This window comes from Oncorhynchus masou, chromosome 1, assembly GCF_036934945.1.
Source record: "Oncorhynchus masou masou isolate Uvic2021 chromosome 1, UVic_Omas_1.1, whole genome shotgun sequence".
Taxonomy (NCBI): Eukaryota; Metazoa; Chordata; class Actinopteri; order Salmoniformes; family Salmonidae; genus Oncorhynchus; species Oncorhynchus masou.
Window position 1 is genome coordinate 17782343 of NC_088212.1, and position 274020 is coordinate 18056362.

At 42.0% G+C, this 274020-nt stretch overlaps 6 protein-coding genes and 1 long non-coding RNA gene across 11 annotated transcripts; 3 read left to right on the plus strand and 4 right to left on the minus strand.

Moving 5' to 3' along the window:
* Nucleotides 1–59981: 59981 nt before the first annotated feature.
* On the plus strand, nt 59982–77108 carry LOC135522385 (noelin). 2 transcript variants are annotated; one of them, XM_064948712.1, is made up of 6 exons: nt 59982–60395; nt 64927–65076; nt 65836–65991; nt 67169–67388; nt 75372–75478; nt 76035–77105. In XM_064948712.1, the coding sequence occupies exons 1-6, from the start codon at nt 60330–60332 to the stop codon at nt 76710–76712; spliced, it is 1377 nt and encodes a 458-aa protein (XP_064804784.1). In that variant the 5' UTR covers nt 59982–60329; the 3' UTR covers nt 76713–77105. The 2 variants fall into 2 exon arrangements, with proteins under 2 accessions (XP_064804784.1, XP_064804695.1); XM_064948623.1 differs by lacking the exon at nt 59982–60395 and adding an exon at nt 61659–62896 and having other exon boundaries at nt 76035–77108.
* A 31740-nt stretch (nt 77109–108848) lies between these two features.
* On the minus strand, nt 108849–117066 carry LOC135546976 (piercer of microtubule wall 1 protein). The gene is made up of 3 exons (XM_064975570.1): nt 116885–117066; nt 109353–109431; nt 108849–109238 (listed from the first exon to the last, which is right to left on the minus strand). Exons 1-3 carry the CDS (start codon nt 117013–117015, stop codon nt 109053–109055), a joined length of 396 nt encoding a protein of 131 aa, XP_064831642.1. The 5' UTR covers nt 117016–117066; the 3' UTR covers nt 108849–109052.
* A 1026-nt stretch (nt 117067–118092) lies between these two features.
* LOC135522496 (uncharacterized) lies at nt 118093–120241 on the minus strand. The gene is made up of 2 exons (XR_010452687.1): nt 120035–120241; nt 118093–118645 (listed from the first exon to the last, which is right to left on the minus strand). It is a non-coding gene; the product is annotated as an uncharacterized LOC135522496 (long non-coding RNA).
* A 10782-nt stretch (nt 120242–131023) lies between these two features.
* LOC135522531 (formin-binding protein 1-like) lies at nt 131024–154491 on the minus strand. Of its 3 annotated transcripts, XM_064948920.1 has the most exons (17): nt 154273–154491; nt 152743–152858; nt 149783–149839; nt 148800–148947; nt 147521–147583; nt 147332–147436; nt 144612–144626; nt 140181–140309; nt 139687–139833; nt 138695–138883; nt 137331–137513; nt 136910–136924; nt 136017–136126; nt 135780–135912; nt 135305–135432; nt 134788–134924; nt 131024–134411 (listed from the first exon to the last, which is right to left on the minus strand). In XM_064948920.1, exons 1-17 carry the CDS (start codon nt 154300–154302, stop codon nt 134233–134235), a joined length of 1884 nt encoding a protein of 627 aa, XP_064804992.1. In that variant the 5' UTR covers nt 154303–154491; the 3' UTR covers nt 131024–134232. The 3 variants fall into 3 exon arrangements, with proteins under 3 accessions (XP_064804992.1, XP_064805081.1, XP_064805162.1); XM_064949009.1 differs by lacking the exons at nt 136910–136924; nt 137331–137513; XM_064949090.1 differs by lacking the exons at nt 136910–136924; nt 137331–137513; nt 144612–144626.
* A 1580-nt stretch (nt 154492–156071) lies between these two features.
* On the minus strand, nt 156072–163983 carry LOC135547052 (serine/threonine kinase-like domain-containing protein STKLD1). Of its 2 annotated transcripts, XM_064975690.1 has the most exons (17): nt 163911–163983; nt 163644–163730; nt 163496–163540; nt 162885–162989; nt 162702–162772; nt 162460–162575; nt 162247–162362; nt 161481–161614; nt 160788–160918; nt 160528–160605; nt 159959–160075; nt 159704–159844; nt 159261–159389; nt 159013–159141; nt 158171–158513; nt 158006–158085; nt 156072–157275 (listed from the first exon to the last, which is right to left on the minus strand). In XM_064975690.1, exons 1-15 carry the CDS (start codon nt 163923–163925, stop codon nt 158371–158373), a joined length of 1557 nt encoding a protein of 518 aa, XP_064831762.1. In that variant the 5' UTR covers nt 163926–163983; the 3' UTR covers nt 156072–157275; nt 158006–158085; nt 158171–158370. The 2 variants fall into 2 exon arrangements, with proteins under 2 accessions (XP_064831762.1, XP_064831856.1); XM_064975784.1 differs by lacking the exons at nt 156072–157275; nt 158006–158085; nt 158171–158513 and having other exon boundaries at nt 159054–159141; nt 159261–159384.
* Nucleotides 163984–181960: 17977 nt separating this feature from the next.
* On the plus strand, nt 181961–196235 carry slc2a6 (solute carrier family 2 member 6). The gene is made up of 11 exons (XM_064949218.1): nt 181961–182053; nt 182175–182328; nt 182632–182741; nt 190050–190146; nt 190940–191039; nt 191153–191364; nt 191455–191604; nt 194052–194160; nt 194402–194578; nt 194711–194856; nt 195512–196235. The coding sequence occupies exons 1-11, from the start codon at nt 182007–182009 to the stop codon at nt 195671–195673; spliced, it is 1464 nt and encodes a 487-aa protein (XP_064805290.1). The 5' UTR covers nt 181961–182006; the 3' UTR covers nt 195674–196235.
* Nucleotides 196236–201822: 5587 nt separating this feature from the next.
* On the plus strand, nt 201823–205691 carry LOC135522751 (uncharacterized). Its single transcript, XM_064949346.1, has 7 exons — nt 201823–202127; nt 202797–202943; nt 203963–204028; nt 204462–204671; nt 204834–204980; nt 205309–205457; nt 205547–205691. Exons 1-7 carry the CDS (start codon nt 202011–202013, stop codon nt 205656–205658), a joined length of 948 nt encoding a protein of 315 aa, XP_064805418.1. The 5' UTR covers nt 201823–202010; the 3' UTR covers nt 205659–205691.
* Nucleotides 205692–274020: the final 68329 nt, after the last annotated feature.

Sequence of the window (274020 nt, forward strand, 5' to 3'; positions counted from 1 at the left end):
CAGCTTGATAGATGGTTCCTCTCCCCGAAAGTCATCTATGGGCCAGAAGAAACTGTAATACATGGTTTGGTTCTCTCTAAACAGCCACTACAAACTTCAGTTAACTTTAGCCACCGGCTACCAATCAATGGGTGCATGTTCAGTTACTACACTTCAAATGTAGTCCTACTGTACAGTCTAGTCTTGAAGTGGTTGCTTCAGATATCCCCATTCTAATCCACCACAGCCATACTACAGTCATTTCACACATATGTTATCACACCGCCAGTTATGTCAGAACCAACCCCGTATGGCTTTCTGAACAAAATTAACCCCACTGTGACTCCTCAAATCCATTACTGTGAAATTCGTTAGTTGAGGAGCTATATGCTGCTGACGGTGTCAACTCTGTCTGTGGCACTGTGCATAATTAAAGCTAGCTGAATGAAGGGATGTTTCATTCCCTCTCCCTGCCTGCCTGCCTTAATCCGATGAATGATTCCCTGTGATGATGAACGGCACACTGTGATGGAAGACTAGCCAGGCATTAATCCCTAGGGAGTTAAATGCTTTAAGAGCCAAAATTGAGTCTTTTTATTTATTTTATTTCACCTTTATTTAACCATTTAGGCTAGTTGAGAACAAGTTCTCATTTACAACTGGAACCTGGACAAGATAAAGCAAAGCAGTACGACACAAACAACAACACAGAATTACACATGGAATAAACAAACATACAGTCAATAATATAATAGGAAATGTCTATATACAGTGTGTGCAAATAAGGTAGGATAAGGGAGGTAAGGCAATAAATAGGCCATAGTGGTCGAAATAATTAAAATATAGCAATTAAACACTGATAGATGTGCAGAAGATGAGTGTGCAAGTAGAGATACTGGGGTGCAAAGGAACAAAATAAATAAGAGTATGGGGAAGAGGTAGTTGGATGGGCTATTTACAGATGGGCTATTTACAGATGGGCTATGTACAGGTGCAGTGATCTGTGAGCTGCTTTAATGTGATGTTCCGAAGGTTTTGTAAAATTTCAGCCAGTAGTTTTGAATTTGGTGTTCACGAGCCAAAACGGGTCCCCAAAAATTTTGCACAATCAAATAATATTACATTTAATTCATCACATGCGCCAAATACAATTGGTGTAGATTTTACAGTGAAATGCTTGCTCCAAATAATTGTGCACTACGTAGTCTGTTTCGTATGATATGTTAAGAATTCGAATTTGCACAATATGTTACGAATTTGTAAGTGCTTAAGATCCCGGACTGCATCTTTAAGTCTCAAAGTCACTCCAGCCTTGAATAACACTGGACTTGCAACTTTCCTATAGCTATGCAGTATATGATCAGTTTCTGTCTTTTGGGGATATTAAATAATATTTTCTGGGTGATAAAATATCACAAAATATTACACTCACTTTTTGAGCACAGACTAGTGCCCAAAACATTCCATTTAGGAATAGACAAACAAAGGCAGCAGTATCACTCGAAGGCTTTCACTGATACTGTCCAGCACACCAAACAACCAAGGTGTCACGACTTCCGCCGAAGTTGGCTCCCCTGCCTGTTCAGGCGGTGCTCGGCGGTCATCGTCACCGTCCTACTAGTCACTACTGATCCCTTTTTCGATTGTCTGTTGGTTTTGTCTTATTAGTTTCACCTGTGTGTATTTTAGTTTAATTAGCGTCCTTATATATAGTAGGTTGTCCCGCCCTTGTTTTGTGCGGGATTGTTTTTGTTACTCTTTCGTATGGTGGGTTTCGTATGGTGGGTTTCGTATGGTGGGTTTCGTATGGTGGGTTTCGTATGGTGGGTTTCGTATGGTGGGTTTCGTATGGTGGGTTTCGTATGGTGGGTTTCGTATGGTGGGTTTCGTATGGTGGGTTTCGTATGGTGGGTTTCGTATGGTGGGTTTCGTATGGTGGGTTTCGTATATGTAGTCTCCGGACTATTTGGTCCTGTGTTTGGGCTGGTCAATTGTATGCGCCCTGTATGTTGGCGTGACCGTCAATTTATTCTCCGGCGCACAAAACGATCTACTGAACCCTGCTCTCTGCGCCTGATTCCACCCACCACTCCTAGTATCCCGTGACACAAGGTATGATTACTGTCCCTGTGTATTCCAAAAGCCGCTAACAAAGCAATCCCAATGTAAGTAGACGTCTGCATGTAATCATTCCTCGGAGAGGCAGAGGAAATACTGCCAAGATAAAACTCAGACTAATTGCCCTACTACTGTACCAGATTGGTTATCTTAAGAAGATGCACTTTGGAGCGCGAAGTAAAAGCACGAATATCGGAGCATAGTCACACCATTTGGTGCGAAAACTAGACTTACCCTAGATGCGGCCCACCTATTGGAAGCAAACTACTCGATTTCGTCTCTACGTTATATTGGCATCGGACATGTCACCCTCCCTAGGAGAGAGGGTGGCCTCGATAATTTATTGTTAAAACGAGAGGCTGCCTGGATCTTTAATTTAAAGGCCCTTGTTCCCTTTGATCTCAACGTAGACTTTGATCTGAAGCCATTCTTGTGATTATTGTGATTCTGCTATTGCACATTTTTTTGTAGGCTTGTGTAGCCAAATTGTATCCATGATCGCATGCTATCCATTTATGTTTTTGGTATGCTATTTTAATATGAGAATTAACCAATGATATCAGGTCACACCCGGCCATGACTACAGACACCTGTGAGTGTCTTTTGACACTCTATAAACGAGTCACCCCGCAGTGTTTGTCATTATATCCTGATGAAGACAGCTTGTCTGTTGAAACGTTGGATATTAGGGTATTACATTTTTGCATCTGAGCTCCTGGTGTACGGCTCTCCTTTATTTTTTTAAGTGTTCTACTCCGCTAGCCAGCACCTCGCCTAGATGTGTTTCTTTCGCCTCTAGCACGTTGGAGTGTAATCAAACATAGGAGTGCGAACTGTCATAATTGCAATTTCGCTTTTGAAATCAGTTTAAAAGTATTGTTTTTCCACAGTCTTATATTTACATTTTTTAAATGTAATCCCTTCTTCCCCTCTCTTGGATGTGTCTGTTTTAAACTGAGGATGTGCATACCTACCATATTCCTGCTGTTCTGTTTCCCGAATGTATAGAAGGAAGCATTATTCTGAGATGGAAATAGACGACGCCTCAGCTGGAGTTTCCCTGGTGGTTTGGATGAATGGATCTTTTTCAGTGAGGAAACAACCAGGAGTAGCACTCGGTCTGTTTTCCTTTACTGGCTTTTTTGTAAGATTCAAACAATCTAGAATACACCTGAGAGAGAAACCAGATGTGGATTACAAATGTAGGATCTTCATTTGACCACTATTGTCAAAGTGAAATAATCCTACAGCAACAGGATTTGAATGTTTATTCCATAATGTTGTTTGGCTATTAGCTTGGCCAAAAGTAGGCTACATGGAAAGTGCAGTACTGGTAATATAACCATGTGTTATTTGGGTTTTAAGTGAATTGATCTTAATCACAAGGTTCATCTGCATTTCTTGTTGTGCAGGAAAATTCTCAGCAACAAAATAGTGATCCAATTAAAATCTTACACCTGTAGGCTCACTCAACACACGGTAGTTGGAATTATCAAAAATATAGTGGAGCAGTGGTACATTCTGAAAAAAACAAAACAGCTTTTGGTTCATTGCTTGCAGTTGTAGTCACTTTAAACCACTAGACTAATAGGGTTAGGAAAACCCACCATTCCTGAGGTCAGCTACAAGGCTGATCAAATACTTAGATTACTGAAAATCGATGGGATGCTTGCCTTTCCTCTGATCCCATGGCCATATCAAATACACTTCATCTTAAGCTTCTGATTAATTCAGCAAATTCACACCAATGCAATTTTCACAATAGTGCTTAACCGAGCAGGGTTGTGCTGACTCTGATTTGTTTTCACATGATCCGTTCTGGCACGGTTACAACAACTATGGTGCTCGTCTCAGTGTGAAAAACGCAAGTGACCAGCAGGGTTAACAAGCAGCTTTCTGCTTTCATAAGTTTTCCTAACTATCAATGCTAAACACAATTACTTATTTTTTTACTAGAATTTTGCTAAAAGTAGAGAAGCATTGTCAACTGAAGTTTTTACATTTAAGAGTACACAGCGCTCAACCAACGAGTTGAGGTGCTGCCATAATCACAAGAATATCAAGAAAAATAAGTCCATTGATGCCAACCATCATGAAACAATGACTTAAATTGGCATGTGTAGTACTTTTATCTCAAATATGTTACATCACGGAGGTAATCAGCCCTGCTGGGATCATACTCTGCTGACATACAGCTAAGACTAGAAGGGACTTTTTACTTCCAGTTGGGAGAATTAACATAGCAGGTTAGAAGAATTAGGTTTGGAAAAGGGTCATGGTTAGCTAAAATGCTCTCCTAACCTGCTACGAAAAGTCACTACCAGTCGTAGCTGTACTCCATCTAGTCACCACCACTGATCAGGACGCCAGTCCCTACTGTAGTGACAGGCAGTTCAATACTGAACGGACTTTGTTCTACATATCGACGGTAGGGGACATGTCACCCCCTCACCACATTCTGAAATTACATTTTTGTCCCACCAGTGTTATCATTGGAATGTGATACAAAACGAGGTAACGGTGTGCTTTAGGACCATGCGGACGCCCCCGAGCAGTCGGGTAGGATGTTTGGAGTGTTTATTCGACTAGATTAAAAAATATATATATAAATAACCAAAGTTGCACCCCTGGTGAGGTATACATATGATGCTGGCCAAGTTTGTGTTTGTTTATTTGTGTGATGGCCTCCATGCCTGTTGGTGCCCTGATTTAAGTTGACATAAAAGCTGTGCCTGTTCCTAAGCGTCATTGCAGATGGTCAAAACTCTCCGTCCATGGGGCAAGACATTATTCCTGGTTTCTATGCTCATTGCTTTTTTCCAGACACTGTTTCACACATTATGAAACTGCCCTCCTGAAGCTGTGAATTATTTAGCCTTCAGAACAGCGTGTGTAGCCTTGACTTCAGATTGATTAGGAGTGACAGCTCCTGTGGTTCCTGCCTGTTTGACTCATGTGTCTCAAGCCTGGGGCTTTGATTATCTCAGGCCCAGCCCGGCTACATGAAAGGCCTCTCCCTCCCAACAGTGTGAAACCAGACACTCCTGTAATCTACATCAACATCTAGATGGCCTGATTGGTACAGTAATCACTCTATCCAATCCCTACCTCCTCTTCTCTCTACTGTTATTTCTGACTAGTCAATTCGATCTTGTCTAGATTAGTTAATTTGTTTTGTGTGTGTCGTGACAGACCAAAGTAGGGGAAAGTACAGTGTGTTTGCCATAATACGCTTTTTCATATTCAGCCCTTTGTTGTCATTTAGCCTAAAAATCGGGTAGACTTGAATATCCTACAACTTGCAACTATAGTAAATATGGGTTAATGTAAAACTATTACACTGAGTTCTCATTGTATTGTCCTGTGAAGATACAATGTACCTTTCCTCCATATGATAGACTGTCATTGCTGTAGTATTGAACTACACTGTAATGGCACTACCCACACTTTACCAACAGTGAGGTTGATCCAGTGCATTTACAAAGTCCTACACAGCATTACGGTAAAACCTGTAAAAGAGGCCCACGATAATTCCCTCACCTCATGTCCACACTTTCCCAGCCCACACAACCTAACCTTGATACAGTATTAAGCTGTAAGTTATTTGAGTGGTGCCACAGTCTTGGAAGAGGGCTCCAATAAAACGAAGAAAATCAACGAGGGTTTGGGCATTACTGTAATCACATAGTGCCTGGGCTTGAACTGCTGCCCCAACATAAAACCTGTTACAGATCCCTGGGAAATAGAGACGTGAAGTTCACAATAACACACCTGCATCATTTTTATGACCCTCCACATTGATACCTTTTCCACATCTTGCTGTGATTTATAATATGGCTGCTCGGGCTCCCAGAATGCTCTGGGGCCTGCCTGCTGCCAACAGGTTTGGCTCTGTGGTCGCCACTACCTCCCTTCTTCTCACACGGTTATTTCATGCCTCTCATGTAACTCAAATAAACCATGAATGAACACCCTGCCTGGCTGCATCTGAAATGGCACACTGTTCCCTATGCAGTATAGTGCACTACTTCTAACCAGGGCCCAAAGGTAGTGCCTTCTATAGGGCATGGTTCCCTAATATGCGGCCGGTAGGCCAAATTCCATTTTATTTGTTACCCAGCTTTCTGAGAAAAAAATTACATTTTGTTGTTGGACATAAGACTCCAAAATCATCAAATCAGCTCAAAGTTATTTTAATTCAAGAAATCTGTTCCCAATCATTCCCATGCATTAATAGAGGAATAGGCCTATGTGATCGCATCCAAATTGAATCAAGGTATGAAATAATTATGTTTTTGTCAAATACTATTCTATACTATTCTTATATATTCTAATCTTATATACTATTCTTGCGCTCAAGGAAAAATACTTTTCATAATTTAAAGCTGTCCCACTGTTTTTTGGGAGCTTCGTGAAATGGGTTTCCATAGCCGAGCAGCCGCACACAAGCAATACGATCAGAGTGGTGTGGTGTAAAGCTTGCCGCCATTGGACTCTGGAGCAGTGGAAACGCATTCTCTGGAGTGATGAATAACTCTTCACCATCTGGCAGTCTGACGGACAAATCTGGGTTTGGTAGATGCCAGGAGAACTCTACCTGCCTGAATGCATAGTGCCAACTGTAAAGTTTGATGGAGGAATAATGGTCTGGGGCTCTTATCGCTACAGCATACAATGACATTCTAAACGATTCTGTGCTTCCAACTTTGTGGCAACAGTTTGTGGAAGGCCATTTCCTGTTTCCTGTTCCAACATGACTATGCCCCTGTCCACAAAGCAAGGTCCATACCGAAATGGGTTGTGAAGATTGGTGTGAAAGAACTTGACTAGCCTGCACAAAGCCCTGACCTCAACCACATCAAACACCTTAGAGATTAATTAGAATGCTGACTGCAAGCCAGGCCTAATCGCCCAACATCAGTGCTTTACCTCACTAATGCTCTTGTGGCTGAATGGAAGCAATTCCCTGCAGCAATGTTACAACATCTTGTGGAAAGCCTTCCCAGAAGAGTGGAGGCTGTTATGGCAGCAAAGGGGGGACAAACTTCATAGTAATGCATATGATTTTGCACAAGCAGTTGTCCACATACTTTTGGTCATGTAGTGTATGTCAAATAATTAGAAGATGCTGCCCTCTAGTGGAGACACAGCATACATAACTGGCTTAAACGTCTTAAACAATAAAAATTAACATTTAACGAATCAAGAACTTCTTGCCAAGAGAAACATAATATTTAGCCCTTTCAACATTACATTTTTCTCCAAGACATCGCCCAATCTCCATTCCATTCTGTCGACCCCTCCCCCCCAACATATGATCCACATCATTACTGACACCTGTTCACCACAAACCCTTATTTGGCTAGCTACCTTTCATAATCTCATTTTAGCCTTGTAAGGGAAATAACAATATTCACAGGCTTGCCGATCGTTAAACATTCTATCGTCATCCACTATTTATCTGTGCAGGTGCCTGCCACTCATTGATCATTCTCCTCCAATGGCTTTTCTCTAGGACAATGGTTTCCAACCTTTTTTGGTTACCGTACCACCAACCAAATGTTGCTCTGCTCTGGAGTACCTCTGAAGTACATTTTACCAGTAGGCCTACTGTCTAATGAGTCTTCTCAAGTACACCCTGTGGATAGCCAAGTACCCCCAGGCGTCCGAGTTCCCCTGGTTGGAAACCACTGATCCAGGACACAGCCACAGGATTGACCAGTAGGGCAGAAGTGGGCCCTAGTCAGTGTGATTCTGCTCAGCAACTCTCTCACAATTGCAGCCAGAGTATGAGCAGCAGTGTAGCCCCCGAACCCAGCCAGTGTAATGTCGTTCTGCTCCAGTCGGGGGTGTTGTTGCAGAGGTCTGAGCCGCAGCAATGGATCAGCACCCCAGGTAGCTCCTGTTGTTGGCAGTGTCGAGACGTGGCACAACCACTGGTCAGCACGATGCCCAGGGCACCTGCAGTGATAACACGCATGCACATGCACACACACACACATAATAAAGTTGTACAGACAGTGAGAGATTCTGTAACTGAAAAGGACAGGTATTTGAGACAAGCAGGGGACACACTGAACTGAGGACTGCGCACTGAGGAGGAGAGATAGTGGATAGGTAGGAGACGGGAGGGATGCTATAAACATATTATGAGAGAGCAGCTGCCAGGACAGGGATGAGAGAGTTACTGTGCAGGATTAGACCTGGGACTCAGGGCGCAATCCCCTCTAATCTCTCCAGCAATGCTTCCTGCTTAACACAGTCCAGGATTTATCATATCACAGCCCCTTACTTATCCATGACCCCAGGTCTCCCTGGAAATCTCAATCAGATGGGGGATTTCTGTGTCACTGCAATCTTGTTATCATGGTCTATGTTATTGTCATATACCCGGATTAAGATTTCTTGACCCTGGTTAAATAAAGGTGAAATAAACATGTTTAAAAAACTAAGAGGAGAGCAATAGAATGTAATTCTTATACTATTTTTAATCCAGGTCTGGAACTCTATGCATGTAGGGTGTATTCTAAATGAACACGTGATAGTGAATGGCCTTGGGGTAGACCATATAAGTGAGGGAGGGGTCGAGGGGGAGGACGAGTGTACTCACTGCTCTCTGTCCTAATGCAGAAGCGGTGCTTGAAGCCTTTGTGGGAGTGGGAGCAAGTGATGACCTCTGGGCTGGAGCAGCCCACGTCCACGTACTTCTGGCCCTGGAGGATGTTACAGCCATAGCACTGCAGCGCCTCGCCTTCCAAAACACATTTGGAACATTAGCACAACATTGTAATAACATGCTGCAAGACAATGATCCTGAGTTCAGCAAGGATAACACTATCAATCCCCTTGTGAGAATATTCCAATTCATGGACTTCATGTTGCCTCACTCCTGTGTTGACTGTTTTATGACTCCAAACTGGACTGGGCTTCCCACTTCTTCTCATTATTAACATTAAGGCTGGGATAAAACGTTATAAATTATAGAAATAAGGTTAAGAGGAATGCTTTTTAACTCAACAAGCCTGAGGATGGCAGTGAGAAAGGTAAGCAACAGAAAAACTGTTCATTAGAAATAGGATGTAGCTCTGTGTAAATACTGTATTCACAATAAAAAAGTGGTATTTGTTATACATTATTTACATATTTTATATATTATTTATTTATTTATATTTTATATATTATTTATATTTATATATTTTTTACATATAAAATATGACTTCATTTTCAGTCATAGTGCATACTTTTAAAGAAATTGTAACATCAATACTAAGATCAACGCAGCCTGTCTTGTGTTCTCAATGTTGCTCACAGACACATGCTAGTGTTCTGTCTGTCTTTCTATCTGTGTTTCTGTATCTCTCTCTCTTTTTGCTCACACACACACACACACACTAAACGTTCTACACACTTTCCGGTACACACTTACCATGTGAAAATATTAGAGGCAGTGTTAACAAACAGTACAGTCCAAATCCATGCACTAGTCCAGTTAGTTGAGTCATGGGTGCTGTCCTGTCAATGGTTAGGCAGAACTGTGAGCTGAGTGGCGAGAGAGCAAGAGAGATAAAAGGCCGCTGCTCACCCGTAATACCCTGGAGAGTAAGTCCCTCCAGTAAGTCTCTCTGGAAACTTAAGACATAAACCACTTCTCTCAGAACACCCCCCCCCCCCAGCATTGCACTGGGTGGTGTGTAATGGTGGATCTAATTGGAGTGGCTAAGGAACCAGCATTCACATCCACATTTTCATTCATAGTCACATGATAAAGTAATGCTGTTTTTATTGTGAGAGCTCTGGTGAGTAAAAGTTCCAATGTACAGGTATTCAGTTGAAGTCGGAAGTTTACATACACTTAGTTTGGAGACATTAAATCTCATTTTTCAACCACTCCACACATTTTTTGTTAAACAAACCATAGTTTTGGCAATGTAACGATTTTCTTTACTTGAAGGAGAGGCGGACCAAAACGCAACGTGGTTATATTGATTCATGTTTAATAAAAAAAAGAAACAGGAACAAAACCAATAAATGTGGAAAACTAAAAACAGCCCTATCTGGTGCAAACACAGAGACAGGAACAATCACCCACAAACACACAGTGAAACCCAGGCTACCTAAGTATGATTCTCAATCAGAGACAACTAATGACACCTGCCTCTGATTGAGAACCATACTAGGCTGAAACTTAGAAATACCCAACTCATAGAAAAACAGACTGCCCACCCCAACTCACGCCCTGACCATACTAAATAATGACAAAACAAAGGGAATAAAGGTCAGAACATGACAGGCAAGTCAGTTAGGACATCTACTTTGTGCATGACACAAGGAAATGTTCCAACAATTGTTTAGAGACAGATTATTTCACTTATATCAATTCCAGTCTGTCAGAAGTTTACATACACTATGTTGACTGTGCCTTTAAGCAGCTTAGAAAATTCCAGAAAATGATGGCTTGGCTTTAGACGTTTCTGATAGGCTAATTGACATCCTTTGAGTTAATTAGAGGTGTACCTGTGAATGTATTTCAAGGCCTACCTTCAAACTCAGTGCCTCTTTGCTTGACATCATGGGGAAATCAAAAGAAATCAGCCAGGAACTCAGAAAAATAATTGTAGACCTCCACAAGTCTGGTTCATCCTTGGGAGCAATTTCCAAACGCCTGAAGGTACCACATTCATCTGTATAAACAATAGTATGCAAGTATAAACACCATGGGACCATGCAGTCATCATACAGCTCAGGAAGGAAACGTGTTCTGGCTCCCAGAGATTGATGTACTTTGGTGCGAAAAGCACAAATCAATCCCAGAAAAATAGCAAAGGACCTTGTGAAGATGCTGGAGGAAACAGGTACAAAAGTATGTATATCCACAGTAAAACGAGTCCTATATCGACATAACCTGAAAGGCCGCTCAGCAAGGAAGAAGCCACTGCTCCAAAACTGCCATAAAAAAAGCCTGACTACAGTTTGCAACTACACATGGGGACAAAGATCGTACTTTTTGGAGAAATGTCCTCTGGTCTGATGAAACAAAAATATAACTGTTTGGCCATAATGACCATCGTTATGTTTGGAGGAAAAAGGAGGAGGCTTGCAAGCCGAAGAACACCATCCCAACCGTGAAGCACGGGGATGGCAGCATTATGTTGTGGGGTGCTTTGCTGCAGGAGGGGACTGGTGCACTTCACAAAATAGATGGCTTCATGAGGGAGGAAAATGATGTGGATATATTGAAGCAACATCTCAAGACATCAGTCAGGAAGGTAAAGCTTGGTCGCAAATGGGTCTTCCAAATGGACAATGACCCCAAGCATACTTCCAAAGTTGTGGCAAAATGGCTTAAGGACAACGAAGTCAAGGTATTGGAGTGGTCATCACAAAGCCCTGACCTCAATCCTATAGAAAATGTGTGGGAAGAAATAAAAAAAAGCGTGTGAGAGCAAGGAGGCCTACAAGCCTGACTCGGTTACACCAGCTCTGTCAGGAGGAATGGGCCAAAATTCACTCAAATTATTGTGGGAAGCTTGTAGAAGGTGACCCAAAACATTTGACCAAGTTAAACGATTTAATGGCAATGCTACCAAATACTAATTGAGTGTATGTAAACTTCTGACCCACTGGGAATGTGATGAAAGAAATAAAAGCTGAAATAAATCATTCTCTCTACTTTTATTCTGACATTTCACATTCTTAAAATAAACCTGTGGCCATAAAGATCATCAAGGACATCAACCACCCGAGCCACTGCCTGTTCACCCCGCAATCATCCAGAAGGCGAGGTCAGTACAGGTGCATCAAAGCTGGGACCGAGAGACTGAAAAACAGCTTCTATCTCAAGGCCATCAGACTGTTAAACAGCCACCACTAACATTGAGTGGCTGCTGCCAACACACTGACACTGACTCAACTCCAGCCACTTTAATAATGGGAATTGATGGGAAATGATGTAAATATATCACTATCCACTTTAAACAATGCTACCTTATATAATGTTACTTACCCGACATTATTCATCTCATATGCATATGTATATGCATATGTACTCTATATCATCGACTGCATCCTTATGTAATACATGTATCACTAGCCACTTTAACTATGCCACTTTGTTTACATACTCATCTCATATGTATATACTGTATTCGATTCCATCTACTGTATCTTGCCTATGCTGCTCTGTACCATCACTCATTCATATATCCTTATGTACATATTCTTTATCACCTTACACTGTGTATGAGACAGTAGTTTAGGAATTGTTAGTTAGATTACTTGTTGGTTATTACTGCATTGTCGGAACTAGAAGCACAAGCATTTCGCTACACTCGCATTAACATCTGCTAACCATGTGTATGTGACAAATAAAATTTGATTTGATTTGATCCTAACTGACCTAAGACAGGGAATTTTTTTACTAGGATTAAAGTCAGGAATTGTGAAAAACTGAGTTTAAATGTAGTTGGCTACGGTGTATGTAAACTTCCGACTTCAACTGTATATTACATTATAGCGGGTACATTGGAAACTGGATACTTGAACTTGAAGCATACATGTGACCTAGAGACGACCAGCTATTTTGATAATGTGGGAAACCAATCATATTAAAATATGTGACACAAATGTTAAATTCCTCTACCATGTAAAATATACAGTCAGAACAAAAATTATTGGCACCCTTGACAAATAAAAAAATACTGTATGAAATAAATAATACAAATAATGTGCTTCTGTTGGGTCATTGTCCTGTTGAAAAACAAATTATGGTCCCACTAAGCCCAAACCAGATGGGATGGCGTATCGCTGCAAAATGCTGTGGTAGCCATGCTGGTTAAGTAGGCTTTGAATTCTAAATACATCACAGGCAGTGTCACCAGCAAAAAACAACACACCGTAACACCTCCTCCTCTGTGCTTCACGGTGGGAACCACTCATGCGGAGATCATCTGTTATTTTGATTTGTTTAACACGTTTTTGGTTACTACATGATTCCATATGTGTTATTTCATAGTTTTGATATCTTCCCTATTATTATACAATGTAGAAAATTGTAAAATAAAGAAAAACCCTTGAATGAGTAGGTGTTCTAAAACTTGTGACCGGGAGTGCATTTTATAGTAGGTATGGGGGTTCTTTTCTGCATATAATTTCTATTTTCCATACTAAACCCACCACCGGTGTGCGTTGCCAAAGAGCTCTATTTTCATGTCATCTGACCATAGCACTGGTTCCAATCCAGGTGCCAATGCCATTTAGCAACTCCAGGCATTTACATTTGTTGAATGACTTGAACATAGAGCTCTTTGGCCACACACCAGAGGTGGGTTTGGCATTGAAAAGAGGAATCGTATGAAGAAAATAAATTACTTAAGTGACATTCTTGAGATGTTAGTTTTGAGAGAGAAATGGAAACCAGAAGGCGAGGAATCGTTTCAGTAGACGAACATCAATTAAAGGGAGTCTTTCCCTGATGGAAATGAGCTCCTATCTAATCTATATTTGACACCATAGCACTGCATGGGGTTTGAAATTCCCTCTTTAGATGTGGAGGTCAGGCTACTTCAGCACCACACTGGGACTGATCCTTGATGTGTCAGTTTTGTGTGATATGGAGGAGACAGGGATAGAGACAAGGACAGGGAACTGTGGCAAGGACAGGGTTGGAGACAGGGTTCAGGGACAGTAGCAGTGGCAGAGGCAAAGACAAGCACAGAGACAGAGGACACAGGACAGGGACGGTGGCAGGGACACAGGACAAAGACCATTAAATCTACTCACTCATTGAAAGTTGAAAACATTTTCTGAGTCTGTTCTTCCAACACGAGTGAAAAGAACTTGAACTGCCGTGAAACTTTAGGACATGCTGCATCAGATTTTAGCCTTGTTCTGTTGCTGTCAAGAGTGAGAATGTCTGACACTGCCTGCTGTGAGCTCCTCTGAACAACACAACTTTGTTGTTCTAGTTTTCCTTCCTACCTCGTTCTAACTCCGGAAAGCAGATCCCTTGAAGAGCAGAATTAGTCATCCAGAGTCATCCTGTTGGGAAACATGACAAACAACAACACAAAGACAATAAGCTCTCTGTCTACTCCTGCCTGCTCACTAAACACCACATGTTGAATTGTGTGAAAAGCCCAATTTGTATGGCAGAGTGCCATACATATAAACATATACTCTTTAAACACATAAAAATTACTGTTCCAACCATTTTCGTTTACAGGCAAATACCTTTCCAAGGGCTTTCTGTGGTGAAATGATACAGAATAAATGGAGGCAGTACCATCAACTGTCCAGAAGAGGTCAGATATGACATGTCTAAATTCGATGAGCTGCTTGTGGCCGCAGTGTTTTTTTTGACTAGCAACGGGCATATACACACGCACACGGGCAAACACACACACACTTCTTCACTTCTGTGTTTGGCAAAGTGATGACTCAAAGGTGAAATCATCTGACTGCATACAAATCAGTTTTCCTCCACATTGCCTCTGATGTGTAGTAGGACTATTCTATCACTAATTGAATTGTAATATTCATCATTTAGAAGCTTGTAATAGGTGCTTTTCTAAATAATGGACACACTTCACATAAGGATGACCTAATACCTACTGCATGTATTTACATTGGAGCTAGTGCAGCGTACATGATTGCAGTGTAGGTACTGTATAATGTATTGTACTACAATACATTGTACTTCGTTATATTATAATGTATTGTACTAAATTGTACTTAACTTAGGTTACTTACATTATGACTGACCGTTATGTTCCTCTAACTGCCTCTGTTAACCTACCGTCCTCAGTAATCATGTGCCTATGAACCTGAGTTATATTTATTTAACCTTTCTTAAACCAGGTAAGCTAGTTGAGAACAAGTACTCATTTACAACTGTGACCTGGCCAAGATAAAGCAAAGCAGTGCAACACAAACAAAAACACAGAGTTACACATGGAGTAAACAAGCGTACAGTCATTATACTTTTAGCACTGAGAAAGATTGCCCTAGTAGGAAGCCCACTGTGAACAAATCACCCTGCACTATCGGCTCAATTATAAATATCACTGTCACGCCTACTTCTGATAAGCCTCCCAATAAAAAATTGCAAAAAAATAGCCCACATTAACATATGTAGCCTAAGAAACCAGGTTTATGAAATCGATAACTTGCTAGACAGCATTCATATACAGGCTGTTTCTATCTCTGAATATCACTTAGATAATTATTTTGATGATACTGTACAGTGGTAGCAATATGTTTATAACATCTACAGAAGAGACAGAATTTCCACTGGATGAGGTATTGCTGTTAATATTTAGAGTCATATTCCTGTAAGCTTAGTGAGGATCTCATGTCAAATGCTGTTGAAGTAATATGGCTACAGGTTCACCTGCTTCCGATCGTGGAAGCGCCTCCAATCTGGTTCAGGTTATCATCCAACCTACCAGGGTATTTACAAACAGCACAGGATTGAAATCATCCACATTTATTGATGACATCTTCAAATCTGTTGTAAATCAGTATCCAAATCCATCGGATGTAGTGATCACACTATAGTAGACATATCTAGGAAAACCATAGTTCCTAAGGCTGGGCCTAAAATGGTGCATAAGAGATCATATATTAGGTTTTGTAGGGATTCCTATGTTGAAGATGTAAAGAATATTTGCTGGTCTGTTGTGTGTAATGAGGACAAACCAGACACTGCACTTGACACATTTATGAAATAGCTTATTCCAGTTTCTAATAAGCATTCACCCATTAAGAAATTGAGTGTAAAAACTGTTAAAAACTGTTAAATTGATGAGGAATTGAAAAAATGTTATGGTTGAGTGGGACGAGTCAAAAAGGAATGGCAAATAAGTCTGGCTGCACAGCGGATCATCAAACGTACTGTAAATTGAGAAATCATGTGACTAAACAGAACAAAAAGAAGAAACTGTACCATGTGTCACGCCCTGACCATAGAGAGCCTTTTATTCTCTATTTTGGTTTGGTAGGGGTGTGACTAGGGTGGGTGATCTAGTGTGTTGATTTCTATGTTGGCCTGGTATGGTTCCCAATCAGAGACAGCTGTTTATCGTTGTCTCTGATTGGGGATCATATTTAGGCAGCCATTTCACCACTGTGTTTTGTGGGATCTTGTTTCTGTGTAGTTGCCTGTGAGCACTGCTTGAGCTTCACGTAATGTTTTTTTTTCGGTTCTCTCTTATAATAAAAAGATGTCGAACGGATTCCACACTACGCTTTGGTCTGAGTATGATTACAACGACGATCGTGACACTATGAAACAGACGAATGATAGTAAAAAGTTTTGTAGCACCTTAAATGATTTGTTGGCCAAAAAGGCAAACTCAATTCTGTGCTTTTTTGAATCAGATGGCACATTCACTAAAAAAAAGGTTAATAATGTTTTTAATTGGAAAGATTAGTAACCTTAGACATGACAACAACAACTCTGAATCTACACATCTATTCATAACTGACCAAATTATGAAAGATGAGCATTGTCATTTTTTATCATGTAAAGCAAGTGTGGAAGAGCTGAAAATTACTAGATTTCCACTCCTATTTTCTATCTCTTCAATCTAAGCCTACAGCAAAGTGTGTCCTCAAGCCTGGAGGGAAGCAAAAGTAATTCCGATATGCAATAAAAGCAAAGCACCCTTTACTGGCTCAAACAGTCAACCAACCAGCCTGCTACCAATTGTGTTTGACCAGATACAATACTCTTTCCCAGTAACCAAATTAACATCTGACTTTCAGCATGCTTATAGGGAAGGGCACTCAACATGTACATCACTTACACAAATTACTGATTGTCTGAAAGAAATTGATAATAAGAAGATTGAGGGAGCTGTTAGACTTCAGTGCAGCTTTTAACATTATCGATCATTATCTGCTGCTGGAAAAACATAGGTGTTATAGCTTTATATTCCCTGCTAAATCGTGGATCGAGAGTTACCTGTCTAACAGAACACAGAGGGGTTCTTTAATGGAAGCCTCTCCAACATAATCCAGGTAGAGTGGGCATATAACATGAATGCCTAGCAACCCAAAGGTTGTGAGTTTGAATCTCATCAGGGACAACTTTAGCATATTAGCTATTTTTCAACATCTTACAAATTTTTTAGCTACTTTGCAACTACTTAGCGGGTTAGCTAACCCTTCCCCTAACCCTTTAATCTAATCCTCTCCCTAACTTTAACCTTAACCCTTTCACCCAACTCCTAAACTTAACCCTAAACTTATTCCTAACCCTTAAATCTATAGCCTAGATCAGTGGTTCCCAAACTTTTGAAAGTTTAAACCCTTTCAAACATTCAACTTCCAGCTGCGTACCTCCTCTAGCACCAGATTCAGCACACTCTCAAATGTTGTTTCTGCCGTCATTGTAAGCCTGCCACACGCACACTATGCAATACATTTATTAAACATAAGAACTAGTGTGAGTTTGTCACGACCCAGCTCGTGGGAAGTGACAAAGTACTTTTATAGGACCAGGTACAAATAATATAATAATCAATTTTCCTCTTTATTTAACTATCTTACATATAAAACCTTATTTGTAGTAATATCCAAGGGGTAAGCAAGAGAATGGTCGTGGACAGGCAAAAAGATCATAACAAGGTCAGAGTCCAGGAGGTACAGAGCGGCTGGCAGGCTTGAGGTCAGGGCAGGCAGAATAGTCAGGCTGGCGGGTACAGAGTCAGGAAAGGTTCAAAACCAGGGGGACTAGAAAAAGAGATAAGAAAAAGCAAGAGCACGGGAAAAAGACAAGAAGACAAGACAAACTGGCACAGAGAGACAGGAAACAGGAATAAATACACAGGGGAAAATGAGCGACACCTGGAGGGGGTGGAGACAATCACAAGGACAGGTGAAAGATCAGGGCGTAACAGTATCCCCCCCCTTCTAGGGACATCATGTGGCATCCTACCTGGGAACATACCTGGCTGACCGGGGTGTCGGTGGTGGTAATCGGCGATGAGGGCCGGGTCCAGGATGTCTTTAGCAGGAAACCAGCACCTCTCCTCCGGGTCATAACCATCCCAGTCAACCAGGTACTGGAAACCCCTGCCACGTGGTCGAACCCTCAGGAGGCGTCTCACCATATATGCTGGCTGGCCATCGATGACAGGGGGAGGGATGGGCCTAGAAACAGAAGGCAGAGGACTGTGAGGCAAGGGCTTAATCCTGGGAACATGAAAAGTAGGCTGAACACTGAGGGTACGGAGCAACAGTAGGTGGACAGCAGTGGGACTGAGGACTCTAGAAATGGGGAATGGACCAATGAAACGAGGGGAAAGTTTGCAGGATTCTACCCGGAGGGGTAGGTCCTGAGTAAACAAGCATACCCTCTGCCCAATATGATAGCGGGGAGCCAGTGTTCGGTGGTGGTCCGCTTGTCGACGATACCTGAAAGTGGTCTTGAGAAGAGCCGCCCGAGCTCTTTTCCAGGTATGCCGACAGCGGCTGATGAACATCTGGGCTCAAGGTATGTTGACCTCCACTTCTAGATCTCGGGAGAGCGGAGGCTGATATCCCATGGAACATTCGAATGGAGAGAGTCCATGTCCTGATTGGCTCGCTCTGACTGGCTGTTGCATTGGGGATGAAACCCGGAGGACAGGCTGGCCGGCGACCCGATAAGGGTACAGAACGCCTTCCAGAATTGGGATGAAAACTGAGGACCACAATCTGAGACCATGTCGACCGGGAGTCCATGGATTCGGAAGACGTGCTGGGCCGTCTCCTTGGCTGAAGGTAACTTAGGAAGAGGGATGAAATTGGTGTCCTTGGAGAACCTGTCAGCCACCGTCAGGATGGTGTTGTTGCCATCTGACGGAGGAAGCCCAGTGACAAAATCCAAGGAAATATGGGACCAGGGGCGATGAGGAACAGGAATTGGCTGAAGGAGGCCAGACGGAGCTTGCCACGGAGTCTTGCTTTGAGCACACACCATGCATGCGGCAACGAAGGCCGAGAAATCAGGAGCCATGGTGGGCCACCAGAGGCGTTGTCAGAGGAAAGCCAGGGTACGACGAGCACCAGGATGACAGGTACCCCTGGAGGAATGTTGTGCTTTGTGGACCAGAGCCTCAATACACCAGGCAACCGAAGCCGCCAAACATGAGTCAAGGAGGATGGTCTCCGATGTCATCGGAACTTTACAGGCAGGAAAGGGCATCCCGCTTCACATTTTTGGACCCTAGGCAGTAGGAAATGGTGAAATGAAACCTGGTAAATATCAGGGCCCAACAGACTTGCCTTGAGTTAAGGCGCTTGGCAGGGCGGAGGTATTCTAAATTCTTATGATCAGTCCAAACCCCAAAAATATTTTCCGCTCCTTCCAGCCAATGCCTCCACTCCTCCAGAGCCATCTTAACCCTGGAGGCAGACATTCTGGGCAAGACTGCGCCACCTTTAGGCAGAACGGGCTTCAACCCAGGATTGAACCCATGGTCCAGTCAATATCGGGATTGTGCTTCTGGAGCCAAGAAAATCCCAAAACAACAGGGATGTGAGGAGACCCAATGAGGAGAAGATGTATTGACTCACTGTGATTACCAGATATCCGCAGATTAATGGGAACTGTGCTGCGCATGACAGTAGAACGGCCTTCCAGTGCTCTGGCATCCATGGGAACAGAGAGGAGTTGAGTGGGAATACCTAGGTCTGATACCAGGGTAGCATCCATGAAACTCTCATCAGCCCCAGAGTCAATGAGCACCCGAAGAGACTTTGACTGGTCTCCCCACAGCAGCATAACAGCAAAAGGTATATGGTTAATAGGAATTAGAGGATTCCCAAACTGGCTAACCAGTGTACTTGTACCTACTAATGATTTAGGTCTCTTCACAGGGCAAGTAGCTATGAAATGCCCCACAGCACCACAATACAGACAACTGTTGAAGCTTAGCCTATGTGAATGTTCACTTGGCAATAATCTAGCTCTTCCCAGTTGCATAGGTTCCGGTGTAGCCAACTCACCCGTCGTCGGTGATTCTCGAGGGAGCTCGGGTTGCTTCAGATCCTCTCGAAAAACAGGCTTCAGGGACTTCCAGATTCCCTCGGAGGTGAGCGAGCCACAGTGGATAAACAAGTGTGATCTATGCCAGACCTCGTCTCACTCCTGTGTTCCCGTAGATGTCCATCAATCCTAATGGTGAGATTGATGAGGGAATCGAGATCAACCAGTAATTCCGAGCAGCTAGGTCATCTTTTATGACCTCTGATAATCCTTGGAGGAAGGGATTAAAAAAGGGACTGCGGATTCCAGGCACTTTTGTCGGCTAACGTGCGAAATACTACAGCGTAGTCTGCCACACTACGGGAGTCTTGGCGTAATTCAATAAGTTTTCAGGCCGCCTCTCTCCTGGATAACAGAGAATCGAACACCTTCCTCGCCTCGGCCAAGAAATCCTCTCGATGACAACAAATAGCGGATTGTTGCTCCCAAACTGCCATAGCCCAGGAGAGCACCCTTCCCACATTAACATGATAATATACGCTATCTTCAATCGGGCCGAAGGGAACGAAGATGGCTGTCGCTCAAAAATAAAGGAGCACTGAGAAAGAAAACCCTGGCAGGTTCCAGGATCCCCAGAATATCGTTTAGGAGGTAAGCAGGGTTCTCGGGGAGCCGGGGTAGACTGTACAAATTCACCACTAATAGAACAAAAGGCTACTGGGTGGTTGGGGGGTCTCCGAGGTGGCAGGCTGCCTATGAGCTAACTCCCTGATTTGCTCCATAATAGCCTTAAACCCTTGGTTGTGGCGTTCCGTCAGGGAACGAAGCCCTTCTGAAAGTTCCTGTAGTAGCTCCTCATGCCTCCCAATGGTGGCTCCCTGCAGGGAGACAGTGTGGCGGAGCTGGTTCAAGTCTGCTGGGTCTGTCATGGCCAGTCCGTACTATAAGGGCACAGGGCGAGACCCAGATCCAGGAGGTAGAGAGTGGCAGGTAGGCTCGAGGTCAGGGCAGGCAGAATAGTCAGGCAGGCTGAGTCAGGGCAGGTGAGGGTCAAAACCGGGGGGACTAGAAAAAGAGAAAAACATGCTGGTTGACTTGGCAAGACGAACTTGCACAGAGAGAAAGGAAACACTGGGATAAATACACCGGAGAAAATAAGCGACACCTGGAGGGGGTGGAGACAATCACAAGGACAGGTGAAACATATGGACTGTTAGTGGAATTCCCGCGAGAGAGTAACTGTTAATGTGATTAGATGAGATCCTCAAAAGGTTCTACAGCTGCAACATCTTGCATCACTGCCTGGTACAGCAATTGCTCGGCCTCCGACCGCAAGGCACTTCAGAGGGTAGTGCGTACGGCCCAGTACATCACTGGGGCAAAGCTGCCTGCCATCCAGGACCTCTACACCAGGCGGTGTCAGAGGAAGGCCCTAAAAATTGTCAAAGACCCCAGCCACCCCAGACATAGACTGTTCTCTCTACCACCGCATGGCAAGTGGTACCAGAGTGCCAAGTCTAGGACAAAAAGGCTTCTCAACAGTTTTTACCCCCAAGCCATAAGACTCCTGAACAGGTAACCAAATGGTTACCCGGACTATTTGCATTGTGTGCCCCACCCAACCCCTCTTTTACGCTGCTGCTACTCTCTGTTTATCTTATATGCATAGTCACTTTAACTATACATTCATGTACATACTACCTAAATTGGCACAACCAACCAGTGCTCCCGCACATTGGCTAACCTGGCTATCTGCATTGTGTCCCACCACCCGCCAAACCCTCTTTTTACGCTTTTGCTACTCTCTGCTCGTAGCCTACTGGTTAGAGCGTTGGATTAGTAACCAAAAGGTTATGAGATCAAATCCCCGAGCTGACAAAGTACAAATCTGTAATTCTGCCCCTGAACAAGTCAGTTAACTCACTGTTTCTAGGCCGTCATGCCACCAGGGGTCCCTTCACATTTCCCAAGTCCAGGAAAAACTCCCGGAAACGCACAGCACTACACAGAGCCACGACTTCATGGAACTCTATTGCACATCAAGTAACTCATGCAAGCAGTAAAAACAGATAAGATTACACCTTATGGAATAACGCAGACTATGAGGAGACACACACACAGGCACACACACATACAAGCACTCTACACACACATGCACTATGGTGATATTGTATTTGTTGTGTTGTGGATAAGTAGTGGTGCAGTAATGCTATTTGATGTACTGTTTTAGTTTTTAATTGTAGTTTTTTTGTATGATGTGCCTTAATGTGTTTGGACCCCTGGAAGAGTACAGTAACTGCTGCCTTGGCAACAGCTAATGAGGATCCCTAATAAAATCCTAAAATACAGGTAACTGTTAGGCTATACCAATTTGAAGGGTTTAGCAAATATGCTAGATCAACACTTAAATGGCCTGATACAATCCGTATCGCCGAAGTATTGTGGAAGATCTGCCTAAAAATGTCAAGTTTTTTTCCAATTGATCCGACATATGGAGCATTTAGCGTGAAAGCAGTCTGTGTGACCGCTGGAACATTACATTTAATTATCAATGATGTTATAAAGCGGATCTCCAGCGCTATGGAATGAATAGAGCCCTTATACTCTGATGTACTTTTTGAAAATGGGCCCAGGTCTGAGCCACTCCTTCTCCTGGAGCTCTCTCCTCTCTTTCCCGCCTCTCCTCTCCTCTCCTCTATTACACCTCTCTCCTCTCCTACAGATCTCCTCTCCTCTGCTCTCCTCAATACTGGAGTTGTTCTGTTGTAGTCAGCCATGCATGTTAATACACCTTATCTCTGGCATGGAGCCCAGTTTGTTGCCAAGAGTGTGCACACGCCATCTGTAACACAAGGGCTATTATTTATATAATGGTTCTTGCTGCCACATTTTTTAAATCAGAAATATTGATCCACACAAAAGTCAATGGCAAAGCGTTAGCCTATAGTGTATAGAGGAGCAGCTGCTCAATGCGCTGTTGATTGTGTCAGCTCGTAGAGGGCCACGCAGTGAGTTGGTTTAAAAATTCATAAGGTATCTGCAATGTTTCTCAAGCTGGTGAAACAGTCTTATTACTTTTCCTGCAGTAATCAATTATACACCTACCACACATGTCAATAGCAAACCAAGGAATCAAGTTTCCTAACATTTACTTTGGGATAGATGATGGGGTTTGTGATTCAACAGGCTATTCTTCCCAGTGGGAATTAAACAAAGAAATGTAGCAGAGGGCTTACACAACAGGAGGCAGGAGGTTGGGGTGCTAATATGTTCTATCTTATTAACAGTTGGTGGTAGAGTGGATAGCAGACAGAGCGTGGGGAAAGTTCTCATTAACAATGCATTAGCATGTTGATAGATGCAGCTCCAAGAAAATGATACTAATAGAAAAATTAAATATCACAGTGTCCATTTGTATACAGGAAGTAATGATTTGCCAGTATCCTGCCCTGACCTGTTTTGGCCAAGTGGTCATGGTGGGAATGTGATTAATCTTATCACATTTAATTTTAAATGGAATACATCGTTGATTCTCCCATATGAGGGTCAAGAAGAGGCAGCTCTTCCCATCAGTTGGACATCAGGATCGTGTTCATTGGGCAACAAACAGAAGAAAATATACTGAAACTTGGAGAGACTACCTTCACCACCGGGACCAATGTCCAATGAGAAATGCTCATTTTCTCTTTCCGTTGCCAGAAGTTTTAAAACATTCTCAGTGACATACACGTCACGTGCACTACACGATTGCAGTGTATACCAACCCGTGAGACTACTCATTGATTACAGTCCAGTGTGTGAAGGGAAGAGACTTTGTCCTTGCACTGATCACAGTTGAACATCCACATTTTGTATTTTCACACCCAATTACCACCAAAGAGTGGCTGTCTCTCTCTCAAGCCCATATCATTTGAAAAAAATAACTAATTTTCTCCAGTGAAAAGGGCTAGCAATCTGCCATCCCTAAAACCTTGTTAGAGATTCAATTAGCAGTTAAATCGAAGGCTTGAGATTCCGGGAAGACAGCGTTCTGCCCATTACATCAAACAAGAGCTGTAATCCTTAGTTAGCTATGTCTAGGAATGCCAATGAAAGGGAGAAAAAGTCGATACATGACTAAATCTGCTTCCAAGTAGTCTCTCTTAAGTGTGGTGACTTCTGGGATGGCCAGACACATTTTGTGATAACATCTCCATCTGATTTACACATGCATCTGATTTACAAGGACTATACTAAGGTGCAAAATGCTATGAATGATAAATCCAAGGCAGAAGCACTTGTACTATTCCAAGCCACCGGCATCTGACAAATTGGATAGAAAATTACTGTGGATAATAGCGGAGGATATTGACACTCCTATTTTCCATTTCTTAAATCTAAGCTTACTAAAGTGTGTGCCCCCTAGCCTGGAGGGAATCAAAAGTAATTCCGCTACCCAAGAATAGTAAAGCCCCGTTTACTGGCTCAAATGGCCGACCAATCAACCTGTTACCAAATTGTGTTTGACCAGATACAATGCTATTTTACTGTAAACAAATTGACAACAGACTTTCAGGACACTTATAAGGAAGGACATTCAACAAGCACGACACTTACACAAATGACTGATGATTGGCTGAGAGAAATTGATGATAAAAAGATTGTGAATGGTTTTGTTACACTTCAGTGTGGCTTTTGACATTATCGATCATAGTCTGCTGCTGGAAAAACGTGTGTTATGGCTTTTCCCCCGTTCTATATTGTGGATAATGAGTTACCTGTCTAACAGAACACAGAGGGTGTTCTTTAATGGAAGCCTCTCCAACATACTCCAGGTAGAATCAGGAATTCCCCAGGGCAGTTGTCTAGGCCCCTTAATTTTTTCAATCTCTACTAATGACATGCCACTGGCTTTGAGTAAAGTCAGTGTGTCTATGTATGCGGATGACTCAACACTGTACGTATTAGCTACTACTGTGAGTGAAATCACTGCAACACTTAACAAAGAGCTGCAGGTAGTTTCAGAATGAGTGGCAAGGAATACGTTAGTCCTAAATATTTCAAAAGCTAAAATAATTGTATTTGGGACAAATCATTCACTAAACCCTAAACCACAATTAAGTCTTGTAATAAATAATGTGGAAACTGCTTGGAGTGATGCTAGATTGTCATGGTCAAAACATGTTGATACAACAGTGGCTAATACGAAGAGAAGTCTGTCCATCATAAAGCACTGGCTTTTTAACAATACTGTCAACGAGGCAGGTTCTACAGGCCCTAGTTTTGTCACACCTGGACTACTGTTCAGAAGTGTCGTCAGGTGCCACATAATTACAATTGGCTCAGAACAGGGCAGCACAGCTGGCCCTTAAATGTACACTGACAGCTAACATGAATAATATCCATTTAAATCTCTCATGACTCAAAGTGGAGGAGAGATTGACTTCCTCACTACTTGTTTTTGTAAAAAGTGTTGACATGCTGAATGCACCAACGTGTCTGTTTAAACTACTAGCACACAGTTTGGACACCCATGCATACCCCACAAGACATGGCACCAGAGGTCTCTTCACAATCCCTGAGTCAAGAACAGTACCTTGTAGAACCATGTCTACATGGAACTCTAGTCCACATCAAGTAACAGCAGTAGAATCAGATTTAAAAACATACAAATACAATTTATGGAACAGTGGGAACTGTGAAGAGACACACACACAGACACAGACACACGCCGACACATGCCTACGTAACGTCTGTCTTGGCAGGAACGAATGGGGATCCATAATAAACCCCAGGAAGAGTAGCTGCTGTCTTGGCAGGAACTAATGGGGATTCATAATAAACCCCAGGAAGAGTAGTTGTTGTCTTGGCAGGAACTAATGGAGATCCATAATAAATATACATGTTAGAGACAGTTTTTACCTGAAAGGTGAGGGTATGAGTGGAGCACACTGCTATTCCCCACTGGGCACAAACTGGTTGAATCAATGTCATTTGTCAACATATTATGTGGAAAATACATTGGATTTGAACTTTTGTTTTGAGGGTGAAATTTCAACCACAGAATTATGTAATCATGGCAACCAAATGTCAACATAGACAAAGCTAGGATAAAATATGTGGAATATGTACCTTTAAAACAAGGTCAGATCTTCAACGTTATTTACACTATCAGAAGCGAAAATAGAAGATAGGATGGGCAACACTTCCTACTGGAGAATTGATCTATCTACGGCTACCGTCTTGATTTTAACCAAGCCCAGCCCTGCTTAGCTATGATATTTGTCACTGACGATTAACAATGTGCAATCGTGAGGATGATTATTGAGAGTTCTCCCCTTAAAAATGAAATAGATTCACTGTTTCTCTTGAAGTAATTCCAAAGGGTAGATTTAACAGAGCTAATTAAATTATGGCCTGTACAATACCAGTGCCGTGCCACTTGTTAATATCGTTGCAAGGAAACAAAACACAAAGAGGATTTAACTTCTTTAGCAAAACAACCCTAATGTTGGAAGCAAACATAATTATGTTGTCACCCAGAGTCACATTTATTTATTTTCCAAGCTATAGCACACAATATTTGGCATATAGCAGGTTTTTAACCCCCGAGAGTCAATCCACCGCATCCACGATGTCGCACTTCCGCAGGGTGAAAGGTGATAGAGCAAGGAGGTGTTTGTCAGACCCTGAGACATCCCAAAAATCGTCCTTCTCACAAAATCGTTTACATCTAGACACATGACAAGTAGGAGGTATACGGAGGGTACGGGAAACAGAGGATGAACAGCACAGGAGCTAATGATCTTGGATGAGGGGGGAAAGGTCTCTGCTTCAGGGGGTGTAGCCATGGGGCTATAGTGGCGTGCCAGCGCATCCGGCTTAACATCCTTGGGTTCCCGGTCGGTGTTGCGAAAGTGAATGTGGCCCAGCCCTTACTGAACCCCTCCCGGAGGTTCTGGTACTCCGCGGGAGGTTTGGGGCAATTTCCAAGCCCCCAGGAAGATGTCCTGGGGCAAGCAGAGCTTTTCAGGCAATGACTGTGGCAGAACAGGCTCCAGCCCACGATGGCACCAGTAGACGAGTCAATTGAGGGATTAGCGCTGGAGCCAAGAGAATCCCAATACCACAAGAACCTGTGGAGACTCAATTAGCAGGAATTGGATCGTCTCTGTGTGGTTCCGCGACACTCGTAGGTTGATGGGGGTGGTATGGTGGGTGACCAGTGCTCTAAAATTCATGGGAATGGAGAAGGGTTGAGTAGGGATGCCCAGCTCGGACGCCAGGGTAATGTCCATAAGACTCATATCGGCTCCCTGAGTCAATGAGTATCTGGAGAGACTTGGACTGGTCGACCCACAGCAGAGTGGCATGGAGGAGGGGGCGAGTAGGTGGAGAAGCAAAATTGTCCTTAAGACCCACCAGAGTACTCATTCCTACCAATGAGCTAGGTCTCTTGAAGGGACAGGTAGACACATAATGACCAGCAGTACCGCAATACAGAGAACTCTGGGTGTTAAGTCTGCATATGTGTTCGGCTGGAGGCAGCCTAGCCCTGCCGAGCTGCATTGGCTCGGAAAGAGGTAAATCTGCACTTTTCGGAGGCTCTTGGAGGAATTCGGGTAAGCTTGGATCCTCTCGGGGAAGTAGATACCGGGGACTTCCGGAGTTCATCAGATACAAGGTGGAATCCTTGAGTGAGCGATTGGGACCACAATCAGGCCTTTTCTCCCTCCTACATTCCCGTAGCCGTCCATTGATGGTTAAAGCAATGAGTTAGTCGAGATCCATCGGTAGTTCCCGGGCTGCAAGCTCGTCCTTCCTCCGATAATCCGTGCAGGAACATGTTGAACAGCACTTCGGGGTTCCAGGCACCCTCCCCTGCTAGTGTGCAAAAATCCACACTGAGGGAGTCCTGCCGAAGCTGGAGAAACTTCCGGCAGCCTCTTGCTTTTCTCACATCCGCCACGAATACCTCCAGACTGAGGCAGACAGCGGATTGTTGCTCCCACACTGCCATGGCCCAGGCAAGTGCCCTCCCGGCCATCAGCATAATGAAGTACACCATCCTCAAGCGGTCCGAGGGGAATGAAGAAGGCTGCAGCTTGAAAAGCTCGAGATTCCAGAACCCAAGGGGGAGGGTAAGCAGGTTTCCCGGGAACAGGGGGGGTGGCGCTGCTACCAGCCGGGATACTGAGGGGCTGGGAGGTTACCTTCATGGTAGGCAACTCACGGAATTGTTTCCGCAATGCATCCAATGCTAGGTTGTGATGTTCGGCCACGGCCTGGAACCCTTCCATCAGACCGCAAAGCAACTACTCATGCCTACCAATGGTGGCTCCTTGGGAGGAGATGGTGTTGTAGATCTGGTCCAAGTCTGCTGGGGCAGTCATGGCCATTTCGTATTATCACGTTTCAGGTAAGACTCAAATACAGGCTGTGTTGAAGTAACAATGTTTATTACAGCAACAGGGGCAGGCAAACGACAGGTCAAAGCAGGCAGAGGTCGAGAGTAGTGGGGCAAAGGTACAGGATGGCAGGCAGGCTTGGGGACAGGTCAGGCAGAGGTCTGTAATCCAGAGTAGCGGCAAAGGTACAGGACGGCAGGCAGGCTCAGGGTCAGGCTGAATGGTCAGGCAGTCATGCTCCAAGTCAGGACAGGCAAGGGTCAAAATCAGGAGGGTGAGAAAAAGAGAGACTAGGGAAAATCAGGAGCAGAGACAAACCACTGGATGACTTGACAAAAAAGACGAACTGGCAACAGACAAACAGAGAACACAGGTATAAGTACCCAGGGGATAATGGGGAAGATGGGCCACACCTGGAGGGAGGTGGAGACAAGGACAGGTGACACAGACACTTCAGAACAAACTTCCTCATGAATTTTGGGGGGGCTGGCTGTTCTTTCATTTAGTGAATCTGTTATTCAATGTGCTTGTGTGGGCTAAAAAGCAGTAAGGCTGAATAAACAGTCTCATGAAATGTTATTTTATATACAGTACCAGTCAAAAGTTTGGACACCTACTCATTCAAGGGTTTTTATTTATTTACTATTTTCTACATTGTAGAATAATAGTGAAGACATCAAAACTATGAAATAACACATATGGAACCATGTAGTAACCAAAAAAGTGTTAAATCAAAATAGATTTAAGATTTTATGTTCTTCAAAGTAGCCACCCTTTGCCTTGATGACAGCTTTGCACACTCTTGGCATTCTCTCAACCAGCTTCATGAGGAAGTCACCTGGAATGCATTTAACTTCATGCGACGAGCAATCCCGTATCCGGGATCCTATTTATAGCCTCAAGCTCATTAGCATAACGCAACGTTAACTATTCATGAAAATTGCAAATTAAATAAAATAAATATATTTCCTCTCAAGCTTGGACTTTTGTTAACAACACTGTCATCTCAGATTTTCAAAATATGCTATTGAACTATAGCTAAACAAGTATTTGTGTAAGAGTATTGATAGCTAGCATAGCTATAAGCCTAGAATTCAGCCAGCAACTTTTTCACAAAAACAAAAGCATTCAAATAAAATAATTTACCTTTGAAGAACTTCAGATGTTTTCAATGAGGAGACTCTCAGTTAGATAGCAAATGTTCAGTTTTTCAAAAAATATTATTTGTGTAGGACAAATTGCTCCGTTTTGTTCACGTTTGGCTACGAAAACAACCTGTATCCAGTTATAGCCTCAAGCTCATTAGCATAACGTAACGTTAACTATTCATAAAAATCGCAAATGAAATTAAATAAATATGCTAGCTCTCAAGCTTAGCCTTTTCTTAACAACACTGTCATCTCAGATTTTCAAAATATGCTTTTCAACCATAGCAAAACAAGCATTTGTGTAAGAAAAGCATTCAAATAAAATAATTTACCTTTGAAGAACTTCGGATGTTTTCAATGAGGAGACTCTCAGTTAGATAGCAAATGTTCAGTTTTTCCTGAAAGATTCTTTGTGTAGGAGAAATCGCTCCATTTTGTACATCACGTTTGGCTACCAAAAAAAAACGAAAATTCAGTCACCAAAACGCCAAACTTATTTCCAAATTAACTCCATAATATCGACAAACATGGCAAACGTTGTTTAGAATCAATCCACAAGGTGTTTTTCACATATCTCTTCATTGATATATCGTTCGTGGAAGTCTGCTTTCTCCTCTCAATCACATGGAAAAATACTTGCAGCTGAAGTTTTCGCACCAATTTTGACGCAGGACACCGGGCGTACACCTGGTAAATGTGGTCTCTTATGGTCAATCTTCCAATGATATGCCTACAAATACGTCACAATGCTGCAGACACCTTGGGGAAACGGCAGATATTGTAGGCTCGTTCAGGGCGCATTCACAGCCATATAAGGAGACATTGGAAAACAGCGCTTCAAAAATTTTGCTCATTTCCTGTTTGAAGTTTCATCTTAGTTTTGCCTGTAGCATCAGTTCTGTGGCACTCACAGATAATATCTTTGCAGTTTTGGAAACGTCAGTGTTTTCTTTCCAAAGCTGTCAATTATATGCATAGTCAAGCATCTTTTTGTGACAAAATATCTTGTTTAAAACGGGAACGTTTTTTTTATCCAAAAATGAAATACTGCCCCTAGAGTTCCAAGAGGTTAAATTAATAGGTGTGCCTTATTAAAAGTTCATCTGTGGAATGTCTTTCCTTCTTAATGTGTTTGAACCAATCAGTTGTGTTGTGACAGGGTAGGGGTGGTATACAGAAGATAAGCCTATTTGGTAAAATACCAAGTCCATATTGTGGCAAGAACATCTCAAATAAGCAAAGAGAAACGACAGTCCATCATTACTTTAAGACACGGGTGTCAGTCAATCCGAAAAATGTTAAGAACTTTGAAAGTTCCTTCAAGTGCAGTCGCAAAACCATCAAGCACTATGATGAGTGGCTCTCATGAGGACTGCCACAGGAAAGAAAGACCCAGAGTTACCTCTGCTGCAGAGGATAAGTTCATTAGAGTTAACTGCAACTCAGATTGAAGCATTTATTTGGGCTGCAGAGTTCAAGTAACAGACACATCTCAACTGTAACGGCAGATTTCCTCTTCATCTGAAGAGGAGTAAGGATCGAACCAAGATGCAGTGTGGTAAGTGTTCATGATGATTTATTAAAAACGAACTGAACACTGAAATACAAAACAATAAACGATGTGGTGGAAACGAAAACCAAAACAGTACCGTGTGGCAACAAACACCCACAAACCAACGGTGAAACCCAAGCTACCAAAGTATGATTCTCAATCAGAGACAACTAACAACACCTGCCTCTGAGAACCATACTAGGCTGAACACAAAAACCAACAGACTGCCCACCCCAACTCACGCCCTGACCATACTAAATAAAGACAAAACAAAGGAAATAAAGGTCCGAACGTGACATCAACATCAACTGTTCAGCAGAGACTGCGTGAATCAGGCCTTCATGGTTGAATTGCTGCAAAGAAACCACTACAAAAGGACACAAATAACAAGAATAGACTTGCTTGGAACAAGAAACACAAGCAATGGACATTAGACCGGTGGAAATCTGTACTTTGGTCTGATGAGTCCAAATTTGAGATTTTTGGTTCCAACTGCTGTGTCTTCGTGAGATGCAGAATAGGTGAGTGAATGATCTCTGCATGTGTGTTTCCCACCGTGAAGCATGGAGGAGGAAGTGTGATGGTGCTTTGATGGTGACACTGTCAGTGATGAATTTAGAATTTACGGCACACTTAACCAGCATGGCTACCACAACATTCTGCAGAGATACGCCATCCCCATCTGGTTTGCACTTAGTGGAACTGTCATTTGTTTTTCAACAGTACAATTACACAAATACACCTCCACACTGTATAAGGGCTATTTGACCAAGAAGGAGAGTGATGGTGCTGCATCAGATGACCTGGCCTCCACAATCACCCAAACTCAACCCAATTGAGATGGTTTGGAATGAGTTGGCCCGCAGAGTGAAGGAAAAGCAGCCAACAAGTGCTCAGCATAGGTGGAAACTCTACTAAGACTGTTGAAAAAGCATTCCTCATGAAGCTGGTTGAGAGAATGACGAGTGGAGTGTGCAAAGCTGTCATCAAGGCAGAGGGTGACTACTTTGAAGAATATGAAATATACTTGCATTTGTTTAACACTTTTTTTTGGTTACTATATGATTCCATATGTGTTTACTTTTAAGTATTTTTACTTAAGTACTTTACTCCACTGGCAATGAGCATAGTGTCTATCAGTTTACACCTCTTCAAGCTAGTGTTGCTAATGATAATGGAGGTCAGGTTAATGTGCAGTTTCAGGAGGCAGGGTAGCCTAGTGTTTAGAGCGTTGGACTAGTAATCGAAAGGTTGCGAGTTCAAACCCCCGAGCTGACAAGGTACAAATCTGTCGTTCTGCCCCTGAACAGGCAGTTAATCCACTGTTCCCAGGCCGGCATTGAAAATAAGAATCTGTTCTTAACTGACTTGCCTGGTTAAATAAAGGTTAAAAAAAAAAAAAAAATTCTTCAAACCTTCCAAATGCTTTTTATACACTGCAGAATTGTCTTTACTTCAGGTGGCGTCACTCCTAAGCCACACTCATCCCTCAACCGACAATTGCAGGCGTATTCTTACGTAAAACAATGACACTGTAGTTAATACTTAAATAATATCAGAAAAGTTTACAGTCCAGAGACCGTTATGAGACTGTCTGGGGGGTTTACCATGTGTTGCTGAAGTTGTTGCTTTTCAGTTTGCAGGAACAACACTAACGCAACATAAATCTATACGCCAGCCCAGTGAATGCTTTAGTGCCAGCTCGGGTGCCAAAACAACTATATATCAATGCACACTGCTTTCTTTTTTTGTTTTGATACCCTTTTATGGCACCGGTTCACCAGAATTATCAAAATATATTTGGCTTTACAATGAATCCTGTGCTTTTCGATGCCAAACAAGCTTTGATCTCAATATATCAATGTAGTGCATAACTATCGGGTGGGTAATTTGGAATTGTACTAAAACACATTTATCTTTGGCTATGGATGGAAGATAGAACATCAACAAGATCCAAGATATTTCTACTTCAAGCTGCAATTTCTATGCATGCGCACAGTTTACACCTCTTCAAGCTAGTGTTGCTAATGATAATGGAGGTCAGGTTAATGTTCAGTTTCAGGCACTGTCAATCTGACAATGGGAGGGAGAGGCTTGAGCCATGGACATTTTCTCATACTTGTACTAGCGGTCGGGGAGTAACTGACATGTAATCCGTTACATGTAAGGGATTACTTAAAACTAACTGTAATCCATTACGTTACCAGCAAAAAATATTGTAATTAGATTACAGATACTTTTGAAAACTAGATGATTACTTTGTGGATTACTTTTAAATTTCGAAAGGATGTTTGCTAAAAAAAGTCTTTGACACTTCTATGTTTTCTCAATGACTTTGAAATCGGCATTGAAGAAAGGCACAAATTTACATTTGTTCAACGTGAGTGAGTCTGACCATAAGTCAGAGACCACAGTGATGACACACAAAATGTGTATGGGAAAAGAGCATCTGGACAAGAGGAATACCTATGTGAGAATGCTGTTCATCGACTACAGCTCGGCATTCAACACCATAGTACCCTCCAAGCTCGTCATCAAGCTCGAGACCCTGGGTCTCGACCCCGCCCTGTGCAACTGGGTACTGGACTTCCTGACGGGCCGCCCCCAGGTGGTGAGGGTAGGTAACAACATCTCCTCCCCGCTGATCCTCAACACTGGGGCCCCACAAGGGTGCGTTCTGAGCCCTCTCCTGTACTCCCTGTTCACCCACGACTGCGTGGCCACGCACGCCTCCAACTCAATCATCAAGTTTGCGGACGACACAACAGTGGTAGGCTTGATTACCAACAACGACGAGACGGCCTACAGGGAGGAGGTGAGGGCCCTCGGGGTGTGGTGTCAGGAAAATAACCTCACACTCAACGTCAACAAAACTAAGGAGATGATTGTGGACTTCAGGAAACAGCAGAGGGAACACCCCCCTATCCACATCGATGGAACAGTAGTGGAGAGAGTAGCAAGTTTTAAGTTCCTCTGCATACACATCACAGACAAACTGAATTGGTCCACTCACACAGACAGCATCGTGAAGAAGGTGCAGCAGCGCCTCTTCCACCTCAGGAGGCTGAAGAAATTCGGCTTGTCACCAAAAGCACTCACAAACTTCTACAGAGGTACAATCGAGAGCATCCTGGCGGGCTGTATCACCGCCTGGTACGGCAACTGCTCCGCCTTCAACCGTAAGGCTCTCCAGAGGGTAGTGAGGTCTGCACAACGCATCATCGGGGGCAAACTACCTGCCCTCCAGGACACCTACACCACCCGATGTTACAGGAAGGCCATAAAGATCATCAAGGACATCTACCACCCGAGCCACTGCCTGTTCACCCCGCTATCATCCAGAAGGCGAGGTCAGTACAGGTGCATCAAAGCTGGGACCGAGAGACTGAAAAACAGCTTCTATCTCAAGGCCATCAGACTGTTAAACAGCCACCACTAACATTGAGTGACTCAACTCCAGCCACTTTAATAATGGGAATTGATGGGAAATGTTGTAAATATATCACTAGCCACTTTAAACAATGCTACCTTATATAATGTTACTTACCCTACATTATTCATCTCATATGCATACCTATATACTGTACTCTATATCATCGACTGCATCCCTATGTAATACATGTATCACTAGCCACTTTAACTATGCCACTTTGTTTACATACTCATCTCACATGTATATACTGTACTCGATACCATCTACTGTATCTTGCCTATGCTGCTCTGTACCATCACTCATTCATATATCCTTATGTACATATTCTTTATCCCCTTACACTGTGTATAAGACAGTAGTTTAGGAATTGTTAGTTAGATTACTTGTTGGTTATTACTGCATTGTCAGAACTAGAAGCACAAGCATTTCGCTACACTCGCATTAACATCTGCTAACCATGTGTATGTGACAAATAAAATTTGATTTGATTTGATTTTGATTAGGCTTTTGTAGGCTGCAGTCCAAGCTATGTCTTCCAATGGTGTGACTACTGTCGGCATCCAACGATTATCCAACTTGAATAAAGGCTTGGAGGTAGGGATGAGAGCAGTGATGTAGTCTACGGCAATACGGATATCACTTATGATTGATATCTACAAGTGCATTGATGTGAATCACACTGCTGCTCTCATTTAGCTATTTGCGCCTGACGGTTTGTGGTTGTTGTGGATGGCTGCTCACAAATCTAAATGATATTTGAACCCAATAATGGTTGAAGCTGTCTATCAATCATTGTTTCTTCAAAACCAGTGGACAGCCAGTGAAAAATGAGCTCTTGCAACAGCTGCGTAGTGTGGATCCCAGCCTATGGAATAAAAGTGTGGCTTTTATTGCTCAATCTAATTCATGCTGTTAAAAAAAATCCATAAGCCTAATGCACACTTTTGCTAGACTTAATGGCAGTGGTGGAAAATTACCCAGTTTTCATACTTGAGTAAAAGTAAAGATACCTGAAAAGAAAATGACTCAAGTAAAAGTGAGTCACCCAGTTAAATACTACTTGAGTTTAAAACCAAATACTTTTAGACTTTAATGTACTCAAGTATCAAAAGTAAATGTATAAATAATAAAAAAATCCTCATATTAATCAAACAAGACAACACAATTTCTTTTTAATTTACGGATAGCCAGGGGCACAGTTCAACACTTAGACATAATTTAAAACTAAGCATTTGTGTTTAGTGAGCCTGCCAGATCAGAGGCAGTAGGGACGACCAGGGATGTTCTCTTGAGAAGTGAGTGAATTAGACAATTTTACTGTCCTGCTAAGCATCCAAAATGTAAAGAGGACTTTGGGTGTCAGGGAAAATATAAGGAGTTAAAAGTACATTATTTTCTTTACGAATGTAGTGAAGTAAAAGTTACCCCCAAAAACGACTTAAGTAGTTGTAATGATGTGTGCTGAGAGTCGTGTAAGCAAGTTCAGGGAGTGAGTGTTTTAATAAATAAACACAACATAACACAAAATAAGAGACATGAACAAATCATAGACATGACACGGAAACATAAACAATAATGCCTGGGAAAGGAACCAAAGGGAGTGACATATATAGGGAAGGTAATCAGGGAAGTGATGGAGTCCAGATGAGTCTGATGACACGCAGGTGCGCGTAACAATGATGACAGGTGTAAGCCATAACGAGCAGCCTGGTGACCTAGAGGCCGGAGAGGGAGCACATGACAGTAATACTTTAAAGTATTTTTACTTAAGTACTTTACACCACTGCTTAATGGGGCAATATGTAGGTGCTACATCCATTCTTGGACTTATACATTATATATACACTACTGTTCAAAAGTTTGGTCTATTAGAAATGTCCTTGTTCTTGAAAGAAAAGCTATTTTTTGTCCATTTAAAATAACATCAAATTGATCAAATTCTGTTAGCTAATCCAAGTTCATCATTTTAAAAGGCTAATTGATAATTAAAAAAAGATTTGACACAGCTGAAAACTGTTCTGATTAAATAATCAATAAAACTGGCCTTCTTTTTCGACTAGTTGAGTATCTGGAGCATCAGCATTTGTGGGTTCGATTACAGGCTCAAAATGGCCAGAAACAAAGAACTTTCTTCTGAAACTCGTCAGTCTATTCTTGTTCTGAGAAACTAAGGCTATTCCATGCGAGATGCTGGCCTTCTAGGTAGAGTTGCAAAGAAAATGCCATATCTCAGACTGGCCAATAAAAAGAAAAGATTAAGATGGGCAAAAGAACACAGACACTGGACAGAGGAACTCTGCCTAGAAGGCCAGCATCCCAGGGGTGCCTAAGCCAGCTCGTGAGTACTGAGTTGTAGCGTAATCTGATTACAAATTTGGACAGGTAACTGTAACAGATTACATTTAGAAAGTAACCTACCCAGCCCTGCCTGTACTGAAGATCTGACAACGTCTATGGTACAGGTTCAGTCTAAGAAAACCTCTGAAGTTAAAGGAATACTTCAGAACTTTGTCTGTGAGGCCCCAGGACTGATGTCACGCCCTGACCTAAGAGAGCCTTTTTATGTCTCTATTTGGTTTGGCCAGGGTGCGATTTGGGTGGGCAATCTATGTGTTGTATTTCTTTGTGTTTGGCCGAGTGTGGTTCCCAAACAGAGGCAGCTGTCTATCGTTGTCTCTGGATGGGAATCATACTTCGGTAGCCTTTTTCCCACCTATGTTGTGGCATCTTGTTCTTGTATTGTTGCTGTTGAGCCCTACAAGGCTGTATGTTTCGTTGGTTTTCTCCTTCTTGTTTTTCCTGTTTGTCATTAAAATATGAGTAACCTACCTCACGCTGCATCTTGGTCTCATTCGAACAACAGGCGTTACAACTGAGTTTTTGAAATGCTGCGTTAAGGGTTCAAGCTTTCACACAGCTGTAATAACACACAGTAATCATCTGGTATAAAACAATTAAAAGGAACATCAAGTAGCCTAAATGCTGAGAAATGATTCTGCTTTGGATTCTGCAAGAAGCCTCATTGCTAATATTGTTTGAGCAGCATATTTGTCCATACATAATGGTTTCTAAAGAATTCTTGTGTGGGATGTCACACCACTTTAATTCAGGAAGAATGTATAGGGTATTTCCTGTAGGATCTGTAGGACCTGAATGCAACAGATACTACCCACCTCCCACACACACACGCACCCACACACACACGCACCCACACACACACGCACCCACACACACATCGCAACAACCCAACTCTCCCCTTCTCCCCACCCACACACACACACAACCCAAACCCCACCACCACCCCCTCCCCCCAACACACACACACATGCGCGCACTCACGTACACACACACACACACACATGCACACACACTACAGCCCCCCTACACGTTAGCCATCTGCTTGTAAAAGGAGGAGGAGGAGCTGAGGCAGAGACACTGGAATTGCATAGTTCAAAAAACATAAAACAGACACCTTCATCGCTCGCCTATGGAGTCAAACCTCCATTGGGACGATCAAACCATCTATTAAATGAACCATGACTGACCATTTTCATCAATTTAATATTCAATTTAAAAAATGTCCCCATCTTTGAAAATCACCTTGACCTACCTGCCGTAGCCGTGCACTATAAATACCCATACCTGTTATCAAGAGGCACTATGGCCTCCTCGTATGACTCATTTATTAAGTCCAGGTCTTGCAGGTAAATCACAATTCTATAACTCAAGCCCTTTACAGAAGGAATGAACACCGGTTCTGGAAACCCTGCCGTATCCCATGATAAATGAGTGGGAAGCATTAACACAGAGAACAATGACAGCTCAATCTATAAAAGAGCATGTTGGAGTAGCTGTGCAGTAATGATCCGACTGGAACTCACTGTGGGACACACTTTAGGAAAGTTGAATTATGCATCAGTCAACCTACTCATTAAACCAATATCTTTTCTGTCTGGAAATAACCTCTGGATGTAACCGACCATACAGTGTGACCCCTGTCTCTTAAAGAGCCATGTTGTCAATGGAGGTTAGAGTAGCTAAAAACTTGGCTGTAATTCTGTACGTCATGCTACTGTAAGAACCACAATGCAGTGCAGTTATTGAAAGCAGCAATTGATACACTGACTGGATAGACAAAGATTGTCTACAACTTACAACGTCACTATGCTTTTCAGTAAGCTCAGGCAAACAGCATCTTGCTCCTAATTCTACATGCATGTGTACACACACACACACACACACACAGTTTTCCCTGGCAGCCATACATGGCTGATGTCACCTCGTCATGACTCCAAGGCTTTTACACTCCTCAGTGAGCAGCCTGACCAGTGACAGTCGGAGGAACACTCCCGTTACCACTGCTACCCCCTGCATGGAGATGAAATGTGTGATCACCCTCTCTCGATCAGAGAATGAGGAAACCCAACAAATTACATGTTTGATTTCCTTTAATACATTTCTGAGCTAAATGTATCCTAGAATTTTTTTTAATGCATTTCTCAGTCACCAGTCCACACAAGACAAACAGGAGATATATAGTAATGAGATGCGTTTGACACGTTTCAGAGAGTGCGTAAAATAAGAATATTCTACAACACAGGCTTGAAGCTAAAAAATGCAGTGTGGTCCAGTGGTAGTGCTTATGGGAATACATCAAAAGGTTGCTCTCTGAGGGACTTGGCCATGATGCTTCTGTCTGTGACTGACCATGCTGTGCATGAGTGGGTGGGAACCCGGGGGTGTGCTTGGAATGTTTGTTCCCAAACGTCCCAAGGCTCGTGAGTCAGACAGATGGTCTCCCCAGTGAGGCCCTGCTGGTCACCATGGGTGGGCACGGAGGACATGGAGGTTGGCACATCACACTACAACTTCCTGTCACAAGCCCCTCCCCTTCCTCCACTCACACTTCTATCACCAGTCATAAGTCACATCCTACCCCTTTCCCTGGCCCACCCTTCAGTGTTTGCAGATCTGTAAAGTAGAAGTGATATGGTGGAAGCTCTATCAGTACACTGCCGGTACCCATCCAGACCCTACAGATCTGCCAACATCGGATTATTAGGGCCAAGGGGGAGGAGTAAGGAACAATTTGGAATCGGTCATCACTCTCCAATCAAGCATAGCCTAGTTCTCATTGCGGAGGTCAGCAAGCACCCCCAGGAAAGACCTCATTATTGAGTCGTTTTTCCAATTGGATAGTTGTTATTGAAAAGCAAACAGAGGACGAGATTGTGATGGAAGGGATCATTCTCTTGTTTTTCGTTTAATCAGCCTCAGTTCCAGATGCAAAGCTGTTTCTTTTCGTTCTGCTGTTCTAGTAGAAGGGAAGGGACTGAAACAAAGTAGATGGAAATTGCTGTATATTAGAACAATCAGATTTGTTCTGAAGGAGTAGATTAGACTCTAAAGAATACTATGTATCTCTTGAGTGTAGACATTGCCATTGCTTTTTTGTTTGGTGTAGTTATCACTAATAATCTTGCTACTTCAAAGTAAAAGTAATTGTGTTGTTAGGGACCACCTCTACAGACGTTTGATTGAGGTCCTGCTCTTGCCTAAGGGATGTCAATGAATTCTCAAGCCTTTCTGTCTATACTCTGATAACAATCTTATCTCTCTCTCTCAATAATTATTCACACCATTAAAGATTAGAGCAGAGCAGTACATCCCATATAGTGCTTGACCTTTGAAAGGAAAAACATCCTCTGCTGCCAAGGTCCATGTAAAAAGGAATCAATGGCAGTTTAGAGAAGTCCATCTCTCCTGCCGTTTTGGCACACTGCCGCAGTGGATCCAAGCCAATTAAATCCTCATCCCTTTCAGGCCTAAAAGAGACAGTCGAAACCTTACACGTAGTTGAAGAAAACTGGTAGACCGGCCTATATCATGTTTTTCAAAACACACATATGTTATTTGTCTGTAGGATTCATATGATAGACTATAAACCTGCATAGCCTATGAGGACCCAGTGTACCAGAACCCAGCACCTCTCCTCCGGACCATACCCCTCCCACTCCATGAGGTACTGAAGGTCCCTCGCCCGACGCCTCGAATCCAGTATAGAGCGAATGGAGTACGCCGGGGCCCCCTCAGTGAGGGGGCGGAGGAACCTCCCGCACCTCAGACTCCTGGAGCGGGCCAAACACCACCGGCCTGAGGAGAGACACATGAAACGAGGGGTTAATATGGTAATCAGGGGGAGCTGTAACCTATAACAAACCTTGTTGAAACGGCTCCACAAACCACGTGCCCAGCTTCCGGCAGGGCAGGCGGAGGGGCAGGTTCCAGATCGAGAGCCAGACCCGGTCCCCAGGACCTCACAGTGACAGTCTGCGCTGGCTTTCTGGCGCAGCATTCACCCGCTGGAGGTGAACATGGGCGGCGTCCCATGTCTCCTCCGCAAGCCTGAACTAGTCGTCCACCGCAGGAGCCTCGGTCTGACTCTGATGCCAAGACGCCAGAAGCGGCTGGTACCCTAGACAACACTGGAAGGAGGAGAGGTTAGTGGAGGAGTGGAGGAGTGGCGGAGTGACGGAGCGAGTTCTGAGCCATCTCTGCCCAGGGCACGAAGCTGCCCACTCCCCGGCCGATCCTGGCAATACGACCGCAGAAACCTACCCACATCCTGGTTCACTCTCTCCACCTGCCCATTACTCTTGGGGTGAAATCCCAAGGTAAGGCTGATTGAGACCCCCAGACATTCCTTGAACACCTTCCAGACCCTCGAAGTGAACTGGGGACCTCGATCAGACACTATATCCTCAGGCACCCCGTAGTGCAGGAAGACGTGTAGGGAGAGGGAGACCGTAGGGCCGTAGGGAGACGTGTATGGCCGTAGGGAGACCGGGGCAGAGGGAGGAGACGGCAGGACTTAGAAAACCGATCCACAATGACCAGGATCGTGGTGTTTCCCTGTGAGGGGGGGGGAGATCGGTAAGAAAATCCAACGACAGGTGCGACCAAGGCCGCTGTGGAACGGGTATGGGGTGCAGCTTCCCTCTCGGCAGGTGCCTAGGAGCCTTACACTGAGCGCACACCGAGCAGGAGGAAACATAAACCCTCACGTCCTTGGCCAAGGTAGGCCACCAGGACTTCCCAACCAAACAATGCACCGTCCGACCGATCCCAGGATGACCAGAGGAGGGTGACGTGTGGGCCCAATAGATCCACCGGTCTCGGACAGTAGACACCCAGCAGGACACTGGAGGGGAGCGGGCTCTGCATGTAACGCCTCCTCAATGTCCACGTCCAGCTCCCACACTACCGGCCGCCACCAGGCAAGAGGCCGGGAGTGAGTATGGGAGTGGGATCCATGGGCCACTCCTCTGTGTCATACAGTTGGGACAGTGCGTCTGCCTTCACATTTTGGGAACCTGGTCTGTAGGAAAAGGAAAAAAACTAAGCGAGTTAAAAACATGGCCCACTTTGTCTGGCGACGGTTCAGTCTCCTCGCTGCCCGGATGTACTCCAGATTGCGGTGGTCAGTCCAGATGAGAAAAGGATGTTTAGCCCCCTCAAGCCAATATTTTCGCGCCTTCAGAGCCTTGACGACAGCCAACAGCTCCCGGTCCCCCGCGTCATAGTTTCGCTCCGCAGGGCTGAGCCTCTTCGAGAAGAAGGCACAGGAGCGGAGCTTCGGTGGCGTACCCGAGCGTTGAGAGAGCACGGCTCCTATCCCAGCCTCAGACACGTCCAACTCCACTATGAACGCCAAAGAGGGATCCGGATGGGCCAGCACGGGAGCCGAGGTAAACAGAGCCCTCAGGTGACCAAAAGCCCTGTCTGCCTCAGCCGACCACTTCATTTAGGCCTCGGTAGTCAATACATGGGTGCAGACCTCCCTCCATCTTCTTCACAAAAAAAGAAACTCGAGGATGCAGGTGAAGTGGAGGACCGAATTTACCCTGACGCAGGGATTCAGAGACATATGATTCCATAGCCGCCATCTCCGGCTGTGAGAGGGGATACACGTGACTTGGGGGAAGGCAGCGTCTACCAGGAGATTTATCGCACAATCGCCCCATCGATGGGGTGGTGGCCTTCTTTTTGGAGAAGGCGAGAGCCAAATCGGCATATTCAGGGGGAATGCACACGGTTGTAGACCTGGTCTGGACTTTCCACCATAGTAGCACCAACGGAAACCCCAAAACACCTCCCTCGATCCCAGAGGAACCAACCCGGCAGTGTGACCGGCCACAGATGGTGCACGAGCCGAATCCCTCTCCAATCTCCCTATGAACAGCACCTCCCAGCTCCATGGCCCACCGCTCATGGAGTGGCGGAGCTGGGGGATGGAACCGACAGAACCCGATCTGGACGTCCACGGGTAGCCAGCAGGTTATCCAGCCGAATGGACAGGTCCACCAGCTGGTCAAAGATGAGGGTGGTGCCCCTGCAGGCCAACTCCCGATGGACGTCCTTGTGCAAACTGCAGCGATAGTGGTCGATCAGGTCCCTGTCATTCCATCCTGCGCCAGCAGTCAGGATCTGAAAATCCATGGCGAATTCCTGGGCGCTCCTTGTCCCCTGCCTCAGATGGAAGAGATGTTCACCCGCTGCTGAAATCCACAAAATGGTCCGCATCTCCCCACACAGCCTTGGCCCACTCCAAGGCTTTCCCAGAGAGGCACGAGACGAGGGCGGACACCTTCTCACGGTTGCCAAGTAGAGGTTGAGCTGCAACAGGAAACCCTGGCAGCGTGCAGCCTTCCCATCAAACTCCCGGGGAAGGGCGAGACGAATCCCACTGGGACCAGGAGAAGGGGGGGCGAGTAGTGGAGACCCTGCTGGTGCTGGTGGAGGCACTGGAGGAACTGCCCGTCTTTCCCAGCAGTCCATAGTTTGGACAACGCGGTCCATGGCGGCGCTGAGATGGTGGAGCATCGCCGCATGCTCCCGGACGCAATCCCCCACCCTTATTCCAGGGGCACCTGCTCCTGCTGACTCCATATGTATTGCTGTGGGATTCTGTAGTGGGGTGCGTAATTGGCGGCAGATAAGTCGGGCGCAGTAGAGCAGAACTGGGTAATATCCGAAGATTTATTAAGCAAAACCAACGGCATCCAGAACAACAAGAGAAATGGCCACAAAAATAACCCATCATGCACTCACGGGGAACGTGCACAAGCACTACAATAAACAAACCCACACAAAGACATGGGGGGAACAGAGGGTTAAATGCACAACAAGTAAATCAGGGAATTGAAACCAGGTGTGTTGAAAAACAAGACAAAACAAATGGAAAATGAAAAGTGGATCGACGATGGCTAGAAGACCGGCGACGCCGACCGCCGAGCACTGCCCGAACAAGGAGAGGACCTGACTCCGGCGGAAGTCGTGACAACCAGGCCTAACATGTTGAAGGGTTTGATGGAGAGCAGTGGTGTAAAGTACTTAAAGTAAAAATACCTTAAATTAATACTGTGTTGAAACAGTTGAAGTTGGAAGTTTACATACACCTTAGCCAAATACATTTAAACTCAGTTTTTCACAATTCCTGACATTGAATCCTAGTAACAATTTCCTGTCTTAGGCCAATTAGAATCACCACTTTATTTTAAGAATGTGAAATGTCAGAATAATAACAGAGAGAATGATTTATTTCAGCTTTATCTTTCATCACATTCCCAGTGGGTCAGAAGTTTAATACACTCAATTAGTATTTGGTAGCATTGCCTTTAAAATGTTTAACTTGGGTCAAATGTTTTGGGTAGCCTTCCACAAGCGTCCCACAATAAGTTGGGTGAATTCTGACCCATTCCTCCTGACAGAGCTGGTGTAACTAAGTCAGGTTTGTAGGCCTCGCTTTTTCAGTTCTACACACAAATTTCCTATAGGATTGAGGTCAGGGCTTTGTGATGGTAACTCTTGACTTTGTTGTCCTTAAACCATTTTGCCACAACTTTGGAAGTATGCTTGGGGTAATTGTCCATTTGGAAAACACATTCGCAACCAAGCTTTAACTTCCTGACCGATGTCTTGAGATGTTGCTTCAATATATCTGCATCATTTTCGATCCTCATAATGCCATGTATTTTGTGAAGTGCAACAGTCCCTACTGCAGCAAAGCACCCCCAGAACATGATGCTGCCTCCCCCGTGCTTCACAGTTGGGATGGTGTTCTTCGGCTTGCAAGCCTCCCCCTTTTCCCTCCAAACATAACGATGGTCATTATGGCCAAACAGTTCTATTTTTGTTTCTGTTTCATCAGACCAGAGGACATTTCTCCATAAAGTGTGATCTTTGTCCCCATGTGCAGTTGCAAACCGTAGTCATGCTTTTTATGGCAGTTTTGGAGCAGTGGCTTCTTCCTTGCTGAGCGGCTTTTCAGGTTATGTTGATGTAGGACTCGTTTTACTGTGGATATAGATACTTTGTACCTGTTTCCTCCAGCATCTTCACCAGGCCCTTTGCTGTTGTTCTGGGATTGATTTGCACTTTTCACACCAAAGTACGTTCATCTCTAGAAGACAGTACGCATTTCCTTCCTGAGCGGTATGACAGCTGCGTGGTTCTATGGTGTTTATACTTACGTATTATTGTTTGTACAGATGAAAGTGGTACCTTCAGGATGAACCAGACTTGTGGAGGTCTACAATTTTCTGAGGTCTTGGCTGATTTCTTTTGATTTTCCCATGATGTCAAGCAAAGAGGCACTGAGTTTGAAGGTAGGCCTTGAAATACATCCACAGGTACACCTCCAATTGACTCACATGATGTCAATTAGCCTATCAGAAGCTTCTAAAGCCATGGTATAATTTTCTGGAATTTTCCAAGCTGTTTAAAGGCACAGTCAACTTCGTGTATGTAAACTTCTGACCCACTGGAATTGTGATAATGTGAATTATAAGTGAAATAATCTGTCTGTAAACAATTGTTGGAAAAATAACTTGTGTCATGCACAAAGTAGATGTCCTAACCGACTTGCTAAAACTATAGTTTGTTAACAAGACATTTGTGGAGTGGTTGAAAAACAAGTTTTAATGACTCCAACCTAAGTGTATGTAAACGTCCGACTTCAACTGTATATTTCCACACTAGGAGGTTGGAATCATTTGAAGAGGCATGCGAGGAGGATGGTCCATGTGATCTGCATAACATACCAATACCAATTTGCATACCTTTGTACCTTGGCATACCTTTGGAACATTGTGTTAGCTAATCCAAATGTATAATTTTAAAAGGCTAATTGATCATTAAAAAAACATTTTGCAATTGTGTTAGCACAGCTGAAAACTGTTGTGCTCATTAAATAAGCAAATAAACTGGCATTCTTTAGACTAGTTGTGTATCTGAAGCATCAGCATTTGCCGGTTCGATTATAGGCTCAAAATGTCCAGAAACAAAGACCTTTCTTCTGAAACTCATCAGTCTATTCTTGTTCTGAGTATTTAAGGCTATTCCATGCAAGAATTGCCAAACGCTGTGTACTCTCTTCACAGAACAGTGCAAACAGGCTCTAACCAGAATAGAAAGAGGAGTGAGAAGTGCCCATCAAGCCAATCCAACTTGTGAGAAGTGCTTCAGGAAGCATGGGGTGAAGTCTCCTCAGATTACCTCAACAAATTGACAACTAGAATGCCAAAGGTCTGCAGGGCTGTAATTGCTGCAAATGGAGGATTCTTTAACAAAAGCAACGTTTTAAGGACACAATTATTTCTATTAATAATCATTATTTAATACCTTGTCAACGTCTTAACTATATTTCCTATTCATTTTGCAACCATTTCATGTATGATTTCATGGAAAAAAAGGACATTTCTAAGTGACCCCCAAACTTTGGAACAGTAGTGTATGTCAATGGGATGTTGTCACCACCCGGGTCTTGTCTGCATCCTGCTTTTGGTCTCAACCAAAATCTTAGATTTGTTAGGCTTTTATAAAATGTAACCTTTATTTAACTAGGCATGTTGGTTAAGAACAAATTCTTATTTACAACGATGGCCTAGAAACAGTGGGTTAACTGCCTTGTTCAGATTTTTACATTGTCAGCTCGAGGATTCGATCCACCAACCTTTCGGTTACTGGCCCAACGCTCTAAGCACTAGGCACTAGCACTAACTGTCATTAGTCTGTTAATACTGATACTTTGTAAAGACATTATCCACATGTGTTAAAAGTAACATATTATGTTTTGAGAAATTAGTGTGCGGTCAGTGCGTAAAATAAACTCATCAGATGTTGGTGCACCAATGACGGACGTTGTGAAACAATAGTTCCGAGGTAAAAACAATATCCTTTATTATATTACTACCCCCAGACCATATCACGGTGAGCAAATTTATTCAGGAAAAGTCAGCAGAGGCCCTTGAATAAATGATAAGCTTTCCTGATTTAGTACCTGTGTGGAGCTCTGCGCTATCACCAAGGAAATGGGTTAATTTAACACCTCAGGTTCAAAGAGCAGGCTCGCCAAGCCGAAGGTCAGACTAGAATGAATAGTGTCATGCTTTGTTGATTTCAGTATAATCATTTAACTGTAAAGCATATTTATTCCCTCTGCTTCCCATTTTCAATGGACAATGCCGTTTGATTCATTATGCAGCTCACCACTTCTGGGCGGAGATATTGACAAGGCTTGACAAAAGCAAATGGTATCTTTTTCAGAAAGAGGAAATTGGTGCATTCATCCAAGTGCTCATTGCAATCGTGGCCAGTACATTATTAGAACATGATTCGGTCTTTTGAAATGGGGACACAGAATGTCTTCGGAATCCAGTCTCTCGGTTGGATAATGTACTGGCGATTACTTTAAGTGAAACTGCAAATGGTCTTGAAACGAGTGGTGAGCTCTGCCGGAGGAAGCATAGTTGATTTAAATGGCCATCTCTTCCACTGAAACACACGTCATAGAGACCTATAGTGCAAATAATTCAAGTAATATTTAATCCTATGAAGTCCAGGAAAGTCTTTGTTTAACAAAGGTAGTCTGATAAATATTTCGCTCAACAGCCTCTAAGTTTTTAACAATCGATTTCTTTCATTTTGGGGGATTTTGACAAAATACATTTTGAAAACTTCTTATTGAACAATCTAATCTGTAAAGTATTACCATAACGCTAAAAATAGCAGTACTGTAGCAGAGCTCAAATTACCATTATTCTAATCAGTGTTTTCTCTGCTATCAGGCAGGATATGGAGCTTGATAAAAAGAACTCCAAGGCCAGAAATGTCCAAATAAACCACGGATGGAGAAATTGCTCGACACGTTCACTGAGTCCGTCTGAACGTATTCCATTGTGTTTCTGCCAATCATACTCAGTATGGGTCAGAACACAGCCTACTCAGCTCATCTGGAAACATCAACACTACTGAGCAGATCCACATCAAATGAAATCATTCCACTTCGGTTCAAAACTCAAAGACATTTGGGCATTGGACATATCAAACATTTACACATTGCATTTGAAACCATTTCAAGCCAAAGGCTTTGAAGAGCACTCCTGGTCAAATATGCTGTGTTGCGCAGTTAGTTGAAGATTACAATAAAACACAAAATGTGCATGCTTTTCCTGGAGAACATTCTGTTGAAGCGTAATTTGAACGGAAAGCTTAATGTTATACAGTACAAACTTCATGTTGTACAGTACAAGCTATACAGAGTACTATCCTTTCTGTTAGAACCACAGTTACCGAAGAGAAATGCCCTTGTAAATGAATTTGTAGCATGCAAAATACATCTTCTCCATTGACTGATTGGCTTTATCCTGTCATATGACACAGGATGTCGAGGCCACCAGGAAATAATAGCGAAGATTGATTGGATGACAGGCAGCCGGTCAAAAAGATATGCGGTGGGCCAAATGAGGCTATAACAGCTGGGAAGCAACACCATGGCAGAATGATCACCCAGATGTGAAAACTGCCGAGCTGGTTTAAAATGACTCAGCAAAAAAGAAAAGCCAATTTCAGCTTTGATACCCAAAAGTGCTGTACAATTTATTGATTTTAAAATGTGTTTGGCCTCTCAGTCACCTTTTCCACCTGCAATTAAATGGGGGAAATGTATGTGTGAGAATTGACTGGCATGAGGATCCTCATAGCAGCACAATCCCCATTAATTGACATCTAAAATGGCACAGCTGAGGTTTTAATAGATGTTTCTCATCGGAGATGACCTGCTACACATTTTGGTGGGAAAATGAAAAGCAAGCTGTTACTTGGAAGTAACTTCTCACAACAACACGCATTGGCCAAAGGAGAGGGAGATCTATTTCAGATGTGCCCCAAAATACAGCGTGCATGCTTAGAATATAAATAAGATACAATTTGAACTATACATAGGTGGTGTTCTCTTATTATGCTGGTACACTGGCAATCTCTACTGTGGCTACCATTATCTGAAAGTTGAGCTAAGTCAGTGTAGAAAAGAAAGAGAAAAATGTGAATGTGTAGAAGTGAACCATGGAGACAAATGGAATTCAAAAAGGCATGTACACAAATCACAACCATCAAAATGGTTTTTAAAGCAGGGTATTGGGGAGTGTGAGTGAAATAGGAGGTGCAAGCACAGAGGGGTATTGTATTTGATGTTCCTATGGTAGGCTGTTTTAAGCAGGCTCATACTTCAAAGACAGCACTGCACACCTCACTGTTCTGACTCTAGTCAAGCTGTCCTAAATTCACCCAGCGGAAATACACAAGAGAACAAATGTATGGCTCGGCACCAGCTACCACCACTTACCAATTCTGTTAATTACCACCTGTGTTTAAACAGCAACACAGCTTTCAGTTTTTCTGACACTCACAAGGCAAAGGCAAAATTATGGTGAGCAAGATAAATTATGTAATAGTCATTTATAGCTATGTATATTACAGGAATACAAGAAAAGGTCGTATGAATTCAGTTGCGAGAGAGAGAGAGATAGAGAGAATATCTCATCCTGGAATATACAACACCTGAGGTCATCTGCCTTTGGCCTAAAGAGAAGGAACCAAGACTTCATCAAAGAAATTGGAAATACAGATATTGTCATTCTACAAGAAACATGGTATAGAGGAGACGGACCCACTGATTTCCCTCTAGGTTACAGAGAGCTGGTAGCACCATCCACCAAACTACCAGGTGTGAAACAGGGAAGAGACTCAGGGGGTATGCTAATTTGGTATAGAGCAGACCTAACCCACTCTATTAAATTAGTCAAAACAGGAACATTTTACATGTCGCTAGAAATTAAAAGGGAAATTATCTCAACAGTGAAAAATGTCCTCATGTGTGCTACCTATATCCCCCCAATAGAATCCCCATAGTTTAACTATGACAGCTTCTCCATCCTAGAGGGGAGATTACCATTTCCAGGCACAGGGACATGTACTAGTGGATGGTGACCTAAATGCCAGAACTGGACAAGAACCTGACACTCTCAGCACACAGAGGGACAAACACATACCTGGAGGTGACAGTATTCCCTTCCAAATTTGACCCCTTAGACACAACTATGACAAAATAACTCACAAAAATGGGTCACAATTCCTGCAGCTCTGTCGCACTGTGGGTCTGTACATAACCAATGGTAGGCTTCGAGGAGACTCCAATGGTAGGTACACCTACAGCTCATCCCTTGGCAGTAGTACTTTATCCCTGACCTCAACCCAGAGCCTCTCAGAGCGTTCACAGTCAGCCCATTAATACCCTTATCAGATAACCGCAAAATAACAGTCTAACTAAACAGAGGAATACTCAATCGTGACGCATCAAAGCAATAGGAACTGCACAATTTTAAGAAATGCTATAGATGGAAGGAAAGTACTGTAGTAACCTACCAAAAAACAATTAGCAACAACAAATTCAATCCCTTTTAGACAAAAAATGTCATTGTAATACTGAAGGTGTAAACTTGGCAGTAGAATGCCTTAACAGTATATTTGACCTTTCAGCTTCCCTATCAAATCAAAAAAATTCAAGCAGACAACCTAAGAAAATGAACAACATTGACAAATGGTTTGATGAAGAATGCCAAAACCTAAGAAAGAAATTGAGAAACTTATTCAAACAAAAACATAGAGACCCAGAAACAAAGATGTGCAGATAAACCACTTCTCCAATCTTTTTGGCTCCATTACAAAGAAAAAACAGCAAAAACATATACATGATCAATTACAAATCTTATAATCAACTATTAAAGTCTACCAGAACCCACTGGATTCTCCAATTACATTGAATGAATTACAGGACAAAATACAAACCCTCCATCCCAAAAAGGCCTGTGGTGCTGATGGTATCCTACATGAAATTATAAAATATACAGACCACAAATTCCAGTTGGCTATTCTTAAACTCTTTAACATCATCCTCAGCTCTGGCATCTTCCCAAATATTTGGAACCAAGGACTAATCCACAAAAGTGGAGACAAATTTGACCCCAATAACTACTGTGGGATATGCGTCAACAGCAACCTTGAGAAAATCCTCTGCATTATCATTAACAGCACAGCTGTATATTTCCTCAGTGAAAACAATGTACTGAGCAAATGTCAAATTGGCTTTTTACTAAATTACCATATGACAGACCACATATTCACCCTGCACACCCTAATTGACAAACAAACAAAACAAAACAAATGCAAAGTCTTGGCATGCTTTGTTGACTTCAAGATAGCTTTTGACTCAATTTGGCAATGGAAAGTGGTGTTGGGGGAAAAACATATGACGTTATAAAATCCATGTACACAAACAACAAGTGTGTGGTTAAAATTAGCAAAAAACACACACATTTCTTTCCACAGGGCCATGGGAATGACAGGGATGCAGCTTAAGCCCCACCCTCTTCAACGTATATCTCAACAAATTGGCAAGGGCAATAGAACAGTCTGCAGCACCCGACTTACCCTAATAGAATCTGAAGTCAAATTTCTACTGTTTGCTGATGATCTGGTGCTGATGATCTCGTGCTTCTGTCCCAAACCAAGGAGAGCCAACAGCAGCACCTAGATCTTCTGCACAGATTCTGTCCGACCTGGGCCCTGACAGTAAATCTTGCCAGGACCACAAACAAATTCCATCTAGACACCGTTGCACACAAAAAGCTATACATACCTCAGCCTAAACATCAGCGCAACAGGTAACTTCCACAAAGCTGTGAACGATCTGAGAGACAAGGCAAGAAGGGCCTCCTATGCCATCCAAAGGAACATAAAAGTTGACATAGCAATTAGGATCTGGCTAAAAATACTTGAATCGGTTATAGAACCCATTGCCCTTTATTGTTGTGAGGTCTGGGGTCCGCTCACCAAACAAGAATTCACAAAATGGCAAAAACACCATTTTGAGACTCTGCATGCAGAAACCTGCAAAAAATGTATATTATGTGTACAACGTAAAACACCAAATAATGCATGCAGAGCCGATTACCGCTAATTATCAAAATCCAGAAAAGAGACGTTCAATTCTACAACCACCTAAAAGGAAGCAAATCCCAAACCTTCCATAACAAAGCCATCACCTACAGAGAGATGAACCTGGAGAAGAGTCCGCTAAGCAATTTGGTCCTGGGGCTCTGTTCACAAACAGACCCCACAGAGCCCCAGGACAGCAAAACAATTAGACCCAACCAAATCATGAGAAAACAAAAAGATAATTACATGACATATAAGAAAGTTTTAACAAATAAACAGAGCAGACTAGAATGTTATTTAGCCCTAAACAGAGAGTACACAGTGGCAGAATACCTGACCACTGTGACTGACCCAAAATGAAGGAAAGCTTTGACTATGTACAGACTCAGTGAGCCCATGAAATTTACAAAAATGAATGGCTACTTATTGGCATTGGGTGAACCATATACACAATCGCAAATACCACTCAAATGGACGGCAGTTCATCAAAAACATATTGTAAGCGGAACATTGCAAATGCCAAGTGTCATAAACCAAAAATCCCGTAGGGGAGAACACGCTCCACCATAGGATTTCATATGGGAAATGGTCACAAAGTCAGGTCTCCAGGGTGACATTTTAAAACCTCATACAAAGTACTATTTGGATGTTTTCTAAATGTTTGTCAATTACACATCTGTAGTAACCATATGGACATACATTTGTGTTATTTTATTGAGTTTGTCCATAAGGCCTATGTTTGGCCATTTGCCATATATGATCATAGGAAGTCGGCTTCTGAACCCAAAAGTCAGTGAACCATGTCCAAATGGCATAAGAAATGTCCAAATGGCATATATCAGTATTGAAGGTACCAAATAAGGATGTTATGTCCAATTGCCATATATGATCATAGGAAGTCAGCTTCCAAACCCAAAAGTCATTGAACCATGTCCAAATGGTATATGAAATGTCCCAATGGCATATATAAGTATTGAAAGTACCAAATCAGGATGTTATGTAAACATCTATATAACGTCCCATAGTTGAGAATGGATGTCACAGCAAAAAACAAGCCACGAGGTCAAAGGAATTGTCCGTAGAGTTCAGAGACAGGATTGTATCGAGGCACAGATCTGGGGATGGGTATGAAAGAAATTCTGCAGTATTGAAGGTCTCCAAGATCATCATTCTTAAATGGAATAAGTATGTAACCCCCAAGACTCTTCCTAGAGTTGCCCACCTGGCCAAACTGAGCAATCTGGGAGAAGGGGCCTTGGTCAGGGAGGTGACCATGAACCCGATGGTCACTCTGACAGAGCTCCAGAGTTCCTCTGTGGAGATGGGAGAACCTTCCAGAAATACAACCATCTCTGCAGCACTCCACCAATCAAGCCTTTATGGTAGAGTGGCCAGACGGAAGCCACTCCTGCTTGGAGTTTGCCAAAGGCACCTAAAGGACTCTTAGGCCATGAGAAACAAGATTATCTGGTCTGATGAAACCAAGATCGAACTCTTTGGCCTGAATGCCAGACGTCAAGTCAAGAGGAAAACTGGCACAATCCCTACGGTCAAGCATGGTGGTGGCAGCATCATGCTGTGGGGATGTTTTTCAGCAGCCGGGACTGGAAGACTAGTCAGGACTGAGGGAAAGATGAACGGAGTACAGAGAGATCCTTGAAGAAAACCTGCTCCAGAGCGCTCAGAGCCTCAGACTGGGGGTGAAGGTTCACCTTCCAAAAGGACAACGACCCTAAGCACACAGCCAACAAAATGCAGGTGTGGCTTCGGGACAAGTCTCTGAATGTCCTTGAGTGGACCAGCCAGAGCCAGGACTTGAACCCGATCGAACATCTCTGGAGAGACCTGAAAATAGCTGTGAGGCGATGCTCCCCATCCAACCTGACAGAGTTTGAGTGGTTCTGAGCTTATATCAACATTACACAGGTAAACTAACAGTTACAGAAATCAGGGATGCAAACAGGCTCTATCTATCTGAGCTACTGTGTCCAACACACTACCACCTGTTATGTTGGGCGCCTACTGACCAATGATATGCATTGTTAAAATAAAGGTTTAAGGAATTACAGGCATGCACCACATTACTACAAGACAAATCAGCTCACATAATCAAGCCTGATGGTCTTGTAAGTATAAATGCAAAGCTTGGGGTACTATCTTATTGTGGTGCGTGAAGAATCCAATACTTTACCTTGTATGTGGTACAAATATTATGGGCGCACATCCTCTCAGACGATGAACCTGAAAAAATAAATATGACAACCTATCACGTTTCAGGTAAGACCCAGATGCAGACAACATCAAAGTAACGACAGTTTATTAATTCAACAGGGGCAGACAAAAGACAGGTCAAGAGCAGGCAGGGCTCAGTAATCCAGATAGATATAAATAAATATATCCCATTTAGCAGACGCTTTTGTCCAAAGCGACTTACAAGATAGGTGGGGCAAAGGTACAGGATGGCAGGCAGGCTCAGGGTCGGGGTAGGCAGTCAGTAATCCAGATAGGTGGGGCAAAGGTACAGGATGGCAGGCAGGCTCAGGGTCGGGGTAGGCAGTCAGTAATCCAGATAGGTGGGGCAAAGGTACAGGACGGCAGGCAGGCTCGGGGTCGGGGTAGGCAGTCAGTAATCCAGATAGGTGGGGCAAAGGTACACGACGGCAGGCAGGCTCAGGGTCGGGGTAGGCAGTCAGTAATCCAGATAGGTGGGGCAAAGGTACAGGACGGCAGGCAGGCTCAGGGTCGGGGTAGGCAGAAAAGGTCAATACCGGGAAAACTAGAAAACAGGAACAATCGAGAGACAGAAGAGAGGGAAAAACACTGGTAGGTTTGATGAAACAAAACAAACTGGCAACAGACAAACAGAAAACACAGGTATAAATACACAGGGGATAATGAGGAAGATGGGCGACACCTGGAGGGGGGGTGGAGACAATCACAAATACAGGTGGAACAGATCAGGGTGTGACACAACCGAATTCAAAAATATCAGTTGCTGAAAACATCTGGTCCAACTAGAAACATGTGGGAGGATTTGACAGCTTTAACGGAGGAGGGGACAGGAAAAATTCATGTTCATCACTCACCATGTTAGGTCATCAGATGCTCCCCAAAAAATATATCCCTGCAAAAACAATCAATGCTAACTAGCTATGGTTTTTCCTCGTTGGACCTGCGTTTACAATGTATCAAATTTCAGTTTGTGTGTAGTTGTTGGATTAGCTTTCTGTACCTTTGTAGAAAGTACGGTGTGCATGTGTAGATGCTTATTGTGTCATGATTGCAAGGTGTCACAATATATTTACAGAAACCCAGCCTAAATACCCAAACAGCAAGCAATGCAGGTGTAGAAGCACGGTGGCTAGGAAAAAAAAACTCCCTAGAAAGGCCATAACCTAGGAAGAAACCTAGAGAGGAACCAGGCTATGAGGGGTGGCCATCCCTCTTCTAGCTGTGCCGGGTGGAGATTATAACAGAACATGGTCAAGATGTTCATAGATGCCCAGCAGGGTCAGATAATAATAGCAATCACAGTGGTTGTAGATGGTACGAGAGAGAGAGAGAGAGAGAGAGAGAGAGAGAGAGAGAGAGAGAGAGAGAGAGAGAGAGAGAGAGAGAGAGAGAGAGAGAGAGAGAGAATAAATACTCCAGATCTAACATACTGATATAACTTACTATCTGGTGACAAGCCCAAGAAGATCTCACCCACGGCACAAACCTGAGGGGGAGGGTTGCCAACCCGAACAGGAAGACCACGTCAGTAACTCAACCCAATCAAATGACGCACCCCTCCTAGGGACGGCATGGAAGAGCACCAGTAAGCCAGTGACACAGCCCCCATAATAGGGTTTGGGGCAGAGAATCCCAGTGGAGAGAGAAAAGACAGTTTGTTGTTCCAGTGCCTTTCTGCTCGCCTTCACACTCCTGGGCCAGACTACACTCGATCATAGTACCTACTGAAGAGATGAGTCTTCAATAAAGACTTAAAGGTTCAGACCGAGTCTGCGACTCACATGGATAGGCAGACCATTCCATAAAAATTAAGCTCTATCGGAGAAAGCCCTGCCTCCCAGCTGTTTGCTTAGAAATAGGGACAATTAGGAGGCCTGCGTCTTGTGACCGTAGTGTACGTGTAGGTATGTACGGCAGGACCAAATCGGAAAGGTAGGTAGGAGCAAGCCAGTGTAGTGCTTTGTAGGTAAAGCAGTAAAACCTTGAACTCAGCCCTATCCTTAACAGGAAGCCAGTGTAGAGAGGCTAGAGTAATGTCATCTCATTTTGGGGTGCCATCCACTTCCTTATGTCTGAGACACAGGCTTCCAGGGAGGGCAATTTTGGGGCTTCACCATGTTTCATCTAAATGTACAGCTGTGTGTCATTCGCATAGCAGTGAAAGTTGACATTGTGTTTCCCAATGACATCACCAAGAGGTAAAATATATAGTGGTCCTTAAACAGAGCCTTGAAGAAAACTGAATTGTACAGTTGATTTGTCAGAAGATAAACCATCTACAGAGACAAACTGATATCTTTCTGACAGATAAGATCTAAACCAGGCAAAAACTTGTTCTTGTAGACCAATTTGGGTTTCCAATCTCTCTAAACGTATGTGGTGATCAGTGGTATCAAAAGCAGCACTAAGGTCTAGGAGCACGAGGACAGATGCAGAGCCTCGTCTGACACCATTAAAAGGTAATTTACCACCTTCACAAGTGCAGTCTCAGTGCTATGATGGGGTCTAAAACCAGACTGAAGCGTTTAGTATACATTGTTTGTCTTCAAGAAGGCAGTGAGTTGCTGCACAACAGCTTTTTTATATTTTTATATCTTAGTTTTTTAATATTTTCTGGGTCAAGGTTTGGGTCAAGAGGCTTTATTACTGCCACTTTTAGTGAGTTTGGTACACATCCGGTGGATAGGGAGCCTTTTATTATGTTCAACATAGAAGGGCCAAGCACAGGAAGTAGCGCTTTCAGTAGTTTAGTTGGAATAGGGTCCAGTATGCAGCTTGAAGGTTTAGAGGCCATGACTATTTTCATCAATGTGTCAAGAGATATAGTGATAAAAAACTTGAGTGTCTCCCTTGATCCTAGGTCCTGGCAGTGTTGTGCAGACTCGGGACAACTTAGCTTTGGAGAAATACGCAGATTTAAAGAGTCCGTAATTTGCTTTCTATGATCATGGTTTTTTCGTCAAGGAAGTTCATGAATTTATCACTGCTGAAGTTAAAGCCATCTTCTTTTGGTGAATTCTGCTTTTTAGTTAGCTTTGCAAGTGTCAAAAGTCAATTTTGGATTGTTCTTATTTTCCTCAATTGAATTTAAGGATGATCGAGCAGTAGTGAGGGCTCTTCAATACTGCACGGTACTGTCTTTCCAAGCTATTCGGAAGACTTCCAGTTTGATGTAGCACCATTTCCGTTCCAATTTTCTGGAAGCTTGCTTCAGGGCTCGGTTATTTTCTGTATACCAGGGAGCTAGTTTCTTATGACAAATGTTTTTTTGTTTTTGGGTGCGACTGCATCATATTACGTAATGTTAAATTGAATTCCTCAGTTAGGTGGTTAACTGATTTTTGTACTCTGACGTCCTTGGGTAGGTGGAGGAAGTCTGGAAAGGCATCTAGGAATCTTTGGGTTGTCCGAGAATTTATAGCACGGCTTTTGATGATCCTTGGTTGGGGTCCGAGCAGAATAGTTGTTGCGATTGTAAACGTAATAAAATGGTGGTCCAATAGTCCAGGATTATGAGGAAAAACATTAAGATCCACAACATTTATTCCATGGGACAAAACTAGGTCCAGAGTATGACTGTGGCAGTGAGTAGGTCAGGAGACATGTTGGACAAAACCCACTGAGTTGATGATGGCTCTGAAAGCCTTTTGGAGTGGTCTGTGTTCTTTTCCATGTGAATATTAAAGTCACACGTTTAATATTATCTGGTTTTAATGTCCATTCTAGAATGCCCTTCTTGCCAATCAGAAACGAGTATTCAACAATGCTGTGGTATAACATAATAAAAGAAGTTAGCGGCAGGTGGACGTGCTAAATCCACCGTCATAGTTTGGATGAAGCCTGAGCTGGAATGTGAAGCTAACTGAAGCTGATTAGCTTTATAAAAGCCTGAGTAGATCTAGCTTGCATTGTAGTATACCACTCTGAGCTTTTTAAAGTGGTAATCATTAGTTGAAACAATAACAAAGCATTCTACTGTTTCCCTACTGTTTCACTAAAAAGCTGAGGGGTGGGGCTAGGGAAATGTAACCATTCTCAAATTCAAATGTAACCACTCTCAAATGCATAGATAGAGCTATGGATGCAATAACTGACCATCCATGATATCACAATTATAGTTTTAATGCTTTGAGGCTATACAGTGTTTGTTTACATTTAATTTGTTTACAAACATTGTAGTAAAACAAGCTTATAATTTGGGTTGTGATGGGTACGACAGTTGAACTAAGCTCACGAGGCATTTCTAAGTTATATTAGTCAAGAAACATCATTAGTTTACAAGTGCAAATATGGATGCCTCGAGGGTCTTTAATAGCCTGGGTTACAGTCTGAAATACTATATGAACAGAAACAGTGGTGTCCCCATACTTCTAGGACTATTGGGAGAACAGAAAGAAGTGTCAGAAAGTGGGCCACCTCATCCCTAGGCTATTCTCTTTTGTCTTGGCTCCTTCTTGGATTAGGGAAAAGGCACTGCTTGTTCAGTACAATTTCTGGGTAGGCACAGCACCCTGCTTACTTTAAAATCGCTTCAAGATTTTTACACAGCAGTGCAATAGATGTGGAAGCATGCAGTACCGTGTGCATGTGTGTGTATCAATTAGGCATGATTTGCAGGCTGCTCTGAAAGTGTGATTGAATGATATATCTCATGCCCCTTGGAATTGATCCCCAACCCTGTTGGAGGCTGATGTAGAAAGGAAAACACCAAAGAACAAAATGTCTGTGCTTTATTAATTCAGCTTTGATAGTTTGCCGGAAGGATTTGAAACACTGGAAATATTCCAGAGATTTAAACAAAACCCCAATCTCCATATCCTAGTTTCATTATAGAAAGACTCCCATCTAGTAACAGAAAAAACACTGTTTCCTTATAGCAAGAATCACATCTAGTAACATAAATAACATTGTTTGATTATAGCAAGACTCCCATCTAGAAACATAAATACAACTGTTTACTTATAGCGAGACTCCCATATAGTAACAGAAATATCACTATGTTTCATTATAGCAAGACTCCCATCTAGTAACAGAAATACAACTGTTTCCTTATAGCAAGACTCCCATCTAGTAACACAAATACCACTGTGTTTCAGGTTGACATGGCTAGATAGAGGAGCTATTTACACTAGCCTACAGTTCATAGGATAAATAAAATCCCAGCAGGGCTACTATTCAGTTTCTGAACTGGGTGCAAAAAGACAAACTGCTTTCCTTGACTTGTGTCTTCTTTGTGACATTGGCTGGTTATACCACACATTCTTCTGCAACTCACTTTCCATTACATCCCCTCCTTTTCTTGTTTCCCTTTACCCTTTTAGAAAAGATCAAGGAAGGTAAAGAGGACGGAGGGAGATTAGGAAATGCCATCTAAAGACCTGGACAGGAGAAAAAGGAATCTAGAGACAGGAATCTAGGAATCTATTATCACAGGGTTGAACTACAAAGAGTTCATATGGAATAGGCATGTAAGACATGACTGAGAATTCACAGCATGAACATAGTAACCAAGATGAAGGGTGCAGCCTAAGCTTTAGATGGATGCTATGATTTCATGCAACGTTATTTTGAGAGGTATGTTTAAGCAAACAGCAATATGGGAATGCTACTATGCTGTAGCCTACTACTATTAAGTATGGCCTGACTTCACATCTAAGCAGATCCCAGGCCCCATTTTTGCATTGAATCATAGTCATTATGTAGGATTCTGCATGTTATTAACCCCATTCTTTCGATAAAAACCTGTTATAGAACCTCTCTTCTCATATGAGCCCCCTCCAAACCCGCCCAATCATTCTTGAATTCCACACGCCCGTTCCTGTCACATCCGGTTTCAGCACCACAGCCAGCTCCCTCCCGCATTGTCACACACACCCCTGTCCTTGTTTTGCGGAGCCAACTTTTACGAATGTTTTTTCTTTCCATGCTTCTCATGCGAGGTGGCTGACAGAAGGAAGACAGAAGGAAAGGGATCTTCTGCACAACGCACTGAGATGCATTGAACATCATGCAGTGACTGCTCCTCACACTAGATTTGTTCTTTACCTTTATTTGTGTGCTTGGCGCTGCAACGAAGATTGCAAGACGACGTGTATAAAAGAGGGAGAAGACATTACAGTGGAAAAAGACAATCTGCATGTGACAACACTGGATCTAGTGCTATCGGAGGCAAGCGATGCAGCCTACTAACAAGCTCCTGAGTCTCACCCTCCTTGTCTTGATGGGCACCGAACTCACCCAAGTAGGTTTATAAACGCCATTTTATTTCCCATTTAAAATACCCAAACCATGCTTGGCAAATTATCCTACAAATTACGTATTTAACAACGTTGTCGGTCTCGAGATTAAGCGATTAAAATAGATTATGCTGAACGATAAAGGGATTCCATCATTCTCGTAAAATTGATACGGGCGTTCAGAGGCATTTCTGTAGCCAAACTATCTATTGTATCTATAACAAAATTTGACAAAATCAAAATCCTCAATTTATTTAATTAGTGAGGTAGGGTAGGCTATACTGAAATGTTTCAATTGGCGTTTCACATTCAATGCATCGAACTAATTCCAAATTCACTCCAATTAAGCTATGTGAGCGATAGGGCAATCTACTTTATAATGTCTACATTGAAATACGCGAGAAAATTCAGTGACATCCTTGCATCTAGACAATTGCAATTTGATTTGATTGTCCGAATATAACAAATATGTCAGATAAAAGGCTTAATTAGAAATCCTATTAAAGCAATGCATTAAACCCAGATTGTAGCCAAACATGAATAGACTCTTCTGGTTATACTAACACTACAGACAGAAATATGAAAACAAAACAATTTCAACACAATAATAATAGACTGCTGTTATTGCTCTAAAATTCTAAACAATTCCAAAACATTTTACTTTTTCTATGATTAATAACTCGTATTAATTTGTAATGGTCTCCATGAACATGTTCTTCTTATCTCCATCTTTCTAAGGAATTGTTTCTCAATTCAGAGATGCATTGCACTCACAGTGCCACAGCGCCTCCTCCTGGCTGCCACAATACAACCTGTCAAACTTTCCTGGACACTAAACAAGGGGTTCAAGCTTTTGTTCTAGACTAGCATTAAGACACTTGATCACATACTTAATCAACTAATCATCAAGCTCGTGATTAGTTGAATGCATCATACATTTGGTGCCATTTGAAGGCACCAAAGTTCTGATTCATTTAACTAATCATTCTCATCGTATTCATGATGCTGGTATTGTAGGCTATGGCAATACTAGGAAGATTATTGACTTTTGAATTCCTTATAATCATTCATAATCTGTTTGTATTATGAACAGTAAATGTGATGTAATGTATTGTATGTTAATCCCTTCTTTTTGATCCCAAACAACTAGCTCAATATAACCAACAACATACAATCAAAGAAAATAAATATATATAGCTTATTAAATGTGGAAGAAATATATTATATATATTTTTAAACAAAAAGACAAAAAGAAGCAACAAAACAAGAGATTATTAAAAACAAATGTATGTAACTCATGAAAGAGAAAATAAACAGAAATATATAGTTTTTAAAGCTTATCTTGTTTTTGTTTTTAAACACAATACTAGGCTACAGTACCTGACAGACGGACGTGCAATACCATTCGTAACGACAAGGTGGCGGAATGTCCCTCGATATCCCTGGACCTGGTTGGTTAAAACAGGTCAAGAACAGAGCATTAACTGCATTTCAGTACAGATGTTGAATATCTCATTATTGCGCCACGGACCTTGTACAAGCTTTATGTTGAATCTGATGCTGATTCAAATGTCTACGATTAATCAGATTTACTGTCAAACACTTACGTAGATTATGAATTGTCTACATGGTTTTTCTGTGAATGACAATCAAAATCCGGCACTTCTTTATTGGATTAAATGGGACTCGTAGGCTACCTTGTTTTCTATGGCAAAAAAAAATGTGGCTGGTGGTTTCAATGTGATTGGATTATTACAGTTCTTGTCCCCAGTCATCAAACCACCGTTATTAAAGTAGCCAACATACACAATTACGCTATCCAGTCTGAAAATGTCGTTTAGGTTCGTGTTGTCTCCATTGCGTTTGCAGGGTTTCATACTTAAATTGAATCTATCACACAATTGACTTCAATTTCTGGAGTTATGCTATTTAGATATTGTTTTCCTGTCATGGCATTTTCTTGTATTTGGTGGCAAGGTACATAGTCCTGTTTCGCTGTGGCAAGCGCCAAAGCGTGGCGCCATGAATTTCATTTCAACGGAAAGCTGTTCTGTCCGTGCGCGGTGGGCGGGGGTATTCAGCGAATGGGAGAGGCGACTGAATCCCTGTCATCTTCTAAACTCGAAAGCGATTGCGGGAGAACCACTTCACATTTTCCAACAACTACATTGAGCCATCATCAAAGTGGCTTTTGAAGAGAGCAGAAACCACCTGTCAGCCAAAGATGTTCAAACCTAAACTCACCGCTGTTGCAGCCCTGCCGTTGCATCCGATGATTGGCAATGTGAATTGTCTAGTTAGTTCTTCACTGGAATGTGTACAAGGACATTTTTGGTAATACGACAAGAGCGCAGATATGTCGGTGCCTTTACTGAAGATTGGAGTGGTGTTGAGCACGATGGCTATGATTACTAACTGGATGTCGCAGACGTTACCGTCCTTGGTGGGACTTAACACCAACAAGCTCTCGGTATTATCCGGAGGGACAGCGGACCGGAGCACCGGCGTGAGTGACAGCAGATCCAGGAACCATTAGAATCATGTACTGCAGAGGATAGATTGCAATAGTTATTTAGTAGGCCTATACCTGTAATTGATACCTAATGTTGGTTGGAAATTGAAAGAAAAAAACAGGTGTTGCTTGTGCATCAAAATAAATAAAAATGGACTGTAATGACTATAGCCAAAACGAGTAGGCCTATCCATAAACACATAGTTGAATAAACGGCAAATCATTATCTTACTATTCTTGTTAGCCATGGTGCAGGTTTCAACAACTGTCACACATTTGCTAAATGGTTTAACTGATATATGTTGGAGAACAAGTGTGGCAATGATGGACAATTATAACAGTTCTGAGATTGTCTGTGACTAATGTAATTGAATATAAAGAGCAGAATAATGCTACATTATATAAGAACACTAACAGGTAATGTAGTCACATTGTAGAAGTGGATTTTAGCACACTACACTGCATGTCACCACATGTCAGGGTTAATGTAGAGCCAGATTTCTGTCCATATGTCTATTTATGGCTCTGGGTTCAACCATGTTGTAGTAAAGTTGTAACCAATCCACATTTAGAGCAGACTCTGTATCGAATTTTTACTCTGAAGGCTTAGTGATAAATAGGCTTGGTCCTCTGTTGTTCATTTTGCAGAGCATAGCGCTTGCACTGCCAGGATAGTGTGTTCGATTCCCCGTACCACCAGTACATAAAATGTTTGCACGCATGACTATAAATCGCTTTGGATAAAAATGCGAAATGGCATATATATATATATATATATATATTGAATGACTTTACGCCATGACTTTATTGGAGAGTTGAAAATGTAAGGTTTCATTGACATAAATGGCACAGATTAAATTCCTGTAGGCTACATTAAGTATTTAGATATACTAGATTATGACTTAATATCATCACAATCCAGCAAAGCAATTTGAGTAGATTTACAAAGTTGTTTCCCTCAATTTGATGTCAACTCCTTTTGTCAGCCCCATTGCCTTTAGAATGTGGATAGTCATGTTGATGGTCGGAGATTAGGTGGGAGCATACGGCAAGGTTCAACACTACAGATGGCATTTTATGTAATCGTATGTCATCATTTTAGAAAAAGGTTATGTAAATCCCTGTGGTGAAAATATTCTGCATCAAACTGGCACACATTTCTTGGCAGAGATCATGCTTTTTGTCCAAACCTCCAAAAATGTGAAGACATCATTTTGGAGTAAATTTAATATGTTTTAGATAAGAGTAGTAATGTAGTCTATCTTAAATCCTACACACTACTGAGCCAATGTGAGCTGTGCCCTACCGAGCCCAAGCAAGCTGAATTACTGGCTTGGTTACGCACCCTCCATGGCTGCTGGAACCGTGCTGGAGGGGACAATGTGAAAGAGAAATGTCTGAACCAGAGCAGTATGGTGTCAACATGTTAATACTGTCACATCACATCTCTATATGAATAACCTGTTTTCATTCATCTTTCTCTCCCTATCTGTCTTTCCCTCTCTCTCACTGTCTGTCTGTCTGTCTCTCTCTCCCTATCTGTCTGTCTATCTCTCTCCCTATCTGACTGTCTATCTCCCTGTCTGGCTGTCTGTCTCTCTTTCCCTATCTGTCTTTCCCTCTCTCTCACTGTCTGTTTACCTCTCCTTATCTGTCTTTCCCTCTCTCACTGTCTGTCTGTCTGTCTGTCTGTCTGTCTGTCTGTCTGTCTGTCTGTCTGTCTGTCTGTCCCTGTCTGTCTTTCCCTCTCTCTCCCTGACGGTCTGTCTCTCTCTCCCGGTCTGTCTGTCTTTCCCTCTCTCTCACTGTCTGTTTACCTCTCCTTATCTGTCTTTCCCTCTCTCACTGTCTGTCTGTCTGTCTGTCTGTCTGTCTGTCTGTCTGTCTGTCTGTCTGTCTGTCTGACTGTCTGTCTGTCTGTCCCTGTCTGTCTTTCCCTCTCTCTCCCTGACGGTCTGTCTCTCTCTCCCGGTCTGTCTGTCTTTCCCTCTCTCTCCTTCTCTCACCCTGTCTGTCCATCCTAGGTGCTCCCAGCCAACCCTGAGGAGTCATGGCAGGTTTACAGCTCAGCCCAGGACACGGAGGGCCGCTGTGTCTGCACTGTGGTGGCGCCTCAACAGTCCATGTGCTCGCGGGACGCCAGGACCAAACAGCTCCGACAGCTGCTAGAAAAAGTAACCTCCCCCCCCATGTAGCATAATATACTACAGTACCCATAACCCCCCATAACCAGACCGCCACTAGAACAAGCGCCATTCACCAGTTGCATCATGACAACCATATCTCCCACTCTCATTTCTCTCCATCATCTTCTCAGCAGCAGCAGCCTCTGGCCGGAGGACTATAGTTACTTGTATGGCTCCTTGACAATAGCAGTTCAGTTCACCCTGTATTGCCAATATTGATTTGCTGTCATCATCATTTGATATTATCTGACATTCAGTCTTATGCAGTAGTTTTGTTTGGAGGCCAGATGTTGTGCAACTTTGGCAACTTGATGTGGAACAACCAGCAGTCCATGTATAGCATACTCTCAATCTCTATCACTGCTGTGGGTCCTTTGGTGTCAGAAATGGATGTCTTTCTGATTCGGCTTGATCTTTAAGTACACATAACACTTTGTTGCTCTTGAGCACCTGAAATGATGTATTCTCTGCCGAGACACGTCAGAGGTTATACCGTGTCAGATTTTGTAGTCAGTTATCCACACCATATCTACAAGAAATTGTGTCATGCGCCAACATTGTTGAAGAAACATTGATGGCTAAAGTCTATATCTTTGTGTTTATTGGGTGTATAATTAGTTTATTTTGATTCCAAAAATGGAATTAAATAATAAGCCTGGGAAGACCCGAATACACAAGTGTTTAGGGCTGTATTTAGGTAAATTTAGGGCTTTAAGAGACATGTTTTTCTATTTTCCCCTGTGTTAGGTCCAGAACATGACCCAGTCTATCCAGGTGCTAGACCAGCGGACCCAGAGAGACCTGCAGTACGTGGAGAGGATGGAGGTCCAGCTGAAAGGTCTGGAGACCAAGTTTAAACAGGTGGAGGAGAACCACAAGCAGAACATTGCCAGGCAATACAAGGTATGTCAACATTTCTCTTAGGGTTGCTAAATTCTGTTAACTTTCAATACATTTCCTGTTTTTCCTGAAATCCTGGTTGGAGGATTCCGGATTTCCTGCTTATTCCCTCCTGATTCCGGGAAAACCAGGGAATTTATTTAATGTTCCTGGAATTTTGCAACCCTACTCTTACATAGACAACATTGTACAAAGAGATGTGCTGTAAGTGGAGTTCTGGGTCCATATTTATCAAGCCTCTCAGAGTAGGAGTGCTGAGCTCAGATCAGGTCCTTACTGTCCATATAATAGTATTCATTCACATCCGAGATCAGCACTACTACTCGGAGAAGCATGATACATACAGCCCCTGCTGTGAATGAAACCCATACACCTAAATGCTTGTCTCTGGAATTAAAATGTAACATCATCAACTATTCTGATGACGTTTATGTTTGTTAGTGTGTGTATGTTTGTGTGTGTTCCCCACCTATCCTCACCAATGCTATGTTTATGTTATGTGTCTGTCATGAGCAACCCTGGTGGTGATGACCCTTGCACGTTTTGTGTGTGTATATTAGGCTAGTGAGTTAGATTATTCAACACTCAACAGTATCTCATTTTCTTGCTTGCAGGGCTAACTTTAGGAAATTATATCAAAGCTGCAGAGACTGAAGAGGCAGTTCTATTCCAGTGTTCTATCCCTGAACTTGACCACTGACTATTTGCACCATGCAGTTTATTTGAAAACTAGCACCCTTTTCACCCTCAGACCTGCACTGCTCTTTGCATTTCTGCATGTTAGCGTCAATGCATTCCATCAATAGATTTAGTTCAGTTTTTTAAAATTAATATTACTTTTGTTTTATTCAATTCCATATCCTGTTTAGTTTTGTCAATGCATAACTGGTTACCACAAAAAATAAGGAAACATTGTTGAATGTGACACAAAAGCATGTAACCCTAAGATGTTGCATTTTAAAAGGTGAAAATAAAATATTTTCCCAATTGTTTTTGGTGTACCGAGGACTTGTTTCATGCTGCTTATGTTTGTGATGATGTCACATCTGCTCATGATACTGTTGAATGTGTTAGGTCCACGCTGAACTCACCATAGGGAGACAGCCAGAGTAGGGTAAGGCAGGTGTGGAACACCCATTTGCTCGCATAACACTGAACCAAGCCTATTTTAACCTTTCAGGCAATAAAAGCGAAAATGGAGGAACTTAGGCCATTGATACCAGTGTTGGAGGAGTACAAAGCCGATGCAAAATTGGTATTGCGGTTTAAAGAGGAGCTCCAGAATCTGACGTCTGTGCTAAACGAACTCCAGGAGGAGATCGGCGCCTATGACTACGAGGAGCTACAAAACAGAGTGTCAAATCTTGAAGAGAGGCTTCGTGCATGCATGCAAAAATTAGGTAGGCCCAGAGAACACCGAAACACCCTCTTTGCTTCCTTGTGCAACGGGCCAATCAGATCTACAGTAGTCATTCTTCTCACACCAACAGATCTCTATCTATCCACCCTGGTACATGCTCTACCACTACATTATCGCTTTAACATACTCAGTCATTCTCTGATGGTAGGCAATCACGTGCCTTGACTACACATCAATGCATAACAATATTGCTGATGAAAAAAGACAAACAGTTCTCATATGTCAGGTTAGAAGCTATTTAAACATGTTAGGATTTAGAGTTGTTAGATGGTGATTTGGATTAAGTTTTGCTAATGTAATCCTATTAAACCGAAACTACATCACTAGCACGTCATGTTATGTGTGCCAGAAATGAGCTGTGAGCTTATGTCCACTTCTTGGCCAAAAGCTTCACACCATTGTAGCGACAGTCATCTAAAAATAGTACCAGGATATAACAATTGACAGTTTATTTCTCTCAGTAATCTCTTTGTTGCATGGGTTGTTCACAGGATTGTATACAAGGCAAAATAGATGGCATGATGTGTGTCTAAACCAAGGGCTCTCCCAGCATATACAGTATCCTATCTGTCACCATAGTTGTTGGGTTGATGTTGTAACAGGCTAACAGTTAGTGAAAGGCTGAACAAATCAATGAATGGTGCAAAATACATGATTCAAAATAAAATAGGAGGAAATAGGTAGAAGAAATCCAATTGTAAGGAATGAGGCATTGAAGTCATTTTCTTTTTTGTCACTGTGCTTACTTTTAGGATGCTGACTGTAGCTCTAGGGATGACCCTGTAGGCAGGGAGTAGAGCCAATGTGCTAGCAAATTCTTTGAGATTAAAGAAGGGCTCACTTCAATTTCAGAGGATTATCCATTTTTGTTTCAAGTGCTCAGCTATAACTCTACAAGTACTATAGCTATGGTAGACAGCATACACTACCCAGCTAGCACTTTTGGTTCCTTCGAAGTTGTGGGAACAACTGTTTTTGGTTTCACATTGGTTGTGGGAATGAATGACTGTTTCCTAGTAAAATGTCATGTTTTTTTTAAATGTTCTGAGAACAGAAGTGGAAATTTACTCTTGTTTCCTGAAACTTTTATTAACACTCTGAGAACGGTAATAATAGGTTATTTGGAGGTTTTTGAATTACTTCCTTAACTTTCACTGAATGTATCAATAAGACTTTTAATAACACTGCCAACTTATTTTGGGCAAAAAAAAATGAACTCCAAGCACAGATAGAACACATGGAAATGCATTTCCTTAGGCATTAATCATGCACACACCTTTGTTTTTTATTGTGACACAGCACCAGTGAGATTTGAACATATAATCTTCTGTTGTGAATCCATGGAATTAGTCCACTGCATCACCATGATGGATTGAGGATATTTTTTTTTTAACGAATACTAAGCTGTTCATTTTAGTCTATTCAAACAGACCCCATTTCAAAGAAAACAAGCACTCATTAATGTCAGGTGAGACCAATTAGTGGTCGCGGCTAACACACCTGAACATGCATAACATGATAGAGTTTTGTTGATGCTGAGAACAGAATGTATGTTTTTAAATAACATTCTTAGAACCTTCTCTGAACATCACTAATCTTTTCTTGTAGTTTTTATGGAAAGTTTGCTTAACGTTCTCAGAACAATTAATTTGAGAACACGAGGAAACGTTAGCTAACAAGGCTTCTGTTTGTGGTGAACCATTTCAGTTGAACGATTTGAATAAACATTCCAAAATGTTACCGTGAAACATCAAACACCTACTTTTGTAAGGATTACTGTGACTTTTTAACGACAATATTCAAACTGAAAATAAGTTAGCTATTCCTAGAAAATATACAATTGAAATCGGAAGTTTACATTCCGAGCCAGTCACTGGTGCACCTCAGCTACGCTCAAGGTACTAAACAATATCATAACCGCCATCGATAAAAGACAGTACTGTGCAGCCGTCTTCATCGACCTAGCCAAGGCTTTCGACGCTGTCAATCACTGTATTCTTATCGGCAGAATCAATAGCCTTGGTTTTTCTGACGACTGCCTCGCCTGGTTCACCAACTACTTTGCAGACAGAGTTCAGTGTGTCAAATCGGAGGGCATGTTGTCCGGACCTCTGGCGGTCTCTATGGGGGTACCGCAGGGTTCAATTCTCGGGCCGACTCTTTTCTCTGTATATATCAATGATGTCGCTCTTGCTGCGAGCGATTCCCTGATCCACCTCTACGCAGACGACACCATTCTGTATACTTCTGGCCCACTTGGACACTGTGCTCACTAACCTCCAAACGAGCTTCAATGCCATACAACACTCCTTCCATGGCCTCCAACTGCTCTTAAGCGCTAGTAGAACCAAATGCATGCTTTTTAACCATTATGGCCCGCACTCGCCTGCCCGACTTGCATCACCACCCTGGACGGTTCCGACCTAGAATATGTGGACTACTATCAACACCTAGGTGTCTGGCTAGAATGTAAACTCTCCTTCCAGACTCATATTAAACATCTCCAATCCAAAATCAAATCTAGAATTGGCTTTCTATTTTGCAACAAAGCCTCCTTCCCTCACGCTGCCAAACTTAGTAAAACTGACTATCCTACCGAAACTTGACTTTGGCGATGTCATCTACAAAATACAGTGCCTTGCGAAAGTATTCGGCCCCCTTGAACCTTGCGACCTTTTGCCACATTTCAGGCTTCAAACATAAAGATATAAAACTGTATTTTTTTGTGAAGAATCAACAACAAGTGGGACACAATCATGAAGTGGAACAACATTTATTGGATATTTCAAACTTTTTTAACAAATCAAAAACTGAAAAACTGGGCGTGCAAAATTATTCAGCCCCCTTAAGTTAATACTTTGTAGTGCCACCTTTTGCTGCGATTACAGCTGTAAGTCGCTTGGGGTATGTTTCTATCAGTTTTGCACATTGAGAGACTGAAATTTTTTCCCATTCCTCCTTGCAAAACAGCTCGAGCTCAGTGAGGTTGGATGGAGAGCATTTGTGAACAGCAGTTTTCCGTTCTTTCCACAGATTCTCGATTGGATTCAGGTCTGGACTTTGACTTGGCCATTCTAACACCTGGATATGTTTATTTATGAACCATTCCATTGTAGATTTTGCTTTATGTTTTGGATCATTGTCTTGTTGGAAGACAAATCTCCGTCCCAGTCTCAGGTCTTTTGCAGACTCCATCAGGTTTTCTTCCAGAATGGTCCTGTATTTGGCTCCATCCATCTTCCCATCAATTTTAACCATCTTCCCTGTCCCTGCTGAAGAAAAGCAGGCCCAAACCATGATGCTGCCACCACCATGTTTGACAGTGGGTATGATGTGTTCAGGGTGATGAGCTGTGTTGCTTTTATGCCAAACATAACATTTTGCATTGTTGCCAAAAAGTTCAATTTTGGTTTCATCTGACCAGAGCACCTTCTTCAACATGTTTGGTGTGTCTCCCAGGTGGCTTGTGGCAAACTTTAAACAACACTTTTTATGGATATCTTTAAGAAATGGCTTTCTTCTTGCCACTCTTCCATAAAGGCCAGATTTGTGCAATATACAACTGATTGTTGTCCTATGGACAGAGTCTCCCACCTCAGCTTTAGATATCTGCAGTTCATCCAGAGTGATCATGGGCCTCTTGGCTGCATCTCTGATCAGTCTTCTCCTTGTATGAGCTGAAAGTTTAGAGGGACAGCCAGGTCTTGGTAGATTTGCAGTGGTCTGATACTCCTTCCATTTCAATATTATCGCTTGCACAGTGCTCCTTGGGATGTTTAAAGCTTGGGAAATCTTTTTGTATCAAAATCCGGCTTGAAACTTCTTCACAACAGTATCTCGGACCTGCCTGGTGTATTCCTTGTTCTTCATGATGCTCTCTGCGCTTTTAACGGACCTCTGAGACTATCACAGTGCAGGTGCATTTATACGGAGACTTGATTACACACAGGTGGATTGTATTTATCATCATTAGTCATTTAGGTCAACATTGGATCATTCAGAGATCCTCACTGAACTTATGGAGAGAGTTTGCTGCACTGAAAGTGAAGGGGCTGAATAATTTTGCACGCCCAATCTTTCAGTTTTTGATTTGTTAAAAAAGTTTGAAATATCCAATAAATGTCGTTCCACTTCATGATTGTGTCTCACTTGTTGTTGATTCTTCACAAAAAAATACAGTTTTATATCTTTATGTTTGAAGCCTGAAATGTGGCAAAAGGTCGCAAAGTTCAAGGGGGCCGAATACTTTCGCAAGGCACTGTAGCTTCCAACACTCTACTCAGCAAACTGGATGCAGTCTATCACAGTGCCATCCGTTTTGTTACCAAATCACCTTGTACCACCCACCACTGCGACCTGTATGCTCTAGTCGGCTGGCCCTCGCTACATATTCGTCGCCAGACCCACTGGCTCCAGGTCATCTATAAAAGTCTATGCTAGGTAAAGCTCCGTCTTATCTCAGTTCACTGGTCACGATAACAACACCCATCCGTAGCACACGTTCCAGCAGGTGTATCTCACTGATCATCCCCAAAGCCAACACCTCTTTGGCCGCCTTTCCTTCCAGTTCTCTGCTGCCAGTGACTGGAACAAATTGCAAAAATCGCTGAAGTTGGAGACTTTTATTTCCCTCACCAACTTTAAACATCAACTATCTGAGCAGCTAACCGATCACTACAGCTGTACATAGTCCATCTGTAAATAGCCCACCCAATCTACCTACCTCATCCCCAAACTGTTTTTATTTTATTTATTTTTCTGCTCTTTTGCACACCAGTATCTCTTCTTGCACATCATCTCCTCATTTATCACTCCAGTGTTAATCTGCTAAATTGTAATTATTCGCTCCTATGGCCTATTTATTGCCTACCTCCTCATGCCTTTTGCACACACTGTATATAGACTTTTTATTTTCTCTACTGTTTCATTGACTTGTTTGTGTTATTGGCTTGTTTATTGTTTACTCCATATGTAACTCTGTGTTGTTGTCTGTGTCACACTGCTTTGCTTTATCTTGGCCAGGTCGCAGTTGTAAATGAGAACTTGTTCCCAACTAGCCTACCTGGTTAAATAAAGGTGAAATAAAACAATTAAACATTTTTTTTTAAACATACACCTTAGCCAAATTTAAACTCAGTTTTTCACAATTTCTGACATTTAATCCTAATAAAAATTCCCTGTCTTAGGTCAATTAGGATCACCACTTTATTTTAAGAATGTGAAACGTCAGAATAATAGAGAAGGACTTATTTCAGCTTTTATTTATTTAATCACATTCCCAGTGGGTTAGAAGTTTACATACACTCAATTAGTATTTGGTAGCATTGACTTTAAATTGTTTAACTTGTGTCAAATGTTTGGGTAGCCTCCCACAAGCTTCCCACTGGTGTAACTGAGTTAGGTTTGTTGGCCTCACGCTTTTTCAGTGCTACCCACAAATGTTCTATAGGATTGAGGTCAGGGCTTTGTGATGGCCACTCCAATACCTTGACTTTGTTGTCCTTACTCCATTTTGCCACAACTTTGGAAGTAAGCTTGGGGTCATTGTCCATTTGGAAGACCCAAACTTTAACTTCCTGACAGATGTCTTGAGATGTTGCTTCAATATATCCACATTATTTTCGATCCTCATGATGTCATCTATTCTGTGAAGTGCACCAGTCCCTCCTGCAGCAAAGCACCCCCACAACATGAGGCTGCCACCCCCATGCTTCACGGTTGGGATGGTGATCTTCAGCTTGCGACTCCCCCTTTTCCTGCAAACGTAATGATGGTCATTATGGCCAAAAAGTAATATTTTTGTTTCATCAGACCAGAGGACATTTCTCCAAAAAGTACGATCTTTGTCCCCATGTGTAGTTGCAAGCTGTAGTCTGGCTTTTTTATGGCGGTTTTGGAGCAGTGGCTTCTTCGTTGTTCATCAGGTTATGTCAATATAGAACTCATTTTTCTGTGGATATAGATACTTCTGTACCTGTTTCCTCCAGCATCTTCACAAGGTCCTTTGCTGTTGTTTTGGGATTGATTTGCACCAAAGTACATTCGTCACTAGGAGACAGAACGCGTTTCCTTCCTGAGCGGTATGACGGCTGCATGGTCCCATGGTGTTTATAATTGCGAACAATTTTTTTGTACAGATGAACGTGGTACCTTCAGGCATTTGGGAATGGCTCCCATGGATGAACCAAACTTGTGGAGGTCTACAATTGTTTTTCTGAGGTTTTGGCTGATTTCTTTTGATTTTCCCATGATGCCAAGTAAAGAGGCAATGAGTTTGAACGTAGGCCTTGAAATACATCCACAGCTACACCTCCAATTGACTCACATGATGTCAATTAGCATATCCGAAGCTTCTGAAGCCATGGCATAATTTTCTGGAATTTTCCAAGCTGTTTAAAGGCACAGTCAACTTCGTGTATGTAAACTTCTGACCCACTGGAATTGTGATACAGTGAATTATAAGTGAAATAATCTGGCTGTAAACAATTGTTGGAAAAATTACTTGTGTCATGCACAAAGTAGATGTCCTAACCGACTTGGCAAAACTATAGTTTGTTAACAAGAAATTTGTGAAGTGGTTGAAAAATGAGTTTTAATGACTCCATCCTAAGTGGATGTAAACTTCTGACTTCAACTGTAGTAGAAAGTCTACATGGCTACTTGATTATTTTTAGTGGCAGTTTAGACCCGAAACAGACATGTACGTTCACTGCACTCTACCTTCTCAGACTTTTATCTTACGTTAGCGAACAGTCGTGGCTAATACAAAATAAGTAGAATATGTTAGCTAACGTTCGCCACCATTCACAAACTTTTTACCTTGTTGAATGCAACTCTGTAGGAAACGTAATGCTGCACTACAGACATTTCCACAGAAGAAAGTTATTTCTTAACGTTCTCTGAACTATTTGAGAATATTCCCAATGTCAAACCAGTTAGAGAACGTTCTCAGAACATGACCAAAAGTTTTATGAAATGTAACCATATTTTAACTTTTAGGAAACGATCTGTTAAAGTAATGAAATACCAAGAAAATTGTATTTTTTTGTCAAGTTCCTTAAATGAGAATATGAGAATATACCAAAGCCAAGCAACTATCCCGCACCATTACCTGAAAATTGTGGGAAGGTTGTATGCAAAATAACCAGGACAACCACGTTCTCACCAAGCTCTAAGAAACATATGGCTCTCAGAACATTATATGCTAGTTTGTTATCTTGGGAAAACAGGGGAAGATATTTGTGTAACCCCCAACATTTTTTTCTGGACTTGAAGTTAGGGGGAGGAATTGTGTGAATTGACTCAAACTTTAATATTGCACTTACTGTTCCTGTTCTTAATATAGCATTTGAAGAGGGGAGCAATTGAGTGTGTGGTTTATGAAAAAACAGAAAAGTCAGTTTTCATTATTCATAAGTAAAGTTATCATATATCTATGACATTGAAAGGATGTACAAAGAGACTACAAGCCACAAGGTTTGGCATCACTCTGTTACCATGGAATTGCCCGTTTCTCATCGTTGGCTCACACCTTGTGGTTGTGTGGTCTCTGTACAACAGTATCCTTTCAATGTCATAGATAAATTATAACATTACTTATGAATAATGGAAACTGACTTTTCTGTCTGAATACATCATTCCTAGGCAGAGAAATGGATGGATAAAGCAGGAGATCTAGATTCTAGTACATATATTTATACAATATCTACGCAGTTCTTTCTAGAAAACCTCCAGCTAAAACAGTATTGTCAAAACCTGAAGAAATCACCAAACTGATCTATAGATTGTAATACTAAAGCTGGATAAACAAGTCAAATTGATATTATTATTTTCAACAAAAAGTATGGTATAGTAGGTCACTGACCTACACACACACACACACACTATGTTTTCCAACCTATAAACACCATTGATAGTCCAGAGATGAATGCAGTATCTTGCATTGTGTATTTGGCTCTTGCAGCATGTGGGAAGCTGACAGGGATCAGTGATCCAATTACCATTAAGACGTCTGGATCAAGGTTTGGATCCTGGATGACTGACCCCCTGGCTCCTGAAGATGACACTAGGGTAGGTCTGGTCCTGCAATGCCTATGCTATTCATTATACAGTTAACACAGACTCACAAAAAACGTTCTTATCAATTATGCAAATAGAGGACACTCAGTACAGATTTGCGGTGTTGTAAAATGTTAGCTTGTATGTTTGTATTAACAGGTTTGTATAAACCAGTGATTATTGACCAGATTGGATCACAACTTTAGTAATGTGTTCCCATGCCTCACTGTCTGGGATTTGCTCACTGGCCTGAAAAGAGACCTTAGTACCACAACACATTCTGATGCTAATCTGGAAGGTAGCTACATCTCCTGGTTGTCATTGCAATAAACTATGTCCTTCTAGGGAATGAAAGACATGAATCACAGGATTGGATAAAAGTTGGATAAAAGCACATACTAAGATATCACTGGTTGTCCTGCAGAACTTGTGTTGATTCATTGAGGAATACCTCTGACATTGGGGTGTACACATACTCTACCCATGTACTACCTGTTCTCTTGCTAAATTCAATATCATACTATACCAGAGATGTATGACTTTCTGATGCTCTTGTATTCCTTCCTAGGTGTGGTACATGGATGGCTACCACAACAACCGATTTGTGCGGGAGTACAAGTCCATCTACGACTTCATGAATTCCGACAACTTTACATCTCACCGCCTCCCCCACCCGTGGTCAGGCACTGGCCAGGTGGTCTACAACGGCTCCATTTACTTCAACAAGTTCCAGAGCCACACCATCATCAAGTTTGACTTCAAGACCTCCGTCATCAGCAAGTCACGCCAGCTGGACTACGCTGGCTACAACAACATGTACCACTACTCCTGGGGCGGCCACTCAGACATTGACCTCATGGTGGACGAGGGCGGACTCTGGGCCGTTTACGCCACCAATCAGAACGCAGGGAACATTGTCATCAGTAAACTGAACCCCAACACCCTGCAGATCATCAAGAGCTGGACTACCAACCACCCCAAGAGGAGCGCAGGAGAGGCCTTCATGATATGTGGCACGCTGTATGTCACCAATGGCTACTCCGGTGGGACCAAGGTCTATTATGCCTTCAGCACCAACTCGTCCACCTACGAGTACATTGACATACCGTTCCAGAATAAGTACTCTCATATCTCCATGCTGGACTATAACCCTAAAGACAGAGCACTGTACGCATGGAATAACGGTCACCAGGTGCTTTACAATGTCACCTTGTTCCACGTCATTCGGTCAGAGCAGGAGCAGTAGATAGCTAGCCATGCTGTTACCTTCTCAGTCACCGATAGACCTGGGTTCAAATACTATTGGATAACTTTCAAATACTTTTAACATTTGCAGCAGCCTGCCTGGAGTGCCAGATGGGCAGGGTTTGCAGTTTTGCAACAATTGTATTAATTCCATTATACCAGGCAAACCTAATCAAGCCAGGCTAAATCAAGCAAATTTGAACCCAGGTCTGGTCCACGGATGCTTCAAAGTAAAGGAGATACTATATGTACAGTGCCTTGCGAAAGTATTAGGCCCCCTTGAACTCTGCGACCTTTTGCCACATTTCAGGCTTCAAACATAAAGATATAAAACTGTATTTTTTTGTGAAGAATCAACAACAAGTGGGACACAATCATGAAGTGGAATGACATTTATTGGATATTTCAAACTTTTTTAACAAATCAAAAACTGAAAAATAGGGCGTGCAAAATTATTCAGCCCCTTTACTTTCAGTGCAGCAAACTCTCTCCAGAAGTTCAGTGAGGATCTGTGAATGATCCAATGTTGACCTAAATGACTAATGATGATAAATACAATCCACCTGTGTGTAATCAAGTCTCCGTATAAATGCACATGCACTGTGATAGTCTCAGAGGTCCGTTAAAAGCGCAGAGAGCATCATGAAGAACAAGGAACACACCAGGCAGGTCCGAGATACTGTTGTGAAGAAGTTTAAAGCCGGATTTGGATACAAAAAAGATTTCCCAAGATTTAAACATCCCAAGGAGCACTGTGCAAGCGATAATATTGAAATGGAAGGAGTATCAGACCACTGCAAATCTACCAAGACCTGGTCATCCCTCTAAACTTTCAGCTCATACAAGGAGAAGACTGATCAGAGATGCAGCCAAGAGGCCCATGATCACTCTGGATGAACTGCAGAGATCTACAGCTGAGGTGGGAGACTCTGTCCATAGGACAACAATCAGTCGTATATTGCACAAATCTGGCCTTTATGGAAGAGTGGCAAGAAGAAAGACATTTCTTAAAGATATCCATAAAAAGTGTTGTTTAAAGTTTGCCACAAGCCACCTGGGAGACACACCAAACATGTGGAAGAAGGTGGTCTGGTCAGATGAAACCAAAATTGAACTTTTTGGCAACAATGCAAAATGTTATGTTTGGCGTAAAAGCAACACAGCTCATCACCCTGAACACACCATACCCACTGTCAAACATGGTGGTGGCAGCATCATGGTTTGGGCGTGCTTTTCTTCAGCAGGGACAGGGAAGATTGTTAAAATTGATGGGAAGATGGATGGAGCCAAATACAGGACCATTCTGGAAGAAAACCTGAGTCTGCAAAAGTCTGCAAAAGACCTGAGACTGGGACGGATATTTGTCTTCCAACAAGACAATGATCCAAAACATAAAGCAAAATCTACAATGGAATGGTTCAAAAATAAACATATCCAGGTGTTAGAATGGCCAAGTCAAAGTCCAGACCTGAATCCAATCGAGAATCTGTGGAAAGAACTGAAAACTGCTGTTCACAAATGCTCTCCATCCAACCTCACTGAGCTCGAGCTGTTTTGCAAGGAGGAATGGGAAAAAATTTCAGTCTCTTGATTTGCAAAACTGATAGAGACATACCCCAAGCGACTGACAGCTGTAATCGCAGCAAAAGGTGGCGCTACAAAGTATTAACTTAAGGGGGCTGAATAATTTTGCACGCCCAATTTTTCAGTTTTGTATTTGTTAAAAAAGTTTGAAATATCCAATAAATGTCGTTCCACTTCATGATTGTGTCCCACATGATTGTGTTCCACAAATACAGTTTTATATCTTTATGTTTGAAGCCTGAAATGTGGCAAAAGGTCGCAAAGTTCAAGGGGGCCGAATACTTTCGCAAGGCACTGTAACTGTGGAAGGAGAGAAGTATCCTATATTTTAATCAGTAACAAGAAATACAGTACCTAATGATATATAATGTATAGAAACAAAGAGTAGAATAGGAACCGAAAAGGTCATGCCTTTCTTGTTTTGGATGACTTCAAATGTCTTATATTGATTGTGTTTTTATGGAATTACCCACTCTTGACATGTTTTTTATTTGATCACAAATAGTGCAGCCTATTGTATCATAGTTTTGAATTGAATTACATTTGGAATTGAAGAGAGATTATATCCTGGGCCTTGTTTATCAACCTGTATAAAGCCAAACTGTAGGACACAAACACACAATCATGACCATTTTCCCCAGGTGAGTGATCCTCATTAATTCATTATATTACATGATCCGATGGTAAAGATGGTCAAATGTAGCAGCAATTTTCCATGTAACTCGATTCCTGCTTCTGTAAAGGTGGAGACTAGTGATCGTCTGAACACACAGCCATGTGCAGAATAGAAAGCCAATTCTATCCCCATGTGTTGGTAGCAAAATATCTCATTGGAAAATGTGTAATGGCACCTCAAAACATGTACTCAGTCTTTCCTGCGCAATACAACCTCTCAGGAACCAATATAACACAACCTGCCATTTGCATGGAGTCATCTACACGGACATTATAGGATCTGATTATGATTGATAAAGGAGGCCCAATGGAGCACAGTTTCAAGAATCCAGTCAAACCACGAGTCAATGACAAAATCCTGTATATCTGGGAACACCGACTACAGACTGTTGGAAGCACCCTGTTTCTGTGTCTTTGTGATGGTACAACATATTTTCTCTTTTTCTATCTTATTTTTGCATGGGCATTTTTACCGACCAAAATGGTTTTCTTCTCCGGATGTATTTTGCAATATTTGATGCTGTAGTGCAGGAGACTAGTTTAGCACTGTTAGGAGACAGGCTTTTTACTGTCTTATTGTCATTGGGGTTGATATATGTTCTTATTGTTGGAATTGATATTTACTGTGATAGCCTGTCTTTGTAGATTGGATTGTATTGACATAATTTGTCTAGCTCATATAGTTCTGTCTGGCAAAAAAAATAACTAGAACAATCACAAGAGAATGTACCAAACAATGTATCTATGAGCCAGTGACATACACTCGCTGTTTTATTCCATTTGACTTCACAAGTCTACTGTCTGTTTCTTAGAGAGATCAATTGTGACATCTTATTCTGTTGAGCTTGCATATGTGTCGTATCTGCAATAAAATTCATATAAATGAACAAGATCTTTGTTCTACCATTTACTCTCTCAATCTCTGAAAATAAACTTGTGAATAAGATGAATTGCCTCAATCGAAACCCTTTTTGCAATGCAGCTTTTAAAATGCACGGGTTTAAAGAATTGTGGGAAAGGACATCAACCAGAGGACCTATTCACCTTTGAATGAGCTGGTTACTTGTCAAAATAATGATTATCTGAGCTATTGTCTCCTATTTGCAATTTGTTAATTTCACATATATTTAGATAAGTGCTACAAATCTCAATGTCCAAATGACATGTTCAACTGTTTGGTCAATGAGGCATAGGACAATCTAACACAAAAACAAAGTACAACCAGATGATTCAAAAATAGGACAGAAAGTACATTAAAGACGTGTCCAACAGGGCACATCACGTCATTTCAAAGTGTATAATTGGGTAATATTTGGTTGAGACATTGATCAATGAGATTACAATTTATTTTCACACACAACTATTTAAAAGCACAACCAAATGAAATCAACTATACCAAAAATCAGACATTGTTTTATCTAAATGTGTAATTACAGATATCTCATCATGATAGAGTATGGTCACAGTTCATTTGCTCTGTTAAACCTACACTTTGGAATGACTTTGATAGCAACAGTGAATCTATTTCATTTTTAAGTAGAGCTCCTCTCAAAAATCACGCCCCTGATCACACATTGGTAATAGTCAGTGACAAACCTCATAGCTAAGCAGGGCTGGGCTTGGTTAAAAACCTGGATGGGAGACCACATGGTAGCTGTACTGTAGATAGATAACTTCTCTGGTATGAGGTGCTGCCCAGCCATTGTTTTTCCAATAGTGGATATAATGTTTTAAATGTGACTTTGTTTTAAAAGGTACAAATGGAACATATTGTGTCTATGTTGAAATTTGGTTAGCATGATAATCCTGTGGTAGAATCTTTAGCCTCAAAACAACAGTTGATTACTTTTTTCAACTCCAATGTATTTTCCATGTAGATTCCATATCACAATATATTGACAAATTGCGTTGACAAAATGCATTGAAAAAAAACATTGATTCAACCAGTTTGTGCCCAGTGGAGTTTCTCATGTTGCTATTGTAGCTCATCTGGACCCACAATTACCTCTCCATGGCAACGGAGATAGACTGTAATAACATCTTTCCGTCTGGCAGAGGGGAACAGCTGGTCTGGACACAGTGCCGTACATCGCTGACTGAACTTCTGCCACAAAACACAACACACTTTATTAGCTGTCCCCACTTCTCCCAACACTGAGAAAATGATTTGTTTCAGTTTGTGAATAATGATGATGAACAACACAGAAGCAACGATGCCTATGAATGAAGACATCATACATCAGCCTCTCTATCTCCAGGTTGTTGCACACCATTCACTGCAACTGTTATGTGGGAATGTTGAATCTTATGTAATATCTTGAATATGGTTATTTGGTTAATACATGATCCTTCCTGATGCTCCATGAATTCAGTGCAACCATCTCTTTCTCTAGAAAGAATACTGTGATACTGTAATCCTTCGGAATGCAATCGTTGTAGTCCTTCTTTATCTAATGCATGCTGAGTGAACTCTAGCAGGCCATTATAAATGTACTGACCACGTCTTCATATTCTGCTGTCTGCCCGTTACATAACCTATCCTGTGGTAGCGGTCTTGTTTTAATAACACAATCCGGACGCTTATAAGAAATCCCGCTATGCCCTCAGGTGAACCATCAAACAAGCAAATACATGATTAAGATTGAATCCTACTGCACTGGCTCTGACGCTCGTAAGATATGGCAGGGCTCGAAAACTATTACGGACTACGAGCTGCCCAGTGACGCGAGCCTACCAGATGAGCTAAATGCCTTTTATGCTTGCTTCGAGCCAAGCAACACTGAAGCATGCATGAGAGCACCAGCTGTTCTGGATGACTGTGTGATAACGCTCTCGGTAGCCGATGTGAACAAAACCTTTAAACAGATCAACATTCACAAAGCCGCTGGGCCAGACGGATTACCAGAATGTGTACTCAAAGCATGCGCGGACCAACTGGCAAGTGTCTTCACTGACATTTTCAACCTCTCCCTGACCAAGTCTGTAATACCTCATGTTTCAAGCATACCACCATAGTCCCTGTGCCCAAGGAAGCGAAGGTAACCTGACTAAATTATTACCGCCCCGTGGCATTCACGTCGGTAGCCATGAAGTGCTTTGAAAGGTTGGTCATGGCTCACATCAACAGCATCCTCCCAGATACCCTAGACCCACTTCAATTCGCATACCGCCCCAACAGATCCACAGATCCGCAATCACAATTGCACTCCACACTGCCCTTGTTCAACACCATAGTGCCCATGAAGTTGTCACTAAGCTAAGGACTCTGGAGCTAAACACCTCGCTCTGCAACTGGATCCTGGGTGTGTACTTAGTCCCTTCCTGTATTCCCTGTTCACCCACGACTGTGTGGCCAAACACGACTCCAACACCATCATTAAGTTTGCTGACGACACAACAGTGGTAGGCCTGATCACCGGCAACGATGAGACAGCCTATAGGGAGGAGGTCAGAGAACTGGCAGTGTGGTTCCAGGACAACAACCTCTCCCTCAATCTGATCAAGACAAAGGTGCTGATCGTGGACTACAGGAAAAGGCGGGCAGAACAGGCCCCCATTAACATCGACGGGTCTGTAGTGGAGCTGGTTGAGAGTTTCATGTTTCTTGGTGTCCACATCACCAACAAACTATCATGTTCCAAACATACCAAGACAGTAGTGAAGAGGGCATGACAAAACCGTTTCCCCCTCAGGAGACTGAAAAGATTTGTCATGAGTCCCCAGATCCTCAAAAGGTTCTACAGTTGAACCATCAAGAGCATCCTGGCCGGTTGCATCACCGCCTAGTATGGCAACTGCTCGGCATCTGACCATAAGGAGCTACAGAGGGTAGTGCGAAAGGCCCAGTACATCACTGGGGCCAAGCTTTCTGCCATCAGGGACGTATATACTAAGGCGGTTTCAGTGGAAAGCCAATAAATTTGTCAGAGACTCCAGTCACCCAAGTTATAGACTGTTTTCTCTGCTACCACACGGCAAGCAGTACAGGAGCGCCAAGTCTAGGACCAAAAGGCTCATCAACAGCTTCTACCCCCAAGTCATTAGACTGCTGAACAATTCATAAAAATCGCCACTGGACAATTTACATTGACACCCACCTCCCCCTCTTGTACACTGCTGCTACTCTCTGTTTGTTTGTTACCTATGCATAGTCACTTCGCCCCCACCTACCTGTACAGATTACCTCAACTAGCCTGCACCCCTGCACACTGACTTGGTACAGGTGCCCCCTGTATATAGCCTCGTTATTCTTATTCTTATTGTGTTACTTTTTATTATAACTTTTTTCTGCCTACTTGGTAAATATCTTCTTCTTCTTGAACTGCACTGTTGGTTAAGGGCTTGTAAGTAAGCATTTCACAGTAAAGTCTACACTTGTTGTATTCGGCTCATATGGCAAATAAAGTTTGATTTGATTTGATTGATTTGACCAGAGTGCAGTGGGTAATCAATCAAATGTATTCCTAAAACCCTTCTTACATCAGCTGATGTCACAAAGTGCTGTACAGAAACCCAGCCTAACCCCCAAACAGCAAGCAATGCAGGTGTAGAAGCACGGTGGCTAGGAAACACTCCCTAGAAAGGTCAGAACCTAGGAAGAAAACTAGAGAGGAACTAGGCTATGAGGGGTGGCAAGTCCTCTTCTGGTTGTGCCGGGTAGAGATTATAACAGAACATGGGCAAGATGTTCAAATGCTCAAATTATAATAATCACAGCAGTTGTAGAGGGTACAACAGATCAGCACCTCAGGAGTAAATGTCAGTTGGCTTTTCATAGCCAATCATTCAGAGTATCTCTACCGCTCCTGCTGTCTCTAGAGAGTTGAAAACAGCAGGTCTGGGACAGGTAGCACATCTGGTGAACAGGTCAGGTGGACTGGGGACAGCAGGGAGTCATCAGGCCAGGTAGTCCTGAGGCATGGTCCTAGGGCTCAGGTCCTCCGAGAGAAAGAAAATTAGTGAGAGCATACTTAAATTCACACAAGACACCGGATAAGACAGGATAAATACTCCAGATATAACAGACTGACCCTAGCCCCCGGACACATAAACTATTGCAGTATAAATACTGGAGGCGGAGACAGGAGGGGTCAGGAGACACTGTAGCCCCCCGGACAGGGCCAAACAGGCAGGATATAACCCCACCCACTTTGCCAAAGCACAGCCCCCACACCACTAGAGGGATATCTTCAACCACCAACAGGAAGATCACGTCAGTGACTCAACCCACTCAAGTGACGCACCCTTCCTAGGGACTTGGTAATCCACTTGAATTTGACACCTGCCCACACGACAACATGCACCTCCATCGATTTTGGTCTGATTGCCTTCCCTTTCATGCCTTTTACTGTGTTGTACACACGGTTTATTGCAATGAACCCATATTTAAGATGGAAACAAATCATCAATAAATAGTTATTTTAAAATATTTATTTAGGAGTATGGTAGCTTGTACTCCACATCCCATACCACCCATGTGGATAGGCATATCCTTACTCCTTGTTGGTGTCCTACTAACAATGTTCTAGTCATTCAGGTCTGAGTAATTACTGTACATCAGCACAGATGGTGTGTTTGCATTATGGATCCCCCCATTAGCTTCCTGGGGTCCGGCAAAATATTTTTTTTAACCTTTATTTAACAAGGCAAGTCACTTAAGAACAAATTCTTATTTACAATGACAGCCTACTGGGGAACAGTGGGTTAACTGCCTTGTTCAGGGGCATAACGACAGATTTTTACCTTGTCAGCGCAGGGATTTGATCCAGCAACCTTTCAGTAACTGGCCCAATGCGATAACAACTAGGCTACCTGTCTCGGCACAATTTCAAAAACATTACAATACATTCATTGATTTCACAACACTGTATGCCCTCAGGCCCCTACTCCATCACTACCACATATCTACAGTACAAAATCCATGTGTACATGTGTGTATAGTGCGCATGTTATCGTGTGTGTGTATGCATGTGAGCTTCACAGTCCCCGCTGTTCCATAAGGTGTATTTCTGTTTTTTTTAATCAAATTTTACTGCTGGCATCAGTTACTTGATGTGGAATAGAGTTCCATGTAGTCATGGCTTTATGTAGTACCGTACAAGTACTAGTCTGTCCTGGTCTTGGGGACTGTGAAGAGACCTCTTATGGCATGTCTTGTGGGGTATGCATGGGTGTCCGATCTGTGCAACAGTAGTTCAAATAGACAGCTCGGTGTATTCAACATGTCAATACCTCTTATAAATACAAGTAGTGATGAAGTCAATCTCTCCTCCATTTTGAGCCAGGAGAGATTGACATGCATATTATTCATATTAGCTCTCTGTATACATACAGTACAAGGACCAGCCGTGCTGCCCTGTTCTGAGCCAATTGCAATTGCAAGTCCCTTTTTGTGGCACCTGACCACACGACTGAACAGTAGTCCAGGTGCGACAAAACTAGGGCCTCTTGGACTTGCCTTGTTGATAGCACTATTAAGAAGGTAGAGCAGCTCTTTATTGTGGACAGACTTCTCCCCATCTTAGCTACTGTTATATCAACATGACCATGACAGGTTACAATCCAGGGTTACTCCAAGCTGTTTAGTCACCTCCACAAGCTCAATTGACATTTTTTAAACACAATTTAGTCGAGGTTTAGGGTTTAGTGAATGATTTGTCCCAAATACATTGCTTTTAGTTTTAGAAACATGTAGGACTAACTTATTCCTTGCCACCCACTCTGAAACTAACTGCAGCTCTTTGTTAAGTGTTGAAGTAATTTCAGTCACTGTAGTAGCTAACATGTATAGTGTTGAGTCTTCTGCATACATACACACACTAGCTTTACTCAAAGGTATGTCATTAGTAAAGATTGAAAAAAGTAAGGGGCCTAGACAGCTGCCCTGGGGAATTCCTGATTCTAACTGGATAACGTTGGAGAGGCTTCCATTAAAGAACACCCTCTATGTTCTGTAACTCTTTATTCACAATATAGCATTGGGGTGTAAAGCCATAACACATACGATAAATGTCAAAAGCCGCACTGAAGTCAAACAAAAACACCCCACAATCTTTTTATCATAAATTTCTCTCAGCCAATCATCAGTCATTTGTGTAAGTGCTGTGCTTGTTAAATGTCCTTCCCTATAAGCATGCTGAAAGTTTGTTGTCCATTTGTTTGCTGTAAACCACTGTAGCATTGTATCTTATCAAACACAATATTTTTCAAACGTTTACTAAGGGTTGGTAACAGGCTGATTGGTCGGCTATCTGAGCCAACCTCTTAGGGTGCGCAAACTGCTAGCAGGACACCTGTCGACAACATCCAGTGAAATTGGAGTGCGCCAAATTCAAATGACAAAATCGTATGAACATACAAGTGTCTTTACTATTCTTAGGTAGCGGAATGACTTTTGCTTCTCTCCAAGCCTGGGGGCACACACTTTCTAGTAGGCCTAAATTGAAAATATGGCAAATAGGAATGGCAATATCATCCGGTATTATCCTCAGTATTCACAATAACAACGGCAGGCCTACAAAGGCATTTCCTTTCAGAGCCAGAAAAGTTCAATCCAATTAATTTAAATATTTATCACCAGGATTGAGTCTTGCATCTGTTGACTTTCCAGATATCAATGTGAAATAGATTCTGCTCTGGATATCAGCTTGTCAGAATGTCCACAGTGTACATAAGCACATTAAGCCTTCATAGAATCTGTACAGTTGTTTATGAAAAAAGACGACATCAAATATAAATACGGTATCAATGCCTAATGTATACCCCCTTCAAGTCTTAGTTGTCTGGAAATTATATATTTAATTATTAGAGGCTATGCTACAATATGTTATGTTAGAATGAGTTACAGTGCTTAGAAAAGGAGGTCAGCACTAACACATAAATCTCTAAAATACAGAGTGAATCTCTTCCCTGTGGAAATACCTTAAATGTGCACTTTGTTTTTCCAATCCTCACAACATCAAATGTACTGACTTTACATGCTCTTCATCCTCTTATGGCTTGGGATGGCAATCACTCATTCATTCTGGATTTTCTACCATTTCAAAGTATCATCTCTAAATGTTCAATCCATAACAGTTTACGTAATTTATAAATGGATATGTACTGTACGTGGAATATAAAACATGACATTTAAAGTAATGCACACTAGTTCAGGCAAATGTTTTTCCTGCTTTTTCACCCATATTCAGCCTTACTACTTTCTCTAACACTTCTGTCATCATCCAGCTATCACCTTGCGCTTTGTCAGTGTGGTAAAGTGTTAAAAGGACATCTCTGTGCCAGTCTCCAGAGCCACACCTCAGACTACTGATAATGGCTTGGGATAAAAAATAAAATAATGTATTTGCTCTGTCTATTATTACCTCTTTCCCACATCTCCCTGTGATGGTTTTGACTGGGGGGGAGGGGGGGTTGGAGAGGAGCACAGAACCTTCAAGACATGCAAAGAAGCTAAAGGAGACACGCAAGGAAAAATAAGTAAGTTATCTTGCCACTAATAAAGAAGCTCCATGCAAATTTTCCCGGAGATTATGGTCAATGTCATGGCTTCCCTGAAAGATCACTGCGTATTACAGGAGGGGGTTTGTGATGCAAAACAGTAGTGTGTGTGTGTGTGTGATGCAAAACAGTAGGGTGTGTGTGATGCGAAACAGGAGGGTGTGTGTGATGCAAAACAGTAGGGTGTGTGTGTGATGCAAAACAGTAGTGTGTGTGTATGATGCAAAACAGGAGGGTGTGTGTAATGCAAAACAGTAGTGTGTGCGTGTGATGCAAAACTGGAGGTTGTGTGTGATGCAAAACAGGAGGGTGTTAGTGATGCAAAACAGTACGGTGTGTGTGATGCAACACAGGAGGGTGTGATGCAAGACAGGAGGGTGTTAGTGATGCAAAAGAGTACGGTGTGTGTGATGCAACACAGGAGGGTGTGATGCAAAACAGGAGGGTGTGTGTGATGCAACACAGGAGGGTGTGATGGAAAACAGGAGGGTGTTAGTGATGCAACACAGGAGTGTGTGATGCAAAACAGGAGGGTGTGATGCAAAAAAGGAGGGTGTGTGTGATGCAAAACAGGAGGGTGTGTGTGATGCAGATTTTTTTTGTGTCACGTTGATGTTAAAATATTATTTCCCACAAGGTGTGAGAAATGAAACTTCTATCCAATTCTCTGTTCAGCCTTATACATGTGAAAGGTCTGTACTTGTATGATATCTCTAAGGGTTTGAGTGAAAATCTAAAATCTAAAGGAATTTCAGATGATGATGTACAGTACAGAGCTGTGATGTTGATGTCTTGGGAGAGTCAAAGCACAGACTACAAAGGCATACCGACAGTCAGGATGCTAAAGATTCTCACAGAAGGAGAAGTACTGTAGGAGCTGCTGCTCTTAATCCTCTTGGAAACGTGTCAGAGAACTGGGCCATGTCTACTTAATAGCTGTGAAAGCTTCTGCAACAACATGTAAACTATTTAATAAGTGACAATAGTGAACATACACCTCTGTGTCAGCCACCACATCTCTTGTGATTCTAAACATGGGGTTGGCATATTAAGTATGTTTCCCTGTTATGCAGTATGTCACATGGGGACTTCAGACATTGAAGTAACAAATCCTTATGAAATGCAAATGTTGGTATTTCACTGCACTAAATGTTGGTATGAATCAGTAATTAGCAGTAACATACAAATAATTCATTTCCAAAACTAAGACAACCTAGTATACCGTATGAAATACTTTCTCCCATTCCTCAAGTCCACACTAAGAGAAAAAACAATGCCATGATTGCAGCCTCATTCACTGCCATCCATCAATACTACCTGCTTTTGGTCATGCAGGTAAACCACAAACGCGTGATAAAAGTCAAACATGTACGACAGTGGCCTTTACAGTGACATTGGGAAGCTCAGTAGAAGTGTTTATTTTATCAACAATTATTTTGACAGGGAAGAGACGTAGGTCTCTTTTCCAAATGTGCCCTGAATAAAACAATATAAAAATACACATACTGTACACATTAATAAAAAACAGGCATGATAAGCACAAATAAAACATCACAAATCACCCAAAACAGTTACATTCCTCCACAAGTAAGTCCCCAATCAATACTTTAAATTGCTCGAACGGCACCAGAACATCAAGATGAAATGTATTTATAAGTTTGTTCCAGCAATACGATGCATTAAAACTAAAAGCAGATTTACCTCGCTCGGTGGAGACCCCGGGAACCTCAATAGTTAACCAATCCTGTGAACGGGTCAGGCAATTCAGGTGTCTATAGGTCAACAGCCAAATTTGATAAGAAGGAAGTTTATGAAGTAGGGCGTGGTAAACAAAACGGAAGTAATGTAGAGATCTATGGGTCTTTAGCGAAGTCCAGCCAACCTTTTGATACAGTGATAAGTATCAAAACTGTCGCCTGTAACAAAATGAAGAGCACTATGGTAGATGGCATCCAAAGATTAAAGAGTAGTAGCAGCTGCACATAATAAATAATATCACTATAATCATGAGCAGATAAAAAGGTTGACTGAATAATCTACTTCCTACTGCTTAGAGAAAGGCACAATCTGTTTGTAGAAATAGACAACTATAAACCTTAGCTTCTTAAAACCAGCTAATCTATATGTTTTTTAAAAGTCAAATCCATATCAAGTATTTATTGCGGGAACACATTAAATTGGAGAACCATCTAATGAGTGAACATTTAATTAATCTGAAACATTCTTACGAGAGTTAAAAAACAACGTGAATTTCGTTTTGCCCGTATTAAGCACAAGTTTTAAATCAGCAAGGGATTCCTGCATAGCTATACAATCTGACTGTAGTTTTGACACAGCCAGATCAAGGCGGGGCAATAGCATACATAACAGTATCATCCGCATATAGATTATTTTTCATTTTTTACAGATTGACCAATGTGAGAATGCTGTTCATCGACTACAGCTCGGCATTCAACACCATAGTACCCTCCAAGCTCGTCATCAAGCTCGAGACCCTGGGTCTCGACCCCGCCCTGTGCAACTGGGTACTGCACTTGGACTTCCTGACGGGCCGCCCCCAGGTGGTGAGGGTAGGTAACAACATCTCCTCCCCGCTGATCCTCAACACTGGGGCCCCACAAGGGTGCGTTCTGAGCCCTGTCCTGTACTCCCTGTTCACCCACGACTGCGTGGCCACGCACGCCTCCAACTCAATCATCAAGTTTGCGGACGACACAACAGTGGTAGGCTTGATTACCAACAACAACGAGACGGCCTACAGGGAGGAGGTGAGGGCCCTCGGAGTGTGGTGTCAGGAAAATAACCTCACACTCAACGTCAACAAAACTAAGGAGATGATTGTGGACTTCAGGAAACAGCAGAGGGAACACCCCCTATCCACATCGATGGAACAGTAGTGGAGAGAGTAGCAAGTTTTAAGTTCCTCGGCATACACATCACAGACAAACTGAATTGGTCCACTCACACAGACAGCATCGTGAAGAAGGCGCAGCAGCGCCTCTTCAACCTCAGGAGGCTGAAGAAATTCGGCTTGTCACCAAAAGCACTCACAAACTTCTACAGATGCACAATCGAGAGCATCCTGGCGGGCTGTATCACCGCCTGGTACGGCAACTGCTCCGCCCTCAACCGTAAGGCTCTCCAGAGGGTAGTGAGGTCTGCACAACGCATCACCGGGGCAAACTACCTGCCCTCCAGGACACCTACACCACCCGATGTTACAGGAAGGCCATAAAGATCATCAAGGACATCTACCACCCGAGCCACTGCCTGTTCACCCCGCTATCATCCAGAAGGCGAGGTCAGTACAGGTGCATCAAAGCTGGGACCGAGAGACTGAAAAACAGCTTCTATCTCAAGGCCATCAGACTGTTAAACAGCCACCACTAACATTGAGTGGCTGCTGCCAACACACTGACACTGACTCAACTCCAGCCACTTTAATAATGTGAATTGATGGGAAATGATGTAAATATATCACTAGCCACTTTAAATAATGCTACCTTATATAATGTTACTTACCCTATATTATTCATCTCATATGCATACGTATATACTGTACTCTATATCATCGACTGCATCCTTATGTAATACATGTATCACTAGCCACTTTAACTATGCCACTTTGTTTACATACTCATCTCATATGTATATACTGTACTCGATACCATCTACTGTATCTTGCCTATGCTGCTCTGTACCATCACTCATTCATATATCCTTATGTACATATTCTTTATTCCCTTATACTGTGTATAAGACAGTAGATTAGGAATTGTTAGTTAGATTACTTGTTGGTTATTACTGCATTGTCGGAACTAGAAGCACAAGCATTTCGCTACACTCGCATTAACATCTGCTAACCATGTTTATGTGACAAATAAAATTTGATTTGATTTGATTTGATTTGATATAAATAGTGAAGAGAACAGGTCCCAAAATCAACCCCTCCCCTGTTGTACACCTTTATGGACTTGAATAAATTCAGACTTAAACCCATCAATCACAATGGCCTGAGTTCTGTCACTAAGATAATCATAAAACCATGAACAGGCCTATCGAGGACAACTTATTCAATAAAATAGCCCGATCAACAGTATCAAAAGCTTATGACAGGTCCATAAATAAAGCTGCACATTTTATTTTAGCGTTTAAAGCATGAACAATAAATAGTGCTATGTAATAGTAATAGTGTTATTGTCACGTGTGCTCCCTCTCAGGCTGCTCGTTATGGCACACACCTGTCACCATCGTTACACGCACCTGCGCGTCATCACTCACCTGGACTCCTTGATTACCAGCCCTAAATACAGTATGTCACTCCCTTTGGATACTTCCCCAGGTGTCATTGTTTCTTGTCTGTGTGCTGTTCAAGTTTCTTGTTTTGTATTTAGTTGCGTTTTTTTATTAAAACACTCAATCCCTGAACTTGCTCCCCGACTCTCAGCACACTCATTACAGCTATGCCCAGGTCTAAACCTACAAAGGTGTACATTTACCAAGAATTTGAGAATGTGAGCTAGACAAGGAGGCCTTGAAATGGAGCGACAATAATTAAGATCACTACTATCCCCACCATTATGGAGTGGCAGCATCAGAGCTGATTTCCATATTTTTTGAATATTTCCTAATGACAATGTTAAATAAAAAAATGTGGGTTATTGAGCCAACAATGCACACTTAATGTCACATTTGTGTGGAGATACGAACCAAGGCGCAGCGGATGTTGAGTTCCACATAATTTATTAATAAAGTGAAACTTATTTTTTTTAAACAATAAATCAATAAACTAACAATGAAATGTGACCACGTGGTGCACATGCACAAAACACAAAATAATATCCCACAAAACAGGTGAGAACAGGGAACCCTTAAGTATGATCCCCAATTAGAGACAACGATAATCAGCTGCCTCTAATTGGGAACCATACTCAAAACATAGAAACAAAATGACTAGAACACCCCCCTAGTCACACTCTGACCTAAACATCATAGAGAACCAAGGGCTCTCTATGGTTAGGGCATAAGCAGACCAGGATCCAATTGGTCTGCTCCTGTGGATTTCTTGTTGTCGATTGCTAGCAAAGCATCCAGGACTTATTTTTCTGTAAATAGCCGAAAATAAATGCTTTGACTATAATTTCTCTGATCATTCAGCAAGTTTTCCTTATCAGCATCCACCCCAATATCATTGTGAATAGGCTTAGAAGTTATTTCAGAGATAGTCCTCTGAAATAAAATGGTGATTAAATGCATCAATGATGGAATTTTTCCCGTAATGAGGCCAGTGCCTGAATTAATTTGTTGTGGCAGAGAGGAGGAAGTAGAACCCTTCAGGGATTTGACAGTTTTCCAGAATTTTGCCCGGTTCTCATTACAATCTGATAGAGCGGTTACATAATAATTAGATTTAGCCTTTCAGATTTTTTTACACAATGATTAATCAGTTCAGTTTTCCAGTCCGGGCCTATGCCTGTGTTCCTGGTCTTAACCCAAGCATAATATATTTCATGAATGACTTCTGATAATTCCGGAGTATACCAGGCCTTCGATCTACCTTTAACCCCTCATTTTTGGAAGGGAGAATGTTATCCACAATAGTACTGAAGACATCTGCAAAAAGGCTCAAAACTAAATCATGTTCAGGGACAGCTGAAATACAATCAAGGTCACAGAAATAAAGGTTGTGTAAAAAAGCCTGTTCACTGAAGTTTTTTAAGTTCCTCTTTGTGATGACACGAGGCTTAGATTTTTGTATTCTCACATCTCTAACACAAACAACTGGACAAGGATCACTCATGTATTGGGTGAAGACACCAGTAGAAACCTATTTATCTGGTGTATTCATTAAAATAAGATCAATCAGAGTTTAGAGTGTACTTGAAGGGTCTTTAGGGTTGGGCCGTGTAGGCTTAGTCACCATCCGGGTTAGGTTTAGATCATTACACATGTTTTTTTACTGTAGATTGTCTGAAGCCTGCATTTCCCAATCATAATTCAGGTCACCCAGAATAATAACTTCTGATATCGTGAAAGAAAGCAACCAACTAGTTAACCCCCATAACAGTTATAGATATGCGTTTCCCCAGATAAAGGCTAAAGATAAAGATAGAAGGTTTAAAAAAATGGGCAAGGGAAATGGATTTCAGTAAAGAGATAGAGAAATTATTTTTTAAATGAAAATGGCCATTCCACCACCTCTACCATCTACCCTGTAACCTTCAATATTAATATCCAAGTCCAGAATGTCCCCAGAGATCCAAGTTTCAGTCAGTACCAGAATGTCCGGATTTGTCTGCAGCCCAGATCTTAATGTCCAGTAAGCTCCTAATGTCCAGATTCATTAAGTCCTTTACAATTTTTTAAGTCACATGCAAGCAAGCTATGTTCAATAGGCAGTTGCAGGCCCTGTCTCATGGTTGATATTGATATACTGTAGTTGGTATGGCTATAAGATTGCATAGAACTACACCATTTGGTATATCTATCCCTATTAGTATTAGAGGAAGGACAAGACATTTGAATGACTTTTCTAAAGTTAGCACCAAAGGGCCTGAGGCCCCAGCCAATGTCAATATGAGGATCTCTCAGATTAACCAATGATAGAATGTTATATTTGGTTGCTATCGTGCAACAGCCCACGCCCTCTTACGTGATTTGAAAACCGAGGCGGCATTCAAGTTTATGGAATTCACATTTGAACTAAAAGCACTGGGTAAGCAGACCCCAGTTGGCTTCTCTTTTGAGCTAACAATAGCAGATCTAAGAGTGGGGCGTATGCCTTATGGCTAACGAGACGTGGTGTGATCACAGAAACATACAGGAACTCAAATCCTTCTGTTCACCTGATTTAGAATTCCTCACAATCAAATGTCGACTGCATTATCTAACAAGAGAATTCTCTTCGATTATAATCACAGCCGTATATATTCACCCCCAAGCAGACACATCGATGGCTCTGAATGAACGTTATTTGACTCTTTGCAAACTGGAATCCATACATCCTGAGGCTGCATTCATTGTAACTGGGGATTTTAACAAGGCTAATCTGAAAACAAGACTCCCTAAATTGTATCAGCATATCGATTGCGCAACCAGGGCTGGCAAAACCTTGGATCATTGTTATTCTAACTTCCGCGACGCATATAAGGCCCTGCCCCGCCCTCCTTTCGGAAAAGCTGACCACGACTCCATTTTGCTGATCCCTGCCTACAGACAGAAACTAAAACAAGAAGCTCCCACGCTGAGGTCTGTCCAACGCTGGTCTGACCAAGCTGATTCCACACTCCAAGACTGCTTCCATCACGTGGACTGGGATATGTTTCGTATTGCGTCAGACAACAACATTGACGAATACGCTGATTCGGTGTGCGAGTTCATTAGAACGTGCGTTGAAGATGTCGTTCCCATAGCAACGATTAAAACATTCCCTAACCAGAAACCGTGGATTGATGGCAGCATTCGCGTGAAACTGAAAGCGCGAACCACTGCTTTTAATCAGGGCAAGGTGACTGGTAACATGATCGAATACAAACAGTGCAGCTATTCCCTCCTGTTCCTAAGAAAGCTAAGGTAACTGAGCTAAACAACTACCGCCCCATAGCACTCACTTCCGTCATCATAAAGTGCTTTGAGAGACTAGTCAAGGACCATATCACCTCCACCCTACCTGACACCCTAGACCCACTCCAATTTGCTTACCGCCCAAATAGGTCCACAGACGATGCAATCTCAACCACACTGCACACTGCCCTAACCCATCTGGACAAGAGGAATACCTATGTGAGAATGCTGTTCATCGACTACAGCTCGGCATTTAACACCATAGTACCCTCCAAGCTCGTCATCAAGCTCGAGACCCTAGGTTGAGGCCGGAGCAGTTGCCGTACCAGGCGGTGATACAGCCCTCCAGGATGCTCTCGATTGTGCATCTGTAGAAGTTTGTGAGTGCTTTTGGTGACAAGCCGAATTTCTTCAGCCTCCTGAGGTTGAAGAGGCGCTGCTGCGCCTTCTTCACGATGCTGTCTGTGTGAGTGGACCAATTCAGTTTGTCTGTGATGTGTATGCCGAGGAACTTAAAACTTGCTACTCTCTCCACTACTGTTCCATCGATGTGGATAGGGGGGTGTTCCCTCTGCTGTTTCCTGAAGTCCACAATCATCTCCTTAGTTTTGTTGACGTTGAGTGTGAGGTTATTTTCCTGACACCACACTCCGAGGGCCCTCACCTCCTCCCTGTAGGCCGTCTCGTTGTTGTTGGTAATCAAGCCTACCACTGTTGTGTCGTCCGCAAACTTGATGATTGAGTTTGAGTTCCTGTATGTTTCTTTCATCGCACCATGCCTCGTTAGCCATAAGGCATACACCCCCACCCCTCTTCTTACCAGAAAGGTGTTTGTTTCTGTCGGCGCGATAGGTGGAGAAACCCGTTGGCTGCACCGCTTCGGATAGCGTCTCTCCAGTGAGCCATGTTTCCGTGAAGCACAGAACGTTACAGTCTCTGATGTCCCTCTGGAATGCTACCCTTGCTCGGATTTCATCAACCTTGTTGTCAAGAGACTGGACATTGGCAAGAAGAATGCTAGGAAGTGGGGCACGATGTGCCCGTCTCCGTAGTCTGACCAGAAGACCGCTACGTTTCCCTCTTTTTCGGAGTCGTTTTTGGGGTCGCTGCATGCGATCCATTCCGTTGTCCTGTTTGTAAGGCAGAACACAGGATCCGCGTCGCGAAAAACATATTCTTGGTCGTACTGATGGTGAGTTGACGCTGATCTTATATACAGTAGTTCTTCTCGGCTGTATGTAATGAAACCTAAGATGACCTGGGGTACTAATGTAAGAAATAACACGTAAAAAAAACAAAAAACTGCATCGTTTCCTAGGAACGCGAAGCGAGGTGGCCATCTCTGTCGGCGCCGGAAGTTTTCATTACAGACCATATCAACAGGGCATTGTGCATAATGCCTTACTATGCCAGGCCACGTCTGCTTAGTGACAGCAAACAACACAGCAGTAACTCATTAGACCTCTCAAGTGATTAGGATATTTAGAAACCCCCAAGAGCGACAGAGAACAAATTATATGATAACATGAATGGAAATGAACTGACTGAACTACTGTCTTTATCAAAGCTTTGTAAAAACTCACATAGGGGTGTTCTTTACAGATAAATAGCCAGCTTAGCCTATAGCTCAAGGGCAATAATTGTGCTGCACCTTCTAAACATTATATTGTGAAACAAATTAAGGAGAATGAACAGTATTCAGTGACAGCAATGAGCTTCTCTTGCTCTAAGGGGGGGGGGGGGGGGTTGAATGCATCACAGACAAAATCAAAGGGATAATATGGAGATATACTTGGGGGAAATTAGAATGCTCAGATAATGTGAGGATGGTTACACAGAAGAGGATGGAATATAGGAAACTAGAAATGAGCTGTTTAACTCAGGGGCTCAACTCATCATCCACAATTATAGCCTGGACTGACAGTTGGACCACATGCAAAATGTGATCCCTTCCAATATATAAAAACCTGATGAATACCGATTATTATAAATAAATGATACATGTAGTATTTCTGTTTTGGCCGAAGTCTGCTCATAGTTACTCATTTGGTTGACATTCTGGATGAGCTCCAGTATTTGCCTACTCAACTGAGGAGAGGAGCAGGGCAATGTGCCATAGAAGGGCTAAGGCCCAGATGGTCTCTGAACTTCAAATGCCATATGTCAGAGGCTCAAGTCCTGTGGTATGTGCAGGTTGGCACTCTGAATTTCTGGTGAGTAATAGGATGAAAAAGGAAAAGCATTAACGATATAAAGGAATTGTGGAGGAGACCAACAATGTTCTGTCAGGAATCAAACATCACCTGCCGCCTATCTATCAAAGATTGATACAAAAACTGACAGCTGAGAAAACCTATTTTGACATTATTCCATTCAAGTGGGTTTTTGCATATTTTTTAAAATAAGGTTTTCCATTGCACCAGGATTGACATTGAGCTAGTTAATCACAAAAATAGCAGCAATGCTTCATATTTCCAAATGTAGAAAAGGGGTAGGTAGGCCTACAATATAATGGTCAAATCTGATCAGTCTTTTGGCCCTATGTTCACTCAGAATACTTAACCAAAGAGAGGGCCACATTGGCAAACAATGCCTTGTGGAAGGGAACACAGTCATTAATATTTAAAAGGCTTCCAAGAGAAAGGAGACAAGTACTGGGGAGTGCTCTCTCATTTTGCTTTAGCTGAAGCCAAGACAATGAGAGCTAAGGACACTTTAGGCACATAGAGACTACCCTGGCATGGCATGGTCGTATGTGTATTCCACAGCTTCTATTCCTGTGTCAAGAGACTGAGTTCTCCTCAAACAACCTAGTTGACAAGCACAGCACAGTTCTCCGTGGGAGAAAGACTGTTGCGAAAATCTAGATTTGATGTTTGTAATATTCTGTACTACATCATTTGCTGATGGGTTTTGTTCAAAGCATTGTAGCCTAAGGGTTGAGAACAAGGCATGTATTTTCCTAGGTAGCCTAGTCATTTGCAATCATATTATGCTGCCCAACATTGTAGACATACTCCAGCACCAGTACCACTAAACTCATGTTGTCAATACATAACTAGTGTATCCACAAAGGCAACTGCAAGTGCATTTTTAAGGGTTACATGTAATGCATTCAATAGGGCTGTGCCAAAAAATCTAATCAAAGGAGAGAAAAACCTGCTTTGAAGAAACCCTCTCTCTATAAATAATATAAAGATTAATATAAATTAATTGATGTGACTCCAATCCCATTTCCAGTTCATTAGGATCAAGACAGATTTAATTGTCTGACTGAGGAAGTGCAGATGTTGTTGTTTTTTTGTCAACGCTACAGGGAGCTATAACACAGGACTAGTAAAGGGTCAGTGCACAACTTTTGTGAGAAAATCATTTTCTTGATTAATATATATATATTTAAATATATATGTTTTTACATTCTGATTCTTCGGGGGGGTGCAGCACCCTAAGCACCCCTACTCCCTGCGGCTATGTGACTGACTCACATTCCGCAGCCAAATCAAAGAGGTATTCCATCCACATATTGGCACAATGCAGCCTGCAGAGGGTCAGCTGTTTACTCACCCGCACCTGCCCACAATTGCTAATAACCCATCTGCAAACCCCTGCTATGTGTGATAAAGTGGAAATCTGAGGCCTGCACCTGATCCTAACCCGCTAACATAGAAAATGTGCTGTAGGCTAGTCAAAGCAATTTAACAATATTTTGACAGGGGGTGCATGATTTTTTGTTGTTGCCTGATTTTTTTATTTCTGACATTTTGGTAGGGTATTTGTTAGTCAACTTGTCTATAATTGGGTACATGCCGCTTATACTGTATGTTGCCCTAGGAGACTAAATAAACCCTTGCTCACCAGATTGTCATAAACCGATATAATGAATGCTTCAATCTACACTGAACAAAAATATAAATGCAACATGCAACAATTTCAAAGATTTTACTCAGTTACAGTTCATATAAGGAAATCAATTAATTTAAATATATTTATTTGACCCTAATCTATGGATTTCACATGACTGGGAATACAGATATGCATCTCTTGGTCACAGATACCTTTTAAAAAAGTAGGGGCGTGAATCAGAAAACTAGACACATCTCCTTGCATAGAGTTGATCAGGTGCTAGATTGTGGCTGTCCCATTCCTCTTCAATGGCTGTACGAAGTTGCTGGATATTAGTGCGAACTGGAACATGCTGTCATACACGTAAATCCAGAGCATCCCAAACATGCTCAATGGGTGATATTTCTGGTGAGTATGCAGGCCATGGAAGAACTGGGACATTTTCAGCTTCCAGGAATGGTGTACAGATCCTCTTGTGACGATATCTCTGTGCATTCAAATTACCATCAATAAAATGCAATTGTGTTTATTGTCCGTAGTTTACACCTGCCCATACCATAATCCCACCACCACCATGGGACACGCTGTTCACAACATTGACATCAGCAAACCGCTCACCCACACGACGCCATAAACGCCATGTCTGCCATCTGCCCGGTACAGTTGAAACTAGGATCCGTCAAAAGCACACTTCTCCAGGGTGCCAGTGGCCATCGAAGGTGAGCATTTGCCCACTGAAGTCACGATTCTAAACTGCAGTCAAGTCAACACCCTGGTGAGGACAAAGAGCATGCAGATGAGCTTCCCTGAGATGGTTTCTGACATTTGGACATACTGCCAAATTTTCTAAAATTACATAGGTAGCTTCTAGTAGAGAAATGAACATAAAATTCTCTGGCAACAGCTCTGGTGGATATTCCTGCAGTCAGCAGGTATTTTAGAGTGGCCTTTTATTGTCCCCAGCACAAGGTGTACCTGTGTAATGATCAATCTGTTTAATCAGCTTCTTGATATGCCACAGCTGTCAGGTGGATGGATTATTTTGGCAAAGGAGAAATGCTCACTGACAGGAATGTGAAAAGATTTGTGCTCAAAATTTTTGAGAAATAAGCTTTATGTGCATATCTGGACGGTTCTGACTTGGAATACGTGGACAACTACAAATACCTAGGTGTCTGGTTAGACTGTAAACTCTCCTTCCAGACTCACATTAAGCATCTCCAATCCAAAATTAAATCTAGAATGGGCTTCCTATTTCGCAACAAAGCATCCTTCACTCATGCTGCCAAACATACCCTCGTAAAACTGACCATCCTACCAATCCTAGACTTCGGCGATGTCATTTAGAAAATAGCCTCCAACACTCTACTCAACAAACTGGATGCAATCTATCACAGTGCCATCCGTTTTGTCACCAAAGCCCCATATACTACCCACCACTGTGGCCTGTATGCTCTCGTTGGCTGGCCCTCGCTTCATACTCGTCGCCAAACCCACTGGCTCCAGGTCATCTACAAGTCTCTGCTAGGTAAAGCCCCGCCTTATCTCAGCTCACTAGTTACAATAGCAGCACCCACCCGTAGCACGCGCTCCAGCAGGTATATCACACTAGTCACCCCCAAAGCCAATTCCTTGTTTGGCTGCCTTTCCTTCCAGTTTTCTGCTGCCAATGACTGGAACGAACTGCAAAAATCACTGAAGCTGGAGACTCATATCTCCCTCACTAGCTTTAAGAAACAGCTGTCAGAGCAGCTCACAGATCACTGCACATAGCCCATCTGTAAATAGCCCACCCAACTACCGCATCCCCATACTGTATTTATTTATTTATCTTGCTCCTTTGCACCCCAGTATCTCTACTTGCACATTCATCTTCTGCACATCAATCACTCCAGTGTTTAATTGGTATATTGTAATTACTTCGCCACCATGGCCTATTTATTGCCTTACCTCCCTTGTCTTACCTCATTTGCACACACTGTATATAGGATTTTTCTACTGTATTATTGACTGTGTGTTTGTTTATTCCATGTGTAACTCTGTGTTGTTGTATATGTCGAACTGCTTTGCATTATTCTTGGCCAGGTCGCAGTTGTAAGAACTTGTTCTCAACAACTAGCCTACCTGGTTAAATAAAGGTGAAAAAAAATGTAAAATAAAAAAAATATGGGACTTTTCTGGGATATTTTATTTCAGCTCATGAAACATGGAGTCAACACTTTACATTGCGTTTATATTTTTGTTCAGTATAGTTGACATATAGTTCTCTGTCATCTTCTTTCATAGAGCAAAGATACTTAGGGACCTTGGAGAAAATGGTGTAACAAAAACAATATGGAAAGATTTTCTATGCAAAATTTCCAGATGACATTAGTTTGACCGGTTGTATTGAAATAGAAAACTGTGAAAATGACCCAACATGTTTCTGATAAGATTTCAGTATGGCTTGGATGCATATTTTATGTGGTTGAAATACTATCATGAGTTTGCCTACATTTGGTATCTCATTTCACTGCAGGAAATGCTTCATTTTGCAGTATTAATATTAAGGCTACGTGAGAGGTTATAAACCTACAGTCAGCGTCCAGATTTTAGTTTCCACTAACCCATCTGAACATTAGAATACAGTTCCATTAAAATTCATAATTTGAAGTCCCATCTTTTGACTGTCACGATCATCACACATAGGCTTAACATAGCTAGCACTGCTATCATCCTCTTTTACCACTTCACCAAACTTTACTTTTCTGGCCCTCCCTTCTCTTTATTTTCAACTCTCCATTTCACAGCTTTTCTCTTACTGAAATAAACCCAGACATTGTTCTTTTTGCCTCCATGGATTGACAACCTTTTCTGCCCGTTCTGAAAAGCATTTGGCGATTTGCATGTAGGCTACTTGGCACACATACAGTTTGGCCCTAAAGCTTAGGCTTATGCACTAATGCCAGATAGCCTCAATGTAGCCTATAAACAGAAATTGCACTAGAATGATTTTTTAAGTTTTTGTTTTCTCTTTACTCAAACCGCCCAACATCCATTCATCCACACAATATTTAATGACCCTAAACCTGTCTGTTGTGCTATGCGGGCTATGAGTCAAACAGTGCATCACTACAGTCTAACACAAAGGTGGCCATTTTGAAAGATACATAAATCCCCTTTGTCTACTTTCTGTACTACCTGATTATGGCACTCTCCCAGATACGTTGGTTATAACAATGGGGTGGCGGCGTAGACTAGTGGTTAGCGCGTTGGACTAGAAACCAAAATCTAATAGTACAACCAAATGATCTGGATTGCATTTGAGATGACATTAAAAATGAAATATTACTGAAAGTGATCAATGCTGTTCAAGATTTTGTGCAGATTTTTAAAGCAATTTTGAAGATTTCCACAGACTTGTGACCTGCCTGCTATCTTGAACACATTTGCTTTCTATGATTACATAAGACATTTATAGTTACAGTAGGCTAATCTCAAAATGTAGCCATGGATGTGTTACTCATTTTAAGGTAGAATAAATACTGTTACATTAGTTTGTAAGCCTTAACTTTAGGCTTTTTAATGTATTACAAAATAATATAATTGAATTTTGTTTAGTTGGCAACTTTTAAAGGATATCTAATGCTTGGATAGTTTCATTTTAGCCACTGGCGTTACCCTATTCTTAATCCTATCCTAAATGTTTAGTTTAGTTGGAGATGTGAAGCCAACATATCATTTATTAACTTGTTCATTTGTTACTGTACTGCCAAAGTGATATTGAATTGTGTTTTGTTGTCAACAAATTCCACTTTGTCTACAAATGTATGATTTATATATTGGATTCACATCTCCATCTCAACCAAGTTGAAGAATAAGACTAAATTAAATCAAACTTTATTTAAAGTGCATTTAAGTTTGAAATGATTTGATTTAGTCCTATTCTTTAATCCAACATATAAATTATTAATTTGTGCAAACTGGAATTGAAGTCAGACTAAGTCAGTGGCACAGATGGCACTGTCCAAGCGATGATACATCTCCTTCAAATGTTGATATTTGGTTGCGTTAACAACTAAACACAATTCAATATCTAGTTTGTCTGCAAATGAATAATTGATATGTTGGATTCATGTCTCCATCTCAACCAAAATTCTAAGTTAAAGAATAGGACTAAATCTAATCACTTTAAATGCACTTCAAATAAAGTTTGATTTGATTTGATTTGGTTTTTTATTTTATATTTGGTTAAGATGGAGACGTGAATCCAATGTAACGGATGTGAAACGGCTAGCTTAGTTAGCGGTATGCACTAAAAAGCGTTTCAATCGGTGACGTCACTTGCTCTGAGACCTTGAAGTAGTGGTTCCCCTTGCTCTGCAAGGGCCGTGGCTTTTATGGAGCGATGGGTAACGACGCTTCGAGGGTGACTGTTGTTGATGTGTTAAGAAGGTCCCTGGTTCACGCCCGGGTATGGGCGAGGGGACGGTTTAAAATTATACTGTTACACCAACATATTAATGATACACTTGCAGATGAAATTTGAAATCAACCAATGCTTGAAACACTAGGCCTATATGTATTGTCTATTTTTATTTGAACCCTGGGTTGAATTGAAACTGTCACACCCACCCACATTTGTTTCACCTGTCTTTGTAATCGACCATCTTCCCTATTATCCCCTGTGTATTTATACCTGTGTTCTCTGTTTGTCTGTTGCCAGTTCGTCTTGTTTGTCAAGCCAGACAGCATTTTTGTGTCAGCTCCTGCTTTTCCCCAGTCTCTCTTTTCTTGCCTCCTGGTTTTTGACCATTGCCTGTCCTGACCCTGTACCCACCCGCCTGACCACTCTGCCTGCCCCTGACTGAGGCTGCCTGCCATCCTGTACCTTTGCCCCACCTCTGGATTACCGACTTCTGCCTGACCTGACCCTGAGCCTGCCTGCCATCATGTTCCTTTGCTCCTGTTGCTGTAATAAACATTGTTACTTCGACACGGTCTGCATCTGGGTCATACCTTGATTCCTGATAGAAACAATAGCTGTTGATGACTTTGCAAATGCTATATCAATCTAAGCAGTTTCATTGATGATATATGACTTACAAAGTATGGTTACATTTAATTTGCTCTTTTGCCCTTTGGAATGACTTCGATAGCAACAGTCAATATATTTAGATATTAAAAGGTCTCTCAATAATCTCTCTCGCGATAGCACATTGGTAATAGTCAGTGACAAACATAAAAGTTGGGCTTGGTTAAAACCCTGGATAGGAGGCAAAATCAACAGCTGAAGAACAACTCTCCAGTAGGAGGTGCTGCCAAGGCTATTATTTGTATTTTATTTTATAGTGTATATAATGTTGAAGATCTGATGTTGTTTCAAAGGTACAAATTCAGCAAAATTTCAACTGAACTTTATATGAATCAACAATATTGGATCAATATGCCTCAGCTTACAGAAGGAGACATCCAAAACAAATGTATCCATAATTAATAATAGTGGCCAGCCATACTGTGTTATTAAGTATACTTATTTTCACAAAATCTGCTGGATTGGATCCAAAGCCTAAAAACATAGTTAGCACTGGTGTAGAGAGCAGCAATTGTGGGAATGGCAGGATTAGATTTCAGGAGATAAACCGTGCAATGACAAGCTGACAGCTCCATCTGCTTCCTTATCACACATAGACAAATAGTTGTAGGATGTCAGAGGAGTCTCTAGTAAAGTGCATCCGTGTATAGCCAGTGTGTGTGTAGGTACTCAGACAGATTTGACAGTAGGCCAGTTTAGAGGTTAACAAAATGCAAAAGCATGATCAAACCTGATGTGCTTCGATTCCTTGATGCATTCTTCCAGGGCACATTCTGTGCCACTTCTTTAGTGTTTCGGTATTTAACTCACCTGTCGTATCTTTGGGAAACGAGCCTTGCAAAATTACTTCCAATGATGTGTTTAGATGATGGCAAAAGCTGTAGTGCAAATGGTATGTCTTATCTATAGTATAATCAAGGGGGAAAGTTACACCAAGTCAAGGGATAACAACCGTTATAACTCCTGGAACCTTGAAGGGTTCTCGTCAGCAACCACAGTCCATTGATGTTGTAGCAGGATACCAAAGAGTATACACAGCAGTATACGCTGGGAAGGTGACATCTATTTCCACCTCCACTTCCCTGTCCACTTTTTCGGTTTTTGACTGAACTTGAAGTTAGCACTGTCATGGCACTGTCCAGGGTTCTGAATGACAAGTGATTTCCGCAGGCTAGTTAGATGTCTTCATTTTATCTGTGGCTTCCTCAATGTAAGGGACAACAGATGTGTTTACTAAGGATTGTCTTACAATGCTCTGCCTTCTTGTGTCTGTGGCTTGGCACTAGACCGTAACCAAGATGAACGTAGCTGGGGCTATTTTGGCTGCACAGACCTCCGTTGACACACTTCATCAGCATTCAGTGTGAGAGGCTAGCAAGCCTCCCATCCAACCTCATCAACTCTTCATTATCAGCGTGGATTAAATCCAAAACCCTTTACAACTCTACACACAGCCTCACAACCAGTGTCGGTTAAAGAAATAATAGGCATTTCATGCAGTCTAACACTGACCAACTGAGATAAATATGGTCATGAATTCAGTAGACTACTAAATAACATGTCCAGTGGCGTGTATTCATGGATGCCTTTAAGTATGTTTTCAGTGTATTAAACTGAGTATATATAGCCTTGTTGTTTTGATTATGTTTAAATGTTGGAAAAGAAGAACAGGTCTTACAGGTCTGTGAGAGCCAGAAATCTTTCTTGTTTGTAGGTGACCAAATACTTATTTTCCACCATAATTTGCAAATAAATTCATTAAAAATCCTACAATGTGATTTTCTGGATTTTTTTTCTCTCATTTTGTCTGTCATAGTTGAAGTGTACCTATGATGAAAATTACAGGCCTCTCATCTTTTTAAGTGGGAGAACTTGCACAATTGGTGGCTGACTAAATACTTTTTTGCCCCACTGTATGTATATATACACAATTAAGCATAATGACTATGTTTTAGGTATTTGAAAAAGGCTAAATTCTCTAACCACCCCAGAGCCCTCCTCACATTCTTTTTGTACCCTCAGATTTTGGGAGTGCATGATATCCCTGATAGCAGTAGCATTGCCAACCCAAGCCTGTCAGATTTCTGACAGTCATTACTGAGCTGAAAATGGGTCTCGTCTCTGTGGAGAGTGGGAGAGCTCTACACTCTAAAACAGAGGAAAATGTGTCTGTGACCGTGCTAGGGCTTTTGGGACAGTTTCCTCTCTGTGCTACACCTAATTATAATCTGTAGCAGACAAAGGAAGCGTTTCATTTGAGATGTTTCAAATGTGCCCAGAAATAAGCTTTTGGAGAACAGGAGTTGTAAGGAGAAATGGCAATTGTAAATGTAATCTTACACTGTAAGGGAAATTACTATTAGAAATTGCAGACAAAGACATGCAGTCTAGTTGTGCAATGTGATATATTGTATTGCAACTGAGTATACCAAACATTAGGAACCCCACCCCCAAAAAATGTGTGTTGGGGGATGGACTCTACAAGGTGTCGAAAGCATTCAACAGGGATGCTGGCCCATGTTGACTCCAATGTTTCCCACATTTGTGTCAAGTTGGCTGGAGGTCCTTTGGCTGGTAGACCATTCTTGATACACACAGGAAACTGTTGAGCATGAAAAAACAGGCGTTTTCTATACTCAGCGTATATTGATATGTGTCTACAATTAATATTGAGCACACATTCTACTCTTAAATATGTGATCTATGATATATAAGAGATCAATCCCCAGATTTACTCAGTGGGTCTCAAAAGGGAAACGTTGCTTACATTATACTAGATAATAATACTAGCATTTAAATGATGCTTAGAAAACAGCTTTCCAAAAGGGTTCTGCGGCTTTCCCCATAGGATAACCCTTTTTTATATCAGGTAAAACCCTTTTTGGTTTCAGGTAGAACTCTTTTGGGTTCCATGTAGAACCCTCTGTGGAAATGGTTGTGCATGTAGCCCAAAACGCTTTTACCTGGAATCAAAAGGGTTCTACCTCCCACTGGGCGCATACTGGTTGGGACAATTTCCTCTTCGTGATACATCTAATTATAATCCGTCATGTGTTGCTGCCATGTTGTTGTCTTAGGTCTCTCTTTAAGTCTTTCTTAATTGTTGTGGTCGCTCTCATCATGATGTGTGTTTTGTCCTACATTTGTATTTTTAAACCCAGCCCCCATCCGCGTAAAATGAGGCATTTGGCCTCATGGTAGGCCTTCATTGTAAATAAGAATGTGTTCTTAATTGACTTGCCTAGTTAAAATAAGGTTAAATATATAAAACATGTTTAATCAATGTTGACGTTGAACCAACGTGGAATAGACTTTGAATTGATGTCCGTGTGGGCTGGAACCAAATGGGGTTAATCTCCTATTGGGACAGCCGAATAACCCTTTTAGGTTCTAGATAGCAATTTATTTTATAATTGTGTATCGCTTCACAGATACGAGATGGCTTCATTGAGTCAAAGTATAGGGTGTACAAGCATTTTTTGTATTTTGCATATTTTTTTTAGATCAGCTTTAATATTTCAGATTGTGGGTTCCATCAAATGTAATTGTCTACATCATTTCCAATCCCCCATATATATTTTTTGTAAATATATATATATATATATATATATATATAAATATTTGTTATATTATATTTGTTATAATATCTCCCCTAACCCTACTACCCCTCCCCTAATTGGCGTAAACTAATAGACCACAACACTTAGGCATCTATTTCCAGCTTATACAGTACATACTATGTACATTTTATGGACACAGCATATTTTACAATAGTTATATTTTGTTTGTTTTTTAGTTCCATCCTCCAGCTACCCTCAACCCCTCCAAGCATTACTCAAAAGGAGCTAACGCACAGATATACCTACTCTATGCTGTTGTACACTTCTCTCAAAATAGCCCTGTGAGGAGGGCATTTCACTACTATTCTCTTATTTTAACATTTAAACCATGTACATTAGTTAATTCATGTTCATCAAACAAAATGTCTTAATATCGCCTTAGATTATTTGCCACTGATTTATTTTCCTTCTGATACTGTCTTGGGTTCACTAGTTTCCTAGCAACCACTTTAAGACACTATTTTGTGTTACTTGTGTTACCATGACCCAGTTTTCTGGAATAATTCAAGGTGGTTAAATATAATTTGCAGGATCAATTTAAACTTAGATAGAATATCTATTGAATTCCAAAAACGTATACAAATCTTGTTTGAAAGGTACCAGGAGTTGGATCAATTCTTATCCTCTACACAATAGAGTAATACAACAGACTAAATGTACAAAACATTATGAACACCTGCTCTTTCCATGGCATAGACTGACCAAGTGAATCCAGAGGAAAGCTATGATCCCTTGTTGATGTACTTGTTAAATCCACTACAATCAGTATGGATGAAAGGGAGGAGACAGGATAAAGAAGGATTTTTAAGCCTTGAGGCAATTGAGAGGTGGATTGTGTATGTGTGCCATTCTGAGGGTGAATGGGCACGAAAAGTGCCTTTGAACGGGGTATGGTAGTAGGTGCCAGGCGCACCAATTTTGTGTCAAGAACTGCAACGCTGCTGGGTTTTTCATGCTCAGCAGTTTCCCGTGTATATCAAGAATGGTCCACACATTGAATACTATGTGGGAAGCATTGTATTCAACATGGGCCAGAATTCCGGTTGTACGCTTTCGACACCTTGTAGAGTCCATCCCCCGACAAATTGAGGCTGTTCTGAGGGCAAACTCATTATTAGGAAGGTGTTCTTAATGTCTTGAACACTCACCGTATATAAAAACCTTACCCCAACATCAGTCTTGGCCACAAGGTGGTGATCTAACAACTTGCTGACTATTTTGCTGTGCGTTAGCTCCTGCATGTGCCAGCAAAATAGTCAGCAAGTTGTTAGATGTCCACCTTGTGGCCAAGACTGATGTTGGGGGTAAGGTTTTTATTGAACCAATCACCAATGGTAGGTGGGGTCTAATAAAACAAGGTGAATGTTCTGTATGATGTTTAAATACTCATTATAGTTATTGATCCTTATAAAAGGCAAATAGAATGAATGGCATACAAATGTAGCAATGAAAATGAATTAATAAGGTAGGTGGAGTAATGTTTTCAATTCCCTGGACCATTCCCACTGTCGTATGCATAATTAAAGTTGATCCTGTCTTGAAACATGGGGATGGTGTCGTGTCCTGTGATTTTGCTCTTCTCAATGGACGTGTTGAAACCGTTATCTCTGAACATCCCACTTCTCAGCATGTGTTCTGAAAACTTCCGATAACTGCCATTAAAAGTTGTCTGAAGGGATAGGAAAAATTAAACAAAATCATGTTCAGACAGATCAGTGCAAGTAATCATGTTTTTTGTTGTTTTTTTTTTAGATTTCCATACGGTTTATGGCATCTTTCTTACAGGCATTTCATGAACGGTTGGTCTCTTGCTTCCATATATTTGGCTTGATGTCTGGTAGAATGGGTGGTTTTTCTTCGTACTGAAATAGACAAATATTATCTCAGTGCATTGATCATCAAAAGCAAACAACCTTTTTGGTGCATAACATTTATTAGCAAAATGGTTAAAGGACCAATGCAACTTTTTATTTCTCAATCTGTTTGTAACATATTCTAGTTTTGGGAACATATAACTGTATTGAGATCAAATGTTTCATCGATGAGAACATGTGCAGAATGTTGTCCAAAAACCATCTTGCATCATCTTCTCCGACAACCGGCCACTGGGTTTCCTCTCATCACCATATTTGGTGGTGAGTGGAAATGCCAACTGGATACTTCAGATTTATACATCCGGTGAAACATCTGGCTCATTGTTCTATCTGTGACAGCGGTGATTGTCAGACGAGGAGACATTCAGAAAATCTTCTCACTAAAACATCTGTAGCGTCCGACCGGTTCGGGCTACACCAGGGATTCTGATTTTCCATGTATGAAAATGTTATTCGATGCATTTCTATGGGCTAAGCAGTAAGACCAAATTCAATGTTCAATTAAATATATTTTTATTTTCTACCCACAGGGGTCCTAAAATTCTAAATCAAATAGGAAAACTATCCTTGGTATAAAAACAATTCCATATGTTAGCTTAGTAGAAAACCCTCTGATATTACTTTCTTTAGTAAAAAAAAATGTGCTGCTGATAATACTGCTATAGTCGTCAAGGAAAAGGCAGAGGACATGTACAATTGAATTCAGAAGTTTACATACACCTTAGCCAAATATATTTAAAATCAGTTTAATCCTAGTAAAAATTCCCTGTCTTACGTCAGTTAGGATCATCACTTTATTTTAAGAATGTGAAATGTCAGAATAATAGAGATTTATTTCAGCTTGAATTTCTTTCGTGACATTCCCAGTGGGTCAGAAGTTTAAATACACTCAATTCGTATTTGGTAGCATTGCCTTTAAATGGGTTAACTTGGGTTAAACATTTCAGGTAGCCTTCCACAAGCTTCCCACAAAAAGTTGGGTGAATTTTGGCCCATTCCTCCTGACAGCTGGTGTAACTGAGTCAGGTTTGTAGTGCTCCTTGCTCGCACACGCTTTTTCAGTTCTGCCCATAAATGTTCTATGGGATTGTGTTCAGGGCTTTGTGATGGCCACTCCAATACCTTGACTGTCTTGTCCTTAAGCCATTTTGCCACAACTTTGGAAGTATGCTTGGGGTCATTGTCCATTTGGAAGACCCATTTGCGAACAAAAGCTTTAACTTCCTGACTGATGTCTTGAGATGTTGCTTCAAAATATCCACGTAATTTTCCCACCTCCTGATGCCATCTATTTTGTGAAGTGCACCAGTCCTTCCTGCAGCAAAGCAACCCCACAACATGGTGCTGCCATCCAAGTGCTTCACGGTTGGGATGGTGTTCTTCGGCTTTGCAAGCCTCCCCCTTTTTTCTCAAAACATAACGATGGTCGTTATGGCCAAACGGTTCTATTTTTGTTTCATCAGACCAGAGGACATTTCTCCAAAACATACGATCTTTGTCCCCATGTGCAGTTGCACACCGTAGTCTGGCTTTTTTTAATGGCGGTTTTGGAGCAGTGGCTTCTTCCTTGCTGAGCGGCCTTTCAGGTTATGTTGATATAGAACTCGTTTTACTGTGAATATAGATACTTTTGTACCAGTTTCCTCTAGCATCTTCACAAGGTCCTTTGCTGTTGTTCTGGGATTGATTTGCACTTTTCATACCAAAGTACGTTCAGAACGAGTCTCCTTCCTGAGCGGTATGTTGGCTGCATGGTCCCATGGTGTTTATACTTGCGTACTATTGCTTGTACAGATGAACGTGGTACCTTCAGGCGTTTGGAAATTGCTCCCAAGGAGGAACCAGACCTGTGGAGGTCTACATGTTTTTCTGAGGTCTTGGCTGATTTCTTTTGATTTTCCCATGATGTCAAGCAAAGAGGCACTGAGTTTGAAGGTAAGCCTTGAAATACATCCACAGGTACACCTTCAATTGACTCACATGATGTCAATTATCATATCAGAAGCTTCTGAAGCCATGGCATAATTTTCTGGAATTTTCCAAGCTGTTTAAAGGCATAGTCAACTTGGTGTATGTAAACTTCTGACCCACTGGAATTGTGATACAGTGAATTATAAGTTAAATAATCTGTCTGTAAACAATTATTGGAAAAATTACTTGTGTCATGCACAAAGTAGATGTCCTAACCGACTTGCCAAAACTACATTTTGTTAACAAGAAATTTGTGGAGTGGTTGAAAAATGAATTTTAATGATTCCAACCAAACTGTATGTAAACTTCCGACTTCAACTGTAGGTGTTGCCCATGTATCTGATGCTCTCTGGCCAAAAGGAGTATGGCATGTCATATTCATTTTGTCCAGACAGCATCAGATACGTGGGCTACATATAGTAAGCCAGAAGGGTGCTCTTTTGCTCACTCGGATGCTTTTTCTAATGAGATCATTTCAGCCACTTGCGAATTGAAGGAAAGTTGGCGGATGCACAGTGCACTGTTAGAATTAGAATTATTTTCGATGAACATGTGAAGGTAACCTACATTTTCAAGTGGTTTGTCATCAGATGAAAACATGACTGGTTGTGTTCATGGCACATGACTGACCTCTGCCTGGGGCCTCCAAATCACTAAGGCCGCCCCTGCTAATGGGAGGGATATGTAAACTGAAAACTAGCTGTTATTGGCAGATATGTTTGAAACTCTCTTTGTTATTGGTCTATTATTATTATCCTGTACTTTTCAATACATTTTAGCCTGTAGTTCTGAAAGTATCACTCATGAGCCGAAAGTGGTCCCCGACAATTGCACATCTCTGTCTGTCTGTCTGTCTGTCTGTCTGTCTGTCTGTCTGTCTGTCTGTCTGTCTGTCTGTCTGTCTGTCTGTCTGTCTGTGTGTGGATGGGAAACATACATTTACATTGCTAAAGCAAGTAAAATGGATCAACAAAAGTGAAGTAAATATTACACTCATCCAAGTTCCAAAATAATAGACTTCAAATGGCAAATTATGTCTATATACCGAGCTGTTACGACATGCAAATAGTTAAAGTATAAAATGATAAATATGGGTTGTATTTACAATGGTGTTTGTTCTTCACTGGTTGCCCTTGTGGCAACAAGTCACAAATATTGCTGCTGTGATTGCACAATGTGGTAATTTGCACAATAGATATGGGAGTTTATCAAAATTGGATTTGTTTTCTAAATCTTTGTGCATCTGTGTAATCTGAGGGAAATATGTGTCTCTAATATGGTCATATATTTGTCAGGACATTAGGAAGTGCAGCTCAGTTTCTACCTAATTTTGTGGTTTGTGTGCACATAGCCTGTCTTTTCTTGAGAGCCAGCTTTCTCAATAGCAAGGCTATGCTCCCTGAATGTGTACATGGTCAAAGCTTTCCTTAATTTGGGGTCAGTCACAGTGGTCAGGTATTCTGCCACTGTGTACTCTCTGTTAAGGGCCAAGACGAGAGGAGTGGTGCGGAAGGAGATGGCTGCCGTTTTACAATCCTGTAACCAATTGTGCTATTGCGTATTTTTTTTTGCATTATTTGTAACTTATTTTGTACATAATGTTTCTGCTACTGTGTCTTATGACCGAAAAGAGCTTCTAGATATCAGGACAGCGATTACTCACCCCGTACTGGATGGAAGAATACTTTTTCTTTAATGAGACGGACAGGAAGAATTTACTTCAGACACCCGACAAGGCCCCCATCCCCGTCATTCACAGGCAAAAGAGATGGGGGTATCGTGGACGAAGGTCCGGGTGCCTTGTAAAGATCCGTCGCCGAGAGGGTAATCTACCTTTACCATCGGTCCTATTAGCCAACGTACAATCAATCCATAATAAAATAGACAAACTACGATCATGTATATCCTGCCAACAGGACATTAAAAACTATAATATCATTTCTTTCACAGAGTCGTGGCTGAACGACGACATTAATAACATACAGCTGGTGGGTTTTAAGCTTTTTGGCAGGATAGAACAGAGGCCTCTGGTAAGACTAGTGGTGGCAATCTATGTATATTTGTAAACAACAGCTGGTGCACGAAATCTAAGGAAGTCTTGAGGTTTTGCTCACGTGAAGTAGAGTATCTCATCATAAGCTGTAGACCACACTATTTACCAAGAGTTTTCATCTGTATTTTTCGTAGCTGTCTATATACCACTACAAACTGATTCTGCCACTAACACCACACCTCAATGAGCTGTATACGGCCATAAGCAAACAGGAAAACGCTCATTCAGAGGTGGCGCTCCTAGTGGCCGGGGACTTTAATGCACGGAAACTCAAATCCGTTTTACCTCATTTCTACCAGCATGTTAAATGTGTAACCAGAGGGAAATAAAACTCTAGACCACCTTTACACCACACACAGAGACACATACAAAACTCTCCCTCGCCCCCCATTTGGTAAATATGACCATAATTCTATCCTCCTGATAGAAAAAGCAGGAAGCACCAGTGACTCGGTCAATTAGAAAGTAATCAGATAAAGCAGATGCTAAGCTACAGGACTGTTTTGCTAGCACAGACTGGAATATGTTCCGGGATTCTTTCGATGGCGTTGCGGAGTACACCACATCAGTCACTGGCTTCATCAATAAGTGCAAGTATGACGTCGTCCCCACAGTGACCGTATGTACATAACCTAATCAGAAGCCATGGATTACAGGCAACAACTGCACTGAGCTAAAGGGTAGAGCTGCCGCTTTCAAGGAGTGGGACTCTAACCCGGAAGCTTATAAGAAATACCGCAATACCCTCCGACGATCCATCAAACAGGCAAAGTGTCAATACAGGACTAAGTACAGGACTAAGATTGAATCGTACTACACCGGCTCCGACGCTCGTCGGATGTGGCATAGCTTGCAAACTACTACCGACTACAAAGGGAAGCACAGACGCGAGCTGCCCAGTGACACAAGCCTATCAGATGAGCTAAATTACTTTTATGCTCGCGTCGAGGCAAGTAACACTGAAGCATGCATGAGAGCATCAGCTCTTCCGGACGACTGTGTGATCACACTCTCCGTAGCCGATATGATTAAGACCTTTAAACAAGTCAACATTCACAAGGCCGCAGGGTTACCAGGACGTTTACCATGACGTGTACTCCGAACATGCGCTGACCAACTGGCAAGTGTGTTCACTGACATTTTCCAACTCTCCCTGTCTGAGTCTGTAATACCAACATGTTTCAAGCAGACCACCACAGTCCCTGTGCCCAAGAACACTAAGGTAACCTGCCTAATGACTACCAACCTGTAACACCCACGTCTGTAGCCATGAAGTGCTTTGAAAGGCTGGTCATGGCTCACATCAACACCATTTTCCCAGAAACCCTAAACCCACTCCAATTTGAATAACGCCCCAACAGATCCACAGATGATGCAATCTCTATTGCACTCAACACTGCCCTGGACAAAAGGAACACCTATGTGAAAATGCTATTTATTGACTACAGCTCAGTGTTCAACACCATAGTACCCTCAAAGCTCATTACTATGATAAGGAACATGGGACTAAACACCTCCCTCTGCAAATGGATCCAAAACTTCCTGACGGGCTGACCCCCAGGTGGTAAGGGTAGGTAACAACACATCCGCCACACTGATCCTCAACACTGGGCCCCCACAGGGGTGCGTGCTCAGTCCCCTCCTGTACTCCCTGTTCACTCATGACTGCATGGCCAGGCACGTCTCCAACACCATCATCAAGTTTGCCGATGGCACAACAGTGGTAGGCCTGATCACCAACAATGATGAGACAGCCTATAGGGAGGTGGTCACAGACCTGGCTGTTTGGTGTTGAGAGCTTCAAGTTCCTCAATGTCCACATCGCCAACAATCTAACATGGTCCAAACACACCAAGACAGTCGTGAAGAGGGCACGACAACGTTTATTTCCCCGCTTCTTTAATTAGAACAACAGTTTTCAGCTGTGCTAACATAATTACAAAAATGGTTTTCTAATGATCAGACTTGGATTGGCTAACACAACGTGCCATTGGAATACAGGAGTGATGGTTGCTGATAATGGGCCTCTGTACGCCTATGTAGATATTCCATAAAAGAATCTGCCGTTTCCAGCTACAGTAGTAATTTACAAAATTATCAATGTCTACACTGTATTTCTGATCAATTTGGTGTTATTTTAATGGACGGAAAATGTGAAATTCTTTCAAAAACAAGGACATTTCTAAGTGACCCCAAACTTTTGAACGTTAGTGTACATATTATCTCGACTAACCGGTGCCCCCGCACATTGACTCTACCGTTACCCCCTGTATATAGCCTCGCTATTGTTATTTTACTGTTACTTTAATTTTCTATTTTTTACTTTTTAAACAGTTTAACACTTTTTCTTCTAAAAGCATTGTTGGTTAAGGGCTTATATAGTAAGCATTTCACTGTAGGGTCTACTACACCTGTTGTATTCGGCGCAAGTGACAAATAAAATTTGATTTGAAATAGTATTCTAGTTTGCTCGGTTTTTTTGTTCATTCGTACCAATGTGTCAGGTAATTATCTTTTTGTTTTCTCATGATTTGGTTGAGTCTAATTGTGTTGCTGTACTGGGGCTCTGTGGGGTCTGTTTGTGTTTGTGAACAGAGCCCATGGACCAGCTTGCTCTTCTCCAGATTAATCTCTCTGTTGGTAATGGCTTTGTTATGGAAGGTTTGGGAATCACTTTCTGTTAGGTGGTTGTAGAATTTAACAGCTCTTTTCTGGATTTTGATAATTAGCGGGTATCGGCCTAATTCTGCTCTGCATGCATTATTGATCTCTCTCTCACACTCCCTCTCTCTGCTGTGTCCACTGAGCAGTTGGGCTAGCCCTGCAACGTCATTGGATAATACTTGGCCGACCTCTTGCTAGCTGTCACTCAAATGCTAGGGGCTCATTGGCAAGAACTCGAATTGCTAGGGGGCTGGCCCACATTTGGGAAAATGGCACAGCAGTTTCAAGAAAACAGTTGCTTTCAAATTAGGGATTCAATGGCTAATTGAGGTAAAACAATAATTATGCTCATAGATTATGCATGTATGAACTACACATTGACACATCTGGTACAAAGCGGTTGGTTTAAAAACACTTTGTCACCAAAAAATATTGACATTTCAGGCAGTCTTTTCCGTACAGCAATTACACTAAAAGGGCATTATCATTTTCACAGTATTATTCCAAACTCATAGTGTATACACTAGCGATATTATTTAAAATTAGGTTAGCCTTGTTATTGTGAACGTCTAGTTCCAGGCAACTGAATTGCTGTGAAATGTCAATGTTGCACACAAACAACTTTCCTGAAAATTGGAAACATCGAGGCGACCCTGTGAGTGGTGATATTGCAATGGGGGGGACACAGCGTGCATAACCGCATTGCGGGTTCGATTTAAATGCGCACTTTAACATGCTGTAATTAGGATTTACCTGTAGCCTTGAAAGCAATCGGGGTTATTAAAACGCTTAGGAAGATTTTTGTCCACTTTGTAAACGTCACTGGTTTTCATAGCTTCATTGTCGTCTGATGGATGAGTTTCCACATAGTTTTCACAATCCATGATTATGAGACGGTTTCGGCCCGGATGCACCCTACAACAAGGAGTAGGGTACTGTTTAAATTAGTTGCTACAACACAACTGTAACGAGGTGACGTCGGAGGGTTGGAACCATAGAGATCCTATTTCACGTGCGAACGTCACGTGCGAACGTTATGATGGTATAAAAGTCAGGTAAGTTGGTCAGCCATGGTTTGCCAGTGCTGTGATAAGATATTGTGTAAAACAATATATTTGAAGAATTATCTGTACTGTATGTTAGCTAGCTAGCCAGTTTTAGCAGAATGATTCCGTAAATGTTTCCAATTAACTGCCAATATGACAACATTCCATAAAAAGAATTGCAGCCAATCCACAGCCATACCGTGGCTTAATAATTTGATGAAATGATTTAGACAAATTGTAAATGCAACAAGTAATGATATTGTATCATATAATAGCACTCACAGCTTTCCACAAAAATACAACATTTAGACATTTATGGTCTGTTTACATATGCTGTATTTTAGAGGCTATTTATACAGAACATTTGTATAAAATCCATATAAACTGTATTTATAATTATATAACAATATTGTAGGTGGACAATAATTCTATTAGACAATTTCAGATATATCCCATGCCTTACTTTTATGTTCCTGTATAAGTAAAAGCAGGTAAGGCATCACCTCTGCCTCTACTGCCATTCAGTCCAATTGGTTTGGATTTCTCCCTAACCACAATAGCTGCCATTTTCACCGCATTCTGGAACTTTGAGGGTTTATGACATAGCCTCTCTATTAAAAAACTTGTCAATGGGTGCATCAGGTTCGCTTTGTTCAGAGACTGATTCTGTATTCAATTTCGTATCTTAGTGTAGAATTGAGTTGTCAATTGTAATGATAATTTATTAAACAGACAATTACATTGCAGTGCCTATTTCAAAACATGTCCAACTAGGAGAGTTGGCTATAATGTTTCTGAACTTTATTCAATTACAGGCCCATTTTTTTGATATTTGAGAAAAAACATGTTTTTCTCTGTAGCCTAATATGACTGTTTCATTGTACTAAAACAAGACATATGCAGTCAACATAAATATAACAGTCACAAGGCACATGGAATTTATTTTGCAAGTATAAATAAGATTTACCATTTAGAGTTAAAATGTACAAATGTCAGTGTAACATCCAACAACACATTTAAAGTAAATAATTAAACAATAATATTTAGGTAAACTGGCTAGTCAATTTCTTCCCTGGATATGAAAGTATCCTAAATTATTATATTTAAATGCTGTCATTCTGACACAAGGGCTGAGTTTTCATCACATTTCCTGCTTCACAACTGTCTATACAACGATGAGATGCATAGGATTATGGAGAACTGTGGTGCTGTCCGTCTCACGTTGGCAGTGACAGCCACAGTGCATTATTACTCACGGTACGAGTTTGAGACTGGCCGAGCGCGTACCAAAAGTAATAATGGACCGTGAAGCAGGCAGAAACTCTTATCTTCGGTTTATCTGTGGGGGAAAAAATCCCAGGTTTGGTCTGGCTATGAGAAGCCAACAATCCTCTATATCCCATTGTACAATATTGTAAAATTCCATTGGGCATTGAGGTTGGGGTGTGAGATTGTAGCTTCCATCTATCTGAAACAAAAGAAGAAAAAATGTAATATTAGCCAACACAACCCACTGCGCACATACTGGTTGAATCAACGTTGTTTCCAATTCACTTCAATGAAATAACGTTCAACCAATGTGGAATAGATGTTGAATTGATTGACATCTGTGCCCAGTGGGAATTTGATGTCAAAGGTACATGAGCTTTACCAATATCTAGCCTATATTATTGGGCTGCATTTTGAATAGCATAACAATAAATCAGGCCTAGAGGGCAGCATGCATAGCCTAATACAGTGGTTCCCAACCTTTTTCCGCTACTGTACCACCAACGGTATTTTGCTCTGCCCAGAGTACGTCTGTTGTACCCCCTCATGTGCATTTTACCATTAGGAATACGTCTTCTCAAGTACCCCCTGTGGATAGGCCAAGAACCCCCAGGGGTCCTTCTCCATGAAGCCTGCCCACTGTTCACGCCATGCTCATCTAGTTTTGAGTTACATTTGGATGAGTTTTCAACTAATGTGAATTCAATGTGGGAAAAAAAATCAAGTCATTGGGCTTAGGTTAAAAGTTGGCAGAAAAAAACACGAAATGCCCTTAAATTGATAATTTTTTTGTGAATCCAATCAGTTTACCATGTTGATTTTGTTAAAATGACATGTTTGAGGGTAGGTCCACTGTAAAATCACAAACTTTTTTTGCATCAAGGTAGGTGTTCACATCACTGGCTTCAATTCAAAACAGGCCAATGTATGATCATTGTCATGTTTAATAATAGTGTATGACCTGAATTCGTTGATGCTTTTAAGCTTTAAATGTTCAATATATTGTGCTTATCAATAGTCTAACAAGTTCCTTGGTTTATTAGGCCAGTGGTTCCAAGCCTACCTTCAAACACAAATGTCCCACTAATGACTTCACACTATTGCAATAATACCTTGAAAATGCAAACATCATTCTCCTCCGGGCAAACACTGGTTGAATCAATGTTGTCAATTGAACAAAATCAACGTGGAAAACTGATTGGATTCACAAAAAGTAATCAATTTAAGGGCATTTTGTCTTTTTTTCTGCCAACCTTGAACCTAAACCCAATGACTTGTTGATTATTATTATTTTATTTCACGTTGAATTAACTTTAGTTGAAAACTCATCCAAATGTAACTCGAAACTAGACGAACATGACGTGAGCAGTGGGTAGGCTTCATGGATAAACATTTCATTGTTTCAGGTAATCAAAGGACAAAGGACAAATCACAAATTTTATTTTCTGAATTAAAAACTACAGAGTACTAGTTTTGAATATATGTTACCTTTGCATATCACAACTGCATCATGATAATACTGACTCTTATGTTTTCTCTGGGAAAAATAAAGTATAATCTATAATGGTGAAATGTCCTCCCTACTTACCATAGAATGGAGAACACAATGCCAAGCCTCTTGAGTCTACCTGGTTGCAGCTGCCACATCACCTCTATTTACTTGACTGACTTGTTGGGCTATTTTGCCATCGCGACCATCTCCCAATATTAGTTTCATCACAGTATAGGCTACAAATATGTATTTCCCTTCTGTTCCGTTGCTGCCGAATGGAGAGGAATGGTATAGCCTGCCCGTTTGGAAGTGCTTTTTATGCATACCTTCCTGTTGCGGCGGGGAACTGGACGGTCATTCCCAAGCCGGAATTCCTGTGTGTGTTTCCAACTGATAAAATAAGTTGTAAAACGCAAACACCCTCCATCCTGCTGAAAATGCTTCACGAATGACATCTTCAAAGAAGTACGTGCTTTCTCGTGTCCATGTGTAAAGCAGCTTGAGTTATAAAATCCATTGTTTGTGTTGGTAAAAAATCAATTAATTAGACCAGAATTACTGTAATTCATCCCATTGCATATTGCCATGAATTAGGCCTAAAGATGTTCAGAATGAGGCTGATTATAAAGGCAACTTAATGTGTCAACTGAAATTACTTCCTCTACATTCAAATACATATATGGTCATACATGCCATAGCCTAATGCAGCATTGATCCAAACCGATTTAAATCTAAATCTAATAAGACACAACTGTGATTGTTATCACCAACGTGGACTATTTAGCTTTTTACCAACGAGCACAGTAGTATAATAGTGTAGTAAGTCGTCTACTTGTGTTGTATAGAACATTAAGTAGTTTTGAGTTTGCAAGAAAGGCATTTCACTGTACTTGTGCATATGACATTAAAACTTTAAATTTGAGACTAGTACACTATAAAGGCCAAGTTAACATATAGTTAGCTGCTAAGTCATTTTTTCTAAAGGACGTTTTTACTACAAGTCTGGGGTATAAGTGAGTGTGTAGATGAAAACAGTGATTTATCCTGCTTCCTTAGGGTATGTGCCATTGGTCTTTATAAAACTCTGTCAGGCCCCCTCTTTGACGCAGATCCGTTTCCTGTGTGAAGGAGATTTTGTATTGTTCTGAGGGCCCACGATGCAGTATCACCATCCTCCAGTCACTTCCCGCTTCCTCTCAACCAGGAAATGCTGCATTGCTATTTTCCCCCAATAATCCAGATTTAAATTCAACATTTTAAGGAGAGGATTTGTAAACCTATTGACCGTTAAATGGTGAAGGAGTCTCCCATTGTAAGCATTGGTGTTTTAATACACCAATGCTTTAAAACACCAATACCTTGGTGTTTTAATACACCAATGTTTTAATACACCAATACCTAGGCCTGGGCCAGATTTAATAAGCATTCAGCAAGGAATAAACACCAAAATGAAGGCTAAACCATGACACTTCATGTACACTCTAGCTTGATACAGTGCATTTGGAAAATATTCAGACCCCTTGACTTAACACATTTTGTTACCTTATAGTCTTATTCTAAAATTATTTGAATTGTTTTTTTCTACTCATCAATCTACACACAATACCCCATAATGCATTTTTTTCTAGTCATCAATCTACACACTACCCCATAATGCATTTTTTCCAAATGTATTTAAAAAAAAAACGGAAATATTACATTTAGATAAGTATTCAGACCCTTTACTCACTACTTTGTTGAAGCACCTTTGGCAGCGATTACAGCCTTGAGTCTTCTTGGGTATGACGCTAGAAGCTTGGTACACCTGCATCACTTCTCAAGCTCTGTCAGGTTCGATGGGGTGCGTCGCTGCACAGCTATTTTCAGGTCTTTCCAGAGATGTTCGATCGGGTTTAAGTCTGGGCTCTGGCTGGGCCACTCAAGGACATTCAGAGACTCCTGCATTGTCTTGGCTGTGTGCTTAGGGTAGTTGTCCTGTCGGAAGGTGAACCTTCGCCCAGTCTGAGGTCCTGAGTGCTCTGGAGCAGGTTTTCATCAAGAATCTCTCTCTGTACTTTGCTCCGTTCATCTTTCCCACAATCCTGACTAGTCACCCAGTCCCTGCTGCTGAAAAACATCCCCAAAGCATGATGCTGCCACCACCATGCTTCACCGTAGGGATGGTGTCAGGTTTCCTCCAGGCTTGACGCTTGGCATTCAGACCAAAGAGTTCAATCTTGGGTTCATCAGACTAGAGAATCTTTTTTCTCATAGTCAGAGACTTTAGGGGCCTTTTGGCAAACTCCAAGAGGACTGTCGTGTGCATTTTACTGAGGTGTGGCTTCTGTCTGGACACTCTACCATAAAGGCCTGATTGTTGGAGTGCTGCAGATATGGTTGTCCTTCTGGAACCTTTTTCCATCTCCACAGAGGATTTCTGGAGTTCTGTCAGAGTGCCCATCGGATTCTTGGTCACCTCACTGACCAAGGCACTTCTCCCCCGATTTCTCAGTTTGGCCTGGCGGCCAGCTCTAGGAAGATTCTTGGTGGTTCCAAACTTCTTCCATTTAAGAATTATGGAGGACACTGTGTTCTTGCAGACCTTCAATGCTGCAGAAATGTTTTGGTACCCTTCCCCAGATCTGTGCCTCAACATAATTTACAGTAGCTCTTACAGTGAAAGCAGACCATGCTATTGTTTGAGGAGAGTGCACAATTATGAACTTGAAAATGTATCAATAAACCAATTAGGCACATTTGGTCAGACTTGATACAACATTTTGAACAGAAATACAATGGTTCATTGAATCAGTCTAAAACAGACCATGACAAACAAGATTCTCTGGTCTGACGAAACCGAGAATGAACTCTTGTCACACCCTGATCTGTTTCAACTGTCTTTGTGATTGTCTCCCTCCCCTCCACATGTTGACCATCTTCTCCATTATCCCCTGTGTATTTATACCTGTGTTCTGTTTGTCTGTTGCCAGTTCATCTTGTTTGTCAAGTAAACCAGCGTTTTTGTGTCTCCGCTCCTGCTTTTCCCAGTCTCGCTTTTTCTCGCCCTCTTGGTTTTGACCTTTGCTTGTCCTGACCCGGAGACCGTCTGCCTGACCACTCTGCCTGCCCCTGACCCTGCCTGCTGCCCTGACCTTTGCCCAACCTCTGTATTTTTTACCTCTGCCTACCCTGACCCTGCCTGCCATCCGGTACCATTGCCCCACCTCTGGTTTACTGACCCCTGCCTGCCTTAACCTGTCTATTGCCTGCCCCTGTTGGATTATTAAACCATTGTTAATTCAACGTTGTCTGCATCTAGTTCTTACCTTCGTACCTGATACTTTGGTCTGAATGCCAAGCGTCACGTCTGGAGGAAACCTGGCACTATCCCTACGGTGAAGCATGGTCGTGGAAGCATCATGCTTTGGGGATGTTTTTCACCGACAGGGACTGGGAGACTAGTCAGGATTGAGACAAAGATGAATGGAGCAAAGAACAGAGATCATTGAGGAAAACCTGCTCTGAGTGCTCAGGACCTCATAATGAGGCGAAGGTTCACCTTCCAACAGGACAACAATCCTAAGCACACAGCCAAGACAACGCAGGAGTGGCAATGGGACAAGTTTCTGAATGTCCTTGAGTGGAGAAACCTGAAAATAGCTGTGCAGTGACATTCCCCATCTAACCTGACAGAGCTTGAGAGGATCTGCAGAGAAGAATGGGAGAAACTCCCCAAATACAGGTGTGTGAAGGTTGTCGCGTCATACCCAAGAAGACTGCTGTAATCGCTGCCAAAGGTGCTTCAACAAAGTACTGAGCAGTGGTGGAAAAAGTACTACATTTTTACACTTGAGTAAAAGTAAAGATACCTTAAAACTTCTTTGGGACTGGGGCAGTATCTAGTAGCTTGAATAAGGTGCCCAGAGTAAACTGCCTGCTACTCACGCCCAGTTGATAATATATGCATATTATTAGTAGATTTTGATAGAAAACACTCTAAAGTCTCTAAAACGTTTTGAATGATGTCTGTGAGTATAACAGAACTCATATGACAGGCAAAAACCTGAGAAAAAAATCCAACCAGGAAGTGGGAAATCTGAGGTTTGTAGTTTTTCAAGTCATTGCCTATCGAATATACAGTGTCTATGGGGTCATATTGCACTTCCTAAGGCTTCCACTAGATGTCACCAGTCTTTGTTTTATGCTTCTACTGTGAAGGAGGGGGGAATGAGAGCTGAATGAGTCGGGGCTCTGCCAGAGGGGCATGAGCTGATCACGCGCGCTCTTGTGAGAGTTAGCTTGCGTTCCATTGCATTTCTACAGACAAAGGAATTCTCCGGTTGGAACATTATTGAAGATTCTTGATCAAAACATCCTAAAGATTGATTCTATACTTCGTTTGACATGTTTCTACGAACTCTAATATGACTTTTCGTCTGAACCTTCGCCTGGACCTGCCCGCATGTACTAAACGAGTGAACAAAAAGGAGGTATTTGGACATAAATGATGGACTTTATCAAACAAATCAAACATTTATTTTGGAACTGGGATTCCTGGGAGTGCATTCTGATGAACATCATCAAAGGTAAGTGAATATTTATAATGCTATTTCTGACTTTGTTTACTCCACAACATGGCGGATATCTGTATGGCTTGTTTTGTTGTCTGAGCGCCATACTCAGTGTGCTTTTTCGGTAAAGCTTTTTTGAAATCTGACACAGCGGTTGCATTAAGGAGAAGTGGATCTAAAATTCCATGCATAACACTTGTATCTTTTAGCAATGTTTATTATGAGTATTTCTGTAAATTGTTGTGGCTCTCTGCAAAATCACAGAATGTTTTGGAACTACTGAATGTAACGCGCCAATGTAAACTGAGATGTTTGGATATAAATATGAACTTTATTGAACAAAACATACATGTATTGTGTAACATGAAGTCCTATGAGTGTCATCTGATGAAGATCATCAAAGGTTAGTGATGAATTGTATCTCTATTTCTGCTTTTTGTGACTGCTCTCTTTGGCTGAAAAAATGGCTGTGTTTTTGTGACTAGGTACTGACCTAACATAATCGTTTGGTGTGCTTTCGTCGTAAAGCCTTTTTGAAATCGGACACTGAGGCTGGATTTACAACAAGTTTATCTTTAAAATGGTGTGAAATACTTGTATGTTTGAGGAATTTTAATTATGGGATTTCTGTTGTTTTGAATTTGGCGCCCTGAACTTTCACTGGCTGTTGTTGAGGTGGGACGCTACCGTCCCGAATATCCCAGAGACGTTAATAGAAAATGGCTCAAGTAAAAGCGAGTCACCTAGTAAAATAATACTTCAGTAAAAGTCAAAGTATTTGGTTTTAAATATACTTAAGTATCAAAAGTAAATGGAATTGCTAAAATGTACTTAAGTATCAAAAGTAATAGTATAAACCATTTCAAATTCCTTATTATGCAAACCAGACGGCACAATTTATTTTTTATTGACGGATAACCAGGGGCACACTCCAACAATCCAACATAATTTACAAACAAAGCATTTGTGTTTAGTGAGTCCGCGAGATCAGAGGCAGTAGGAAAGGCCAGGGATGTTACAGTATCTTGATAAGTGTGTGAATTGGACAATTTTCCTGTCAAAATGTAATGAGTACTTTGGGTGTCAGGGAAAATGTATGGAGTAAAAAGTACATTGCTTTCTTTAGGAATATAGTGAAGTAAAAGTTGGCAAAAATATAAATAGTAAAGTAAAGTACAGATATCCCAAAAAATGACATAAGTAGTACTTGAAAGTATTTTTTACTTAAGTACTTTACACCACTGATACTGAGTAAAGGGTCTGAATACTTATGTAAATGTGATATTTCAGTTTAAACATTTTTATAAATTAGCAAACATTTCTATAAACCAGTTTTTGCTTTGTCATTGTGTGTAGATTGAAGAAAAAAAAGCGATTTAATACATTTTAAAATAAGGCTGAAACTAACAAAGTGGGAAAAGTCAAGGGGACTGAATACTCTCCGAAGGCACTGTATATTCAGCCTGTAATCTTAGTAACATGACAACTAGTCTCTGGGAGTGGTCTTGGTCTAAATGGAAGACTCTTGGTCATTTTAACAGCACACAAGGAATGTAAAGACAGTCCTTGACTGCACAGACACATCTTCAATGCATAAATCCATAGGAGTCTAAATATGTGTGAAGCGTTAAGGGTACAGTATAACTAAAGTCCAAGTCCAGCATAAATGGTTCCCACATTTTAATGAACACCTACAGAATGTTTCAATACATTGTCTTGCATGGCCTTCATTTTGAGCCTAGATCAGCACAGTTGAAGACGTTTTATAAATTTTAGACACAAAGATGTGTATGAGGGTGCTGTAAATCACCTCTTTCAAATAAAGGCGGGTGGGGTCTCAATCCAGAGCTGTGACATGATTTCCAGCGCTAGGAGCCAAACAGGAATTCCTGGCTCCCCATAGCAAGTCTCCGCTTCCTCTTCAGAGAACACAGAGCGACCTCGTAGGGGGTTGGCTGCACATTCCCCAGCTCATCTAAAGCAGCATTAACGGTATCATTGTGCAATTTGAGACTCATAATTAGGAACACAATGAGCCTAATCTGTCCATTTTGATCCCCAAATCACCATCAACACACAGTTCAGTCTTCAGAGGGGGGATTCTTGCCCCAGGACTGAAATCTGCTTGAGTATTTAAATTAGACAAGCTCAAATAGTACAGCTTGTGTTAGGATGGCTCATTCATGCTCCTAGATTGTACATTAGTAGAACAAGCAGCCATTCTAGAAGGGTCTGCTGTCTGTATGAATGATTCATGTAGCCAAGGGCCGAAAAAGACTGAGTTCATAATGGACAAGAGGGAAAGGCAGGAGCAGCACAGGATGTATGATGGGTGTGGTGCAGACACAACCTAATTCTCACACACAAACAAAACGCCAGGGCTACTGGGTAAAGCATAGTTACTAAACTCATTTTGAATTCCTTTGCTCGCAGTACTGAGGCCCATTGCATTCTACAACTTGAAGATCAAATTGAGAACAAATGAAGGAAGTGATGTAAGAAGTTCCTAACTTTATCGTGGCCTAGCAGTCTTCACCTGCTAAACCAATTACCCCCTCACCGTTCAGCATTGAGGGCTCAAGAGCCTACCTCCTCTAACACCCTTTACACAGTACTGAGCCCAGTCAAATCAAGCCTAGCCATACTGCACAGGCCTGGTTACGCATCTCCCATAGTTGTTGGAACCATGCTGGAAAGAAAATATCCAAGCCAGTACAGTGTGGTTCTTCTGGCACAATAGTGTGAAAAGGGTATCCAACGAGGGAATTGACACATGATGAGGACTACATGATGAGGACTATCAGTGTATCAGTCACTATAAGATACTATCTATCCTATCTACAGTGAGCTCCAAACATATTGGGACTTTGACAAAAACATTTTTTGGTGGTGTACTCCAGCACTTTGGATTTGAAATAATGAAATGACTATGAGGGTTAAAGTGCAGACAGCTTTAATTTGAGGGTATTTGCATCCATATCGCTTAAACCACTTAGAAATAACAGCACTTTTTGTACATAGCCCTCCCATTTTAGTGGATCAAAAGTATTCTGACGAATTCACTTGTGTATTAAAGTAGTCAAAGGTTTAGTATTTGGTCCCATATTCATGGCACACAATGATTACATCAAGCTTGTAACTCTACAAACTTGTTGGATGCATTCACTGTTTGTTTTGGTTGTTTCAGATTATTTTGTGCCCAATAGAAATGAATGGTAAATAATATTTTGTGTCATTTTGTAAGAATAAGCATAAAATGTTTCTCAACACTTCTACATTAATGTGGATGCTACCATGATTACTGATAATCCTGAATGAATCGTGAATAATGAGTGAGAAAGTTAGAGGCCTAAATATCATACCACCACCAAAATTCTAACCTTCCATGGTATTGTAATGGTAAGAGGTTAACATGTTTTGGGGGCATGATATTTGTGTTTCTAACTTTCTCACTCAAATCAAATCAAATTTTATTTGTCACATACACATGGTTAGCAGATGTTAATGCGAATGTAGCGAAATGCTTGTGCTTCTAGTTCCGACAATGCAGTAATAACCAACAAGTAATCTAACTAACAATTCCTAAACTACTGTCTTATACACAGTGTAAGGGGATAAAGAATATGTACATAAGGATATATGAATGACTGATGGTACAGAGCAGCATAGGCAAGATACAGTAGATGGTATCGAGTACAGTATATACATATGAGATGAGTATGTAAACAAAGTGGCATAGTTAAAGTGGCTAGTGATACATGTATTACATAAGGATGCAGTCGATGATATAGAGTACAGTATATACGTATGCATATGAGATGAATAATGTAGGGTAAGTAACATTATATAAGGTAGCATTGTTTAAAGTGGCTAGTGATATATTTACATCATTTCCCATCAATTCCCATTATTAAAGTGGCTGGAGTTGAGTCAGTGTCAGTGTGCTGGCAGCAGCCACTCAATGTTAGTGGTGGCTGTTTAACAGTCTGATGGCCTTGAGATAGAAGCTGTTTTTCAGTCTCTCGGTCCCAGCTTTGATGCACCTGTACTGACCTCGCCTTCTGGATGATAGCGGGGTGAACAGGCAGTGGCTCGGGTGGTTGATGTCCTTGATGATCTTTATGGCCTTCCTGTAACATCGGGTGGTGTAGGTGTCCTGGTGGGCAGGTAGTTTGCCCCCGGTGATGCGTTGTGCAGACCTCACTACCCTCTGGAGAGCCTTACGGTTGAGGGCGGAGCAGTTGCCGTACCAGGCGGTGATACAGCCCGCCAGGATGCTCTCGATTGTGCACTCATCATTATTCATGACGCATTCAGGACTATCTGCAGTCATAATAGCATCCACATTAATGTAGAAGTGTTTAGAAACACATTCTATTCTTATTTATAATAAAAGTGACTCCAAAATGACACAATACATTATTTACCATTACTTTCTATTGGGCACAAAATAATCTGAAACACAAGCTAGAGTCACAAGCTTGAAGTAATCAATGCATGCAAGGAATATTGGACCAAATACTAAACTTTGGACTACTTTAATACACAAGTGAATTTGTCCCAATACCTTTGGTTCCATAAAATGGGGGGACTATGTACAAAAAGTGCTATCATTTCTGAATGGTTCACATGATATGGATGAAAATACCCTCAAATGAAGTATGACAGTCTGCACTAAAAAAAATATCATTGTCACTGTCCCAATAATATTGGAGCTCACTGTATGTGACGTGCATGTTGAGCAAATTATATGTTTGTGGTGAAATAATCCATCTAAAGATTAAAGTAAGCATTCAAGCTAGTATGCACGCACACACACACAATCTCTCTGGGAAAGAACCAGCAACCAGGATTTTCTGGGACAAATACGCCATCTAGTGGGTTGAATAAGTGTTAGGACAAGTTGTATCTACATAGATACAGTTGAAGTCGAAAGTTTACATACACCTTAGCCAAATATATTAAACTCAGTTTTTCACAATTCCTGACATTTAATCCTAGTAAAAATTCACTCTTAGGTCAGTCAAGAATGTCAGAATAATAGTAGAGTGATTTATATCAGATTTTATTCCTTTCATCACATTCTAAGTAGGTCAGAAGTTTACATACACTCAATTAGTATTTGGTAGCATTGCCTTTAAATTGTTTAACTTGGATCAAATGTTTCGGGTAGCCTTCCACAAGCTTCCCACAATAAGTGGGAAGAGCTGCTGTAACTGGGTCAGGTTTGTAGGCCTCCTTGCTCGCACACTCTTTTTCAGTTCTGCCCACAAATTTTCTATAGGATTGAGGTCAGGGCTTTGTGATGGCCACTCCAATACCTTGACTTTGTTGTCCTTAAGCCATTTTGTCACAATTTTGGAAGTATGCTTGGGGTCATTGTCCACTTGGAAGACCCATTTGCGACCAAGCTTTGACTTCCTGATTGATGTCTTGAGATGTTGCTTCAATATATCCACATAATCTTCCTTCTTCATGATGCCATCTATTTTGTGAAGTGCACTGGTCTCTCCTGTAGCAAAGAACCCCCACAACATGATGCTGCCACCCCCATGCTTCGTGGTTGGGATGGTGTTCTTCGCTTGCAAGCCTCCCCTTTTTTCCTTCAAACATAATGGTGGTCATTATGGCCAAAAAGTTATATTTTTGTTTCATCAGACCAGAAGACATTTCTCCAAAAAGTATGATCTTTGTCCCCATGTGCAGTTGAAAACCGTAGTCTGGCTTTTTTATGGCAGTTTTGGAGCAGTGGCTTCTTCATTGCTGAGGGGCCTTTCAGGTTATGTTAATATAGGAATCGTTTTACTGTGGATATAGATACTTTTGTACCTGTTTCTTCCAGCTTCTTTACAAGGTCCTTTGCTGTTGTTCTGGGATTGATTTGCACTTTTTGCACCAAAGTACGTTAGTCACTAGGAGACAGAACGCGTTTCCTTCCTGAGCGGTATGACGGCTGCGTGGTCCCATGGTGTTTATACTTGCGGTCTATTGTTTTTACAGATGAACGTGGTATCTTCAGGCTTTTGGAAATTGCTCCCAAGGATGAACTAGACTTGTGGAGGTCTACAATTTTTTTCCTGAGGTTTTGGCTGATTTCTTTTGATTTCCCCATGATGTCAAGCAAAGAGGCACTGATTTTGAAGGTAGGTCTTGAAATACATCCACAGGTACACCTCCAAATGACTCAAATGATGTCAATTAGCCTATAAGAAACTTCTAAAACCATGACATCATTTTCTGGAATCTTCCAAGCTGTTTAAAGGCACAGTCAGCTTAGTGTATGTAAACTTCTTACCCACTGGAATTGTGATACAGTGAATTATAAGTGAAATAATCTGTCTGTAAACAATTGTTGGAAAAATTACTTGTTTCATGCACATTGTAGATGTCCTAACCGACTTGCCAAAACTATAGTTTGTTAACAAGAAATTTGTGGAGTGATTTAAAAACGAGTTTAATGACTCCAATCTAATGTAAACGGTATGTATTCATCATTCATCAGGCTTATCTAAAGAATATAATACATCCCTTATTTCCATTTCATAGTGTAATTTATTTCCAAACTCCAACATAGTATATTAGATTTCAGAAAACATTTCTAGGTGAAACAAATCCCAACGTGGAACAGAGGTATTATTCTCCTCAAAATAAATAAAACTGCCATTATTTGACTATAAAATAAATAAACATGATTCCAAGCTTTAGCATATAAGTTATCACATATCGCACACCAGAGTATATAATTACATCATTAATGTCAACAGTCAAGAAACAAACCTTGCTTTCACACCAGTTAAGTACAGTATAAGGAACAGTACACAGTGATTTCAAAGCACAAAATACTTCTAGAATACACTGAAACTTCAGTTCGGTAATATGCATCTCTATCAGTAGACATACAAATACTGCCATTTGTCAGTTTGGGTTGGTAATCAGCAAAGAGCTGCAGCTCCCAGATTAACTTCAGTGAAAATAAGCTTTAAAACAGAAGTGAGATATGAAACTGTCAGTGTCTCTGGAAGATGGCAAAACTGCATGGACATATCAATAATTCCTTGAGGAAGTAAAATGGTCATGCTTGCATTGACAAAAGAAATCACAAACACGTTTTGTTAAAATGACAAAACCACAGGCACAAACACAGGGTAAGAAAGGAACGAGGTAGGACCCCATAAGTGCTGAGTTAACGTAATAGATAGTCAGACTCCCTATAGGACTGGCACAGGCATGACAGGGCGAGCATGCGTAGAGAAACACAGCGCCAACCGAAGAGTAGATTCCGCCACCACAAGTAGCCAGAAAGTGAGAGAAAAGGAAAAACAAAGTGTGAGAGACGGACAAAGAGTTGTGAGACAATCACCATAGTTACTGCATGTATGGCGGTGTAGCCAGAGAGAGCAGCTGTCACTCATATTGAAAGGCAATAGGAGAAAGCAAAATGAGAGATCCGTCATCTCCGCTCAGATTGTATGCTTACCAGTAGACCTGCACTGAGTGCTTGAGTTAGACTATAACACAATGCACTCATTTGTCAAAGTTTCCAACTAAAACTCAAAAGTAAAATTGGTGCCAAAACAAATTTGTGCAGATTTGTTGCAAGCCAACAATCGGTGTAATTTAATTATGATCGGTATATAACCTATATACCCCAAAATAGAAACATGGGTGTGTACAGTAATCGTGAGGCATTACTGTGTTGAATAAGAGCTGGAATTGAATTCCCCTGGAACATCAGCAACATTGTTCCAGTGCTAAGAAAGACTTGGACTGTTTTATCTAATTGACATGACTGTAAACATGTTTTTTTTGTGGCGCAGACACAGTGGCTTTTCCATGGGGATTAAGCAATTGAATTCCAGCCCAAGTGTAGTGGTGTTTTCCATGGGTATTTTCCTAAGTTGTAGTGTTTGTTGTGATGATAGCTTGAAGGCAGGTTTGGAATAGTCAATATATAACAAGGCCGTCTCAGACTCCCCCCTCCCCTTAAACAGGTACCGCCCCTGGGCTCAAGGTACAGTAGAATAGCAAGCAGCCACAACATGAACATACTCATCTGCAGTTAGAAAAACAACAAGCAAGCTTGCAGAAACAATCAATAGGAAAATGACTAGAAATGGTGGTTGCCCCGCAATGTGTGTTGTTTTTGCTCCATTCAACAGAACACCACAATGGATTCCTGTACTGGGTCGCAAACTGGACTGCCTTGCAACTTGTCCCTTTAGTCTGTCGTCTCTCTGACTACAGTTTTAAGAGGAGGGCGCAGACCTGTGCCCTGCCATCCCTGTGCGAGCCAAAGACTTTTAGGAATCTGCAATAAGAAAAAAAGCAAACAAAAAAAGCAAACAAACAAAAATGACACGACATGTTAGAGGTGATGCATCAAGACACGAGGAAAGTCATTCCATGACATTCCTTCACATTCTGAAAATGATTGTGGCAGATTACGTTTCCCTAGAGTTGAGTCTATGCTGCACGAGAGCAGTTTTCTGACCGTCAATGGCAAATCAACATACCGGAAACTTGAGGCTACATGTGTTAATCATTTTCCAAACAGAGGAATATCACCTGGTTGCAATACTATGTTTATTCATCGGATTTGACTTACTTTGACTTATCAATTGGCTCAAGCATGCAGAACAACTCCGTATCAAATAAAAAAAGCAAAGCAGGGATATATTATTCATTCTAAAAAAATATATATATATTAATCACATGCCAATGATAGAATGGTGTTGGGTGCGTTACCATGTGTCTCAGAATGAAATGAACGTTTGTCTGTCGAGAACACCACTGTAAACCTAGCACAACATTCAGTCATTTAGGCGCTTCAATGAAGCCCCTTTGTCAGATTTTGGAGGAGAGTCAACAACAGTTTGTAGAAGAGAATATGTTACTAGTCTGTACCATCCTAATCAAGATAACATGCAAGCCATGTTCTTTACCTTTACTGTGTAAACAGGCATGTCCTCTTTGAAACATGCCACATGCAACAACTGATTTCATTTGTGAAGCAGAGAGGCAATCTCTCAGTAATCTCCTGCCAATGATGGTTGCTCAAGTGCAGATTTGCGATGTACTGTTAATTCAATGCAGTGGAGGCTGGCAGAGCATAACGAGCCTCCCTTTAGGCATGCAATAATAGCTATTCCAAATAGGAATTGATATGTTTAGATGCAATGCTCTCTAATATGGGAAACCGTATTTTGTTGGTCAAATAAATCAATAAATTGACATTGGTTATTATTATTAGTGCTAGAAGCAAGGCGTAGCTGATATGCAGTGCAGGCTGGCAGGGCATAACGAGTCTCCCTTTAGGCATGCAATAATAACTATTCAAAATAGGAATTGATATGTTTAGATGCAATGCTCTCTAATATGAGAAACTGTATTTTGTTGGTCAAATAAATCAATAAATTGACATTAGTTATTATTATTAGTGCTAGAAGCAAGGTGTAGCTGATATCGACAGTGGGGTCGAGACAACTTAACTTGGTTCTGACAACTTATCACATCCACACGTCTTCATACACACAAACAAACACTTCTCCAAAATTAGTTTCAACGGGTGCAAAATGGTGGAACGTAAAAAGCCCAAGTATAAATGTAAATATAGTCCGTTGTTCTGAGAGTTCCGTCTCAAATGATTCTGTGATATTTCTGAAACACCAGAGTTCAGGGGGTTTGAAATGTCAGGATATTTTTTTTTGCTGGTCCACCCATTTCCCCTCTCTCAAACAATGACAATTATATGTATGTCATAGCACCTTTGGCATTTGTGTCGAAAAAGACCTTGATGTAAGATGTGGGTACGTATCCTTCTTCATCCTCGTTCCTGCGCACCCGCGTCCACCCGTCACCCTTATCCTCCTCGATGACATACAGCAGCTCCCCCTCGGTCATGGAAATGGTGCCTTCATTCTGACCTGAGAAGGGGAAACAGGAAAGAGAAAACAGCAAGTTACTGTTATTTTGCAGCTAACTGTGTTAAAATGTTAATCACATCCAAAATGCCTATGCTGCACCAACAGTAGATCGTTAATGTGAAAAACTCTCGCAGGGTGATGCAAAGCACCAAGTTCATTTGCAATCATTTAACAATAACCTATGTAATGATATAAAGTTTACATTTCTGAATATGCCCCGATGATTTAAATCCTCTTTGCAGACCTTTTTTTTAACATGACGGAAGAAGCCGCTTCCCTGTTATTTGACCCTGGTGAGACATCTGTTCTGAAAAATACATCAACACCCCAATCTAACAACAACAACACACATTTCCAGAAGGGGCCTTGGGCATACCTTCGAAAGGGTAGAGTGATTTGCAGGTTCCGATAGTGGGGAGTGGGTCCTCGTAATCAAAGTCGTCATCAAAGTCGGTGCTCCGAGATTTGAGGTGATGCTCTGTGCTATGATCCTCTGTGTAGCTTCCGTCCGGGCTAACAACATGAAGAGCAACATTAAAGACCAACAACATGGATACTATATGTGTCATTTTTCAAGTCACCGGCCTCCACTGGTGCAAACCCAAATATATCAGTCAAGGTTACACATAAAGCCCTGGTGAGATTTGTCAAATCCATAAACTCATACATTTAAAGCAGTATTAATATGTATACATTGAGTCAATTGACAGTCCTTGTCAGTTATATTTAGAGCATAATAGATCATGTGCAACAAGCCCACAAACAAGTTTTAGTCAAAACATATGGTAATCTCTTGTGACAGACATTGTTAGCTAGCTAGTGCGAGGTTTGGTTGTGTTTTTTCCCCGTCTGCCACTGTTTCTGAGATATAGTAAGGGGCACATAGGTTCTACCTCTCGCGGTTGACATGTGCACAGTTGTTGTTCACTGGTGTAGTAGTCTGGGAGTTGTACAATCCACTTGGTGGTCTGTGTTTGTCACTCTTCTCTGTTAACCTGGTCTCCACCTCTACCAGCCAGCCCTGCAGACAAACATCAAAAGGTTTAGACTCAACAATACTTGATTTGCACTTGATGATACACTTCAAGGTTTATTCATCGTCCAACAAAATGCTCACCTTCTCGACAATGCAACACCCACAATAAAAGATAAGAATACGGACATACATGAACTAGCGTGTGGAACACCACTCCCTTCTTCTTTATTTTGGATCGGCGTGGGAAAATGAAGGGAAAGTCAGGAGTGAAAGACTCAGGAACACAGGATTCAAGCCCAGATCTTAGTGTGTGGTCTGGAGTCGTCATACTCTGGCAAACATAAAATATCTAACATGCATCGACATGGATCCTTTGTAACATTTCAACTTACTTCATATTTCCTTGCATCCAGTTGTAACTTGTCAGTATTTTGGCAGATCTCCTCTAATCGTGGGTCCACACTGTTGGCGTCCCCCATGTGTGGGTTCTTTATGTACACTTCCTTCATTTTAGACAGAGCATCCCTACAACGCATTCATACATCCATATTGAAGAATTGTTCCCGTTTTTAGTTTGTTTAAAACTCCTTATCTAGATTCACAATTGGACTTTCACACATGTACTCTACCTCTGATCCATCTCTTTTTGTATTTCCTTGTTGATGTCATTGATTTTGGCCTGGAGCTTTTTCCTCCTCTGTTCAGGAGGCAGGTGACTACAATCTTCAGGGCCAGAACCCTATGAAAAAACAAACCACCAAATAAACACTCAGACATCCTCCTACTAAAAGAAGCCTAACGCCATGGAGCAGTGACTTTTATATATGTTTACTGTCTTTATCTACCTTGCTGTGAAGGTAGATAAAGGTTTTTGGCCCTTTTCTAATTTTCTCTACTTCTGCACATTTTCTATACTGAATGTTATCAGATCTTCAACCAAAACCTAATATTAGTTCAAGGGAACCTGAGTGAACAAAGAAGAACACAATAATTAACATACTTGAAAACCGATAAATGTCAGAGTTACAGCAGTTCTGCATGGAAGAGTGGCCACCATTTCTCCACAGTGACGTGAGAGACTGATCAACAACTACGGGAAGCATTTGGCTGCAGTCATTGCAGCTAAAGGTGGCACAACCAGTTAGAGTGTAAGGGGGCAATAATGTTTTGGCATTGCAATTTGGCATTGCATGACTTTAACTAAATAAATCAAATAAGTATACTTTTTGTTGTTGTTATTTTTAAACTCAGGAGCCCTTTATTTATTATTGGGTTTTGGTTGAAGATCTGATAACATTCAGTGTCAAGCATATGCAAAAATAGAGAAAATTCTGAAAGGGGGCAAATAGTTTTTCACTGCACTTTATCGTTGTCAGCAACAATGAGATCTGAGATGAGCATATTTAGTTGAAAGTACACCCTTTAGATTCATCTATAGTGATGTAGATTGCATTTGTAATGTGTGCATTACAAAATCACAATCATCAACCATCTGAAGAGTTATGAAAACAGTAGTGCTTACCAGCTTGAGAGAAAGCTTTCCAAGTGAGGGGAGACAATGGGACGAAAAAGACACAATGTCAACATACGCTTGAAACTTTGAGACGGAAGTATGACACTGTACAAGCAGCAATGAAGGGTTGTGGATATTAAGGTACATGGCATGTCAGTCTGAACAGTTAATTTGCCATTTGCAGCATTTTGTCCACCTACAGTATAAACAAATCTTAAACCACATGACACACACACACCAATCGTAAAGTGGAAATTTGGACACAGTGCCAGAATAAACACAACTTCCATACGATTGTCTGTAGGTGATAGGCCAGGTCAGATGCCATTTAAAGGGAACGAGCAACAGTAGGAGCCACTATCAGTAGCCCATAGGCACCACGTCAATGTCATAAGCACAGAGTCAATCTCCCTGTACACAATCAACTTACCCCACGCTTCAGACTCCTTAAGCATTGCATTTTATGTTTGGAGGTCATGAACTCGTTGAGGCGGTGGGAGAGGGGCTCACTGGGTTGCTGGGGAGACTGGGGGCCGTTGTGCACGGCAGCAGGTGATGGGGAGGTAGGGGGGGGAGGGGGTGGTTGGCGTGGGGAAGCTAACAAAGACATAAGCTATGGGTAAGGGTCATGGAGTGGTATGGAACAAAACAATATCAGAACAAAATCAGGAATAGTAACACCAAAAATAATGAAATGATGGAAGAACAACAAAGAATATGGTTACCAACACTTAATACGGCAGCGGTTCAGACACTGTGTCCAGTCCAAGTTAAACATTTAGATAAATAGTGTTTCCAACAAGCATTTATTTCATATTAGAAAAAAAATAATCCTTCTGCAGTCCAGTCGGACACCAGGCCCGCGTTGAGTCAGACACCAGGCCCGCGTTGAGTCAGACACCAGGCCCGCGTTGAGTCAGACACCAGGCCCGCGTTGAGTCAGACACCAGGCCCGCGTTGAGTCAGACACCAGGCCCGCGTTGAGTCAGACACCAGGCCCGCGTTGAGTCAGACACCAGGCCCGCGTTGAGTCAGACACCAGGCCCGCGTTGAGTCAGACACCAGGCCCGCGTTGAGTCAGACACCAGGCACGCGTTGAGTCAGACACCAGGGCCGCGTTGAGTCAGACACCAGGCCCGCGTTGAGTCAGACACCAGGCCCGCGTTGAGTCAGACACCAGGCCCGCGTTGAGTCAGACACCAGGGCCGCGTTGAGTCAGACACCAGGCCCGCGTTGAGTCAGACACCAGGCCCGTGTTGAGTCAGACACCAGGCCCGCGTTGAGTCAGACACCAGGCCCACGTTGAGTAAGACACCAGGGCCGCGTTGAGTCAGACACCAGGCCCGCGTTGAGTCAGACACCAGGGCCGCGTTGAGTCAGACACCAGGCCCGCGTTGAGTCAGACACCAGGGCCGCGTTGAGTCAGACACCAGGCCCCGTTGAGTCAGACACCAGGCCCGCGTTGAGTCAGACACCAGGCCCGCGTTGAGTCAGACACCAGGGCCGCGTTGAGTCAGACACCAGTGCCGCGTTGAGTCAGACACCAGGCCCGCGTTGAGTCAGACACCAGGGCCGCGTTGAGTCAGACACCAGGGCCGCGTTGAGTCAGACACCAGGGCCGCGTTCAATGATGAGAGTGGACAGGATTCCTTATTCTTCATGTCAGAGATGTGCGTGTGTTCGTCAACATGTATTTGTGCCTGAACCTTCCACAGCGTGGTGCCCTGCTGAACGCGGCCCTGGCTAGTACAGTAGGTTGAGGACATTCTTGTGGACTGATTGTGTTATCCTTACCTTGTTTCTCTTGATGAAAGGCCACAGTTTTCCCCTGCTGTTGCTGCGGCTGGGCTTGCTCTCCCCTTGTGAGTTTAGATAGCTGGACTCTGACACTGTCCGCCTCATAGACAGACTATAGTCCTCAACCTCTACGTCGCCGGGTGGCTCGAAGCCAGACTTGTAGGATTCCACCACATGCTTGGTGTCCTGTTGGGGATTGTGAGTTCATTAATGTATAACAGACAGAATATTATGAATATTTACCAAATGCATTTCAGCTTGAGGGCACCAAAATGAACCAAATTGCAGAAACTCATTTGCACTTTGAAGTACAAGTATTCCTCAAGGAAGCCGACTTCAAAACTACGGCATTTTAAACTCTTATCTGGCGCAGGGAGACACAATTACAGCAAAGCCATGCCTCTTCAAACAAACCACAGAAAGCATTTTAAAGTACAAGGGCTGATCTAGGATGAGTTTTATCTTCGCTATAATAAATTAATGGGGGTTGGGGGGCTGATCCTAGACCAACACTGATCTCAGATACATAGTAAAACTGAGTTCACGCTACTGTATTTATTTGTATTTTTTTTATCATAGGTAAACGTATATGTCAACAACTGCCCCAAAACTGGATTCCTTTGAGATATAGAATAAAACTGGTCACTATCGGTTACGACACCTGTGTTGACTTTAGCAACAATCACATTTCATTCATGTGAAAGTGGGACAGCCATTAAAGAAGCACCAAAGTCAGCGTTTTGATGGTGTAAATAATTGATCTTCTCCTCCTATATTTAGTGGGCTGCTAACCCTTTACCGCTTCAGCAAATAGAACCACGAACAACTGCAATAATATTCTCTCCGCTCTTTTATATAGAAATCCAGTCAAATGATGTCACTGAAATGTAGAACTGATTTTACTATGCACTTTCCTGGCAGTTTGTCACTATGTAAAATGACTGTACATAACAAGAACCATGTTATAAACATGCAGTAGCCCTACTAACCATTTTTGGCTCTATGGATTCTGCTGCCTTGGTCATACCATCTAAACATTTGCCAACAATAGGTAGCACTTTCCGATCGACCTCTGCGTAAGTCTTCATAGACTCTCCCACTCTCTCTATACGTTTTTCTTCCATCTCCTGTAGTTTCTGCAGTAAAGAAGACATTCTTAGATTAAAAATAGAATTGTGAGTTGCAAAACGCATACAAATCAGTTATATTGTGAACAGGGTGGATGTGAGTACTGGCAGTACTTTACTTGGACTGAAATAGGTGCCGGTACTCATTTTGGGTGCCTGTACTGTTGATGTATTGGTGCAGGAGCTCCATAATAGTTTTGAGCAAATCCTCTATGAGGTGCAGTTGCTCAAGCAGTAGAGATGTTGAGGAGCTCCAGTGAGCTCCCGCCCAAGTCAAGCACTGAGCACTGGTGAATGCAATGAGTTTCTCCCCGAAGCGCTTACAATCAACCTGTACTGTGAGTGAGGTGAACTACCTGAAAGATGTGAGGTATGAGGGTATGATAATGTGCATTCTGCTCTTTGTTGAACTTCTGCAGGAAGGTGAGGTATTCAGTCTTGCTGTCCTCTGCCACTTGGTGTTTCATCTGGGCCTGCTGTCTGGCCTGTATACCGAGAGGGAGTTCAGAGAGCGTTTAAAGATTTGCACGTACGCCAACAAGTGGGAGTACATTGTGTGTTAACACGCATAACACTGAACAAAGCAAAGTCAATATTTAAAAAATGATAAACAGAATGTGGATAATATTGAACTGAAATCTCCATACAGACATATAGTATGCTTGAGTTAAAGCACAAAAACAACACAAATCTCAAAACCACACATATAAGTACCACTGTCGTTATGGTCCACAGCATGTTGTAAAAAAAATAGCCAAGGGTGGCCTAAGACTGTATACAGTGTAGAGACTTTATTCACCCCCAAAATAAATGTTTTCATCAAATGATCACGAGAGAGTAGAACCAACCCACCCTTATCCTCTTATTACAGTTACATTTATGCACCTGACATTTCAGGATATTAACAGTGTCATTGAATATTTCATATGGCTCTGCCACTTTGAACAAGACAAGGAAACACGGCTAAGGGAAGCGCTTAGGCCATAGATACATTAGTGGCAGGAAACGAGAATTCAGTGGCTTTCCTTTCCTCTTGGAGGGAGAGAGGAGTGTTGATAGTGGATATAGTAAAGCATAGTAGAGTTATACAAATGATGACCTGAGGGTTAGTATGTGTTTCAAAGCTGAACTATGCGGTGTTACTTTGCTGGGCGTGGGCCTCCCCTATAGTGTCAAGAATGTGTATTTCACCATGCCAGGAAGTCAAGAACATTAGTTAATGTCATGTAATGCAGCTCCTCAATTCACATTTAATGTTTATGATGACGAGACGAAGGAAACATTGACCATAACAAACAACAACAACAAAAGAAAACAGGTTAATTTAGCATGCACATACTCCACAAAGATACAGTATGAACACAGACAAACTGTACACTGACAGGACAGGATCTGGATGTTGTTTCAGCAGACCGTTGAGGACTGTATCCATAGCATAACAGGACTCAGATTAGTCAAACAAAACATTTTGTATGCATGACATTATACCTTGCAATCTAAACAATTATGCATGTAATTTGTGTTTCGATATGAATATGTTTATAGATGAGTCTATTCACTGTAGTGTCATTCAATTACCATTTAGGAATAATGCACCCACTAACTAACCACAGCAGTTTCTTACTTTAAATACCCATTCCAATTCATAACTGTGTCCCTTCCAAGTCTTTGGAGATCTTATTTTGAAATTACGTTCCGAGTGAAACCAGCAATAGTACACTATATATACAAAAGTATGTGGACACCCTTCGGCTATTTCAGCCACAGCCATTGCTTACATGTGTATAAAATCGAGCACACAAACATGCAATCTCAAACATTGGCAGTAAAATGCCTATACCGAAGAGCTCAGTGACTTTCAACGTGGCAAGGTGATAGGATGCCACTTTCCAAAACGTCAGTCAGTCAAATGTGCTGCCTCGGCCAATTGGAAGAGCTGTTATTGTGAAGTGGAAACGTCTAGGAGCAACAACAGCTCAGCTGCGAAGTGACAAACCACACAAACTCACAGAACAGGACCGCCAAGTGCTGAAGCACATAGCGTGTAGAAATTGTCTGCCCTCAGTTGCAACACTCACTACTGAGTTCCAAACTGCCCCTGGAAGCAAGAACTGTTTGTCGGGCGATTCACGTAATGGGTTTCCACGGCCGAGCAGCCGCACACAAGCCTAGGATCACCAAGCACAATACCAAGCATCGGCTGGAGTGGTGTAAAGCTCGCCACCATTGGACTTTGGAGCAGTGCAAACGCGTTCTTTGGTGTGATGAATCACACTTCACCATCTGGCAGTCCGAAGGACAAATCTGGTTGTGGTGATGCCAGGAGAACACTACCTGCCTGAATGCATAGTGCCAGCAGCATACCACCCTGCATCCTGAAGCTAAGCAGGGTTGGTCCTGGTCAGTTCCTGGATGGGAGACCAGATGCTGCTGGAAGTGGTGTTGGAGGGCCAGTAGGAGGTACTCTTTCCTCTGGTCTAAAAAAATATCCCAATGCTCCAGGGCAGTGATTGGGGACACTGCCCTGTGTAGGGTGCCGTCTTTCGGATGGGACGTTAAATGGGTGTCGTGACTCTCTGAGGTCATTAAAGATCCCATGGCACTTATCGTAAGAGTAGGGTTGTTAACCCCGGTGTCCTGGCTAAATTCCCAATCTGGCCCTCAAACCATCACGGTCACCTAATAATCCCCAGTTTACAATTGGCTCATTAATCCCCCTCCTCTCCCCTGTAACTATTCCCCAGGTCGTTGCTGCAAATGAGAACGTGTTATCAGTCAACTTACCTGGTAAAATAACGGATAAATAAAAATAAAAACTGGAAAGTTTGGTGGAGAAGGAATAATGGCCTGAGGCTGTTTTCAATGGTTTGGGTTAGGCCCCTTAGTTCCAGTGAAGGGACATCTTAACGCTACAGCATACAATGACATTCTAGACAATTCTGTGCTTCTAACTTTGTGGCAACAGTTTGTGGAAAGCCCTTTCCTGTTTCAGCATGAGAATGCTCCTGTGCACAAAGGGAGGTCCATACAGAAATGGTTTGTTGAGATCGGTGTGGAAGAACTTGACTGGCCTGCACAGAGCCCTGACCTCAACCCCATCAAACACTTTTGGGATGAATTGGAACGCCGACTGCGAGCCAGGACTAATTGACCAACATAAGTGCCCGACTTCATTATTGCTCGTGGCTGAATGGAACCTGGTCACCACAGCAATGTTTCAACATCTAGAGGAAAGTTTTCCAAGAAGAGTGGAGGCTGTTATAGCAGCAAAGGGGGGACCAACTCCATATTAATTAGAGGTCGACCGATTATGATTTTTCAACGCGATACCGATACCGATTATTGGAGGACCCAAAAAATCCGATGCCGATTAATCGGCCGATTTTTTTCCCTTTATTTGTAATAATGACAATTACAACAATACTGAATGAACACTTATTTTAACTTAATATAATACAGCAATAAAATCAATTTAGCCTCAAGTAAATAATGAAACATGTTCAATTTGGTTTAAATAATGCAAAAACAAAGTGTTGGAGAAGAAAGTAAAAGTGCAATATGTGCTATGTAAGAAAGCTAACGTTTCAGTTCCTTGCTCAGAACATGAGAACATATGAAATCTGGTGGTTCCTTTTAACATGAGTCTTCAATATTCCCAGATAAGACGTTTTATATTGTAGTTATTATAGGAATTATAGGACTATTTCCCTCTGTACTATTTGTATTTCATTAACCTTTGACTATTAGATGTTCTTATAGGCACTTTAGTATTGCCAGTGTAACAGTATAGCTTCCGTCCCTCTCCTCGCTCCTCCCTGGGCTCGAACCAGCAACACAACAACAACAGCAACCATCGAAGCATTGTTACCCATGCAGAGCAAGGGGAACAACTAAAAGAAGCGAGCGACGTTTGAAGCGAGAGCGAGTGACGTTTGAAACGCTATTAGCGTGCGCTAACTAGCTAGCCATTTCACCTCGGTTACACCAGCCTCATCTCGGGAGTTGATAGGCTTGAAGTCAGAAACTGCGCAATGCTTGACGCACAACAAAGAGCTGTTGGCAAAACACACAAAAGTGCTGTTTGAATGAATGTTTACGCGCCTGCTTCTGCCTACCACCGCTCAGTCAGATACTTAGATACTTGTATGCTTGTATGCTCAGTCAGATTATATGCAACGCAGGACACGCTAGACAATATCTAGTAATATCATCAACCATGTGTAGTTAACTAGTGATTATGATTGATTGTTTTTAATAAGATATGTTTAATGTTAGCTAGCAACTTACCTTGGCTTACTGCATTCGCGTAACAGGCAGTCTCCTTGTGGAGTGCAACGAGAGAGAGGCAGGTCGTTATTGCATTGGACTCGTTAACTGTAAGGTTGCAAGATGGGATCCCCCGAGCTGACAAGGTGAAAATCTGTCGTTCTGCCCCTGAACGAGGCAGTTAACCCACCGTTCCTAGGCCTTCATTAAAAATAAGAATGTGTTCTTAACTGACTTGCCTAGTTAAATAAAGGTATAAAAAAATATACATATAAAAATTAAAAAACATTGGCGCCCAAAAATACCGATTTCCGATTGTTATGAAAAGTTTAAATCGACCCTAATTAATCGGCCATTCCGATTAATCGGTCGACCTCTAATATTAATGCCCATGATTTTGGATTGAGATGCTCAACAAGCAGGGGTCCCCACATACTTTTGGCCATGTAGTGTATGTCTACGGGTGTACATTGAACATAGAGACAGATCCTTAGAGACATACAGACGCCTGGTAAACCTACCTTGAGATAGCACCGCTATAAGACGTGATGGAAAACAAAAACAGAGTTAGTTTCAGAGCACTACAGACAGGTTTTAGATGTCCTAATTATGTGAAAGTTGTATTAATTTATTAGTAATGTACTGAATGAACTACTAATGAACATCTAGACTGCAAAAAGGCTTGAACTACAGTAGCAGTCAACATTTTGGCCACACCTACTCATTCAAGGGTTTTTCTTTATATTTACTATTTTCTACATTGTAGAATAATAGTGAAGACATCAAAACAATGAAATAACACATCTGGAATCATGTAGTAACCAAAAAAGTGTTAAACAAATCAAACTATATTTTCTATTTGAGATTCTTCAAATTAGCCACCCTTTGCCTTGATGACAGCTTTGCACACTCTTTGCATTCTCTCAAACAGCTTCATGAGGAATGCTTTTCCAAAAGTCTTGAATGAGTTCCTACACATTGAGATGGTTTGGGATGAGTTGGACTGTATATTATGCTGATCACTGTTGACTGCTTTTCCTTTACCCTGAGGTCCAACTCATCCCAAACCATCTCAATTGGGTTGAGTTCGGGTGATTGTGGAGGCCAGTTCATCTGATGCAGCACTCCATCACTCTCCTTGGTCAAATAGCCCTTACACAGCCTGGAGGTGTATTTTGGGTCATTGTCCTGTTGAAAAACAAATGACAGTCCCACTAAGCGCAAACCAGATGGGATGGCGTATCGCTGCAGAGTGCTGTGGTAGCCATGCTGGTTAAGTGTGCCTTGAATTCTAAATAAATCACTGACAGTGTCACCAGCAAAGCACCCCCACACCATCACACTTCCTCCTCCATGCGTCACGGTGGGAACCACACATGCGATGATCATTCGTTCACCTACTCTGCGTCTCACAAAGACACGGCGGCTGGAACCGAAAATCTCAAATTTGGACTCAGTAGACCAAAGGACAGATTTCCACTGATCTAATATCCATTGCTCGTATTTCTTGGGATAAGCATGTCTCTTCTTATTATTGGTGTCCTTTAGTAGTGGTTTCTTTGCAGCAATTCCACTATGAAGGATTGATTCACGCAGTCTCCACCGAACAGCTGATGTTGAGATATGTCTGTTACTTAAACTCTGTGAAGCATATATTTGGGCTGCAATCTGAGGTGCAGTTAACTCTAATGAACTTATCCTTTGCAGCAGAGGTAAGTCTGGGTCTTCCTTTCCTGTGGTGTTCCACATGAGAGCCAGTTTCATCATAGCGCTTGATGGTTTTTGCGACTGCACTTGAAGGAACATTCAAAGTTCTTGACAATTTCTGGATTGACTGACCTTCATGTCTTAAAGTAATGATGGACTGTCATTTGTCTTTGCTTATTTGAGCTGTTCTTGCCATAATATGGACTTGATCTTTTACCAAATAGGGCTTCTGTATACCACCCTACCTTGTCACAAAATAACTGATTGGCTGAAAGGCATTAAGAAGGAAAGAAATTCTACAACTTTTTACAAGCCACACCTATTAATTGAAATGCATTCCAGGTGACCACCTCATGAAACTGGTTGAGAGAATGCCAGGAGTGTGCAAAGCTGTCAAAGACAAAGGGTGGCTACTCTGAATAATCTAAAGTATATTTTGATTTGTTTAATATTTTTTTGGTTACTACATGATTCCATATGTGTTATTTCATAGTTTTGATGTCTTCACTATTATTCTACAATGTAGAAAATAGTACAAATAAAGAAAAAACCTTGAATTAGTAGGTGTGTCCAAACTTTTGACTGGTACCTAATGTGGAATATAGGTTTTTATACTTTGAATATGGCATTGCTTGTAGGGTTTTCAACTAATTTCATAGGGAAGGTGACTTTGTACAACAGTAAATGACACGAAAATGTATATTAACGTTTAATGATAACTTATTCTGTTTGGTTAGTCCATGTTAGCTTTCTGAGATGATTGACTTGTACATTTAGGTGGTACATTTCACTGTGTGGTGTCAATAGCGCCTGAGGAGGTTTGCAAACTGTTTGCATCTTTGTACAGTTGTAGGCAACAATGTCATGGCAAAATCAACTGAAATCAACTCTTTGACTTGGTTTAAAGTTACAGGTGATTTGGCTAAATGTTTTTAACACTGCACATTTGCCCCCATCCCTACCATTGACTTTTGGTTAGTGGTGGTTTATGTTAACTGGAATTAGCAGTGGCTGTTTAAACTCAATTCTGTTGCCACTACTGTACATTGAGCTAGCTTTGTTTCTACGTTGGCAGATCAGATACCTGATAGACATGGTAAACTGTTTTTTTGCAATCAATAGTGAATTAGCACCGTTATCTAATCAGTACTGAAATAATAGTGATGTTTTTTTGGAATAGGCATTGCACTGGTACAGTAACACGGCTTGGATAGCATCTGAGGAATAGAGTATAGAGCGAACAATGAAAAAAGCCCATTGCTGGAGCGCCATGAAGCACTACACCATTGTCTACCAGCAGTGATTCATATTTGGCTCCTACCCTACTTCCAAGAGGGCCACAGCATTCTCTTGTCAGTGCAGCTGTTGCCACGCAAACCATGTTCACAGCTTTATGAGTAGGAGTGGAGTGGCGACTAAGAGTAGCTGCACATTCTCACACACATTCTCACACACACACACACACACACACACGTGATGAGCTCAAGTCAATTGTGTGTAGGAGTGAACATTTCTACGTCAGTCTATAACTTACCTTTTCGACGTCTGCTTTAGTCACGTTGATGTCAGCATCTATCTTGTCGAAGTACTGCTGGGCTCTATCCGCCTCCTTACAGTCTCTCTCAAATCTCCGTTTACTCTGAAAAGAAACAATTCGCATGTCAAGTTGGAATGGTTCAGTCATGTATCTCTTCAATTACTCCTACCGCAGGAGGACACTTACGGATTCTAGTTGTTTCCAAGAATTCTCAATGTGTTGCTGAGCTCTGCGGCCATCATGGAAATGCTACAAAAATAATTGTATATGTTAATCTGTTAAAAGGCGCATAAACAGCAGTAGAATCATTTGTGGTTTGAACCCTGAACAGTTTAGTATCTAGAACTAGACAGTCAAGAGACATCTAAATCTCTTATGAAATATCTTATGACACTCCTTATGGTGAATGGAAGAGCTACGCACTGTAGACTACAAGCACATAACATCCCCACCAAAAAGACACATCTACTCCTTAGTCATTCCATGGAATCAAAACTACTGAGCCAAAACTAAACTGCCTAAAGAGATTTGCTGATGTGTTTATTCTTGACTAATGTAATGCTCCTCACAGCATATACAACCACCTCCAAGGGCCCTTACGGAATCTCACCGAAGGCTCAAAACCTCTGCTTTTGTTGCGAGTTGAATTTAAATGACAGGAGACGTAAACCATTGGTGTGGCTTTTAAAGCTAATGTTCAATGCCTGGAATCAGGACCTCATTTAACTACGCCATGTTCTAGTTGGGAATTTTATAAATGAAAAAAACACATGTCGAAGTGAGCTATCGATCAAATCTACCTTTACTACAGGTTAGAAAATCAAAATAATGCAACAGGAATGGCAGGCCTGAAATAAGCTGGTTTCAAAAAACTAAAAAGGACTAACTCTCGCTCTGAGCTGAGCCATGGTCAAAGACATGCGGTCAGACAAGAGGCCAAAACCAAAGCTTTACAAAAGTGTGTGTGCTATACATTGCTTTCATCATACACACCCCTCCCCCCATGTCATATCAGTTCCAGCCACCCAGCTCCAGACAAAGGCCTGGTCCACTTATCAGCAGTGGAGGCTACTATGTATGGGTGGGGACACTAGGGTCAACCTGCTCCCAATCCCTTGACCTGGATACTTGACCCAGTTCTACCCCCGGGATTTACTGGATGGGCTGGTGTAAAATGATGATCAACACCATGACAGATTATCAGCTTGATCCCTGGCTGTGTCGGACACACCAATGACATAATAGCATTTTTGTATCAGCTCCAGCAATTAATTTTGCACATTTGTTGATCTGATTGTTACGTTTTCCAAAGCACCATGCAGTGGTTGACCCAGGATTGGCTGGTTTGGTTCAGATCATGTGACATCCATAATCTCTGGATAGCCTCACTACAAAATGGTTGAGCTGCCAATGATCACGATCTGGGAGAGTTCAAGTCATGTCTGAAGGAAAAGTGATGTTTTACCGATTTCCTCTCTGCTTTTAACTCCTGGATGTATCGTGTCAGCTCGCAGATGATGTGAGTGGTGAGATCCTCAGCCATGACCTCGTGTTGTCCCGCATAGTCGTTCAGCTCGTTCAGGGTCATCAGGAAGGCCCGACAGGACGTGTACCTGGTAACAAGACGAGATGTGATCACGAAATGTGTTTAAAAACTTTTTTCACATTTAAATCACGACAGCTTTATTATTATACATCCTGAGAAATATTAATGTCATACTTTTACAGAAGATTATCAGCACATTCCACTATCAGAGAGGAATATATTTGGTCATATAATATGATGAGAAAACATTTATAATTACTGTATATTATGGACTATATAATATTCAAAATTATTTTGACAGGGTTTTTGTGATTAAGGAGGGGAAATAAGACACGGATAACACCCTCATTTGGAAAAGGTTATATGGACACCCCTGATGCTTAAACCGATATTTCACTTCAGAATTGGTTAAAATTAGGTCACGGTTAGGGTAAGGATTAGGGTCAGGGTTAAGGGTGGCTAGTCGGTTTAAGCATCATGAGAGTCCGTATAGCCCTTCCGCCCTCATCTGGCACTACTTTCTTCAAAGGCTTCCTCCCTTGCCTTAAGAAATCACTCTAATTTTCTCTCAGTCTTGGAATTGTCCAACTGTTTAGCACATACAACAAAGGATAACTTATTGATGAAAAAAATGTATCCATCTGGAAATAACCTTGGCTTTAGCTACACAGTAACCTACAGGGCAGATATGGAGTGTTTCACAGCAAGCCATGAAAGTCTAGCCATGTTAATCTGAAATAGCTATTTTTACCCACTACCAGCCGGTAACGAGTGGAGATGGGAAATCAGCTAATTAATTACATGACTTCATGAATTCATCACAAAAAGAATAGTCACATTAATGTGCACGGTCAACCTGATATAGTGGACATTAATCCTTGATGCATTTACATTTCACTCACTTGTATTCATCTTCCTCTCTTGAGTTTTTCTTGGGCTGATATTTTTTCGATAGATTTCTGTTACGGAATGGAAACAAAATTCAGTACAAGTGTAGAAAACATTCAATACACTGTAAATGGGGTCACTGTGGAGAGATACAGAGGGACACATGTAAACAAAAATATAGTATATTTGTGTACTCATGGGGAAGGGACGCCCAGTGACAGGATGTCAAAATCTGCTGATGAATGGATGGGCCTTTAGCGGAGTGACAGCCACCTGCCTAAGCCTCAGGAGAAGGTCACTCACAGTGCTAAATCCTGCTTTATGGTGACCCCTAACAGAGAGGGGTAATCCAGAGGCCTACTAATATATTTAATGGGCAACTAGAATTTTGATCCTGACAAGTGACAGGTTATCCTCTGTGTACCTCTGCATCTGGGTCTCATATGTACTGATCTCTATGAACAACAGCGTGATTGGGCAAGAAAGAGCAGCATGAGAGGGGAAGTCATCCCTTAGCTTCAATGTGAAACTCAGGATTATTAATCCGACTGGGGATAGAGCCTTCCTGTGAAAGCACAACTGTGTGTGCAAGATTAATCTTGAAATATCATCATACTATCTGTACTAGGGGTCGACCGATTATGATGTTTCAACGCCGATACCGATACCGATTATTGGAGGACCAAAAAAGCCGATAGCGATTTAATCAAACAATTGTTGTTTTTTTTGTAATAATGACAATTACAACAATACTGAATGAACACTTATTTTAACTTGATATAATACATCAATAAAATCAATTTAGCCTCAAGTAAATAATGGAAAAACAAAGTGTTGGAGAAGAAAGTAAAAGTGCAATATGTGCTATGTAAGAAAGCTAACGTTTCAGTTCCTTACTCAGAACATGAGAACATATGAAAGCTGGTGGTTCCTTTTAACATGAGTCTTCAATATTCCCAGGTAAGAAGTTTTAGGTTGTAGTTATTATAGGAATTATAGGACTATTTCCCTCTATACCAACGCAGGACACGCTAGATAATATCTAGTAATATCATCGACCATGTGTAGTTAACTAGTGATTATGATTGATTGTTTTTTACAAGATAAGTTTAATGCTAGCTAGCAACTTACCTTGGCTTACTGCATTCGCGTAACAGGCAGTCTCCTTGTGGAGTGCAACTAGAGAGAGGCAGGTCGTTATTGAGTTAACTGTAAGGTTGCAAGATTAGTCCCCCGAGCTGACAAGGTGAAAATCTGTCGTTCTACCCCTGAACGAGGCAGTTAACCCACCGTTCCTAGGCAATCATTGAAAATAAGAATGTGTTCTTAACTGACTTGCCTAGTTAAATAAAGGTATAAAAAATATATATATATATTTTTTTTAAATCGGCAAATCGGCGCCCAAAAATACCGATTTCCGATTGTTATGAAAATTTGAAATCGGCCCTAATTAATAGGCCATTCTGATTAATCAGTCGACCTCTAATCTGTACAATGACACTTATGGTTCAAAAGAAAAATGTAAGATATTTCACATCATGTAATATAATATGCATCTTCCGAGTGGACTATCGGAAGCAGATACAGAGGCTACCATGAAGTGACACAGGGGCAAGAATTCCAGAATACATTTCTCCCCATGAATCACTGGTAGCCTCCACTCACTGTGCTCTGCTCCAGACCATCTATTCTTATGTGTTGCTAAGCAGATTGCCAGACGTGCCAGCCACCTTTTTGTCTGCTTGCAGCCACATGACAAATCTGGATCCTGACACAACAGCACATGATGGAAATTCCATACGCCCAGATTCACGTTAACCCTTTGGAAATAAAATGACTCATAAGACCCTAGTCTGTCTTCTCAGGCCAGTTCAAACCCCTGCTTTTCTTTTGGGACTTTTTGCCTAATTTATAAAGGCTTAATTCCTCCATTCAGTGTCCAATCCGTGCTGTCCATATTCTGATGTGTTTAGTCTATGGTTTCCAAAATCAATATACTACCAACTGTACAATCAACATTTGTAAAAGAATTCAAATCTATTATGGTTGTTGTTGAAAAGTCACAATTTAACAAGACACCTCATATGCAATCTAAAATGGTGTCATTAGTGATACTGGCTAGAGAACAAAACACACCCATAGGACAATCCAGTTCAGAGCTGATTGCAGCACTATTGCTGAGGCACAGAAAACACCTTATAATGTTCTCCAGATACAAGGTTAATGTTGGTTGATGCATGCAGGAATTTGCTGGTGTGTATTCCTTGGTGAGTGAACGGCAGACAGCGATGCAACTCATCCACTGTCCCCGGGGACGACTCTGTCAGAGACTATCACTGTCTGGCAAGTACTCCCATATTATAAAGTGGGAAGCTCCCAAGACCATTGCAGGATAACAAATGTGGGTCATTGCTATGGATAACCTAGTAACCATGGTATTGTGTTACCTATGCTACCTACACTTCTGGTTGCATCGAGTTAAAGACTAGTATCTGTTTCTAATCCATCTCACTTTGTTGTTACATAAACTACCACCATTATGTGTTCTAAATTCACCTCTGAATTTAGAACATCACTTTGAAGTGGGCTGATATGTATACCTTTATTTGTGCCCTTTATTGAAAAGGCATTCTCTTTCAACTACAACATTGTAATGAGCAGTGATGGACTAGCGCAACGTAACATTACTGTACCACTGGGCCCTGTTGGCCTGGTGTATGCATGTCAGAAAAGTTTATCAAAAAATGGTGTCACCTTTGTGAGCATTACCTTGTGACATTGCACTTGATTGTAACATGACATAGATGACATTGGTGATACAGGCTCTGTAGTGTTTTATCAAAGTTACTCAAATCAACGAAACATACCAAAACATGTTTTAGTAGTCCTGTACTCAAGCGGTCACGCCTCCGCCATGAGAGACAGATAGTATCAAAATGGGGAGTGATGAGGATAATGTTTTCCCAGCCCTTACCTGATTTGCTTTGCATAGCTGATTTCAATTTCAGATCTCTCTTTGACAAATTTTGTATACTTCTCCACAAACTCAATGCCCCAGTGGGTGTGTTTTTCCAAGTTGTCAAACTGGTCCTGTAAGAAAAGTAAGAGAAATTAAAATGAGAATAAATTATAAAACAAAGCAATAAGTTAATTCTAAAACTCACAAAAAATAGCTAGCCCTGGCAAGACTGGCTCTGAAGCGGCATGTAGCCTAGTAGTTAAGAGCGTTGGTCCAGTATTCGAAAGGCTGCCGGTTCGAATCCCCTAGGTGACATTACTGCCGATGTGAGCATGGCACTTAACTATAATTGCTCATGTAAATCGCTCCAGAGTGTCTGGTAAATTATCTCAGTGGCTTTTCTTCCTAAAGAACATTATTTTATTTTGCAGGCTTGAGACAATGTTTATGAAAAATGATTAGCAATGAGCTATTATGGTTAATTTAGAGAGGGATAGTGTACAGCAGTCTTTGTTGCAACACTAGGTCTGTAATTCTGCTGCTACTTTACTTTCTGCTGTTGTACAGCTACAACTGTATGTAGGCCTACAACATAAGATACAGGAGGCAAATTGTGAACATAATAGGACTATTTTCGTTCAGTCAGTGCGGTGGGATATGTATTATATGTTATGCACTCAAATGAACAATGTGGTGGCGGGTTACTTTTGCATCTATGCAATGCATTCAATAGCCTATTTGTGCACACGCTATTTGTGCACACGCGTAGGCTGCCACATCTAAACAACTCAGTAAAATAAAAGAGCAATCCTATTGAACTATAGGCTAGATTTCATTTTTCAAAAGAAAACAATCGTTGCAAATATCGAATTCGTTATGTTGGACTTCACCCTCTACGAGATTTGCCTTTTGTGAGCACAAAAACGTCGTGTTCGCTGTTCTAGAGTGCCAATAGCCATTTGATTGATTATTCTTATTATTATTATCATACTTATTATAATAAGGTGAAATGAGACAGACAACTGGGAAGAAACACATTCCCAAATGCGTTGCCTACAATAATGCGCTAGCTACAAGGTTACAAATGAAACATGTTGCCAGAGTCGCTACTATGTAGCTGTAGCTACTGTATCTGCAGAGTATAGACCAGTGGTATGAACCCTATTTGCAATGGCTTCTTAGTGATTATAATAGGTTAATAGGGAATTATAGTGTAAGCAACTCTAGCTTTACACGTGGACAACATGGGGGATAGATATTGAGGTTCATAAGAAATAAGTATATCCATCACCGTGACTAAAACCCGATTCTGTAGCCAACAGCGCAACAGTCGACCAGTATAGAATCCGCCAGTTACTAGCCTATACCTCCGATAATGAAGCCTGCATGCACGCGCAGAGAAGCAGCGTGAGCGTTATGCTCCCTCGTTACTTTGTTGTAAAGACATGCACAAATACTTAGTACCTCAACTGATCATAAGGTTGACCATCAGATAAAAGCAAGAACGAGCTTCACTAACGGAAATATTTACGCAGTTCTACGTACCCACAGCTCCGTCCCCCATCTGCAACTCATGGTCTCAGAGCAATTTCTACCAAATTATCCACGATTTCTAAGCATGCGCCCAATGGTATTGTTCAGAACTATATCTGAGTACAAAGGTTTGTGAAGCTTTTCACCGACACATCCAGTCATTAAAAATGGTGATTTGCCGTCAGATATCGGGTTGATTTTTGCTCCTACATGTGGGGCACCCATCCGTGTAGCCCGATAACAGCACGCGGCCGCGCGCTTCACTGGGGAATCTCTCCTAGCTGCTGCTCACCGGTAGTATAGAGCGGTGGTTGTGATGTATAATGAATGGATAGACGTTGTGATACTCAAAACGGTGAATATTTGTTATTTAAACTGTGAATATTATTTCAACGTGAAACTATTCAACCCATAGCCTACCACAGTGCATTCGGGAAATGACCCCTTCCCTTTTCCACATTTTATTATGTTACATCCTTATTCTTAAAATGATTAAATTACATTTTTACTCAATCTACACACAATACCCCATAATGACAGACCGAAAACAGGTTTTTAGAATGTTTAGCAAATTAATAAAAAACACATACATACGTTTTTAGATCCTTTGCTATGAGACTCGAAATTGAGCTCAGGTGCATCCTATTTCCATTGATCATCATTGAGATGTTTCTACAACTTCATTGGAGTCCACCTGTGGTAAATTCAATTGATTGGACATGATTTGGAAAGGCACAGATCTGTCTATATAAGATCTCACAGTTGACAGTGCATGTCAGAGCAAAGACCAAGCCACAAGGTCAAAGGAATTGTCCGTTGAGCTCAGAGACAGGATTGTGTTGAGGCACAGATCCGGGGTAGGGTGCCAAAAAATGTCTGCAGCATTGAAGGTCCCCAAGAACACAGTGGCCTCCATCATTCTTAAATGGAAGAAGTTTGGAACCACCAAGACTCTTCTTAGAGCTGGCTGCCCGGCCAATTTGAGCAATCGGGGGAGAAGGGCCCTGGTCAGGGAGCTGACCAAGAACCCGATGATCACTCTGACAGAGCTCCAGAGTTCCTCTGTGGAGATGGGAGAACCTTCCAGAAGGACAATCATCTTTGCAACACTCCACCAATCAGGCCTTTATGGTAGAGTGGCTAGACGGAAGCCACTCCTCTGTAAAATGCACATGACAGTCCGCTTGGAGTTTGCCAAAAGGCACCTAAAGGACTCTCCGACCATGAGAAACAAGATTCTCTGGTCTGATGAAACAATGATTGAACTCTTTGGCCTGAATGCCAAGTGTCACGTCTGGAGGAAACCTGGCACCATCCCTACAGTGAAGCATGGTGGTGGCAGCATCATGCTGTGGGGATGTTTTTCAGAGGCAGTGACTGGGAGACTAGTCAGGGTCGAGGGAAAGATGAACAGAGCAAAGTACAGAGATCCTTGATGAAAACCTGGTCCAGAGCTCTCCGAACCTCAGACTGGGGCAAAGGTTCACAATCCAACAGGACAATGACCTTAAGCACACAGCCAAAACAATGCAGGAGAGGCTTCAAGACAAGTCTCTGAATGTCCTTAAGTGGCCCAGCCAGAGCCCGGACTTGAACCCAATCTAACATCTCTGGAGAAACCTGAAAATAGCTGTGCAGCAACACTCCCAATTCAACCTGACAGTTTGCGAGGATCTGCAGAGATGAAATGGGAGAAACTCCCCAAATACAGACTTGAGGCTATCGCTGCCAAAGGTGCTTCAACAAAGTACTGAGTAAAAGGTCTGAATACTTACGTAAATGTAATATCAGTTTTTATTTATAAATTTGCAAACATTGCTAAAAAACAGTTTTTTCTTTGTCATTATGGGGTATTGTGTATAGATTGAGGGAGAAAAAAACAATAATCAAGTTTAGAATAAGGCTGTATCGTAACAATGTGGAAAAAGGGGTCTGAATACTTTCCGATTGCACTGTACAGAAGTTGTAGCTGTAGACCACAAATACAGTAGAACATAAATACAAAATTAACATGATACATACAGGCCTATGCAATGGTGTAAAGTACTTAAGTAAAAATACGTTAAATTACTACTTTTAAGTTGTTTTTGGGTCTCTACTTTACTATTTATATTTTGACAACTTTTACATCACTACATTCCGATAGAAAATAATGCACTTTTTACTCAATACGTTTTCCCTTACACCCTAAAATACTTATTACATTTTAATGCTAAGCAGGACAGGAAATGGTTAAATTCATACTTATCAAGAGAACATTTCTGGTCATCTGTACCGCCTCTGATTTGGTGGACTCACTAAACAAATGCTTTGTTCGTACATTTTGTCTGTTTTTTTGTGTGACCCTGGCTATCCTTAAATAAAAAAACTTTAAAAAAACTAATTGTGCCATCTGGTTTGCTTAATATAATGAATTAGAAATGTATACTTTTACTTAAGTATATTTTAGAAATTACATTTACTTTTGATACTTAAGTATATTTAAAACCAAATACATTTAAACTTTTAATATTTTACTGGGTGACTTTTACTTGAGTTATTTTCTATTTAAGGTATCCTTACTTTTACTCAAGTTTGACAATTGATTACTTTTTCCCACCACTTGGCCTATGTGTCTCTATACTGTAAGATCTTCAACTGGTACAGTATGTAATAACACTGGCTAATGTAATAAGTTTTAATCATTTTAATAATGTAATGTTTTTCATTTTCTAGGATAATGTGACAGCTAAATCACCTAGATAAGGCAATAAAACTGTTGAACAGATAAGGTGATACGTTTTTCTGGATACGTTTAATAACCAACAGCTTAATCTTTGGACATGGACCTATACAGTGTAGCAACTAGTACAGCTGATAATAAAAACAAACAACTGAAATAACCACCATTTTGACTGTCACTATAGCAATCCATGAAGCACAACGTGACACTTTGAATTATGTTGAGCTTGTCATGTTGACTTTTCCAAAGTTTGTTGTGCTGTGGAGGGCATGTTTTGCCAATTGAGCTATCTCCTGTGGGATCAGAGAGAGGTTGTTTAGAGGTTTAGCTGATCAATTACTTGGAGAGCGCTGACCTCTACAATAAAGCAATAAGAATCAGACGTGTAGAAGACTTACATCTGAGCCCCCCCCAAAAAATGTAACTTTAGTTATATTTAATCAATAAGGCACGAGAGGGTGTGGTATACGGCCTATATACCACAGCTAAGGGCTGTTCTTATACACAACGGAACGCGAAGTGGCCATATACCACAAACCCACGAGGTGCCTTATTGCTATTACAAACTGGTTACAAATGTAATTAAAGCAGTAAAAAGTTATATTTTGTCATACCTGTGGTATACGGTCTGATATACCACGGCTGTCAGCCAATCAGCATTCAGGGCTTGAACCATCCAGTTTATAATTAAGCAATAAAGCCCGAGGGGGTGTGGTATATGGCCAATATACCACGGCTAAGGGCTGTTCTTAAGCATGACGCAACGCAGAGTGCCTGGATATAGCCATTAGCTGTGTTATAGTGGCCATATACCACAAACCCCCGAGGTGCCGGATTGCTATTATAAACCAACGTAATTAAAAAAAGTAAAAAGTAATATTTTGTCATACCCGTGGTATAAGGTCTTACATACCATGGCTTTCAGCCGATCACCATTCAGGACTCGAACCACCCAGTTTATAAATACCTTAAAATCAATCTTAGTCGACATTAACTGCATTTTAGGCACAGTCAATGACTTACCTTATTTGATGAAAACTGCCTCTCAATCTGCTCCAAGACATCTGGTATCTTCTCAGAAACTAACTCGGGTATGACGTCACCTGGGAAAACAGTCACATACAGGGGCTATGGTTTTCTGAAGGGACAATTATAGCACTACATTCAAGGTGAGGAGTGTACACGAACCATAACGGGCCAAAGCACTGAGGAGGCTACAAAAGTTCCCTACGATCTCTGGGTTGTCATGGTGTTGGAGTTCTGCTTCCTTGACAATAGCTAATCCACTTCCTCCATTGGGGGCGAGGAGAAGCCTGAAAGCAGCCAACTCTAAAAGGAATAGAGGAGCAGGGACAGTTCTCATATGTTCTGATATAAAGTCTCAATGTTTATGTTGACTCACCTGAGCTTTTGACAAGACTGTCCAGAGCAAGGAAAGCATACTTCACCACATAGCTATGCTTTAAATGTGCTTGGAGTGCGTGCATCAACAGAAGGGTGGAATCCTCAATGTCCTGGTCTTCAGATAAACCTATCAGTGGAGAATCCGCCAATCAGTTAGTCAATCATTCGATCAATCTGGTGATGAATCAATAATTTGGGTGTGCTGATGTGCAAAGACAAGCTGTGGAAACTACATTTCTGACTAATTTGTATAATTTGACTTAGGGCGTTTTCACATATAAAATGTAGTACCCTTGTTCGGTTTCCTGGAGCGTTTGTGAGAATTCTACAGAACATATTTTGTTTTCACAATACCTGAAAATAACAGTTTGAGGGTGCAATCAGCAACAAGCACATTCTACATGCTGCTAGCAAGCTAGCTTATTTACAACGGGCAAAAAAAAATACTGCAACTCACGCTGCCGTGTCACAATACCTGGATCTTGGACCCGCTACTCAAGCAGGTCCGGGATTTGTTTAAGCCAGGGTTCGTTTGCGTTTCACACATGCTTTATAGCATGGATCTGGGTCTGGGCCATAAGGGGATATGTGAAAGCGCCCTTAATATTCTGAAGGTCTTAGCCTACCTTGTAGGATCAGGGACGACAGGGCTGCACACACAGACTCCATCACGGTGCTGTCCTGCATGTGTGCCTCTGCTGCCACACACACAGCCTCCACAGCATCTTTCAAAGGTACAGCTCCAAGGCAAAGTCCTGGAAAAGCACAATATGCTGTTCACACATACAACACTTTGGCTGGTGGTAGAGCTCATGGTGTGTGCAAATTATCAAGAAATTGCAGATCATTTTATTTACACAATGACAGCTCTCACTTTGTGTCAGTACGCTCCATAAGCATTTGCAACAGGGCACGACAATGTCACAATCCTCTGGAAACTTCCTCAGTGTGTTCAGCACCTCTCTGATACCATCCAGGTCCAGCACATCTCTGGCTGCCTGCTCTGATGAAAGGGAGGTATGTCAGTAATAATATAGGGAGGGGCTTGCCAGTGCTGAAATACCCTCAACAATAGGCTTAGCACCCCCATTTGCACTAACCTGGGTACCAGACTGATAGCTAATATTTCACTCATAGTACTCCGTGACATATGCCAAATTCATGTTTAGCATAACAAGGAGTGGGAAGGAGTGGAATGATAGCTAAACAGACTGTGCACCCCCAAGTAAAGAATGTATTAGCACACTGTGCATTTGGGAAAATCCGGGTAACCTGAATCTAAAATGGTAGATGACCTATTATTAAAGTATTACTGACCATCCCCGGAGATACAGAAGAGAAGCTGAAAGGCATGAGAGAGCAGTGGTGCTTTCTCAGGGTGACTGTGCACGGCGTTCAGGACACAGGTGATCACTTCCTTGGTAAGCAGACAGGAGCCATCCCCAGCTTGGCCCAGCACTTCAAGGGTATTGCAGAGATGACAACCTTGTCGTCTATACAACCAAACCTAATACCAACATGGCAGAGGAATCTAACCCATATTAGTGCAACCCACCCCAAGTGTTCACCTACCTGCAATTAAACGCTGGTGTAGGACCTGGCAACCATTTTGCTGAACACCTGCACAGTCCATGTGACTTTGCATGGCAATGGTGACGGCTGTAACAACGTCAGTTACCCTGTAGAATACTACCATAACAATTTAAAGTTAAAGTAGAGGCCATGTTTTTCTAGAGGAACATTTGTAATATCCTGGTCCCAGATCTGATTGTTTGGCATGACAAGGACCATGAGTTACCTATTTTTATTTTTTATTTAACCTTTTATTTAACTAGGTAAGTCAGTGAAGAACAAATTCTTATTTACAATGACGGCCCATTCAGGCCAAACACAGACAATGCTGGGCCAATTGTGCCCTCCCTATGAGACTCCCAATCATGGCCGGATGTGATACAGCCTGGAATCAAACCAGGGACTGTGGTGACGCCTTTTGCACTGAGATGCAGTGCCTTAGACCACTGTGCCACTCGGGAGCCCAACCTACTGTATACAGCACAAACAGATCTGGGACCAGGCTAGATTTGTATGATAAGAATTGTAAAGATCATATCGCCCATAATGAGCAAAGTAAACAGCCTTACCGTTCCTTTCCTCAGACAGCAGGTATGACAGAGCTGACATCTGGACAGATTCCACATCTCTGTAGGTCTGCATGAACTCTGCAAATTACAATGGACCACTATTCGTCAGAACACAACTACAAACTCTTGAGGACAAGTAGGCTATAGGGATTAACCTCTGCAGTAATTTAGACAGGTACATTCGCAGAGTATTGTACAAAAACATACACAATTTTAATAAAACTAGTAGGGAACGGAGGACAGTAAAAGGAAGTACCGACCGAGCACACTGTCAAAGCCTTGGTGGAATGGCAGCCCATGGACACCAGGGGGCAGTGTTTTCTTCATGGCGTGTAGAGGGGAGCCACACAACAGCAGACAATGCTTCACCAGATCCTCATTCACCAGTTCCCTTTATTGGAGAGATAATCTCAGTTGACCCAGAACTAAAATCTTGTGTCATTTTGTCAGATGGTACCATTTATGTTAACATAGTCTGTTCACAAGACATTAGTGAAGGGATAGCATAACACTAGTTCATCCTATCCCCCCTGTATCTATAACTAAAGTTCAAGTTTAATTTATATTGCCATTAATAAGTACAATACATACATTGAAATGTCTCTGATGAGAGCTCAACCAGACTTCAACCTTGGAATGTCTCTGTGATGAGAGCTCAACCAGACTTCAACCTTGGAATGTCTCTGTGATGAGCTCAACCAGATTTAAACCAAACTGTGACAGCTGACAGTCTAGGGCACATGTCCCAAACTCATTGCATGAAGGGCCGAGTATCTGCGGGTTTTCGCTCCACCCTTGTACTTGATTGATGAATTAAGGTCACTAATTATTAAGGAACTCCCCTCGGCTGGTTATAGAAGTCTTAATTGAAAGGGAAAAAACAAACCCGCAGACACTCAGCTCTCAGTGGAATGAGTTTGACACCCCTGGTCAAGGGCGACTACACTACTCACCACACACTGGTCCTGGTCTTTGGGTTGCGGTCCAACATCATAGTGAGGACTTGGTGGAGGCCCTTGAGGACGATGACGTTCAGTGATGTCTGGTCCTCTCTGATCCTCAGCAGCTGAGAGATAGATCCCTCCACCTGTGGATGGGAGATCAGGGTCTTATTCATTAGTCCACACTGTAGCAAAATGTTTTGCAACGGAAAACAAGGATTTTTTGGGGGGGGTGGGGGGACAAGTTCCCTGTTTCAGTCCGCTTTCTTCTGTTTGGTACCAACCGTCAGTAGTGTTTCTGAAACCACTCTTCCAGTACCATCAGCCTTCCCACTTCTTTGATTAATTTCAGCACACCTTATTCAACTAGTCAAACCAGGTGTACTAGTTGGGAAAGTTACAGAACTGAATGCATTCAAACAAAATGTGTCTTCTGCATTTAATCCAACCCCCAACTCAAGAGGTTTGGGGGGCTGCCTAAATTGAAGTCACCGGCGCCCGGGGAGCAGTTGTTGTGTCGGGTAACTGCCTTGCTCAAAGGCGGAAAGGCCAATTTTTCCACCTTGCCAGCTCGGGGATCCGAACAAGCAACTTTATGGTTACTGTCCCAATGCTCTAACCGCTAGGGTACTTACCGCCCCCGATAGTACTAGACTAGATTAAATGATTTACAGTACATAGGTGGGATACTCGAGGAGAGCGTTTTTGGAAATGCTGATCTACAAATCAATCCAACCTCTATGGTAAATTAAGAGTAACTAGTCAGTGATAGACGTACATCAAGCATGTGACAGGTCAGCATGTCGAGAAGGACACACCCCAGGGACCAAATGTCGGACTTCTCAGGCATCTGATGATGGGTCAGGCTCTCTGGAGCCATCCATCGTTTGGCACCTATAGAGATACAGTTAATAGCAAACAAAGTAAACTGTACTGTTATTAATTACTACATAATTCCATTTAATAAAATAAAGAAATATTCTATACATACAGTCCTTTACTCTTTTGTGTAACTTTACTCTATCTCCTGTGATGGAGGCAGTTCCAAAATCAAATATGACAAACTTGGCCTCTTTTGTGATCAGAATATTTGATGGCTTCAAATTCCTACAAAAAAAGAAGAGAAACTGTACTCTATTATACTATTATAATTTTTAGAAACCACAGGCTATTCATTCACACAAACTATACAGACTTGCCTGACAGTACATTTCAATGTGAGGGGCAGGTTACCTGTGAGCAATACTCCGTTTGTGCAAGTAGGCCAAAGCATCCACCATTTGTCCCAAAAATGTCTTGATGACCTGGTTGGAAAACAACACTCATTGCCCTCGATGCTTATGGGGTTAATAACATACAGTATGTGTTAATACTTGTTCAACTAGTGATGGAAATATCTACTGAGTTGTTGATGACCTTTTTGTTGATCTTCTTTTCCTCCTGTCTGTGATAAGTGACCACAGTGGACAGGGTTGTCATGTATGGGCAGTCCATTACCATTGAAAGAAAGACAGAAGATACCTGAGAAGGCAAAAAGATTTAATGAGACTGACATTCATGATTTTACATTTGTAAATGTTCATTTTAGTCATTTAGCAGACACTCTTTTCCAGAACAATTTACAGATTTTTCAACTAGTCGGCTCTGGGATTCAAACCAGCAACCTTTCAGTTACTGGCCCAACACTCTTAACCGCTAATCTACCTGCTGCCCTATTTGTCATTTAAAGGACATATACTTCATCTGTAAATAACAAACTTACACTTTCATCCCAAAAAATGAATAACTTCTTATATGTGACAACGTTGGGATGTCTCACATTCAGCAGACAATGAGCCTGATGGAAAGAACACATGACTTTGATGGATGTCAACAGATAGGCCTATCAGATGGAATAGCCAGATGGTGACATGTGGATCAAGTAGCTGACATATACCAGGCTTACTACTGTACTATTGCAACGTAGATTATTAAGTAACTTTGCATAGTATCAATACTAGTTTTGTGAGAGGCCTACAGGATCTCACCTCCTGGTATGCTTGGTTGGCTCTGCCTTCATCCAAACACTCAACCTGTGGGGGGCAGAATTATATCAGCATGTCAACATCTATTCTAAAAAGAACCAATGCAAATCCTTATCAAATGTGTGCCCACTACACTACTGTATAACGTCACCTTCTTTAGTGTAAACTCCAGATCAGACGTTCTTTCCTTCACAAATAGAACTGTCCCAAAGCATCCGGGGCACATTGCATCCAAAATCTTAAAAACAATGTTTACTTTACATGTTACAGTAATGCAAATAAACAAAAACATAAGCTAATAATTATGCTGTAACAAATGGGCACGTTTTAATGTAACCATTGCAGGCCCCTTGATATCACGTCTGTCAGAAAACTACATTGAGGCAGAAACTTGAACCATGAAAATATACATATTTACCATATAATCGTCCATGGTGCAGTGTGTTCAAGGTGTAGAAATCTGTGCGCTGCTTTGGCAGCAGTGTTCAGTGTTGTGTTTCGAATAAGTGCATAGAAACAAGACTGTGACGGTTATGGGGGGGATTGCATATGCGCATGCTCAATTGCGCACACGCGTATTCTGATATTAATCAATATAACGTCTCAGCCTGGGACACAATGCAACTCCACAATGATGTTTAACCGTTCAGGATACATCACATTCAGTTTAGCCTTTGCCACAGACTTTCAGTTCATCTTCAGTAATGTTAATGTTGCCATTATGTTGGTAACATTTTTTTTTTTAAACGTGAGCGAAGCCGAGGCTATACTTTGAGATAAAATTAACTGAACAGTGGTAGTCATGTGATTGTGACCTGCCGGCTGCGAGCGTGTGATTGGTTGCAGGCACACACTGTTAACTGTAAGTATTTTGAGTACAATTTGAGTTGGTGTGTACTTGAAGACTGAAGAAGGCAATGTAATGCCCGAAACGTTGGTGGTTTACCCAGTACATTTCTGGAATATATAAAGTTAGCGACTCTCTTTATTGTATAGCCTTTTACAGGTAGTCAGCACCACTATTATCTTTTTTTGTGGTGTGCACCATGTCTTTTACTGGACTTGGAGACTGCCAATAAAGGTCATTCTTATGTATGATATATTAGGTATTACATTTTTTTTAATTATCTAAGGGCTGGCCATGCATGGCACACCTTAGTTCCACCTTTATAATATTTATTCCTGCATGTGTATCTTAGACTTGCTGCCGCCAGGTGGCGCCAGATAACGGCAGGTAGCCTAGGAGTTAAGAGCGTTGAGCAAGTCACTGAAAGCCAGACTACTTACCCGGACTGCAAGCCCTATACTTTTTCTGGGGGGGCGGTGGGGGGGATTCTTTTAGTTTAGAAAACCACTTCAGGCCACTCTTGAACATCTTAAAGGAACCTTGAATGAACCTTGTTACATTTTCACATGTAGTTCTACACCTCTGGGAAAAAATGAAGAGACCACTGCAAAATTATCAGTTTCTCTGATTTTACTGTTACGATCCTCCACCAAATTTCACAGTAGGTGCGAGACGCTGTGGCTTATAGGCCTCTCCAGGTCTCGCACTCACTGTGAAATTTGGTGGAGGATCAGTGATGATCTGGGGGTACTTCAGCAAGGCTGGAATCGGGCAGATTTGTCTTTGTGAAGGACGCATGAATCAAGCCACGTACAAGGTTGTCCTGGAAGAAAACTTGCTTCCTTCTGCTCTGACAACATTCCCCAACTCTGAGGATTGTTTTTTTTCCAGCAGGACAATGCCACACAGCCAGTCAAGCAAGGTGTGGATGGAGGACCACCAGATCAAGACCCTGTCATGGCCAGCCCAATCTCCAGACCTGAACCCCATTGAAAAGTTCTGGAATGTGATTAAGAGGAAGATGGATGGTCACAAGCCATCAAACAAAGCTAAGCTGCTTGATTTTTTTGCGCCAGGAGTGGCATAGTCACCCAACATAAATGTGAAAGACTGGTGGAGAACATGCCAAGACGCATTAAAGCTGTGAGTGAAAATCAGGGTTATTCCACCAAATATTGATTTCTGAAGTTAAAACATTAGATTTGTGTTGTTTAAAAATGAATATGAAATGATTTTCTTTGCATTTTTCGAGGTCTGACAACACTGCATCTTTTTGTTATTTTGACCAGTTGTCATTTTCTGCAAATAAATGCTCTAAATGTCAATATTTTTATTTGGAATTTGGGAGAAATGTTGTCAGTAGTTTATAGAATAAAGCAACATTTTTAAACACATACCTATAAAGAGTAAAACCAGAGAAACTGATAATTTTGCAGTGGTCTCCTCATTTATTCCAGAGCCGTATATCTAAATAATGGGTTCAACAATGGGTTCTTCTAAAATCATATGGGTTCTTGCAATAAAAAATGCCTCTAATGGTCTTTCTTATTGAACAGACCCCAATAGTTGGTGGGTTCTTAGAGGAACCCAACTGAAAATGTTGAATTTGAAAAAGAACTAGGCAAGTCAGTTAAGAACAAATTCGTATTTACAATGACCACCTACTGGGGAACAGTGGGTTAACTGCCTTGTTCAGGGGAAGAACAACAGATTTTGACATTGTCAGGTCAGGTATTTGATCTGGCAACCTTTTGGTTACTGGCCCAACACTCTAACCACTAGGCTACCTGCCACCCCAAATCTACAGTGCCTTCAGAAAGTATTCATACCCTTTGACCTATTCCACATTTTGTTGTTACAGCCTGAATTCAAAATATATTAATATACTATTTTACTAATATACTATATTAATATATTATTTTCTACAAACAATACCCCATAATAACAAAGTAAAAACATGTTTATTGAAAATGAGAAACGTAAATATATAATTTACATAAGTATTCACACCCCTGAGTCAATACATGTTATAATCATTTTAGGCAGCAATTACAGCTGTGTCTTTCTGGGTAAGTCTCTAAGAGCATTGTACATCTGAATTGTACAATATTGCACATTAGTCTTAGAAAAATTATGCATGTTCTGTCAAGTTGGTTGTTGATCATTGCTAAACAGCCATTTCCAAGTCTTGCCATAGATTTTCAAGCATATTAAAGTCAGAACTGTAACTAGGCCACTCAGGAACATTCAAAGTCATCCTGGTAAACTAGGGATTTGATTAATTTGTCACTAAAATTATAACATCATTATACAAAGTGTACTCGGCAAGTATTCAGACCCCTTGACTTTTTCCACATTTTGTTGTTACAACCTTATTCTAAAATGGATGACAGTTTTTTCCCCCATAATGACAAACCAAAAACAGGTTTTTCAACATTTTTGCAAATGTATTACAAATAAAAACTGAAATATGCCATTTACAGCACCTTTACTAGTCAGTTAAGATCAAATTCTTATTAACAATGACGGCCTACCCCAGCCAAAGACAGACGACGCTGGGCCAATTGTGCACCACCCTATGGGACTCCCAATCACGGCCAGATGTGATTCAGCCTGGATTCAAACCAGGTGTCACCTCTTGCTGCGCCACTCGGGAGCCCAAACAACACAACATTTTCAGTCACCTCCTTGTCTGAAGGACAAGTGGCAAAAACAGTACATTTTTTATTTTACCTGTATTTAGCTAGGCAAGTCAGTTAAGAGCAAGTTCTTATTTACAATGACAGCCCAGGAACAGTGGGTTAACTGCCTGTTCAGATTTGTACCTTGTTAGCTCGGGGGTTTGAACTTGCAACCTTCCGGTTACTAGTCCAACACTCTAACCACTAGGCTACCCTGCTACCCCAAAAGCTTGTATTTGGATCTCGGGATCGAGCTGGCGGTCCGCCGCGAGGCGAGCTACCACCTGTCCCAGCCCCTGCCTCTCCGCGCCCCCTCGATGCTCTTAACTGAGTGTCCCGCGGGGTCCGAAGCGTTTACTTTCAAAAAATTAGAGTGTTCAAAGCAGGCCCGGTCGCCTGAATACCGCAGCTAGGAATAATGGAATAGGACTCCGGTTCTATTTTGTGGGCTTTTCTATCATTCTCTGCAGATCCTCGCAAACTCTGTCAGGTTGGATGGGGAACATCGCTGCACAGCTATTTTCAGGTCTCTCCAGAGATGTTTGATGAGGTTCAAGTCCGGGCTCTGGCTGGACCACTCAAGGACATTCAGAGACTTGTCCCGAACCCACTCCTGCGTTGTCTTGGCTATGTGCTTAGGGTTGTTGTCCTGTTGCAAGGTGAACCTTCACACCAGTCTGAGGTCCCGAGCGCTCTGGCGCAGGTTTTCATCAAGGATCTCTGTACTTTGCTCTGTTCATCTTTCCCTCGATCCTGACTAGTCTCCCAGTCCCTACCGCTGAAAAACATCCCCACAGCATGATGCTGCCACCACGATGCTTCACCGTAGGGGTGGTGTCAGGTTTCCTCCAGATGCGACAATTGGCATTCAGGCCAAAGAGCGCAATCTTGGTTTCATCAGACCAGAGAATCTTCTTTGTTTTGGCAAACTCCAAGCGGACTGTCATGTGCCTTTTACTGAGGGGTGGCTTCCGTCTGGCATAAAGGCCTGATTGGTGGAGTGTTGTCCTTCTGGAAGGTCCTCCCATCCTCACAGATGAACTCTGGAGCTCTGTCAACATCATGTTCTTTCTTGGTCAGCTCCCTGACCAAGGCCCTTCTCCCCCGATATCTCAGTTTGGCGGGGCCTGCCAGCTCTAGGAAGAGTCTTGGTGATTCCAAACTTCTTCCATTTAAGAATGATGGAGGCCGCTGTGTTCTTTGGGATCTTCAATGCTGCAGAAATGTTTTGGTACCCTTCCCCAGGTCTGTGCCTCGACACAATCCTGTCTCGGAGCTCAACGGACAATTCCTTCAACCTCATGGTTTGGTTTTTGCTCTGACAGGCACTGTCAACTATGGGACCTTATATAGACAGGTGTGTGCCTTTTTTAATTGATTTTTTATTAAACCTTCATTTAACTAGGCAAGTCAGTTAAGAACAAATTCTTATTTACAATGACGGCCTTCCCCGGCCAAACGGCCTACCCCTTTCTAAATCATGTCCAATCAATTGAATTTACCACAGGTGGACTCCAATCAAGTTGTAGAAACATCTCAAGAATGATCAATAGAAACAGGATACACCTGATCCCAATTTCTAGTCTCTTAGCAAAGGGTCTAAATACTTATGTCAATTAGGTATTTCTGTTTTATTTGTTATGAATTTGCAAACATTTTTAAAAAACTGTTATTTGCTTTGTCATTATGGGGTATTATGTGTAGATTGATGAGGGGGGAAAAGTAATTTCATCCATTTTAGAATAAGGCTTTAACATAACAAAATGTGGAAAAAGGGAAGGGTTCTGAATACTTTCCAAATGTATATATATATATATACTACCTTGATGAATAGTGTATATATATTATGTATTACTATTTATTTATTTTTATACATATTTTATTTATGAATTTTCAGTTTTACAAACATACAGATAATGACAGAAAACAATACATTGAGAATAGCCCCACCCCTCAACTGAAGAATAAATAAATAAGGAATTAAGGAATTGGCACCTTCCTTCATTGATATTTGACCTACTGTAAAGTATAAGGACAATGTTGGGCATTAAAAATAATGACAGTGGATCAGGGTGGGTTGCAGGTTGTGTTTTCCATCATCATGTGAAAGATACGCGATAAAGGGCTGCCATATCCTAACAAGTGTACAGTTGAAGTCGGAAGTTTACATACACTTAGGTTGGAGTCATTAAAACTCGTTTTTCAACCACTCCACAAATCTGAACGTACTTTGGTGCGAAAAGTGCAAATCAATCCCAGAACAACAGCAAAAGACCTTGTGAAGATGCTGGAGGAAACATGTACGAACGTATATATATCCACAGTAAAACGAGTGCTATATCGACATAACCTGAAAGGCCGCTCAGCAAGGAAGAAGCCACTACTCCAAAACCGCCATAAAAAAGCCAGACTACGGTTTGCAACTGCACATGGGGACAAAGATCATACTTTTCTGAGAAATGTCCTCTGGTCTGATGAAACAAAAAACTGTTTGGCCATAATGACCATCGTTATGTTTGGAGGAAAAAGGGGGAGGCTTGCAAGCCGAAGAACACCATCCCAACCTTGAATCACGCGGGTAGCAGCATCATGTTGTGGGGGTGCTTTGCTGCTTTGCTGCAGGACTGGTGCACTTCACAAAATAGATGACATCATGAGGGAGGAAGATTATGTGGATATATTGAAGCAACATCTCAAGACATCAAGTTAAAGCTTGGTCACAAATGGGTCTTCCAAATGGACAATGACCCCAAGTAAAAAAAAAATCTCCAATGTTGTGGCAAAATGGCTTAAGGACAACAACGTCATTGTATTGGAGTGGCCATCACAAAGCCCTGACCTCAATCCTATGGAACATTTGTGTGTAGAACTGAAAAAGCGTGTGCGAGCAAGGAGGCCTACAAACCTGACCCAGTTACAGCAGCTGTGTCAGGAGGAATGGGTCAAAATTCACCCAATTTATTGTGGGAAGCTTGTGGAAGGCTACCAGAAACATTTGACCCAAGTTAAACAATTTAAAGGCAATGCTACCAAATACTAATTGAGTTGAAATGTATTTGGCTGAGGTGTATGTAAACTTCTGAGTTCAAATTGTACTAGATCTGCCAGAGATATCTTGTGGAATCCTTTCTACATGTAGCAAGCTGGTGATTTCAGCTAACCAGGTTTTAAAAACAGGTACTGTCTCCTTATTCCAAAGGCTTAAAATGTTTATTTTTGCAATATCCATGCCATTTTGTATCTGTTCCCAGTGGGTTAAAGTTGTTAGATGAGGTGACCTGCCTAAAACTGCAGTGTCCAGGGCTGGTTTGAGGTTAAAGCTGTATATATCTGAGAAGCACTTAAAAAAGCACTTAAAAATATTATTGATGTAAAGGTCTGCAATAGTAGTAATGCCCTTTCTCTTCCAGCATAAAACGTGTTGTCAGTTAGTGAGGGGAAGAAAGCATGGTTATGGCAAATAGGTGTACAGACAGAGGTCTCTGGGAGACCAAATATTTTCCTTATTTGATACCAAGTTTTTAATGCATTTTTTGCAGAAAGTTATTGCCAGGAATACATGTATGGGATTTAGCTGATGAAAAGAGAAGTGCTGGAAGAGAGGTGTTGTGTATATCTTGTTCAATAGTGAGCCATGAAGGGGTGGAGGGATCCATCACGCCAGGGTATGCATCCTGCTAATAAACCAGTGCTCTAGCATTTGCTGCCCAATAATAATGCTGAATATTTGGCAGACTCAGGCCCCCTAATTCTTTGGGCTTGATTTGATGTTTTTTATAGATAGGGTGTACTTTGCATCCCCACACAAAAGGCAAGGTAATAGAATCCAAGGATTTAAAAAAAGCTTTACTCAAACAATATAGGCAGATTCTGAAGAGATACAGGAATCTAGGGAGTGTAACCATTTTAATAGCATTAACACGGCCAGTCATAGATAGAGGCAACACTCTCCAGATCTCAATGTTATGCTTCAACTTCTCTATCATGTCGAGGTAGTTCAATTTATAAATCAATTTAGGGTCCTTAGGGATGACAACCCCTAAATATTTAATTTTGTCTTCTGTGACTTTAAAATGAATATGTTTAAGGAACTCTGGGTTTAAGTCATCTTTAAAAGGCATAAATTCGCTTTTATCCCAGTTTTTGGTGTATCCATAGAGTTCTCTAAATGATTCAATGAGCTCCAACAGTGGTGGAAGTGACTCTTCGGGGCGTGAGACGAAAAGGATGATATCATCCACATAGGTCAAGATGCTGTGATCAACCTTTCCTATGTTTAGCGGAACAATGGTAGGATGGCTTCTGACCCTGATAGCTAGGGGTTCCATAGCAATGGCGAATAGCAATGGACTCAAGGGGCATCCCTGGCGGCAGGAACGTTGAAGTGAAAACGGAGGTGATTTATTGTAATCAGTGAGAACTGAAGCCGTCGGGCACGCATATATTATTTCAACCCAAGAGACAAAACTCTAGCCAGACCAAACTCATTTATTACTGTCAGGATGTAGTTCCATTCCACTTGGTCAAATGCTTTTTGAGCGTCAAGTGCAAGTATTGCAACTTTAGAATCTTTGTCATGTTTGGAATACATGATATTCACCAGTTGCCTAACGTTGGAAAATGAAAATCTGCCTGCGATCAAACCAGTTTGGTCCCTCATGATGAACTATAGTCGAAATACATTTATTTAGTCTGTTCGCGAGTAATTTAGTAAAAACCTTGATCGCATCCGAGGAGGGCAATAGGACGATATGAAGATGGATCTGTTTCTTCTTTATCTTTCATTAATATTAGGGAGATATTAGCGGAGTATAGAGATTCTGGGAGTCTGTGAGTTTCAATTGAGTGTTTAAACACCCTTAACATAAGAGGAGTAACCTTTTCTGAGTAAGCTTTGTAAAACTCGATACCAAAGCCGCCAGGGCCAGCCGCTTTTTCATTAGGGAAGGAACAATTTTTATTTCACCTGTATTTAACCAGGTAGGCTAGTTGAGAACAAGTTCTCATTTACAACTGCGACCTGGCCAAGATAAAGCAAAGCAGTGCAACACAAACAACACAGTTACACATGGGAATAAACAAACATGCAGTCAATAATACAATAGAAAAGGTCTATATACAGTGTGTGCAAATGAGGTAGGATAAGGGAGGTAAAGGCAATAAATAGGCCATTGTGGTGAAATAATTACAATATAGCAATTAAACACTGGAGTGATAGATGTGCAGAAGGGGAGTGTGCATGTAGAGATACTGGGGTGCAAAGGAGCAAAATAAATAACAGTATGGGGATGAGGTAGTTGGATGGGCTATTTACAGATGGGCTATGTACAGGTGCAGTGATCTGTGAGCTGCTCTGACAGCTGGTGCTTAAAGCTAGTGAGAGAGATATGAGTCTCCAGCTTCAGTGATTTTTGCAGTTTGTTCCAGTTATTGGCAGCAGAGAACTGGAAGGAAAGGCGGCCAAAGTGGGAATTGGCTTTCGGGGTGACCAGTGAGATATATCTGCTGGAGCGCGTGCTACGTGTGGGTGCTGCTAAAGTGACCAGTGAGCTGAGATAAGGTGGGGCTTCACCTATAGATGACCTGGAGCCAGTGGGTTTTGCGACAAATATGAAGTGAGGAGGAGCCAACAAGAGCATACAGGTTGTAGTGGTGGGTAGTAATGGGGCTTTGGTGACAAAATGCATGGTGCTGTGATAGACTGCATCCAATTTGCTGAGTAGAGTGTTGGAGGCTATTTTGTAAATTACATCGCTGAAGTCTAGGATCGGTAGGATAGTCAGTTTTACAAGGGTATGTTTGGCAGCATGAATGAAGAATGCTTTGTTGCGAAATAGGAAGCTGATTTAATTTTGGATTGGAGATGCTTAAAATGAGTCTGGAAGGAGAGTTTACAGTCTAAACAGACACCCAGGTATTTGTAGTTGTCCACATATTCTAAGTCAGAACCGTCCAGAGTAGTGATGCTGGACGGACGGGCAGGCAGGTGTGGGCAGCGATCGGTTGAAGAGCATGCATTTAGTTTTAGTTGCATTTAAGAGCAGTTGGAGGCCCCGGAAGGAGAGTTGTATGGCATTGAAGCTCATCTGGAGGTTAGATAACACATTGTCTTAAGAAGGGCCAGAAGTATACAAAATGGTGTCATCTGCATAGAGGTGGATCAGAGAATCATCAGCAGCAAGAGCGACATCATTGATGTATACAGAGAAAAGAGTCGGCCCAAGAATTGAATCCTGTGGCACCCCCATAGAGACTTCCAGAGGTCCGGACAACAGGCCCTCCGATTTGACACACTGAACTCTGTCTGAGAAGTAGTTGGTGAACCAGACGAGGCAGTCATTTGGGAAATCAAGGCTGTTGAGTCTGCCGATAAGAATATGGTGATTGACGGTGTCGAAAGGCCTTGGCCAGGTCGATGAATACAGCTGCACAGTATTGTCTCTTATCGATGGCGGTTATGATATCGTTTAGGACCTTGAGCATGGCTGAGGTGCACCCATGACCAGCTCGGAAACCAGATTGCATAGCGGAGAAGGTACGGTGGGATTTGAAAGTCGGTGATCTGTTTGTTAACTTGGCTTTCGAAGACCTTAGAAAGGCAGGGTAGAATAGATATAGGTCTGTAGCAGTTTGGGTCTAGAGTGTCTCCCCCTTTGAAGAGGGGGATGACCATGGCAGCTTTCCAATCTTTGGGGATCTCAGGCGATAGAAAAGAGAGGTTGAACAGGCTAGTAATAGAGGTTGCAACAATTTCGGGGGATAATTTTAGAAAGAGAGGGTCCAGATTGTCTAGCCCATCTGATTTGTAGGGGTGCAGATTTTGCAGCTCCTTCAGAACATCAGCTACATACTGCAGAAACAACCTCTTCTAAAGTTATCTCTGCATTTAGCTCCATTTGAGCAGCACCGCATAAATTAGGTAGGGAAAGGGATTGGAGGAAATCAGACATTTTCGCGGTATCTGCAGTGCGGTATCTGCAGGTGTAGAGGTCTTGATAACACTTTGTGAAACATGCATTCATTTCTTTTGGGTCTGTAGTAACAGCTCCTGTACTAGATGTAATTATATGAATAGCTCTATTGGCCTGTATACCTCTCAGCTGGCATGCCAGTAGTTCATCCGGTTTGTCAGCCAACTCTAAGTGTTTTTGTTTAATCTTTAATAGCATCGTGTTTACTTGGTTAGAGAGAATAGTATTGTATTCATATTTGAGTTTTATTATGTCATTCAACTTGGAAGATAAGGGCGGTTCCATATAGACTCTCTCAAGCACCAGGAGCTGGGCCTCAATTTCTAATAATCTTCTCTGCCTACATTTTTTCATGGTAGCCTCATATATTATATGCCCACATATAACAGCCTTAAATGCTTCCCACAAAGTCGAGTCGGATACATCAGCAGTATCATTCTGAGACATATAGTCCGTAATTAAATTGGCTGTTTGTTGGTGAAATTGTTCATCATTGAGTAATGTTGGATTAAATCGCCAACTGAATTGAGGCCTTGTTCTGCCGAAATCCATTTGTAATAAAATGGGACTGTGATCGGAAGTTATTATATTATAGGTGACGTTAGATGTCAATTTAGAGCCTGTTTAAAAAGTAGTACATTCTTGTGTATGATTTATGCACATGTGAGAAGAAAGAATCATCCTTATCCGTAGGGTGTTGTAATCTCCACATATCGACAAGGTTCATTGTTCCAATTAAATTATTCAAGACAGTAGTGGAATTCAGTGAAGTGGTCGGGCGAGTAGGAAGCCTATCCATATAATGATCCAAAATGCAGTTAAAATCTCTGCCTGTAATTAAATGTGTGGTTGATAAATCTGGTAAGAGACTGAAGACATTCCAAAATAACCCTGGTTCATCAAGGTTCGGTGCATAAAGTTTTATAAATGTTACATGTCGTGATAGAATGTGGCCTATTACTATAATAAAGCGGCCATTGTGGTCGCTTATAGTTGAAATATGTTTGAATGGGACAGTTTTTCAAAATAATATGGCTACACCTCCTAGTCTTGGATGAAAAAGTTGATTGATAAATCTGTGAAACCCAACTACATTTTAATCTCCGTTGCTCTGTATGCTTCATGTGAGTTTTTCGTAGAAACACAATATCTCCAGATAAAGATTTCAAATGTGAGAAAACTTTTCCTCTATTCAAATTTGTTCTCAAACCTTGTACATTCCACGAAAGAAGGGTAATGTGAAGAAGTAATTACCAGTAGTCATAAGAAATAATTATTTGGTCCTCAAATATATTATAATTGTAACAGTAGGGTTGGCGCAACATGTAAAGAGCAAAGGACAAATGAAAAACATTCTCCACCTCCCTCCCCCGTCCACTTCCCCAAACGAAGTGGAATATACATTCCCACATAAACATTGTGGAACTGCTGGACACTACAGGGAGACATAGGTTTGCTAACCAATGTATAGTGAAACTAAATTAGTGTACCTTCAGGTGGTCCGACTGGGCCCCCTCACTCTTATGTCTATAACAATTGCTCTTATAAAATAACTGAATTGAGCCAAACAATGTTGTCAATATGTCCCTTCTGAAACAGGGAAATCGGTCAGGTGCAGTTTACCCGCCTAGAGGACTATGACAGCACTGTTATATCTGAAAACGGTGGGATAAACAGGCCTACCGATCACTGTGAACAGCTGCTCTGGCCGGCCCTAATGGTCCTAGGCGTTAGTGGCTATAGAAGTGATCCTGTCAATGAAAGACTCGGCATCCTGTGGTTTTTAAAACACCTTCTCTACCGTACCATGGGTAAGAATCAGCCAAGCAGGGAAGAGGAGGCCATATCTGATTCCTGCATCTCTGAGCTTCTTCCGAGCTCCATCAAAGGCCTGGCGCTACTTGGTTACCTCAGCAGTGTAGTCTGGGTATATGTTAACCCGAGCTCCGTTGAAGGATATGGGGAATTGCTGGCGGGACAGGCGCAGAATCTTTTCCCTCTCGGGGCCGTGGTGTATTTTGGCAATCATGATGCGGGCAGCGCAGCGGAGAGCCACTTTCGGCCTTGGGGGAAATGGTCAATCCCTAACAGTTTTGGTATAAATACTGCCAAGAACTGTGTTGGTCTGCCCTTCTCAATTTTTTCTTCCAAGCCTGTGATTTCGATATTTGAACGCATTGAACGTCCCTCAAGGTCAATTAGCTTGAGTTTCATAGCTTTGTTTGCTGTTCGTAGCTCTTCATACTGTCCCTCGAGGGTGGCGATGCGTGTCTCGTGGTCACCTGCGTTTCCTTCCAGATCAATAATGCGGGTTGTATGTTCAGCCAGGGAGGCTTGTACTGACTGTAAGGATGAGTCAAGATGATTAAATCGAGTGTTCATGTTCTCTTCCATTTTCTTGATAGCTGCTAATATAATAGTCGGTGAGGGCTCCGAGTCAGGGTTAGCCATGCTAGCAATTACGGCCAGGCTAACGCAAGCATCGCCATCCTCGTCTTGTGCTGTGGTGGGGACTTTGCCGTCTTTCATTTCTGTTTTTTGATTAATTAGTTTTCCCTTGGCCTTGTTTCTCATGGAGTTGCTCATTGTAACATTTTGGTCGGGCAAAGTAGAACTTAAATCAAATGTAAGCAGGGGTGTGGAGAAGGTAGTTGTCTACTCCATGTGGTGCTCACTGGCGCCCCATATTATTATTATTTATAAAGAGAAAAAATATATATATATATTTACAAAGAAAATATATGATGCAGACAATTACTGTCATGTCTTGTTATGTCTGTTCCTGTCCTTTCTCTTCATTCTCTCTCTCTGCTGGTCTTTTTAGGTTACCTTCTCTGTCTCTCATCCCTCAGCTGTTCTATATTTCCCCTAACTAGCTCATTCTCTCTTTCCCCACCTGTTCTCTCTTCCCCCTCTGATTAGGTCTCTATTTCTTTCTCTGTTCCTGCTACTTTCAGTGTCTGATTCTTGTTTGTGTTTTTTGATGCCAGAAGCAAGCTGTCGTCTCGTTTGCTTCCACCTTGTCCTGTCCTGTCGGAGTCTGCATGGCAGGTGCAACCTGCATTATACTACGTTCTTTTGTTCCATTGACTACGTTGGAAGAGGATTTATGCCATTCCTGTTTTTTATTAAAGAACTCTGTTTTCTGTTAAAGCCGCGTTTGGGTCTTCACTCAAGTTCATAACAGAAGAATCAGACCAAGAATGGACCCAGCGGCTCCGGACCCTTTTCACTCCGCCGTCGAGATCCAGGGAGCGATGCTAGGCAGACACGAGGAGGAATTGTCTGCTGCTCAACATGCCGTTGAGACCCTGGCCGTCCAAGTCTCCGACCTCACAAGACGGGTTCACCAACTCCACCTCGATCCACCGCCCACTTCCAGGGTTTCCGAGTCTCCGGAGCCCAGGATCAACAACCCGCCGTGTTACTCTGGGGAGCCCACTGAGTGCCGCTCATTCCTCACTCAGTGTGATGTGGTGTTCTCTCTCCAGCCCAACACTTACTCCAGGAGCGCAGCCCGCATCGCCTACGTCATTTCTCTCCTTACCGGACGGGCGCGTGAGTGGGGCACGGCAGTCTGGGAGGCGAGGTTAAGGATGAGATCCTCTCCCGGGAGGTTCCTTCCAGTCTGGACTCCTTAATAGCTCTCGCTATTCGCATAGAGCGACGGTTTGATCTTCGTCGCCGAGCTCGTGGAAAGGAGCTCACGTTCTCCGTTGCTCCCCTCTCCACATCACTGCCACCTGCCGCATCACTGCCACCCTCCCCCGCCGGCTCGGATGCTGAGCCTATGCAGCTGGGGGTATTCGCATCTCGGCCAAGGAGAGGGAACGGAGAATCACCAATCGCCTCTGTCTCTACTGCGGCTCCGCTGGTCATTTTGTCACCTCATGTCCAGTAAAGGGCCAGAGCTCATCAGTAAGAGGAGGGCTACTGGTGAGCGCAACTACTCAGGCCTCTCCTTCTGGATCACGCACTACCTTTCCGGTCCATCTCCGCTGGCCCGGTTCATCTGCTTCCTGCAGTGCCTTGATAGACTCTGGGGCGGAGGGCTGTTTTATGGACGAGACCTGGGCTCGGGAACATGACATTCCTCTCAGACAGTTAGGGAGCCCAGGGCCTTGTTCGCTTTAGATGGTAGTTCTCTCCCCAAGATTCAGCGTGAGACGCTGCCTTTAACCCTCACTGTCTCTGGTAATCATAGCGAAACCATTTCTTTTTTAATTTTTCGTTCACCTTTTACACCTGTTGTTTTGGGTCATCCCTGGCTAGTGCGCCATAACCCTTCTATTAATTGGTCTAGTAATACTATCCTATCCTGGAATGTTTCTTGTCATGTAACCTGTTTAATGTCTGCTATCCCTCCTGTTTCCTCTGTCTCTTCTTCACAGGAGGAGCCTGGCGATTTGACAGGGGTGCCGGAGGAGTATCACGATCTGCGCACGGTGTTCAGTCGTTCCAAGGCCACTTCTCTCCCTCCACACCGGTCGTATGACTGTAGTATTGATCTCCTTCCGGGAACTACTCCCCCGGGGTAGATTATACTCTCTGTCGGCTCCCGAACGTAAGGCTCTCGAGGATTATTTGTCGGTTTCGCTCGACGCCGGTACCATAGTCTCCTCCTCCTCCCCCGCCGGCGCGGGGTTCTTTTTGTTCAGAAGAAGGACGGGTCCCTGCGCCCATGCGTGGATTATCGAGGGCTGAATGACATAACAGTTAAGAATCGTTATCCGCTTCCTCTTATGTCTTCAGCCTTCGAGATCCTGCAGGGAGCCAGGTTTTTCACCAAATTGGACCTTCGTAACGCCTACCATCTCGTGCGCATCAGGGAGGGGACGAGTGGAAGACGGCGTTTAACACTCCGTTAGGGCACTTTGAATACCGGGTTCTTCCTTTCGGCCTCGTTAACGCTCCAGCTGTCTTTCAGGCACTAGTTAATGACGTCCTGAGAGACATGCTGAACATTTTTGTTTTCGTTTACATGGATGATATCCTGATTTTTTCACCGTCTCTCTCGATTCATGTTCAGCACGTGCGACGCGTCCTCCAGCGCCTTTTGGAGAACTGTCTTTATGTGAAGGCTGAGAAGTGCACTTTTCATGCCGCCTCTGTCCCTTTTCTCGGTTCCGTTATTTCCGCTGAGGGCATTAAGATGGATCCCGCTAAGGTCCAGGCTGTCATTGATTGGCCCGTTCCTAAGTCACGCGTCGAGCTGCAGCGCTTTCTGGGCTTCGCTAATTTCTACCGTCGTTTCATCCGTAATTTCGGTCAGGTGGCAGCTCCTCTCACAGCCCTTACTTCTGTTAAGACATGCTTTAAGTGGTCCGTTTCCGCCCAGGGAGCTTTTGATCTTCTTAAGAATCGTTTTACATCCGCACCTATTCTTGTTACACCTGACATCTCTAGACAGTTTGTTGTTGAGGTTGACGCGTCAGAGGTGGGCGTGGGAGCCATTCTTTCTCAGCGCTCTCTCTCTGACGGCAAGGTCCATCCTTGCGCGTTTTTCTCTCATCGCTTATCGCCGTCAGAACGTAACTATGATGTTGGTAATCGCGAACTGCTCGCCATCCGCTTAGCCCTAGGCGAATGGCGACAGTGGTTGGAGGGGGCGACCGTTCCTTTTGTCGTTTGGACTGACCATAGGAACCTTGAGTACATCCGTTCAGCCAAACGACTTAATGCGCGTCAGGCTCGTTGGGCTCTGTTTTTCGCTCGTTTCGAGTTTGTTATTTCTTATCGTCCGGGCTCAAAAAACACCAAACCTGATGCTTTATCTCGTCTCTTCAGTTCTTCTGAGGTCTCCACCGACCCCGATGGGATTCTCCCTGAGGGGCGTGTTGTCGGGTTGACTGTCTGGGGAATTGAGAGGCAGGTAAAGCAAGCACTCGCTCACACTCCGTCGCCGCGAGCTTGTCCTAGGAACCTTCTGTTCGTTCCCGTTCCTACTCGTCCGGCCGTTCTTCAGTGGACCCACTCTGCCAAGTTAGCCGGCCACCCCGGCCTTCGGGGTACGCTCGCTTCCATTCGCCAGCGTTTCTGGTGGCCCACTCGGGAACGTGACGCGCGTCGATTTGTCGCCGCTTGTTCGGTCTGCGCGCAGACTAAATCTGGGAACTCTCCTCCTGCCGGCCGTCTCAGACCGCTTCCCATTCCCTCTCGACCGTGGTCTCACATCGCTTTAGATTTTATCACCGGACTGCCTTCATCAGCGGGGAGGACAGTTATTCTTACGGTTGTCGATAGATTCTCTAAGGCGGCTCATTTCATTCCTCTCGATAAGCTCCCTTCTGCTAAGGAGACGGCTCAGATCATTATCGAAAATGTTTTCCGAATTCATGGCCTTCCGTCTGACGTCGTTTCCGACAGAGGCCCGCAGTTCACGTCTCAATTTTGGAGGGAGTTTTGCCGTTTGATTGGGGCTTCCGTCAGTCTCTCGTCCGGCTTTCATCCCCAGTCTAACGGTCAAGCCGAACGGGCCAATCAGACTGTTGGTCGCATTTTACGCAGTCTTTCTTTTCGTAACCCTGCGTCTTGGTCAGAACAGCTCCCTGGGCAGAGTACGCCCACAACTCGCTTCCCTCGTCTGCTACCGGTCTATCCCCTTTTCAGTGTAGCCTCGGGTACCAGCCTCCGCTGTTCTCATCTCAGCTCGCCGAGTCCTGCGTCCCCTCCGCTCAGGCTTTTGTCCAGCGTTGCGAGCGCACCTGGAAGGGGGTCAGGTCGGCACTTTGCCGTAACAGGGCGCAGACTGTGAGGGCCGCTAATAAGCGTAGGACCAAGAGTCCTAGATATTGTTGCGGTCAGAGAGTATGGCTCTCCACTCAGAACCTTCCCCTTAAGACAGCTTCTCGCAAGTTGGCCCCGCGGTTCATTGGTCCGTTCCGTATTTCCCAGGTCATTAATCCTGTCGCAGTGCGACTTCTTCTCCCGCTATCTTCGTCGCGTTCACCCGGTCTTCCATGTCTCCTGTGTTAAGCCCGTTCTTCGCGCCCCCGCTCGTCCCCCCCCCCCATCCTTGTCGAGGGCGCACCCATCTACAGGGTTCGTAAGATTTTGGACATGCGCCCTCGGGGCCGTGGTCATCAGTACCTAGTGGATTGGGAGGGGTACGGTCCTGAGGAGAGGAGTTGGGTTCCCTCTCGGGACGTGCTGGACCGTTCGCTGATCGATGATTTCCTCCGTTGCCGCCAGGTTTCCTCCTCGAGTGCGCCAGGAGGCGCTCGGTGAGTGGGGGTACTGTCATGTCTTGTTATGTCTGTTCCTGTCCTTTCTCTTCATTCTCTCTCTCTGCTGGTCTTTTTAGGTTACCTTCTCTGTCTCTCATCCCTCAGCTGTTCTATATTTCCCCTAACTAGCTCATTCTCTCTTTCCCCACCTGTTCTCTCTTCCCCCTCTGATTAGGTCTCTATTTCTTTCTCTGTTCCTGCTACTTTCAGTGTCTGATTCTTGTTTGTGTTTTTTGATGCCAGAAGCAAGCTGTCGTCTCGTTTGCTTCCACCTTGTCCTGTCCTGTCGGAGTCTGCATGGCAGGTGCAACCTGCATTATACTACGTTCTTTTGTTCCATTGACTACGTTGGAAGAGGATTTATGCCATTCCTGTTTTTTATTAAAGAACTCTGTTTTCTGTTAAAGCCGCGTTTGGGTCTTCACTCAAGTTCATAACAATTACATTGATGGAAGCTATAATCTATCTGCTATATTAAAGCTCATCTACACCCTAAAACAAAAACAAAAATAATTTGTTGGTAAATGACAAGTCTGTAGTGACTGAACAATGTGTGTGCTATATGAGATAAGACAACCTTTCACATGTTTAGGTCTGTTGCTCAACCAAGGAATTATGATCATATGACACACAAGTGTACACTTTCCCACAGACTGGGGATTTATGTTCTCCTTCCTATGATGACACAATGGAATTGGTTGTGATTGCAAAACTCTAGTTTCACTTTCAGCATGTTAAATGACAATAGAACTAGTTTAAGACTTATTCGTACAGGTTGCTACAAGGAAAATGGACGAGAAAACACCGCTAATAATCAAGCCCACATCGCGCACAAGGTAGGCTACAATCATATAATTTATGTGCTGCTTTCTATCAAAGCCGTCAGAGATTCTGACCAAATGCTATTTAAAATAAAAGAAGTTGTTTATTCGTATTACTTCCTTTTTTCATTCACAGCAATGCCAGGCTGTACCTCGCTGTTTTTTCTGCTGTTTTGGGGAATTTCAATTTCGGCTATGCCTTGGTGTACCCCTCCCCAGTGATCCCTCAACTCAAAAACAGTGATAACCCCCAATTGAGAATGGACACAGAACAGATAGCCTGGTTTGGGGTGAGTGAGACAGAGCGGGAAAAACAACAGATGTCTTCCCATTCATTCAGTGTCTCCTTCATTAAGATAATGTTGTCCGATGACAGCCAATAAGATAATGCCTTAACTCAATGATAATGTATATATATATTTTTTTAAATAAAAGTACAGCTATATTGTCAAGTCAATCAGACAATCCATATACTTGACCCATTCAGTATAAAGTGTGAGATGTAAGTGTAAGTAGCACTATGTCCTGAAACATTCCTCTTTAGTTTTAAGCATGTCCCTATTTGACTGTGCAGTGACTGTTTCTTTTATTAGTCTATTTTCACACTGGGGGCAGCAGCAGGAGGACTTGGTGCCATGCTTCTGAATGACCTGATTGGCCGGAAGTTGAGCATCATGGTGTCAGCAGTCCCCTCAACAGTAGGGTACGTAAGCTATGTACACATGTTCTGGATGGAAATATACATTTTCTGGTTATTTACTGAAAGAACAAGGAACAAATAGATTACTTTGTCATTAAGTGTAGATTGATGAGGGGAAAGAAAGTAATGTAATCCAATTTAGAATAAGGCTGTAATGTAACAAAATGTGGAAAAGGGGAAGGGGTCTGAATACTCATATACACTACTACCAAGATGGCGCCGATAGAGATGGCAGCATCGCTTCTAATCCTTAAAAAAATGTGCAGTATTGTTTTTTTAATGTATTATTTCTTACATTGTTAGCCCAGAAAACCTTACGTGTTATTACATACAGCCGGGAAGAACTATTGAATAGAATTAACTGAAATTAAGCAGGAATTCATTGACAAAATGGACGAAAATGCAGAGATGCAGTTGGCAGAGCTACAAATTCAGGTTAGCCAGCTGAGAGAGGAGCTGAAAACTTCCACTGAACAGGCTAGATCCAACCAGAGAGACGTCAACTTACCATCACAACCAGCACTACGACCAGGAATACCACTTTCCCAAAGCGGACCCATTTGAACTGATTCCAGAAGCTGACCCAAAACAACGCTGCCGGAGTTGAGGGTGCCGGAGCGGTCTTCTGGTGAGGCTTCGGATGCGTGCCCACCACCCACCGCATCCTAGTACTGTATACTACTCGTTAATGTTCAATCCCTAAGTTAAAAAAGTCAACAAAATCAGGGCAATATTTGCTTTCCAAAGGCTCAAGTGTGGAGCGGCGCCATGTGAGACGTACTTTTCTGAGCTCCTCACTAGAACATTTAAATATTTGATTGGTTTGTTCCAAAACATGGGCATTTTGTAATTTTGATCAAAATACCTTACTTTCACGTCTTGTCGACGATGCCATGCACCAACCCCAAGAATCAGCCCAAGGCTAATGCTAACAGACCAGCTATCATAGCCAAGGACCATGAGGCTACACCAATGGCTGAACAATACTGTCAGGGTTGCATCAATTCGAATCTGGTATCAGGATAAGTATGACACCGATTGTATACTATGTATTTTTTATTAGCTAAGCAATAAGTGGTAAATGCAATTTTTGTATATACGGGCTCTCTGTCCCACCTCGCAGGGCAAACAGAGAACTGACTTGTTCTTGACAAAGATATTATAAATATACTCTGACAGAAATAGTTCCTGCTTCCGAGCCGGCCTGTCAGAGTAGAGACTGGGCGTGGTTTATACTCACCCAGCCTATCGTTGATTGTTGGCGTAAAGCTGGTCCCGGCCCCCGGGTGCTCCTGTTGATAGATGTAACTGTTGCTGTGAATGTAAGAATATCCATGCGCTCATTCTCGATACCGTTATCTCGCACCTGGCTCCTGTTATCTAACAAAAGACCGTTTGTTCTCACAACACTACTTTCTGAATGTGCCCCCCTCAACTCATTGCACAGGTCCTGTCTTCATGTTATTCTGTATTTTTCCATCATGAGAAAGGCCCATGGCCCTAAAACTGTTAACAATGTTTCAAGTCAGCTATGTTGCATAACACGTACATACATCCACACAAGCCAACAGCAGATAATATTTAATCACATATATGGTAACGGGCTATAGTGCATAACACAGAATCCTCATAATACACATCCGAGGCGAATGGACAAGAAAGTATTCTACAGGCATTAACAGAAATTAAGCAGGAATTCATTGACAAAATGGACGAAAATGCAGAGATGCAGTTGGCAGAGCTACACATTCAGGTTAGCCAGCTGAGAGAGGATGACCACATGACCAGCCTGGAGACAGCGGCTAATGGCCACTCAGACTCGATCACCACGCTGGAAAGGCATGTTCTCCAAATGAAAAAAGGAAATCAAGTAACTTCAAGAGAACAACTACAATTTGGAGGCTTTATCCCGTCATACGAATTTACGTGTGGCAGGTGTGAGAGCGAGACAAGAGGATGGCAAGCGCACTACAGAGTTCATGGCAGAGATGCTACAATTGGCACTCGGCCTGGATAAACCCCCACTGCTAGACCGCGCTCTACGAGAGAGACCGGGAGATGACCAGCCACCACAAGCATTCCTGATAAAATGCCACTACTACCAAGAGAAAGAAGAAATCCTCCGCAAAGCAGCCGAGGTCAAACAAGTGATATCCACATTTGGATTCGAATCTACCCTGACTACACTCAAGCGGTTACCAAGCAGGGGGTTATGATCAGGGGCTGTGAGGGAATTTGTTATGCCCTGTGGTACCCTGTGGATTTGAGGATAACAACCCCAGATGGCGTTCGGAAAAGCATCTCAGATCCAGCGCGAGCTAAGGGTTTCATTCTGAAGAATTTGACACACAAGTGTAGATCGAACACAACAGTAATTCAGTTCTCTTTCTAATGTTGGGTGACATTTTAGCCTAACAAACCAAGCTAGGAAGCAACGGGCTATTTGGCAATCAGGAGGTAAACTATGCTAGCCAGTTTAAGGCCTGAATGGCAATCAGGAGGTAAACTATGCTAGCCAGTTTAAGGACTGAATGGCAATCAGGAGGTAAACTATGCTAGCCAGTTTAAGGACTGAATGGCAATCAGGAGGTAAACTATGCTAGCCAGTTTAAGGACTGAACTGGGCCATCCAGCTGCATGGGCGTTACTGTTGTTGATCTGTTTACAGACTGGTTACTTGCGCTGCAAGGGACTGTAACTCCACCTGGAGAAGATGGGTAACTAGCTATGACATTATGTGAGTTTTCCCAGTAATCATCATTTTTGATTATGATGGCCCATGTTAATGCCAGATTAGTTAGTTAGCTAACATTTATGTTACAGATCTGACCTTTTTATCTAACTTTAGCTGACATCACTTGTTCTCAATCTCAGATAATTCGGACAAGAGCACATCAGCATTAATATTCATGATGCTTAGACCAAAAGTGAAATAATACTTTAGTAATCTTGTTATTTTGCTTAGATGGCTACATAGTAGAGCATATATTGCAAATCGTGTACATCTAACGATCTCACTAGTTTGTTTAGCTGTCATTTTTTGAGGCAACCATTAGTTTACGTATAATTTACAGCAAAGCGTTTCCCTTTTTTGGTTTAATGCTGGTCTTTTGCTTCTGTATCGTTAATCCATGGTGTAACGCAGCCATAGCTGTTATCTTTCCCCTGCATAGTTTGGAGTTATACATCTAAGTTATCGTTGTAGATCATGGGCTCTCTACTTTCATTGCTTTAGTTCGAGTTCTTAGTTCCCCTCCGTTATTATGTAGCTCAGTGAAGCCCGTAGCCATGAGGCATTTCTACAAATCTTCGCATTATACATGTCATACCAACTAAATTAACTAGAGGGCATACAAGTTAATGGTATAATTATTGACCTGCACAGCCCTGCTATTTTAGCAATAAGAGCTGGTTGAACTGGGTATTTTGAAAAGGGCTATTGTGAATTGTGGCACGTTACAGTATACTCAAATCTGTTTGTTATTGTTATATTTTCAAGGGAGTTTTGTTTCCTCTCCTTTTAATAGCCTGTTGACTGTGTAATGTGAGGTTATCTTAAATTAACAAAACATAATTGAAGTGTTACAGAACACAGAAGTAACAGGGTAACCACACTGAGATATTTACTCTCAGACACTATAAATTACATAAAAATGTACATTGAAAGTTTGTATGTTATGCCATATGGCAAGGAATTCACTAATAAGTGTGTGTGTGTGTGTGTGTGTGTGTGTGTGTGTGTGTGTGTGTGTGTGTGTGTGTGTGTGTGTGTGTGTGTGTGTGTGTGTGTGTGTGTGTGTGTGTGTGTGTGTGTGTGTGTGTGTGTGTGTGTGTGTGTGTGTGTGTGTATTTGGATAGTTCGGGTGAGGCTCAGTCTCTCTAGGTAAGCTGTTATCGGTATGTGGTGTAAGTGTGTAGGAGGGGATAGTGCAGCATCTCATTTGGGGAGAGGCCAGTACTGGGGTGTTACTGTTCATACTAGTTCTCCTCAATGTGAATGTATGTTTTTAATTAAATGTTTTATTATAATTACTATTATTTATTTATTTTGTTTTATTTATTTATTTGTATTCCTCTCCCCACCTCCCTGTCCCCCTTGCAGAGGTTTCAACGGTTTTAAAGGTCCTTACTCTTAACTATGGCATTGCCAAATAGGCTAGGCAGGGCAGTAGCTAAATTTGTCAGTTGGAACACACGCATTTGAACCATCCATTCAAATGTAGTAAGGTATTTTCCCATTTACAGAAATTAAAGGCAGATATAGAGTAACAGGAAACAGGAAACACATTTTCGCATTACGGATCATTCTAGACGAAAACTGGGAGGATTCTCATAGATATTCCATTCCAAGTTTCATGCTAAATGTTGTGGCTCTGCTATTTTGATTCACAGAGATGATCTGTTCGTAGAGCCGAAGGTGATATCAGACAAAAATGTGTACATAAACTTTTTTTATTTATTTTTTCAGGACCCTGTCTTTCAAAGATAATTCATAAAAATCCAAATAACTTCATAGATCTTCATTATAATGGGTTAAACACTGTTTCCCATGCTTGCTCAATGAACCATAAACAATTAATGAACATGCACCTGTGAAACGGTCGTTAAGACACTAACAGCTTACAGACGGTAGGCAATTAAGGTCACATTTATGAAAACTTAGGACACTAAAGAGGCCTTTCTACTGACTGAAAAACACCAGAAGAAAGATGCCCAGGGTCCCTGCTCATCTGCGTGAACGTGCCTTAGGCATGCTGCAAGGAGGCATGAGGACTGCAAATGTGGCCAGGGCAATAAATTGCAATGTCCGTACTGTGAGACGCCTAAGACAGCGCCCCAGGGAGACAGGACGGACAGCTGATTGATCGTCTTCGCAGTGGCAGACCACGTGTAACAACACCTGCACAGGATTGGTACATCCGAACATCACACCTGGGGCGACAGGGTAGCCCAGTGGTTAAAGTGTTGGACTTGTAACCGAAAGGTTGCAAGTTCAAATCCCCGAGATGACAAGGTACAAATCTGTCGTTCTGCCCCTGAACAGGCAGTTAACCCACTGTTCCTAGGCCATCATTGAAAATAAGAATTTGTTGTTAACTGACTTGCCTCGTAAAATAAAGGTAACAGGATGGCAACAACAACTGCCTGAGTTACACCAGGAATGCACAATCCCTCCATCAGTGCTGAGAGAGGCTGGATTGAGGCCTTATAGGCCTGATTAAAGGCAGGTCCTCACCAGACATCACTGGGCACAAACCCGCTGTCGCTGGACCAGACAGGACTGGCAAAAAGTGCTCTTCACTGACGAGTCACAATTTTGTCTCACCAGGGGTGATGGTTTGATTCGTGTTTATTGTTGAAGGAATGAGCATTACACCGAGGCCTGTACTCTGGAGCTGGATCGATTTGGAGGTGGAGGGTCTATCATGGTATGGGGTGGTGTGTCACAGAATCATCGGACTGAGCTTGTTGTCATTGCAGGCAATCTCAATGCTGTGCATTACAGGGAAGACATCCTCCTTCCTCATGTGATACCCTTCCTGCAAGCTCATCCTGACATGACCCTCCATGACAGTGCCACAAGCCATACTGCTCATTCTGTGTGTGATTTCCTGCAAGACAGGAATGCAATTGTTCTGCCATGGCCAGTGAAGAGCCCGGATCTCAATCCCATTGAGCACGTCTGGGACCTGTTGGATCGGAGGGTGAGGGCTAGGGACAGGGCCATTCCCCCCAGAAATGTCCAGGAACTTGCAAGTGCCTTTGTGGAAGAGTTGGGTAACATCTCACAGCAAGAACTGGCAAATCTGGTGCAGTCCATGAGTAGATGCACTGCAGTACTTGATGAAGCTGGTGGCCACACCAGATACTGACTGTTACTTTTGATTTTGACCCCCCCTTTGTTCAGGGACACATTATTCCATTTCTGTTAGTCACATGTCTGTGGAACTTGTTCAGTTTATGTCTCAGTTGTTGAATCTTATCATGTTCATACAAATATTTGCACATGTTATGTTTCCTTAAAATAAACGCAGTTGACAGTGCGTTTATATATGAGTTTATATATATATATATATATCATGTGTATGTATATTATTATGTAATTTTGATTATTTAAAAATATATATATTTTGTCTTACAGCTGTTGCATAGGATGGTATCAATGTAGCTTGTTGCTGTATTTATGTTGTTGCTGTACATTATGTACTGTCTTAATATCTACTTTTAAAAACCAATAAAAAACTATTGCAAAAAAAAGAGTTGCTTTCCAAAGAGATATCCGGGATTGTAACATACTCTGTTTCATGTAAACATGGCTAGCTGGGGACAATGATGAACCCTCGTAGTGTGGTGTCAGGAGAATAACCTCTCACTCAATGTCAGCAAAACAAAAGAGATGATCGTGGACTTCAGGAAACAGCAAAGGGAGCATCCCCTATCCACATTGATGGGACAGCAGTGGAGAAGGTGGAAAGTTTTAAGTTCCTCGGTGTACATATCACCAACAAACTGAAATGGTCCACCCACACAGACAGTGCCCCTTTAATCTCAGGAGGCTGAAAAAATGTGGCTTGTCACCGAAAACCCTCACTAACTTTTACAGGTGCACGATTGAGAGCATCTTGTCGGGCTGTATCACCGCCTGGTACAGCAACTGCACCGCTCACAACCGCAGGGCTCTCCAGAGGGTGGTGCGGTCTGCACAACGCATCACTGGGGGCAAACTACATGCCCTCCAGGACACCTACAACACCCGATGTCACAGGAAGGCAAAAAAGATCATCAAGGGCAATAACCACCCGAACCACTGTCTGTTCACCCCGCTTCCATCCATAATGCGAGATCAGAACAGGTGCATCAAAGCTGGGACAGAGAGATTGAAAACAGCTTCTATCTCAAGGTTATCAGATTGTTAAACAGCCATCACTAGCACAGAGAAGCGGCTGCCTACCTACAGACTTGATATCATTGGCCACTTTAATAAATGGAACACTAGTCACTTTAATAATAAGAATGTTTACATATCTCGCACTACTCATCTCATATGTGTATAATGTATACTGTATCCTCCAGTATCTATTGCATCTGAGCCACTCTGTCACTGCTCATCCATATATTTTATACTTATATATTCTTATCCCATTCCTTTACTAGATTGTGTGTATTAGGTTTTGTTGTGCAATTGTTAGATATTGTATTTACGAAAAGCCCCAATTCATTAGGCCACATTATATCATAAGGTAATTATTAACAAAGTGGTTTGGATAAAAATAAAAATATTTGTTGTATACCTCCTTCCAACCCTTACAGGTATATTGTGATGGGAGGGGCACAAGCTACTTGGATGCTACACCTAGGCAGGTTCCTGACTGGTATCGCTGGTGGCATGACTGCTGCTTCCATACCTGTAGGTCTGATAATGTTGTGTGCTCTCAGTGGTGGAAAAAGTACCCAATTGTCATACTTTAATAGAAAATGACTCAAGTAAAAGTCACCCAGTAAAATACTAGAGTAAATGTCTAAAGGTATTTGGTTTTAAATATACTTTACTATCAAAAGTAAATGGATTGCTAAAATATACTTAAGTATCAAAAGTAAAAGTAAATTCCTTATATTACCCATTTTTATGTTTTTATATTTATTTATGTATAGCCAGGGGCACACTCCAAAACTTAGACATAATTTACAAGTGAAGCATTTGTGTTTAGTGAGTCTGCCAGATCAGAGGCAGTAGGGATGACCAGGGTTGTTCTCTTGATAAGTGTGTGAAATGGAACATTTTCCCGTACTGCTAAGCATTCAAAATGTAACAAGTATTTTTAGGTGTCAGAGAAAATGTATTGATTAAAAATGACGTTATTTTCTTTAGTAATGTGGTAAAGTAAATGTTGTCAAAAATATAAACAGTTAAGTCATTTTTGGGGGTATCTGTACTTAAGTAGTTCTTTAAAGTATTTTTTACATAAGTACTTTATACCACTGTGTGCTCTTCTGATGCTTTATCCAATAACAAAGAGTTGGACCATTTAGATACTGCTGTGGACTTCAGAATATGTTATGGTTAACCTGATCTATTGATGTGTCCTGAAATCCCCTCTCCAGGAAATATAAACCCATCTAGACAACAGGCTTATGGGCTTACTGTCACACCTTACATTAGTGATAATGTTGTTGTGTTCTCTTCTCTTGCACTGCTCCAGGTGTATATATCGGAGATATCCCACCCCAAAGTTAGGGGGGCTTTGGGATCGTGCCCTCAAATCACTGCTGTGTTCGGAGCCCTGTCACTCTATGCCCTTGGTAAGAACCAATCTCCCTCTGACACATCTTGTACATGGGTAGATACTGTAGGTGGCCATCCAGGAGGTCTATGTTGCTGTTAAGATTTTTGAGTTTGTATGCTTTTGGTGAAGGGCTGGTGGTTCCATGGCAGTGGCTGGCTGTGGTGGGGGAGATCCCAGCTCTGCTCATGCTGCTGCTGCTGTGCTTCATGCCCAACTCTCCCCGCTACCTCATCATCTGTGGCAAACAGGAGCAGGCCTGCAAGGCCCTGGAGTTTCTGAGGGGGCCCGACTCAGACTTCATGACAGAGTTCAACAGGATTGAACTCAGTATCTCGTCTCAGGTACACAGACAGTACTTTGGTTTGTCTGCCTCCAAAGACTTACTGTAGATGTTCGGATTGAATACATTTGGTGTTTCTCCTTTCCTCCAGGGGAGAATCAGGTGGTCTGATTTGACAACGCCATTTTACTACAAGCCCATCCTGATCTCCATAGTGATGAGGTTCCTTCAGCAGATGACTGGCATAACTCCCATCCTGGTGTATCTGGAGCCCATCTTCCACAAGACTGATGTCTTCCTGGTACGTGTCTTTTGTCTCCCTGCTATGTGGCTTTTCACACTACTGAGCCAAACCAAGCTGCACTGAGCTGGTCTGGTTACGCATCTACCATAGTTTCTGAAACTGCTGGAATATTTGGAAATATCTGAGCCAGCTCAGTTTGGTTCAGGTTGGAACGATTGTGAAAAAAGGGTAATGGATTAGGTGGGATCAAGTTAAACTGTATCAGTGTAACAGGCATTGTGCTGCTTAGCAGTATTGCTTCCCTGCTCACATCTTTACCGGTACTTGGTCTCGTGCCCTCTGCCTCGCCAACACACGTATCCGAACTATTTGACAACGTACTAACCAGCTGCGCCACAGAAAAGCTCTCAATTCGGGTGCGCCAGTAGAGACATTTCAAGCTGTGGGGTGAGCTTACGACACAATCTGTTCAAGCTGTGGGGTGAGCTTACGACACAATCTGTTCGAGCTGTGGGGTGAGCTTACGACACAATCTGTTCAAGCTGTGGGGTGAGCTTACGACACAATCTGCTCAAGCTGTGGGGTGAGCTTACGACACAATCTGCTCAAGCTGTGGGGTGAGCTTACGACACAATCTGCTCAAGCTGTGGGGTGAGCTTACGACACAATCTGTTCAAGCTGTGGGGTGAGCTTACGACACAATCTGTTCAAGCTGTGGGGTGAGCTTACGACACAATCTGTTCAAGCTGTGGGGTGAGCTTACGACACAATCTGTTCAAGCTGTGGGGTGAGCTTACGACACAATCTGTTCAAGCTGTGGGGTGAGCTTACGACACAATCTGTTCAAGCTGTGGGGTGAGCTTACGACACAATCTGTTCAAGCTGTGGAGTGAGTTTACGACACAATCTGTTCAAGCTGTGGGGTGAGCTTACGACACAATCTGTTCAAGCTGTGGGGTGAGCTTACGACACAATCTGTTCAAGCTGTGGGGTGAGCTTACGACACAATCTGTTCAAGCTGTGGGGTGAGCTTACGACACAATCTGTTCAAGCTGTGGGGTGAGCTTACGACACAATCTGTTCAAGCTGTGGGGTGAGCTTACGACACAATCTGTTCAAGCTGTGGGGTGAGCTTACGACACAATCTGTTCAAGCTGTGGGGTGAGCTTACGACACAATCTGTTCAAGCTGTGGGGTGAGCTTACGACACAATCTGTTCAAGCTGTGGGGTGAGCTTACGACACAATCTGTTCAAGCTGTGGGGTGAGCTTACGACACAATCTGTTCAAGCTGTGGGGTGAGTTTACGACACAATCTGTTCAAGCTGTGGGGTGAGTTTACGACACAATCTGTTCAAGCTGTGGAGTGAGTTTACGACACAATCTGTTCAAGCTGTGGGGTGAGCTTACGACACAATCTGTTCAAGCTGTGGGGTGAGCTTACGACACAATCTGTTCAAGCTGTGGGGTGAGTTTACGACACAATCTGTTCAAGCTGTGGGGTGAGTTTACGACACAATCTGTTCAAGCTGTGGGGTGAGCTTACGACACAATCTGTTCAAGCTGTGGGGTGAGTTTACGACACAATCTGTTCAAGCTGTGGGGTGAGTTTACGACACAATCTGTTCAAGCTGTGGGGTGAGCTTACGACACAATCTGTTCAAGCTGTGGGGTGAGCTTACGACACAATCTGTTCAAGCTGTGGGGTGAGCTTACGACACAATCTGTTCAAGCTGTGGGGTGAGCTTACGACACAATCTGTTCAAGCTGTGGGGTGAGCTTTCGACACAATCTGTTCAAGCTGTGGAGTGAGCTTACGACACAATCTGTTCAAGCTGTGGGGTGAGCTTACGACACAATCTGTTCAAGCTGTGGGGTGAGCTTACGACACAATCTGTTCAAGCTGTGGGGTGAGTTTACGACACAATCTGTTCAAGCTGTGGGGTGAGCTTACGACACAATCTGTTCAAGCTGTGGGGTGAGCTTACGACACAATCTGTTCAAGCTGTGGGGTGAGCTTACGACACAATCTGTTCAAGCTGTGGGGTGAGCTTACGACACAATCTGTTCAAGCTGTGGGGTGAGTTTACGACACAATCTGTTCAAGCTGTGGGGTGAGTTTACGACACAATCTGTTCAAGCTGTGGGGTGAGCTTACGACACAATCTGTTCAAGCTGTGGGGTGAGCTTACGACACAATCTGTTCAAGCTGTGGGGTGAGCTTACGACACAATCTGTTCAAGCTGTGGGGTGAGCTTACGACACAATCTGTTCAAGCTGTGGGGTGAGCTTACGACACAATCTGTTCAAGCTGTGGGGTGAGCTTACGACACAATCTGTTAGATCAGGAAATGTCTCCTTTATTTCAGTACCTTGATGTTACAGAGCATGATGTTACAGAAAATGATGTTACAGAACATGATGTTACAGAACTTGTCATTTATAACCCAGGACATTTTATATTACCTTTGCCAGTTGAAAAAAAATGCATCCACTTTGATCTAGGAACCTAAGTATGACGCTGCGCTGGTGGGAGCAATTCGACTGCTGTCTGTGGTCATTGCTGCCAGTTTGATGGACAAGGCCGGAAGAAAAGCCCTCCTCTATACCTCAGGTGGGTGCGTTCGTAGGCCAAGTGACAGTAACATGTTCCGTACTCTGACAGGGACCTGAGTCATGATTTTCAAACGAGTAAAGCCATAAAATCATCACTGAGCTCTGCAAATAGGCCCTTCTGAAGTGACCTACAGATTTAACCAGTGTACCATAAGTGTAACTGTTATCGTGAATTTTTTAAATAAAAACATTTCATTTTTATTTGACTTAATTTCTGTTCACTTGTTCTTCCTCTGCAGGGTTCCTGATGTTTCTCTCTACCCTTACAATGAACATGTACTCCCACACCACACCCTGCCCCTCCGGTAACCTCACTGGTACTGTGCTCCCCACAGACCTCATAGCACAGCAGGGGGAAGCTGCCTTCAACACCATCACCCTCATCCCATTAATAAGCACCATGGTCTTTATATTTGGTAAGATTCTGAGTCTTGATTGAGGAAATACACGTTTAATGCGTAATTTCCCAAACACACTCAACACACTTGGGTGGTTTCACATAGGCCTGCTGTAATCTTTTTTGCCCGTGCTGCTCCTTTCTCATCAAGGTTATGCTATGGGATGGGGCCCAATCACTTGGCTTCTGATGTCTGAGATCTTGCCTCTGGGAGCACGGGGGGTCGCGTCAGGCCTGTGTGTGGGGGTCAGCTGGTTGACTGCCTTTGTCTTGAGTCATGTCTTTATTCATGTGGTGGTGAGTTCATTGCTCCATTACTCTTACTTCTAATCCAATGTGTGGGTACATTTTAATGACAAATATTTAACATACTACAATTAACATAAATCCTCTTACTATGACATTCAAAGACTGTAATTTCCCTACCCATCTCTTTAACTGAACTTGAGGGGATCTGGGTTAGCATTTATTGCATTCAATTTGGAACCGGGCTGCCTCCTGGGCTTGAGCTGGGTGCCTGTTCTGGCCAACTGCGAAGTTGGTTAAGTATGATTCAGTATGATTCTGTGTTTTCACATGCAAAAGTGATTGCTTTTGATTCAAATGCTTTATCTGCCTTCCCAATGAAAAACTAGTTTTAAAATTAGAGCCTGTATTTTATGGAAAAGAGATGTATATATCTGAATGATGCACTGTTGCATTGTTGACATTATGATAGAGCAGCTGCAGATTACCGGTCACGTAACGGGCCATAGCCCGGCTCAGCCTGGGACAGCTTAATCTAATCCCATCCGTGTATGTTGTTAATGTGAAATATTCATCCTTGTCCCTTATACATTATTACTCACCACCAAACAACATCCCAAATTACAATCCTACATTCAACGACTAATAGAAAATGGTTTTGTGTTACAAAGCTCTTGTAATGAGATGTTGTCCATGTTTCCTACAGGAGACCTATGGACTGTTTGTTCCGTTCCTGTTCTTCTCGGTGGTGTGTGTGGTGAACATAATTTTCACCGCCGTGTGTGTCCCTGAGACCAGGAACAGATCACTGGAGGAGATTGAGAACTATTTCCGGACTGGACGCAGTTTCACCATCATTGACACATAGCACCTCTTTGCTGTTGCTTACTGGAGCATTGTGGACTTCATCAACATGAGTCAGCAGTCATTTGTATGAATTGATTTTATTCAGGTGTTCAATTCCAGGATTTAAATGTTTTTTAAAGGACAAAGGCACTGTTCTTGGATCTTAATGATATAATTGTATTAATCACTCATACATATATTTAATTGTAAAAGGACTAGTGGTTAGAGTGTTGGACTAGTAACCGAAAGGTTGCAAGTTCGAATCCCCGAGCTGACGAGGTACAAATCTGTCGTTCTGCCCCTGAAAAGGCAGTTAACCCACTGTTCCTAGGACGTCATTGAAAATAAGAATTTGTTCTTAACTGACTTGCCTTATAAAATAAGGTATATTATTATAAAATAATAATAAAATAAAAATAAGGTAAAATTAAAAATAAAAATAAAAAACATACACATGTGAAAATACCATTGTCTGCCTGTCATCTTCATGTACCTGTAACAAAAGGTTATAGATTTGAACATTGGGAATGGAGGTTAGACTGTCAAAGTAACACACAGACAAATAAACCAGTTTCAGAATTAGACGGCTCAATTCAATTCAAACTCACCCTTACCCTTTTGCCTTCTTCCACAAACAGCAATGAGACGATTCCTTTTACAAAAAAAAGTGAAGATGATCATACACAATTACAGTGGCAAGAAAAAGTATGTGAACCCTTTGGAGATACCTGGATTTGGTCATCAAATTTGATCTGATCTTCATCTAAGTCACAACAATATACAAACATAGTGTGGTTAAACTAATAACACACACATTATTGTATTTTTCTTGTCTATATTGAATACATAATTTAAACATTCTTAATGTAGGTTAGAAAAAGCATGTGATCCCCTAGGCTAATGACTTTTCCAAAAGCTAATTGGAGTCAGGAGCTAACCTGGAGTCCAATCAATGAGAAGAGATTGGAGATGTTGTTTAGAGCTGCCTTGCCCTATAAAAAAACACTCACAAATTTCAGTTTGCTATTCACAAGAAGCATTGCCTGATGTGAACCATGCCTCGAACAAAAGATCTCAGAAGACCTAAGATGAAGAATTGTTGACTTGCATTAAGCTGGAAAGTGTTACAAAAGTTTCTATAAAAGTCTTGATGTTCATTAGTTCACAGTAAGACAAATTGTCTATAAATGGAGAAAGTTCAGCACTGTTGGTACTCTCCTTAGGAGTGGCCATCCTGCAAAGTTGACTGCAAGAGCACAACGCAGAATGCTCAATGAGAAGAATCCTAGAGAGTCAGCTAAAGACTTACAGAAATCTCTGGAACATGCTAACATCTCTGTTGACGAGTCTAGGATACATTAAACACTAAACAAGAATGGTATTCATGGGAGGACACCACAGAAGAAGCCACTGCTGTCCAAGAAAAACATTGCTGCACATAAGAAGTTTGCAAAAGTGCACCTGGATGTTCCACAGCGCTACTGGCAAAATATTCAGTTGACAGATGAAACTTCAGTTGATTTGTTTGGAAGGAACACACCACACTATGTGTGGAGAAACAAAGGCACAGCACACTAACATAAAAACCTCATCCCAACTGTAAAGTATGGTGGAGGGAGCATCAGTCTGGGGCTGCTTGCTGCCTCAGGGCCTGGACAGCTTGCTATTATCATCGACGGAAAAATTAATTCTGAAATTTATTAAGACATTTTGCAGGAGAATGTTAGGCTATCTGCAGCCAATTGAAACTGGTGTATGTAAACTTCTGACATCAACTGTCAAAAAATGTTTAAAAAATGTTATACATTGATTTGCATTTTAATGAGGGAAATAAGTATTTGACACCTCTGCAAAACATGACTTAGTACTTGTTGGCAAAACCCTTTTTGGCAATCAGAGGTCAGACGTTTCTTGTAGTTGGCCACCAGGTTTGCACACATCTCAGGTGGGATTTTATCCCACTCCTCTTTGCAGATCTTCTCCAAGTCATTAAGGTTTTGAGGCTGACGTTTGGCAACTCGAACCTTCAGCTCCCTCCACAGATTTTCTATGGGATTAATAAAGGTCTGGAGACTGGCTAGGCCACTCCAGGACCTTAATGTGCTTCTTCTTGAGCCACTCCTTTGTTGCCTTGGCCGTGTGTTTTGGGTCATTGTCATGCTGGAATACCCATCCACGACTGATTTTCAATGCCCTGGCTGAGGGAAGGAGGTTCTCACCCAAGATTTGACAGTACATGGCCCCGTCCATCGTCCCTTTGATGCGGTGAAGTTGTCATGTCCCCTTAGCAGAAAAACACCCCCAAAGCATAATGTTTCCACCTCCATGTTTGACGGTGGGGATGGTATTCTTGGGGTCATAGGCAGCATTCCTCCTCCTCCAAACACAGCGAGTTGAGTTGATGCCAAAGAGCTCCATTTTGGTCTCATCTGACCACAACACTTTCACCCAGTTGTCCTCTGAATAATTCAGATGTTCATTGGCAAACGTCAGACGGGTATGTATATGTGCTTTCTTGAGCAGGGGGACCTTGCGGGCCCTGCAGGATTTCAGTCCTTCACGGCGTAGTGTGTTATCAATTGTTTTCTTGGTGACTATGGTCCCAGCTGCCTAGAGATAATTGACAAGATTCTCCCGTGTAGTTCTGGGCTGATTCCTCACCGTTCTCATGATCATTGCAACTCCACGAGGTGAGATCTTGCATGGAGCCCCAGGCCGAGGGAGATTGACAGTTCTTTTGTGTTTCTTCCATTTGCGAATAATCGCACCAACTGTTGTCACCTTCTCACCAAGCTGCTTGGCGATGGTCTTGTAGCTCATTCCAGGCTTGTGTAGGTCTACAATCTTGTCCCTGACATCCTTAGAGAGCTCTTTGGTCTTGGCCATGGTGGAGAGTTTGGAACCTGATTGATTGATAGCTTCTGTAAACAGGTGTCTTTTATACAGATAACAAACTGAGAATAGGAGCACTCCCTTTAAGAGTGTGCTCCTAATCTCAGCTTGTTACCTGTATAAAAGACTCATGGGAGCCAGAAATCTTTCTGATTGAGAGGGGGTCAAATACTTATTTCCCTCATTAAAATGCAAATCAATTTATAACATTTTTGACCTGCGTTTTTCTCGATTTATCTGTTGTTATTCTGTCTCTCACTGTTCAAATAAACCTACCATTAAAATTATAGACTGATAGTGCACTAAGGAAGTCTCAAGGTTTTGCTCGCCTGAGGTAGAGTATCTCATGATAAGCTGTAGACCACACTATCTACTGTCGTGTCTGTGACTATCAACTCTCTATGTGTAATTATTATTACGTGATTAAACTAATCATGTAAACTTTAATCAACTAGGAAGTGTGGTCTACAGCTTATTATAAAATACTCTACCTCAGGCGAGCAAAACCTGAGACTTCCTTAGTGCACTAGTTGTTGTTTACAAATATACATAGTCTGGTTCGTCGGACTCGTGAAAGGGAAAAAAAGCTTCTGCCAGTAATCACTGTTTTGATGTCCAGAAGTTATTTTGGTCATAAGAGACAGTAAAGGCAACATTATGTACAGAATAAGTAAAGAAGTAAGTTACAAACAAGGCAACAAAAAAACATAGTTGGTTAGGAGCACGTAAAATGTCTGCCATCTTCTCAGGCGCCATGATACATGGCCAGTACATGATCAAATGTCCTGGTAGTTGGTAAACTTTATGATGCCGTTGACTTTAATTTAACAAGGGCCCCAGGACCAGTGGAATCACAATAACACTGCCTAGAGAGTGTAAAATGGCATTGGCACTTGGATTGGAACCGGTGCTATGGTCAAAAGACATGAAAATAGAGGTATTTGTCCCTCCAAACCTGCGGTGGATTTGGCCTTTGCAAAAATATGCATAAATATCCTAGTCCTTACTGTAAAGAACTGAGGAAACAGGGGATCCAATAACCTATATTCTATTTTCCTTTTGTATTACTTGTTAAACAAAATCTTTTTCTCTGAGCAATTGTATTAGTATAAAATTGGAGCATACAAATACTGAGTTATATTGTATGTATTTATTACAGTCTTTTTTCTCATCTTTATCAAGGGATCCAATAATTCCCGGACCTCACTGTATATCTGTTTCAGTGAAGACAATTTAAAGGTGATGTCATGTTGGGATGTAACCTACAGTAACCTACATGCTGTTTAGCTGGAAGGTCTTGTAACTGGACCTGCTTTGTCTCCCCTTGATGACACAGGATTTGTTGATGTTGATCATTGCTTGGCAATATTCTTCCTCGCTTGTCTTTAGAAATTCATTCAGGAAATTCTCCTCATCACTTGACCACTGGCTGATGAAGCAATAAAGCATCAGTAACAGGGTTCAGATCAGATGTTATAGCTGGCTTTAAGGGACACAAATACATAGTTAGAAGTACACAGGTACTGCCTTGGAAAAATTCCAATGCAGGCGCTTTTATCTCAATATCAAATAATATCTGGTTATGTACCTTACTTATATTATTATGTATTGTGTGTTCATTGGAGTTTTTTGTCAACAGAGGGTAGACTGTCGTCCTCTCCCATTTATAATCTGGGCTCGTTTGCTCATTTCTATCACCTGAGACCTGAACTACTAGCGGTCATAGAGCTGGAAAGAAGGTACAACCCCTTACCTACACTCTTACAGAAAAAGGTTTCAAAAGGACTCTATCAATTGCTTCATATATGGCACCTCTAAAGGTTCTATACAAAGCCCAATTAACTCTTTCCTTAAGAAAGCAATAGTGTGCTTCATATATGACCCCCTAAAGGTTCTATATAAAACTCAAAATAAAACTTATTTCAAGAAATAGTCTATATAGAACCTTTAGGGGTGTCAGATATGAAGTACACAATAGAAACCTTTTGGGTTCTATATAGAACCTTTTTTTCTATGTAGAACCTTTCTGAAAAAGGCGTTGTTGCAAGTGTGCCCGCTGTCCATCTCTATGGGTGGATTTAAGGTCTAGCAACAGAGCCAATAAGATATAAGAACAGCGCACCCTGCTGTTGCGTTGAACATATATATCAAATCACATTTTTAGTTGTCATATGCACAGGATACAGCAGGGTGTATACGGTACAATAACATAATACTTGTGAGCTATCCTCTCAAACAGTGCAGTATCAATATAAAAAATATATATTCAATAAAGGCAATAGATTGGGAAGAGGTACTGTATGCACAGATGACCACTATTTCCATATTTGCTTGTTTCAACACTTTGGTTCATGGATATTTTCCAGTCTTTACTCCAGACCTCCCACTCCCAGAACTTTGTCACAAATATAAAATGTGTCTTAACAAAAAGAGAAATTATTCCACTCAGAAGCCAACTCGGAAGGAACTCAGAAGCCAACTCTATACACACATTCTGCTTATGTTAGTAGGCCACATTTCCTCTTTCCCCTCACAGAGTTCCTAAATTAATGACTTTAGCTCATTCTATGGGCAATTGTAATCCTGTTAGGTCACAAAACACAAATGGCAAATCATGTGATTTAGATGCACTATTGTAAGTGGCTGTTCCACTGGATGTCAGAAGGTGAATTCACCAATTTGTAAGTCGCTCTGGATAAGAGCGTCTGCTAAATGACTTAAATGTAAATGTAAATGTAAATGTGATAATCAGTGTGCCGTGGATTTAAGAGGATTGTCCAGTATTTTACCCTGTGTTAACACTATAATGTTATACAGGTCAGAGGTAAACATTCTAAATTATAGGCCTAGCCCTAGTATACCTGTGCAATATGCATGTATAATCACACACCCCATTCTAATGATTAACCAAGTGACTAAGAAGATTATATGATAAGTTTGAATTGTGACACTGCATTTTACTTTAGTGGTGTTACTGGTGGAAAAATAATTGCTGGTCATTAAAGTGAAATAGACCAGATTTGTTTTGGTTGGGGGGGTTACCCTAATTGTTCTGGAATTATTGATCAATAACTGACATGTTTGAAATATATACCAAATATTATCTTATCACTCTGCTAAGATAACAAAAATTGCAGCAAGTTTAGCAGGCATTATTTCGTTGAAAGAGTTCATCTTCTTGTTCGTTCATTGGGTTACACTAAAGTCATGATTTATATAATTATGCAAGTAGCCTACACTCGAGTCCTCAAAAGCGATTGGTCGACCAGAAACAGGAGGATTGTCCCCTGTAGAGCGAATCCCTCACCGCCTGCCATCGACATCGCTTCCACCCGTGAGTTTCGTAAGGATCTTGTGTAAGGCTGTTGTTACATAGTCTTCAATGGCTATTACATATATATGTAGTAGCTATCTACAGTGTTTCCAGAAGTCCGGAAAAGTGTCAGTCGCTCACGTCGCATGTGAAGATGTATCCGAAAAGAAAAAGTGCAATGGATAGTCAAATTATTTCGGCAGAAATTGCTTTAGGTCTTGTTCTGTGTACAGTATATCGGATAATTTCGAAGAACATTTTCAGTCAACAGGTAGGCTATGTTTACATTACTTTTGATACAAGCTGAATTTATAATGGTAAAATGAAATAATATTAGGTAGGGGTTAGGAGAAAGATAAATTGAAAATGTAAAATGTTAATGCATGAGTAAGACATCAATAGGCCTAGTTTTTGTCTTTTGACATATGCATTTTGAAAGTGTTATTTTCCCTTTTGTTCATGATCATTTCAAATTATAGCCCACTGTTTCTTGTCTATTGATTCTTGAAGAAGCTTTTCTCTTATAACATCAGTAACCCCCATACGGTTGATTTAGATCTATTGCTGCGTTCATGTGCTAATCGGAACTAGGAAACTTACATTTTCTACTTGCAAATACAGTATGTTTGAACGCGGCACGTCTAACAACAACCAGTAAGTCGAAGATGTCCAAGAGTCCTAGTTCCCGACTAGCATATGAACGCGGCATATGTGAGTCTTTGTAAACCTTGTAAACCCACAGTGTATACAGTAGCTTCAAAATATATATAAAAAAAACTATAATGTAAGTGCTTCTGGCATCCATCATCTATGAATTTGACATTGTTTCCATTTCTTCAGACACATCCCTCATCTTAATAGCAAACCAAGTGGCAGGGCTGCCATTTGTTTGCTTGAATTCAGGATTGTGACTTTAATCTGTGCATTTTCTATTTCTTAGGAGGAGAGTCAACCTGTTGACAGTGAACAGTTTGAGCTAACAAGGTCACTAGTGTGTGTATGGCTTGCAAGCAACATAAAGTTCCTACTCATTAAATGCAACAGCAATCCAGTTTCACTGTCTGCACATTCAACATCCAGGCTGATTGTGAGTACTCAAAATCTCTCCTGAATTCATTAATTCATTGATTGTTTGTTTTTGACCAGGTAAGTTCACTGAGAACACATTCTCATTTACAGCAACAACCTGGGGAATAGTTACAGGGAAGAGGAGGGGGATAAATGAGCCAATTGGAAGTTGGGAATGATTAGCACCATAAACATAGGCACGGACACATGCATACAAAAACACAATATTGTGTTGTAGATATGTGGTAGTAGAGTAGGGGCCTGAGGGCACACACTTAATATGTTGCGAAATCTGTTGTGAATTTATTCGAATGATTTTAAAATTGTAGAACTGCCTTAATTTTGCTGGACCACAGGAAGAGTAGCTGCTGCCTTGGCAGCAGATAATGGGGATCCATCATAAATACAAATTAGGTGGCCATGATGGTATGTGTCACGCCTTGGTCTTAGTATTGTGTGTTTTAGTTTATTAGTTAGTCAGACCAGGGTGTGACATGGGGTTATTTTGTATTGTATTTCTGTATTGGGGTTTGTAGTGTTTGGGTTGGTAGTTGATTAGGGGTGTGTGTGTGTTAATTAGGTTGGCTGCCTGAGGCGGTTCTCAATCAGAGTCAGGTGTTTCTCGTTGTCGTTGATTGGGAACCGTATTTAGGTAGCCTGTTTTTCGCCTTGTATTTCGTGGGTGATTGTCCCTGTCTCTGTGTAGGTTGCACCAGTCAGGCTGTATTAGGTTTTGTTCTGTTTGTTGTTTTTTTTGTATTTATTTAGTTATTCGTGTTAGTTCGTTCGTTTTGTCTTCTTTAAATAAACATGAGTAACTTACACGCTGCATTTCGGTCCGACTCTCCTTCAACAACAAAAGAACGCCGTTACAGTATGAGGGTCTTCTGGTTCGTTCATTGGGTTACAATAAAGTCATGACTTGTATAAATATGCAAGTAGCCTACACTGAAATCCTCAAAAGCGATTGATCGACAAAAAACAGGGGGATTGTCTTCAGTAGATTGATTGATTTATTGAGTAATTGTCTATTTACAGGCATTTCTGGCACTTCTCCTGGATAGCTGCTACGGAATGAATTATCAGAGACTATATACTAACGAAGTAAGTCACCCACTGTTATTTGGTTGATACAGTATTGAAAGCTTAGAAATACTTTTATCATAGGCTACTTGCTACTGCAAATGTTATTTCAAGTTGGTAATAGATTATTATTCTCAGCAGTGCCATATACTGTAACTATGAATAGAATAAGCCAGGGTTCTTAAACGTTTTGAGCACGAGTCCAAAATGTGAAATTGACCATACCATGACCAAAATCGTCCTCCAACGACCCAATTTAAGAAGAAATTGTGTGTATTATAGATGTATTCTCGTAACTCGCATCCCACCATGCCCAGGGCCCAATTTGGCTCCCGACCCATAGTTTAATAAGAAACCCTGGGTTAGTTTATATATGTATGTCAGGTTTTAAGTGCATAAATATTTTTTTCTCTAATGTTTTAATGATTTAATTATAATTTTTTTCTCCTTCTAGCGGCCTACAGTGGACATGGCCGTGTGTTCTTTCTTCATAGTGAGCAGTGTTGTCCTCTTCTTTTTGGACCACAGCCAGCTGCAGAGCAGAGTGGACTTGCGAATGATCTTCAGTGACTCTCAGAAGTTCTTCCTTCAGATGGACTTTTTTGCCACCTTTGTCTTTGGCCTCCTCTGGCTGGCCTTCCCCGATTGGCTCCTAGGATTCCAGGTAGGCTCTTAGTACCATAGAAATACTATGAGGCAAGATTTCACATTGTGGAGATGCGGGATGACTAGGAAAAGTCAGTAGCTTCCAGGTTCCAGTTTGAGAATGTGCTGTTACAAGAGGTGAAGAATGTTTCTGGAATAAATGTTTGCTTCACTCTTTCAGCCCATTACAGGTTCTGAGGACATCTTCCATCTTCACCTCAGTAGAGCGTTTGGCGCCATGATGGTGGGTGACAGTTTTGTCTCTTTTACAACACAGAATTTCCAACCCAACAAAGAAAAGCCATCCGTGTTCATGAGCCGAGCAGTGGTATGTGATATTTCAGCAATCTCTTTTTTTTTTGTCTTTTTTATTTATTTTTACAATAGACAGTTCTGATGCTTCCATATAAATACATAGAATCAATTGAGAATAACACCCCATCATACACACCCCTCCCCACCCACACAAAACGTTAATGTCAGGCAAGGCTGTGACTCGGTGGCAGTTTCACACAATGAAGGCTTACATGCCATACTCCTCCCTATTCTGACTTGAGACCTGCATGCTTAACTGGAATTATCATGCAAGTCTGCCATTGATGTCACTGAATAATTTATGTGAAAGGTGACTGCAGTGTTTTCTCTTGGTTTTTCAGGGCAGCTTGGTGCTGCTGGTGTTCCTGGTCCACTCTCAGCTGACCACCTCTGCCTGGGCCCCTGCCCAGATCTGGTTTGGCCTGGTGGGAGCCAGCCTCTGGACAGGAAACTCCATCTTAGGTTACCTCAGCTCTAAACAACAAAATATGTAAAAAGTCCATTCACACAGACACTGAACACAACAGTCACAACATAATGGGCAGAAGTTACATTGAACCCTCTTCTGTGTCCCACAAGACAGTTAGCCCGCTTAAGTGAAGCTGATCACGTGAGCATGGTTAATCAAACCACAGCTGTTGCACGGAAAGCAGAGGCAGATTCTCTGGGAACCTGGAGTGACTTCGAATGAGTGATTATTTATTGTTAAACAATTTCCATCCTATGTTGTTCAGTCTTATGATTTTCATACTTCACCATGAATGAGATGGTGATGGTCATTGCTGACAGAGGGTGGAAAGAGACTCTTTGGAAATCTAAATGTCTAAATATACTGTACTGTACATTTGTAAATGTGTAACTCCTCTGAGAAGAGGTTAGAAGCCATCGGAGATTGTAAAAGACACTTGACCCTACCATTCCACTGTACAGAAGTGAATAGTAAGTATGCAAGCTCAGCCTTAGAAACATAATTATGAAATAACTTTTTAGGAACTATTGATGGGAAGCGTGGAGGTGTTGTAGCTGCACCCATATGACTAAATAGATGTAACTGACGTTGAAATTCTGTCAAGGAATAAAAGTGAAGGGAAATGTTACTCAGAAACATTGTGATATTCTAATCGAGTGCTTCCTTTTCATTTACCCTGCTCCAAGGCTAGAACTCTCTGTAACCACTAGATGGTGCTATGCACATGGCCATGGAGTGCCTCTGAATGGATTTGAATCATAGGGAATCTAGGTTTTAATAGCCCATCATTCCTATCATTATATTTCCATGACATAGTCTGACCAGTTGAATCCAGGTGAAAGGACCTGGGACGGTCTAAAGTTATACTGTTACATTGATGCTGTTGACCCGGATCACTGGTTGCTGCGGAAAAGGAGGAGGTCAAAAGGGGGGTGAGTGTAACGGATGTAAAACGGTTAGCGGTGGTGTGCGCTAAATAGCGTTTCAATCGGTGACATCACTTGCTCTGAGTAGTAGTTCCCCTTGCTCTGCAAGGGTCGTGGCTTTTGTGGATCGATGGGTAACGATGCTTCGTGGGTGACTGTTGTTGATTTGTGCAGAGGGTCCCTGGTTCGCGCCCGGGTATGGGCGAGGGGACGGTCTAAAGTTATACTGTTACATGGGCAAGACAAAATATTTGAGTGCCTTTGAACAGGGTATGGTAGTAGTAGGTGAGTGTGTCAAGAACTGCAACACTGCTGGGTTTTTCACTCTCAACAGTTTCCTCTGGTCCTCCACTCAAAGGACATCCAGCCAACTTGACACAACTGTAGTAAGCATTGGAGTCAACATGGGTCAGCATCACTGTGGAATGCTTTGGACACCTTGATACCTCGGCAAATTGAAGCTGTTCTGAGGGCAAAAGGGGGTGCAACTAAATTCTAGGAAGGAGTTCCTGTTTTGTACACTCAGTGTATATGTTAGCTGTTGTGAATACTTCAAATTAAATAGCACAATGAGTATATATTTTGATGATTTTGCATTGACAGTAATAGGTACACTCACTTCATAGGACAATTTTGGTTGTGAGCTAAAAACACTGACAGGTGCCCTGTCTTTCTATAAAACATCCTCACAACTGTTAGTCAATACTGACACCTTGACCTTGACCATGATCATGCTTATAAGAATTCACAACAACACAACATCAGAGAACTATAGAGGTTATTTAAATCAGTACAACTGCCAGTTGAGTACAGCAGAGAAGATTGAGGTTGAGGAAAAGGTTACTTGGCTCCACTGGTCCTGACTGCTGATGTGGTTGGATTACCAAACTTCCATTGCTCTTCATGCACACTTCTCTCAGCTGGCCACATCCTTTGTAGTCACCCTAAGAAAAGGTGACTGGACCCTGAAAAACGGATACCAAATGACTGACTGTGCTCCGGTGTCTAATGAGCACACAAATGAAGCAGGTAAGCAGTTTACAGAGGAGAGGACAAACATGGGACAATGAGCAAAATTGGTTGGAAAGATGTCTTTTCAACCAGTTTTGATGTTGAAAGACGTATTTCAAACCAGTTTTGACTTTGAAAATACATATTTAAGTATTTAAGTTTTGCTTACTGTGGGGTGGTAATGGGTGCATCTGCAATGGCACTTTATTCCCTACGTAGTGCACAACTTTTGAAGTTGAGCACTACAAAAGGAAATGGGGTGCCATTTCAGACAACGTCTAAGTCACAACATGTCCTTACAGATTTCAAATAAATCAGTGTGGGTTAGAATGATCCATCCTCATGAATGATGCAGATATTCTGTGAATAATAACAACACAAGTGTACTTGGTTATAACAGATATTTAAAACATGTAATAAAGCTGCTTTCCTCTCATCAAGAGGTCAAGCAGGAAGTAGCACTCTATATATTTTGAGTTTGGAGTGTTGCGCTCGCAAGTCAATAAGAGCCAGTGAGGTTGTTCGAGCCAGTGTGATCACACTTAGTGATTCACAATCACATGGCAAAGGCATTGGCAGCAAAGTATCCCCAGAGCCCAGCAATTCAAAAGTTGTCTATCTGGATTAACGCCTATAGGATAAGATTAAATGCATAGAAATATAAGGAATAGAACACGAGTCCCCATTCTAGTCAATTATTTGTCCATTCTATTCATTTCAATCCTATCCAATAGGCAAAATCCTGATAGATAACTTAAATCCCTAACAAAGGGATAGTTGATATATGCAATTAAACATGTCCCCATTAATGCAAATCCACTAGGTTTTGATTTAAATTTGGTTAAGTTGTCAACTAATGTGAAATCAACAACAACAAAATCATCATGTCATTGGATTTAGGTTAAAAATGCGAAATTCCCTTACGTTGATGACTTTTATCAAATCCAATCAGTTTTCCAAGTTGATTCAACGTCATCACTTTGAATTTATTTTGTTGAAATGGCTTTTGCACACCAATCATTTCCTGGTGTGGGAGGATTAGACTGTGCTGATAGCACACAAACACAAATCTGAAAGGCAAAGGCAATCAGTTGCTTCAAACTGTACTCACATGACATAATGTTTCAGTGTGTGTATCTTCTTCTCAATGGCATCTGTTCGCTCTTCCACTCATTTCTATGTAGCTATTCACAAATCACAACTTTATATATATAATGATCCTGTGAACCCTGTCAATGTTTGTTTCCCCAACAGTTCTAATAAGAATCTGGTAATAAATTATCCTATGTCAATAATATTAAACTCTGACTTCTGAAAAACATTTTTAAAATAAAAAATGTTAACGTCATTGTACAGCACTTTGCTCCTCGTGATTCACTCTTCCTGTCTGCCAAAATTTCTAGGTAGATAGAAAACCCACATTTTCCCAAAGTATCATCACCCTGCTGCTACAGACAGGATTCAATTAGTATTTGCTTGCCAAATACTTTAGCTGCACTTGATTGAGCTTGCCTGGCGCAAAGTAGTCAATGGAGTAGTCCCGAAAGTGGAAAACCCATCTAAGCCTTCCAGGGAGGCTCAGTCAAACACATAACATTTTAAAAAGAAAACAAATAATATTCAAACCCCGGTCTGTCATGCTAATGAGTAGGGAATCATCATGAACATTCGGTAGCCTGTGACCAAGTCTGGTCTGCCTCAGCGATCAACACATGCACGTATTCGCCTCTAATCTGTCTGCCCTCTCATTCCTATCTGTATAATAACAATACAATAGGAAAGCAGAGTTGGAACCTATATCGTATGTTGATCATAGGCCTTTGCCTTCAAAGGTATTATTTTCCACTAACAATGTGAATTTGCCAGCTGAAAAACGCATGTTGTTGCTGTCGGATGAAAGCGAATGAAGAATTGAGAAAAAACATTGCTATATTTACCATTAACAACAAAGAATTTCAAAACTTCAGAAGCTATTTTAAATTAATTGTATTGGTCCTAGAGTCATGAAATGTCCAGAGCACATTGAGGAGAGTTACTAAATGAATACATGTAAAACAAAATAAAAATTGTCAAAGATTGAGTTTCAAGGTTTTCATCAGACAGCGTCGATGTACATTGAGTGTACAAATAAGGTGAATCCAGTTGAAAGCTATGATCTCCTATTGATGTTGCTTGTTAAATCCACTTCAATCAGCTTAGATGAAGTGGAGGAGACAGGTTAAAGAATGATTTTTAAGCATTGAGGCAACTGATACATGGATGGTGTATGTGTGCCATTCAGAGGGTGAATGGGCAAGACCAAATATTGAATTGCCTTTGAATGGGGTTTGATGGGTGCCAGGTACACCAGTTTGAGTGTGTCAAGAACTGCAACACTGCTGGGTTTTTCACACTCAACAGTTTCCTGTGTGTATCTAGAATGGTCCACGCCCCAAAGGACATTCTGCCAACTTGACACAACTGTGGGAAGCATTGGAGTCAACATGGGCCAGCATCCCTGTGGAACGCTTTCGACACCTTGTCGAGTCCATGCCCCGACGAATTGAGGCTGTTCTGAGAGCAAAAAGGGGGTGTTCCTAAAGTTTTGTACACTCAGTGTATATGTATCTGTGTTGTATGAAAGTATCCTCAAGATTCTTGTGTTTGAGGTTGAGTGAAATTATGGATGAACAACAACTTCAGGTAGAGTAACCTAAAGAGCATAACCACTGTTATCCCCCAATCACCAGCTGACCACCTTACTGCTGTAGGTTTCCATGTATTCAACCTGTGATTTCTGTCCCAGGGCCTTCCAACCCCATGGCCCAAACATACATACAGTAAATATACTAATTTTCCATCTTTTAAACAAATGACTGCTCTAGCCATCCAAGGTCAGAAGAAACAAGAGTGGTTGTGATGGATTATTGTCTGAGCTGTTCTAGCAATGCCCTTCTGTTAAACACTCCTGTATGAATTATAATTACAAATGAATTCTGCACAGCTGAAGGAGGTATCATTGGTCTCTAGTACGAGCACATTGTGAGAACCATAATCATCCTTACAGCTCATTTTTCCAATTGCAATTCAAAGATGTATGGCCGGGGTTGCCTGGTTCTGGGCAGGAGAGCTCAGAGGACCAGGTTCAGTTTTGTAATTAATTTGAAGCAATTTCTCTGTGCGTTTGGCAGCTGTTTAAAGAGGCGGGGAAATTCACATAGTCTTTTCCAAATGTTTTATTGAGATTTGTGAGCTGCTCATTTAATCTACTGTAAGTGTGTCTCTCAAAATGACTAGAGGTCTGCTGCTAAATCTCAAGATTAATAGAAATGAAACACATTTAAGGGGTTGTAGAAAGATTTCTGGCGTTGAAAGTTACAATTATAGCAAAATTATAATGTACTTTTGGGCCAGTATCAATTTTTTTCACCTTCACTAATGATCTAGAGGCCAGGAAAACATAATTTGAATATAGTGATCTTCCTTGACATATCCCTTTTAGATATTATCACCTCTCACTGCATTTGCATAATACTCTATAATATTACATTCACCTGTCATTTAGTTCCATTTGATTTGATTTGCCATAGGGGAAACATTAACAAAAATGAGGTTAAAAAAGAAGGCAATCAAAACGTTCATACAGTTTGTTGTCCCCATCTGTACAATGACATAGGTATGCAGTTACTGCCAGTACCAAGGGATTATACTGTAAATATGAATCTATGAAATATACAGAATGCTGCTGAATGTGTGTGAGAGATGAGCAGAGGTTATCTATACCCTGCTAACACTGTTTGAGCTATATGAACAGTGATGCTGTCATACCAGATCCTGGGCTGTTGCTGCATTCTGTGTTTTTTGCTGCTGTGTTCTATGCTGTTGTATTCTGTGTTGCTGTGTTCTGTGTTGCTGTGTTCTGTGTTGTTGTGTTCTGTGTTGCTGTTTTGTGTCTTTGTTATATTTTCTGTGTTTCTGTGTTGTGTTCTTTGTTGTTGTGTTCTGTGTTGCTGTGTTCTGTGTTGTTGTGTTCTGTGTTCTGTGCTGCTGTCTTCTGTTCTGTGTTTCTGCGTTCTGTGTTGTTATAGTCTTTGTTGCTGTGTTCTGTGTTATTGTGTTCTATGTTGTTGTGTTCTGTGTTACTCTGTTTGTGTTGCTGCGTTCTGTGTTGCTGTGTTCTGTGTTGTTGTGTTCTGTGTTGTGTGTTCTGTTTTGCTGTGTTCTATGTTGTTGTGTTCTGTGTTCCTTTTTTCTGTGTTGTTGTGTTCTGTGTTGTGTTTTTTGTTGTTGTGTTCTGTGTTGTTGTGTTCTGTGTTCTGTGTTACTGTGTTCTGTGTTGTTGTATTCTGTGTTGTTGTGTTCGGTGTTGCTGTGTTGTGTTCTGTGTTCTATTTGTTGAATTCTTTGTTCCATGTTGTTTTGTTGTGTGTTACTTTGTTCTGTGTTGCTGTGTTCTGTGTTGCTGTGTTCTGTGTTGTTGTGTTCTGTGTTGCTGTTTTGTGCCTTTGTTATTTTTTCTGTGTTTCTGTGTTGTGTTCTGTGTTGTTGTGTTCTGTGTTGCTGTGTTCTGTGTTGTTGTGTTCTGTGTTGCTTTATTGCTGTGTTCTGTGTTGTCATATCTATCCTGTGAGGATCAGAATGGGTCAGATCAGACCGGCGAGATTGTGACAGTAACCAGTTCTCTCTCTCTCCCACAGAGGGGAGAGAGGGGAACTGCTGGGTGGGCGACAGTTCACACTCAGTCATAAATTACAAGAGAGGGAGGTTCTCTCTCTTGCTCTTTAGTATCAACCATAGGAATGTCTTTGTTCACAAACATTTTTGCCAGCCCAAAATCTAATGTTCAAAAAGTGATAATGGAACGATATTGTTAACATACCAATGTGGGATGTGATCAGTGGGGAACTATGGAAAACTAATTTCATATTGTTTGTCATTTTGTGATGTTCTAAAATCTATACGGACCAAATACTGTAACTTGTAAAGCATACACCCTTTATCTGTTAAGTTTTCATTCAATATGTTGTGAAAACAATATGAAAAATGATGAAGGCATTTGTGTTAAGATATGAATGTGATTTTAGTTTTCTAATTAGATAATAGTTTTGATATCCTTTGCACATTAAGTAGCCATGCCCCAAATGAGGTCACAGAGCTTGTCAGCATGACAGAACACACCTTTTGACCAAGATTGCATAAAGGCTTGGAAGAGGAATCAACCTTTAGACCAGGAAACGTGCAGTGGAGAGCTACACATTTGAAAAAGTTGAAACTTTCAACCTCAGCAAGAGGTGAATAAAATTAACTCACCTACCAGACCAGGACACTACCAGTCTGCAGCTGCACGTGTAAAGTGATTTGGAACTTTGACTAGCTACCACTGGTACAGCTAAATAGCTGTTCTAAGGAATGAACACCGATGGATACCGGACAACTAAGAAGAAGGACATTGCGACCTCAGATGGACAATCAGAGCATCTTACAAGTGGCCCACAGAAAGGCCCACCAAACCCTTTCCAAGAAGGCTTGGTTCTGACAGAGATAAATGACAAATGAAGGCATTCAGCAGGGTAGCCTAGTGGTTAGAGCAATGTACTGATAACCACAAGGTTGTAAGTTCAAATCCCTGAGCTGACAAGGTACAAATCTGTCGTTCTGCCCCTGAACAGGCAGTTAACCCACTGTTCCTAGGCCGTCATTGAAAATAAGAATTTGTTCTTAACTGACTTGCCTATTTAAATGAAGGTTTTAAAAAAATCCCGCATGAATGATTTCTTACTCCATAATGGGCGGCGGTTTGTGTGGAAATTATATGATTTTATTTTGATCTTATTTTATTAGGATCCCTTTTGGTCCCTATTTGGACTAATCTTCCAAGAGTCCTTAAACATTAAAATACAACTTATAATAGGATCACATTTTCACATATAACACACTGTTACAAACATATATAATACGCTAACATATTGACCAGATAAATACTCTAACAGTCTAAAAAGATAGATTGATTCTTCATCTACCATTGTCCTGCACAACTGTCCTATGTATTATATTTAAATGGTTTTAAAGTATTGTTGGAATTTATATATTGAAAGGATTCTGATTTGCTCAGATAAATTATTCCATTTCTTTATTGATCTAAATCAAGATGTTATTTTTCCCATTTCACTTTTCTGTCTGGATAACACATGGACAATTGATTCCTAGTATTTATTGAATCTTACCAACTTAATACTGTTGTGACTAGAGTTTGGCCGTTTTAAATGGTGTATATTATGAAATAAAATAAGCATGTTTTTTTCGATTATCTTGTTGATTGATGACCAACCATGAGAATTGAGCATGACTACAACAGAAGAACCATATCTCCACCTTAAAACAATCCTTACTGCTTTGTTCCGTTCAATTTGCAGCCTCCTAATTTCACGTTCATTTTCCCAGACCACAGAACAGTAGTTCACCTGACTCCCAATTAATGCTTGGGTTATTTGCTTAGACTTTCCTAGTAAATATTTAGCTATCCTTCTGATCATGCATGCAGTTTTAATATTTTTTTTTACATAGATTAGTTATTTGAGATGACCATGATAAGCAGTTGTCTAGCTGCACTCCTAGTATTTTGGTTTCTGCCACTTCTTCAATTTCTACTCCCCCGATACTTAATTGTATCCCATGCTGTGTTGGCCTATTCCTGCTGGAACAGACCATCATAACTTTATTGATACAAATCTACTTGTATCAAATCAAATCAAATTGTATTGGTCACATACACATGGTTAGCAGATGTTAATGTGAGTGTAGCGAAATGTTTGTGCTTCTAGTTCTGACCATGCAGTAATATCTAACAAGTAATCTCACAATTTCACAAAAGCTACCTTATACACACACACAAGTGTAAAGGAATGAATAAGAATATGTACAAATAAATATATGGATGAGCGATGGCCGTGTGGCATAGGCAAGATGCAGTAGATAGTATAGAGTACTGTATATACATATGAGATGAGTAATGTAGGGTATGTAAACATTATAATAAAGTGGCATTGTTTAAAGTGACTAGTGATACATTTATTACATCCCATTTTTAATTATTAAAGTGGCTAGAGCTTGATGTACGTGTTGAACCGATTGTCTTGCTGTATAAATTGTAGTATCATCTGCAAATATAGTAGCTTGAGTTTCAGATAAGGCGTAAGGAAGGTGGTTGGTATATATTAAGTAAAGAAGTGGCCCAAGGCAGCTGCCCTGCGTTATTCCACAGTTTAAAGCATGAGGGGAAGAAAATTAACCATTGATATAGGTGGACTGTTCTTGTCAGTTAGATATGACTGTAGCCAATTCAATGTTACATCCTTAAAACCATAATGCATTCATTTGGTCAAAATGGATCCACTAAATCAAATGCTGCATTAAAATCTAAAAATAGTACTCCCAAAAACCTGCCCTTATCTATAGCATTGAGCCACTGACTGACATTACTGTGAGAATAATTCTGAAATGTCTCAACAATAAGTGTGCATTTCTCTCTCTCTCTTTCTCTCTCTCTCTCTCTCTCTCGCTCTCTCTCTCTCTCTATCGTCGGAGTGCATGCTGGGAGTGAGTCGGGAAGCAGGAACTATTGTGAGAGCGACTGAAATGTTTTCACTTTATTGGGTTTCGGTGTTTTCAGTGTGTATATATCTATATATTGATTTGTTTATTTGTTTTATGGTTATATTTGTCTCATTGTCACTAAGCACGAATAGGGGAGGTGTGATAGTTCAGGTTGTTTTTCTCGAGGGCGCAACCAGCATATGGGGCTGGTTGCAATGGCCCCTCGCGGAGGGTTTGGGTTTGAAAAGCTTAGTCAGCGGCATGGAGTAAAGATTCCTGCTGCAGCAGGGTGTTCGGTGGAAGATTGCAGCTTAGCAGCTAGCGCTATTATTGGGTATGATAAAATCTGCCTCAAGGATGAATAGCGCTGTAGTGATATTCATAGATTCCATTGAAAAGGTGAATATGATAGTTGAGAGTGGTGTTGTATTACGGGATACGCAGACGTTGATATTTCCTCTTATGAATCCGGCAAAGAAAGTTATACTTTATAATGTGCCACCATTCATTAGAGATGAAGTGTTGGAGCGAGAGTAATCTCCTCATGGTTAAATTGTATCTACAATAAAAAATGTTATTTTTGGATGCAAACCTCCTTTGCTGAAACATGTCATGTCTCATAGGAGACAAGTGCACATGATTTTAAAGAAGGATACTGACGAACTGTATTTAGCATTCAGTTTTAAAGATTGACAGATTTGATTATGTGTTATACACTTCTACTGAATCAATTAAATGCTTTCGCTGTGGAAGAGAGGGGCATTTTGGTACTTTATTGTTCCAAGAACGAGCTTGCAGAGCCCGGTAGCAGCTCTAGCGCTGGTGCAGCTAATGCACCACCGCAAAGGGATGAATGTGCCAAGGATGCAGGGGAAGGGAGAAGGTGGGCAGATGTGGTTAGAAAAGTATGAAAGGAGAGCGGGGTGACTACGGGGGAAATTGTGGTGGACCAGAGCAAAGATAGAGGGCAAATAGCCAGTGAGACTGCGACTGGGGTCGTTGACCAGTCGCTGAGTCTGTGTTGGAAAATGAAAGTGGAGTTCAAGACGAGATTGAAACAATGGAAAATGAAGCAGCTGTATTTAAAAAACAGAGGATTAAGAGGAAGAATTCAAAGGGTGATGAATGTTATAATTCTAAGAGAAAGGTAGACATTGATAAACCAGTTGAGAATAAACAGGTTGAAGAGCAGCTGTATTCCTCGGGGGAGGATAGCGAGAGTGAGTCATCTGCTGTATCATAACAAAATAGTGAGAGAAATGGAGTGGAAGGGAGCTATGGGATTGAGAACGTATGTCAATTTCTGAAATTGACAAAATAAATATAAGCAGGCTAATAATTTAACAGATTTTTTTCCTGAAAGTCATTTGTTTATTGAATCAGCAAAGGTTTTGATATCAAAAAATAACGGGGGGAGGTTTGACAAGCCCTGAAATAGCTAGACTCAAGAAAGTTGTTATGACAAGTTACTTAAATTCTAAAGGAAATGAAAGAGTTCAGTCACAGTCTTAACTCTGTAAAGAGATGTGTTTTCTGTCTCTTCCTCTGTATTTTTTCCAGCCATGAGCAGTTTTAAGATTTCTTCTTTAAATGTAAATGGGGCGAGAGACGTTAAAAAAGAGCTATGGTGTTTGAATTAATGAAGGGAAAGGGAAGTGACATACGTTTTCTACAGGAAACACATAGTAATATTGAAAATGAAGTTATGTGGCAACAGGAGTGGGGGGACAGTGGTGTGTAGTCATAAAAGCTCAAACAGTGGGGGTGTGGCTATCCTGTCCTCAAAGGATTTTTTGCCTTTGTCACATGAGGTTGAAGAGGTAGTTGAGGGGAGTTTATTAAAAGTTAGAGCGAGGTATGAAAATATCACTATGTGTTTAATAAATGTATATGCCCTAGTAGTGGCAGTTGAGAGGGTATGTTTTTGGAGACATTATGAAATACCATTGAGAAATGTAACACTGAGGATGATTTATTTCTTGCTGGGGATTTTAACTGTGCAGTCTGTGATTTATATAGAAACCACAAAGAACCTCATATAGCCTCAAGGACTTTTTTAAAACGCCTTATTGTAACACAAAATGTGTGATATTTGGCGGAACCAACATGGAGGCACGAGACAGTACACATGGGGCCAAGTGAGAGAGAACATCTCTCTGGCCAGATTAGATATGTTTTATTGTTTTGAGCATCAATCTCAGGTCTGTAAATCAAGTGTGATAACCCCAGTGGGATTTTCTAATCATTGTTTAATAAAAAATATGTGGTGAACTTTAACGCTGTAAAACCCCAAAGTGCATACTGGCATTTGATAGAACTTTATTGAGTGATGCTCACTTCAGGAAATGTTTCAGTTTTTTCTGGGAGAGGTGGAGGTCTCAAAGGGATAGTTTTCTATCCCTTCAACAGTGGTGGGATATAGGGAAAATCCAGATTCAACAATTCTGTAATCAAGACACGATGAGTGTCACCAGAGATATCACCAGATCAATGAACGCTTTAGAGTCTGAAATAGTGGAACTCCTGATGTTGGTTGAGACCACAGGAGATTGAGGCCATATTCAGGCCCTCAAGAGAAAAAAAGCTGCATTGGCAGACCTGCTGGGTATCAGAGCACAGGGGGCATTGGTGAGAAGTACGTTTCAGGGAATCTCTGAAATGGATGCCTCATCCAAATTTATCTTTGGTTTAGAGAAGAAGAATGGACAAAGAAGAATTATTAATTGCCTCAAATCAGCTGTTGGACAGGAGCTCAATAGCCCAAGTGAAATTAGAAAGAGGGCAGTAGAGTTCTATGCTGAGCTCTGCAGGTGTGAGTATGAAGAGGATTTAACAGTGTCACTACAGTTCCTTGATGGGCTCCCACAGGTGGCAGCAGAAACTCAGGTTGAGCTAGATCAACCATGGTCTTTGCAGGAGCTATACACTGCATTAAAAGGCATGGAAAATGGAAGGGCACTGAGCATTGATGGGCTTCCCGTCTTTTTGGGCTATGTTGGGAGAGGATTGGCAAGCAGTAGTTAACAATAGTTTGACCGGAGGGTTACTATCGATAAGCTGCAGAAGGGCTGTACTCACCCTATGCCAAAAAGGGTGATCCTAGGGCGGTGAAGAACTGGAGGCCAGTGGCCTTATTGTGCACTGATTTTAAGATCTTGTCCAAGGCTTTGTCCAACAGGCTGAGGAAGGTGATGGGGCAAATCATACACACGGACCAGTCCTACTGGCTTCCCGGCAGGCATATAGTGGATAACGTTTCCCTGATTCTGAATTTTTTGGGACGTATCTAGGGATATTGGGTTGGATTCTGGTCTTATTTTAAATGATCAGGAAAAGGCATTTGACTGAGTTGAACATCAATACTTATGACGCACCTTCTGAGGAATTGTTTCAACTCTATTTTTATTGCCATGATCAGGGTGATATATGGTGACATTGATAGTGTATTGAAATTTAACGGTGGCTTGAGTGCTCATTTTAAAGTGTGTACAGATATTAGGCAGGGGTGTTCGTTGTCGGGAATGTTATATACCATCGCTATAGGGCCACTACTAAATAGCGTTAGAAGTCACATTGAAGGGCTGAACCTTTCAGAGGATATTCTTCCTATTCATGGGCGGCAGGGTAGCGTAGTGGTTAGAGTGTTGGACTAGTAACCAAAAGGTTGCAAGTTCAAATCCCCAGGCTGACAAGGTACAAACAAATCTGTCGTTCTGCACCTGAACAGGCAGTTAACCCACTGTTCCTAGGCCGTCATTGAAAATAAGAAATTGTTCTTAACTGACTTGCCTAGTTAAATAAAGGTAAAATAGATTTAAAAAATTGTCTCTCAGCTTATTTTAGTGAAAAATCAAGCCGGGGTAGATAGTTTGAGTCTCATGGTTGATCGGTTTAGGGGAATATCCTCTGCAAGGGTAAATTGGGAAAAAAGTTTATGCTTTACAGATTGGGAAATGGTCTGGAGGGAGTGCCTCCATTTCATAGAGGGCTTCTTATGGTTTGTAGTATAATGAAGGTGTCCAGAAGTACTACAGCGGAGTCAGTGCATTGGCTGCTGGAGGACCCTCTGGTGTATGGGGCAAGACTGGATTGTACAAGATTCTGGTGAAGGGCAAAAACCTAAATGGATGGAGAAAGGGCGGCTGAACATTTGGGGGTGAGGTCGGAAAGGATTGTCAGATAACTTCTAGGAAGCTGCAGGAAGGATCTGTCAGCAGAAGAGTGTATTATGCTTAACAGTCACAAGAAAAAGGTACAAGATGAAAACGTCCCATTTCCAAGATTAGGGATTACATCCAATATCTCAGAGTCAGAAATAAAGGTGTTATTACTGGATTTGAGAGGGTTGGAAGAGGTGTGTTTGGATGAGGTGAATGGGAAGGATTTATATAGGTGGTGTGTCTATCAGGAGTCAAGGTAAGACCCAAGACAATGTTTATTGTAACCACAGGTGCATGCAAATGACAGCTCAAGGCAGGCAGGGATCGGTAATCCAGAGCAGGAGAAAAGTTACAGCACGGCAGGCAGGCTCAGAGACAGGCAGTGGACAGGCGGGCGGGTACAGGGTCAGGAATGGCAAAAACCAGGAGGACGAGAAAAGGAGAGACTAGAGGGCAAACAGGAGCTGAGACAAAATGCTGGTAGGCTTGAACAAACAAGACGAACTGGCAACAGACAGACTGAAAACACAGGTATAAATACACAGGGGATAATAGGAAAGATAGGCGACACCTGGAGGGAGGTGGAGACAAGCACAAAGACAGGTGAATCAGATCAGGGTCTGACAGTGTCAAGGTTTTGAATAAAGATAAATTGAAAAATAGAATAGACACTCCTTGGAGGGTAAAACTGGGCTTTGATGACAAGGTAAAGCCAGCTTGGAGAGCACTGTACAAGCCAACGTTACAAAAGGGTACAGGTGATATGCAATGCAGGGTTTGATTGCAGTTAACGCATTTGTTTCTTTCATTAACTCAGATGTTGGAGATGGATGTCCTTTCTGTAATATAAGATAAACAATGTTTCACTGTTTTATGAAGTGTGAGAGGATAATGCCTCTCTTTGAAATAATAGAGTCTTTGTTTACAGCTGAAGGGGAGATTTTCAGTAACACTGTTTTAATTTGGGTGTTTCAATATAGTAAACAACAGAAAATAAAATATTTCAACTGTAAAATGTTATTTTGGGACAAGCTAAGATTTTTCTGAGTAGGAAATACAGTATAAGATAGGCACGGAATATGGGCAGGATGTAAGATGTGTTTTGAAGGTATTAGTCAAAGCGAGAATAAAAGGGGATTTTGAGTTCTTCTCGGGTGTAAAAGATTTCCCATTGTTTGAGGAGAAGTGGGCTTAAGAAGGAGTTTTGTGGAGGAGGGGGAACTACATGTATTTTTTGTTGATGAAATTAGTTGAATGCTTTTCTTATTTTTTTATTTTTTTTTTATTTATTTAAGAATTAAGTATTACACATAAGAATTACACATGTGGTGTTTAATTTCTGAAAAGGCACAGTGTGCTATTATTTGTGTTCATACTTGAGTATAAAATAAAGGTTTATTAAAAATTTAAAAACTCTCTCTCTCTCTCTTTCTGTTCCCCCCTCTCCATCTATGTTGTAACAAGCCGTCATATTTTGTCAGGCCACTAGGGAACTTTGTCTCATGTAAAGGGTGTATGTTTATTCTGTGTTACTATTTAGTTAGCTAGTAAATACATAATTAAACCTATTTGTATGGTACTGAAAAATGAGCAAGGCTTGGGTTTTTGCAGATCCAAGAAGGTTCCGATCAGAATAATGATATGATAAGAGGTAATGATTAATAAGATAACTGTTTATCGATGAAATAGGTAAAGACGTTATTGAGTTTAATTTGGGAGATGGTAACTCTCTAAACAACTTCTTCTGTGGTGCCCCAAATGCTAATGAGTTAATTGTTCTGTGTTGCTGTGTTCTGTGTTGTTGTTTTCTGTGTTGTTGTGTTCCTTGTTTTTGTGTTGTTTTATTCTGTGTTGTTATGTTTGTGTTCTGCATTGTTATATTCTGTGTTTCCGTATTGTATGTTGTTGTGTTCTGTGTTGCTGTGTTCTGTGTTGTTGTATTCTGTGTCAATGTGTTGATCTGTTCTGTGTTGTTGTGTTCTGTGTTTCTGTGTTGTTGTATTCTGTGTTGCTTTGTTCAGTGTTACTGTGTTCTGTGTTCTGTGATTCCGTGTGTTGTGTTATTGTGTTCTGTGTTGTTGTGTTCTGTGTTGTTTTGTTCTGTGTTTGTGTGTTGTTGTATTCTGTGTTATATTCTGTGTTGTTGTGTTCTGTGTTGTTGTGTTCTGTGTTGTGCTCTGTGTTGCTGTGTTCTGTGTTGTTGTGCTCTGTGTTGCTCTGTTCTTTGTTCTGTGTTGTTGTATTATGCATTGATGTGTTCTGTGTTCTGTATTGTTTAGTTCTGTGATGTTGTGTTCTGTGTTTCTGTGTTGTTGTATTCTGTGTTGCTGTGTTCTGTGTTCTGTGTTGCTGTGTTCTGTGTTTCCGTGGTCTGTGTTGTTGTGTTCTGTGTTGTTGTGTTCTGTGTTGTTCTGCTCTGTGTTCCTGTGTTCTTTGTTCTGTGTTGTTGTATTATGTGTTGCTGTGTTCTGTGTTGCTGTGTTCTGGATTTCAATGTTCTGTGTTGCTGAGTTCTGTGTTCTCTCTTGAAGTGTTTTCTGTTGTTGTGTTCTGTGTTCTCAGCACTTTGACACTATCAGCCAGCCCACTGCAGCTGCAACAGATATTGTTGCTTTCTGTTATGTGTTTGATGGAATAGGTGTTACTGGCTGTAGATGTTTAGCAATCCACCATTGGAATGTATGTTATTGGGCCATCAATGCAACATTTGACATAATAGATTATTGTTTTCAATTCAACTGCTCAAATATAGAACATGTAAGAATTAACTATAGCCATTGAATTCTACCGTGCAAATATACCTTGCATTACATGTAAATAACACACACTCTAGAATGCCATTAAGCCAACCACAAATGAGTATTCAACAATGCCATGGTATAAACTGCAGCTAAACTCAGTTCAGGATGAAAGGCTCATGTCCTGTAAAGTATATAAAGGATGGGTTGGTACCATATTCTTGGCCATAGCTATGTTGCAGGGGAACGACCTAGTGACTGTGTTCTGACCTGTTGTCACTATAAAAACAGTGTGGTCTTCTGTCCCGTCAGAAAGCTTTGTCTGCATTATAAAGTCTGTGGAGAGAAAAGGCTGGCGGCGCTCTCACTGAGCTAATATTCGGGGCTCATTGTAGTCGTAGACATTGTAGATCAACACCATTTAGTAATCCCCCCAGCATCCTCAGTTAACCTCTAGTGGAGATTTTTTATGGCTAATATGGAAGTAATTTCCTTGTATTCTCTTCCTCTGCCCTCGCTGCCACTTTCAGTAGAGGGATGTATGTAGTCTCTCTGTGCACGGCTAAAACCACAACAACAGCATGCATGCAGGAACAAAAACAAAACTGCCAGAATGATCAAATCTCCTCCCCCTTTGCATACTTAATTGGGCCACACTTTACTTCTGAGTGAGACTGAATCTGTTTCCAAACTTATGCATGTTTTAATCTTTATTTAACTAGGCAAGTCAGTTAAGAACAAATACTTATTTACAATGACGGCCTACAGCAGCCAAACCCAGACGACGCTGGGCCAATTGTGTACTGCCCTATGGGACTCCCAATCACAGCTGGTTGTGATACAGCCTGGAATCGAACCACGGTGTCTGTAGTGACACCTTAAGCACTGAGATGCAGTGGCTTAGACCGCTGTGCCACTCAGAGGCATATCACTTGGAGCATCCAACGACTCCCATTGTTTTGCACCCAACAATGCTACACCTTGGCTCTACTCTGGATTCATAGACTGCTTTCTTGGTATCCATAAGATGAGGTACATGACTCCTTTAACTGACCACTTGTAGCAGCTAGAGGTAGCTATACGGTCAAGACTCTTTATCATGCTGAATAAGTCAGTGGTTGGGTAGTTAAAGTTCCCTTTATTTTGGACTGTAATCTGCATTTTAAATGAGTTTCCACAATTAATTATGCATGAGCTTGAAAGTGTTATTGGCTCTGTTAAGTGCATTTTAGAGCTTTGGTTCTTTATTGAAAGTTCTGTTGTATTTGTCAGTAGAAAAAAAGTGGTAGTTCATAATAGTAATTGATTATATCAATGGTTGTGTTGTTTACTATGAGGAGATACTCTCCCCCACTTCTCTCTCTCTCTCTATTTCTTTCTTGATTAATTATTTCCCTCTAATGCGTTCAGAACATGGGGCTTGTTCAACAACATCTGCCTGTAGAAAAGGAGCAGTGAAAGAGTCCTTGAGAGACGCTGCTTAGCCCCTTCCTTATGTCGCTGGGAAATGTGATCCTCTTCATCACAGCAAGAGGGCTGTTATCACAGTCTGCATTTGCTCAAGGCTTTATTTATTATTTAAACTCACAGGGTGACATTTTGACAGTACAACAATGCAAGATGTGGCCACAATGCTTGTGTAGCCTTCCAGCAACAAAGGTGACTATATACTGTATACTATAACCTCGAGAGACGCTCTTCCTCAGTCGCTGGTAGCAACCCAGATATCAACCTGCTTGCAATGACATAATTTCAACCAGATATCAATATGGTTGCAATTATGTAATTTCAACCAGATATCAAATCAAATCAAAGTTATTTATAAAGCCCTTCTTACATCAGCTGATGTCTCAAAGTGCTGTGCAGAAACCCAGCCTAAAACCGCAAACAGCAAGCAATGCAGGTGTAAAAGCACGGTGAAATGTATGTTTTAGACCTTTATCCTACCGGGTTTTCCTTTGTCCCTTAAAACAAGACACTCATCCTTTGTGGTCTTCAGACATTGTGGAGACCCAAGCACAGTGGACGATGCAAAATCCTCATCACTTCCTTCGCTGTGACATTTTAAAAGGAGGTACTGTGGGATCGACCGACCTGCATGTGGGTAGTCAACACTTCTCATATTGGGGTTAAATCACCGAACCACCAGCATGCTTTTTCATTATGCGTTGCTGTGTTGATTGTGTTCAGCATACATCAAAAGAGAGGGAAAGATGGGTACAAACATTTATCCAAGAGCCTTTTGTAGAAGGACGTGTGATTTGCAAAGAGAGCTATGGAGGACATAATGGAGTGCATAGCCTTTTTCTGGAGAGAGAGAGAGAGAGAGTTATTTGATTTCTTCGAACAAACTCAGCCTCTCCATGTCCACTGCCTCAGCAGCAACCTGCTGAATGTATTCATGTCAATCTCCAGGCAGTGTATTCAGACGGGCCAAAGCTAAATCAATCTGCTCATATCTGGCCAAACAGCAGATAAGCAAGAAAATACAGAAAGCTTTATTATCTATGCTTTAGTCTGTTGCATGAATAGATTCACATTGGGATTTTATGTTGAGTTTTATCCCCTCAACTCCACCCCATACAAGCACACAATATTAATATTAATGTTGTTCTTGTTAAGTGTGTAATTTCCAACCCATTTGGCAAATCTGACCATAATTCTATCCCCCTGATTCCTGCTTACAAGCAAAAACTAAAGCTAGCAAAGACTGGAATATGTTCGGAGATTCATCCAATGGCATTGAGGAGTATATCACCTCAGTCACCGGCTTCATCAATAAGTGCATTGACAAAGTCATCCCCACAGGGACCATACGTACATATGCCAACCAGAAGGCTAGAGCTGCCGCTTTCAAGGAACTAATTCGGACGCTTTTAAGAAATCCCGCTATGCCCTTAGACGAACCATCAAACAGGTGAAGCGTCAATTAAGGACTAAGATTGAATCCTACTACACCGGCTCCGACGCTTGTCGGATGTGGCAGGGCTTGCAAATTATTACGGACTACAAAAGGGAAACCCAGCCACGAGCTGCCCAGTGACGCAAGCCTACCAGATGGGCTAAATGCCTTTTATGCTCACTTCAAGGCAAGCAACACTGAAGCATGCATGAGAGCAGCAGCTGTTCTGGATGACTAAGTGATCACGCTCTCCGTAGCCGATGTAAGCAAGACCTTTAACCCTTTCATTCGTGAGTTCCAAATATCTCTAACGGTCGCCCCCAGCGTGAGTTTTTTTATGCATGTTCTCTCCATTCCAGAATGTGATTTTTCGGTAACAGTACATTTAATCGCCGCTGCCCTCAAACCAAAGCATGCAGCCTGTTTTTATTTGTCAATTTTTAATTATTTTCTAATAACAGTGTTCCGCCTCATTCATTGACATACAGGTAGAAATTTTAACTTTTGCGGACTAATTCATTTTTAGACATTTCTGACCCAGACTAAATTCCCCAAACACTTCTCAATTGTTTGTGTAGTTCAAGTCTGCAGACATTTGCTCATCTGCCGTCCTGCACACACGTGTTCATATTTTCCAACTGTTGCCTGCATCGCAATCAAAGTTGTTTTCGTTATCAATAATAACTTTGGAAATGTGTGCGTTTCTATCAAAGTGCCTTATTACATTATAATAGTTTCTGCATGTCGTTTCTACTGTAGCATAATGTTTTTGTGTGTATTCCTTATAACCGCGGACACACGATGTAACGTTAATCATTTCATAACATTTATGGTGTTATACTCAATGACTAGGTAGCTAGCTACATTCTTCTATTAGCTCTGGAAAACAATGCTAATTGCGTCAGGGAAGTATTAGCATGTGTTGTATTTTGAAGCTACCCTGGTGTCATGCCCTGGTCGAAGTATTTTGTGTTTGTCTTCATTTATTTGGTCAGGCCAGGGTGTGGCGTGGGTTTTTGTATGTGGTGTGTTTGTATTGGGATTGTAGCTTAGTGGGGTGTTCTAATTAAGTCTATGGCTGTCTGAAGGGGTTCTCAATCAGAGGCAGGTGTTTATCGTTGTCTCTGATTGGGAACCATATTTAGGCAGCCATATTCTTTGAGTGTTTCGTGGGTGATTGTCCTTAGTGTCCTGATGTCCTTGTTCTGTGTTTATTTACACCAGTATAGGCTGTTTCGGTTTTCGTTACGTTCTTTGTTTTGTACTGTTTGTAATTGATTTGTGTCTTACGTTTGTTTATTAAACATGGATCGCAATCTACACGCCGCATTTTGGACCGACTCTCCTTCCCACCTAGAAAGCCGTAACACCTGGCCTTATGACTCCCAAGTGGCACAGCCACCCATCTTCAAATCCAGACTGCGTTTCTATCAAAGTAAGTGCCTTATTACGTTATAATAGTTTCTGTGTGTCGTGTTCTACCGTTTCTACTGTACTGCTACTGCTCACTGTGTGTATGGAGCATAATATATTTGTGTATATTCCTTATAACCGCCGACACGCTAGGTAACGTCACTCACCTTTTATGGTGTTATATTCAATCGTGCTTATGTAGATAGTTACATTCTTCTATTAGCTCTGTAAAACAATGCTAAACGCGTCAGAAGAATATGTTGTACTTTGACGCTAACCTGGAAAAATTTAAAAATATCTTATACCACTTGGTGGTTTTCTGAGTGCATTCCACAAAGCTGTTTATCATGTCAGCCTTATCCACTGCCCCCATTTTGAGGTTATAGTCAGGCACGCAGTCTGGTTTGATGTTTCTCTGTCTGGTTCATTTCTCTCTCCCATCAGGTGGTCCACCTTCCATGTGGCCGACATGGTTGCTGTATGGACAGAGGAGAGGACATGGACATCTCGTTTGTCATGGAACTTTACTGCCAGCTGTTAACATTTTTTATTTTGTATAACGGGTCATTTCGAATGGCAGTAGCGTTGTTGATGAAATGAAGTCATAGCGGAAGAACTAGAAAGCAGTCTTGGGAAAAGAGGGTGGCAAAGAAGGGAGTTGCAAACATAGGATCTCTGCTCCAGTATTCTCTTAGGGAGTTCTTCTTTACTGTCACCTGGAATGTATACATTTCACTAATTGTGGCTGTCCCCCCACTCCTGGCTCTCTCTTCTCCTGTAGCTCCAAGGCATAGCGATTGGTCTCTACTATGTCTCCCACCAGCTCCTCTGTCAGAAACATCTTGAAGCACTCTGCCTCAGATGGAAATTGCAAGGGGCGTTGCACTCCAGACTGGGACTCATCAACACAAACAGCAGGGCCAGGAGGGGTGAAATGGCTGGCAACCTTCCAGCTACCACAGAAATCCTGTACTATCGGTCTGCCTCCATCACCACCAGCATCTTCGAAGGGAACTGGGACTTTGTCAGTGGACAAGGGGTCGGTCCTCTGTCACTGTCAGAATCTGATTCCTGACTTTCAGACTCATTGGCAGAATTATTTTTAAATCTCCATTTCTGCATTTCTGAGTTGTCTCCTTTTGAAAGACATTGCTAATGCTACAGCTTAGCTCATTAGCTGCGTACATAACAACACTGAATGGCTTAGAGTGGGAGTGAGAGGTTACGTGATTGACTGCCTGCATGCGCCATTTGTAAGTCGCTCTGGATAAGAGCGTCTGCTAAATGACTTAAATGTAAATGTAAATGTATCAATAAATCACTTTCAGAAAATGTTTTGTGTGGTGTTGATATATTTATTATTTTATTCACGTTTTTCAATTACCGGTGATAAATCATGCATTCTGATTTTTGCATAGATTGTAAAGGGCACATAGTATGTGTGTAAAATAATGTTTTGAAGGTTGTACTGATTATGAGCTAAGCTAATTCCAGCTATGCGTGTGGAGCCATGTTTGTTGACATACAATGCATTCTGGGTTTCACTTGATCGTCTGTCGGACCAAAGATGCTATAGCAAAATGAGGTGAGTAAGAGTTCACACATTTTTTGAGGACTTCCGGAAATGAATGGTGGGATGTGAACGATGGTAGATGACACACCCCTTCAACATGCATACTATAAACAGACCAAACTCATCTCCTCTTCTCTTATTATCCTCGGTTTCTGTGAGGAAAAAATGCATGGCTGCGCGCTGAAACTAATCGTCGGATTACTTTCGATTTCTATAAAGTGTTTTACCTAGTTATTTCGATCAATGGTGAGCTCACCCGTGATGTGATTAATTATACATAGGAATTGCTATTAGCTAATTCATATTGTAGTTTATGTCAGCTGAGAGTTAGAAAATATGACTGCTTGTGTTGGGTAAATTTTTCCTCAGTTAGCGCAAGGACAAATGTAGCCTACATTTTTCCGGTTAGGATGATTGTTTTATGCTATATATACTTCTGTGAATATCTGAACATTGCATCCAAAAATAAACTGCTCACATTCTGGACATAACTTTGTAAGGACTGTGTTTGTGTAAATAGTTTCTGAAAAAAGTGTGGCCAGCTCAAACGCTGATTGTTGCGTCATTCGAAACTGGCCGTTCTAAACGAGCATTCTAAAAGAGTGTTCTAATCACACGGGGTGTGATCATATGCTTCAGGGACCATTGTAGAACGATCACACCCGTGTGACGGTACGTGTGAAAGGGTTAACTTCTTATGGCTGGGGGGCAGTATTGAGTAGCTTGGATGAATAAGGTGCCTAGATGTGCCCAGAGTAAACTGCCTGCTCCTCAGTCCCAGTTGCTAATATGTGCATATTATATATTTGGATAGAAAACAGTTTCTAAAACTGTTTGAATGATGTCTATGAGTATAACAGAACTCATATGGCAGGCAAAAACCTGAGAAAAAAATCCAACCATGAAGTGGGAAATCTGAGGTTGGTCGATTTTCAATTCAGCCCCTATTGAAGTTACAGTGGGATATTGGTCATGTTGCACTTCCTAAGGCTTCCACTAGATGTCAGCCGTCTTTAGAAACTTGTTTGAGGCTTCTACTATGAAGGGGGGCTGAATGAGAGGGGAATGGGTCAGAGGTCTGGCAGCAGTCACGCGCTGGTCATGGCATTTCACATGAGAGGTATCTCCTATATTATTGAAGTTTTATGTTAAAAACATCCTAAAGATTGATTCAATACGTCGTTTGACAAGTTACTTCGGACTGTAACAGAACTTTTTTAGATTTTGTCTGCAACTAGTGAACGCGCTTCATGAGTTTTGATTTGTTTACCAAACGCGCTAACAAAGGTAGCTAGGAAATGGGATTCCTGGGAGTGCATTCTGTTGAAGATCATCAAAGGTAAGTGAATATTTATAATGTTATTTCTGACTTCTGTTGACTCCAACATGGCGGATATTTGTATTTGTTCTCTGAGCGCCGTTCTCAGATTATTGCATGGTTTGTTTTTTCCGTAAAGCTTTTTTGAAATCTGACACAGCGGTTGCATTAAGGAGAAGTATATCTTTAATTCCATGGACTTGTATTTTCATCAACATTTAAAATGAGTATTTCTGTAAATTGATGTGGCTCTCTGCAAAATCACCAGATGTTTTTGGAACTACTGAACATATAGTATACTGAGTTTTTTTATATAAATATGAACTTTATCAAACAAAACATACATGTATTGTGTAACATGAAGTCATATGAGTGTCATCTGATGAAGATCATCAAATCAATTAATTCTATCTCTAGTTCTGATTTTTGTGACTCCACTCTTTGGCTGGAAAAATGGCTGTGTGTGTTTTTGCGACTTGGCTCTGACCTAACATAATCGTTTGTGGTGCTTTAACTGTAAAGCCTATTTGAAATCGGACACTGTGGTGGGATTAACAGCAAGATTACCTTTAAAATGGTATAAGATACTTGTATGTTTAAGGAATTTTAATTATGAGATTTCTGTTTTGAATTTGGCACCCTGCACTTTAACTGGCTGATGTCATATCGAGCCCTAAGTTAAAAAGGTCAACATTCACAAGGCCGCGGGGTCAGACGGATTACCAGGAAGTGTACTCAGAGCATTTGCAGACCAACTGGCAAGTGTCTTCAGTAACATTTTCAACCTTTCTCTGGCCGCGTCTGTAATGCTTAGATGTTTCAAGCAGACCACTACAGTCCATGTACCCAAGAGATCGAAGATAAACTGTCTAAATGACTACCATCTTGTAACACTCACATCGGTAGCCATGAAGTGCTTTAAAAGGCTGGTCATGGCTCACATCAACACCATCGTCCCAGAAACCCTAGACCCACTCCAATCGCATACCGCTCCAACAGATACACAGATAACGTAATCTCAATTGTACTCCACTCTGCCCTTTCCCACCTGGACAAGGAACATCTATGTGAGAATGCTGTTCATTGACTACTGCTCAGTGTTCAACACCATAGTGCCCACAAAGCTCATCACTAAGCTAAGGACCCTGGCACTAAAAACCTCCTTCTGCAACTGGATCCTGGAATTCCTGACGCGCCGCCCCCAGGTGGTAAGGGTAGGAAACAACACACCTGCCAAGCTGATCCTCAACACAGGGGCCCCTCAGGGGTGCATGCTTACTCCCATCCTGTGCTCCCTGTTCACCCACGACTGCGTGGTGAAGCACAACTCCAACACCATCATTAAATTCGCTGATGACACAACAATGGTAGGCCTGATCACCAACAATGATGAGACAGCCTATAGGGAGGAGATCAGAGACCTGGCAGTGTGGTGCCAGGACAACAACCTCTCCCTCAACGTGAGCAAGACAAAGGAGATTATCGTGGACTACAGAAAAAAGAGGACTGAACACGCCCCCTTTCATATTGATGGGGCTGTAGTGGAGCAGGTCGAAAGTTTCAAGTTGCTTGGTGTCCACATCACCAACAAACTATCATGGTCCAAAAACACCAAGAAAGTTGTGAAGAGGGCACGACAATGCCTTTTCCCCCTCATGAGACTGAAAAGATTTGTCATGAGTCCCCAGATCCTCAAAAAGTTATACAGCTCCACCTTCGAGAGGACCCTGACTGGTTGCATCACCGCCTGGTATGGCAACTGCTTGGCATCCGACCATAAGGCGCTACAGAGGGTAATGCGTATCCCCCAGTACATCACTGGGGCCAAGCTTCCTGCGATCCAGGACCTATATACTAAGCGGTGTCAGAGGGAGGTCCCCAAAAATTTCAATTGATTCCAGTCACCCAATCTATGGACTGTTCTGTCTTCTACCACATGACAAGTGGTACCAGAGCGCCAAGTCTAGGTCCAAAAGTCTCCTTAACAGCTTCTACCCCCAAGCCATAAGACTGCTGTAGAATTAATCAAATGGCCACCCGGCACAGTCACTTTACCCCCACCTACATGTACAAATTACCTAGACTAACCTGTACTGCCGCACACTGACTTGGTACCGGTACCCCCTGTATATAGTCTCATTATTGTTATTTTATTGTATTGCATTTTTATTTTATTTTATTTAGTAAATATTTTCTTCATTCTATTTTCTTAGCACTGCATTGCTGGTTAAGGGCTTGTAAGTAAACATTTCACGGTAAGGTCTACACATTTGTCACGGCACGTGACAAATAGAATTTGATTTGATTCGATTTTATAAATGTGTTAGCGCTGTAGAGTGTTGGAAACTGATGAATGTAATGGTATGCACAATTAGCTCAGGGTAGAGGATAGAAAAGACAGCCCCATTGCCTTTGCTCTCTGCAGCAGATGTGACCTTTGCTGCAGTTTGTTGCTCTGTGTGTTTTCTCTGCAATTACCCAGCTGGCAGTGCCAGCTCAACACTCCCATTTTATGGATGGGTTTTAGAGTGTGTCAAAAAGAGCAAGAGAAATCACATCTCACGAGTCTACATTCCTCACCGGTTTGAATATGAGTTATCTGTATGGGAAGCTGTTAGAGAGCAGTGTACAGTTGAAAGCTTGTAATTATTTAATATCTTTAAGGAAAAGACATGTCCAATGCTTTTCCAACAGTGTTGCTTTGCAAGACCTTTGGCAAACATACAATTGTTATTACATTATAATAATATTTAATAATCAAATGCTAAGTCAATTATTATAATTGAAATTAATGATAAATGTCTACTGGATGTGGAATATATTACTGTCCAGCTAAAACTATTATTTAATACTAGTATGCTCTATCATGAAAATTATAATTGTGATTTTTTGATTACCTTAGTTAATTACAGATATAGTGTTTTTTTATTCCCTAAGTTGATCATTAGGCCTATCTTACATACATTAGCTGCATACATTTCCCAGTTAAATGAAGGGTAAATCAAATAAATACAAAACAGATTTGGGTATTAAAAAGTGTATGTGCATTAGATATTCTGCTCGGTGGCAGGGTTGGCTTTATGGGTGAGCCCCAGGGGGCCTGGTCCGCCCTACAGTACACCCTTCTCCTTCCAAATAAAATATTTTCAATATTGATCATTTATTTGACAGAAACGCGGGCCGACAGAAAGACGCATCCATCTCAGTTAAAGCATCCAAGTGAGTGGAACAGCGCCCCCCTGTCTCAGTATGTGTAGACCATGTATCTGATGCTGTCTGGTCCAAAAGAGTATGTCATGTCATACTATTTCTGTCCAGACAGCATCAGTTACATGGGCTACATGTAAAGGGGCACTGTTTCGCTCGCTCAGTTGCTTTCTCCGCAAAAGCGTGAGGGCTCACTCACCAACATCTGTCCAGAATAAGCCCAATGTGTTTCTATTGGCATAATATGCAGACCTAAGCTTGTCACCTGCCTTCCAGCCTTTGGGACAAAGACTCTTTTGTAAGGGCGGGGACATGAGCATCTCGTTATTATATACAGATACCTGGTTTCAGCCTCTTGCGAATTGGAAAGGAAAGTTGGCGGGTGCACTGCACTGCACTTTTTGAATGCTGGGTTGCCCTAAAGTAAAATTATGTTTCGCCAAAATTATATAATTACTGCTGTCTAAATAATATCATTCAAAATACTTCACCAGGGAGCATGACAGCCAAAAAGGATCAAATCAAATAACATTTTATTTGTCACATGCTCCGAATACCTTACAGTGAAATGAAATGCTTACTTACAAGCCCTTACACAACAATGCAGTTTTAAGAAAAAACAAGTGTTGATTAGAAATAATTAAATAAACTGAAGTAAACATTAAATCAATAAACAAAATATAAAATAACAGTAACGAGGCTACAGTTTAAGTCTGAAGTTTACATACACTTAGGTTGGAGTCATTAAAACTCCTTTTTCAACCACTTCACAAATATCTTGTTAACAAACTATAGTTTTGGCACATCTACTTTGTGTATGACACAAGCCATTTTTCCAACAATTGTTTACAGACAGATTATTTCACTTATAAATCACCTTATCACAATTCCAGTGGGTCAGAAGTTTACATACTGTTACAGAACGAGACCAATGTGCAGCGTGGTAGACGTACATTTTGAATTTATTAAATGAACAACCCCAAAAAACAAGAAAGATAAACGACACGTAAAGTAATGTAGCGCTAAATCAGCAACTAAAAAAACAAGGACCCACAACAGAAAGTGGGAAAAAGGGCTGCCTAAGTAAGATCCCCAATCAGAGACAACGATAGACAGCTGCCTCTGATTGGGAACCATACTCGGCCAAAAACAAAGAAATAGACAACATAGAATGCCCACCCCAAATCACACCCTGACCTAACCAAATAGAGAAATCAAACAGATCTCTCAAATCAGGGCGTGACACATACACTAACTTGACTGTGCCTTTAAACAGCTTGGAAAATTCCAGAAAATTATGTCATGGCTTTAGAAGCTTCTGATAGGCTAATTGGCATCATTTGAGTCAATTTGAGGTGAACCTGTGGATGTATTTCAAGGCCTACCTTCAAACTCAGTGCCTCTTTGCTTGACATCATGGGGAAATCAAAACAAATCAGCCAAGACCTCAGAAGAAAATGTGTAGACCTACACAAGTCTGGTTCATCCTTGGGAGTAATTTCCAAACGCCTGAAGGTACCATGTTCATCTGTACAAACAATAGTACGCTAGTATAAACACCATGGGACCACGCAGCCATCATACCGCTCATGAAGGAGATGCGTTCTGTCTCCTAGAGATGAACGTACTTTGTTGCAAAAAGTATAAATCAATCCCAGAACAACAGCAAAGATCCTTGTGAAGATGCTGGAGGAAACAGGTACAAAAGTATTTATATCCACAGTAAAACTAATCCTATATCGATATAATCTGAAAGGCCGCTCAGCAAGGAAGAAGCCACTGCTCCAAAACCGCCATAAAAAATCCAGACTACGGTTTGCAACTGCACATGGGGACAAAGAGGGTACACTTTGGAGAAATGTCCTCTGGTCTGATGAAACAAAAATAGAACTGTTTGGCCATATTGATCATCGATATGTTTAAAGGAAGAAGTGGGAGGCTTGCAAGCCGAAGAACACCATCCCAACCATGAAGCACGGGGGTGGCATCATCATGTTGTGGGGGTGCTTTGCTGCAGGAGGAACTGGTGCACTTCACAAAATAGATGACATCATATGGTATGATTATGTAGATATATTGAAGCAACACACCAAGGAATCAGTCAGGAAGTTTCGCAAATGGGTCTTCCGAATGGACAATGACCCCAAGCATACTTCCTAAATAGCTTAAGAGTGTCTCTGGTGGTAAACTGAATACTTGGCAGTGTCGTGTTGTTTGTTAGAAGAGATCCTTTGTCTGTCTTTTCCAAGCCAAGGTTTACAGCGGCCGCTGCTAACTCAATGGCTAGGAGGTATCACTTCTGTAGTGAATAGGAGTTCAAAGTTCATACCATTTGTAACCAAAGCTCACGCTGAGGTTGGCTTAGTTCTGTAGTTATTATCTGAATCCTTCTGACATCGGACCGACGCCCTAATGTACACGGAACAGCAAATTATTCGCCGTTTTAACGCAGAGGCTACAGGGCTCGCATACCACTAGAGTGAAAGCACCGCCAGCATTCAAAAGTGACCAAAACATCAGCCAGGAAGCTGGTGGAGAGCACAGTGTCTTCAGTGCGCTATTCTAGCCCGGTGCGCTCTATACCAGCTCCTCGTATTGGCCGGGTTAGAATGGGCATCCAGCCAGGAAGGAGGGTGCCGGCTCAGCGCTCCTGGTCTCCAGTGTACCTCCTTGGACCAGGAAATCCTGCGCCAGCTTTGTGTACTGTGTCTCCGGTGAGTCTACACAGCCCAGTACATCCTGTGCCAAAGCCCTGTATTTGCAGGGCGAAAATCAACATCCAGCCAGGACGGGTTGTGTCAGCTCTACACTCCAGACCTCCAGTACGCCTCCACAGTCCAGTACATCCTGTTCCTCCTCCCCACACTCGCCCTGGAGTGTGTCTCACCAGCCCAGTACCACCAGTTCCGGCACCACGCACCAGGCCTTCAGTGCGCCTTGGCAGTACAGAGTATCCGGCAGCGGTACCCAGTCCAGAGCGTCCGGCGACAGTACCCGGTCCAGAGCGTCCGGCGACAGTATCCAGTCCAGAGCGTCCGGCGACGGTTCACAGCCCGGAACCTTCAACGACAGGCCACAGTCCGGAACCTCCAACAGTCCGGAACCTCCAACGGGCCACAGCCCGGAACCTCCAACGACGGGTAACAGTCCGGAACCTCCAATGACAGGTCACAGTCCGAAGCCTCCAACGACAGACCACAGTCCGGAACCTCCAACGGCGGGTCACAGTCCGGAGCCTCCAGCGACGGTCCCCAGCCCAGGGTCTCCGGGGACAGTCCCCAGCCCGGGGTCCCCAGCCCGGGGTCTCCAGCGATGGTCCCCAGTCCAGAACATCCGGCGATGATCCACGCAGTGAGGGTCCCCAGCCCGGGGCCTATGGTGAGAATCCGCAGTACAGAACATCCGGCGATGATCCACGGGCCAGTGCTACAAGAGCAGACTCAGTGTAAAGAAGGGGGGGCGGCGTCCAGAACCAAAGCCGCCACCGAGGGTAGATTCTCGCCCAGACCCTTCCATATAGGTTTAGGTTTGCGGCCGGGAGTCCGCACCTTTGGGGGGGGGGGGCGGGTACTGTCACTCCCTGACCTTAGTTATCTTTGTTTTCTTTATTATTTGGTTAGGTCAGGGTGTGACAAGGGTGGTGTGTTTAGTTTTTGTATTGTCTATGGGTTTTTGTATGTCAAGGGATTTTCCTAGTTTATATGTCTATGGTTGCCCAGATTGGTTCTGAGGCAGCTGTTTATCGTTGTCTCTGATCGGGAACCATATTTAGGTAGCCATATTCCTTAGTTATTATTTGGGTTGTTATTCTATGTTTATTTGCCTGTTCTGCACTAGCCATATTGCTTCACTGTTCGTTTTGTTGTTTTGTTAGTTTTGTTCAGTGTTCGTTCTATTATATAAGTATGTTCGCTTACCATGCTTGGCCTTGGTCTCCTCTTTATGACGACCGTGACAGTGCTTAATGTCCCTGCCAGCTTATGTTGCACTTGCATATGCTTCACAATGTATTTTTTTTGTAGGCTATAGGTTTGAAATAATTGAAATAATAGGCTAATAATATAGTCTAAATAATTAATGTTCATTCCTTCTTAGGCTACATGTCTAGCTCCTGACCAATTTAGAGCATTTACATGCTTATCACGTTTCAAGAGAAGACCCAGATGCAGACAGTGTCAAAGTAACAAAAGTTTATTACTGGAACAGGGGCAGGCAAATCGACAGAACGGCAAGCAGTCTCAGGGTCAGGGCAAGCAGAGGTCAATAATCGAGGATGGTGTGACAAGGCGCAGAACGGCAGGTTGGCTCAGGGTCAGGGCAGGTACTAGAACAAGACAAGAGCAAGGGGAAAAACACTGGTAGGCTTGACGAACAAAACGAACTGGTAACAGACAGACAGAGACTACAAGTATAAATACACTGGGGATAATGGGGAAGATAGACGACACCTGAAGGGGGTGGAGACAAGCACAAAGACAGGTGAAACAGATTAGGGTGTGACAATGCTGTTTAATAGGACATTTCAAATTATGAGCGCTTTTTATAGTCACCTTTTCATGTTGTTTATTAAAATACTTTTCATTCCAATCATATGGTTTAGTTTCAATACTTCAAAACCAAATGGTAGGTCACAGAAATAAATGGCTGCTTGTTAAATGGGGATTTTAATGAATGAAGCGAATTAGGAGTGGCAGTTTTTTTCCCAGTGAGCAAAGAGGGGTTTTAAGCGGAGGTTTGAAATGTCATGGAGTGCTGGAGCAGTATGCAAGCACCACTCAAGGCACACCACTCTGTGAGAGATAAGCATTTCCAACCGCTCAACTCCGCACACATACTCTAGGCCAGTGATGATTTGATACAATGTTGTACTTCACTAGCAATAGATCAAGTCAAGACAGATAGATAGGGAGGCAGACACACAGTGGAGAGAAGAATGTGGTTGAATGAACCAGAATTATCTTAACAATATTTTCCACAGTTTTTATTTGTTGCTTTAGGTCCATGAATTTTGCTTAATTGGCAATGATTTTGAGAAACTAAAATGCTATTATTGAAATATTACACGTTTTTTTCCATGAAAATACTGAAATGAAACTGTTCCAAGGAAAACTATGAAATTAAATTGTTCCACGAAAATGTGAATACAAAATAATCATTCCTGGCACACAGATTGGTAGAAATGGTAACATAAATTGTAAGCTTCTCCAAAATTAAAACTCACAAGCTGCATATGGTCTTTACTATTCACAACCAAAAAAACATGCCTGCCTATGGAAATCAAAGGCCCATGTAACTGATATGTTCTGGTGCCAGACCTGCTCTGTGTTATATTACATTAGAGTGCATTTATATGCAGTGCATTTCTACATGGGTTTACAGCACAGCCAGGAAAGTATCAGACGAGCCAGACAAAATATACACAATTTGCTTGGAGGCAGAATTCAGAGTGCATAATTAAGTCTATAGTAGCACCATGGGCCCATTCACTTTAGAGGTAATGGCTTCAAGTTGCTGTAGAGATGGTCAAGTTGATCCAAAGTAATTCCTCCCAAAACCAGAAGCCAATTCACTGCTGTACACAGGGTTTTCTTTGTTTTTTAATTAGAAAATGAGCACTGTTTGGCTATACTTGGCATGTGTAAAGTAGGAAACCACCTCTGAAAGTGATGGATATGATGTACATTGTAACGGCTTTCTTTAGGGTGAAGGAGAGTCGGACCAAAATGCGGTGTGGCTATTTAGATTCATGTTTTAATGAAACAAGGAACACGAATCAATACAAAAACAACAAACGTAATACGAAAACCCGAAACAGCCTAAACTGGTGCAAACTAACACAGAGACAGGAACAGGAACAGGAACAATCACCCACAAAACCCAACACCAAACAGGCTACCTAAATATGGTTCCCAATCAGAGACAATGACTAACACCTGCCTCTAATTGAGAACCATATCAGGCCAAACATAGAACTAGACAAACTAGACATGTAACATAGAATGCCCACTCATATCACACCCTGACCAAACAAAGCATAGAAACATACAAAGCAAACCATGGTCAGGGTGTGACATACATATTGGCATCAAATGCCTTCTACTGGTGCTAGGTCAGTGTAATTCCCCATGGCTTCCCTCTTCAAGAGTTGAGAGGGTTCACCATTGCGTTGCAAAAAGCATACTCAGGTTTACGTTAGAATACATATATTTTGCAGGTCGGGAGATATTGATTTATATGAATGTTTTATCTACAGTATGTATCCCCACTGCAATTGTCCTCGTTACCTGTCAAATAAATGTACTTTAGACTACAAAACAGTTGTTGGCTATTAAGATCTGGTCAACATGCACGCTTAGAAGGTGACCATCAGACAGAGATCAGGGGGGCCTCCTCACAGCCTGTTATTGAGATTATAGGGTTCTGTCACATCGTCCCTACAAAGCAGCTTGGTGAGGCTGAGACATATGGGTGGCAGGGTATCCTAGTGGTTAGAGCGTTGGACTAGTAACCGGAAGGTTGCAAGTTCAAACCCCCAAGCTGACAAGGTACAAATCTGTTGTTCTGCCCCTGAACAGGCAGTTAACCCACTGTTCCTAGGCCATCATTGAAAATAAGAATTTGTTCTTAACAAATTAAATAAAGGTTAAAAAAATATAATAATTCAAAAATATCCCGTGGCTCTGAGCTCACGGGACAGTGAGGAGGAAAGGGCAGAATTGCTTATTCCCAGTTTGGAGAAACATAGCTTCCAGCTGTGTTGGGATGAGCCAGGGGCAGCTGGGGTTAATGAAGCAGTGTGGGAGGATGTTTAGGGCCAAAGGGTGGAGCTTCAACTATGGTTCCTGAAAAGCACTTAGGCCACTATTTTCAGACTTTTGCAGTTATTTTTGTATGTTTTGTATACTTGCCAAACCTTAATACAACATGTGTGGCCTCTTGTTGACATTTGAATAGCTCAGTTGGTAAACTATATATCAAGTTGATGTTAATATACAATAATTAAATGAATGGATGCAACACCAAGCAATCCCAATCAATCTACCACCTGAGCATCCCTAAGGGACTTGGACACCTTTAAATGAATATTTAATGTTTAACTTTGACCTGGTTACCTGTGGCACCTTGTGCTGTTTCAAAGCTCTTGAAGTTCATGTCAAATGCACCATTAGAACAACTAGATACACAAACCACATATACTGTATCACTAGATACACATACCACATGCCACATACCCATGGTGAGGAAACCATGTGTTTGATGTATTTGATGCCATTCCAGTAATTCCACTCCAGCCATTACCATGACCCCGTCCTCCCCAAGTAAGGTGCCACCAGCATCCCGTGATACACACTGTACACACGCATGTTCTACTTAGGATTATTTCCACAACACTTTTGAGTATTCATCCTTTACTTAAATCCTTCAAGTTAAAAGCTGTTGGCCGATGGCGTCTGTCGTTGGTGTTAATGCTCTCTTTGATTTCACGTAGCTCTGTAATCCTCTCAGCTAGCTATCCCGCCTGGCAACATGACTTAACCACCATCTGACACTGGGAGCCTAGAAATGTGCTAAAACGATACACATCCATACACTCATACAAAACGCAATTATAATTTGTACTCATATTCAGATGGCTAATAACACTATGAAAGAGTGCAATAACTATGTATCTATGAATGAGAAATCAATTGGCACTCTGTTAGCGATCAGCTTTTATCTAAATGTCTTGTATTGAATTATCTAACAGCACAAAACAAAAGGTAAGCTACTGCTGCATGTTGCCAGATAAATGTTTTGTACACTCCTACACGTTGTTGTTGTTGTTGTTGTTGTTTTCAATTTGGATAAATAACTTGTCAAAGACCTGAATTAAATCTTTGACATAGCACTAGTATTCTGCAATATTTTGGCAGGGCTTTCAGAAGGAACAAAACAGGAATAGTTTATATCCTCTATTTCAGCTAACCAGATCACTTCCATATCCTGGGGTTCTTTGTGACCACTGGCATGGTATCCCAACTATTCTCACACTCTGCTGGGGTTTAGCCTGGAAAGGCCTCTGTCACTGGTTATTCCTCACTTGCAGATTACCTTGACTTAATCAGTAGTTCTTTCTAAGAAGAAGTTAAAGCTTCTTCTCTGTTGCCAGGCTGACCTCCCAGCTCCAGGGAATTACCATGGCAGCTGCACAACACAACAAGCTCACCTCCAACACACAGTCCAAGTCATAAACAATCTAACAACTTGTCCTGAAGCGTCCTATCCAATCTGACCTGTCCAGCTGGCCTGGCAAGAGCCCCAGGTCCAACACCTTCACACAGACAACAGGTCTGGAAACACAGGGTCAACAGACTCTCTGGAGGACTTAGCTAAATTGGGCCAGCGAGGATAAGATCAGATCAGGACTGTCAGTTTAAGTTTCAGGCGACGAGATGTAATCAAAGATGTGAGTTTACGCCGGGATTTGCCTCCTCCTAATAAAACCCCATGTCTCCAAGTTAATTCATCTGCAGCCATCTCCATGATTAATGTTGAACAGGACAGGCCTTTCTAATCACACAGCTAGAACGGTCACTTAACACTTCACAAGGCTCTCTGTCACTTCCTTTATGAATGTGTGGCTGTGGGTCATCTGGTCATGGAAGGGTCACGGTTGACTTAATTTCCGATTTAGGAACGGCTCCACCTCGAGAGCTTGCTTTCTCCCTTGTTTGTTATATGTATGTTTCCTGCTATAAGCCAGCCCCAATAGACCCCTACCTGTCTTCAGTGTACTGCTGCCTTGATTCCACCAACTCCTACACAAATCACTGTGAGATTATCCCCTAAACACAATGTTTTGATTTAGAACCCAGATTGCATCGTGTCTGAACTCAAATCCCTCACAGAAGGCGGTGAAATGAGTACAGCTTATAACTGTTTGCAAACTGTAATAGACTGTGCTGCTGGGAGGAAGCTGTAGCTTAGTCCTGTGGCAAAGCTTCATTTCATCAGCTTGGGAAGGATCGCACTCAGTTTCACCAGTGTTCATACATACCAGTATACTGAAAACCAAGTTCCTACAGAAAAAAAGGAGACTGCAGCCTTTCAACTCTATTCTAGCTTACTGTTTCAGGTTTCCCTTAATTATTTAGTAAAGCAATGACATAATGTGATGAAATAGTGCCGACTGTGTGGTTTCAGCCAGGCCTGTAGGTTCTTCCCTGTTCCTGGAGCCTGGGGTGAGCACGTCCCTCGTCCTATCCTTTGGGCCTCCTGGTTATATGCACCCCCACCTCCTGTTTTATGTGTCGTTTGGCGGTCATGTTTACTGGAGCTGCAGTGAGATCAAAGTGGAAACTGTGTAACAAAAGGGGCCTCTGGGAAGGAACAGCAGGTGTCCACTGTGGCTGCCTGTTACTGTAATTATCCACACCCATTTGTCTTGTTGCCACCAACCCCCCCACCCACCTCCCCCACCCCATTTAATTTGACCCTGAGTTTGGTACAACCATTACTGTCCAAAGAACACAAAATTGGTTAAAGAAAATTGTGATAAATAAAAAAGTATACCAGTTTCATTTAAGGACCAACAAATTGACAGCTGTGCAATACAGGTTGTAAAATAGTTGGGAAGAGATTTTCGATGTACCGATTCCATGGCACATGGTTTATGAACTGATACACAAAATGATGCCAGATTAGAGTTTTTCAATGTAAATGATTATACTGTATAGAATTCTTGCAGCCAATAGGGATGTTAGGGTTAGGGAGAAATAATAAAGAAGGAAAATACAGTACCAGTCAAAAGTTTGGAGGAGGCACACTTTAGAATTCAAGGCACACTTAACCAGCATGGCTACCACAGCATTCTGCAGCGATACGCCATCCCATCTGGTTTGTGGCTAGTGGGACTATCATTTGTTTTTCAAGAGGACAATGACCCAACATACCTCCAGGCTGTGTAAGGGCTATATGACCAAGAAGGAGAGTGATCGAGTGCTGCATCAGATGACCTGGCCTCCACAATCACCCGACCTCAACCCTATTGAGATGGTTTGGGATGAGTTGGACCGCAGAGTGAAAGAAAAGCACCCACCAAGTGTTCAGCATACATGTATGTGGGAACTGTTGGAAAAGCATTCCAGGTGAAGCTGGTTTTGAGAATGCCAAGAGTGTGTAAAGCTGTCATCACGGCAAAGGGTGGCTACTTCAAAGAATCTCAAATATAAAATATATTTTGATGTGTTTAACACATTTTTTGTTTACTACATGATTACATATGTTTTATTTCAGTTTTGATATTTTCTACAAAGTAGAAAATAGTAAAAAATTAAATAAATAAATATTTAACCGTTATTTAACTAGGCAAGTTAGTTAAGAACAAATTCTTAATTACAATGACGGCCTACACCGGCCAAACCCAGATGATGCTGGGCCAATTGTGTGCCACCCTATGGGACTCCCAATCACAGCTTGGATATAACCAGGGTGTCTGTAGTGACGCCTCTAGCACTGAGATGCAGTGACTTGCACCGCTGTGCCACTCGGGAGCCCCAAAGAGTAGGTGTGGCCAAACTTTTGACTGGTACTGTATATAATGATCTACTACCCCCCCCCCCCCCAAAAAAAAAGTACCCTCTGCCTGAAACCATTACATTCTCGCATGTCACTGTACTGTGGTACCGTTTTTCTCTCTCCATTACTGTCCCTCTCCCCTTCTCTCAGTCTCTGTCTCTCTCTCTGCTCCGTATGATGTCACTCACTTCATGCACAGGACTTCAACATAAGATGAGTGTATTTGTAGGAGCCAGTGTGTAAAGAGCACGATTCATAAATGGTTGTTGCTGGAAAACTGTTCTTTATAGATCTGTTTCAAGTTGTATTTATCTGGTATTTATTAAGGAAATATGTGTTACCAATATGTACTTTTTTTGTGATGCTTTATTATAATTGTGGGTTTGATCAACAAAACTATATTTTCAACTTTCATTAAAACTATGATTGTTCAACTTCATGTAGGGTGTTGGTGGTGTTCTGATGGCCTTGTCCTGAGAAATTATTTGGGGCCGTTATGACAGCCAGAGTTAATTAATAACATCATGCATGCCACTTATAATTGTGTAATTAATAGATCAATGGGGGATAACAACTCTATCATGAAGTGTTTGTATCTGAGCCTATAGCCCCATCCTTCACTCATGGCCTGCATGGTCATGAGCTGTATGTTATGGATACCGTTGTCTCTCATAATTAATAGCATAGTGATAGGATGAAAGCTCCCCTGCAATATTCTGACTAAAACCTGGGTCTGCTTTAAAACTAGAATGAAACGTGGATTAGGCTAGAATTGTTTATACATTTTATTCATCTCTCTCATTACACATTGGAGCAGAAAGCAAATTTTAAACCAGCAATATGAACACACTGGTCATCTTGCATTAGGAAATCCATTGCCATTACAGTTCCTATATAACCCGCCATTCTTATAAATCACTGTATTAAAAGTAGATTTGCCCAGTAATTGGCATCATTTTGATTATTCTGTATGTAATGTAAGAGGACCAATTAAAATGCCAACATTTTTGTACACACTTGTAACAGTGGAGACAGGGTAGAGTGTTGAATTAAGCTTTTGATGAATGCCTACTACCAATAAAAAGTACTCTCATCCATACTCCATCCATCTTCCAGACCACTGGCACTGCTTCATCCTCATTTCCCCCAACACTCTTAGAACATCCTTGTACCCATCAAGGCTATGAGAGAGACCACAGTGCTGCTCCCTTCTGAGAGAGACCACAGTGCTGCTTCCTCTCTGAGAGATACCACAGTGCTGCTTCCCTCTGAGAGAGATCACAGTGCTGCTTCCATCTGAGAGAGAACACAGAGGCCACAGTGCTGCTCCCTTCTGAGAGAGACCATATTACTGCTTCCCCCTGAGAGAGACCAAAGTGCCCCTCCCCTCTGCAAAGCTACAAACCGAAGGTAAAGTGGCTTCTACAACAAACCTAGCGGTTGTCGAGTCAGCGCTCTAGTGAACAAATAAATTAAATTATAGATTTTTCCACTAAAAGAAAGATTTTATTTTCTGTTATTAAGTATTGATATGTTTTTCCAAAATGCACTACGGTATGTTTGCAGTAATTCCACTTCAACCAGAAAGAAACAATACATCTTGAGTGCAAAGATGAAGAAATGATGTATTGTTTGTTCTTTTTCTGTTTCTGTGTCAGATGTCGAATCGTCTGTATATTTTCCCCATACATCTTCACTTTCATTCCTGCAATCAACTGTTGAGAGTCAGAGTGGAGGAAATGTAAAGGCCCATGTGAGCGAGCGGCATTCAAACCAAAGGCTTCTCCACACTACAAGCCTATGGCCGGTGGTAGCCCGCTGAGCTAAAGCCTACTGTAGGTAGTGAGCAGTCCTTCACAGGATTACACCTGAAATTCATTGGCTCCAAAGTGTTTTTGCGGCTTTAATTCAGTGGTTGTGATAAAATTGGGTGAGAAATACAACAATCTGTACTCTACCATGCTCAGCTCTCTTTTTATTAGTGCAGTCATTTACACATCCCAAATGACTAAATTGTCACAATAATGAAAATATTGATTATGCTACTCTGAGCCTTTTCCTTTCAACATCACAAAAAACTAGACTCCCCCTCATAATGGACATTTATGATTACTCTGAGATAGGCAGTTTCACGCAGTAGTTCTGTGTAATACGCCTGGACGTTAGATTCCCATACAGTACCAGTCAAACGTTTGGACACACCTACTCAGGGTTTTTCTTTATTTTTACTGTTTTCTACATTGTAGAATAATAGTGAAGATATCAAAACTCTGAAATAACACATATGGAATCATGTAGTAACCAAAAAAGTGTTAAACAAATGTCACGTTCTGACCTTATTTCCTTTGTTTTGTCTTTGTTTAGTATGGTCAGGGCGTGAGTTGGGTGGGTTGTCTATGTTAGATTTTCTATATTTTCTATTTCCGTGTTTGGCCTGATATGGTTCTCAATCAGAGGCAGCTGTCTATCGTTGTCCCTGATTGAGAACCATATTTACGTAGCCTGTTTTCCATTGTGTTTTGTGGGTGGTTATTTTCAGTCTTTGTCTGTCTGCACCAGACAGAACTGTTTCGGTTTTCACTTTGTTGTTTTGTAATTTGAAGTGTTCAGTTTGGCTTATTATTAAATAAGATGAACACTAACAACGCTGCGCTTTGGTCTCTCCTTCTTCCCAAGACAGCAGTTACAACAAATCAAAAAATATTTTATATTTGAGATTCTTCAAAGCAGCCACCCTTTGCCTTTTTATTTTTTATTTGATTTATTTCACGTTTATTTAACCAGGTAGGCTAGTTGAGAACAAGTTCTCATTTGCAACTGCGACCTGGCCAATATAAAGCGTAGCAATTTGACACATACAACAACACAGAGTTACACATGGAATAAACAAAACATACAGTCAATAATACAGTAGAACAAAAGAAAACAAAAAGTCTATATATAGTGAGTGCAAATGAGTTAAGTTAAGGAAATAAATAGGCCATGGTGGCGAAGTAATTACAATATAGTAATTAAACACTGGAATGGTAGATCGGCTGAAGATGAATGTACAGGTAGAGATACTGGGGTGCAAAGGAGCAAAATAAATAAATACCAGTATGGGGATGAGGTAGGTCGATAGATGGGCTGTTTACAGATAGGCTACGTACAGGTGCAGTGATCTGTAAAATGTTCTGACAGCTGGTGCTTAAAGCTAGTGAGGGAGATGTGAGTCTCCAGCTTCCAAGATTTTTGCAATTCATTCCAGTCTTGGGCAGCAGAGAACTAGCCAGCTAGCCCCCGAATAGCAGCACTGTAGAAACTATTACACTCGACGGAACGACTTGATTAGTGTAGTGTCAACATCGCAGCCACTACCAGCTAGCCTACTCCAGCAGTACTGTATCATTTCAATCATTTTAGTCAATAAGATTCTTGCTACGTAAGCTTAACTTTCTGAACATTCGAGACGTGTAGTCCACTTGTCATTCCAATCTCCTTTGCATTAGCGTAGCCTCTTCTGTAGCCTGTCAACTATGTGTCTATCTATCCCTGTTCTCTCCTCTCTGCACAGACCATACAAACGCTCCACACCGCGTGGCCGCGGCCACCCTAATCTGGTGGTCCCAGCGCGCACGACCCACGTGGAGTTCCAGGTCTCCGGTAGCCTCTGGAACTGCCGATCTGCGGCCAACAAGGCAGAGTTCATCTCAGCCTATGCCTCCCTCCAGTCCCTCGACTTCTTGGCACTGACGGAAACATGGATCACCACAGATAACACTGCTACTCCTACTGCTCTCTCTTCGTCCGCCCACGTGTTCTCGCACACCCCGAGAGCTTCTGGTCAGCGGGGTGGTGGCACCGGGATCCTCATCTCTCCCAAGTGGTCATTCTCTCTCTCTCCCCTTACCCATCTGTCTATCGCCTCATTTGAATTCCATGCTGTCACAGTTACCAGCCCTTTCAAGCTTAACATCCTTATCATTTATCGCCCTCCAGGTTCCCTCGGAGAGTTCATCAATGAGCTTGATGCCTTGATAAGCTCCTTTCCTGAGGACGGCTCACCTCTCACAGTCCTGGGCGACTTTAACCTCCCCACGTCTACCTTTGACTCATTCCTCTCTGCCTCCTTCTTTCCACTCCTCTCCTCTTTTGACCTCACCCTCTCACCTTCCCCCCTACTCACAAGGCAGGCAATACGCTCGACCTCATCTTTACTAGATGCTGTTCTTCCACTAACCTCATTGCAACTCCCCTCCAAGTCTCCGACCACTACCTTGTATCCTTTTCCCTCTCGCTCTCATCCAACACTTCCCACACTGCCCCTACTCGGATGGTATCGCGCCGTCCCAACCTTCGCTCTCTCTCCCCCGCTACTCTCTCCTCTTCCATCCTATCATCTCTTCCCTCTGCTCATACCTTCTCCAACCTATCTCCTGATTCTGCCTCCTCAACCCTCCTCTCTTCCCTTTCTGCATCCTTTGACTCTCTATGTCCCCTAACCTCCAGGCCGGCTCGGTCCTCCCCTCCCGCTCCGTGGCTCGACGACTCATTGCGAGCTCACAGAACAGGGCTCCGGGCAGCCGAGCGGAAATGGAGGAAAACTCGCCTCCCTGCGGACCTGGCATCCTTTCACTCCCTCCTCTCTACATTTTCCTCCTCTGTCTCTGCTGCTAAAGCCACTTTCTACCACTCTAAATTCCAAGCATCTGCCTCTAACCCTAGGAAGCTCTTTGCCACCTTCTCCTCCCTCCTGAATCCCCCCCCCCCCCCTCCTCCCTCTCTGCAGATGACTTCGTCAACCATTTTGAAAAGAAGGTCGACGACATCCGATCCTCGTTTGCTAAGTCAAACGACACCGCTGGTTCTGCTCACACTGCCCTACCCTGTGCTCTGACCTCTTTCTCCCCTCTCTCTCCAGATGAAATCTCGCTTCTTGTGACGGCCGGCCGCCCAACAACCTGCCCGCTTGACCCCATCCCCTCCTCTCTTCTCCAGACCATTTCCGGAGACCTTCTCCTTACCTCACCTCGCTCATCAACTCATCCCTGACCGCTGGCTACGTCCCTTCCGTCTTCAAGAGAGCGAGAGTTGCACCCCTTCTGAAAAAACCTACACTCGATCCCTCCGATGTCAACAACTACAGACCAGTATCCCTTCTTTCTTTTCTCTCCAAAACTCTTGAACGTGCCGTCCTTGGCCAGCTCTCCCGCTATCTCTCGCAGAATGACCTTCTTGATCCAAATCAGTCAGGTTTCAAGACTAGTCATTCAACTGAGACTGCTCTTCTCTGTATCACGGAGGCGCTCCGCACTGCTAAAGCTAACTCTCTCTCCTCTGCTCTCATCCTTCTAGACCTATCGGCTGCCTTCGATACTGTGAACCATCAGATCCTCCTCTCCACCCTCTCCGAGTTGGGCATCTCCGGCGCGGCCCACGCTTGGATTGCGTCCTACCTGACAGGTGGCTCCTACCAGGTGGCGTGGCGAGAATCTGTCTCCTCGCCACGCGCTCTCACCACTGTTCTAGGCCCTCTCCTATTCTCGCTATACACCAAGTCACTTGGCTCTGTCATAACCTCACATGGTCTCTCCTATCATTGCTATGCAGACGACACACAATTAATCTTCTCCTTTCCCCCTTCTGATGACCAGGTGGCGAATCGCATCTCTGCATGTCTGGCAGACATATCAGTGTGGATGACGGATCACCACCTCAAGCTGAACCTCGGCAAGACGGAGCTGCTCTTCCTCCCGGGGAAGGACTGCCCGTTCCATGATCTCGCCATCACGGTTGACAACTCCATTGTGTCCTCCTCCCAGAGCGCTAAGAACCTTGGCGTGATCCTGGACAACACCCTGTTGTTCTCAACTAACATCAAGGCGGTGGCACGTTCCTGTAGGTTCATGCTCTACAACATCCGCAGAGTACGACCCTGCCTCACACAGGAAGCGGCGCAGGTCCTAATCCAGGCACTTGTCATCTCCCGTCTGGATTACTGCAACTCGCTGTTGGCTGGGCTCCCTGTCTGTGCCATTAAACCCCTACAACTCATCCAGAACGCCGCAGCCCGTCTGGTGTTCAACCTTCCCAAGTTCTCTCAAGTCACCCCGCTCCTCCTCTCTCTCCACTGGCTTCCAGTTGAAGCTCGCATCCGCTACAAGACCATGGTGCTTGCCTACGGAGCTGTGAGGGGAACGGCACCGCAGTACCTCCAGGCTCTGATCAGGCCCTACACCCAAACAAGGGCACTGCGTTCATCCACCTCTGGCCTGCTCGCCTCCCTACCACTGAGGAAGTACAGTTCCCGCTCAGCCCAGTCAAAACTGTTCGCTGCTCTGGCCCCCAATGGTGGAACAAACTCCCTCACGACGCCAGGACAGCGGAGTCAATCACCACCTTCCGGAGACACCTGAAACCCCACCTCTTTAAGGAATACCTAGGATAGGATAAAGTAATCCTTCTCACCCCCCTTAAATGATTTAGATGCACTATTGTAAAGTGGCTGTTCCACTGGATGTCATAAGGTGAATTCACCAATTTGTAAGTCGCTCTGGATAAGAGCGTCTGCCAAATGACTTAAATATGTAAATGTTATCTACAAGTCTCTGCTAGGTAAAGCCCTGCCTTATCTCAGCTCACTGGTCACCATAGCAGCACCCACTCATAGCACGCGCTACAGCAGGTATATCTCACTGGTCACCCCCAAAGCCAATTCCTCATTTGGTCGTCTTTCCTTCCAGTTACATTTACATTACATTTAAGTCATTTAGCAGACGCTCTTATCCAGAGCAGAGGAGAGAGAGTTAGCTTTAGCAGTGCGGAGCGCCTCCGTGATACAGAGAAGAGCAGTCTCAGTTGAATGACTAGTCTTGAAACCTGACTGATTTGGATCAAGAAGGTCATTCTGCGAGAGATAGCGGGAGAGCTGGCCAAGGACGGCACGTTCAAGAGTTTTGGAGAGAAAAGAAAGAAGGGATACTGGTCTGTAGTTGTTGACATCGGAGGGATCGAGTGTAGGTTTTTTCAGAAGGGGTGCAACTCTCGCTCTCTTGAAGACGGAAGGGACGTAGCCAGCGGTCAGGGATGAGTTGATGAGCGAGGTGAGGTAAGGGAGAAGGTCTCCGGAAATGGTCTGGAGAAGAGAGGAGGGGATGGGGTCAAGCGGGCAGGTTGTTGGGCGGCCGGCCGTCACAAGAAGCGAGATTTCATCTGGAGAGGGGAGAAAGAGGTCAGAGCACAGGGTAGGGCAGTGTGAGCAGAACCAGCGGTGTCGTTTGACTTAGCAAACGAGGATCGGATGTCGTCGACCTTCTTTTCAAAATGGTTGACGAAGTCATCTGCAGAGAGGGAGGGGGGGGATGGGGGGGGATTCAGGAGGGAGGAGAAGGTGGCAAAGAGCTTCCTAGGGTTAGAGGCAGATGCTTGGAATTTAGAGTGGTAGAAAGTGGCTTTAGCAGCAGAGACAGAGGAGGAAAATGTAGAGAGGAGGGAGTGAAAGGATGCCAGGTCCGCAGGGAGGCGAGTTTTCCTCCATTTCCGCTCGGCTGCCCGGAGCCCTGTTCTGTGAGCTCGCAATGAGTCGTCGAGCCACGGAGCGGGAGGGGAGGACCGAGCCGGCCTGGAGGATAGGGGACATAGAGAGTCAAAGGATGCAGAAAGGGAAGAGAGGAGGGTTGAGGAGGCAGAATCAGGAGATAGGTTGGAGAAGGTTTGAGCAGAGGGAAGAGATGATAGGATGGAAGAGGAGAGAGTAGCGGGGGAGAGAGAGCGAAGGTTGGGACGGCGCGATACCATCCGAGTAGGGGCAGTGTGGGAAGTGTTGGATGAGAGCGAGAGGGAAAAGGATACAAGGTAGTGGTCGGAGACTTGGAGGGGAGTTGCAATGAGGTTAGTGGAAGAACAGCATCTAGTAAAGATGAGGTCGAGCGTATTGCCTGCCTTGTGAGTAGGGGGGAAGGTGAGAGGGTGAGGTCAAAAGAGGAGAGGAGTGGAAAGAAGGAGGCAGAGAGGAATGAGTCAAAGGTAGACGTGGGGAGGTTAAAGTCGCCCAGGACTGTGAGAGGTGAGCCGTCCTCAGGAAAGGAGCTTATCAAGGCATCAAGCTCATTGATGAACTCTCCGAGGGAACCTGGAGGGCGATAAATGATAAGGATGTTAAGCTTGAAAGGGCTGGTAACTGTGACAGCATGGAATTCAAAGGAGGCGATAGACAGATGGGTAAGGGGAGAAAGAGAGAATGACCACTTGGGAGAGATGAGGATCCCGGTGCCACCACCCCGCTGACCAGAAGCGGGTGAGGATCCCGGTGCCACCACCCCGCTGACCAGAAGTGGGTTTGGCGACGTGTATGAAGCGAGGGCCAACCAACGAGACCTGTGCGCAATGGTGGGTAGTGTATGGGGCTTTGGTGACAAAACGGATGGCATTGTGATAGACTGCATCCAGTTTGTTGAGTAGAGTGTTGGAGGCTATTTTATAGAAGACATCACCGAAGTCGAGGATCGGTAGGATGGTCAGTTTTACGAGGGTATGTTTGGCAGCATGAGTGAAGGATGCTTTGTTGCGATATAGGAAGCCGATTCTAGATTTAATTTTGGATTGGAGATGCTTAATGTGAGTCTGGAAGGAGAGTTTACAGTCTAACCAGACACCCAGGTATTTGTAGTTGTCCACGTATTCTAAGTCAGAGCCGTCCAGAGTAGTGATGCTGGACGGGCGAGCAGGTACGGGCAGCGATCGATTGAAAAGCATGCATTTAGTTTTACTTGCGTTTAAGAGCAGTTGGAGGCCATGGAAGGAGAGTTGTATGGCATTGAAGCTCGTCTGGAGGTTAGTTAAAACCTCTTACATCTATGGGGGCGCTATTTCATTTTTGGATGAAAAACGTTCCCGTTTTAAACAAGATATTTTGTCACAAAAAGATGCTCGACTATGCATATAATTGCTACCGTTCGAAAGAAAACACTCTGACGTGTCCAGAAATACAAAGATATTCTCTGTGCGTGCTCTAGAACGTGAGCTTCAGGCAAAACCAAGATGAGATGGCATCCAGGAAATGACAAGGATTTTTGAGGCTCTGTTTTCCATGGTCTCCTTATATGGCTGTGAATGCAAGAGGAGTGAGTCAACCCTTTCTGTCGTTTCCCCAAGGTGTCTGCAGCATTGTGACGTATTTGTGGGCAGATCATTGGAAGATTGACCATATCAGACCACATTTACCACGTGTCCGCCCGGTGTCCTGCGCCGAAATTGGTGCGCAAAAGTTACCTGCCAGTATTTTTCCATGCGATACAGAGAGGAAAGCAAGCTTCCACGAACTGCATGTCAATGAAGAGATATGTGAAAAAACACCTTGAGGACTGATTCCAAACAACGTTTGCCATGTTTCGGTCGATATTATGTAGTTAATCCGGAAAAAGTTTTACGTTGTAGGTGACTGAATTTTCGGTTCGTTTCGGTAGCCAGACGCAATGTAGAAAACGGAACGATTTCTCCTACACACAGACGCTTTCAGGAAACACTGCGCATTTGGTATGTAACTGAGAGTCTCCTCATTGAAAACATCAGAAGCTCTTCAAAGGTAAATGATTTTATTTATTTGGTTATCTGGTTTTTGTGAAAATGTTGCGTGCTACATGCTACTCAAAATGCTATGCTAGCTTTGCATACTCTTACACAAATTAGTCAATTTCTATGGTTCAAAAGCATATTTTGAAAATCTGAGATGACAGTGTTGTTAAGAAAAGGCTAAGCTTGAGAGCAGACGCATTATTTTCATTTTATTTGCGATTTTCAGAAATCGTTAACGTTGCGTTATGCTAATGAGCCTGAGGCTTTAGTCACGATCCCGGATCCGGGATGGGGAGTTCCAAGAGGGTATTAACACAGTGTCCAAGGAGGGGCCAGAAGTATACAGAATGGTTTCGTCTGCGTAGAGGTGGATCAGAGAATCACCAGCAGCAAGAGCAACATCATTGATGTATACAGAAAAGAGAGTCGGCCCAAGAATTGAACCCTGTGGCACACCCATAGAGACTGTCAGAGGTCCAGACAACAGGCCCTCCGATTTAACACACTGAAATCTATCAGAGAAGTAGTTGGTAAACCAGGCGAGGCAATCATTTGAGAAACCAAGGCTGTCGAGTCTGCCAATAAGAATGTTGTGATTGACAGAGTCGAAAGCCTTGGCCAGGTCGATGAATACGGCTGCACTGTAATGTCTCTTATCGATGGCAGTTATGATGTCGTTTAGAAGCTTGTGCGTGGCTGAGGTGCACCCATGACCAGCTCTGAAACCAGATTACATAGCGGAGAAGGTATGGTGGGATTCGAAATGGTCAGTAATCTGTTTGTTAACTTGGCTTTCAAAGACCTTAGAAAGACAGGGTAGGATAGATATAGGTCTGTAGCAGTTTGGGTCTAGAGTGTCACCCCCTTTGAAGAGGGGGATGACCGCGGCAGCTTTCCAATCTGATGACAGCTTTGCACACTCTTGGCATTCTCTCAACCAGCTTCATGAGGTAGTCACCTGGAATGCATTTCAATTAACAGGTGTACCTTGTTAAAAGTTAATTTGTGGAATAACTTTCCTTCTTAATGTGTTTGAGCCAATCAGTTATGTTGTGACAAGGTAGGTGTGGTATACAGAAGATAGCCCTATTTGGTAAAAGACCAAGTCCATATTAAGGCAAGAACAGCTCAAATAAGCAAAGAGAAACGACAGTACATCATTACTTTTTAAGACATGTAGGTCAGTCAATCTGGAAAATTTCAAGAACTTTGAAAGTTTCTTTAAAGTGCAGTCGTAAAAAACAAATAAATGCTTCACAGAGTTCAAGTAACAGACACATATCAACATCAACTGTTCAGAGGAGACTGCTTGAATCAGGCCTTCATAGTCGAATTGCTGCAAAGAAACCATTACTAAAGGACACCATTAACAAGAAGAGAATTGCTTGGGCCAAGAAACACAAGCAATGAACATTAGACCGGTGGAAATCTGGCCTTTGGCCTGATGAGTCCAAATTTGGGATTTTTGATTCCAACGGTCGTGTATTTCTGAGATGCGGAGTAGGTGAACTGATGATCTTTGCATGTGTGGTTCCCACCGTGAAGCATCGAGAAGGAGGTGTGATGGTGTGGAGGTGCTTTGCCGGTGACACTGTCAGTGATTTATTTAGAATTCAAGGCACACTTAACCAGCATGGCTACCACAGCATTCTGCAGTGATACACCATACCATCTGGTTTGCGCATAGTAGGGCTAATTTGTTTTTCGACAGGACAATGACCTCCAGGCTGTGTAAGGGCTATTTGACTAAGAAGGAGAGTAATGGTGTGATGCATCAGATGACCTGGCCTCCACAATCACCCAACCTCAACCAAATTGAGATGGTTTGGGATGAGTTGGACCACAGAGTGAAGGAAAAGCAGCCACCGTTCAAAAGTTTGGGGTCACTTAGAAATGACCTTGTATTTTAAAGTAACATCAAATTGATCAGAAATACAGTGTAAACATTGTTAATGTTGTAAATGTCTATTGTAGCTGTAAACGGCAAATTTTTAATGTAACATCTACATACAGTAGGTGTACAGAGGCTCATTATCAGCAACCATCACTCCTGTGTTCCAATGGCACATTGTGTTAGCTAGTCCAAGTTTATTATTTTAAAAGGCTAATTGATCATTAAAAAAACATTTGGCAATTATGTTAGCACATCTTAAAACTGTTGTTCTGATTAAAGAAGCAATAAAACTGGCCTTCTTTAGACTAATTGAGTATCTTTAGCATCAGCATGTGTGGGTTCGATTACAGGCTCAAAACAAAGTACTTTCTTCTGAAACTCGTCAGTCTATTCTTGTTCTGATAATTGAAGGCTATTCCATGCGAGAAATTGCCAAGAAACTGAAGATCTCGTAGAACGCTGTGTACTACTCACAGAACAGAACAGCGCAGTGAAGAGGCGACACCGGGATGCTGGCAAACAAAGTTGCAAACAAAAAGCCATATCTCAGACAGGCCAAGATGGGCAAAAGGACAGAGGAACTCTGCCTGGAGTCGCCTCTTCACTGTTGACATTGAGACTGGTGTTTTGTGGGTACTATTTGTTTCTCAAACTAGACACTCTAATGTACTTGTCCTCTTGCTCAGTTGTGCACCGGGGCTTCCCACTCCTCTTTCTATTCTGGTTAGAGCCAGTTTGCGCTGTTCTGTGAAGTGAGTAGTACACAGCGCTGTACGAGATCTTTAGTTTCTCTGCAATTTCTCGCATGGAATAGCCTTCATTTCTCAGAACATGAATAGACATGAATAGACTGACATAGTTTTGATGTCTTCACTAATATTCTAAAATGTAGAAAATAGTCAAAATAAAGAAAACCCTTCAATGAGTAGGTGTGTCCCAACTTTTGACTGGTACCAGACCTCTTGGCCCCAGGGCTACATTGACAGGGAGAGGTGCTAGGAGACTGTATAAGAGTGCCTGTCACACACACATGCACACACACACACACACACACACACACACACACACACACACACACACACACACACACTTGATTATCAGATGCCACCACATTCAGGAGTCCTGAAGCTGCTCCAATCGGCCTGATTATTCTGAGATAGGCTCTGCTGCCAGAGATCCCCCAGGAACAATAGAAATTCCATTTGCCGTTGCATTGTTTCACTTCTCCTTGGCAGTAATAGAACAGCCCTAGTAGCAACCCTCCACTGCTCGATGCATGACTGGCACAAATACTGTACATGAACAGATTTCCCTGTGTGTTTATGCTAGAGACTTACCGTTCATTGTCTTGGCTGCAGTGCAATCCCCCTTTCCGCTGAGATAAAGTATGCACCTATTCCATTACATGGGGCTTGTGAAAGTGGCCTTTTTCTACACATGAGAGGATCCAGACAAGAAAATCATCACAAAATCGTCTGTATAAACCGAACTGTAAAATGTGCCAAAAATAACATGACCAAATTAACCATATTAACCCTTGTGTAGTCTTAACATTCTGTATACTCCCATAGTTCTAAGGGTCAAAAATTACCCGCCTTCACTAAACCCCTAAAATAAAGCAGCTTAACCCTTGTGTTGTCTTAAGGATCAAAAATTACCCGCCACTATGATTAACAGCAGAGAAAACCCCCTAAATTATATTTTTTCAACTTGAAATTTTATGACTTTTCCTAGAGTGACCCCAACATTAGAAAAAGTGAAACATCGCCTTTGTTCATATTTTCATGAAAGCTGTACACCACCAGGGTACAAAGATTGTCTTAGGGTCATTTTTGACCCGGCAGTTATAAAATTATTTACACACCACAAAAACACACACACAATGAGAATTTGAGATTGTGTGCTACTGATTGAACTCAGACAAAACTAACACTTTCTTGTACATGTGCAGCATCTCAACTCCACAACCCCACACATGACTCAAGTACACAGACAAAATAAACAACATATCTGACAAAAAAATAAATAAATTGAAACCATTGTTTACTAATGGGGAATGCAGTCAGAGGCTATAAAGGTTCTGCAGATGACAGTCCCCCCAGTTATCTCTTTGCTGAAGCCATGAGTGCATTTTTCAGTGCCCAACAGGTCGTAGATCTGATTTTTCAGATGTCCAGGAAGAACAAGAGAATGATTTAGAAGAGGAGGAGGAATCTGAAGAAGAAGATGGGGAAGAATACAATTCAGAGCATGATGCATCCTCTTCAGATGAAGAAGAAATCCCCCAAGCTCAAAGAGAGACATATTTGTCAAAGAACAGCAAAATAACATGGTCCTTGTCACCATATGACAACCAGGGAAGGATGTCAGCACAAAATGTCATAAGGATGACCCCAGGGCCCACAAGACATGCAGTTGCCCATGCCCAGGACATCGCCTCAACATTCTACATGTTCATCACACCAGCCATCGAAGAAAATCATCCTGGAGATGACAAATTTGGAGGGTTTTTTCCGTAAATATGGAGACAACTGGAAAGGGATGGATGAGATTGACCTGCATGCCTACATAGGGATGCTAATCTTAGCAGGTGTGTATAGATCCCGAGGCGAGGCTACATGTAGTCTCTAGGATGCAGAGACTGGAAGGACGATTTTCTGTGCCACGATACAACTGAAAGTCTTTCACACTTTCTCAAGAATGCTATGATTTGCAAGTCAAGACCTGCAAGACGTGTGAGAGACAAACTGGTGGTCATAAGAGAGGTCTGGGAGAAGTGGGTGGATCGTCTGCCATACCCCTACAACCCTGGGCCTGAAGTAACAGTGGATGAGCAAGAGATAAATTCAGAGATGAATTTACTGAAAGTAATTACTGATAGTAAATCTCTTTTGTCAAAAGGTTGCTGTCTTTTCCGGCAGTATATGCTGAGCAAGCCAGCAAAGTATGGCATCAAGATATGGGTGGTCTGTGACGCACAATCCAGCTATGCTTGGAAGATGCAAGTCTACACAGGGAATACGACCAGTGGAGGCCCGGAGAAGAACCAGGGGATAGGGGTTGTGCTTGATGTGACAGATGGATTGAAGGGGCACAATGTCACGTGTGACAATTTCTTCACCTCTTATGAACTTAGCCAGCAGCTCCTGAAGAGGAAGATCACCATGGTTGGCATAGTTAGAAAGAACAAGCCTGAGCTCCCCCTGCACTCCTCGCAACAAGGAGAGAGGCCTTCTCGTAAAGTTTGCATTCTCCCCCACCACCACTCTAGTTTCTTACCTCCCAAAGAGGAACAAGAATGTGGTCCTCCTGAGCACACCGCACAAAACGGCTGAGATCAGTGATCGGGAGGACAGGAAGCCAGCCATCATTCTGGACTTAAAACCACAACAAAGGAGGTGTTAACAACCTGAACAAGGTGATTGGAACTTACATCTGCAGGAGGATGACTGCCTGCTGGCCCCTGGTCATCTTCTATAACATCATTGATGTGTCATACAATGCCTTCATGATATGGAACAAAATCAACCCTACCTGGATGCCTGATAAGCGGAACAAGAGGAGGGTGTTCCTGGAGCAGCTGGGAAAGGCAATTGTAACCCAACACATTCAAGGAAGGGAACGCATCCCCCGCACAGCAGCCTCTGCAGCACTTGTGAAAGCTGTTCAGGGGGCTGAATCTTGTCCTGATCCACCCGAGGCTGAAGCTGCAAGAGGAGGAGATGGATGCCAATCCCCCCCCCCCAAAGAAGGACTGTAAAACAAATAATATGTGCTGCACATGTGAGAAATACATCTGCAAAGTCCATGCACAGACACTTGCATAATGTCCTACATGTGTTAACTAGAGTTGATTGATTTATGTTCTTCATGTTTTTGTATTGTATCTATTATCTTATTTTATTCATATTTTTTGTTGTTGTTTATACACCTTATGGGTGGGGGCAATTGTTAAACAAATGGGAGAAGACTAGTATGTATTGTAGTTGAATTCCTTATTGTACAGTATATAAGAATATATCACTATGGTATTGTTTCCCTTCAATAAAATGCATTCAAAACTACTTTCTGCGCATTTCTGCTACTTTCTTAGGCTACACAAGTGCTATGTCTTGCTAAAAAATGTTTACACCTATGCAGTACCTTTATCAATATAAATAATAAACCTCTACTTTATTAAAGAAAACAATTATGACAGGTGTTGTAATAAAAACGAGTGGTGTCCACTGATTAAATGCAGTCTTTCTGCATTGTGAAGAGGGAAAACCCAGATATTCACAAAGTTTGTGATGAATGACAGGTTGTTTCTTCATACAAAATAGATTTAGGGTTTAAAATTAAATTAAAACATCCATATGGTAGCTTGGTAGATATTGCGATCTCAGGGCATCGACCTACACAAGGTAGTTTTACTACCAGAAGACGAGTTTAATCAAGTTCGGTACCCACCATCTCCTCTTCATGCAGCTATACTTATTATATTATATTGATGTTTTTGGAACACATTTGTTCATCACACTTGACAGCTACTACAGTATACCTTTGTAATTGAGATTACCATGAAACATTTTTCACACTGTCGTGCTGACCAGAATCATGCTGTGGTGTCTCAGTATTTTATTTTCTTTGGTGAGAGAGAAGCGCACCTGTATCTCTCACAGAACTAGAATGACATTCACTTTCTATGATGCTTTGTTCGTACCTTCCAAAGCAATTGAACTTATCCCAAAGGCTGCTACAAGATGTTGCTTGCGGAAAAGAGGTCTTCAGAATGGACTTTTAGTCCGACTCAGGAGGCGTGCAGACCATCCACCGCTTCGGAGTATATTACTTGCTAATGTTCAGTCCCTGGATAATAAAGGATACAAACTCAGGGTGAAGATCTCCTTCCAGAGAGGCATTAGGGAATGTAACATATTCTGTTTCGCGGAATCATGGCTCTTTCCAGATATACTGTCCCCATCCATACAGCCAGCTGTGTTTTCAACACATCGTGCGGATAGAAATAAACAACTCTTCAGGAAGACAGAAGGCTGAGGTGTATGTTTCATGATTAACTACTCATGTGATTGTGGTAACATACAGGAACTCAAGCGTACAGGAACTCAAGTTCTTTTGTTCACCCGACCTAGAATACCTCACAATCAAATCCCGACCGCATTACCTCCCAAGATCATTTTCTTTGGTTATCATCACAGCTGTGTATATCCCCCCTCAAGCCAATACCACGACAGCTCTCAAGGAACTACACTGGACCGAGGCCATATTTATTATAGCTGTGGACTTTAATAAAGCAAATCTGGGGAAAACGCTACCGAAATTCTACCAACACATTGACTGTAGTATTTGTGCTGGAAAAACATTGGACCATTTCTACTCAACTTTTCAAAATGCCTACAAGGCCCTCCCGTTGGCAAATCTGATCACAACTCCATTTTGCTCCTCCCTTCCTATGGCAGAAACTCAAATAGGAAGTACCCATGCTAAGGACTATTCAACGCTGGTCTGGCCAATCAGAATCCATGACTGGGACATGTTCCGGGGTTGCCTCTGAGAATAACATTGCAATATACAGTGACTGTGTTTATCAGGAAGTGTATAGGGGATGTTGTTCCCACTGTCATGATTAAAACCTATCCAAACCAAAAACCGTGGATAGGTGGCAGCATTTGTGCAAAACTGAAAGGGCGAACCACCGCATTTAATCACGGCAAGGTGACAGAGAATATGATTGAATACAAACAGTCCAGTTAAGCCCTCCATAAGGCAATCAAACAGATGCAATTCAACGGCTCAGACAAAAGAAAAAGAAGTATGTACCAAGGACTGAAAACAGCAGGTCTGGGACAGGTAGCACATCCGGTGAACAGGTCAGGGTTCCATAGCCGCAGGCAGAACAGTTGAAACTGGAGCAGCAGCATGGCCAGGTGGACTGGGGACAGCAAGGAGTCATCATGCCAGGTAGTCCTGAGGCATGGTCCTAGGGCTCAGGTCCTCCGAGAGAAAGGAAGAAAGAAAGAAAGAAAGAAAGAAAGGAAGAAAGAAAGGAAGAAAGAAAGAAAGAAAGAAAGAAAGGGAGAGAGAGAGAAAGGGAGAGAGAATTAGAGAGAGCATACTTAAATTCACACAGGACCCCGGATAAGACAGGAGAAATACTCCAGATATAACAGACTGACCCTAGCCACCAGACACATAAACTACTGCAGCATAAATACTGGAGGCTGAGACAGAAGGGGTCAGGAGACACTGTTGCCCCATCCCATCGGATGCCCCCAGACAGGGCCAAACAGGCAGGATATAACCCCACCCACTTTGCCAAAGCACAGCCCCCACATCACGAAAGGGATATTTTCAACCACCAACTTACCAACCTGAGACAAGGCCGAGTATAGCCCACAAAGATCTCCCCAGAATAAGATCCTGAGGTATTATAGAGATACCCAAGGGGGGCGCCAACCCAGATAGGAAGACTACGTCAGCGACTCAACCCGCTCAAGTGACACACCCCTCCTAGGGACAGCATGGAAGAACACCAGTAAGCCAGTGACTCAGCCCCTGTAATAGGGTTAGAGGCAGAGAATCCCAGTGGAGAAAGGTGAACCGGCCAGGCAGAGACAGCAAGGGCGGTTCGTTGCTTTAGAGCCTTTCCGTTCACCTTCACACTCCTGGGCCAGACTACACTCAATCATATGACCTACTGAAGAGATGAGTCTTCAGTAAAGACTTAAAGGTCTCTCACATGGGTAGGCAGACCATTTCATAAAAATGGAGCTCTATAGGAGAAAGCCCTGCCTCCAGCTGTTTGCTTAGAAATTCTAGGGACAATTAGGAGGCCTGCGTCTTGTGACCATAGCGTATGTGTAGGTATGTACGGCAGGATCAAATCGGAAAGATAGGTAGGAGCAAGCCCATGTAATGCTTTGTATTTTAGCAGTAAAACCTTGAAATTAGCCCTTGCCTTAACAGGAAGCCCGTGTAGGGAGGCTAGCACTGGAGTAATATGATAATTTTGGGGGGTTCTAGTCAGGATTCTAGCAGCCGTATTTAGCACTAACTGAAGTTTATTTAGTGCTTTATCCTCGTACCCGGAAAGTAGAGCATTGCAGTAGTCTAACCTAGAAGTAACAAAAGCAAGGATACATTTTTCTGCATAATTTTTGGACAGAAAGTTTCTGATTTTTGCAATGTTACGTAGATGGAAGAAAGCTGTCCCTGAAATAGTCTTGATATGTTCGTCAAAAGAGAGATAAGGGCCCAGAGTAATGCCGAGGTCCTTCACAGTTTTACTTGAGACGACTGTACAACCATCAAGATTAATTGTCAGATTCAACAGAAGATCTCTTTGTTTCTTGGGACCTAGAACAAGCATCTCTGTTTTGTCTGAGATTAAAAGTAGAAAGTTTGCAGCCATCCACTTCCTTATGTCTGAAACACAGGCTTCTAGCGAGGGCAATTTTGGGGCTTCACCATGTTTCATTGAAATGTACAGATGTGTGTCATCCGCATAGCAGTGAAAGTTAACATTATGTTTTTGAATGACATCCCCCAAGAGGTAAAAAATATAGTGAAAACAATAGTGGTCCTAAAACGGAACCCTGAGGAACACTGAAATTTACAGTTGATTTGTCAGAGGACAAACCATTCATAGAGACAAACTGATATCTTTCCGACAGATAAGATCTAAACCAGGCCAGAACTTGTCCGTGTAGACCAATTTGGGATTCCACTCTCCAAAAGAATGTGGTGATCGATGATATCGAAAGCAGCACTAACGTCTATTAGCACAAGCCTCGGTCTGACGCAATTAAACGGTAATTTACCACCTTCACAAGTGCAGTCTCGGTGCAATGATGGGGTCTAAAACCAGACTGAAGCATTTTGTATACATTGTTTGTCTTCAGGAAGGCAGTGAGTTGCAGCGCAACAGCTTTTTCTAAAATTTTAGAGAGGAATGGAAGATTCGATATAGGCCGATATTTTCTGGGTCAAGGTTTGGCTTTTTCAAGAGAGGCTTTATTACTGCCACTTTTAGTGAGTTTGGTACACATCCGGTGGATAGAGAGCCATTTATTATGTTCAACATAGGAGGGCCAAGCACAGGAAGCAGCTCTTTCAGTAGTTTAGTTGGAATAGGGTCCACTATGCAGCTTGAAGGTTTAGAGGCCATGATTATTTTCATCATTGTGTCAAGAGATACAGTACTAAAACACTTGAGTGTCTCCCTTGATCCTAGGTCCTGGCAGTGTTGTGCAGACTCAGGACAACTGAGCTTTGGAGGAATAAGCGGATTTAAAGAGGAGTCCGTAATTTGCTTTCTAATGATCATGATCTTTTTCTCAAAGAAGTTCATGAATTTATTACTGCTGAAGTGAAAGCCATCCTCTCTTAGGGAATGCTGCTTTTTAGTTAGCTTTGAGACAGTATCAAAAAAACAATTGGGATTGTTCTTAATTTCCTCAATTAAATTGGAAAAATAGGATTATCGAGCAGCAGTGAGGGCTCTTCGATACTGCACGGAACTGACTTTCCAAGCTAGTCGGAAGACTTCTAGTTTGGTGTGGCACCATTTCCATTCCAATTTTCTGGAAGCTTTCTTCAGAGCTCGGGTATTTTCTGTATACCAGGGACCTAGTTTCTTGTGACAAATGTTTTTAGTTTTAGGGATGCAACTGCATCTAGGATATTGCGCAAGGTTAAATTGAGTTCCTCAGTTAGGTGGTTAACTGATTTTTGTCCTCTGACGTCCTTGGGTAGGCAGAGGGAGTCTGGAAGGGCATCAAGGAATCTTTGCGTTGTCAGAGAATTTACAGCACGACTTTCGATGCTCCTTGGTTGGGGTCTGAGCAGATTATTTGTTGCGATTCCAGGGTTATGAGGAAAAACATTAAGATCCACAAAATGTATTCATTGGGACAAAACTAGGTCCAGAGTGTGACTGTGGCAGTGAGTCGGTCCAGAGACATGTTGGACAAAACCCACTGAGTCGATGATGGCTCCGAAAGCCTTTTGGAGTGGGTCTGTGGACTTTTCCATGTGAATATTAAAGTCACCAAAAATGTGAATATTATCTGCTATGACTACAAGGTCCGATAGGAATTCAGGAAACTCCGTGAGAAATGCTGTATTTGGCCCAGGAGGCCTGTAAACAGTAGCTAGAAAAAGTGATTGGGTAGGCTGCATAGATTTCATGACTAGAAGCTCAAAAGACGAAAACACCGGTGAGGGTTTTGTAAATTGAAATTTGCTATCCTAAATGTTAGCAACACCTCCGCCTTTGCGGGATGCACGGGTATATAGTCACTAGTGTAGCCAGGAGTTGAGGCCTCATTTAACACAGTAAATTCATCAAGCTTAAGCCATGTTTCAGTTAGGTCAATCTCATCAAGATTATGAGTGAATAGTTCATTGACTATAACTGCCTTTGAAGTGAGGGATCTAACATTAAGTAGCCCTATTTTGAGATGGGAGGTATCACAATCTCTTTCAATAATGGCAGGAATGGAGGAGGTCTTTATTCTAGTGAGATTGCAAAGGCGAACACTGCCATGTTTAGTTTTGCCCAACCTAGGTCGAGGCACAGACATGGTCTCAATGGGGATAGCGGAGCTGACTACACTGACTGTGCTAGTGGCAAACTCCACTAAGCTGGCAGGCTGGCTAACTACCTGCTGCCTGGCCTGCACCCTATTTCATTGTGGAGCTAGGGGAGTTAGAGCCCTGTCTATGTTCGTAGATAAGATGAGAGCATCCCTCCAGCTAGGATGGAGTCCGTCACTCCTCAGCAGGCCAGGCTGGGTCCTGTTTGTGGGTGAGTCCCAGAAAGAGGGCCAATTGTCTACAAATTCTATCTTTTGGGAGGGGCAGAAAACTGTTTTCAACCAGCGATTGAATTGTGAGACTTTGCTGTAGAGCTCATCACTCCCCCTAACTGGGAGGGGGCCAGAGACAATTACTCGATGCCGACACATCTTTCTAGCTGATTTACACGCTGAAGCTATGTTGCGCTTGGTGACCTTTGACTGTTTCATCCTAACATCGTTGGTGCCGATGTGGATAACAATATCTCTATACTCTCTACACTCGCCAGTTTTAGCTTTAGCCAGCACCAACTTCAGATTAGCCTTAACGTCTGTAGCCCTGCCCCTGGTAAACAGTGTATGATCACTGGATGATTCGTTTTAAGTCTAATACTGCGGGTAATGGAGTCGCCAATGACTAGGGTTTTCAATTTGTCAGAGCTAATGGTGGGACGTCTCAGACCCCGTAACGGGAGGAGTAGAGACCAGAGAAGGCTCGGCCTCTGACTCCAACTCGCTGTTTAATGGGGAGAACCGGTTGAACGTTTCTGTCAGCTGAATGAGCGACACCAGTTGAGCATTCCTACAGCAGCATTTCCCTCCAGAAGCCATGAGAAAGTTGTCCGGCTGTGGGGACTGTGTGAGGGGATTTATACTAACGTTACTATCTGTATTTACTGGTGGCACAGACGCTGTTTCATCCTTTCCTACACTGAAATTACCCTTGCCTAACGATTGCGTCTGAAGCTGGGCTTGCAGCACAGCTATCCTCACTGCAAGGCGATTGTTCTCCTCTATATTATGAGAACAGCGACTGCAATGAGAAGGCATTATGTTAATGTTACTACTTAGCTTCGGCTGTTGGAGGTCCTGATGAACGTCCGGAGTGAAAAAGTTGAATGATAAAAATTTGAGTGAGGGAAAAACTAAAAATAGAAACGCTAATTAAAAAGTAAAAACCGTAAAGTTGTAAGGTAGCAAAGTAAGGTTGGCAACAAGACGCACAGCAGCACGTAAATAAGTCTGTAAGTTGTGACCAGAAATAATAAAGATCTACAGGTTTCAACAAAGTACTGAGTAAAGGGTTGGAATACTTGTGTAAATATGATAGTTCAGTTTAAACAACAATATTATTAAGGCTGTAACTTAACAAAATGTGGACAAAGTCAAGGGGTCTGAATATTTTCCAAATGCACTATAAAATATATATACATAAAATATAGTATTTCATGAAAACAGTTGTTTTTCTGAGGGAGAAATCAATTACTTCATACATTGTACATAAATGGTGAGACCAAACGTGTCACCTCCCAGCCTTTATCATTAACATGCCCTTACACAGGGCTCTGTGCCCACTAAAGTCTCACCATGGGAATTGCCTTGCTCCACAAACAAGAGCAGCAGGAGCAACACAGTGAGCCTGTGTGATTGAGTGGCATGCCATCTCTTGTGGATTAATCAACTCCCACTCAATTTAGCCACTTATTTACTTTCAAGTATTCCCCTCTTAACCAAATCTGCATTTTGCATGTTGATGTCCATGCTCTCGCTTCCTATTTTGAGTTCATTGTATGATTACCTTTTATTCAAAGGACACAATCATTAAGTTTGCTGACGACACAACGGTGGTAGGCCTGATCACCGACAATGAAGAGACAGCCTATAGGGAGGAGGTCTAAGACCTGGCAGTGTGGTGCAAAGACAACAAACACTCCCTAAACGTGAGCAAGACAAAGAAGATAATCGTGGACTACAGGAAAAGGAGGGCCGAACACGCCCCCATTCACATCGACGGGGCTTTAGTAGAGTGAGTCGAGAGTTTCAAGTTCCTTGGTGTCCACATCACCAACAAACTATCATGGTACAAACACACCAAGAAAGTCATGAAGAGGGCATGACAACTCCTATTCCCACTCAGGAGACTGAAAATATTTGGCATGGGTCCTCAAAAAGTTCTACAGCTGCACCATCGAGAGCATCCTGACCGGTTCATCATCGCCTGGTATGGAAACTGCTCGTCATGTACTGTAAAGACTCTATTCACGCAAGCCATAGACTGTTCTCTTTGTTAACCCACGACAAACGGTACCGGAGCGCCAAGTCTAGGTCCAAAATTCTTGTTAACAGCTTCTACCCCCAAGCCATAAGACTGCTGAATAATTAATCAAATGGCCACCCGGACTATATGCATTGTCACTTTAACTATACATTCATGTACATACTACCTCAATCAGCCTGACTAACCGTTGTCTGTATGTAGCTTCGCCACTTTTATAGCCTCATATAGCCTGTCTTTTTACTGTTGTTTTATTTCTTTACTTACCCATTGTTCACCTAACACCTTTTTTTCACTATTGGTTAGAGCCTGTAAGTAAGCAGTTCACTGTAAGGTTGTATTCAGCGCAAGTGACAAATAAACTTTGATTTGATTTGATTCGACCATTTGCATTGACAACCCCCTTTCTTTTTACACTGCAGCTACTATCTGTTTATTATCTATGCATAGTCACTTTACCCCTACTTACATGTACAAATTACCCAGGCTAACATTGATTCAGTACTGGTACCCCCTGTATATAGCCTCATTACTGTTATTTTATTGTTTATTGTTTATTTTAGATTTTTTTTACTTGGCTAGTTTAGTAAATATTTTATTAACTCTATTTTCTTAAAACTGCATTGTTGTTTAAGGGCTTGTAAGTAAGCATTTCAATGTACGGTTGTATTCGGTGCATGTGACAAATACAATTGGATTTTATTTGATTCTTTGACATGTCTTCATAACTGATAAGATGGTTGACTTCACACTACTGTATAAGAGAGGCGAGGGAGCAAATGTCAACTCCAATTAGCAAAGCAGCAAGTGTCTATTCTTCTGATCCAGCTCCTGAAGGCATGAACATTTTCTGTCTGCACCCCAGAGCTTTTGGAGAGATGTAGTCAGCCTGGGAATCCATTAAGGTAACGTCTGTGGGTTATTTTCAGATGACAAAACCTTTCACATTATTGAGCTGCTGCTTCCACTATTGTGATACTCTCTGATTCTCTCTCTCCTCTGGCATCACCGCAAGTGATCACCATCAGGTTCAGCAGTATTACCAATAGTTGACCCTCCCGCTGAATGTCCAGTCAATACAAGGATTCCATCTGGGGCCTCCATCTGTCTCTCAGTGACTCAGTCCATTCCACTAGACCACTCCCTGTGGACTCCAGCCAGGTGCTCTAGTTGAGACCAACCACTGGAAATCCATCCCCATTGTTTTTTTACTTGGCTATTTTTATTGACAAATCGTTGCTGTCTGATGAAAAACTTTTATCTCCAAAAAATAAACTTTTAGAGAAATTGAAATACATGTACATATTTTCCCATTAACGAGCATACAATTATGAAACTTCAGAAGCTAATTTGAATATACTGTAGAGTGGGGTCTAAAATATTGGCACACTTATTTTATACTAATACAATTGTTCAGAGAAAGAGATTTAGTTTTACAAGTAATATTTTTTTGTCTCAAAAACTTAGGGTCAAATTGATTAACACCCCTAAAGATACTTATACATAAAGTAGACAAAAGTTTAGCATTTAGTACAATATTCCTAGCACACAATGACAACATCAAGATTGTAACTCTGCATTTTCGAGTCACTTTTATTGTGAATAATAATATAATTTGTTTCTAAACACTTCGACATTAATGTGGATGCTATCATGATTAGTGAGAAAGTTACAGAGGTTCAAAAATCCTACTCTCAGGACATAACATCCCCTGTTATTGTTTATGGTGAGAGGTTAGTATGTCTTGGAGGTATGATCTTTGACCACCTGAAACCTTGTCACTCATAATTTTTCACAATTTATTCCATAAGCATGGTAGCATCCACATCAATGTATAAGTGTGAGCAACTGTATTGGTATAAAATAATATAATTCTACAATTTTTTGGAGCATACAATATAGCTCAGTATTTACAGTGGGGCAAAAAAGTATTTAGTCAGCCACCAATTGTGCAAGTTCTCCCACTTAAAAAGATGAGAGAGGCCTGTAATTTTCATCATAGGTACACTTCAACTATGACAGACAAAATGAGAAAAAAATCCCAGAACCACACGGGGGGACCTAGTGAATGACCTGCAGAGAGCTGGGACCAAAGTAACAAAGCCTACCATCAGTAACACACTATGCCGCCAGGGACTCAAATCCTGCAGTGCCAGACGTGTCCCCTCTAATTTTTTTATACAGGCATTATTGCTCATCTTTATCAAAAGTGTCAATAATTTCAAAACTCACTGTATTTTCTTGTTCCTAGAGTCATGAAATGTTCAGAGTACATTGAGGGGAGTTACTGCTTTCAACAAATGTAAATAAGAATAATACATCGGCAGAAATTTAGTAACAAGGTTTTTATCAGACAGAGATAAAATGTATATTCGGGAAACATAAGATATGCATTTCATTTTATGCCTTTTCCAGTCCAAGATTGCTCTTTATTCACTCAATGTAACTGAAAATATGGTAATGCTTTGCCAGCTTTTGCAGTATGTGTGCATTTGGAACACTCCCACTCTCTCATTGGCAGCAGTCTCCCCACTGGGCACAGACATGAACTCAAATTCTATTCCATGTTGGTTCAATGTAATTTTATTGAAATGATGTGGAAACAATTTTGATTCAACCAGTGTGTGCCCAGTGGGTCCTGAGCCAACTAGTCAACTGTAATGGTATTTTGTCAATGTGCAGCAGATTCAAGGACACACACTCCAAACAGAATCTGCCAAGCCCTTGCTTACAATTTTTTTGTATAAATGTTTGTCCCTCTTGGGTCAAAGTTGTAAGCCCCTCTGAGGTTATGATTGGTTTCATTCACCATCAGTGGTGTGTATTCATGGATGCCAAGAGAAGCCAGGATTCCCCCAAAATGTGCCAACAAAACCCACCAAAAACATAGAAAATCATTTATCTTGTGTCTCTCTGTGTTTCATAAGCATCCGAGCGAGCGAAACAGCACCCCTGTCTCTGTATGTGATAAAAATATAAAATAATAGCCAATAAACATTCTCCGTACTGGACAATGATTATAATTATTATCTATTATGATCTGACCCATACATAAATTCATACATTGTTGTACCCCTGGCCTGAGAGGATGGAAGTTCAATATGTAGCTAGATGTAGAAGGCTAATGTTAACTAGCTAACTTTGCCCATGAAATGAAATTAGGCTAGCGAGAAATCCTTTTAGCCAGGTAGTCTAGGACACAAAAAATGAAAGCTTGTACTGTATGACAGAGTCATAGACCTTTTCGTAAACATGAAGGAGAGTAGGATGGCATTGACATTTCTCTATGAGTAGGGTGAGTCAACATGTCTCTTCTACTTGCACGAACGCTCACACAGACAGAAATCTGAACCATGGACAGTCACATCATATTTAGCTTACGTTGATTGGACTAAATTGTTTTTGGTATGTTTTAGTTGTCTCTGTATTAGACTAAGCATAGGTGATTTGATGATGTTGAAATGTTGAAGTTGAAATGGTGATGGAATAGTGGAGGCAGCTCCAGTTTTCTTTGGGACTTGCGGTAACATTAACTTGCTTGACCATGCTGTAGGTCATGTAACTGTTTGTTACATGCGATATGCTTTGTGGACTTCACTGGACATAGGTTTATCTCCGGTTTTGTGATCAAACAAAGGTGTGGTTTAATTTATTCTGCCAATGTGTCTTCTTATTGCTCTTGGCCTTAGGACTATATATCACTGTGGTAATTCATATGAACTAACAGGTTATAGAGAAAACAACACAATTATCACAACACATAGGTTGTAATATGGCTTTTTTCTGTCTTGGCTTCCCACGCACCACTACTGTTCACCGTTGCCAATCATAATCAGGGCTGTTTATGCATTCCATATCGTATAATGAGGCTTCGAGGAAACATTCAGCCGTAATGGCGTTCTACTTGACTGAACATCCACTGTCTTGGGCCTTTTCTAATTTTCATGTATCAACACAGTGACAATGCAATAGATGCTGCTGCCATTTATGGGCCTCCACAAAGCAATGTAAACAATATGAAATCACCAAAGCAATCGAAACAAAATCAAAATAACTACATTTCTACTATTAATCCTCTATCAACATTCACTGGCTCCGAAGCAGCCCCTTCTGCTTGTTTGTCTGATTGTCACTCTTTTTCTTTTAATACATTGTCTTCATCTCCATCTGCGGGAGACAGATCATGTGCTAACCCCATCTGTATGTTAATAATTATCAAAAAAAGACAAACACTCATCTTCCTTCTAGTATGAGCTAAAATGTATGCATAAGGAACGGTACATGTCTATGATGATACCCAAGAGACTGGTACTGTACAGTCTCCCCAAAAACAAACATTCATAATCCTCATTTCACAAACCTGTCAACCCCCCCCCCCCCGGGATCTTAACACGTACACATTAAGAATGCACAATTTTTGGGGACTGGTTTTGGCTAGTGAGTGCTACTTTCAGAACTACTGGCTGAAATTATACAAGACCTTTGGAGCATCGCTTTAACCCTAATCACTCACTAGCATGCCTCAACCTAACCTGCCAATAATGTATGACATAAAGGTCGGTCGTTTTGAGATTTGGAAAATGAGAGCGTTTCTCGTTATTCATACATGAGCATTTGTGAGTGTTTAGCAGTGAGATGACCCACATGGAGTAGTAAAATGTCCCTGTTCCAATGAATGAAACTAGAACGGACATGAAAGGCCTTATTCACCATATAATGAGCCTGATGCGAGTTCATACATTTATACCAAGCTGAGACTTCTGTGTCCACTCACCTCAGATGGAAATAGAATATAATATCAGAAATGAAACTAAAAATAATCATCAAGAGACCTGTTAGCAAATGCATCTCCTTAATCGTCTTTGGTTGTACTGTAGTTACTTGCTCTGTCTTTTATGTGAAAGATGTGGGTGGTTTTTTTCAATCCAAGTCTATTGTTCACATTCCACATACAGTACATTGCACATATTATGTAACTTGTGTGATCAACACAAGGCTATAAATCTTGACACATTAATTAAACATGTCAAATGTTATAAACAGCATTCAAAGCTTTAAAGCATAACATAGAACTGTTTTAATGTGCATTCCCGTGACCACATTTCTAGCTGTGTTTTTGCAACTGGAAGCATTTTTGCTCTGTTTTTCCTCTTCACCAAATGTTCATGGCACCTGCAACTCTCTGTTTATCATATATGCATACTAACTTTATCTATATATTCATGTACATATGTACATACTAACTCAATTGGCACAACCAACCACTGCTCCCGCACATTGGCTAACTGGGCTATCTGCATTGTGTCCCGCCACCCACCACCCCCTCTTTTACGCTACTGCTACTCTGTTCATCATATATGCACAGTCACTTTAACCATATCTACATGTACATACTACCTCAATCAGCCTGACTAACCGGTGTCTGCATGTAGCCTAGCTACTTTGATAGCCTCACTACTGTGTGTAGCCTCACTATTGTATATAGCCTCGCTACTATATACAGCCTCGCTACTGTTTTTCACTGTCTTTTTACTGTTGTTTTTATTTCTTTACTGACCTATTGTTCACCTAATACCTTTTTTGCACTATTGGTAAGAGCCTGTAAGTAAGCATTTCACTGTAAGGTCTACACCTGTTGTATTCGGCACATGTGACAAATAAACTTTGATTTGATTTGACCGAGTCCTCAGCACAAGACACCTAATGATCCTACACACCAATAATACTGTTGTCTGAATTGTACTCTACACTTACCTTCAAAAGTAACAGTGACATCCTCTCTCTCTGATAAAACCATTTTACTGGACAGTGTGATTGGTTTGCTGACATTATGAAGACAGGGCTCGAAGGCAACCAGGACACACATTCTGTACTAAAGATGCAGCCCAGGATCTTAAAGTGGAACTGACAGCGTTTTAACTATTTTGCAGGTATGAAAAAAAACAGACAATCATACAATCCGTGAAAAATATAACATTTCCAGTTCATGCTACAAAACCAACTTTACAAGAGGTTTTAAAAATAGGTTATATTTGACTCAACATTCCATGATGTAAACTAAGGAATTGTTGGCAGAATAGATGGATGCAGTTCAATGCATGATTAATATAATTCACCAATACATTTCTTGGTAGTCCAAAGAATATTGCTATCAGGTTGTAAATCACAGCTGGCCTGGTACATTGTTTGCTGCCTCCATTTCAGATTCAATGACTCAATATTTGGGACAAAAATGAACGAATGTAACTAAGGCTGGGAATGTCAATACAAACAAACTAGCAAGGGCTATGATCACAAATCAGTCATAACATGGCTAAAATGCTAGCGTATGGAGGATGGCATATCATTGGTGGAGTGGGTGAGTGACTGACTTTTCCCCTCGTATTGTTTTTCTTTGGCTACACAGCTAGAGATGCACTTGTCATTTGATTAGCTAGCAAGAAATATGAATTGCTTTGCTAGCTAGCTATGCTGAACTGTCACACCCTGACCATAGTTTTCTTTGTATGTTTATATGTTTTGTTTGGTCAGGGTGTGATCTGAGTGGGCATTCTATGTTGTGTGTCTAGTTTGTCTGTTTCTGTGTTTGGCCTGATATGGTTCTCAATCAGAGGCAGGTTGTTAGTCATTGTCTCTGATTGGGAACCATATTTAGGTAGCCTGTTTGGTGTTGGGTTTTGTGGGTGATTGTTCCTGTCCTTTTGTCTGTCGTGTGCTAGTTTGCACCAGTATTAGGCTGTTTCGGTTTTCTTGTTTGTTTGTTTGTTTTGTATTTTGATTCGTGTTTACTTCAGTTTTATTAAACATGGATCGTAATAGACACGCCGTATTTTGGTCCGACTCTCTTTCACCTATAGAAAACCGTGACATGAACAACTGTTATCCAGTTAGCATATCTCTCGCGGTCGCAAATTCACTATGGCTAGCTATCTACTCCAATTTCAGAGCTTGAGTGTGCCAGAGCACAGAATAACTGATAAATTTACGAACGTCCAAGACCCACTGAATATGACCGGTATTATATGACTGCTGAGGACTGGGGTAAAGTAATTTTCTCTGATTAATCCCCTTTCCAATTGTTTGGGGCATCTGGAAAAAAGCTTGTCCGGAGAAGACAAGGTGAGCGCTACCATCAGTCCTGTGTCATGCCAACAGTAAAGCATCCTGAGACCATTCATGTGTGGGGTTGCTTCTCAGCCAAGGGAGTGGGCTCACTCACAATTTTGCCTAAGAACACAGCCATGAATAAAGAATGGTACCAACACATCCTCCGAGAGAAACTTCTCCCAACCGTCCAGGAACAGTTTGGTGACGAACAAGGCCTTTTCCAGCATGATGGAGCACCTTGCCATAAGGCAAAAGTGATAACTAAGTGGCTCGGGGAACAAAACATCGATATGTTGGGTCCATGGCCAGGAAACTCCCCATATCTTAATCCCACTAAGAACTTGTGGTCAATCCTCAAGAGGAGGGTGGACAAACAAAAACCCACAAATTCTGACAAACTCAAAGCATTGATTATGCAAGAATGGACTGCCATTAGTCAGGATGTGGCCCAGAAATTAATTGACAGCATGCCAGGGTAGATTTCAGAGGTCTTGAAAAAGAAGGGCCAACACTGCAAATATTGACTCTTTTCATCAACTTCATGTAATTGTCAATAAAGGCCTTTGACACTTATGAAATGCTTTTAATTATACTACAGTATTCCATAGTAACATCTGACAAAAATATCTAAAGACACTGAAGCAGCAAACTTTGTGGAAATTAATATTTGTGTCATTCTCAAAACTTTTGGCCAGGACTGTACTATATATGAACCGATTTTTAAAGTAATATTTCATATTGCTAAAATGTTGTCGGTTACACTTTTAGCACAACAAACTCATAAAATATTGTACAAATTGG

Coding starts and splice junctions, on each gene's coding strand:
- LOC135522385 (XM_064948623.1), top strand. CDS start 62,747: ATGTCGGTGCCTTTACTGAAGATTGGAGTGGTGTTGAGCACGATGGCT. Junction 62,897..64,926: donor CAGCGGACCGGAGCACCGGC/GTGAGTGACAGC, acceptor TGTCCATCCTAG/GTGCTCCCAGCCAACCCTGA. Junction 75,479..76,034: donor CTCCTGAAGATGACACTAGG/GTAGGTCTGGTC, acceptor ATTCCTTCCTAG/GTGTGGTACATGGATGGCTA.
- LOC135546976 (XM_064975570.1), bottom strand. CDS start 117,015: ATGGATTGTGAAAACTATGTGGAAACTCATCCATCAGACGACAATGAA. Junction 109,432..116,884: donor GATTGCTTTCAAGGCTACAG/GTAAATCCTAAT, acceptor TGTCTATTTCAG/TACGAAGAAAAACCACCCAT. Junction 109,239..109,352: donor CAACCGTTCATGAAATGCCT/GTAAGAAAGATG, acceptor CTATCCCTTCAG/ACAACTTTTAATGGCAGTTA.
- LOC135522531 (XM_064948920.1), bottom strand. CDS start 154,302: ATGAGTTGCAGATGGGGGACGGAGCTGTGG. Junction 148,948..149,782: donor AGAGAGGAAGATGAATACAA/GTGAGTGAAATG, acceptor TCTTGTTACCAG/GTACACGTCCTGTCGGGCCT. Junction 147,584..148,799: donor TAAAAGCAGAGAGGAAATCG/GTAAAACATCAC, acceptor TTATTTTTGTAG/CATTTCCATGATGGCCGCAG.
- LOC135547052 (XM_064975690.1), bottom strand. Junction 162,990..163,495: donor CCAACCAAGCATACCAGGAG/GTGAGATCCTGT, acceptor TTGCCTTCTCAG/GTATCTTCTGTCTTTCTTTC. Junction 162,576..162,701: donor AAACGGAGTATTGCTCACAG/GTAACCTGCCCC, acceptor CTTTTTTTGTAG/GAATTTGAAGCCATCAAATA.
- slc2a6 (XM_064949218.1), top strand. CDS start 182,007: ATGGACGAGAAAACACCGCTAATAATCAAGCCCACATCGCGCACAAG. Junction 191,365..191,454: donor AACTCAGTATCTCGTCTCAG/GTACACAGACAG, acceptor CCTTTCCTCCAG/GGGAGAATCAGGTGGTCTGA. Junction 191,605..194,051: donor ACAAGACTGATGTCTTCCTG/GTACGTGTCTTT, acceptor ACTTTGATCTAG/GAACCTAAGTATGACGCTGC.
- LOC135522751 (XM_064949346.1), top strand. CDS start 202,011: ATGTATCCGAAAAGAAAAAGTGCAATGGATAGTCAAATTATTTCGGCA. Junction 204,029..204,461: donor AGAGACTATATACTAACGAA/GTAAGTCACCCA, acceptor TTCTCCTTCTAG/CGGCCTACAGTGGACATGGC. Junction 204,981..205,308: donor TGTTCATGAGCCGAGCAGTG/GTATGTGATATT, acceptor TTGGTTTTTCAG/GGCAGCTTGGTGCTGCTGGT.